The following is a 288,358-nucleotide window of genomic DNA, read 5'->3' on the forward strand; positions in this document are numbered from 1 at the left end:
TAGCCCCCCAAAATCCAAAGTGAAGGGGCCTTCAAGATCCCCCAATTTGGGGATCTTCATTGCCAAAGAAAAGTCTTGGTTCAGGAAGCCTCCGACCCTTCTCAGCCCCAGCGGAGGGGGAGCGGGAGGGGGAGAACGAAAGGAATAGCTACAACAACAATAATGATCTCTATCAATTCCAGCAAAGTCCGCTTTGGCTGACAGCTGGTTTCTATTGGGCCGAGGAGGAGCCAAGGCATTTGGGGGGCTGGGGTGGGGGGAAGAGGGGAGGTGAGAAGGAGGTAATGAGGAGGATGAAGACAAACGATGAAAGCCCCGAAATGCGGAGGGTGGAACTGAACCAGGAGGGCCCGCTGTGGGAGAGACCGAGGGAAGCTTTGAAGCTGCTCTCCACAGGTGCCCCTTTAAGCCTTACACCCTGCTGCTGCTGCGGGGTGGAGGAACGATGGGGAGGGGAAGAGGGGCCTGCTTTCCTTCTGAAGGGTTTATGAGCTCAAAGTCTGACCTGCCCTTCTGCCAATTATCCCTGCAATAGCCCCCCTGCTCCCCGTGGGCCTGCTTGCCCCAGGCAGCAAGGGCCAGCTCACTCTTACTCAGATGCCAGTTCAAGGCAGGGGAGGGGCCACAACATCCCTGAAGGAGCTGGCCTGGAAGACCTGCAAGGCTGCCTCTTCCAGGCCCTCCGAGCAAGGAGCTTTCGGAGTATCCAGGGGCATTGGGCTGAGCTGAACTGCACCCGACAAGGCTGGCCCCCAGACAGAGAGTGAGTCTAGAACCAGCATCTGTCCATCTTCTGGTTGTAACAAACTCCCTTTTTCTCAGCATCACACCCAGCCTCCTGCCTCTCCATTGCAAAATTGACAGGCTACCAACGGAGGTCTGTCTCGTAGGGCAGGATTCAGGGCTCCTTCCCCCTTCAGCAGAATGAACATCCCAAGCAGCTAATGAAGAAGGCAGAAGGCTTTGAGCCTCCCCAGGGTTCATCCTCCTCTCTTAGAGGCCTAGAGTAGCCTTTCATCCTTGAATGGTCACAATCTGGATGACCGCCTGCCCTCCTTTTCTTGCTGAAAGCTGACCGAGAGCCCAGCTACCGTTGACACCTCTTGGGGTTGTGAGAGTAATACAGATAATCCTTGTCTTAAGACCACAATTGAGCCCAGAATTTATGTTGCTAAGGGAGAAATTTGTTAAGTGAGTTTTGTCCCCTTTTATGACTTTCCTTGCCACTTTCGTTAAGTGAATCACGGCAGTTAAGTTAATCACATGGTTATTTAGTGAATCTGGCTTCTCCATTGACTTTGCTTGTCAGAAGGTTGCAGAAGGGGATCACGGAACCAGCTGTCAAGCATTTGAATATAAATCCTGTGACCAGGGGGCCGTAAGTGTGAAAAATGATAATAAGTCACTTTTTTCAGTGTTGTTGTAACTTCAAACAGTCACTAAACAAACTGTTGTAACTCAAGAACTACCTGTAATATGTTGTATGAACTCTTTCTCTCCCCACCACCCCCGAGACTCCTGTGAACTTCAAGCTGTCCCTGAAGCTACAGGAACCTTCCCCAAGACCAATGGTGGCTCCTTCTAGTCACTGTGTCAGGGTTCCAAGTAACACTGCCAATAAAAGAAGACTCTGAGTCTAGCAGTTCCTCAAAGTTTCATTTTATTAAGGTAAAGGTTCCCCTCGCACATATGTGCTAGTCGTTCCTGACTCTAGGGGGCAGTGCTCAACTCTGTTTCTAAGCCGAAAAGCCAGCGCTGTCCGAAGTTGTCTCCTTGGTCAGTTACCTTCCCACCAAAGGCGGACCCTATTTTTCTACTTGCATTTTTTACGTGCTTTCGAACTGCTAGGTTGGCAGAAGCTGGGACAAGTAACAGGAGCTCACCCTGTTACATGGCACTAGGGATTTGAACCGCTGAACTGCCAACCTTTCAACCGACAAGTTCAGCGTCCTAGCCACTGAGCCACCGCATCCCTTTTATTAGAGATGTCATATTGGCACATCTGGGAAAACTCGAATCTGAAAGCTTCCAGGTTTTCCCCACCCAAAAGAAAGTCCAAGTCCCTTCCCCTGTACCCCCATGTCCATCACATGGTCCAATCAATCCACCGTCCCAACTGGAGATACCTCCCAGTCATACCACTCCAGGTGCAGGGCAGGATGTCCTTGACTCTCAGAGAGAAGAATGTTATTATGGCTAGATATCTCTTCAACTCCATACAACCCCCCCTCCCAGTTTCCCACAGCACTAAATGTGGCAACCCAGAGGATCCAAAGTAAAAGATGGCTTCCAGAACTGACACATTGTCTTCCTCCCATCAATTTTCACATTCCGTGGGACTGGTTGTAGGATATTCTAATGAAATCATGTTGCTCTCATGATACTTCTTCCCCCCCCCCCCTTACTAGCACACTAAAACCTTCTAAGCAGAAGAAATGCAGAGAGTGGATAATATAGAGTGAATCAAGCCATGTGAGAAGAACATTTTTTAAATGAATGGAATTTATGGAATGCGCTGACATTTCTCAAATATGCTGGGGAGACATTTGAATATTCGGGGTCACTGAGTCCTCTGTCCCTGTGAGTAATAGAGATACCAACCTTTTTATTTTATTTTTCCTTCGGGCACAGTTTTTTTCTTTCCTGCTCGCTGCTTTCTTTTCTTTCAATGCTTTCTGATAGCTCATTATTAAACCATAATAATAGTTAAAAATGCATAATTTTAGCATCCCTGGGCTGACGCCAAGAGCGAAATGTCAGTTTGCAAGCCAGGATGCCAGCTGGCTCCTCTCTCGCCCATTTCTTTCCTTCGGAGGATGAAGAGAAATTCCAGAGATCTCCCGAGTGCAGTATCTGCCCAGCCCTGGCAAGGCTCACGGCTTCTGCCTTTGTGGCTGGCGAGAAATGGAGAATAGAGCTATCAATCACTTAAATAATCTCGAAACTTTATTCTGCGATTTAACCTTAAAAGAGCAAGACTTTTCCACCTTGACCACCTGCTCAGTACTAAAATATGGAGTGAGCCATCTCTCCTCCAAGGTCCCTTTGAGCTCCGTTATTCTATTCTATTCCAGGGGTCTCCAACCTTGGTCCCTTTAAGACTTGTGGACTTCAACTCCCAGAGTTCCTCAGCCAACATAGCCAGCAAAGCAAAGCTGGCTGAAGAACTCTGGGAGTTGAAGTCCACAAGTCTTAAAGGGACCAAGGTTGGAGACCCCTGTTCTATTCTAAGTCCACTGCAGGTAGTCCAGGATTATGTCTGACCCTCGCTGTTCTTCTGCACCCTCCTTATCTGCCCCGCTGAATTTCAGGTTTGTCAAAATCCATGGGCATAATTTCTTACTATTTCATGGTAGTTAAATCCCTAAAAGAGGCTTATCGCGGTTGTCTGGAGAAGAATAGTCTTGACTCTCAGAAAGAAGTTTGTCCTGTATGAGCAGCTTTTGGAAGTAGCATCTGCTTTGGCCAGTTTAGCAGCGGAGGGTCTCAACCTTCCAGAAGTTGCACTGATTTCCCGTTCAAGCTTTTGTAAGTGAACTGTGACTTCAATGAAGTTGTCAGTTTGAAAGGCCGCCTTTGTTTTAAGCAAAGAGATCTGAGCCATTTGGCGCTGTACTGAAAGTAAGACCAAAAGTACCTTCAATTCTCTTTTCTGAAGCTCTGGGAATTTTTTTTTCTAGTATGGATAGAAAACTACTTTAAAAAGAATAACTGATTGCCTCAGAAATGATAACACGCAGTTCAAAATTTGTGTTTCAGTCTCTTTTATGATATGGCTTCATCCAGGTAAAAAAGTGTCAGAGAGAAAAATTAAGCTGTTTTACTGTGATGGTGACTCAGACAGGTCTCGCGTTCCCTGGCTCTCAGCAGGGTGACACCCGAGGAGGAAAACAGCAGGACACAAAATACAGAATAATAGTTGGATGGGACCTTGGAGGTCTTCTAGTCGAACCCCCTGCTCAGGAAGTTTTGATTTCTGTTGAGATGATAGCACTGGAAAGCACAACCGTCTTGAGCCATTCCCTCAGTTTCAATTTTCAGCACCTTCTAAGGCCACTCAGCCATTCCGGTGGTGACAAATTCCTAATGAGGACAGACTTCACACAGCCACGGTGAGCGATGGCTGACCCTAATATACCCTATAAATTACTAGCCCATGTCCACTCGTGTGAACTCATGGGACAAAGGGCAGAGCTAACAAATGTAATAGGTCAGAATAACAAATGCAAAATAATAAATGTATTAGGTTAAAACGAGAAGAATTGCAAGTCAGAAAATCTTGCAACCATTGTATCTGCATTTGCCTGCCTGGATTTTTGATGGGCATCATAGACAGCAGAATGATTTTCTGCACACTTCGGTGATCAGTGAGGCTTTGGGCTCTCAGGGGAGACCCGGACTGGGCTGGCAAAACAGCTGGAAGCAGCACCACTGTTTCAACACAGGCTAACGTGACACCCGAGGATTGCTGCCAGCTGTGATTCCCTGCTTTTCTGAAGCTCAGAAAGAGCAAAGGCACCAATCCCCCTGGGTGGGTCTCTTACCCCCCCCCTCCTCCCCCACCCAGGGACAGTCAGCGCCCTGGAAAGGATGGAGGAAGTCTCTCGGGCCAAATGCATCCTTGGTCTGCTGTTGTGGGACAAAAGGTAGAGAACTTTAACAACCTTCTAAAACAGGGGTCTCCAAACTTGGCAACTTTAAGCCTGGTGGACTTCAACTCCCTGGAGTTGAAGTCCTCCAGGCTTAAAGTTACCAAGGTTGGGGACCCCTGTTCTAAAAGGATGCAGATGACCAGCTGTCTGCATGGAATATAAATCTTTCCATTCCCCACTGTCCTGTCAGAACTGAAGAAGCTTCTTGGATGAAAAGCGAAACATCCTCAAAAGAAAAAAACCAGAAAGTCTAGTTGCCGCCTGAAAAAGCACCTTTGGGACAACCATGACCTGCATGATGGAGAATCTCTACAGACTTTTAAAAGGTAGAGAAGCTTCGCCTTCTTAAAAAGGTGGGTAGGAAATAGCTGGATTTGGATAAGCTGGATAAGAAAACGCAGCAAATGAAGAAGGAATATTGAAAATTGTAGTGCCTTGTTGCAGCTTCTTTCCCGATCTGAGCCCTGAACTTCTCCTGTAGAGTCTGGGTTGTTTCAGCTTTGGTGGAGGCTAGGGAACTCTTTGGAGACACCACCTGTTGTGCCTCGTCCTCCCTCGTCTCCTCAGCCGGGCCCCTCCCGTCTACACCCGGGCCTGTTATCAGACTCGGAGTCTGATAATGAAGATGAACGGCCTGTCATGCCTCCAGCCCCTGGCCCTGGCCCCATGTCTGGACAGGATGTCAGGAATGAACAAACAAACCTCACTCCTACAGCGTGTGAGCAGGGAGCCAGCCACGTGCTAGAATTACCGACAGCAGATTCAGCTGAAGAGAATTCACAGTGGGAGGATCCTTGCTTCCAGAGATCTGAGAGGCAACGCCAGCAGAAGGAAGGGAGGGGCAGGTCTGGATAAACGTTGAGTCATGGAGCCAAACCCCACAGCCTATATAAAGGACCTGCTTGTGGCATTCCAACCTTGAGTCAAGCAAAGTCTCATCTAGTTTGCTGAAGTCACAACTTGGACTCCTGCCTGCCCTGAGAAACCTGGAAGGAATTTGGCAAAGCTGCAGAGGCTTTGTTGCCCCGCTTGATACGGACTTCCTAGATCCGGTTGTCGGAGGGGGAGGGGGACACGACACCACCCTGAGAGCTAACCATACGTGGTGTCAACCCTGAAGCTGGCCTGGCCGAAGCCATCTTGGAGCTTCAGTGCTGCCACACTGGAGCTGAGGGATAGGGAGGGGTGGGGGATAGAGATAGCTGGGATTTTGTAGTCAAAACAAAATACTTTCTCTTGGGAACCTAAGACGTTCTCACACCTGGCCAGATGAAGGAGGAGTAGTGCCACCTTGTTTGGGCCATGCGACTGATTCTTTGGGATTGGGAGGGGGCGATTTTCACTTTTAATTAGGTGAAAACTGAGGAACCCTTCAGGACTGGTTTTCACCAGATCTGTGCCATTATGATATTTCCAATAACGCTATTCCTTGAGGAACCTACCAGCCTCAGAGTTTTGCTTGCGATGGATCTATTACTTGGAACTCTGACACGTGGTTATGCCACTTCTTGATTGAGGGGGGTTGGTCAGTCAAGCTCACCAGTCCCATCACAGCCCCTGACCCTTTGCAGCCTGCTCTGGCCCCAGTTCTCACAGCCCCTTGCAAATTTCCCCTTCTGGCATAGGGCCCCACTTGGGGCTTCATGGGAAGCCTCCCCGCGTCTCTGCCCTTCCTGGGTTTCCTGGCTCTTCCTGCTGGTGAAGAAGGCTGCCAGGCCAAGAGGGTTAGTGCCCCCACTGCTCCAGAGCGCCCTCTCCCCCTCCCCCGTGCAGGCTCCAACTCCTGACCTGATTCACCCAGCAGCAAAAGGATGCAAGCAAGATGGGATATGTAGTGTGACAAGAGCAACCTTGCCTCAGGGTCATGCAGCACCCCCATCCTGTTACTAACCCAGCTGCAGCCTTGGGGAGACCTTGCCCAGAACCCCTTTCCTGTCCCCCAGAGACTGAGGAAGGGCCCCCTCTTCCTCTTCAACACAAGGACTGGAAGTGAGCAGGGGGTTGGACTAGATGACCTCCAAGGTCCCTTCCAACTCTGTTACTGTTACAGGGTCTCACTTCGACTCACATGGAGTGGCTGAGAGGACGGGGCAGAGGGAGGGATGCCTTGAGTGGGGTGGGACACCCCCCCAAGAAGTTTGAAGAGCCAGAGAGTCAAGGGGGAAGAAGTGCTAGTAGCCTCCCTCTCCCACTTTCTCCACACACACCCCCAACATGTTTTCTGCTCTGCCTTTTGCTTGCTGCTGGATTCGCATCTGCAGGGGCTGGGAATGCAACAGTGAATTGGCAAATTGAATGTGATATTAAGCTAATTAAAATTGCCCTCTCTGAGTGAATCTTCTTGTCAACTTTTAATTAAGTCTTGATCAAGGCTCCTCCAGCAAGAGGCAGAAAGGGCAGCCCGCAGGGCCCTCCTGGCACTGGGCTGGCAAGGCTCCTCCCCCAATGGCTCTTGGGGGTTGAGAGGTTGGCGGGGGGGGGGAAGGAGGGAGGCAAATCAGCCATGCAGCTGTGAGAGGGTCTCCTGTCCAAAGACCGGCAGTTTTTAACTGGGGTGCAAAGTTTCTGGGCTTTGAGTTGCTGCACAAGGATGGCTGAAAAGGTCCCAAGCGAAGGGTGTGTGGGGGGTACTTTTCTGGACCCTCTTCCTTTCTCTTTTCAAACCCTGTGCAAGCCAGAGGCTTCAGGCATCATCTTTGCCAGAATCCTAGAGCACTTTTGCTCATGTGTCCTTGCTAACTTTGGGGAACATAGAATAATATTTTTCGGTGGTTCTCCTCCTACCTCTCTGACCGTTCGCAGACGGTGTTGGCAGGGGGGCAGAGATCGGCCACGAGGCGCCTCTTATGTGGGGTGCCACAGGGGTCGGTTCTCTCACCTCTCCTGTTCAACATCTATATGAAGCTGCTAGGTGAGATCATCCGTGGTTTTGGGGTGCAATGTCATCTGTACACGGCTGACTGTTGGGGGCGAGTCATTGGCCCCGATGGAGAGGGTGCGCAACTTGGGCGTCCTCCTGGATGAACGGCTGTCTTTTGAAGATCATTTGACGGCCGTCTCCAGGAGAGCTTTTTACCAGGTTCGCCTGGTGCGCCAGTTGCGCCCCTTTCTAGATCGGGATGCCCTATGCACGGTCACTCACGCCCTCGTGACGTCTCGCCTAGATTACTGCAATGCTCTCTACATGGGGCTCCCCTTGAAGGGCATCCGGAGACTGCAGTTAGTTCAGAATGCGGCTGCGCGGGTTATAGAGGGAGCCCCTCGTGGCTCCCGTATGACACCTATCCTGCGCAGGCTGCACTGGCTACCTGTGGCCTTCCGGGTGCGCTTCAAGGTTTTGGTAACCACCTTTAAAGCGCTCCATGGCATAGGGCTGGGTTACTTACGGGACTGCCTACTGCTACCGAATACCTCTCACTGACCCATGCGCTCTCACAGAAAGGGACTCCTCAGGGTGCCGTCAGCTAGGCAGTGTCGTCTGGTGACGCCCAGGGGAAGGGCCTTCTCTGTGGGGGCTCCCACCCTCTGGAACGAACTCCCCCCAGGACTCCGTCAACTTCCGGACCTCCGAACCTTCCGTCGTGAGCTTAAAACATATTTATTCATCTGCGCAGGACTGGGCTAGATTTTAAATTTATAGTGGTTTTAATTGGTTTTAATATTTATACTATTTTTTAATAATTTGGCTTTTAGAATAAGTTTTTTAATGGTTATCTTAATTTGTACATATATGTTTTTTACTTGCCTGTGAACCGCCCTGAGTCCTCCGGGAGATAGGGCGGTATACGATTAATAAATAAATAAATAAATAAATAAATAAATACGCTGATGATACACAGCTGTACATTTCCACCCCTAACCACACCAACGAAGCCGTTGAAGTGATGTCCCGGTGTCTGGAGGCCGTGCGGGTTTGGATGGGGAAAAACAGGCTTCGACTCAACCCTTCCAAGACTGAGTGGCTGTGGATGCCAGCTTCCCGGTACAGTCAGCTGACTCCATTGCTGACTGTAGGCGGCAAGTCATTGGCCCCCATGGAAAGGGTCCGCAATCTAGGTGTCCTCCTGGATGTACAGCTGTCTTTATTTATTTATTTTATTTATTTATTTTATTAATTTTTTATACCGCCCTTCTCCCGAAGGACTCAGGGCGGTGTACAGCCAGAAATAAAATACAAGATATATACAATTAAAAGAAATTAAAATATAGCAATTACTAAACGGCTGATAGTTAAAAATGAATTTAAAATTTAAAATATTAATAAAACCCCAATATAAAATCAAACTATTATGCTAGTCCCGCTTGAGTAAATAAATATGTTTTTAGCTCACGACGGAAGGTCCGAAGATCAGGCACTTGACGTAGGCCAGGGGGGAGTTCATTCCAGAGCGTCAATGCTCCCACAGAGAAGGCCCTACTCCTGGGGGCCGCCAGCCGACATTGTTTGGCGGACGGCACCCTGAGGAGACCCTCTCTGTGAGAGCGTCTGGTCGGTGGGAGGCATACGGTAACAGCAGGCGGTCTCGTAAGTACCGGGTCCTAAGCCATGGAGCGCTTTAAAGGTGGTAACCAGAATCTTGAAGCGCACCGAAGACCACAGGAAGCCAGTGCAGACTACGGAGCAGTGGTGTTACGTGGGAGCCACGAGCGGCTCCCATTACTACTCGCGCAGCTGCATTCTGGACTAACTGCAGCCTCCGGGTGCACCTCAAGGGCAGCCCCAGGTAGAGAGCATTGCAGTAATCTAGCCAAGACGTAACCAGAGCATGAGTGACTGTGCATAGGGCATCCCGGTCAAGGAAGGGACGCAACTGGCGGACCAAGCAAACTTGGTAAAAGGCCCTCCTGGAGACGGCCGCCAGATGTTCATTAAAGGACAGCCGTCCATCCAGGAGGACGCCCAAGTTGCGAACCACCTCCTTTGGGGGCACTAACTGCTTCAACAGTCAGCTGCGGGTGCAGCTGACTGTACCGGGGTGCCGGCATCCACAGCCACTCCGTCTTGGAGGGATTGAGCTTGAGTCTGTTTCTCCCCATCCAGACCCGTACAGCTTCCAGGCACCGGGACAGCACTTCGACCGCTTCGTTGGGGTGGTCCGGGGTGGAAAAGTACAGCTGAGTATCATCAGCGTACAGATGATAACTCACCCCGAAACCACTGATGACCTCACCCAGCGGCTTCATATAGATGTTGAACAGGGTAGGCAAGAGAAGATCGTATGACGGCCGTCGCCAGGGGAGCTTTTTATCAAGTTTGCCTGATACACCAGTTGCGTCCTTTCCTAGACCGGGATTCCTTATGCACGGTCACTCATGCCCTCGTCACTTCCCTCCTGGACTACTGCAATGCTCTCTACATGGCTTAGGGCCCGGGTACTTACGGGACCGCCTGCTGTTACCTTATGCCTCCCACCGACCCGTACGCTCTCACAGAGAGGGTCTTCTCAGGGTGCTGTCCGCCAAGCAATGCCGGCTGGCGGCCCCCAGGGGAAGGGCCTTCTCTGTTGGAGCACCTACTCTCTGGAACAACCTTCCCCCCGGTTTGCGCCAAATATCTGACCTTCGGACCTTTCGTCGGGAATTAAAAACTCATTTATTCATTCTAGCGGGACTGGACTGATTTTTTAGATTTTTTAAATTTCTAAATTTTGAATTTTAAATTTTTAAATCTTCTGTAATTTTATATGGGGTATTTTAGGTTGGTCAATTTGACGGTCTTAATTCGGCCATTATGGAATAGGTATTTTAAATTGATTCTTAACTTTGTATATTTACTGTTTTTTATTTTGGCTGTACACCGCCCTGAGTCCTTCGGGAGAAGGGCGGTATAAAAGTTTAATAAATAAATAAATAAATAAATAAATAAATGGGGCTCCCCTTGAAGAGCACCCGGAGGCTCCAACTGCGTGGGTAGTAGAGGGAGCAACTCGAGGCTCCCATGTAACACCTCTCCTGTAGGACCGGGTTATTTATGGGACCGCCTGCTGCTACCAGTGGCCTCCCATCGACCAGTGTGCTCCCATAGGGAGGGTCTCCTCAGGGTGCCATCGGTCAGACAGTGTCGACTGGCGACCCCCAGGGGGAGGGCCTTCTCTGTGGGGGCTCCTGCCCTCTGGAACGAGCTACCTCCAGGGATACGTCGACTCCCTGACCTCCGGACCTTTCGTCGCGAGCTCAAGACATTTCTGTTTCATTGCGCAGGGCTGGCCTAATAGTTTTAATGGGGGCTTTTATTAGAGTTTTACTAGAGTTTTAATCATTTCTAGCCAAATTGAATCAGTTTTTTAATAATGTTTTAATTTTTGTATTTTTGTTTTTTATTCGGCTGTAAACCGCCCTGAGTCCTTCGGGAGAAGGGCGGTATATAAATCAAAATAATAAATAAAATAAATAAATAAATGAATGAGTTGGAAGGGACCTCAGGGGTCTTCTAGTCCAACCCCCTGCCATTTCAGACAAATGGCTGTCCAGTTGTCCAGGAAGAGGAAGGGGGGGGAGGGAGTCACTCTGTGTCTCAGCAGAGCAGGGGAAGAATACAGATAGTCCTTAACTTACAACAGTTCATTTAGTGACCGTTAGAACTTATGGAAGCACTGAAATAAGTGACAAATGACTGTTTTTCACACTTACGACCATTGCAGCATTCCCATGGTCACGTGATCAAAATTCTGATGTTTGGCAACTGACTCATATTTATGATGGTTGCAGGGGTCATGTGATCCATTTTGTGAAACTTCTGACAAGCAAAGTCAATAGGGAAGCCAGATTCACTTAAAAACTGTGTTACTAAGTTAACAACAACCGTTGTTAAGTGATTCACTCAGCAACTACAGCAAGAAAGGATGTTAAAAGGGACAAAACTCACTTAGCAACTGAAACTTTGGCCTCAGAGTCGAGGACTATCTGTATATAATGTCACCGCCTTATCCAATGTGCTGCACTGGATGCCAATGGGGAAACCGAGGCTCCTGCTGTAGCTTCCTGATCCTCTTTCAGCCCTGAAGAGCCAGAGGCCCATTAGGAAGGCAGAGCGAGCTGTGGGGATGAGCTGCACAATCGGAGCTTCAGCCACATCACAGACTGAAATGAAATACAGCTTTGAGGATCTGGGGAAAAAGAAAAGAAGCCTAATGAGTTTGAGGAAGTAAAAGGAGGTTCAGTTTTGCCTGAATTAGAGACACTTCTAAAGTGAGCATTTGTGTTGGGCCAGAACAATATTATTTTTCCTCTGTGGACAATTTTCTGATCGCTGGTAACTAAGATGTGCTGCAGAAAAATAAAAACAAAAAACATTTTCTCAGCAAAATTGAAACAATCCATCTTCTCCTTTGCAAACAAAATTATTGCTCCCTCTACTACAGCATAATAGCAGGATGATAGTGCTTCAAATTTAAGTTTAAGACCAAGTTTCATTCTAAGAGAATGAATCAGAATATAGCTGGGAGGGATCTCAGAGGTCTTCTAGTCCAGCCCCCTGCTCAAGCAGAAGGGACTCAAATACCATTTCAGACAAGTGGATGTCCAGTCTCTTCTTAAGCACCTCCAGTAATGAGACACCCACAACATCTGAAGGCAAGCCCTTCCACTGGTTAATTGTCCTCACTGTTAAGGAGTTTCTCCTTAATTCCAGGTTGCTTTCTCTTTGATTAGCTTCCAACCATTGTTTCCTGTCCTGTTTTCCAGTGCTTTGGGGAATAATTAGACCCCTTCTTCTCTGCGGCAGCCCTTCAAATACTGGAATACTGCTGTCATGTCCCCACTGGTCCTTCTTTTCTCTAGACTAGCCAAACCCAAATCCTGTAATGGTTCTTGATATGTTTTTGTCTCCAGGCCTTTAATCATCTTAGTTGCTCTTCTTTGTACTTTTTCCAAAGTCTCAACATCTTTTTTGTAATATGGTGACCAAAGATGGATGCAGTATTCCAGGTGTGGTCTTACTAAGGATTTGTAAAGTGGTACTAAAACTTCATGTGATTTAGATTCTATGCCTCTGTTTATACAACCAATGATTGTATTAGCGTTTTTGGCTACCGCCACATACTGCTGACTTCTGTTTAAGTAATTATCCACTAAAACTCCAAGGTCTCTCTCACAGTTACTGTTTTTGAGCAAGGTTTCACCTAATTTGTATTTGTCGTCCCTCCATGTAGATATAATACCATTAAGAACTACTTGTTGAATACAGTTGGTCAGCCAGCTACAAATCCATCTGGTGTTGATTCTGTCTATCCCACATTTTTCTAGCTTACAAAGAAGTAGGTTGTGGTCTCCTTTGTCAAATGCCTTGCTGAAATCTAAGTATGCTATCTCCACAGCATTTTGCTGGCCTGCTAATTTAGTCAGTTTATCAAAGAATGAAATAATATTGGTTTCATATGATCTGTTTTTAACATGCTGGCTACTAGGTATAACTTTGTTTCTAGATGTTCACAGTTCTGTTTTTTAATTATTTTTTCCAGCATCTTTCCAGATATTGATAATAGGATGATTGATCTGTAATTTCCTGGGTTTGTTTTTCCCCCTTTTTTTGAAGAGGGGAACTATATCAACTCTTTTCCAATCCTCTGGTAGTTCCCTGGTGCTCCAGGATTTTTGAAAGATATGGTACAATGGTTCTGAGATACCATCTGCCAGCTCCTTCAGAACTCTGGAATGTAATCCGTCAAGTCCTGGTGATTTATATTCATCAAGATCAGACAGGTGCCCTTGTAAGCATTTTCTTGCTTATTTTAATTTTTATTTCTAGTCTGTCTTTTACAGTTACGTTTTTGGTAGGTTGGGCTATGGTTTCTTTTTGTGTGAAGACCAATGCAAAGAATGAGTTAAGGAGCTCTGCTTTCTCTCTGCTGCCTGTTACTTCCTTGCTGTCTTCTCTCTTTAATGAACCAATTGTTTCCTTGACTTTTTTTCTTGTTATTTATATGTTGAAAGAAACTTTTTTATTATCTTTGACTGTTGTTGAAAGTCTTTGTTAATTCTGAGCCTTTGGTTTCCTGACTTCATTTTTGCAGATTTGGGCTATCTGCTGATATTTTCTTAGCTATGTGTCCCTTTTCCATTTTTTGTACTTACCCTTTTTGTCTCTCAGTTTATCAGAGAGATCTTTGTGCAACCATGCTGGTTTCTTCTTGGATTTCTTGTTTTTCTTTTTCAGTGGTATTGTATTGGACTGGGCTTTTATGATCATACATTTTAGTGTTTCCCATGCTTCTTGATTTGTTTTCCCCTTTAGGATTTTTCTCCATGAAATTTTGCTTAGCCTCTCTCTCTGAGTTTTTTAAGTGAAATTTCAAGGATCCTGTATTTCTTTGTGCTTTCTATACTGCTTTGTGATCCTTAAACTATTGAAGACAGCATGCAGTCAGAAGACACCACAGTTGGCATCCCTAGCCTGAGAGAAAATAAGCTCAGCTGAGAATCCCAGCAATAGTCTTTCAGAGATCTTTGCTAAAGGGAAGGAGATGAAGAAAATTCAGCAGTGAACTGGAAGGGGATGGAGCAAGTGCAGCTAGAAAAACCACTCATTCCTTCACTGCAAGGGGGAAAAGGAGACCACACCTCTGGAGGAGGCAGTACTTTACTTAATTTGTGCATCTCTCAACTCCCAACATTCCTGGGTCTCTGAGGCACCAGGAACATAGTACAATACAAGAAGAAATGAAGAAAGACATTTTGGGGAAATCAATCTGAAATGAGAAGATCAATTCTTTTCTATTTCCCAAACACAGAACAGGCTCTCCAGTGAAGGCTGGAGATCTATTCTTCTTGCATGCATTGCTTTTAAAAAATACACCTGAATTCCAGACTTTCAAATTACTGCTTTAAATTTTACTCCCTTCCAGCCACTCCCCCAAAACAACTGGCCAGTTTACATAAATCGCAGAGCTTTCAGCATTTGTTGTAAGTGTAGCACATTACTAAGGCTTTATAAAGTATTAGTACCACTTTATAAAACCTTAGTAAGGCTGCATCTGGAATACTGCATGCAGTTTTGGTCACCACATTTCAAAAAAGTTGTTGAGACTTTGGAAAAAGTGCAAAGACAAATTAGGATGATTGAAAGCTAGTGTCATGTAACGGGATGAGCTCCCGTTATTTGTCCCAGCTTCTGCCAACCTAGCAGTTCAAAAGCACATAAAAACGCAAGTAGAAAAATAGGGACCATTTTGATGGGAAGGTAACAGTGTTCTGCTCACCTTTGGTGTTTAGTCATGCCGGCCACATGACCATGGAGACGTCTTCGGACAGAGCTGGCTCTACGGCTTTGAAACGGAGATGAGCACTGCCCCTTAGAGTCGGGAACAACTAGCACATATGTGCGAGGGGAACCTTTACCTTTTTTAGTCTAGAGAAAAGAAGGAATAGGGGGAACATGACAGCAGTATTCCAGTATTTGAGGGGCTGCCTGAAAGAGGAAGGGATCAACCTATTCTCCAAAGCAGCTGAAGGCAGGACAATAAACAATGGATGGGAAGTAATCAACCTGGAATTAAGGAAAAAACTTCCTAACAGTGAGGACAATTAACCAGTGGAAAAGCTTGCCTTTAGAAGTTGTGGGTGCTCCATAACTGGGGTTTTTTAAGAAGAGACTGGACAGTCACTTGTCTGGAATGGTATAGGGCCATGATGGTGAACCTATGGCACGTGTGCCTCAAGTAGCACACAGAGCCATATCTGTGGGCACGCAAGTGTTGCCCTAGCTCAGCTCCAGCACATACGCGCACACCGGCCAGCTGACTTTCAGGCCTTCTGGGCCCATTGGAAGTCGGGAAGCAGGCTGTTTCCAGCCTCCAGGGGGATGGGGAAGGCCATTTTTGCCCTCCTCAGGCTCCAAGAAAGCCTCTGGAGCCTGGGGAGAACAAAAAATGGGCCTTCCATGCCTACCGGAAGTTGGGAAACGGGGGTGGGGGGGAAGGAGTCTCTTCACCGAAGCAGATTTGGGCTGAGGTCAGGAGGAAGAGCTGCTCCTCCTTGCTGGAAGAGCCTGGCAGCCCTCATGCCAAGAGAAGAGGACACCAGTGTGGGTCATGTGGAGAGATCTCAAGCCACATGAAGCATAGCTGAGAGGGAAAGGCACACCGGGCCAGGATGAAGCTGGGTTAGGGACAAAGTTAATTTAATTAAGACTGAATTAAATGAAAGTTAAATAATTCTAAGGACTCCAATTAATATGGTTCATATGCAGTTCTGTCCCATCAAACGTGACCATCTGGTGGTGATTTGGGGGGCCCCATGGCTTTGGGGAGGGGTCTCTATATATAGACTGGAAATCTCAAAGGACTTCCCAGTTTTGACACAGCTCTATGAAAAAAGGAGCTCTCCAAAAGGTATAATTAATTTTCCATCGATTCCTTTGTCTCTGTCTCTCTCCCCTTCCCTCCCTCCCTCCCTCCCTCTCCTACTAAACGCAGCGTGCAATTCTGCAGGAAAAAATCTCTGTTGTTAACTGTAGATAAAGTCTGTTGGAAAACATTTTGCCAAAGAGTGATCCATTCCCCATTCATCTCTTTAGAACAGCTTTATTGTGGGGAGACACAGACTAGATTTTATCTGCATCAGCAATTAAGGCATTATTATTCAGCTTATGCCCCTTATAAAGATGGCTTGTTAGTTTAATGTCTAACTTTTAAGGGCTTGGTATGTGCATAGTTTCTCTCTTTTATTCTTTGGAAAGACATTCTTGCTGGATTTATGAGGCCCCTGGCCAACCTCCCCTGAATTATCTCTTGTAACAAACCTGTGCCAAAGTCCAGAGGTCTCAAGGGGACCCAAATGGCAAACAGCAGCTTATCAGACCGGGTGGCTGAGGGCTGAACCCGCATCCTTTCACATGCCCCAGCGCTGGCCCAGCTCAAATGCTTCACTGATGCCCCTTTGGGAAGCAGAGGAAACTAATCTCTGATTAGACTCTGGATTGCAATATTTATCTTTTTTTTTTAAAAAAAAATGGCTCTCGCCTATACCTTCCCTGACAGCAGCTCAGTAACCCTTTCGCAAGGACCAGTCCTCCTGAATCAGTGTCTGCTTCATCACAGCCCTCCATTGAGACAGGAGAGTTGGAAGGGACCTTAGAGGTCTTCTAGTCCAACCCCCTGCTTACGCAGGAGATCTTATACTATTTTGACAAGTGGCTGTCCAGTCTCTTCTTAAAAACCTCCTGTGATGGAGCATCCAAGCCTTCTGGAAGCAACCATTCCATGACCATGAAAACTCAGTCAGGATTTTTTTTTCTTAGTTCTAGGCTGTTTTTCTCCTTGATTAGGTTTCCCTCCACTGTTTCTTGTCTTGCCTGCTGCTGCTTTGGAAAATAAGTTGACCCCCCCTTCTTTGTGGCAGCCCCTCAAATATTGGAAGACTGCTATCATGTCTCCCTTAGTCCTTTATTAGATTAGGTAAAGGTAAAGGTTCCCCTCACACATGCGTGCTAGTCGTTCTCGACTCTAGGGGGCGGTGCTCATCTCCGTTTCAAAGCCGAAGACCCAGCGCTCTCCGAAGACGTCTCCATGGTCATGTGGCTGGCATGACTCAACGCCAAAGGCGCACGGAACGCTGTTCCCTTCCCACCAAAGGTGGTCCCTATTTTTTCTACTTGCATTTTTATGTGCTTTCGAAACTGTTAGGTTGGCAGAAGCTGGGACAAGTCGCGGGAGCTCACCCCATTATGCAGTGCTAGGGATTCGAACTGCTGAACTGCCGACCTTTCGATTGACAAGCTCAGCATTTTAGCCACTGAGCCACCATGTCCCTTTCTTTATTAGATTAGCCATATCCAATTCCTGCAACCATTTTAAATATGTTTTAGCTTCCAGACCCCTAATCATCATGAGACTCTCATGAGCTTCTGATCTTCTGGCCTTCCCATGGAGGCCTGGTTGGAGCCAGGATTTGAGGTCCCTTCCGGCTGCTATGGGCTCTCGCCTTCTTTCCCAGTCCTTCATTCAGGAGCTATCAGGCGACCATCTGCCCCTTTCATGCCCTGTAAATGTAATGCTGATGGACAGACGGCTTGTGCGGCAGATGAGGTTGGTAAGCTCTCCATGAAAAATTTGTCACCAACACCAACACCAGCAACAGCGGTAGCTGCCAGTCCCTTGTGCACTTTTGTCCCATGTTGGCCAAAGAAGGAACATTCTCTCCCTTCCCACCGTCCCCTCCCTTATTACACCTGCCTGTTGTCAGAGCTCAAGGGGCCAGCAAGAGAAGGTCAGTGACTGTGTGCAGGGAGGTCAAACATGTGTCTAATGGGAGCTTGAGAGGCCAGCCTCTCCCCCATCCCATGCATAACCAGGTGGCAGGTATTGCCTTCCCCTGGAGCAGGTGAGAAGAGCTGCCCAGCCATCAGACTTGATTGGGTGTCAAACTCAGCTCCTCTCAGACCAGGTGGGTGTTTTTCCTGCCAGCCCCCTTGCCGAGAGGAGCAGAGATGCCCGGAGGCAACTGGGCAAGAGAGGTGTCTCACTTTGTGGGTCCATGAAGCCTGGCCAGAGAAGCCTATGGGTAGCTAAGCACTGATGTGGCCGATTGTGTTTTCCTGCAAGGCTTCCCAAGTGCAGATGCCTGGCCCAGCCATTCCAGCCTGCCTGGCCCAGGGACTCCCCCCAGGTGGGCAACGTTGGGCATAGGTGGGTCTTCCTCTCCCACCATGAGATGAGGTGCTGCTAGGAATTGGGCAAAGAGGGTGGGTTTTGATCTCTTGTGGAGGCAAATTGCTCTCTGCCACCCCCTCTCCCCCTTCCACCAAAGGCCATTTCCACCTTCAGGTGTCCCAATGAAGCTGGCACGACTGGCAGCATGAAAAGCACCTATCCTGCTGCTACAGCATACCTCCCCCCCAATCACCATCTCCTCCTGGGCATTTCTCAGAGTTGAGACGAATGCCATCTTTTCGAAAGGGCAGCTGAGGAATCTGCTTGCTGTGTGAAGTGTGGCGCTTCTAGTCGAAGGACAGGAGGGCATCATCTGCCCAACCCTCGGCTGAAGTGGGAACTGGCCCATTCAATGGCTGCTGGTGGGTGGGCAAGACAGGCAGGCGGGCATACTGGGTGGGAATCCGCTTTCTCCATCCTGCACCTTTTCTTCTGGAGAAGCAGCGGCTGAGTGTTTCTCATGGTGCTGCAGAGTGGGGGGCAGGGGTGAAATCCAGCAGGTTCTGACAGGTTCCGGAGAACTGGAAGAGGAAATTTTGAGCAGTTCGGAGAACTAGTAAATACCATCTCTGGCTGGCCCCAGAGTGGGGAGGGAATGGAGATTTTGCAATATCCTTCCCCTGCCATGCCCACCAAGCCCTGCCCACCAAGCCACGCCCACAGAACCGGTAGTAAAAACAATTTAGATTTCCCCACTGGTTCTGTGTCAATCCTGCTCTGATAGTTGTGGCAAGATGTTCTTCCAGTCGGTTGTCTGAACCTGTTCAAGAGTAGCCAAATGATGTGGGAAATGGGCACATTTATGTATCCCAGTGTAGCATTATTTCTGCTCAGCTGTTTTGAGCTCTGATTTCTCCATCTCCCAGCTGGCATTGCCCACAGCCTCCATTCCTAATGCCCATTGCCCTGGAAAGAGCCAGGCCTTTGTCAGAAAAGCACCACCTATTCAGAATAACAAGAGTTGGAAGGGACCTTGCAGGTCTTCTAGTCCAGCCCCCTGCTCAAGCAGGAGACCCTATGCCTGTGATGGTGATCCTATGGCACACATGCCAGAGGTGACACGCAGAGCCCTCTTTGTGGGCACCTGTGCCGTCGCCAGTTGCTCTTTGGGTTTCCGGTTTGGGCACTCGGTGTCGAAAAGGTTCGCCATCCCTGCCCTCTGCCATTCCAGACAAGCATCTGCCCAGCTTTTCCTCTGTCAGTTCCCCGAGCACAGCAGTCTTGTGGCAGAGAGAGGAGAAAGCGCTGCCTTCTTTATATTGCCATGGAAATAAAGGCAGTGCCAGCCCTTCCTGTGGAGGTTGCCATTTTCAGAGGTCTCTCTGATGCGGAGGAAGGAAATAATAACTGCATGGCTTATTGTCAATACATCTGACATCGGCTCAAAGGCGAAAGTCTCACAAAGAGACTCTCCACAGTGTGAAGGGGACAACAGGAGACAATGGGGAAGGGAGGGGAGAGGCGGCCCCACCATTTCCAGACCCGGAGGGGTATCAGTAGCTCACCAAGACTTTACCAGCTCAGCCTCACATCAGTCTTTCACCCTCCAAAACGGGGGTTCTACTGAGAGGCCCTTTGGCCCAGGCCAGGCTGTCCCCAGGGGCTTCAGGGAAGGAACTCCGGCAGCTGATGCAACCAGGAGTAGCTTTTGGCATCGAGAAAGTGTCCTTCTCCCCGCCATTGTCCAGAGATGTCTCACTGACTTTAAATGACATGCCCCTCCCTGCCACCCCCCCCAGACTGGCCCTGTTTCTGGGGCAGCCAGGCTTCCAGAGGGTCCCAGCTATGGAGGTCTCTGCTTTGGCCCTCACTGGGCATCTTTTTTTGCATTCCCCTTGCTTAGACTCTGTGACTGCTCCACTCAGGGATGCTGGTGACAAGGAGAGGCTACAGGACAGCCTCCGTGGCTCCCTCTCCTTGACCAAGAGTGACCACTTGGCCTTCTCTGGCATCCATGAGGGAGCCTCCGTGAAGCTCCCTTGGACAGGGAGGAGCCTGGGAAGGGAGAGCCAGTGCAGCAGCACTTTGCCAAATATTTGGAAGTGGCCCCTTAACAGGCTCCAGGTGCTCTTTCTAAGAAGCAGGTCCATCACTTGGCAACCCGTGAACCAGGCGTGAAATGCTCCCGGTTCGAATTGGATCGCCCGATCTGGTAGAGATGGTGGTGGGAGGTTCGGAGAACTGGTAGCAAACATCCCTGCCCACACCCCTGTGCCCAGCTGAGCCGTGCGATCATCAGAAGGTTTTTTTTTTACTTTTAAAAGCATTTTTTCTTCAGCTGGAAAACTGCTTTTAAAAGTTTTTTTAAAAAGCCTTTGATGATCATGTGGCTCAGCTAGGATCGTCAGAACCTTTTAAAAGCATTTTTTAACAACCTCTTCAGCCAAAGAGGCTGTTAAAAATGCTTTTAAAGGCCTCTGGTTATCAGACAACTCAGCTGGGATCGCCAGAGGAGCCTTTTAAAAGCATTTTTTCTACAACCTCTTCGGCCAAAGAGGTTGTTAAAAAATGCTTTTAAAAGTTAAAAAAAAAGTTGGCCACACCCACCCAGTCACGTTACCCCCCCAAGCCACGCCCACAGAACCGGTAATAACAAATTTTACATTTTACCCCTGCTGTGAGCCCTGTTCGGGTGTGCAGGGGGCAGGGGAGGCTGGGTGTGACTGAGCTGGGACATATGCTGGGCTCTAAACTGGGGGTGTGAAACGGGGGAGCAGAACCTTCATCAGCACCCAGGAAAAAGTTTCTGGGCTCTTTGTGCCGAAGCAGATGAGCAAGCGACCTGACACAATGGGATTCTCTCTATCCTGCCACTGCGCCTCCTCCCTTCCTCCCCCTGCAAATGTTGCTGATGAAAACTCTGGAGAAAACCAGAAGCGCATCACCAACGTCTTCGCAGCACCTCCATGGCTTTGTTTTTCCTGCCCTACAAGCTCAATTTGCACCTGGCTCCAATTGCAGAAAAGGAAACACCCCACAAGCTTGAGAGTCCCTGTTTGCCACGTATGCCCCATGAAGCTTCTGATCTGAGGCCAGAGTGACCTTGACGAGTGCCTGGTGGGGAGACAGTGGCGCTGGTGGGGCTTAATCCGGACAGTGGAGTGGCTGATGCTGCTCCTCAGGCTTCCTCTGGATGGACGGTTTGCATCCCAGTTTGCTCTCTTGGAGCAGCCCAGGAGTGCTTCTCAGTTTTCGGGGTGCCTGCAAGGGTCTCTCCATGTGCAAGGCTGCATGGGGGCTGTGCTGTCGGCCGCCTGTCAGCTCTGCCAGAAGGGAAGTTGTGTGTCAGATGAAGAAGGTCACCAGAAGGAGATTTCAATTATTCCACATCGTCAGTGAGAACTCGGTGCTTGCTGCAGTCCCAAAGGAGTGTATTGTGGCTGCAAGAGAAAGAAAAACAGAGGTGTGTGTGTGTGTGTGTGTGTGTGTGTGTAAGTTTTCTCACTGTTTCCTGAAATCTTCAGGCAAGGCCCACCCATGGTATGTGCTGCCCCCCCCATCTTTTTCTTTCTAGATGGGTCTCTACAAGGTCCTCAATGCAAAACTAACACTATCAAAGTTCATTTCCAGCCAGAAGACCTCTTCAACATGAGGGAGCTCCAGGGCGGGTGGGGGTGGAGCAGAGATGTGGGGTTTCTGGCACCTGTGGAGTCTCTCAAGAGAGAGAAAGGAGGGTGCAAGGGTCATACGTGAGAACAACATGTATGGATGTGAATACCCTCCCTCCCCACTCCTCGTTCTCCAAAGCAGCAATAAACAAGTTCAGGCAATCATCGACTTGCAAGACCTCCATTGTAGGTCCTCTCTAGGCCAGAGAGGGTCTGCCACCAGATCACGAAGGCAAACAGACCCACCTGGTCTGCCTGATGGGGCCAAGTCCTCTTTCCACCTCTTCCCTTCTGATCAGACTCCACACTTGGGTAGGTCTCCAGTTCTGGGCACTGGCCTCTAGGAAGGCGGAAAGGCAGGTTCACAGGTGGGCAAGGTGGATGAAGGGAAGGCCTTGGCAAGTGGGGCAGGGAGGCAGCCTGCGGAAGGGAAGACCTGTTCTCTGCCTCCCGTAGAGGAATTGTGTGTGGGGGGGGGCTCTCTCCCCCTAGAGGCTCTGGATTCCCCAGGTCAAGTGGCAGCGTGTGTGTATGGGGGTGGAGTGGGCGTCAGAAGAGAGAGAAGACATGGAGAAGCCTTGTGGCTTCATGTCCTCTGTAAGCTTCGATCCTCACACTGAAGAAGAAAGACACAAAGAAAGGAGCTGCCACCATTTTCACTCAGAAGAGGAGGGGGCTTCTTTTCTGTTGGGGAGTGGGGGGGACTACAGGATCCAGCTGGTTATCAGGAAGAACTTTCAGACTTCCCAGGCTACCCTGTAAAGTGATGCCATGTGGGGGAGGGGTGAGGGGGAAGGGAAGGTCATTAAACAGAACGTTTGAAACAGCCGTCTCCAACCTTTCTGGCTTGATGGACGGGTGGGGGCAGGGGCATCTGGGGAGGGAGAAGGAATGGTTATGCACATGTGTGTCATTCACAAATGTAGCTTCATGTGTACACACACAAGGACATTCACCCACCACTCACACAGCTGCTTATGGATGGGTTGCAGCCTGGCACAGGCCATGGACCGGGGGTTGGGGACCCCTGATTTAAAAGATTTAGTGAAATGACTGAGGAGACACCTGATAGCAGCCTTGAAATATCCGAAGGGCTGTTGTAATGTATTTTGAACTTTGAGAGGGAAATTTGGGCGGGAAATGTGCACGTTGCTGATTGGTTGAAGCCTCAACCAAAAGAGTATTTAAAGAAGGGTTTTTTGCTGGTTGTCTTTTGCTGGGTCACAATAAACTAAAGAGCTGTTGCCACTCATTGGTCTCCTGCCTCTTCATTGCCCGAACTTAAAATTGGCGACGAAGGTGGGATGTTGAGGCAGTGAGATCGAAAGAAAGAGCTGAAGGAACCAGGAATTCAAAAAACCCAGCCAGTTTGCGAAGGCGGAAAGTAGCGATGTCCAGCTACATGCCGCCAGCGCCATTCGACCCAGCCAAGGGGAAATGGGGGTCGTACATGGCTCGTTTCGAGTGTTTCCTCGAAGCGAACGAACTACAGGGAGTCTCGGACAATCGGAAGCGAGCATACTTCCTGAGCCACTGCGGTCCAGAGGTCTTCGATACGGCGGAGTCACTCTCAGAGCCAACGCCGGTACAATCGGTACCGTGGCAGACACTACAAACAACACTTCGAGCACACTACGCACCTGTACCCTCAAAGTTCGTCCAACGTTTCGAATTGAGGCAACGGGTACAGCGAGAAGGCGAATCAATAAGTGTGTACATGGCCGCATTGAGGAAAGCCGCGAACCACTGCGAGTACAGAGATTTGGAGGATTCCTTACTCGAACAGCTCATTTGTGGGGTCAGAGACATCAGACTACAAAGGCGGCTGCTGTCTAAAAGCAACCTGACCCTAGCGATAGCCCTGGACGAAGCCAGAGCTCATGAAATGTCCACCAAGGCGGCGGAGACCTTGCAAAAGCCAAACGCGCAGGGTGCCGGGACAAAGACTACACCGGTCCACAGTGAGGAAGTCCAGGCCGAATCGGAAGGTGAGGAAGAGGAAGAGGTGTTCCACACCGGGAGGCTGGAGAGAGGTGACCGGGACGAATGTGTGAGTTGTGGGGGGCAACACCAACGGCAAAACTGCAGATTCAAGGACGCGGTTTGTCGGCGGTGTGAAAAAAAAGGACACATAGCTCGGGCCTGCCGAGCCCCCCAACCTTCCCGCCAAAAATTCAAACCGACCAATCAGAGTGCGGGAGCAGCGAAGCGGCCCGGGATTGGTCCATTTAAAAAGGGCGCGAAGTTAAACCAGACCACTGTGAGAGTGGGCCACGCAGCGACACGACTAGAGAAGAAAATATTTACCCAAGTCTACATTGAAGGGGTGCAGTGCCCCATGGAAGTAGACACTGGGTCGTCAATCACAATTATGTCCTGGGACACCATCGTGAGAGACTTGCCAGAGATCGCTAAACGTCAGCTACAAACCCAGAAGCTGAGAGTGCAGGACTACCAGGGGAATCGGATCCCTGTTCGAGGAGCCACATCCATCCAAGTCAAATATGGACAATTCACAAAGACCCTGCCGATCACCATAGTAAACGGAACTCTACCGAGTTTGCTAGGGTTGGACTGGTTCCGAGCTTTGGGCATGGGAGTGACCGGGGTTCACAGGAGCGACGTCATCCTCAGAGACGAACTACTGAAGGAGTTCGAGGACGTATTCAAGGATTGCCTGGGCAAGTACGTGGGGACCCCTATTTCGTTCAACCTTGACCCCAAGTCGCCCCATCCGGTTAAAGGCTAGGAGGTTCCATTCGCCTAAAGCCTAAAATTGACCGAGAATTGGACAAGTTAGTAAGCCAGGGAATATTAGTCCCGTCGACCATGCAAAATGGGAGACACCCATAGTAACCCCAGTCAAACCGGACGGTTCGGTCCGAATTTGCGCTGACTACAAAGCAACGCTTTACAAAGCATTGCAGAAAAGTGCATACCCCGTACCAGTGGTGCAACATTTGCTACACTCATTAGGGCAAGGGCAGGTCTTCGCCAAACTCGATTTGGCCCAAGCCTACCAGCAGCTACCTGTAGATAGCAGCACAGCTGAGGCGCAGACAATTGTCACGCACCGTGGGGCTTTCAAATGTACGCGACTCCAGTTCGGAGTTAGCGTGGCCCCAGGGCTCTTCCAGAACCTAATGGAGCGATTATTACAGGGCCTGCCAGGAGTGGTACCATACTTCGACGATGTATTGGTATCAGCTGAAAACTTAGAGGAACTCGGGGTAAAACTAAGGAAGGTGTTGGGCATTTTTAGGTCTGCGGGGCTTAAAGTTAAACTCAACAAATGCCATATTGGGGTGAAATCGGTAGAATTCCTAGGATACAGAATACTTGTTCGGGCGAGATTTCGAGATAGTCACGGACCACAGACCCCTTCTAGGGCTTTTAGCGGGTGACCGCCCAACACCCGTGGCACTTTCTCCCAGGCTGACCCGATGGACTATTTTCCTAGCGGCATACTCCTACAAATTGCTCTACCGCCCAGGAAAAGACTTAGGGCATGCGGATGCTCTGAGCAGATGCCCTCTACCAGAGACAATTGAGGACCCCACCCCGGGGACACCCGTCTTACTAATTGACTCTTTGGACTCTGGCCCAGTCACATCCAAGCATGTGGCTAGGGCATCGTATAGAGACATTACAATTCAAACTGTGATCGGTTGGGTGCAAAGGGGTTGGCCCGCTGCGCCGGGCGAGCGTTTCAAAGACTTTGCGAAAAAAAAATCAGAACTGTTTGTTCAAGGGGGGTGTCTGTTATGGGGGGATAGGGTAGTTATCCCAGACAAATTACGTGAAAATGTGTTGGAACTGTTGCATGTGGGCCACCCAGGGATTGTGTGGATGAAGAGTTTAGCAAGGAGTTATGTATGGTGGCCCTTAATGGATAAGGACATCAGCGACAGGGTAGGGAAATGCCAATCCTGCCAAGAGTCGAGGCCGCTACCCCCTACAGCCCCAGTTAGAGAGTGGGAGAAACCCCAGGGGCCTTGGTCCAGGATTCACATAGATTTTGCGGGGCCGTTCCATGGGCAGACCTTTTTAATTGTGGTAGATGCCTACTCAAAATGGTTAGAAATTATCCTCATGAAAAGCACAACGGCCGAAGCAGTAATCACAGTCCTAAGGCATCTATTCGTAACACACGGCCTGCCCGACACCCTAGTCTCTGACAACGGCCCGCAATTCACGGCAAATCAGTTTGAGGGGTATTTAGCGGGAGAGGGCATCAGACATGTCCTCTCGGTGCCTTTCCACCCGGCGACGAACGGACTTGCAGAACGTTTCGTTCGGAGCACCAAGGAAGCGCTATCTAGGATAAGTCCAGGCGACTGGCAAACGAAAATAGACACTTTCCTGGCCGTCCAACATAGGACCCCTTGTGTAACAACTGGCCGCAGCCCAGCGGAACTTTTAATGGGCAGGAAACTCAGGTGCCCGCTAGACCGACTAAACCCAACTTATACCCCAGATGGGTACAAGGGTATTCAAGGAAAAACCAGGGAAATGACAGTGGGTGACCTAGTATGGGCACACAACTATAGCGAGGGCCCAACATGGTTAAAGGGGGAAATTCTGGGCATAACCGGACCCAAATCATACGTAGTAGACATGGAGGACGGCCGGGTATGGAAACGCCACATAGACCAGTTAAGAAAACGTATACCAAACAAACTAGAAACAAAACAACCAAGCTGTCAAGGTTCCAGAAATGCCTCTTCTGCGTAAAAGAAACTCGGAGGCCTTTCTTTTCCAGAGTTCTTTACTAGCATGAGGAGACTGGCACACGATGAGTGCAATTCCAAAACTGAAGTTCCGGATTCTTTTCCCAGTTATACAAACCCCATGAGTCCCACCCCCCTGACCCCTTTGATGGTCACATGGTCCCACGTTCTTCCAGTTCATTCGAATATCTTCTTGCCACTCTTCCTGCAGATGTGAACACCATCCGACCTTGACCGCTTGAAGAATGTTACCATACCCCTCAACCCCCCTCCTCCCCTCAGGGGAAAAATGTGGCAGCGTCTGGAACCCTAAAGTCTAATATGGTTTCCAGGCCTGACACAAGCCCTGACTACCAATTGTTTGAATCTGCAGCTGACTCAAACCCGAGGCGAGCAGAGGACTTATCTGATTCCGATGAAGTCCAGCGACGCCAACCGGTTCCTCCTGAAGGCAACAGGAATGATTCAGCCAATAATCCAGGGCCGGACGGCCTAGAGGAGGAGCTGGGAGGAACAAACAGTCCCTCTGACCAGCTCGACTCTCTCCCAGAGAATGAACTGCGCAGGTCAGAAAGAGTTAGGAGACGCCCTGTCTACCTGCGTGACTACGTAGAGAGATAGCATGTAAATATTATGTAAATAGAGGTACTAAGCGTTCTGGGAGGGAAGGAGTGTAATGTATTTTGAACTTTGAGAGGGAAATTTGGGCGGGAAATGTGCACATTGCTGATTGGTTGAAGCCTCAACCAAAACAGTATTTAAAGAGGGGTTTTTTGCCGGTTGTCTTTTGCTGGGTCACAATAAACTAAAGAGCTGTTGCCACTCATTGGTCTCCTGCCTCTTTATTGCCCGAACTTAACAGCTGTCATGGGGAAAAAGAACCAGATTCATTCTCTGATGACCCAGAAAGCAAGAACAAAATAGGTAGAGTCAAATTAAAAACGAAATGTGTTCAGACATCAGAAAAAAATCCTCAGCACACGAAGGGGGTGACTCCTTCAAACAAAGGCTGGATGGTGGATCCTGCCTTGACCTTTAAGCCCCTTCTTAACCTAGATCAGAGGTATGCCTTCTCAAGGCCCAGGGACCGGATCTGTGGGGTGCTTAGATCTGGCCAATGGTGGGATTCAGCCAGTTTGCACCAGTTCAGGAGACTTGGTTGTTCAATTATTTGAATCCCACCACTGGATCTGACCCATGGGGCCACCCTGGAAATAGCAAAGGACTGGCCCACAGTGCCTCTGCCAGCAAAAACACAGCTCGGGAGTGCTGCACACGGCCCTTGCAAGCTTCGTTTTCGGCTGCAACAGTCTCCTGCAACCCTCTGTCAGCAAAAATGGAGCTCAGGAAAGCTGCATGCCAAGCTCCATTTTTGCTGACAGAGGGTTGCAGGAGACTGTTGCAGCTGAAAATGGAGCTTGCAAGGGCGGCACTCTTGAGCTCCATTTTCACTGGCAGAGGGTTGCAGGAGACTGTTGCAGCCAAAAACGGAGCTCAGGAGCTCATTTTCACTGGCAGAGTACTTGGGCCACCACAGGCGCCACCGACCCGAGTGACACCAAGCTGGCACCGCCCATCCTGGCCACGGCCACCCTGGCCCCCAGAGGTCAAACACAACCCTGATGCAGCCCTCAATGAAATCGAGTTTGATGCCTCCTGTCCTAGATCAGGGGTCTCCTACCTTGGCCACTTTAAGACTTGTGGACTTCAACTCCCAGGAATTCTGGGAGTCTTAAAGTGGCCAAGGTTGGAGACCCCTGCCCTCGATCCTATAATTCTATGAAATCGAATAGTCCAAATAAGCACAAATGGTGTATTAACTTGCACTGTTACTTTTGGCATTGTGTTGACTGAAACCTAGTTGTATTTGTAGCTGTTTTCCGCATTCTGAAGCTCTGAAATCCACTCTAAAAATGACGGACTCAACACTCATCCTTGGGTTCAGGATTGCTGAGGTTATTATTCTGAGGTTTTTTGTTTTCCTGACAGGCTGTTTACTCTCTGGCTTCTTATGTCCTGCTCACTTCATGTTCAGAAAGTTATCTTGACCTGGATTAGGACATTCCCTCTCCCCATGCAGATGTCCAGGCAGAAATAGAGTTTCTCCACCAACTCCCTCCCCTCCCCCCAACGCAACCCAGGAGTGGATAGAAAGATTTGGGTGCTGCTTCTGGCACCTGAGCAAAGGTGTCTGGGCCAGGCAGGTCCTGGCATGCAGGGATCGTGTGATCATTTGTCTCAACTTTCTAACTGCTCGATCATGTTTCAGCTTTTGGAACACCCTGCTATTCCCTATTTGATAATGTCTTTGTTTTATGCATTTTTTAATTTGCTTTTAAATCTGAACATTCTAATAGTGATGAGAGGGGACTATAACATTTATTACTACCTGCTTTGAGGATGTGACAAACAGCAGGCTATATAAATTGCAAAAATAGAAATAAACAAATGAATGAATACAAATCCCAGATTACTCCTTACATTAATTATCATTTGCAAATGGCTTGATTTAATTGCCTTATAGGAGAGATAGAAGGCATAAAATTATTATTTTCATTGTCATTGTCATTGCTTTTGTTGTTTGTTGATGTTATTTCATTGTTTTGCTGTTGCTGTTGACATCACCATTATCATCATTATTTATTAATATTAATAGTGGTAGTGGTAATAGTAGTAGTAGTAAAAGTAGTGTTGGAAGCAGGGGTGGTTCTACTTACTTTTACTACTGGTTCGCAATGGGAGCACACGTGCGCATGTGCCTGCACAGAACCTTCTGCCCATGCAGAGATTCGTCCATTATGATGTGCGGGTGGGTGGAGCCTCCCGCCGCTTTTACTCCCAGTTCGCAAGAACCGGACAGAACTGGGAGCAACCCACCACCGTTTGGAAGGGAGTGGCAGTGTGATAGCAACAGAATCTCTTCCCCTTCCTCTCACCCACTCCTTATTTTCAAAACTTCACCCTGGCCTTTGCTGAAAGAGAATGAGGTGCCTCATTTCATTACAGATACTCCTTGCCTATTGGCCACTCATTCACCACTCATCTTAAAGTTATGACAATCTTGAAAAAAATAAATTTATGGATAATTTACAACCATTTATGATCTTTACACTGCCCTTCAGTCACGTTTGCTCTTGTATACATTAACAGCAATGTGATCATGGTGGGCAGACTTTAATTAGCTCTCTTGAAATCCCTTCCTCTCCAATCTCTCACCTGCAACAAGAGGGGGGAGAAAAAAGCAAGTGAATTTTGTAGCCAATATGTCCTTTGCCTGACCCTTTCCCCTGCTGGCACAATCTTATTGTTTTTCATGTGTAGAAGATAAATAACTAAAAATATCTTCTATCCAATCTCTCCACTCAAGGAGCGGGGAAGAATGGGGAAGGATCAGGCAAAGGACAAATTGCTTACAGAAAATGTTTGCAGAGCAGAGAGATTGAAGAGGAAGGGATTTCAAAAGATAAGCTGTTTCTGCAATCTGCCCATGGCTCCCAGCAGTAACATGATTTCCTATTAGTCATTCATTCATTCATTCATTCATTCGTTCATTCATTCATTCATTTTTATAAAAATTTACAGGCCACCCATCTTACCTCAAGATAACTCTGGGCAGCTTATTTATTTATTTTTGTCACACAGTATATATAAGCGTAAGCATGAAATAATTATACAGTATATAAGCATATATATAAGTATGAGTATGTAATAACTATATTAATTGGATATAACGAAGGAAAACAATAGGACAGGAATGGTAGGCACGCTTGTGCTCTTATGCATGCCCCTTACAGACCTCTTAGGAATGGGGGGAGGTCAATGGTAGATAGATTTTGGTTAAAGATTTTGGGATTTTGGGAAGAGACCACAGAGTCAGGTAGTGTATTCCAAGCATTAACAACTCTGTTATAGAAGTCATATTTTCTGCAATCAAGATTGGAGCGGTTAATCCATTTTTTCCATTCCTTTAAGTATCTTTCTTGCGTATTGTCTTTCAAAAAGGCTTGACTATATTCAACGTAGATATCAGACTTATTTATTTATTTATTTATTTATTTATTTATTTATTTATTTATTTTATTTAATTTTTATACCGCCCTTCTCCCGAAGGACTCAGGGCGGTGTACAGGCATAATAAAAACCAGCAATACAATATACAAATTTAAAATCCAATATAAAAAACTTATTTAAATAGCCCCATGATTAAAATTTACTCTACTAAAACCCCATTTAAAATTAATAAATTTAAGATTTAAAATCCCAATTTAAGCCAGCCCCGCGCGAATAAAAAGGTGAGTCTTGAGTTCGCGACGAAATGTCCGAAGGTCAGGAATTTGGCGTAAGCCCGGGGGAAGCTCGTTCCAGAGTGTGGGAGCCCTTCCCCTGGGGGCCGCCAGCCGACATTGTTTGGCGGACGGCACCCTGAGAAGTCCCTCTCTGTGGGAGCGTACGGGTCGGTGGGAGGCGTATGGTAACAGCAGGCGGTCCCGTAAGTACCCAGGTCCTAAGACTAAGAGTTATCAGACTGTTTTTGAATGATTATGATGTATTATTTTTGATTGCTTGTGGGGGAAGTTAGGAATTGATGATTGTAGGGGTATAATTAAGTTGGGACGAAAAATTTTTAGCATATGTTTGTTTTATTTTTAACTATACCTTGTGCTCGTTCCGGGAAGTCGGGGGGGGAGGGGGGTTGCGAAGGGAGGGGGGAGGAGGGGGGGAAAGGGGGAAAAAATTTTTTGTAAAACTTTTTGAATAAAAAAAAAAAAAAAAGATTGGAGCGGTTAACATTAAGGTTAAATCTATTGTGTGTTTGTGTATTGTTGCAATTGAAGTTGAAGTAGTCTTTGACAGGAAGGACATTGTAATAGATAATTCTATGAGTTAAATTCAGGTCATGTCGAAGGCGGCATAGTTCTAAATTTTCTAAACCCAGGATTTCAATACATATTAATATTATTAATATTAATATGTATTATAATATAATATGTATTATAATATAATATATAATATGTATTAATATAATATTAATACATATTAATATCAATACATATTAATGTAATATGTATTAGACCATTCAGACCAATATGTATCACCATATTTTTATATGGTGAGACATATAAACTTTGTTTGACTACTCTGAGACCTGTCCAGGATTGTTGAACCTCTAGAGTAGCTCTCATCTTCCTTACAATCACATCAGAGTAGGGCCTCAGTAGGAGATTTATTATTTTATAGGATTGACATGTGCTCACTAACTTTTTGCATAACCAAAAACTTTGATCCATGGTTTGAAGCCATGGTCATTCCAACAGGGAGCTGGGTTGACAGATCATAACTGAAGTCCGAGCTGGAAGAACTGAGGGATAGGGGATGAGAGAGATGGGGTTAATTTGGGACCCTTTTCAGAAGCTGAAAAAGAAATGTCAAATGAGCAATGTAGCCCACTTCTGAATTCAGATGGGAAAGGGTTTATTTTCCTCTTGCTAAGAAGATGGCACTTGGAGTCGTGTCTGAGAGATAACTTGGCTTGTACATGAGGATGTTTGTCTCATGAGGATCTAAGCTGAGGCATCATTCTTGCTTCTCTAACAGAATCTTTGAGATGTTCTTAAGTGTTTTCATACCAAGAGTCATACATTTTTAATACACAAAGACAGTTGGGAGTGGGGTTTGCCAGTAAGAGTTCTGATGTTAAATTTGACAAAACTTTTGGTCTTTCAGTATCTCTGTCAAGTTCTCCAGCAGAAGAATTAAAATTCCTAATGGATACACAGAAGTCAGAGGGAAGAATTCTTTCTTGGTTTGTTGAGAATTTGTCCTATCCTTTGCCTATAAATGTCTGAAAGTTAAGCTTAAGGGGGATACTAGTTGGTACCTAATCAGTGGTGAAATCCAATATTTTCCATACCGGTTCTGTGGGCGTGGCTTGGTGGGTGTGTCTTGGTGGGCATGGCAGGGGAAGGATACTGCAAAATCCCCATTCCCTTCCCACTCCTGGGGGAAAGATATTGCAAAATCTCCATTCCCACCCCACTCTGGGGCCAGCCAGAGGTGGTGTTTGCCGGTTCTCCGAACTACTCAAAATTTCTGCTACCGGTTCTCCAGAACCTGCTGGATTTCACCCCTGGACCTATCCCCATGAGGCAAACTGCAGTCCCCAAGAAAATCCAGATTTTGGTAGGGGGCTCAGAACTCCCACTGTGCAGCAGGGCTTGATCAAAGCAGAAGGACTTGATGCACTTCTGAAATCACTCTTAAGATGGGGTTTGGGACTTCTCTACTACCTCCCACCCACAGATCCAGCAGAAAAGTTTCCACAATGGAGTCTAAGAACACAGCTCCTCTGTCCCCACTCTGAAACCTGGATGGGATGGTCTTTTCTCAGAATTGTGGCACACAATCTTGGCTTTGGCATCAGCCGTGACCCAAAGAAAAGGGGGGAAGGAGGTAGCTGTTATAATACAGGATGTCTTGAAGCCTCCCAGAGGCTCTGCAGATAACCAGATGAGCAGTGCTGGGGTTCAAGATGGCCTATAGGGCACAGCGGGTTTCGCTGCCCAGGTTCCATTCCATTAACAAATTAGCAGTGGGTTTTAATCTGATGCCTGGTGGTATCAAGTCCAGGGTGGCTAGGGAGTTTGTGGCAGGGGTGTTATTCAGCAGGTTCTGACAGGTTCTGGAGAACCGGCAGCAGAAATTTTGAGTAGTTTGGAGAACTGGCAAATACCACCTCTGGCTGGCCCCAGAATAAGGTGGGAATGGAGATTTTGCAATATCCTCCCCCCAGCAGTGGGGAGGGAATGGAGATTTTGCAGTATCCTACCCCTGGAGTGGAGTGGGAATGGAGATTTTGCAGTATCCTTCCCCTGGAGTGGGGCGGGAATGGAGATTTTGCAGTATCCTTCTCCCAGGAGTAGGGTGGGAATGGAGATTTTGCACTATCCTTCCCCTGACATGCCCACAGAACCGGTAGTAAATTTTTGAATTCCACCACTGGTTTGTGGCCAATCCACATGGCAATTGTGGATCTGACTCAAGTAGTGATACATTGGATAAAGATTTCTCCTCCCTTGGGACAATTATGACATGATCTGGTAATGAAGGACACAAATATTGCCATAGACAGATCACTTTCCAATTGCCTTCCAGCTCTTTCGTGGCACCTTCACCTGATGATGAAGACCGATAGATCCTCTTGGATTCCAACTGAGCTGGGGGTTTTCCCTGAGCTGGGGGATTCAACTGAGGCTTTGGTTTCAGTTTGGAAAAAGTGGGTAGCCAGAGCCTTGGACTGCACCGCTCCCCCTGCAATTTCTTCCTGTGTGCTGCTTCTGGGTTTTCTTGGTATACTAAGTAGCTCCAGGATCTGAAGTACCAGAAGAGATTCTAGGAACTCTGTTGAAGAAAGAGCCAGAACAGTTCTGACTAAACATGAGTAAGAGGCCCATAAGGGGCCACCTTGTGGAAATTAGAGTGGTACTTTTCTCTCTCATCATCCAGCAGCCCATTCTGAGTAACGCAGTTCCACTTGGGAAGGAATGGGCCACCAGATCACCTGCAGGAATTCCACTATCAGGAATATTCTGGCTATCTGGCAGATGCTCAAACACGCTTTAAGTTGTACTCCATCTTGGCAGGTGTGCCAGCATGCTAGGGTAACAGTCTGACTCATTGACTCTTGTGGAAACGGACATGATTCTCTATATGGTTAATTCACCTGTCTGTTTGTTGGCCTCAGGATGTTCCTGGCTTAAGATAACCATGGAGGTCACCATGCCTTGGTGTCAGCCTCTTTGAGAGAAAAGGTGGTTACTGTGGTGTGCCTCCTCCTCAAGAGGCCATCCCTGGGTCCAACTATTTTATACAACTATTATCCTATCTCCAACTTTTTATGAAAATTTGTTGAAAATGTGGTTGGTCTGCAGTTACACAGGATTCTGAAGGAAGTAAATTATGTAGACCCATTTCAGTTGGGTTTCAGGCCAACATTTAGTACAAATACAGTCATGGCCATATTTATTGATGACCTATGAAGGAACTAAAATACTGGTGGTTCACCCTTCCTTGTGCTTCTTGATTTCTCAACAACTCCCAATAATGTTGACTACAACATCCTTCTGATCCCATTCTGGGCTTTGGGAATTGGGAGCACCATCTTACAGTGGTTCTTTTCCTTCCTTAATGACCAGTTCCAGTTGCTATTGCTTGAGAGCACTAATTCCAGACTTGCAAGATTGGGGTCAGCCTTGTGATGTAGTCCAAACAAGAAGCACAATCAGAAGCACTAGCTCTAGCTCGGTTGTAAGGTTACATTAACAGAATCTTGCAAATCTGATAACAACCGCCCCCCCCCCATCACCTTTATGGTCCAAGAAGCTAGAAATGGTCCCTTCTGAGATGTTTGCTGCATCCCCATTCTTTTTGCAAACTCAACCGATGGTCATCTAATCTGAGGCTCTTTTTTCTGTTTTGCAAGGTGATTCTACCATTACAATCTGGTACATAGTTGTGTTTTTTTCCTGGATCAGATGATCATCCAAGACAATCACTCATGCCTTTGTTACTCATTCTACATGGGGCTGCCCTTGAAGACCACTCAGAACTTTCAACTGGTCCAGAATGCAGTGGCACAAGTGATGGACCTGCCATGTAATGCCCACAGGACATCTCAACTTCTCATGTTGCACTGGTTGCCACTGTCTTCCTATAAAACCACATAAGGCATAGGGCCAACATTTGAGGGCTCATCTTTCTCCTGTGGTTTCTGCCCTTCTGGTACAATCCAGCAGAGTGGGGACGTCCCTTGATTAAACGGGGTCATCTTGCAGGATGCAGGAAGTCCACATTCTCTGCAATGGCACTTGCCTTCTGGAGTGAGTCCCCCGCCCCCCGAGATCCAGATGGCACCCCCCCCACCCAAATGGTGTTCCAGAAGTCACTGCAAAATCTGGCTGTTCTCCCAGGGTCTATGACAATTCACCACATCCAACTCCCCATGGCCAACTTGCTGCGGCCAACTCCCCATGGATCAAGAGTTACACTAATATCAAAGAAATGCTGGCATACAATCATTTACGGGACCGCCTACTGCTACCACATGCCTCTCACCGACCCGTGCGCTCTCATAGAGAGGGTCTCCTCAGGGTGCCGTCAGCGAGGCGATGTCGCCTGGCGACGCCCAGGGGAAGGGCCTTCTCTGTGGGGCTCCCACCTCTGGAACGAACTACCCCGGCCTTCGTCAGCTTTGGACCTTGGACCTTCCGCGGGCTCAAAACATACCTATTTAATTGTGCAGGACTGAGCTAGATTTTAAATTTATGGGTTTTAACTGGGTTTTATTTTTTATATTTTAAAATACGGGCTTATAGAATAAGTTTTTTAATTGTTTTATAGTGTATTTATGTGTCTATGTGTTTTTTAAGTGCCTGTAAACCGCCCTGAGTCCTTCGGGAGATAGGGCGGTATATAAATATGATTAATAAATAAATAAATAAATAAATAAATAAAGGAACGGGTGCAAAAGGAGGGACAGAATGAAATGTGAATGACAAAAATTAAAATAGTTTTTAATTTATTTTAAATAAATTAAAATAATAAATTATTATTTTAAATAGTTAATTGAATTGTTAAATTGTCCTGTAGTGTTATAATAATAACAGAGTTGGAAGGGACCTTGCAGGTCTTCTAGTCCAACCCCCTGCTTAGGCAGGAAACCCTACACCATTTCAGATAAATGGTTATCCAGTATCTTCTTAAAAATTTCCAGTGTTGGAGCATTTACAATTTCTGGAGGCAAGTTGTTCCACTGACTAATTGTTCTCACTGTCAGGAAATTTCTCCTTAGTTCTAGGTTGCTTCTCTCCTTGATTAGTTTCCACCCATTGCTTCTTGTCCTACCCTCAAGTGCTTTGGAGAATAGCTTGACTTCCTCTTCTTTGTGGCAGCCCCTGAGATATTGGAAGACTGCTATCATGTCTCCCCTAGTCCTTCTTTTCATTAAACTAGACACACCCAGTTCCAGGGCGAGTTGGCTGTGGTGAGTTGTCCCACTTCGATTCTCTCAGGCCTTGGGGAACAGTGAATGAGACTGTTTGCGATGTTGCGATCCAAGTTTTTGCTTGGATGGATTTCATGTAATTATTTCGCAGTTCTTTTTGTAACGTTTTCCTGTCTATTTTATTGCAATTTGTTGTTTCTGTGTTGCTTTTCACTATTGCAAGCCATTCAGAGCTGAGCAGCATTAAAACTGGATAAATAAAATTAAAAAATGTTGGCCCGAAAGGAATAGAAGCATTTCCACCCTCCCCTTTTGCAAATGCTGCTGAGCAGAGTGCACCATTCAGTGAGTGGTTTATTCCATCTGACACTCGTTCATACATTTTTAGAGAAATGTGTTTCCCACGTGTCCTGCTTGGCATAATATTTGCAGTATCTCCTGACCCTCCAACAGGCTGCATTTATTACATGTCTTTTTATTGGATCAGCTCCCAGACTAAATGTCAAAGGAGAAATTGCAATGCATAAAAAAGATTGGAAGAGAGAAAGCCCCTCCCCATGACAGTCTCACCTGACAATCGTAAGCAACCCCCACTCAGTTGGCCCAGATTGGATGACGGACCTGCCATCCTGCTGCACAGACCCTGTTTAGCTAGATGCTAGGCTGTCATAAGAAATGAGGGGAGGGAGCTGTGGGGTGGGATAGAAGGAGGAAGGATAGCGGAAAAGAAAGCTAAAGTCTTCGTGCCATCCCGTGAGAGCCACAAGCTGTTCCAAGGTCACCCAATGGGATGCAACACCTTCATGTCCAGTAGCTGGGGACTGTTTAGAATAGAATAGAATAGAATAGAATAGAATAGAATAGAATAGAATAGAATAGATCTGGAAGGGACCTTGGAGGTCTTCTAGTCCAGCCCCCTGCTCAAGCAGGAGAACCTATACCATTTTAGATAAGTGACTGTCTAGACCAGGGGTGTCAAATTTCATTACATTGAGGGCTGCATCAGGGTTATGTTTGACCTTTGAAGGCGGGGGTGTTAGTGGTCAGGGATGGGCGTGGACATGGTGGGCGTGGTCATAGAATAGAATAGAATTCTTTATTGACCAGGTGTGATTGGGGACACAAGGAATTTGTCTTGGTGCATAGGCTCTCGGAGTGCATACTGTAAAAGAAAAGATACATTCGTCAACAATCATAAAGTACAAAACTTAATGATAGCCATAGGGAAACAGTCAATATAAATCATAGAGATACCAGCAACAAGGTTACAGTCATACAGTCATAAGTGGGAGGAGGAACGATGAGAAGATTCATAGTAATGCAGATTTAGTGAATAGTTTGACAGTGTTGAGGGAATTATTTGTTTAGCAGAGTGATGGCATTCTGGAAAAAACTGTTCTGGTGCCTAGTTGTGCAGTGCTCTGTAGCATCGTTTTCAGGGTAGGAGTTGAAACAGTTTATGTCCAGGATATGAGGGATCTGTAAATATTTTCACAGCCCTCTTTTTGACTTGTGCAGTATACAGGTCTTCAATGGAAGGCAGGTTGGTAGCCATTGTTTTTTCTGCAGTTCTAATTATCCTCTGAAGTCTGTGTCTGTCTTGTTGGGTTGCAGAACCAAACCAGATAGTTATAGAGGTGCAGATGACAGACTCAATAATTCCTCCATAGAACTGGATCAGCAGCTCCTTGGGCAGTTTGAGCTTTCTGAGTTGGCACAGAAAGAACATTCTCTGTTGTGCTTTTTTGATGACATTTTTGATGTTGGGTGTCTATTTTAGGTTGTGAGATATGGTAGAACCTAGAAATTTGAAGGTCTCTACTGTTGATACTGTGTTGTCTAGTATTGTGAGAGGTGGTAGTATGGGAGGGTTTCTCCTAAAGTCTACCACCATTTCTATGGTTTTGAGTGTGTTCAGTTCCAGATTGTTCTGGTCGCACCATGAGGCTAGTTGTTCAACCTCCCATCTGTATGTGGATTCATCATTGTCTTGAATGAGACCGATTGCTGTTGTGTCATCTACGAACTTCAGTAGTTTAACAGATGGATCGTTTGAGATGCAGTCATTGGTATATAGAGAGAAGAGAAGTGGAGAGAGCACACAGCCTTGTGGGGCCCCTGTGCTAATTATACAGGTATCTGATGTGATTCTGCTTAGCTTCACCTGCTGCTTCCTGTCTGTTAGGAAGCTTATGATCCATTTATAAGTGTGTTCAGGTACCGCTAGCTGGTTTAGCTTAGTTTGTTTGTTTGTTTGTTTGTTTATTTATTTATTTATTTATTTATTTATTTATTTATTTATTTATTTATTTATTTATTTATTTATTTATTTATTTATTTATTAAATTTTTATACCGCCCTTCTCCCAAGGGACTCAGGGCAGTGTACAGCCAAAAAATAAAAAACATAAAAAATATACAATGAAAACAAGAATTTAAAACCGAGCATATTAGAAAAATGGCCAACATTAAAAGATTTAAAATTTAAAATTACAAACCCTAAAATAATAAAACCCCGGTTAAAAATTTAAAAATATTAAGCCAGTCCCACTTGAATAAATAAATGCATTTTCAGCTCACGGCGAAAGGTCCAAAGATCAGGCAATTGACATAATCCAGGGGGAAGTTCGTTCCAGAGCGTAGGAGCTCCCACAGAGAAGGCCCTGCCCCTGGGGGCCGCCAGCCGACATTGTTTGGCGGACGGCACCCTGAGAAGACCCTCTCTGTGTGAGCGTACGGGTCGGTGGGAGGCAAAAGGTAACAGCAGGCGGTCCCGTAAGTACCCGGGCCCTAAGCCATGGAGCGCTTTGAAGGTGGTAACCAAAATCTTAAAGCACACCCGAAAGACCACAGGAAGCCAGTGCAAGCCACGCAGGATCGGTATTACATGGGAGCAGTGAGTTGCTCCCACTATTACCCGCGCAGCTGCATTCTGGACTAGCTGCAGCCTCCGGGTGCACTTCAAGGGCAGCCCCATGTAGAGAGCATTGCAATAATCCAAACGGGAAGTGACAAGAGCTTGAGTGACCATGCATAAGGCATCCTGGTCAAGGAAGGGGCGCAACTGGCGAACCAAGCGTACTTGGTGAAAAGCCCTCCTGGAGTCGGCCGCCAAATGATTGTCAAATGACAGCCGCCCATCCAGGAGGACGCCTAAGTTGCTCACCCTTTCTATTGGGGCCAATAACTCGCCCCCGACAGCTAGCTGCGGTTGCAGCTGGCTGTACCGGGTGCCAGCATCCACAGCCACTCCGTCTTGGAGGGATTGAGCTTGAGTCTGTTTCTCCCCATCCAGACCCGTACGGCTTCCAGACACCGGGACAGCACTTCGACAGTTTCGTTGGGGTGGTCCGGGGTGGAAAGTACAGCTGCGTATCATCAGCGTACAGATGGTAACTCACCCCGAAACCACTGATGACCTCACCCAACGGCTTCATATAGATGTTGAACAGGAGAGGCGAGAGAATCGACCCCTGCGGCACCCCACAAGTGAGGCGCCTCAGGGCCAATCTCTGCCCCCCTGTCAACACTGTCTGCAACCGGTCGGAGAGATAGGAGGAGAACCACCGATAAATGGTGCCTCCCACTCCCAAACCCCCCAACCGGTGCAGCAAGATACATGGTCGATGGTATCAAAAGCCGCTGAGAGGTCTAATAGGACCAAGGCAGAGGAACAGTCCCTGGCCCTGGCCCTCCAGAGGTCATCCACCAACGCGACCAAAGCCGTCTCCGTGCTGTAACCGGGTCGGAAGCCAGACTGGAACGGGTCTAGATAGACAGCTTCCTCCAGGTGCCGGGGAAGTTGCCATGCAACCACACTCTCTACAACCTTCGCTAAAAAGCGAAGGTTGGAGACTGGACGATAATTACCCAAAATAGCTGGGTCCAGGGAAGGCTTCTTCAGGAGAGGTCTCACCACCGCCTCCTTCAAGGCGGTTGGGAAAGCCCCTTCAACCAAAGAAGCATTTATAATCCCCTGGAGCCAGCCTCGTTTCACTTCCTGAGCAGCCAGTACTAACCAGGAAGGGCACGGGTCCAGTAAACACGTAGTTGCATTCAACTAGGGGAGACATAAACAGCAATTAGTAGAAATGAGGAGAACTCACGTGGACAGTAAAATGGTTTACAGTTGATAAGTAAAGACTCTAAGTTTTCATCACAGAATTTATATATTATAGTTATATTCTGAGATCAGCTGCTGTTGATATATAAGCAGAAGCCTCCTCCCTTCTTTTTACCTGATGATTCTGCAAATCTGTCTGCTCTATGTATCTGAAACCCTGGAATTTGCATGCTGTTGTCACCAATATCATCATGTAACCAGGTTTCAATAAAGCATAGGGCAGCTGAGCTGTGAAAATCAGAGATGCATCTGTTTAAAAGGAGTATTTCATCCATGTTGATAGCAACTGAAAGGTAAATTTGTCAGGAAGATCGAAGGCAGAGCAGTTCCATTTCTCCTATTTCTTAGCTTGAATAAAAAATTCCTGCCCTTTTACCTCATCTCCGTTTCCGCCATTTGGTTTTCTTGGTAATCCATAGTTCTGGGGAAATTGCTTCTTCCTGTGTTAGAATCTCCTCCACGTTTGTAAAGACGGGGATGTGTGAGATCACAGAAAGGTGCTCCTTAAAGAAATGTTGCTTAATTCTTAGCAAATGTTCTTGTGAGTAAGAAATCCATAGTGAGTCGCAGAGAATAATTAAAAATAAAGAATCCATTAGAGAGCATTTCACCGAGGTAGCCTTCAGCGGCGCCACCATGGTGTCACGGTGGGCATTTGACACAGGCTCAAGGTGCGCTTTTTCCCTTCTCTCCATAGTACTCCCGAGCCTCCAGCAGCACTCTGCTGGCCAAATATGGGCCCTGCAGAGGCCACGCGAGGCCTCCACGCTGCCCGTTTTTTAGCCAGCAGAGAGCTGCCGGAGGGCGAAAATGGGCCGCATGGGGAGGGGCGCATGTAGCCCCTTGGCCCATTTTGTTTGGCAGAGGCACTGCAGTTTGGTCCTGTAATGTATTTGAATTTCAGGAGGGAAATTTAGGCGGGAAAATGCACGTTGCTGATTGGCTGGTGCCTCAGCCAAATTACTATTTAAAGAGGGGTTTTGCCTGTTGGTTTTTGCTGGGATCACAATAAACTAAAGAGCTGTTGTCACTTGCACCGTCTCCTGCCTCTTCATTGCCCAAACTTAACAGGTCCTTTGACATTTCCCGGCCGGCCTCATGGGCCAGATTTAAGCACCCCGTGGATCTTGAGTTTGACACCCCTGGTCTAGACTCTTCTTAAAAACATCCAGTGTTGGAATGCCCACGATTTCCAAAGGCCAGCTGTTTCATTGATTAATTGTCCTCGCTGTTAGGAAATTTCTCCTTAATTCCAGGTTGCTTTCTCTCTTTGATTAGTTTCCAACCATTGTCCTGCCCTCCGGTGCTTTGGAGAATAATTTGACCCGTCTTCTCTGTGGCAGCCCATCAAATAATTAGTTTAAATAACTAGTTTGAATGCTGGACACTTACAGATAACCATGTGGGGAGGGGAAGGGGACCCAAAGATGAATGTTAACTATAAGAAACGCCAGATTCAGTTTTGCTACACTGTAAGCACTTGGCTTTAGTAAATTACGCTTTCTCTAGCTATGAGTCCGGGAGTCTTTCTTTGTTAATTGACCAAATTGGGGCAGCTGACAACAGGGCTCAGGAGCTTGCCCTTGCCCAGGAAGGCCTGGCTGCTGCCCCCTTGCTCCGGCAAGGCCTTGACTGATTTAGAAATGAAGAGGTACAGCTAGCAGCAGGAGGAAAAGGTGGGGAGGCAGAAGGGGTAATGTGAGAGGAGGCTCAGAACTGAGGAACAAAGGAATGAGGCAAGACAGCACCAGGAAGGAGGATCTGGAATCAGGAATATCTCCGGAACTGAACTCCTGCTGGAAGCTCACCAGGGAGAAATGAAGGAGGGCAGGATGAAGTCCTTTGCTGGCCTCCCTGCCCTCTTCCTCTAGGACCAGCCCCAGTTTTCAGATGGAACAATAGTGCCCCCTAAAGCATCTGACCCATAGCCCTGCACTGGAGGCTGGAATAAATGGCATTCGGGTTTTGTTTTTCCCTAATGCCTTTCTCCATGTAATCCCATTTATTCAATAGCATAATTAGCAGGGATCAGGCTTCCACCAAAGTCGCTAGGAAGGTGGGTTTGGCTGCTTGGTGATTTGGATAGGCTGGCTGAACCACGGAGGTCTTGCACAGAGCATTGGGCCTGAAGGAGACAGAGAATTCCTAATATAGCCCTTCTCGCATGCAAACCTGCAGCGCTTGTTTCCGCTTGGCACAAAGTTTGTTCTGTTCTTTAATTCTGGGCTTTGTGCAGGAAGAACTAAAGCCCCTTCCTTTCTCTTTTTCCTGGATCTGGGCAGGGAAGCCCTGGCAGAAGAACCACAAGACCCACCAGCTGTATAGGCAGGACCTTTTGACCTGGGATCTCTGGAAGGAGAATGCCTCTCCCAAGGAGGCTTCCGGTAATTCCCTCCTCCCTGTTGATAATAGCTCAGAAATAAGGTATATTCAAAAGTACATTGGGAGCTTTTAAACTCATCCAGGAATACCTAGCAAATCAGTGCAACGTTCCTTTCCTTTGGAAAATACTAAGATAGATCATTGGATTCAAAGAGACTTTGAAGGTTACAGAAGTTACACAATAACAAAGAGGGAAGATACCTTGGATGTCTTCTAAGCAACTGCCAGGTCTCAAGGCAGGAGACGTCTGACACAACTGTGGCTGACCTAGCTGAGAATACCATCCTGGTCAAATGAGGATTAAGGATGGAGAATATTTTGTTGCAGGGTTTATGGAGCTTCCTGTAAACAAAGAACTCTGTCCTTTTTCCTTCCCTCCCCCTCCCTCCCTCCTTCCCTTCCAACTGGAATCCACAGCTAGCTTCTGAAGGGACAATTCAACCCCTCTGTTATTCTCTAATTCATTTTCCAGAATGTGAATTTATGGAAGACATAAGAAGTGCAATTTGCTCAATCAGTGAAGAGTTTAATAGTGCAGTTCAACAGAAGGAAGAGACAAGAGGGTGACCAAAGAGTTGAACATCCTGAAGTTTGCTGTGCTCAACTGATGGGGGTTGAAATGATAATTTCAAAATACTTCTGACTACAATGTCAATATCTGCTGCTTGCCCAGTAAGCAAGCATGATAGGAGGAATATGAGGCAGCCTTTTCTCAGCTTGTGAATTCTGACCAAGCAAAGAGTTGAGCAGCGGAAGGAAATGGGAGCTGTGGGGAAGAATACAGAATAACAGAGCTGGAAGGGTCTTGGAGATCTTCTAGTCTAACTTCCTGATCACCAGGAGACCCCATACAACTCTGGACAAATGGCTGTCCAACCTCCCCCTATGGAGCATCCACAACTTCTAAAGGCAAGCCGTTCCACTGGTTAATTGTTCTCACTGACAGGAATTTTTTCCTTAATTTTAGGTGGGATCTCTGTTTCCACCTGTTCCTTCTTGTCTTGCCCTCAGGTGCTTTGGAGAATAGGTTGATCCCTTCTTTATTTATTTATTAATAAATAAATAAATAAATCTTCTTCCCTTCTTTGAAGATTATTATCATGTCACTCCTAGTCCTTTCTTTGTTAGACTAGACAATCCCAGTTCCTGCAATCATTCTTCATATGTTTTAGCCTCCAGTCCCCGAATCATCTTTGTTGCTCTTCTCTGAACCCTTTTGAGACTCTCAACTCCTTTTTTTATCATGATGACCATAACTGGATGCCATATTCCAGTATTAAGTGGGAGCAAATCCATGGGGACAAAAGAATAAAATTGCCAGCAAAAGGCTGTGAAAGGCTCTTTCTTGCTTTCAGAATAATTTCAGGAGTCATCATCAGTTAGTGAGCTCCCTGCATGAGCAAGAAGAGAGAACTGATAAGAGTTGGAGCTTCCGGTGGCGCCACCTCTTCGCTGAGCTCCTAATTATGGGGCTCCGTACTGAACATCGTAAAAGCCAGGAAAAGCCGGCTTTAATCTCTTTCCCTGGATGAAAGGGAAAAGATAAGAGCTGCAGGGAAGTGTTGGTAGACCTCCCCAGGGGCTTTGTTTTTAATTAAGCAGAGCCCTGAAGGGTCGACGGTCCCATAAATATTCCTGCCATGCTCCGACTTCAGTGCGTGCCTGCAAAAGCAGGAAAAGAAGAAAGTGTCCATCTCTGCTAATTGTCTTATCTTTATGGATCTCTTTAAGCAGACGGAATGAGTGCGGCGAACAATTACTGGATTGCAAGTATTTTTGATTTCCTGACTTCTACCTTTTAAAAAGAAACTTTTTTCTTTGTTTTAATTGACTCTTAAAGATGGCGCCTGAAGGGAGTGAAAGTGACGAATGGAATTTCAAACAGTCTGTGTAACTAAGAAGATAAGAAATGTTATGTGTGGATTTTAATGAAGTGAACTGAGCTCTCCTATACTTAAAGGGAAAAGAAGTTTCTAGACTTATATTTTGTGAATTTTAAAAACTGAAATGGCTACTAAACCACCTAAGACTGGGGGTAGAAGGGGTTCTGAACCAGCTTTAGAAGATCTGATTAAAGAGCAAGGGAAAGTGTCTGAAGAAAGGTTTAAGGAGATTATGGATAATAATGAGAAAATAAGAGAAGAAATAAAAGACAATAATAAAAAAATAAGAGAAGATATCTTGATGGCTTTTCAAGGTTTGGCAAAAAGACTGGAGGTGGTGGAGGAGGAGGTGCAAGAAATTGTTCAGTCAAATCAACAATAGAAAATAGAATGGGGGGAATGCAAATCAAATTGGACAAAAATGAAGATCAAGTGGTGGTGATGCAGTATAGAATGATGGAAGGAGCTCTGAGAATTAGGGGCTTGAATGAGGAGAAAGGGGAAGATTTAAAAAATTTTTTATCAGAAGCTCTGGCTGAATTTATTGAACTTGATCCACAAGAGGTTGCTTATCAAATTGACAAAATTTATAGAGTTAATTCTTGGATTGCTAGGCAAAAGAAACTTCCTAGAGACATTGTGGTTTATTTTTTGAAAAGAACAGTGAGGAATCAAATTTTGCAAGTTGCTTTTCAGAAAAACTTGAAAATAGGAGAACAGGAGTTCAAGGTTTTGAAAGAGATTCCTCCCAAGATGTTAAGGGATAGAAAGGACTTTACATTTTTTACACAAGAACTTAAGAAATACCAGATTCAATTTAGATGGGAGGTTCCAGTTGGTTTGACAGTGTATTATCAAGGAAGGAGATATCGTATTGACACAGTGCTTAAGGCCAAAGATTTTCTTTCTACAGTGCTGAAACTTGAAATAGAAATAATAGAAAAAAGAATTCAAGAGACTCAAATGGGTGTGGAAGCTGAGGTGATTCCAGTGATGTTACCATCTGAGGAACAACCACAAGAACAAAGACTGACGAGGGGAGCCCTTAAGCGTAAAGAAAAGGAGCAACAAACTCAAAGTAAAGTTCAGGATTCTGCTACAGAAGCGGTGGGAGGAGCACGGCCAAAGATACGGGAGGACGATCTTCAGTTGATTGCTCAAAAGCTTCAGCAGCCCAGTAATGGCAAATAAAATCTTGACTTGGAATGTCAATGGTTTGAATTCAGCTCAGAAGAGAAGAAAAATATTTCATTATTTGAAACAATTTAAAAATGATGTTATTTGCTTACAAGAAACGCATATTAAATTATCAGATCAAAAGTACTTAATAAACTCAAAGTTAGGTAAACATTTTGTTGCTTCAGCTTTGGAGAAAAAACATGGCATAGTGGTTTATTTGAGAAAAGATATACCAGCCAAGTTAATAGAGGCAGATATTCACGGAAGATATATTGCTATTGAACTTACAATAGAAACAAAAAGGACTCTCTTGTTTGGTATATATGCACCCAATCAGCAACAAGAAAAATTTTATAGAATGTTATATGATAAGTTGATTCTATGGGATTATAAATCGTGCATTATATTGGGAGATTGGAATGGAGTAATAGATACACGAAAGGACAAGAGAATTTCTTCCAAGAAGATACCTGCACATGCAAAGCTGCCTAAATCCTTTTTTGATATGATAGAAGATTTTGAGTTAAGAGATGTATGGAGACTGCAGAATTTGGAGGAAAGAGACTATACTTTTTTCTCTGATAGGCATCAATCCTTCTCACGTATTGATTTTATTTTAATTTCTAATGATTTGCTTTTTAGGGTGAAGAAAACTAAGATATTTCCAAGATGTTTGTCTGATCATAGTCCTGTTTGGATGGAATTGCAATATGGAAAAGAGGGTAGAAGAACTTGGAGATTAAATGAAAATTTGTTTAGATATCAGGATAATGTAAATCAATGTAAAAAGCAGATGAAAGAATTTTTTGATTATAATTTGAATAATGAAACATCGATAGAAATGGTTTGGGACGCCAGTAAAGCTTTTATGAGAGGTGTATTAATATATCTTAATAATAGACAGAGAAATAAGCAACAAAGACAGCGTAGGTATTTAGAAGAGGAAATTTATAAGAAACAACAATTATTAATACATAATCCACATGATCAAAAACTTAAAGATGCAATAAAGTTACTACAGAATCAATTTAATATGATAATGGCTGATCAGGTGGCAACAAATATACAATATGCCAAACATAATACTTTTGTAATGCAAATAGACCTGGTAGGTGGTTAGCATACACTTTAAGGAAAAGACAAAAACAACGTACTATAGAAAAAATAGAATACAAAGGTAAAGAGAGATATCAACAGGATAAAATTAAAAAAGCTTTTTTAGAATATTATACAAATTTATATCTTAAAGATAATATATTGAATAGGGATATTGATAATTATTTGAAGGAATATAAGGTTAAAAATTTAACTTTAGAACAAACGGATGAACTGAATCGGCCTATAACCTCTGAAGAAATTATTTTGGTAAATAAACAATTAAAATGGGAAAACTCCTGGTACGGATGGGCTCACAGTTAGTTATTATAGGAATTTACAGGAGGAGATGTTAGATCCACTTAAGGAATTATTTAATCAGATACAACTAGGAGGGGGAATTCCCCCCTCATGGAGAACCTCTTTTATTTCATTGATACCAAAGAGGAACAGGATTGTTCTAAACCTGGGAATTATAGGCCAATCTCACTTTTAAATAATGATTATAAGATTTTGTTAAAATAATAGCTAATAGATTAATGTTGATTCTGCAGCGAAGAATTCATAATGATCAATCTGGATTTATAAAAGGGAGACAGATGAGGAATAATGTTAGGCAGATTGTTAATTTACTGGAGTACTTAGAAAAGAAAAATTTTATTCCAGCAGCATTTATTTTTCTCGATGCAGAGAAAGCTTTTGATCGATTGCATTGGGATTTTTTATTTAAATTAATAGAAAAGATGCAATTTGGAGATGGTTTTTTAAGAATAATTAGGGCAATTTATGGAGAGCAAACAGCACAGATTATAATCAATGGTAGCTTAACAGAACCTTTTAAGATTGCGAAAGGAACAAGACAGGGATGTCCTTTATCACCATTATTGTTTATTTTAACTCTAGAACCATTATTGGATAAAATACGAGAAGTAAAGGAGATAGAGGGAATTAGAGTTAGACAATATGAATATAAGTTAAGAGCTTTTGCAGATGATTTGGTGATTACTTTAACAAACCCTATAAATTCTAGTAAATCTTTGTTGGAAATAATTGATCAATATGGGAATGTTTCAGGGTTTAAGGTAAATCAGAAAAAGACAAAAGTGATAATAAAAAATATGGCCAGACAACAGAAAGAAAAACTAGAGGAAATAACAGGATTTGAAATTGTAAAGAAGGTTAAGTACTTAGGGTTTATATTACATCATCAAATGTGAAATTGTATAAGAATAACTATGAGGTTTTATGGCAAAAGTTCAGAAGGAGTTGATTGTTTGGAAAAATTGCAATTATCTTTGCTGGGAGAATTGCTGCTATTAAAATGAATGTTTTACCTAGATTTTTATTCCTCTTTCAGATGATACCAATAATTAAGAAAGATAAGAATCTTGAGGAATGGCAGAAGGAATTAACAAATTTATATGGGAAGGTAAAAAGCTAGGGTTAAAATGAAAATAATTCAAGATTCTCGGAAAGGGAGGTTTAAAAGGCCTAATTTTAAATTATATTATGAAGCAGCTGCTCTCTCTGCAATAAGTGATTGGTTTAATTTAACAGAGGACAGAATTTTGAATATAGAAGGTTATGATTTGCTATATGGATGGCATGCATATTTAATTTATGACAAAAAAGTGGATAAGGCCTTTAAAAATCATGTGCTAAGAAATGCCCTTCTGCGTGTTTGGGAAAAATACTCTTATAAACTAAATTATAAGGTTCCTATATGGGCAAGTCCTAGACATACAATAGAAAATATAAACATAGAACAGAATCAGGAAATGATTACATATAAAGATCTTTTGTATACTGAAAGAGGTAATTTGCAGTTAAAATCTCTGCAAGTATTAAGAGAGGAAGGGAAAAATTATACTTGGTTTCAATATGAGCAACTACGTGCTAGATGGAAGGAGATCAGAAAATTGGTATAGAGCAGAACGAGGGAAATTTGGTAAAGCAAATTAGAAATCAGTCTCAGGAGCATATAAAGAGATTGTATAATGTGTTACTTGAAATAGATTCTGAAAGGGACTTGGTAAAGGACTGTATGATAAAGTGGGCACAAAATTTTCAGGAGCCAATATTATTGGAAACTTGGGAAAAATTTGGGTTAGAAATGTTAAATTCACGAGGCACAGAATCTGAGGAAAATTTTTATAAAATGTTTTATAGATGGCATCTAGATCCTAAAAATTATCGTATGTATCCAGATATGCAAGCAAAATGTTGGAGATGTAATTGTGATGACACTACATATTTTCACATTTGGTGGACTTGTAAGGACATAAAGGCCTTTTGGATAAAAATTTGGTGGATTTTACAAAATGTTTTGAAAAGAAGATAAAGTTCCTGCAATTTTTCTTGTTGGGAATTATTACGGATTGTACAGTAATTGAGACTAAATTGATTTTAAATCTAATAACTGCAGCAAGATTACTAATAGGACAATATTGGAAGAAAAAGAAGTACCAACAATAGAAGAATGGATATTGAAAGTTGCCAATTTGGCTGAGATGGCGAAGATATCAGCCTTTTGAAAGACAATACAAGAAAGATACTTAAAGGAATGGAAAAATGGATTGACTATATTCAACGTAGATATCAGACTAAGAGTTATCAGACTGTTTTGAATGATTATGATGTATTATTTTGATTGCTTTTGGGGAAGTTAGGAATTGATGATTGTAGGGGTATAATTAAGTTGGGATGAAAATTTTTTAGCATATGTTTGTTTTATTTTTAACTATACCTTGTGCCCGTTCCGGGAAGTCGGGGGGGGGGGGAAGTGGGGTTGTGAAGGGAGGGGAGAGGAGGGGGGGAAAGGGGAAAAAAAATTTTGTAAAACTTTTTGAATAAAAAAAAAAAAAAAAGAGTTGGCAGTGGACAAACATTTTCTAGTCCAGCAGTGGAGACTGAGCTAAACTAAGACAAAAATAAATAGCTTTGTATGCTGGTACCTTAAAATCAGAAGTGAAATGCGTGTACATGGTTAAGCAGTCCTTCTGTTGTCTTCATCTTTCTACAGGGAGATAAAAAGACATTTCATGACAGATCCTACTACGGCGAGCCCAGAAATAAATAGGTGCTTAATTGTTCCTATTGACTTGCCTGCCTGGAGCATGGATTCAGCAGGTGACAGAACAAATGCCAACTCTGATAAACTCCACTGTCCAATATTCTTTTTTTTTATGCAGGTGGGAAAAACTGGATGCATTATTCCAAGTGTGGTCTCACCACATGCTCTTCAAACTATAGCATTGGCTTTTTTGGCAGCTGTAGAACATCATTGGATCATATTTAAGTGGTTGTCCACTACGGCTTCTAGTTTCTTAGGTCAGGGGTCTGCAAACTTGGCTCTTTTAAGACTTGTGGACTTCAACTCCCAGAGTTCCTCAGCCAGCAAATGGAACTCTGGGAATTGAAGTCCACAAGTCTTAAAAGAGCCAAGTTTGCAGACCCCTGTCCTAGGTCAACAGTTACTGCTTTTCAGGCAGGTGCCCCTATTTTACATTTGTACATTTGTTTTTTCTTGCCTAAGTATAGGACTGAATTACATTTTGTTGAATGGGGCCCAGTATTTTTTCCTCAAACTGTGTTTAAGAAATTAGAATGATTCCTTCAAGTGGTATCCCAGTGTTGTTTAAATGATCTATGGATGGAAAGTCAAAGCTCTTTTGGCCAAGAAAACAACTAGGGCTATTCTCTCATCTGGTTTGAAGGAGGGGGGGTGGTTCAAGGGAATGCCTGGGTGTGCACAAATCTCAGCACGTGAGCCTTGGCGGGTGGCCCAAAGGTTCACAGCAAGGATGAGCTTGCTTGCCGCGTGCCAAGGACGCAATCTTGCCTTTGTTTCACTGGACGATGAGGAAGGAACTTGAACAGGAGCTGAAGGAACAAGAGTGATGTCAGCTCAGCATCTCATGCCGGTCACATTGTTCCTGGCCTGGCATGAGTCACGCCTGCCATTGTTCGGCAGAAAGATAGCATCGTTCCCAGATGCTGGGCTGATTATCTGATGGGTAGGAAATCAAAGGAAGCCTCATCTGACATTGAATTTGAATGGCAACCAATGAAAAGCCAGAGAGCAATTCCTTTTGATTCTAGCCCACTTCATTTTCACAAGGAGGAGGGGAAGGGAGCTGCTGGCTTGTGGAGTCTATTTCAGAATGGGGGGGAAAGGGGAAGAGAAACAGTCAAAAATTATTGTAAGCACATTTGCATTTCCCCAAGCTGCAACACCTTTACTTTCATTAGAAACATAGAAAACTGCAAACACCTAGAAACAACAAAGCTATTACCAGAAGCCAACATGAGCTTGTCAAAAACAGATTATGCCAGACAAACCTTATTGCATTCTTTGACAATGCGACTAAATTAATGGACCAGCAAAATGCTGTGGACATTGTATACTGTCCATGGACTTCAGCATTGACCAATTTTCCAGCAATGCCAAATCTTTTTCCGTGTTACAAATACTCCCAGGAACGTCAACTCTATTACACACCTTTGTGTCATCAGCAAAAAGACAAACCTTACCTAGCACTCCTTCTCTTATATCACTCACAAACACATTGAACAGAACAGGATTAGGGATTGAGCCTTGTGGTACACTGGTCTCTGTTCAGACAGTGCCCCATTAACCGTCACACACTGGGACCCTTTCCTGAGCCAACGTCCTACCCACTGAGCCACCCAGTGGTTCAGTCCTAGCCTGTACAACTTCGTTATGAGTTCATTATGTGGAACTGTATCAAACGCTTTGCTAAAATCAAGATAGGCTACATCCACAGCACCATCTTCACCCAAAACATTTGTGATATAATCATAATGTTTGAATTGCTCAATTATTTCATGATTGTGGGGGAGGGGATAGCTTGCTGGATCAAGAACAAAGCCCTTTACTATTTATATTAACACTGGAAGTACTAAACAGGAATATTAGACAAGATCCAGAAATAAAAGGTATGGGGGAAAAAAGGAAAAATATAAACTACAAGCATTTGTGGACGATTTGATATTTATCCTAGAAGAACCATTGGAAACTGGCCCCAAATTAATGAAAAGAACAGAAGAGTACGGGAAAGTAGCAGGATTGAAAATAAATAAAGGAAAAACCAAAATAATAGTCAAAAACCTTACAGATAAACAAAACAAAAAAAAAAAGAACTGACAAAAAAGACAGATCTTCAGATAGTTAAGAAGGTTAAATATTTGGGAATATATTTAACAGCAAGATGCACAATAATAAAAGAAGATAACTATATCAGGCTACTACACCAAATAAAATTATCAATGGTAGGACGCTAGGCATTCCACTGGTTAATTGTTTCCACTGTTAGGAAATTTCTCCTTAGTTCCAGGTTGCTTTTCTCCCTGAGTAGTTTCCATTCGTTGCTTTTTGCCTTCTCTTTAGGTGTTTTGAAAAATAGATTGACCCGTTCTTCTCTGTGATGGCCCTTCAAATACTGGAAGACTGCCATCATGTCAGTTCTAATCCTTGTTTTCACTAAACTAGCCATAACCAACTCCTGCAACCGTTTTTCATATATTTCAGCCTCCAGACTCCTAATCGTCTTGGTTGCTCTTCTCTGCACTCTTTCCAAAATCTCAGCCAGGTTCTTCTACTAGTTCCTCTAATGAAGAGCTGGATAAAGAGCTGGTGAATACTTGTGCTAATACTTTATGCCTAAGCCAGGACTAGAATATTTCCTGACTCTTTAATCACCACTGTACCTTAATTCTATAATGGGAACCACACCTTGGGAAAGATTTGGGAAATTGCTCCAAGAGGAGGATTTGGGAATGAAGAAAAATTCTGTTAGGACAGTATAGAAGATTTGTTAACCTTGAGAAAAGACAAAGAAAGGTCAAGATCTTTTATCTTGTCCAAGAATGCAAAACACAGACTAATTTAAGTTACAAGGAAGGCAGATTCTGAACGAATGACAGAGTGGTTTTACCATTGCCACTCTTTGCTCCTGCATTGAAACCAGGCAGCTATTAGTCAGGGAGGGTTTAAGGCAGTACCACCCCCCCCACACAAAAAAAATCTAGACTTGTAGACCTTGTTGGTTCCTTTCAGCTCTCTGGATCTTTTTCTTGGAACAGAGGAACTGCTGAGGTCTAAAGGAGAGCAGATTTTGATCTGACAATATCTACCAAGAAGTTAAAAAATATCCACCAAACCATAAACCAGTATGACCTGACATCAACAGCTAGAAAGACAGTCCGTCATATTGAAAGCAATTTGCTAATTACTAGAAGTCAGAATATATTTGTCAAGAACAAATCATGCCAGACTAACCTCATCTATTTTTGATCCGTTAATTAGATTATGGGAATGCAGGAGACAGAGCAAAACATTTGACAAAGTATCCCATGCAGGGTTGATTAACAAGCTGCCAAAATGGGATAAATTAATTGGATACAGAGATGGCTGAAAATTGTACTTGGAGAAAACTTGTCCATAGCTCCACATCAAAGTGGAATGATCAGGTGGCTCCTCTAGTCTTTTCTCTATTCTATGAAAGTCACTTTGGTGCAGTGTCCATGGGCTGGTCCAGAAATCAGGAACCAGTGAATTCTAGTCCAGCCTTGGGCATAAAAGCCAGCTGGGTGACTTTGGGCCAATCACCAGGAAACTGGGAGTTCTAGTTGCACCTCAGGCATGAAAGCCATGGGAGAGATGTTGAGTCAATCCCTCTCTCTCAGCTCAACCCTCCACACAGCGTGGTTGTTGTGCATAAAACAGCAGACAGCAGAATTATGTAAAAATATCCACTTTTTATAAATATAACTCAAGGCAGCAGACATATTTTTAAAAAAGTAGGATAAAAATCTAATAATAATACAGTATGCTGATACATTACAACATCCTGAGTTCTCGGAAAAAACAATGCGTATGAAGGCCAGCACAACTAAAGAACTGGAAGCAGTGATTTCACACCGTTGTGTATGTCATCCTCCTCATCCTCACCACCATCATCATCGCCCACAAACATTGGTCAATGTTGATAGACAGGAGAGGATAATAGCAGAAGCTTATTGTGTGCCGCCATCTTGGTTTTCTTTGGTTAATTTCAAATGATAAAACTTTCAGAAAGATTCACTATCACCACAACCATTTGTTATTACACTGATTCCTCTGATTGCAATACCGAATAACTATAGTAAGGCATAGCTATCAAACATAATCAAAACATCTGCCAAACTATCACTTCATTTACAACACAGGTGTCTTACTCATGGCGTCAAGTTGCTGTCACATAACGTAGCCCTCATTCACAGAGCTGCGGTGGGCATGACCTGCGTGTGATGCATCTGGCCTTGCTGAAAGCCAGTTTGACACCCCTGCTTTACAAGGACATTCCGAAGCTGTATGAAAAAACACCATTTGAAATAGAATCACAGCTCAGCACTGCCCATGAGAGTAGAGCCAGGATTTTGTAATAGAAGAATAGAATAGAATAGAATAGAATAGAATAGAATAGAATAGAATAGAATAGAATAGAATAGAATTTTTTATTGGCCAAGTGTGATTGGACACACAAGGAATTTGTCTTGGTGCATATGCTCTCAGCGTACATAAAAGAAAAGATACATTCATCAAGGTACAACACTTACAATACAAATGATGGTCAATATATCAATATAAATCATAAGGACTGCCAGCAACAAAGTTACAGTCATGCCGTCATAAGTGGAAGGAGATTGGTGATGGGAACAATGAGAAGATTAATAGTAGTGTAGAGTTAGTAAATAGTTTGACATTGTTGAGGAAATTATTTGTTTAGCAGAGTGATGGCCTTTGGGAAAAAAGTGTTCTTGTGTCTAGTTGTTCTGGGGTGCAGTGCTCTATAGCATCGTTTTGAGGGTAGGAGTTGAAACAGTTTATGTCCTGGATGTGAGGGATCTGTAAATATTTTCACATCTCTCTTTTTGATTCGTGCAGTATACAGGTCCTATAATATATAATATATAATATATAATATATAATATATAATATAAAATATATAATATATAATATATAATATAAAATGGAGTTTGGACTGGACAAATGTGCCACCATCACCATCAAATGGGGAAAAATAGTGAAAACTGAAAGAATCAAGATGACTTATGGAAATAGCATCAAGAGTCTGGATGAAAATGATCACTACAAACCGCTGGACATCCTTCAAGCTGACAACATCAAACACACTGAACTCAAGATAAAGGTTAGAAGTGAATACGTCAAGAGAGTGAAGAATCTCTTAAAGCCAAACTCAGTGGAGGAAATAGCATCAAGACAATTGTCCCAAAGGTGCTTTTTCAGCTCTTGGATGAGAAGCGAAACGTCTTCAAAGAAAAACCAGGAAGTCCAGTTGCTTTTTGAAAAGCATCTTTGGGACATCCATGATCTAGATCAGGGGTCTCCAACCTTGGTCCCTTTAAGACTTGTGGACTTCAATTCCCAGAGTCCCTCAGCCAGCAAAGCTGGGAATTGAAGTCCACAAGCCTTAAAGGGACCAAGGTTGGAGACCCCTGATCTGGATGACTGAGAATAATCTCCATAGACATCAAGGCAATTATCACCTGGACAATTTCTGTCATTAGGCACAGCTGGAATAGTGGATTGGACTCAAGCAAAACTTCTGGATAGGAAGACCAGAAAAATAAGGACCATAAATCATGCCCTTCACCCCCACAGCAATATTGACAGTCTCTACTTATCAAGGAAAATGGATGGGTGTGGAATGTTGCAAAGACTCCAGACAGTTGAAGAAGAAAAAAGAGGAATGGAAGAATATCTGAAGGACAGTGAAGACGATGCACTGAAGCTGGTATACAAGAAAAGCTTACTGAATATCTGAGAGCCAAACTCAGTTACACGAATGCCAAATTCAGTCTAAACATCTGGCTGACTGTGCAACCAACCATAATAATTTATGTTCAAACCCTCAATGACAAGTAAAATCAATAAGTGAATGAAAACCATGTAAAAAAGTCTTGAATATCTCAGGATGAGAAACTGAACATGAGCCAAGAGTATGAGGCAGCTGCAAAAAAATTTCTATCCTAGATTCCATCAACAAAAATATAGTATAAAAATGATAGAAGCTATCATTCTTCTCCATTTTGTGTTGGACTAACAACAGCTGGAATATTATGTCCAGTCTGCATTTTAGGAAAGATAATGACAAAACATAGCAAGTGTAGAGGGCAAAAGGAATGGAAGGATTCTTGGAAGCATTTCTGTGTGTAATCAGGCAAAGACAAGGCAGCCTTGTTCAGAATCATTCAGAAGACAGACAAAAACCTGGGCTTTAAATACAAGGAAGAAGATTTTAGTTCCACGCAGAAAGGTGTTCCTCATGGTAATGGCGGCTCAGAATGGAGTCAACTGGGTGGCCATCAGTCAGGGATGCAGAATAGCAGATTCTGCCATGGGATGGGGGTTGAGCTAGATGATTTTCAGAGACCCTTCCAATCCTTGCCTTCTGTGATGTTCCAATCCTGTAATTCTATGAAGATATTTCAAAGGTATCTTGGGGGAAATTCCCTCTAAGAATGAAAATAAACTCTTGTTTTATTCTATCAGCTTTCGTAAGCATTTGAAGCTCTTAAGAAGAGATGCCTCTCTGGTTCTTCTCTTTTCTCTCTCACCCCAAAGAGAGCATTTGTGGTAAAAGGTCTTTTGGGGAAGGAGTGTGATCGATAGTCCTGGGAGGACTTCAGGCAAGATGGGTCTCTCCCCCATAAAGATTGCTGGATGATTTTTTCCTCCACCAAGGTTCCCTGAAGGGAAGAAGAAGAGCGGCTGACTAAAGTTTTAAAGAAACCTCCCTCAAGACTGTTTTAAACCTTTCTTCCGATGACATGGAGGCTGCCCATCACCTTGAATGACCTCCGGCTGCATTTTCAAGGGGTTTAGCACATGGCACATGGATTTGGGTGCTTGGGGGATAGCATGTGAAAGCCCAGTTCTGATCAAGACCCTTCCCAGCCAGCTTTGGACGAAGGATTTTTTTTTTTAATTAAGAATTTCCAGTTGAACCGATGATGTTTTCAGCTTTTATGTAAGGACAGTTGTATTTCTGAAAATTCTTCATCGGCAAGTTTTGGGGAAAAAAAACAATAGATAAATATTATAATGTTTGTGTACAGGTGTGGTGCAAGTGGGATGGAAGGCTCTCAGACCCATAGGGCTTTTCAGGGGGGAGCTCCCTTCCTCAAATCTTCTTTGAAAGCAATTTGGAGAGTGGGGTTCTTTTCTCTAAAGCCTCAGGAGGATGGGAACACCAGGGGCCTCCCAGGACATCTTCATGGAGCCATGTGCGGCTGAGGGTTGCATTGAAACATCGTTTGGTGCCAGTTACCAGGTCCGGCTCTAGTCTGGATGAGACCATCCTAGCCCTCCTTTTGCCAAGGGCCACATTCCATGTTTCTTCCAATGGTTCGTCATTAAAGGAAAACTATGGCAGGTGGAGACAGCAGGAATGACCTGCAAGCAAGTCAGACTGCACTGGTGGATCCACAAAGTTTAAAAGCCACAGTCTCCAACTTGGTGTGGCGCCAACCATTTACTCTTCTACCCAAAGACCCTGATAGAGTTGGAGAAGAGGGAAAAAAGCAACCCGTGATTTATAGAGCCCCACAAATTGCTTCCTCCTCCATAATGAAAGACATACAAAGCCATGTTCCTGTCAGGTTTATATGAAAATGCTGCATTAACAAGCCAATGGGAAACATAACTCTCTCCTGTCAACTACCCGATTGATTTAAAGCCTTGGTTTTTAGCCCTATCTTTGCAGGGCTCACTAATTGGGAAATCAGATACAAATCACCTGAAGAGTGTGTCCTTCCCCAGCTGGCAGCTGCCAGGCTGGAGGTTTCTTCCTCTCACCAGCCAAGAAGAAGGACTGTTGATCTGACTGCTTCTCCTACTGGAAAGCATCTGGCCCTCCGGAGCTGGGGTGGAGGCTTTGAAGACCCAGATGTTGTGCCAAGCCGCCATTTGCATTTCCTCTAAACCAGGAAAGCTGGAACATGTACCCATCCGGGACACTGGAGACAATTTTGCACAGTCCTGACCTGAGTTTTGAGGAAAGGGGGCTACTGGTTTTCTGGTGTCTGACCTGCTGGTGATTGGTTAACCCTAACCCTAATCACAACCCCAACCCCAACCCTAACCCTAACCCAACCCTAACCGTAACCCCAACCGTAACCCCAACCCCAACCCCAACCCCAACCCAACCCCAATTCCAATCCCAATACAATCCCTAACCCTAACCCTAGTCCCAGTCCCAGTTCAAACCCTAACTGTAAACCTAGTCCCAACCCTAACCCTTACCCTAACCCTAGACCCAGTTCCAGTCCCAACCGTAACCATAACCTTAACCCTAACCTAACCCAACCCAACCCAACCCTAATCCTAATCCTAACCCTAACCCTAACCCTAACCCTAACCCTAACCCTAACCCAAACCCTAACCCTAACCCTAACCCTAACCCCAACCCTAACCCTAACCCTAACCCAACCCTAACCATAACCCCAACCGTAACCCCAACCCCAACCCCAACCCCAACCCCAACCCAACCCCAATTCCAATCCCAATACAATCCCTAACCCTAACCCTAGTCCCAGTCCCAGTTCAAACCCTAACTGTAAACCTAGTCCCAACCCTAACCCTTACCCTAACCCTAGACCCAGTTCCAGTCCCAACCATAACCATAACCTTAATCCTAACCTAACCCAACCCAACCCCAACCCTAACCCAACCCTAATCCTAACCCTAACCCTAACCCTAACCCTAACCCTAACCCTAACCCTAACCCCAACCCCAACCCCAACCCCAACCCCAACCCCAACCCTAACCCTAACCCTAACCCTAACCCCAACCCCAATCCCAATCCCAATCCCAATCCCAATCCCAATCCAACCCTAACCCTAACCCTAGTCCCAGTCCCAGTTCAAACCCTAACTGTAAACCTGGTCCCAACCCTAACCCTTACCCTAACCCTGGTCCCAGTCCCAGTCCCAACCCTAACCTAACCCTAATCCCAGTCCCAACCGTAACCCCAACCCCAACCCCAACCCCAACCCAACCCCAATTCCAATCCCAATACAATCCCTAACCCTAACCCTAGTCCCAGTCCCAGTTCAAACCCTAACTGTAAACCTAGTCCCAACCCTAACCCTTACCCTAACCCTAGACCCAGTTCCAGTCCCAACCGTAACCATAACCTTAACCCTAACCCTAACCCTAACCCTAACCCTAACCCAACCCTAATCCTAACCCTAACCCTAACCCTAACCCCAACCCCAACCCTAACCCTAACCCTAACCCTAACCCTAACCCTAATCCCAATCCCAATCCCAATCCCAATCCAACCCTAACCCTAACCCTAGTCCCAGTCCCAACCCTAACCCTAACCCTAACCCTAACTCTAACCCTAACCCTAACTCTAAAGCTAACCCTAACCCTAATCCCAGTCCCAACCCTAACCCCAAAACCAATCCTATCCCTAGCGCCAACACCAACGTCAATGCCCACACCAATTCCGATCCTAACCCCAAGGCCAACCCACTGCTGCAGCTCTTTCTCAGCTCATCTTTTCAACATAAAGGCCCTGAAAAGCAGCTCCTGAGGTCAATGTGGATTTAAAAAATCATTGGTTTATAGATGTGCTATGTTGAGGACATGGAATCAATATAAACTCAGGTTGTGTCTGAAAATCTTTGTGGCTCTCAGCACAGGAAGTATTTGATAAATAAGAAATAAGAGGCAAACATGAATGGCTAACTAATAAGATACTAGAATTTTGTCAAGAGGAATACAAAATAAAATCAAGAGAAGAACTGATACCAGGGGATATAATTGTTAGTGGTTCTTTTATTTACAATTATTGTAAATATTTAAAATAGTCAAAGGAATGTATGGTTTTGAACATTGATTTGAAATAGAATTGTGTAGAAATGATGCATGTAATTGCTCAAATGTGGTGCATAAACTTTTATTCAAATACGAAAGAGAAGAAAAACAAATGATAGTGGGCTAAAAAGTTTGGTTATAACATACAGATCAAAAATTGGGAAAAATATGTGGGCGGAAGGATTGACATTTACATTACGTTATAATCTTAAAGAGATTTTTTATAAAATAGTGTTCTCCTCCTGGTATATGTCACCAGAGATATTGTTTATAAAGGCACTGTCAATTTATATTCGACATGAGAATAAGAAGGAACATTTTTTCTTGTTTGACGGGCATGTAAAATAGCTAAAAAATTCTGGATTCAAATAGATACACTGATTCAGAGAATTTTAAAGATTAATATACAATTGAGATCAGAGCGGCTTTTTTCTTTGCGGATTGATGGACACACAGCTGGGGAAAAAGTTATGAAACTGCAAGTACATGATATCTGCAGTGTGATTATGATTGGATGTGCAAAGATGGAAAGATTAGGTATTATCCACAATGGAGGAATGAATGGTGAAAGTGATGGAACTTGTTAAGATGGCTATATCAACTTCTTTGAACAGGAAAATGACAATCTCTGCTTTCATCGCTGACAGGAAACCCCTTGTAGACTTTTTTGCATGAAGCAAAACAAAATTGAGTTTACAATTTATGGTTTTTATGATTAGACGGGATAGTTTATAGAAAGAAGATATGCATGTTTGTAACCATAGAGGTAAATTTATAACTGCTGTAAAGAAGATTGGAAGCTATTTTTTTGTATCCCCCCCCCCCCGCTTTCTTTTGCTTTCTTGCACTCTTGGCTTTCTCTTAGCTTTCTTTCTTTCTTTTTCTTTCTTTCTTTTACTTGCACTAGCTCTTATCTTCCTTTAAAAACACCTTTAATGAGAAAAGGAGCTACCAAAAAAGTATATTTTCATGCTTGAACATTCTAGAATGAAAAACTGCTTTCTCCGTAAAGCAATAATTTCATTTTAATGTTAAGCATCCTTTGGTAGCAGCCCTTTGTTGGATGAAGCATCTTAAAGTCAAGCAGAAACAGAATAGAATAGAATAGAATTTATTGGCCAAATGTGATTGGACACACAAGGAATTTGTTTTGGTGCATATGCTCTCAGTGTACATAAAAGAAAAAGAAAAAAAACCTTCATCAAAGGTACAACATTTATAACACAAATGATGGCCATAGGTTGCAATTTAACCCTTAATGATAGCAACAAAAAGTTACAGTCATACAGTCATAAGTGGAAAGAGATTGGTGATGGAAACGATGAGAAGATTAATAGTAGTGTAGATTTAGTAAATAGTTTGACAGTGCTGAGGGAATTATTTGTTTAGCAGAGAAAAAACTGTTCTTGTGTCTAGTTGTTCTGGTGAAAGAAGGGTGTGTTACTCTGAATCGGCCAATCCTTTTCCCAACCTCGATCCAGGAATTTTTGCACTCAGAAGGGAAAAAAAACTGATCAGCAACTGAATTTGCTCACCTGCAGGAGGTTTAAGGGTTTACTCAAGCAAAGGTCAGCAGCTGAGGTCAGCTGAGTCTCTATGGTTTTTTTTTTTTTTTTTACATTTATATCCCGCCCTTCTCCGAAGACTCAGGGCGGCTTACAGTGTATAAGGCAATAGTTTGGGACTATAGAGATCAAATGTCTAGCCAGAGGTCACCTGAGGAGGCTTTTTGAAGGACATCTGCTCTCTCTGTGTGTGTGTTGCACACAAGACCATGAGGAGGCGAAGAAGCCAACCTAGCAGCACAGGCCTGGGCTGGACTAGCTGTGACTCTCCCCCACCTTGTGCCTCTGTGCAGATGGATAGAGAGGACTGTTGGTTTGAAAGAAAGTTAAAAAAAAAACCCCATCTATGTTAGAATTGAACACTTCTCCTTCAACAGAGGGGGAAGACTACAACATCCTACATAAACCCTAAACCTAACCCTAACTTTGCAAGAGAGGTCTTCAACCTTGGCAACTTTAAGCCTGGCGGACTTCAAATCCCAGAAAGCCCCAGCCAGCAAAGCTGGCTGGGGCATTCTGGGAGTTGAAGTCCTCCAGGCTTAAAGTTACCAAGGTTGGAGACCCCTGCTTTACAACACAGCTCTTGTAGCACCCTTTGAATGATGTGGGAATAGGAGTGGATTTCCAGAGGAAATATTGCAAACTACAGGAACTAGGAGCGCCACTCAGGAGACCCTGAGGACACAGATAAACCTCCAGGTGCTTCAACGACCCTCTAAAAGGATGCAAATGACCAGCTGCCTGCAAGGAATATATAATCCTTTCCTTCCCCACTATCCTGTCAGAGCTGAAGAAGCTTCTTGGATAAGAAGCGAAATGTCTTCAAAGAAAAAACTAGAAAGTCCATTTGCCTCTTGAAAAGGTACCTTTGGGACAACCATGACCTAGATGTCTGAGAATCTATTTATTTATTTATTTTATTTATTTATTTTGTCACAACATCATATAAAAAGGATTATATAGTATATAAACATATATATGAGTAAATATTAGGAGGTATAAGCATCAATATATATATATAGGAAGAAGAAAAGAAAAGAAAAACAATAGGACAGGAACGGTAGGCACGTTTGTGCACTTATGCATGCCCCTTATGGTCCTCTTAGGAATGGGGTGAGGTCAATAGTAGAAAGTTTTTGGTTCAAGTTTTTAGGATTATGGGAAGAGACCACAGAGTCAGGTAAAGTGTTCCAAGCACTGATGATTCTGTTACAGAAGTCATATTTTCTGCAATCTAGATTAAAGCGGTTAACATTAAGTTTAAATCTGTTGGTTGCTCTTGTATTGTTGCAATTAAAGCTGAAGTAGTCTTTAACAGAAAGGACATTACAATAGATGATTCTATGAGTTAAACTTAGGTCTTGTCAAAGGCGACGGAGTTCTAAGTTTCTAAGCCTAGGATTTCAAGTCTGGTGGGATAAGGTATTTTGTTGTTTTCAGAGGAATGGAGAACTCTTCTTGTAAAATATTTCTGGACTCGCTCAATTGTATTGATGTCAGAGATGTGGTGAGGGTTCCAAACAGATGAGCTGTATTCTAGAATTGGTCTAGCAAATGTTTTATATGCTCTGGTTAGTAGTGTGGTGTTTTTGGAAAAGAAGCTACGCAGGATTAGGTTTACAACTCTTAGAGCCTTTTTTGCTATGTAGTTGCAGTGGGCTTTGGCACTTAGATCATTTGACATGAAAACTCCAAGGTCTTTAACAGGGTGGGGGTCATCTGTAAGGTAATGTCCATCAAGTATGTACTTAGTGTTTGGGTTCTTTTTTCCAATATGTAAGACAGAGCATTTGCTGGTTGAGATCTGGAGTTGCCAAGTTTTAATCTCTACTGAGCATTTCCAAGAAAATTCCAGAACTAATTGCACCCTGGTTCAAGTGACCTTGAGGGCATAGATAACCCCCAAGGGGCCTCAAGAGCTCCCAGAGAGTGTGCTAATGACCAAATGACTGCAGAGAAATACAATCCTTCCATCTCACCCACCCCCATCCTATTAGAACCTATCCTTCCATCCCTCCACTATCCAGTCTCAGCTATGTGGAAGGATAGGTACTGACCTATCCCTCCACTCCCCACCCCCACTCTCAGAATTGATGAAGCTTCTTGGATGAGAAGAGAAATGTTTTTTTTTTCTTTTTCTTCCTCAAGGAAAAGAAAAACAACCTGCTTGCCTTTCGAAGACAAAAAGCACCTGTGAGAGAACTATGATTTGGAGAATCTACACAGAGAGCCCTTGCATGCCCCAAACAGCCCCTTGCTTCCTCTTGCTTTAGCCAATCCCCATTCAGATTGCTGCATGAGCTGCAGCTTGCTAACACTCCCTCACCCCCACCTCCATCCCTCTCTCACTTCAGGCTTCAGCAAAGGAAGAGGAAGAGCATGCTCTGAGCCTGCAGACTTGCAGGTGGCCAGGGGTTGCATTCTCTTGCCACCCTACAAATGGACCGAGTTCCTGGGGGGCTGAGTGGGCAGCGATGGTGGTCTTCTCAGCTCTTCCAACAATTCATGCCATATATAGTGCAACCCCCCTCCTTTTCCCCATGGCTGCTCACCGGAGGAAGTTCTGCTGCAGTACCTGGACATGAGGTTGACAATTGTACATTTCAAACCATGTCGGTCATACACTCTTTCTGGCTCACTTCCAATAATGTGCAAATTTGGCAGAGAACATATGCCAAAGAGTGGGCCAAGAATAATTTAATCAATAAAGTCAACAGGGGCCTTGGGATTATCTAGGATTTCTTCCATATCGAATGACATTTTCCAAATATTCTTCATCTCCAGCTGTTTGCTTTCTGAAATGTATAATTCGTGTTCTGCCTTGCTTGGAAGCAGCCAATTACGGAGGATGGATGATGGCAATGAAGTCTTGTGATAGGATAAACTCAGCTATGCTAAATTACTTGAACGAATGATCCTGGAAACAAGATTTTCCCCCAAAAAAACAGTAGTGCAGATTTAATTTGCTTTCTGTTAGTTATATAAGTGAAGGCATTTGGAAGGCCCTGGATGTTGCATATGTTATGGCTTTATAATACAGGTGAGCTAGTGGGGAACTGCACCACACAGCCAGCACCACAGCTGTCTCAGGTGCCGAGAGCAAAACCACCGCATGGATGAGCCGGTGGGACTGAATAGGGTGAGACAAACCTTCTGGCCAAAGAGCTCCAGAGAACAATAAAAGACATGCGGTCCTTTCATTTGTTATTAATCCAGCTTTATCACCTTCCTGGTTCATGTTCAGTTGCTGATTCAACCAAACACCCAGGTCTGTTTTGCATGAGCTCCAAAACTATGCTTCCACCTTTGATATTTTTCTTCCCAAATATAGGACTTTGCAAGTCATTGTGCTACTTGTTGTTCTAGTTTAGCAGTGATTTTCTTTGATAATACATATAATATAATGTGTTGCATTTATAGGTTTATAATCTCCCTTGATCTGAACAAAATAACAGAGTCGGAAGGAACGTTGATCTTCTAGTCCAGCCCCTGCTCAAGCAGGAGACCCTACACCATTCTGGACAAATGGCTGTCTTGAAAACCTACAGTGATGAACCACCAACAACTTCTGGAAATAGAAGTGCTTGGAAATAATTGTTCTTGCTGTCAGGAAATTTCTCTTTAGTTGGCTCTAACTCTCTGTTAATGCACCCTAGAACCGAGTTGGCTTTTTTGGTGGATGCAGCACATACTGGTGGCTCAAATTTAACTGGTTGTCTGCTAGGATTTTTAGATCCCTTTCACAGTCACTACTATTGAGCCAGGTATGACTTATTCTATACCTGTGTAGTTGTTTTTTTCTTTCTTAAGTATGAAACTTTGCTTTTCTCAGTGTTGATTTTTATTTTGTAGATTCAAATGTTCAAGTCTGTCGAGATCCTTCTGGATCTTGAACCTATCTTCTGGAGCGATGGCTATTCCCACCAGCTTGGTATTGTCTGAAAATTTGATGAGTTTCTATTCCTTCATCTAAATCATTTATGAAGATGTTGAAGAGTACTGGGCCTTGGAATACCCCACTGAATACCCACCTCCATGTAGATGCAGTTACTTTGAGGACTACACATTGAGTGCAGTTGGTCAGCCAGTTACTAATCCATATGGTGGTGATAGCAATAGAGCTTTATAGCCCTTTCTACATGGTTACAGAGTCAGCGAATTGCCCCCAACAATCTGGGTCCTCGTTTTAATGACCTCAGAAGGATGAAAGGCTGAATCAACCTTGAGCTGGTGAGGATTGAACTCCTGGCAGTGAGCTGAATTAGCCTACAATACTGCATTCTAACCACTGTGCCACCACGGTTTCTAAATTACCAAGAAGTAAATTTGTGTTCTATTTTATCTAATGCCTTACTGAAGCCCAAGTATACTATGTGTACAGTATTTCCCTATTCCACTATTTATCCACTTTGTCAAAGAATGCAATAAAATTTGTTTAGCATGAACTGATCTATAATCAGAAACCCATGTTGGCTTCTGATTATAATTTTGCTTGCCTCTAGGTGGTCACAGATTCGTTGCTTGATTATATTTTCCAGGTATTGATATCAGGCTGATAGTTCTGTAGTTTTCTGGATCCGCTCTTTCCCTTTTTTTGAAGATAATCATATCTTCTGGTGCAAGTAATTTCTAATTTTTAGGGGATGTGAATTATTTTTTATTTGTTTGTTTAGATTAAAAAACAAACCTTTAATCTTTATCTTTAGACTTTAAAGATAAGGAAAAAAGAATTTATATCAATATAATTACTAAAATAAAAAGATTGCTTGATCGTACAATTAAAGCTTAGGATGACATTGATGGACAATTGTAAAATATATTCAATTATTTATTTATTTATTTATTTTTTATTGAAAAAGTTTTAAAAAAACAAAAACATTTCCCCCCTTTTTTCCCCCCTCCCTCCCAGAAACCCCCCCCCCCGGGTCAATCACAAGGTATTGTTATACATAAACCAAACATAGAATAAAATTTTCCCTTCCAATCCAATGACCTCATCCAAAGCTTTTCATCTCCCAACCCCCTCCCCATTACATAAAATAACTTCCTAATTATTCAAAGGCAATCTGATATTTCTTAATCTGATATCTGTTTTGTAGATAATCAATCCATTTTTTCCATTCAATTAAATATCTTTCCTGCGTATTGTCTTTTAAAAAAGCTGAGATTTTAGCCATCTCAGCCAAATTAATGACTTTCAGTATCCATTCTTCTATTGTAGGTACCTCTTCTTTCTTCCAGTATTGTCCAATCAACAGTCTTGCTGCTGTTATTAAATTCAGAATCAGTTTAGTCTCAATCCCTGTACAATCCGTTATAATTCCCAAAAGGAAAAATTGTGGCAGGAACTTTATCTTCTTCTTCAGTACATTTTGAATAATCCACCAAATTCTTATCCAAAAGGCCTTAATTTTCTTGCAAGTCCACCAAATATGAAAATATGTAGCGTCATCACAATCACACCTCCAACATTTCGCTTGGATATTAGGATACATACATGATAATTTTTTGGGATCTAAGTGCCATCTATAAAACATCTTATAAAAATTTTCTCTTAAGTTCTGTGCTTGTGTAAACTTAACATTTCTAACCCAGATTTTCTCCCATGTTTCCAACATTATTGGTTCCTGAATATTCTGTGCCCATTTTATCATACAGTCCTTTACCAAATCCTTTTCCGAATCTATTTCAAGCAACACATTATACAATCTCTTTATATGCTCCTGGGTCTGATTTCTAATTTGCTTTATTAAATTTTCCTCCTTTGCATTATACCAATTTTTTGATCTTCTTTCCATCTAGCACTTATTTGCCCATATTGAAACCAAGTATAATTCCTCCCTTCTTCATTTAATACCTGTAATGATTTTAATTGCAATCTACCTCCTTCAGCATACAAAAGTTCTTTATAAGTAATCATTTCCTGTTTCTGTTCTATATTTATATTCTCTATTGCATGTCTGGGGCTCGCCCATATAGGAATCTTGTAATCTAATTTATAAGAATATTTTTTCCAGACCTGCAAAAGAGCACTTCTCAACACATGATTCTTAAAAGCCCTATCCACTTTTTTTTCATAAAATAAATACGCATGCCATCCATATAACAAGTCATAACCTTCTATATTCAAAATTCTTTCCTCCGTTAAATTAAACCAGTCACTTATTACTGAAAGGGCTACTGCTTCATAATATAGTTTAAAATTAGGCATTTTTAAGCCACCTCTTTCCCGTGAGTCCTGTATTATTTTCATTTTAACCCTCGCCTTTTTACCCTGCCATATAAATTTATTAATCCCAATCTGCCAATCCTCCAAATTTTTATCTTTTTTAATTATTGGTATCATTATATTCAATTATTTTATATTACAAAAAAAGCTTTTATTTTTCAGCATAATGCTTAGTACTAAAGTCTCCAACGTACTGTTGTTTCTAGGCATGCTGAAGAGCAGGAGGCTGAGAAATGCTTCTGGGCCTGCTTTTCAAACAAAAAGCTTCTTTAACAAGCCAGCAACGGGAAAGGATACTGAAGTTTTCTTCAGACCACCCTGGAATTCCTCTTCAACTGACCTCCTCCCTTGCAGCCTGGAAGATTCACAGCCGTGTGGTGGAGGCCGAGAAGCCAGAAGCAGAAAAGCTAAACTTGGCTAAGCTTGGACTTCATTCTTCAGCTGGACCGTTGGCATGCTGCCCAAGGGTCCGACTTCAAGCTTCAGTCTTTGCGCTTGTTTAATAAAAGTGGAAATCAAAGCAAAAGCCTCTGGGAGGCAAATTGCTAATCATGTCTACTCTTAAAATGGCCTAAAATTATGCTGATCAAATGTGACCATTTTGCCATCAAATTCTGATGGCATAATTTGGTGGCATTTGGAGGTTTTTAAGTGTATATGGACAAATGAGGATTTTGCTTTGCAGAAGCCTCCTGCTCCAAGGCTCACCTTAAAGCTTTCCATCAAACATTGAAAAAAACAGGAGACTTCCCCTCCCCTCTTCTTTTGAAACCACTATAATTGGCAGTTTCCTCAAGGCTTTTTCCCTTGTGGAGTTGGGGGTCTACCATCCTTGAGTGAACATAAAGGGATCTTAATGTGGCATTGTTTGTTCCTGTTGCAAAATCTTAATCTGCCCCTGGGTTCATCTACACCAGGGGTCTCCAACCTTGGCAAATTTAAGACTTGTGGACTTCAACTCCCAGAGTTCCTCAGCCAGCTTTGCTCTGGGAGTTGAAGTCCACAAGTCTTAGTTGCCAAGGTTGGAAACCCCTGATCTACACAGCCTGGTTTTGGAGGTGTGAGTAGACCTGCTTAGATTTGCAGAGATAATGGAGAGCCAATGGAGAGTCCTTCTAGAAGGAACCGAATGTCTGGCCCAGGTGCCTGGCTTCAAGATATAGTCAGTCTTGCCTGCTGTTTCAGCACAGACCTCCTACATGGATATGGATGAAAACTTGGGATGTTGCTATCTGCTGGGCTCCAACCGACTTATTACAGGGTCATCTCCTCTGGTGGCCAAGGCCAAGTTTCTTATTGCTCTCAAAGGGATTGGACATTTAGTTTATAGGTCACTAGGAGAGAAAATGGACATGGCGGCCATCTGGGTTTTTCAATAAACTTGTCTGTGGACTGAGCAGGATACAAACTGGAGAAAGTTCCTTTTGGGATCAGGAAGCCCACAACGCTAACTCACAGCTCTGTCACCTCATGTTTAGACTACTGGAAGGTTTGCCATGGGGAGGCCAATGAAAATGACTTGGAAACTGCAATTGCTTCTGGCCTGAGCAAGGCGGCAGGTCACTTGTACCACTCTTATCCTTCAGTCCCTGAGCTATCAACCAAATGGCTGATGAGTCCAAACAAGGTTCTCTTTTCATGACTGAGAACCAGAATGCCTCTGCCGTGTAGGTGCCTCTTGAAAAGGGTTGCATAACCTCAACCTGTTTGGGGACCCAGAGGAAGCCTCCTCTGCAGTGGCCTCCAAATTATGGAATACTTTTGACCTAGGTGCCACAGGACATTGTCACTCAGCTTGCCTTGCACAAGTTATGGAGACCGGGTAGTATTTGTTGTAGACTTGGGTTGTTTTTTATAATCACATAGTATCCCAAAGGTGCTTTTGCAAGAGGCAACTGGACTTTCTGGTTTTTCTTTGAAGATGTTTCACTTCTCATTTCAGATCTGAAGAAGCTTCTTGGATGAGAAGCGAAACATCTTCAAAGAAAAACCAGTCTTGAAAAAGCATCTTTGGGACAACCATGAGCTGGATGAATGAGAATCCCCATATACAATTGCATAGTATTTTTTATGATGGTTTATTGTCTTATTATTATGTTATAGATATAGGCCCGCTTAAGTCCATTGGAGCAGGATGTAAAAATATGGACATATAGAAAAATATTTGGTTCTGCAGGCTCTAATTTTATGCATTCAGCAACTGGCAAAGAGAATGGCTGCTGACATACAGTAGTTGAAGGAAAACTCTGAAAGTATTAAATGAATCCTCGCTACTGACTAATGTGGGAACACTGTCTGAACTTGGAAGAAAGGAGAAAGAACATGGGAATAAAACTGACCTTGATGCATTTATTTGGCTCCTGTCCATCACACTCTGTGCCAAAAGAGCTCAAAGTACCATCTGGTGGCAGTTCAGCTCCTTGTCTTTGGCAAATCAAATCACATCTACATTTCTGGAACATTACATGTTCACAGTTGCAAAGCTAACGGCAATTAGAAAAAAACACTGTAAGAAAGGAAGGAGGCGAGAATGCATCAAGAATCGCTTCAAAGATCCCCATCCCTGAAGAAATCAAATCTTGCCTATTTCTGAAGGTGAAGCCAGATATTACTGCAATTCTTCTTCAAGAGGTTGCATTGATCTATTCCCAAAAAGAAGGTCAGCCACTAAGAAATAAACCTACTGGTGGGTCTTGAAACGAAGAAAAAAGGCAGAACAGCCCAAGGCAAAGCAATTCAGGCAGAGGAAACACAGAAGGATGGCAAAATGGCAAGATAATAATAATAACAACAACAACAACAAAACCAACAACAACATGGATGGGGACGAACAGACTCTGATTCAACCCATCCAAGACGGAGTGGCTATGGATACCAGCATCCTAGCACAGTCAGCTAATTCCATCGCTGACTGTGGGGGGTGAATCGTTGGCCCACAGGGAATCGGTGCGCAATTTAGGCGTTCTCCTGGATGCACGGCTGTCTTTAGAAGATCATTTGATGGCCGTCGCCAGGGGAGCTTTTTATCAGGTTCGCCTGATTCGCCAATTGTGCCCTTTCCTGGATCGGGACTCATTATGCACAGTCACTCATGCCCTCGTTACTTCCCGTCTGGATTACTGCAATGCTCTCTACATGGGGCTCCCCTTGAAGAGCACCAGGAGGCTCCAACTGGTACAGAATGCGGCCGTGCAGGGGATTGAGGGAGCTCCTCGTAGCTCCCATGTAACACCTCTCCTGCGCAGGCTGCACTGGTTACTGGTGGTCTTCCGGGTGCGATTCAAGGTGTTGGTCATCACCTTTAAAGCGCTCCATGGCATGGGACCGGGATATCTACGGGACCGCCTGCTGCCGCCAGTTACCTCCCATCGACCAGTGCGCTCTCACAGGGAGAGCCTCCTTAGGGTGCCATCGGCCAACCAATGTCGGCTGGTGGCCCCCAGGGGAAGAGCGTTCTCTGTGGGGGCTCCGGCCCTGTGGAATGATCTACCTGTGGGACTACGTCTTCTCCCTGATCTTCGGACCTTTAAGCGTGAGCTCAAAACTTTTTTCTTTCATCAAGCAGAGCTGGCCTAATGATAAATTTTTAATTTGAGGATTTTTAGTGGGGTTTTTTAAGGGGTTTAATTTATTTAGTAACTTTTACTCAGTAATTTTAATTTCAGCTTATTGAATCAGATTTTTAATTGAATATTGTATTTTAAAATTTTTTGATATCTATGTTTTATTTATGCTGAGTCCTCGGAGAAGGGCGGTATAAAAATATGAAAAATAAATAAATAAATAAACAACAATAACAACAACAACAACAGAGTTGGAAGGGACCTTGGAGGTCTTCTAGTCCAACCCCCTACCCAGGCAGGCAACCCTACACCATTTTAGGCAAATGGTTATCCAACATTTTCTTAAAAATTTCCAGTGTTGGAGCATTTACAACTTCTGCAGGCAAGATTAATTGTTCTAACTGTCAGGAAATTTCTCCTTAGTTCTAAGTTGCTTCTTTCTTTGATCAGTTTCCACCCATTGCTTCTTGTTCTACCCTCAGGTGCTTTGGAGAACAGCCCGACTCCCTCTTCTTTGTGGCAGCCCCTGAGATATTGGAACACTGCTATCATGTCTCCCCTAGTCCTTCTTTTCATTAAACTAGACATACCCAATTCCTGCAACCGTTCTTCATATGTTTTAGCCTCCAGCCCCCTAATCATCTCTGTTGCTCTTCTCTGCACTCTTTCTAGAGTCTCAGCATCTTTTTTACATCGCAGATCTTGGCCATCCCAATGATAGGATCCTGAAAAGAATTTCATGGTAGCCATTCTCCACACTGTAAGCATCTTTAGAACAGTCATAAAATCAGAGCCCAAAGGGACCCAGGAGGTCTTCTTGTTTAACCTCCTACTCAAGGCAGAAGTCTTATACCAGTTATGGCTAACCTTTTTGCCATCACATGCCAGGAGGCGGGGTGAGAGTGGGGGGAGGTCGTGCACATGCTCACACCCATAATTCTATGTGCACGGGAGTAGCATGCATGCACGACCCCTCCCCCCTGCTCCTGGCACATGATGGCCCGGTAGGCCCGTTTTTCTCTCTCATCTGGCTCCAGAGCCTCTCTATGAGTCTGGGGAGGGCAAAAATGGCCTCCCACCCCCTGGAGACTCCTAGAGAGGCTCTGGAGGCTGGGGCCAGCAAAAAACATCATTTCCTGACAAACTGGAAGTTGGCAAACAGACAGTTTCTGACCTCCGGAGGGCCTCTGGAGGTGGGGGTGGGAAAGGCCGTTTTCACCCTCCCCAGGCTCATAGAGAGGCTCTGGAGCCAGGTGAGAAAGAAAAATGGGCCTTTCCCACACACCCCGGCCCTCCGGAGCCAGGGAACAAGCTGTTTCCCTACTTCTAGTGGGCCCAGAAGGCCTAAAAATTAGCTGGCCGGTGTGTACATGTCTGCCGGAGCTGAGCTCACATGCCCACTGATATGGCTACACATGCCATCATAGTCTAATACCATCCCAGTAAAATGGTTGTCCAGTCTATTCTTGAAAACCTCCAGTGATGGAGTACTTACAATTTCTGGAGGCAATTTCTGGAACAATCATTGCCACTGATTGTTCTCTCTGTCAGAAAATTTCTCCTTACTTCTAGGTTGGATCTCTCTTTGACAAGCTTCAACCCATTACTTATTGTCCTGCCCTCTGGTGCTCTAGAGAATACATCAATCCCCTTTTCTTTGTGACAGCTATCAAGTACCGGAAGACAGCTATTATACGTAAAAGTAGTTTGCACCAACCTTGTTTGTTTGACCTCTCCTTTCTTTCCCTGTTGGCCTCGACCACATCCAAGCCCCATTTCCCACATTGCCTTTGCTCTTTTGACTTGCTTTGGGATCTTATCAGGTCCACTCACTCCATGTGGCTCTCAGCCCTCCCTCCCTCCTGACCTGCTACTGCTCACACTTTCTTCATAGATTTGTTTCGCATTTCATCCTCCTTCATTGTCCTGCAGGACTAACCCTCTTCAAAGAGCTTCTTCTGTACTGATCTTTTACCCTTCAGTGTTCAACCCACAGGGTGCTACTATTTCAACCCATTCCCCCAGATCTACAGATGCCAAGAGAATCAATTTGTTACTCTCCCCCTGTATATTTTAAAGCAAGATGTGACCCAAGATGTGGCACTAGTATAACTCATCGGTCTTCGAATAAGGCGTGGTAGAGAAAGGGTGTCACTGAATACAGACACTAAACCAGGAGTCTCCAACCTTGGTCCCTCTGGGAGTTGAAGTCCACAAGTCTTAAGGGGACCAAGGTTGGAGACCCCTGCACTAAACTATCTATCCTTAGTTTCTTAGAGACATTTGGTCTGGCACTTTAGTGTTATTTGAGGGTGGGGGATTTAAGTCCCCCATGTTGTGCATTTTCAGTACATGTGGTATGTAATTGAAACCTTTGCATTATATTGTGAAGATTTTCTGTTCTTGAACTGTTGGATAGCAGACGGTGTGTTAGTATACTCAAATTCTTTTTACGTTTAATTCTCTGTCCTGCTTCTTTTTAACAGTCACAGATGTTCCACTTGCAGGAACAAACGGTCTCACTGGAGTGTCTTTGTTCAACCGATTTAAGTAATTTCTTTCACATTCAGGGATGAGACTTCTGATGTGTTGGTCCTCACGCCTGACCTTCTCAGGTGGGACATGTTGCTGCTGATGCCCTGGGAGAAATTAGCAGTTCTTGAGAGGCTTGCATAAGCAACAGGGCATTGAAAAAGTGCCCTGGAGGATTTTATTTATTTATTTATTTATTTATTTTTATTTATTTAATTTATTTATTTATTTATTTATTTATTTATTTATTTATTTATTTATTTATTTATTTATTTTATTTATTTATTCATACTTTTATACCGCCCTATCTCCCTAGGGACTCAGGGTGGTGTACAGCCATATAAAAACAACATAAATATACAAAGTAAAACATTAATCTAAAAAACTTATTAAATAGGCCAAATATTTAAAATAGACATATAAATAATAAAACCCAATTTAAAACCAAATCTAAAATTTAAACAATTAAAATTTAAAAATCTAGTCCAGTCCTGCGCAGATAAATAGATGTGTCTTAAGCTCGCGGCGGAAGGTCCGAAGGTCAGGAAGTTGACGAAGTCCTGGGGGAAGCTCGTTCCAGAGGGTGGGAGCCCCCACAGAAAAGGCCCTTCCCCTGGGCGTCGCCAGTCGGCACTGCCTAGCTGACGGCACCCTGAGGAGTCCCTCCCTGTGAGAGCGCACGGGCCGGTGGGAGGCATTCGGAGGCAGCAGACGGTCCCGTAAGTAACCCGGCCCTATGCCATGGAGCGCTTTAAAGATCATTACCAAAACCTTGAAGCGCACCCGGAAAACCACAGGCAGCCAGTGCAGTCTGCGCAGGAGAGGTGTTACATGGGAGCCACGAGGGGCTCCCTCTATCACCCGCGCAGCCGCATTCTGAACTACCTGGAGTCTCCGGGTGCTCCTCAAGGGGAGCCCCATGTAGAGAGCATTGCAGTAGTCCAGACGAGATGTCACGAGAGCATGAGTGACCGTGCATAAGGCATCCCGGTCTAGAAAGGGGCGAAACTGGCGAACCAGGCGAACCTGGTGAAAAGCTCTCCTGGAGACGGCTGTCAAATGATCTTCGAAAGACAGCCGTCCATCCAGGAGAACGTCCAAGTTGCGTACCCTCTCCATTGGGGCCAAAGGATTCTCAGGAGGTAACTTTGTGCCTTCTTTCTTTGCAGCTTCACCTTAAAATAACCCCAGAGTTTCTTGTGGGGTGGTGGTGGTGGTAAGTGGAAATGGAGGAATGAACCTGCATTTTAATGGGGCCTTGGAAATAACCATGAGTGAAGAAAGCAAGTTGAATTGGATACTGTTCACCTCGGGTTTCCTGGAGTTACAAGCCACAGGACGGGGATTTAAGGTATAACTCTTACTCAAACTGCAAACATTAAGAGCAGCCAGGGTGGACTAGGTGTGGGAAGAGGGAAGGAGCTTGTCCTGGTATGCTTGGAACAGACTGTAGAATACAATCATTGGGGAGTGAAAATCCTTTTGGCCAGTCCTTGAATCCAGGCCTTGACTAAGTTTCAGCTTCAGGCTTTTCAGGATGAAAATAGTTACCTAGATAAATTTCACTCTGTGGGATGGTATGTGGGAATGACCTTAAGAGATGGGGGTAGGTGTGGGAAGAGATGCTGCCTAGGGCAGGGGTCTCCAACCTTGGCAACTTTAAGCCTGGCGGACTTCAACTCCCAGAATTCCCCAGCCAGCAAAGAGTTGAAGTCCGCCAGGCTTAAAGTTGCCAAGGTTGGAGACCCCTGCCCTAGGGAACAATCAGATAAGAGGGGACATAGCCCTCAGTTGCATAATTGGTGAAGAAAGAGGCTCAGAAGAGACCCTCCCTAGCGTCTCAGGTTGTAAAACAGACGGCAGGAGATTTGTACTCTCAGACTTGCAAGATTCTCTTAATGTAGCCTTACAATAAAGTAGAATGGGATCATCTGGTGGTGTTTCCTTTCTGGCCTACCTAGAAAGGCTGACAGCTTGATTGTAAATCTGATTTTGTGGCCAAGAGAGCCACGGTTGAGTTTCAGTAAGATTAGCCCAAGAGTTGTGAATTTGTGTTGGTTCTGCTGCAGTTCTCAGCAGCACCAGCTGTGTGATTCCCACTGGACAAACACACAGAGCTGCGTTCAGCATTACAGTGGTTTCTTGCAACGGAGAGGCATCAGATCTCATTCTTGGCCCCTCTGAGTTTCATGTGGCTCATCATAGGTATGGACATTTTTCTACAAATGTTATTTATGAATTTACTTTTTAATTTACTTATGTACAATGTTTACGAAGCACCATAATCCCAGAGGCATACAGCAATATTATAAAATAAAAATATAATAAAATTACAAGATTGAATATAGAGGATAGAAGATAAACACTCCCTGTCTCCCCAAGACCCTGAGGGACCAAAGTCTCACTGAAACGATGCAACCTTGGTTTGCTGATAGAAGATTCAGGGTGAGGAACAGCAGGTATCTTTGTGGGAGACCATAATGGGGACCACAGAGAACTCATGCCCTGCACACCTCACCACCAGCCTTCTTTAGAGTATTGGACCAGATGTACAGACTCAATCCTGGCATGATCTGTCCTGGTCTTTCTCTATGTAGGACTTGAAAAGAATGATGAGCATTTGGAATTGGACCCAGAAGCCAAGGGAGAAGAGATGCAGTGGCTTCAGCATAGGTGTTATTCTATATCAGCTCCTGCATGTTGAACCTATGGTGACTGTTGGTCTTCTCTAAAGGCAACCCATGCAGAGGGCATTGCAGTAATTGGTGTGCATGTGTGTGTGACTGGGTGGGAGTTCCTGGGGTGAGGAAATCTGATCCAACTCAGGTTGTAAGTAGCAAACTAGTTGAAGCTGCAGAGAAGAAACACTGGGTCTATTCAAGGAGCAACAGGCAGCCATGGCTGGGATGACTTTTGCATTGCTCCAGGTTGTGTATCAGTTGTGCCTATTCCTGGTGTTGTGAGGCCTTGCTTGTGGTCACCCAAGTCCTCCCAACTGGATGCAATCTCCATGGAAATGAGATTTGGAGAACTTTTGAAAGCTCCCATTGGTTAATGTGGGGGTGTTAATGGCCTGGGTTGTTCAACCCATGTGATGGCACTGCTCGGCATGCTGCATTGGCTGTTAAGATGCTTCTGGGCAAAATTCTACCACCTAGATAGTGAAATGGGTGGTTTCTAAATTTGATAAAAGAAATAACATTTGAGGTGTTGGCATTCGTCTTGAACACTCTTCATTGCTGAGGATTAGGTTACTTATGGGACTGTCTCTCGAGCTGCTTCTACTGATCCTTCCTAAACCATTAGGAGGGCCCTGCTCTGGGTAGTGTCTGCTGTTGGCTGCTGGGGCCTAGAAGCCTTTCCTGTCGGGGGGGGGGATGCTCTGGAAAACAAACCCTGAGAAATTGGATTGGCCCCAACCCTGCTGGCTCTTGTAAGGTCTTAAAGACTTGGTTCTGGGCTAGAGCCTGGGGTCCTGGCTGTATGTCAAAGCCTATTTCTTGGTTCCGTTAATGGCTGTTTTGTGGTTTTTCCAAGCAGTTGTGTCTTTTAACTTTTTGTATTTGCTCTTTTATTTACTTTTTAATATTGTTAGCTATCCAATATTATACATTTGAGACGGACAGCCATACAATCAGTGAAGAAACAGATGCCTCCCCCGAAGTCTCCTAGCATATCCTGCTTTGTTCTCCCAGTGAAATATTTGTCAGTTACCTGGAAGGGGCTTCCATGTATGAAATTGCCTCAGTCAGGCCAGCAGGAGTAATGCAGCGTCTACCCACAATGGACACACAATGGAACCACCACCACCACCAGCAATTGATCAGCCCCCTCTGCCCTTCTTGGCTTTTCTTCTCTGGCTGCCTCCAACCTTTTCCCTTCCCTCCTCTGAGCTCCCCTGGCAAGCCCCTTCGTTCAGGCGCTGAGATCCAAGTGCAGCTGTCACTAGCAAGTATTGCAGGCAGCCGTTCACCTTTCTCCTTTCCTGGAAAGCCAAAAGTATGAGGGCTGTGCAGGCAGGGCTTCTGTCCCAGGTGGAGCTGAGGGAAGGCCCGTCGAAGAGGTGCAATGAAATGATGCAACAGCCCCTTCTAATGGGGATCCAAAAAACCCGTTCGCCTTGCTCAACCATGGGTGCGGAAGTCTCTGTCTGGGAGGCAGTTTGGAGGCGCTGGGCGTTGGCTGGTGTAACCATCACAAAGGGGCAGCCTCCATGAAGTGAGGCTGTGTGCATAGAAGGACCACCTGTGGTTGACATTCTCCTAAAGCAAAACTTGGGCAGGACCACCCTCCAGACTACCAAGAGCTGAGCATGGGGAAAACTATCCCCATAGTAGAAATGCTCTCACATGTATTAGCTGATCAACAAGTCTGCACATTTTCCCCAAAGGGGATGCTGCATTGCTTGAAGAAAGAAAGAAAATCTCCTGAGTTGATCCTCTGGCCAAGGCAAATCCTCCTCTGGCCACCCCTCAAAGGGTCCCATTTTTAAAATATTCATTTCAAAGTTGAGGAATTGTCACCATCCTGAAATAATGACTTTGCAGCTGGAATCAGCTAAAAGTCAAATAGGAAGTGATGTCCCTGCAATGGGCTGTGTCACCCTAACAATGCTGCACAGGGTGCAAAAGTGTCACCCACCCTTCCAGAGGTTCGGCCTCTGGCTTATCTTCTGAAGCCCTGGAAGAATATAGGAATACCTTCCATTAGAGAGAAGTTCCCTGAGGTTGGGCTCCAGCACAAGTCCGAAAGCTCAGAATACTAAAGCTCTGGTCCTGGTTGGACCGACCCAGACTGACTCCTGCAATATAGGAAAACTTCATCCCGCAGTCATGGCCGCTATTGCCATGCACATTGTCCACCCTTCCTCTGTGCCTGCCCTTCAAGGCCTTCTCTGGAGCAAAGGAGCTCCAGGAAGCAGCTTTAGGGTGTCTGGTCGAGGAGTTTGGCATTTGTCTTTTGAGCAGAGGCAGTTTTTCCTGTTATCCCCATGAAATGCCTGCCAGCTCAACTGATAGTAGAAATACGTTTGCTAATATCTCAGTATTCTCGTTTCCTGCCCCATTTCCCCTCCCCCCCAGTGTATGTTTGTATCTGGTGCCTTTGATGGGGAGGGGGATGCCAAGGTGACATTTTGTTTTCCTCTTAAATAGAACCATTCCCGGCGCAATTTACTTCTGTGGATGTGGTTCCCTTCTGATCTTCACAGGGCTACAACCATCCTGAAGCAGCGTTTCTCTGGAGGGAATGATCCCGCACTGGCCCAGATAGAAAGCATGCACACCTCCCCCTCCCCACTTCATTCTCCCCAGGCAGCACATCTGATTCTTCAAAGTTAAGGGGGGGGGAGTCATTTCCTTCTCCTTCCCTTCTCCTGACCGAGGGTTTCTGCTCCAATCTCAAGGGGAGACGGCAGACAACACAAGAAAGAGGTTGAAAGCTGGCCTGCCTATGTCTCATGAGCTCTGAGAACCCAGCTGGTAGCCAACACAGGCGGAAAACTGGTCTATGAGATAGCACAGCTGAAACAGAAGGAAACCAATTTGCCCTTGGCTTTGCATGCCCTCCCTACTCCCCCCATTCCTTCCATGCAGAGACTGTCCACCTTCAGGGTTGGGCTGCACAGCATTTGTGCGTAGCCAGCCTTCAGGCAGCCAAGGTCTTCCTGCTCTCTTGGAAACCACAGAAAGGCGCCTCAACTGTCTATCTCTGCGTAGAAACCACCTGCTCCTCTTCCATATGCAGGGGTGAAATGCTCCTGGTTTGGACTGGCTTGCCCGATCTGGTAGCGATGGCGGCGGGTGGTTCGGAGAACTGGTAGCAAAAATCCCTGGCAGCGTCCCCTGCCTCTGCTGAGCCATAATCAGAGGGTTTTTTTTAACTTTTAAAAGCAGTTTTTCTTCAGCCAAAACATGCCTTTAAAAGTAAAAAAAAAAGCCTTTGATGATCCCGCAGCTCAGCTGAGATCATCAGAACCCTTTAAAAGGTTTTTTTTGTAAAAAAAAAAAGGTTTTAAAAGGCTCCTCTGGCGATCCCAGCAGAGTTCCTCATCACCAGAACCTTAAAAAACATGTTTTCTACAAGCTCTTCAGCCGAAGAGCTTGTAGAAAACCTCCTTTTAAGAGGTTCTGGGCTGCAATGAAGCACTTACCTGATTACTGTACCATTCGGGCTGGGAAAGCCATGCTTTACATCAGTTGCATCAGCTAGCAACTGAATCTGCCTGCCTGCAATCCATCTCCTCAGTCAGCACCTTAATCTGCCTGCTTTGCTGGCTGAGGAACTCTGGGAATTGAAGTCCACAAACCTTAAAGTTACTAAGTTTGGAGACCCCTGATCTAAAAAAATATAAATAAAATAAAGTAATAAAATAACTGTGCAGCTTTCTGAGATTTGGTGTGTTTCTGTAGTGTTTCACTCTAACTACACAAACATACAACATCTCACAAAGCTGTATGTGGCATTTTGTGTGTGTGTGTGAGTCAGTTGTGTTGTGTTGTGTTTGTGTAAAGCAGAGGTTCCCAATCTTTTTTGCCCGCGGCTCCCCCGGAAATCCGACCTGCAACTGCGCATGCGCACCAGACGTGCCCGCGGCTCCCCCGGAAATCCGACCTGCAACTGCGCATGCGCACCAGGCGCCCCAGGAATGGCGCATCAGCGCTGAAAGTTGGTTTTTGAGCTTTTTGTGGCTGTGTGAGGTTCCTGCTTGTTGCAGGGGCCATTTTGGGTGAAGTGCAGCTGCTTTTACATTGTGCGTGAGTAGGTTTTGTTGTGTGTGTGTGTGTAAAGTGTCAAAGTTGGTTTTTTGTACCTCTTATTGTTTTGTATACTTTGTTTATTTTTTTATTATTTACTGTTATTGGCCACGGCCACCCAGTCATCTGACCATTAAGCCATGCCCACCAATTAAGCCATGCTCACAAAACCGGTAGGGAGAATTTTTAGATTTCACCCCTGAACTAAGATATCTCCCTCCTGGAAGGAAGAGGAGTGGGTGTATTCAGTGGACAGAAGAGAAAGCAGCTGACATCAGACACAAGTGGAGCATTGGTGAAGGGCTGAGCAGAGACCAACTCCTAGGAACCAGGAGCCCTGCTCAGCCCTTCCTGGGACCAGGAAGCTCAACTGGTGACTTGTCCAGCCTGAAGGATTTGGCCTCCTAGGCCCTCAGCCACAAGCCATGAAGCTCTGCCATGTGAAGAACAACTCACAGTGTCCTGACAAGCCTTTTGTCATGTGGTTTGTGTGAAGTACCATTCTATACCATATTACTGAGGTCGCACTTGGAATACTGTGCCCAGTTCTGAGCACCACAATACAAAAAGGATTTTGAGACCCCAGAAAGAGTGCAGAGAAGAGCACCTAACATGGTCAGGGGTTTGGAGGCTAAACTGTATGATAAATGGTTAAGAGCGCTTAGTATATCTAACATATCAAAGAGAAGGATTAGGGGTGATATGAAAGCTCTCTTCCTGTGCTTGAGGGCCTGTCACAAAGAAGAGGGGATTGAGACCCTATTCTCTAAAGTATCAGAGAGGAAGACAAGAAGTAATGGATTTTTTCAAAAAGAAATTTTTTCGAAAAGAAGGCCAGCCTAGAACTTAGGAGAAACGTCTTGATGGAGAGAATGATTCATCAGTGGAACAGTTTGTTTCCTGGAGTTGTGGGAGGTTTTGCTGGAGGTTTTCAAGAAAACGATTGGACAACCATTTTTCCAGCATAGTATAGGGAATCCTGCCTGGGCAGTGGGTGGGACCAGAAGACCTCCAAGGTCCCTTCCAGTTCTATGATTTTAACTCCCACCTCCTGGGTCTCAACTGGGGAAGAGGGCACGGAAAAGGTTTGCCCTGTGCTGAACCTCTTGGCTGTCTTTCATGCACCAAGAATCTGCTGAGATCTTCACTTGGCGCCTGTAGAGCACTTCTTCTGCCTCCTCCTCCTTTTCAACTTCTCTTCAGGGCAGGGAAGTCTGTATGTCCTCCTGTCCTTAGGCAGGAGTGCTTCTTGGTTAACACCCCCAGGATTTTTTTCCAGTGTCATGACATGGAAGGCCCAGCAGCCAAACTGTTCCGAAGGCATATCTAAGATGCCCATTTCCTAGTTAAGGTGCCTATTGATTGTTTCTTATAATTTATCAGCCACAATGGCTTTTAGGTTTCCATCATTTTAATGGCTGCTCAGAGACATAGAGTAATTTTGAGGTTTGAATCTATAAAATAAATACATTCCAAGCCTACTCTCAAAAACAAGGACTCTAAGAAGAAACCAGCATGGTTGCACAAAGATCTCTCTGATAACTTGAAAGACAAAAAAGATAAGTACAAAAAATGGAAAGAGGGACACAAAACAAGAAAAAAGTCAAGGAAACAGTCAGTCCACCAAAGAAAAAAGATGGCAAGGAAGTAACAGGCAGTAGAAAGAAAGCAGAGCTGCTTAATTCATTCTTTGCAATGGTCTTCACTCAAAAAGAAACCATAGCCCAACCTACCAAAAAGATAACTGCAAAAGACAGACTAGAAATAAAAATTAAAATAAGCAAGAAAATAGTAAGAGAATGCCTGTCTGACCTTGATGAATACAAATCACTGGGACCTGATGGATTACATCCCAGAGTTCTGAAGGAGCTGGCAGATGTTATCTCAGAAACATTGTACCATATCTTTCAAAAATTCTGGAGCACCGGGGAACTACCAGAGGATTGGAAAAGAGCTGATGTGGTTCCCATCTTCAAAAGAAAAGAAAAAAACCCAGACAGAGGAAACTATAGACCAATCAGCCTAACAGCTGGGAAGATACTGGAAAAGATAATAAAAAGACAGATCTGTGAATGAATAGAATAGAATAGAATAGAATAGAATAGAATAGAATAGAATAGAATAGAATAGAATAGAATAGAATAGAATAGAATAGAATAACAGAGTTGGAAGGGACCTTTGCGGTCTTCTAGTCCAACCCCTTGCTTAAGCAGGAAACCCTACATCACTTCAGACAAATGGTTATCCAATTTCTTCTTAAAAACTTCCAGTGTTGGAGCATTCACAACCTCTGGAGGGAAGTTGTTCCACTGATTAATTGTTCTAACTGTCAGGAAATCTCTCCTTAGTTCTAAATTGCTACTTTCCTTGATCAGTTTCCCATTGCTTCTTGTTCTATCCTCAGGTGCTTTGGAGAACAGCCTGACTTTCTCTTCTTTGTAGCAACCCCTGAGATATTGGAAGACTGCTATCATGTCTCTCCTAGTCCTTCTTTTCATCAGACTAGACATACCCAGTTCCAGCAACCGTTCTTTATAGATTTATCTAGAAACAAATAAAGTTATAACTAATAGCCAGCACAGGTTTGCTAAAAACATATTATGCCAAACCAATCTTATTTCATTCTTTGAAAAATAACTAAATTAGTAGACCAGGAAAATGCTGTGGACATAATATACTTAGACTTCAGCAAGGCATTTTACAAAATAAACCACAACCTTCTTCTTGGTAAACTAGAAAAATATGGGATAGATAGCATCACCATCAGATGGATTTGTAACTGGCTGACAAACTATACTCAGTGAGTAATCCTTAATGTTACTACATCTACATGGAGGGAAGTAAGTAGCAGGGTACCACAAGGTTCCATCTAAGGCCCAGTACTCTTCAATATCTTCATAAATGTCTTCATAAACCCTAAATAGGTTCAAGATCCAGATGGATCTCGACAGGCTTGAACCCTGGCCTGGGCACTATCTAACAAAACAAAATTCAATGTAGAGAAAAGTAAACTCTTACACTTAGGAAAAAAAAACCCAACAACCACCACCTCCTACATGTAGAGATTAGGTGAAACCTGGCTTAATAGCAGTAACTGTGAGAGGGATCTTGGCGTCTTAGCGGACAATTAATTAAATATGAGCCAGCAATGTGTGGCAGCAAACAAAAAAAACAATGCAATCCTAAATTGCATTAACAGAGGGATTGAATCTGGGCAGAGCAGTAGTACTTTTGCTATCATAGACTCTATCTGCCTACGTTTCCATCCTTTTCCATCTTTAGGCCAGCCACCATTTGAAGAGTTATCGGATGATGGGTATCCATACGAACCTGATATAACATTCTGCCACCCTGGACAGTATTGCCTCTCGTCGGCCTCTATCTCCTATTTAGGTGTTTACTTATTTATTTATGCGATACTCAGCCGTGGAACTCTTGCGCCTGCGGGGTGCCCCCGCCTCGCAGGAATGGCCCGCTTCATTACCAAGGGCCGGCCTCAATGACGGGTCTTGGGACCCACAGAGGTGGCATGCGAAGAGAAAGAGCCTTTGGGGTTTTTTAGATAGGGCGTTTTTAAGGGGTGGGAGGGTTAGGGCGGGTGTTGGGGGTAGCCCATCGGGAGGGGTGCCAGTCCTTGCATGTGCTCGCAGCGGTCATTTAATGGGTTCGGAGGTTATGGGGGGGATTGCGTCCCTTTCGGTGAGGGTGGTTCTATTTGCACGGTAAGTGGGAGGGGCAGATATGGCAGAAGGGGGGATCGTATCATTTTGGGGGGGGGTGCGCGCTCGATGTTTGCAGGCGATCGCGCGCCCCGATCCCCCTGACTTCTCCCGTTTCCCGGATTGTCAAGACCCTCAGAGCCTGGGCCTTCGGCTTATGCTGTGTAATGCACGATCCGTGGTCAATAAGGCCCCCCTAATACATGATCTTATTCAGGGGGGTGCTGCGGATCTTATAGGTGTTACGGAAACCTGGTTGGGCACTGAAGGGGGTGTGCCCCTTATGGAAATGTGCCCACCGGGTTTCCGCGCACTCCATCAGCCGAGGGCTCAGGGTAGGGGTGGGGGGGTGGCGGTTGTTATTAGAGAGAGTCTAGAGCCGAGGGAGACCACTGTACCTTAGATTGCCGGGTATGAATCCCTCTTTGTGAGGTGGGGTCATAGGTGTCAGATGGGCCTGTTTGTCGCGTACTTGGCTCCTTGCTGCGTGACAGCTGCCCTGCCCGAGCTCCTGGAGGTGCTTGCTGGGGTGGCAGTGGAGACCCCCAGACTTATAGTCATGGGGGACTTCAACTTGCCATCTTCCGGCACATCATCGACAGCAGCTCGGGAGTTCATGGCTTCCATGACGGCCTTGGACCTGACTCAAGTAGTCGATGGCCCTACTCACATTGGAGGAGGCACGCTGGACCTGATTTTTATCTCTGGTCAGTGGTTGAAGGATCTGGACTTGAGGGATGTAGTCACTGAACCTTTGTCATGGTCAGATCACTCCCTCCTTCGCCTGAACTTTCTGACCGCTACCGAACACCGCAGGGAGACGGAACCAATACGTTGGTTCCGTCCCAGGCGCCTGATGGACCCGGAGAGGTTCCAGACGGAGCTTGGGCCATTTCCTGAGAGTCTGGCTCACGGCACGGCTGAGGAACTAGCCGCGGCCTGGGAACGGGCCGCGGCTGGGGCCTTAGACCGTGTTGTGCCTTTGCGGCCTCTGACCCGGCGTAGATCCCAACCGGCTCCTTGGTTCTCCGAGGAGCTGAGGGGGATGAAACGCTGGAGAAGACACCTAGAGAGTTCTTGGAGGTCCAGTCGTTCGGAGGCTGATCGGACACTAGTTAGGTCCTATAATAGGACCTACCTAGTGGCACGGAGGGAAGCGAGACGTTGCTACGTCTCGTCCCTCATTGCATTGGCTGATAACCGCCCGGCCGCCCTGTTTCGGGTGACTCGCTCCCTCCTTCACCAGGGGGAGCGGGATGACCCGTTGCAGGGACGTGCTGAGGAGTTTAACGGTTATCTATACGATAAAATCGTTCAGCTTCAGGACGGTCTGGACCAAAATTGGGTGGATCCAGATGAGACGGCTGAGGGCGGTCTTGTGGAGATTGTCTGGGATGAGTTTGACCCTGTGGCTCCCGAGGACATGGACAGGTTGCTGGGTAGGTTGAATGCCACCACGTGTTTACTGGACCCGTGCCCCTCCTGGTTGGTACTGGCCACTCAGGAGGTGACACGAGGCTGGCTCCAGGGGATTACGAATGCTTCTTTGTTGGAGGGAGTCTTTCCGGCCGCCTTGAAAGAGGCGGTGGTGAGGCCCCTCCTCAAGAAGCCTTCCCTGGACCCAGCTGTTTTAGGTAATTATCGTCCGGTCTCCAACCTTCGCTTCGCGGCGAAGGTTGTAGAGAGTGTGGTGGCATGTCAATTCCCCCGGCACCTGGATGAAACTGTCTATCTAGACCCGTTCCAGTCCGGTTTCCGGCCCGGATACAGCACTGAGACGGCTTTGGTCGCATTGGTTGATGATCTCTGGAGGGCCAGGGATAGGGGTTGTTCCTCTGCCTTGGTCCTGTTAGACCTCTCAGCGGCTTTTGATACCATCGACCATGGTATCCTGCTGCACCGGTTGGAGGGATTGGGAGTGGGAGGCACTGTTTATCGGTGGTTCTCCTCCTATCTCTCCGATCGGTCGCAGACAGTGTTGACAGGGGGGCAGAAGTCGGCCCCGAGGCGCCTCACTTGTGGGATGCCGCAGGGGTCGATTCTCTCGCCCCTTCTGTTCAACATCTATATGAAGCCATTGGGTGAGATCATCAGTGGCTTCGGTGTGAGGTACCAACTGTACGCTGATGATACACAGCTGTACTTTTCCACACCAGGCCACCCCAACGAAGCTATCGAAGTGCTGTCCCGGTGTCTGGAGGCCGTACGGGTCTGGATGGGGAGAAACAGGCTCAAGCTCAATCCCTCCAAGACAGAGTGGCTGTGGATGCCGGCATCCCAGTACAGTCAGCTGCGTCCGCAGCTGACTGTTGGAGGCGAGTCATTGGCCCCAATGGAGAGGGTGCGCAACTTGGGCGTCCTCCTGGATGAACGGCTGTCTTTTGAAGATCATCTGACGACCGTCTCCAGGAAAGCTTTTTACCAGGTTCGCCTGGTTCTCCAGTTGCGCCCCTTTCTAGACCGGGATGCCCTATGCACGGTCACTCACGCTCTCGTGACGTCTCGTCTGGATTACTGCAATGCTCTCTGCATGGGGCTCCCCTTGAGGAGCACCCGGAGACTCCAGGTAGTTCAGAATGCAGCTGCGCGGGTGATAGAGGGAGCCCCTCGGGGCTCCCACGTAACACCTCTCCTGCGCAGACTGCACTGGCTGCCTGTGGCCTTCCGGGTGCGCTTCAAGGTTTTGGTAATGATCTTCAAAGCGCTCCATGGCATAGGGCCGGGCTATTTACGGGACCGTCTGCTGCTACCGAATACCTCTCACCGACCCGTGCGCTCTCACAGAGAGGGACTCCTCAGGATGCCGTCAGCTAGGCAGTGCCGTCTGGAGACACTCAGGGGAAGGGCCTTCTCTGTGGGGGCTCCCACCCTTTGGAACGAGCTTCCCTCAGGACTTCGTCAACTTCTGGACCTCCGAACCTTTCGCCGTGAGCTTAAAACTCATCTATTCATCTGCGCAGGACTGGACTAGATTTTAGATTTTAGATTTAAATTAGTTTTAATGGGTTTTATTATGCATACTGTTATTTTTAATTATTTGGCTATTTGGAATAAGTTTTTTTAATGGATGTTTTATTTTGTATTTATATGTATTTTTATCTGCCTGTAAACCGCCCTGAGTCCCTAGGGAGATAGGGCGGTATATAAATATGAAAAATAAATAAAATAAATAAAAATTGAATCAAGATCACGTGAGGTACTAATACCACTCTATAAAGCTTTAGTAAGACCACACCTAGAATATTGCATCCAGTTTTGGTCATCACACCATAAAAAAAATGTTGAAAGTACAGAGAATAGCAACAAAGATGGTAAGGGGACTGGAGGCTGAAACATATGAAGAATGATTGCAAGAACTAGACTAATCTAGTGAAGAGAAGGATCAGGGGTGAGATGATAGCAGTGTTCCAATATTTGAGGGACTGTCCCAGAGAGGAGGGGAACAATCTATTTTCCAAAGCACCCAAAGGCCAGACAAAGAAGAATGGATGGAAACTGATCGAGGAGATAAGCAACCTAGAAATTTTCAGAAAGTGAGAACAATCAACCAATGGAACAGCTTGGCTTCAGAAGCTATGGGTGCTTCATCACTGGAGGCTTTCAAGAAGAGAGTGGACAACTTCTTGTCAGAAATGATATAGGGTTTCCTGCTTCAGCAGTGGGTTGAACTAGATGACCTCCAAGATCCCTTCCAACTCTGTTATTCTGTATTCTGGTCAAAGGAGACCTCCTACATCCTGAAGGAGGGGAGCTGCAAGTGGCTGAGGCAGAAGTGAGGTTGGCAGGATCATCTGGGTGGAAGGAGATCCTCCACCTGCACCTTCACCTGTCCAATGGAACAAGGAAAGTGAACTGGGTGGCTGACCCCTTCAGATCTTGCCCATGCCTCTTCCTGCAGGGGTGGCCGGAAAAGCAGGAGAGCAATCTCCCCCTTGGCCATTCTGGGTCTTCCATCCCTGCCAGTGGGACAGTGTGCTGTGAACTCCAGAGCAGTTTCCATCTCAAGAAGGACCTGTTAGAAACTGCCTTGATTTGCTTTTCTGTCCTAACTTCTCCTTCTCTTTTCCTTTCAGGTACTCCCTTTTAGCAGCTCTGTAAGCAGGTTAGAAGATGCAGCAACTTGGCAGCTTCATCCTGTCCTCTGTTGCTTTTCTTTTTATAGGATGTCCACAGTCAGGCTGGATTTCTTTGGGGGTTGCAGTTGGGGAGGCGCCCTTGCTGGGCTCTGCTCCAAGAGCCCAGAGGAGGCTGAAGGAGGCACCGAGACCATCCAGACGTCATCGGTGAGTCACTTGTCTGGCCAGCAGCCCCTCCTGCGCCATCAGCCAGCTTTGTCCTCGGTGTGGAAAGATTCGTCTCAGTGCTCTGCCACAAAACCGTCGGCCTCTCCAGAGAGTTTCATCTTTCCGTAACTGGAGAACTGCGAGCGACGGGTGACGATGACGGGCTTCAATTATTTCCAGATGGGATCGAGCACTTCCTCCTCAGAGCAGCCTTTCCTCGTCTGTCAGCTGTATCGAGTTTCTTGGCAGGCACAGCAGCCCAGCCAGCCTTTTCTGCAATGGGAGACATGAGAAGGGGGGAGGGAAGGTGGGCTTGTCCTGGGGCCACTTTGCATATGCTCAGAAGCAACTGCACTGAAATGTAGAGTAGAGCATTTTCAGCTTCATTTGGCAGTATCACAATAAAAGCCTCTCACAAAAGTTATTTGGTGTTATTATTATTATTGCAAGGTGATTGAGAAGTATTTTTAAAATAATATACTAAAGAGAGGAGTTCTATGTGAGTTCAGGTCAGGGCACCTTCCTTCAAACACCTCTGGGAAGAAGAGCAGCTAAGATGGAGACCAAATGCTCCTGGACGTTGTGCAGAAAATGTTCAACAGATAAGTGAAATATTGAGTTCCGTCCCTTGGGTGGTTCTGCAACCCTCTTCTGATTGCTTTCAGTGGCTTTCAGTGTTGCTGTTCTCTCTCTTTCCAAACAGGCAAATTAGCTCTACTCTTTTCCTTTTGTTTTCAAAGAGGCTCTTTTCTTCCAGCTGCCTCTTGAAAAAGCATCTTTGAGACAACCATGAGCTGGATAATGGAGAATCTCCATAGACATTTAGCTATGCACTTTGGGATGAACTCCCTTTGAATGGTACAGGAGGATGAATGGATTTCCAGAAAATATTGCAGACTACAGAAACCATCTGCACTTCAGTTTGACAACACAGACGCATCCCCAACAGCCTGTGCCTGTGTTCAATAGTGAAGGAACATGGGGCAGAAATCATCCTGGAGGAAGCTCAGCTCCAACTTTTTAATGACTCAGGTAACACAGATTCACCTCCAGGTGGCCTCAACGACTCTCTAAAACAGCGGTTCTCAACCTGTGGGTCACGACCCCGTTGGGGGTCGAATGATGATTTGCCAGGGGTCGCCTAAGACCATCGGAAATATGGGAAATATACTTGCAAGTCGAAGAATCGCGCTCCAATGGTTGACTCTAGCTAGCCAAATTGGGCTTCAGGCGCGATGAATTAAAAAAGAGAGAAATCTTTGCTCTGATATCTCCCTCTCAAGCCAGCTGCAATCACTCCCAATCGCTAGCCTAATCTGGCTTCAGGCGCGATAAACTTAATAGAGGAATCTCCACTTTAATGCCTCCGTCCTCAAGGCAATCGCAAGCAGTTCAGATCGCTAGCCAATACGGCTTCAGGCCAATAAATTCAAAAAAACAGTTTGCCGCTTTTCCCCCCTCTTCTGTGGCTGCTGAGGCGCGCTGAGATCGCTGCCTATCACCGCAATGAATTTTACGGTTGGAGTCGCCACATCGTGTGGAATTGTATTAAAGGGGTTGCAGCACTATAAAGGTTGAGAACCACTGCTCTAAAAGGATGCAACTGACCATCTGTTTGCAAATAATATAAATCCTTCCATTCCCCACCATCCAGTAAGAGCTGAAGAAGCTTCTTGGATGAGAAGTGAAATGTCTTCAAAGAAAAAACAGAAAGTCCAGTTGCCTTTTGGGACTAAGCACCTTTGGGACAACCATGAGAACCTCCATAGATATTCCCCAAGTAGAATCATGAACTTTCATCCACCCACTTCTCTTCCATCCCATTTGTGTTTTAGTTGCAATTGTTTAAATATATTTTTCTCAATCAATTAAAGATTTCTTTGGCTACATTATTTATTCAAGACAAATATGCCTTGCAATATTTCAGATATTTCAAAACTTTGGCTGTATTGAACCTAGTTTTCTAATCACAAATTTTCCCATCTGTGAAAGGGCCTTATTTTGAAGGAAATGAAATCCACCAGCATGGCAGAGACCGAAAGCAGACTCCTCTTCTCTCACTGATGTCCTCAGGGGGTGTTGAAATGTGTTGTCACAGTTATGCACTCTATTCCAGGGCTCCAGATATGCATTTCCTGAATAAACTCTAACCATTTATCCAAATTCATATCAGAATCATGCGACATCAGTGGCCATATAAAATAAATAATTAAAAAACCCTAGTGTTTCAGGTACCCTTCAAGTCAGTGGCGGAATTCAATTGGTTTTACTATCAGTTCTGTAGACATGGCTTGGTGGGCGTGGCAGGGGAAGGATACTGCAAAATCCCCATTCCCACCCCACTCTGGGGCCAGCCAGAGGTGGTATTTGCCTATAGTGACCAGACGTCCCGCTTTTGGCGGGACAGTCCCGCTTTTGAATAATTTGTCCCGCGTCCCGCAGCAATTCCAAAAAGTCCCGATTTTTTTTTTGTTTCACTCCCATTCTGAAAATGGGAGGTGGCAACGCAAGAGGAGGAGGCGGAGAAGAGGGAGTGGTGGAGAAGGGGGCACGAGTGGGAGGAGAGACGCCGCTTGACTTCACCTGAGAGGAAGAGAAGAGCGGAGAGGAGAGCCGAGGAGAGCCGAGCCTGCCTGGAAGAGCCGAGAGGAGAGCCGAGCCTGCCTGGAAGAGCCGAGAGGAGAGCCGAGCCTGCCTGGAAGAGCGGAGAAGCAGCAGCCGCTCCTCCTCCTTCAGGCAGGTGGCAAGACTCAGTGCGCATGCGCAGCCCCCCTCTCTCCCCCCTCCCCCATCAATTATGTCCCGCTTTGCCATTGCTGAAATCTGGTCACTTTATATTTGCCGGTTCTTCAAACTACTCGAAATTTCCGCTACCAGTTCTCCAGAACCTGTTAGAACCTAAGGTGATCTACTAAGGTCAACAACTGGCCAATACTAGCTAATTCCCAAACCCTTATTCCAATGAAAAGGCTCTGGCCAGACAGGCCCCCTGTCAGTCAGCCTGGAAGACCTTGTCTATGGACAACTCTACACAGCTGAAAGATGGCTGGAAAGTATGAGGCAAGTTTGGGGGAGCAACCAGAGCTGTGACCGTAGTAGATACACAGAAAATGGTGTCCCAGCAGATTCTGGAACATGTTGAATATTGGTTGCCAGCATTGTGTGTGGTTGTAGATCACCTTCCCATTGCCTGCAGGCTCTGCTCCTTGGCTATTCCTGCCAGACTGCCCCACTGAGCTTTCAGGCATTAAAAGGGGCTGCCAGAGTCTGCCCCACTGCCGCCACCCATTGCCAGCCTGTTTGTCTCCTGCCTCCTCTTGGCACCTTTGGCTGAAGAATGCGGCTGCTGCTGCTGCTGCTGTCTCCCACATGGAGACAAATGGGAAGGAGGGAGATAAGTGGCCAGGCTGCCAGCATTATAGATAAGCAGAAGATAAACACCCTGCTTTGATCTCTGCTGTTGGAAAAGTGGAAAGGTAAATGGCCTACTAATAGTGTGCTAGCCGAGTGGATGGGTTATAAATATTTAGTACTGAGGAAGTCGGATAATCATTCATCTCCTGGGCCCCTTAATGGTCATTGCACCCGCTGACTGATCAATACATATGCTACTTATGGCCTAAAGACATGTTTGCACCTTTATTTCAACAGTCTGTCAGACGACTTGATTATTGATCTTAGGACACCCCACCCTAAGTCTGATATGTGAAAGATAACCATTAGGACTTCCTTCTCAATCCTGTTACACGATAACCGGGAATAAAACATGTCAGTCACTTGGAACCGTTCCAATATGTCACATAAATTATAGGCCTGGTGCAGCAGGGCATAGCTGGGTCTGTTTAAAAGATAATTACTGGTTAGTGTCATGGACCTGCTAAGCACCAGAGCAGCTTTGCTGGCTGGGGGATTCTGGGAGTTGAAGTCCACCAGGCTTAAAGTTGCCAAGGTTGGAGACCCCTGCACCGGAGAGCATTGGGCAGGTTGAGATCTCTGTACCCCTGGTCTCTGAGGCCATCCCGGGTCTCCTCAGGAATCCATAATCTCTCTGTCAGCAAAACAGTCTCAGGACTCATATGCTCACCTGCTCTGTTCCCATTTTCCAGCTCAGATTTTCACCTTACATGCAAAGCTGAAATGAGTCCTTGGTGCTCTCTGAATTTGGTTGTCTGAATCAGAATCGGACAAGAACTGGAAGGGACATTTGAGGTCTTCTAGTCTAACCCCTGTTCAAGCAGGAGACCCTATACAATGTCAGACAAGGGGCTATCCAGTCTCTTTTTAAAAACCTCCAGCAATGAAGCACCCATAACTTCTGAAGGCAACTTCTGTTCAACTGGTTGATTGTTCTCTCTGTTAAGAAACTTCTTCTTAATTCCAGGTTGCTTCTCTCCTTGATTAATTTCCATCCATTATTTCTTGTCCTGTCCTCTGGTGCTTTGGAAAATAAGTTGACCCTCTCTTCTATTTGGCAGCTCTTTAATGTTGGAAAACTCTTATCATGTTACCCCTAGTTCTTCTTTTCTCTAGACTAACCATACCCAGTTCCTGTAACAGTTCTTCATATGTTTTTGTCTCCAGGCCTTTAATCATCTTAGTTGCTCTTCTTTGCACTTTTCCCAAAGTTTCAACATCTTTTTTTGTAATGTGGTGAACAAAACTGGATGCAGTATTCCAAGGTTTTATAAAGTGGTACGAATACTTCATGTGATTTTGATTCTGTCTCTCTGTTTATGCAACTAAGGATTGTATTAGCATTTTTGGTGGTGGCTGCACACTGCTAGCTCATGTTTAAGTGATCATCCACTAGGACTTCAAGGTCCCTCTCACAGTTATTGTTATTGAGCCAGGTTTTCCCTAATCTGTATTTGTTCCTTTGGAGTTTTTTCCTGCTTAAATGTAAAACTTTGCTTTATTTATTTATTTCATTTATTTATTTATTTTGTCACAACAATATATGTAGGTATCATACAAAAAGATTATATAGCATATAAACACATATATGAGTAAATATTAGGAGGTATAAGCATATATATAGGAAGAAGAAAAGAAAAACAATAGGACAGGAACGGTAGGCACGTTTGTGCGCTTATGCACGCCCCTTATGGTCCTCTTAGGAATGGGGTGAGGTCAATAGTAGAAAGTTTTTGGTTAAAGCTTTTAGGATTATGAGATTTCCTCCACATGCAGACATTTAATTACCTTAATTCTCAATGCTTGCAGATATCTAATGCTTAATGCTTGCAGGCGTTTCATTACCAGACTGGATAACATCATCAGTGTTAGAATGGGGAAGGATTTGCTACCTGTTTATAAGCAGTAGTTTGCCCAACTAATTTTGATGAGGGTGTGGTTTTAGATTAAGGAATTGTTTTTTGCTTGCTTGTCTAGTGTTAATCCCTGCTTATCGGGATGTTAGCTGCTGGAGAGGATACAGTAGGTTCTGGTCTTTTCATTTCCTTCTTCGTTTTTATTGTCTCTTTTGAATGGTGATTTCACTTTGTGATGGCTTATTTGTCTGAGTGCCAAGCTTTCAGGATTTCTCCAGTGTTTTTGGACATGGTGTGGTCTAGGACAGGGGTCTTCAACCTTGGCAACTTTAAGACTTGTGGACTTCAACTCCCGGAATTCCTCAGCCAGCTTTGCTGAGTTCTGGGAGTTGAAGTCCACAAGTCTTAAAGTTGTCAAGGTTGGAGACCCTTGGTCTAGGATGCTGTGTTCCCCAGCTGAAATTATGGTTGTCTGTCTATGTGTTGTGAAATTTAGGATTGTTCATGATGTCTAGTCAGTGTTCAGGGATGCACTTTGCTAGCTGTTCACCTTTCTGTCCCATATAATGGCTTTGAAAATTCTCACACGCTGTAGATGACGCCTCTTTTTTCTTCTTGGGCTCCTCTGAGTTTTCTGGATGACTTAGGATGAGTTTTCCAAAAACTCAATTTCACTAACAAGAAGAAAACAACATCCCCCACCAAGACTGGCAGATCAACTACAGTATATAAGCAGGGAGCAAACTCCACAGTTCTTCACAGTGATAATCTGACTTAGACCACGGATAAAATGTCTGCAAGCAACTGTCTATCTAGACCCGTTCCAGTCCGGTTTCCGGCCCGGTTACAGCACGGAGACGGCTTTGGTCGCGTTGGTGGATGATCTCTGGAGGGCCAGGGATAGGGGTTGTTCCTCTGCCCTGGTCCTATTAGACCTCTCAGCGGCTTTCGATACCATCGACCATGGTATCTTGCTGCGCCGGTTGGGGGGATTGGGAGTGGGAGGCACCGTTTATCGGTGGTTCTCCTCCTATCTCCCCGACCGGCCGCAGACGGTGTTGACAGGGGGGCAGAGGTCGGCCCCGAGGCGCCTCACTTGTGGGGTGCCGCAGGGGTCGATTCTCTCGCCCCTTCTGTTCAACATCTATATGAAGCCGCTGGGTGAGATCATCAGTGGCTTCGTGTGAGGTACCAGCTGTACGCTGATGACACCCAGCTGTACTTTTCCACACCGGCCACCCCAATGAAGCTATCAAGTGCTGTCCCGGTGTTTGGAGGCCGACGGGTCTGGATGGGGAGAAACAGGCTCAAGCTCAATCCTCCAAGACTGAGTGGCTGTGGATGCCGGCATCCCGGTACAGTCAGCTGAGTCCTCGGCTGACTGTTGGGGCGAGTCATTGGCCCCGATGGAGAGGGTGCGCAATCAGGGCGTTCTCCTGGATGAACGGCTGTCTTTTGAAGACCATTTGACGGCCGTCTCCAGGAGAGCTTTTCACCAGGTTCGCCTGGTGCGCCAGTTGCGCCCCTTTCTAGACCGGGATGCCTTATGCACGGTCACCACGCCTCGTGACGCCTCGCCTGGATTACTGCAATGCTCTACATGGGGCTCCCTTGAGGGGCATCCGGAGGCTTCAGTTGGTCCAGAACGCGGCTGCGCTGGTGATAGAGGGAGCCCTCGGGCTCCCGTGTTACACCTATCCTGCGCAGACTGCACTGGCTACCTGTGGCCTTCCGGTGCGCTTCAAGGTGTTGGTGACAATCTTTAAAGCGCCCATGGCATAGGGCCGGGCTATTTACGGGACCGCCTACTGCTTCCAAATACCTCTCACCGACCGTGCGCTCCCACAGAGAGGGACTCTCAGGGTGCCGTCAGCTAGGCAGTGCCGTCTGGCGACACCCAGGGAAGGGCCTTCTGTGGGGGCTCCCACCCTCTGGAACGAACTCCCCCCAGGACTTCGTCAACTTCCGGGCCTCCGAACCTTTCGTCGCGAGCTTAAAACGCACTTATTCATCTGCGCGGGACTGGATTAGATTTTAAAGTTATTGGTTTTAAGGGGTTTTTTATTATTTATATTGTTTTTAAATTAGGCAATAGAATAAGTTTTTTAATTGTTGTTTTTTAATTTGTATTTATATGTATTTTAACTGCCTGTGAACCGCCCTGAGTCCTTAGGGAGATAGGGCGGTATATAAATTTGAAAAAATAAATAAATAAATAAATAAACTACCCAACTTAAAGTCCCAAAGGTGCTTTTTTTTCGAAAGGCAACTGGATTTTTTTTTTCCTTAAAGACATTTTGCTTCTCATCAAGACGTTTCTTCAGTTTTGACTGAATGGTGGAGGATGGAAGGATTTATATTTCTTGCAGTCCTCTGGTCGTTAGCATTCTTTCTGAAAGTCGTTGAGGCCACTTGGGAATCTGTGCCCTCAGTCTGTGCCTCGAATAGCACTCCATGGCACCACCTGCTGCCACCGATAGCCTCCCACCGACCTGTGCGCTCACACAGGGAGGGTCTCCTCAGGGTGCCGTCAGCCAAACAATGTCAGCTGGCGACCCCCAAGGGGAAAGCCTTCTCTGTGGGAGCACCTACCCTCTGGAATTTATTTATTTATTTATTTATTTATTTGATCATATTTATATACCGCCCTATCTCCCGAAGGACTCAGGGCGGTTTACAGGCACTTAAAAAACACATAAATACGGAGACGACTTCCGGTGTCCAGCGGCAACGGACGTCTGGAAGGCTTCTCCTGCCTCCAGCGCCCGAATCCGGCCGCCGCCGAGGCCCTCAGGGGCCAGGTGTTCCGAAAAGGACACCTGCCGCAGACTGACTCGCCAGGGGTCTCCCAGCCGACATACAGGACTGTGGGGACCCGATGCTGGCGTCCTAGGCTTGGCGGGGTTTGGAGGCCACAGGCCGCGCCATTATTTTTGTCGTCGCCGCTGCGTTGTGCCCGTGACACCGGGCATTGATTTTATAACTGCAGCAGCCTGGTGGTGAACAGGAACGGAGAAGAATTGAGGAGGAGAAGGGAAGGGAATATCGGTGGCGTGGTGGAGTGCTCCGGAGTGCGGGGGTTTTCTCCCCTGCGGTTGGAAGGAGCACGAGTTATTCTGGAGAGGAGAACTTAAAATAAGAAGATTACGGTTTTGTGGAGCTCTGGAGAGAAGAGGTGATGGAGAAATTTAGGAGGGAAGGTTTGAGGCCCCCTCCTTCTGGGGAACAGTGGTGGCGTCCAGCTTCCGCCTTCACTATGAGAATTTTGATGACATCACTTCCCTTGACTTCCTGGTTGACTAACTGTACTCTGGACTCGTTGCTCCTGTGAGTGCCCCTGGTGGATCCGGAGGAAATTACAAGGATACTGTGCCTGCCTGAGGATTTTGTATTTTTTTTTCCTTAATGGCAAAGGTCAGAGACCAACTGCTGGAGAGATGGAGAGAATTTTGGAAAAGTTATCTAATATGGACAAGAAATTGGATGAAATAAGAGCAGAAATTGTGACTATCCAAAAGGATTTAAAGGATACTCAACAAGTTTCAGCAGAAAACAAGCAGAAAGTGGAAGGTTTGGAGGGTGAGATGCGGGCAGTGCAGAAAGAGAGGAGCGACAGGCAATGCTGTGCTTGGACTACAGATGGATAAAATGTCTTATTTCCTTAGGTTTCAAAATTTGGAAGAAGTGGACCAAGAAGACTTGAGAGATGTTGTGACTAAATTGTTGGGAGAATTTCTTGGGAGAGGTGTTGATTTCATGAATTGGGATGTGGATCGAGTTTATAGAGTTAATTCAATATGCACGCATTTATGCAGTTCCCAGAGAGGTTCATGTCAAATTTGTGAGAAGAGAGAGAGATGAAATTCTTAGAAAACATAGGAGTGGGGCACTGATTTACAGGGGCAGGGAGATAGCCATTCTGAGGCAGATTCCCAGACAGGTGCGTGAAAAAGAAAGAAATATTATTTTTGTCAAGCAAATTGTACCAGAAGGAGTGGGCTTCAGATGGCTGATGCCAGAGGATTGATGATTTTCCGGGAGGGCATTACGAAAAAATCAGTACAATTGCGGAGGCTACGGCCTATGTGGAGGAACACAAAGCCTCCTGGAATCAGATGACCCAGGAATTGAAGAAGGGAGGTTATAGATCATGGGGCGGAGGGGCCTGCCGCTGTTGCGGCCCTGGAGTTGGGTCAGGCTGAACCCAGAGTTCTGAGATCTAAAACTAGGAAGTGATAAAGATATTTGGGATTGTGTTGGTTTTCCTTATTCTCTTTAGTACGATATTCTGTTTATTCTTGACCCTTCTTTATTACGTATTTAAAATTTGTAAACTTAGCTACTTCGTGTTACCTGCTTGCCATATGGCTGTTGTATGTGTTAAAAAATTTGAGTAAAATTCTTATTTTAGATAAGAAAAATGAAAATTTACCATACCTGATATGTATTTGTATAAACCTTTTTTTTGACTAATAAAAACTTTTTGAATATAAAAAACACATAAATACAATATAAAAAACAATTAAAAAATTTATTCTAAAAGCCCAATAATTAAAAATATAGGAATAAAACCCAATTTAAAACCATAAATTTAAAATCTAACTCAGTCCTGCGCAATTAAATAAGTATGTTTTAAGCTCGCGGCGGAAGGTCCGAAGGTCCGGAAGCTGACGAAGTCCGGGGGGTAGTTCGTTCCAGAGGGTGGGAGCCCCCACAGAGAAGGCCCTTCCCCTGGGCGTCGCCAGACGACATTGCCTCGCTGACGGCACCCTGAGGAGTCCCTCTCTATGAGAGCGCACGGGTCGGTGAGAGGTATTCGGTAGCAGTAGGCGGTCCCGTAAATAACCCGGCCCTATGCCATGGAGCGCTTTAAAGGTGGTCACCAAAACCTTGAAGCGCACCCGGAAGGCCACAGGTAGCCAGTGCAGTCTGCGCAGGATGGGTGTTATGCGGGAGCCACGGGGGGCTCCATCTATCACCCGCGCAGCCGCATTCTGGACTAACTGTAGCCTCCGGATGCCCTTCAAGGGGAGCCCCATGTAGAGAGCATTGCAGTAATCCAGGCGAGACGTCACGAGTGCGTGAGTGACCGTGCATAGGGCATCCTGGTCCAGAAAGGGGCGCAACTGGCGCACCAGGCGAACCTGGTAGAACGATCTCCTGGAGACGGCCGTCAAATGATCTTCTAGAGACAGCCGTTCATCCAGGAGAACGCCTAAGTTGCGCACCCTCTCCATCGGGGCCAATGACTCGCCACCGATGGTCAGCTGATTTACCTGACTGTACCGGGATGCCGGCATCCACAGCCACTCTGTCTTGGAGGGAATGAGCTTCCGCTGGGGTTACGATTACTCCCCGACCTCCAGACCTTCCACCGTGAACTCAAGACCTTCCTGTTTTACCGCGCAGGGCTGGCCTAATACACTGCTGTTTTTAATTGGGGTTTTTATTATTTTTCTATTACAGTTTTTAAAAGGGGTAGCCAAATTGAATAAGATTTTTAAAATGTTTTTTAGTTCTATTTATAAAATTGTTTTTTATGTTGGCTGTAAACCGCCCTGAGTCCTTCGGGAGAAGGGCAGTATAAAATAAATAAATAAATAAATAAACTACCCAACTTAAAGTCCCAAAGGTGCTTTTTTTTTTGAAAGGCAACTGGATTCCCTTAAAGACATTTTGCTTCTCATCAAGATGTTCAGTTTTGACTGAATGGTGGAGGATGGAAGGATTTATATTTCTTGCAGTCCTCTGGTCGTTAGCATTCTTTCTGAAAGTCGTTGAGGCCACTTGGGAATCTGTGCCCTCAGTCTGTGCCTCGAATAGCACTCCATGGCACCACCTGCTGCCACCGATAGGACCTGTCACAGGATCTCCTCAGTAAACAATGTCAGCTGGCGAAGGGGAAAGCCTTCTGTGGGAGCACCTACCTCTGAATTTATTTATTTATTTATTTATTTATTTGATCATATTTATATAAAATACAATATAAAAACAATTAAAAACTTATTCTAAAAGCCCAATAATTAAAAATATAGGAATAAAACCCAATTTAAAACCATAAATTTAAAATCTAACTCAGTCCTGCAATTAAATAAGTATGTTTTAAGCTCGGCGGAAGGTCCAAGGTCGGGAAGCTGACGAAGTCCGGGGGGTAGTTCGTTCCAGAGGGTGGGAGCCCCCACAGAGAAGGCCCTTCCCCTGGGCGTCGCCAGACGACATTGCCTCGCTGGCGGCACCCTGGGGAGTCCCTCTCTATGGGGGCGCACGGGTCGGGGGGAGGTAGTCGGTTGCAGTAGGCGGTCCCGTAAATAACCCGGCCCTATGCCATGGAGCGCTTTAAAGGTGGTCACCAAAACCTTGAAGCGCACCCGGAAGGCCACAGGTAGCCAGTGCAGTCTGCGCAGGATGGGTGTTATGCGGGAGCCACGGGGGGCTCCATCTATCACCCGCGCAGCCGCATTCTGGACTAACTGTAGCCTCCGGATGCCCTTCAAGGGGAGCCCCATGTAGAGAGCATTGCAGTAATCCAGGCGAGACGTCATGAGTGCGTGAGTGACCGTGCATAGGGCATCCCGGTCCAGAAAGGGGCGCAACTGGCGCACCAGGCGAACCTGGTAGAACGCTCTCCTGGAGACGGCCGTCAAATGCTCTTCTAGAGACAGCCGTTCATCCAGGAGAACGCCTAAGTTGCGCACCCTCTCCATCGGGGCCAATGACTCGCCACCGATGGTCAGCCGCGGATTTAGCTGACTGTACCGGGATGCCGGCATCCACAGCCACTCTGTCTTGGAGGGAATGAGCTTCCGCTGGGGTTACGATTACTCCCCGACCTCCAGACCTTCCACCGTGAACTCAAGACCTTCCTGTTTTACCGCGCAGGGCTGGCCTAATACACTGCTGTTTTTAATTGGGGTTTTTATTATTTTTCTATTACAGTTTTTAAAAGGGGTAGCCAAATTGAATAAGATTTTTAAAATGTTTTTTAGTTCTATTTATAAAATTGTTTTTTATGTTGGCTGTAAACCGCCCTGAGTCCTTCGGGAGAAGGGCAGTATAAAAATAAAATAAATAAATAAATAAATAAAATAAAATGGGTGTGGAACCTTCTTGGAACTTCTGAATGGAGATAGGTGGTGTCATATCCCTCCCCACTGTTAAGAGAGGACTGTTCAGTCTTAATGTAGATGGCCTCTTTGACCCCTCCTTCACATCAGCCAGTCCTCTCTGGCCAGAATGTGGACTTTGCGGTCTTCAAAAGAGCGGCCTTTGTCTTCCAAATGCAGATGGACTGCTGAATCTTGTCCTGATGGGTTTGTTCTTCATGATACCATCTATCTCCAGTTTCCAACATAGTCCTTTCAGCAGTTCTAAGAAGGTTGCACACCCATTTGCACTATTTAGGAGACTCTGGGGGCACAGATAAACCTCCAAGTAGCCTCAACCACTCTCAGAAAGAGGGCCAATGACCCGATGATTACAGGGAATATAAATCCTTCCATTCGTCACCATACAATCAGAGCAGAAGAAGCTTCTTGGATGAGAAGTGAAATGCCTTCAAGGAAAAACGAAGTCTAGTTGACTTTTGAAAAAGCACCTTTGGGACAACCGTGACCTGGATCACTGAGAATCTCCATAGGCACCCAGCTTAAAAAGCACCAAGGACTCCATAACTGAAGCCTGAGCTACATATGCTCTCCTCCACTGGAGTTTATATAGCTAGGAAGCCATGAGGTGAAGGAACCCGCCAAGCAAAGCACTAAAAATGCTCACTTCCTATTAAAGAATGGCTTGGATGGCATACTAATTAAACGGATAAATAGCTGCTGTAGACGTGATGCGCAGAGAGACACACTTGGGGCGCTGCAAAGGCCAGAGCAGTGCTTAATATTCTCCCAGGATTTCATTAATGAAGATATGGATCACATTTTTCCAGATTTGCAGATAGTACAAATTGGGTGGGTCAGTTCATGCCCTAAAAGACAGAAGTAAAATTTAGTATAATCACAATTGGTTAGAAATGTAAATGGAAGATAATATAACAATGTTTAACAAGGAAAAATATGAAGTTCTTAACTTACAGATCAGATGCACATGTGTAGGAAATGGGATATCTGGCTTGAGAAAAGATCAAAAGGACTTTCTGGAAAAGATCTTGGATTAGGGCTGTGTACAAGACAGAATATGAGTCAACAGTGCAAAAATAGACAAACACAATTGCATGGTGCGTCAATAAAAGTATAATTTCCCAATAATGGGACAGGATGGGCCCTGTAGGTTTTTTAGAAATCAGAAAAGTGAAACAGGTTGAGAGAGGAGAATTGGTGGAGCAGGCTTAGTTGTGCCAACAGAGTTGAGGAGGAGCAAGGAAGACCGTTCAAATGCCTCAAAGGAAACAGCAGTCAAGATCAGAAAGACTGGACCCCTTCATTTTCCGCCCAGGCGGATCTCAGTTGCAGGAGATGATTCTGATTAAGCCTCGGAGCGAAACTGAAATTGAAGAAACAAATATGTAAATGAACGAATAAGAGCCGTCCCAAGGTGGAGTAGAGAGGCTGTGGCTTCCTTCAATTTCCTTCTCTGAAGTGATGAAAATTAAAGTTAACACTGCAAAATTTCGTGCATGTTTCTCAGACTTTAAGTTGCAACTCTAAATTGCTTTGAGGCCACTGGAGGAATCGTGAGTGGAGACAGAGCAGATCAGGAAGGGGCCACGGAAACATCCGCCATCAGTGGCAGCAACACTTTTACAGCTCTTTTTTCTTACCCGGCAGAGAGATTGTCTGAGAATCAGCATCCACGACTTCCTGCCCCACGAAAATCGCTCCCCACCCCCAATGAGTGGCACTTCAGCTAGTGAGCAACATCTTGACCCAGTTTGGACCAAGATCAAGATCTAGGCCTGAGGGGCTGGGGGATGCTCAGGCCACAGGGGGGTCTTTTTGGGGTGGGGGGAATAACAGAAGCGACATCTTTCCCTTTCTCTGCTAAGGGGCCTCCTCATTCTGCCGGATGAAGGGGGAAGAGTCAGGGACCCCGTGATCCTGGCAGGGCTCTTTGAGAGGGAACTTCCCAGTGGGAATGGGGATTTTCCTACTTGGGCTAGGTGAACACCTCTTCATGATGATCCAGTGAGTTTCTACACTGATAAAGGGTTGGAGTAGATGACCTCTAAGGAGTCTCTCAGTTCAGTCATTCTTTGATTTTATAGCCATAGGTTATCTTTTGCGGTCTGCCAGTCTGTCTTTTCATGCTGCCTTTCACAGTTCCGGGCAGAACACATGAGTAATTCTGCCTTTTCTAGGTAATATTTTTCCCTTTTCATTCAGCTTGAACTGATTCTTTCATTTCCTTTTCCTTTGAACATAATAGAAGCCCAGTTTGTTCTTAGCATCTTTGGGCAACTCCAACATTGTTCAACCTTCAGGTTTCCTGAACCCAAACAAATTTGGTCTGTCTAGTTGCACACTTCTTTTTCTGATGAGGATTCCTGAATCCTCACCACCTGAAGACAACACCCAGGTGGCACAACAAGAATACTAGGCATAAAATCCTCACGAAACAGCAGCAGCAGCAGGATTCGAGACCACCCTTTTCAGTTGGGCCAGAGACAAATAAACAAACAAACAAACGGAATCAGGAACTCTATGACCTTTTCCAGGCACAGCTTGCTCACCTCAACATGTTGACAGGTTTGGAAAGAAAGACCCTCACCCCTTTTACTCAGAGAGAAATGTTGGAGGAATCAAGGAAAAAGGTGGAAGAAGGGAACTGGGACAAAGACAGCCAAAACCCAGAAGACGGCCCATTTGAAAGAGGCCATTGGTGCTTCTGGAGTGAACTTTTCAATTTGTGACTTAGACTCACAATTAAACTGTGGGTAGGAAGAACTTCCCAGTCAGTGGTGAATGACTAATTTGATCCCTAAGTTGTTCAGTAAACAGGCCTTTTGAATAAACCAGTAACTGGGCCTCTTAAACCGCTCAAAGAAAAATCAGAAAGAATATTAGCTGATAAGGTTTATGGCTTTGGGTCGCTCTGCAAAAGGAACTATTAGAAAAAGTATCCAGATATGCAAGCAAAATGTTGGAGATGTAATTGTGATGACGCTACATATTTTCATATTTGGTGGACTTGTAAGGACATAAAGGCCTTTTGGATAAAAATTTGGTGGATTTTACAAAATGTTTTGAAAAAGAAGATAAAGTTCCTGCAAAATTTTTCTTGTTGGGAATTATTACGGATTGTACAGTAATTGAGACTAAATTGATTTTAAACCTAATAACAGCAGCAAGATTACTAATAGGACAATACTGGAAGAAAAAAGAAGTACCTACAATAGAAGAATGGATATTGAAGGTTGCCAATTTGGCTGAGATGGCGAAGATATCAGTCTTTTTGAAAGACAATACGCAAGAAAGATGCTTAATGGAATGGAAAAAATGGATTGACTATATTCAACGAGATATCAGATTAGAGTTATCAGACTGTTTTGAATGATTATGATTTATTATTCTTGATTGTTTTTGGGGAAGTTAGGAATTGATGATTGTAGGGTATAATTAAGTTGGGATGAAAATTTTTAGCATATGTTTGTTTTATTTTAACTATACCTTGTGTTCCGGGAAGTTGGGGGGAGGGGGGTTGTGAAGGGAGGGGAGAGGAGGGGGGGAAAGGGGAAAAAAATTTTGTAAAACTTTTTGAATAAAAAAAAAAAGAAAAAGAAAAAGAGGGAAAGGAATTCTGTACTCTAATTGTGCCCGGAAATCCCAAGGAAGAAATTTGCCACGGCTGGAGAGGATTTAGGGTGAGCACAAGGAAAGGAACAAATAAAAGCAGTGCAGCTGCATCTCCCAAGCAAAGAGGTAGATGTGGCTAATGCCTTTTCCAAAAGAAATGGCAGATTTTTCCAAAGGCCTGCGGTTGTGGGAGTGGGGAACGTAAATTATCTTGACATCTGTCTGGGAGACAAACCTGGCCAAGCGTGGCCCTTCCAGGAAGTTCCTCTTCCCAGGGAGAGGAAGGCACAAAGGGATCCCTTAACGTACCTTGATGTTAATCAACAGGGAAGCTTTGAGGAAGTGGAGGTAGCAGGAAGCAGTTGCAGGGGAAGTTAACCCAGAGGACAACCAAGCACACTTTAGAAAAACAGCTGTGAATAATCTTCCAAGTAACTGTAAGTTGGATCACATGCGAGGAAAAGCTAATGGGAAAAGAAGCTCAAGGCGAGGGGGAATTCCTAAAGAAGGAAATGCTGAAAGCACAACTGCAAACAATTTCCACCAGGAGGACAAAAAAGAGTAGTAGCCAAGCCAATCTGATTGAATAAAAAGCATATAGAATAGAATTTTTTTTATTGGCCAAGTGTGATTGGACACACAAGGAATTTGTCTTGGTGCATATGCTCTCAGTGTACATAAAAAGAAAAGATACATTCATCAAGGTACAACATTTACAACACAATTGATGGTCAATATATCAATATAAATCATATTGAAAGCAAGAACAAGCAGGAAATGGAAAGAGCACAAAGGATGAAAGACAGGTAAGGTGCAACTATAGCGCGGGTGTCAGACAACACACAATGAGGTAAAAGTGGTAAAGGGTGCCACAAATGACAACTTGATCTGTTTTAGATAGATCCGGGGCGGGGGTGGGGGGGTGGGAAACGATCGGAAAAGGCAGCACCAAAGAGGCAGAGCTAGACAATGCCAATGTCAGTTCAGTCTTCTCATACCAAAAGCCGGAAAAGCAGGTTGAATTTTGAGATTGATGAAAACATGGTTACAATGAGAGGGGAAATTTACAACTAAAATCTTTGGATACATTAAAAGAAGAAGGGAGGAATTATACTTGGTTTCAATATGGACAGTTAAAGGCTAGATGGAAAGAAGATCAGAAAATTGGTATCATTCAAAATGAAGAAAATCTGGTTAAACAAATTAGAAATCAAACTCAGGGGCATATAAAGAGATTGTATACTGTGTTGATAGAAATAGATTCTGAAAGAGATTTAATAAAGGATTGTATGATAAAATGGGCACAGAATATTCAAGAACCAATAATGTTGGAAACATGGGGAAAAATTTGGGTTAGAAATGTTAAATTTACGCAAGCGCAGAATTTAAGGGAAAATTTTTATAAGATGTTTTATAGATGGCATTTAGATCCTAAGAAAATTATCATGTATGTATCCAGATATGCAAGCGAAATGTTGGAGATGTAATTGTGATGATGCTACATATTTTCATGTATGGTGGACTTGTAAGAAAATTAAGTCTTTCTGGATAAGAATCTGGTGGATTATGCAGAATGTTCTGAAGAAGAAGATAAAGTTCCTACCGCAATTTTTCCTTTTGGGAATAACAACGGACTGTACAGTGATTGAGACTAAGTTGATTTTGAACTTAATAACAGCAGCACGACTGTTGATTGGACAATATTGGAAGAAAAAAGAATTACCCACAATAGAAGAATGGATATTGAAAGTTTCCAATTTGGCTGAGATGGCTAAAATCTCAGCCTTCTTGAAAGACAGTACTCAAGAAAATATTTAAATGAATGGAAGAACTGGATTGATTATATTCAAAATAGATATCAGATTAAGAAATTTCGGATTGCTTTTGAATGAAGGATGTTATTTTTGATTTTAATGGAAGAAGTCAGGTTATGTGAGAGAGAAAGATTATAATTGTGTTAGATTTTAAAAAATTTAATGTATGACTGTTTTGTTTAAGGAACTATACCTTGTGTTTGCTCCAGGAAGTCCGGGGAGGGGTTTAGGAGGGAGGGGGGGAGGGGGAAAAATTTAATTGTTGTAAAACTTTTTTAATTAAAAAAAAAAAAAACATGGCAAGGAAATGCCACTTGAGTTTGAATAATTTTACAGCACCAGAACCAATAAGCTGGATCCAAGCTGAGGGGAAACCTTCTCTTCATGCAACCCTGGAGCTTGGCAAGTGCCCGGGGGGGATTTTTAGGAAAGCAAAGACCATATTCGGAAAAGGGGAAAAGCTGCCACTATAGACTTGTGTGATCCCTGGAAGTTTCTAGACCAGGGGTCTCCAACCTTGGCTACTTTAAGCCTGGCAGACTTCAACTTTTGCAAAAGCAAAAGCTGGCTGGGGAATTCTGGGAGTTGAAGTCGACCAGGCTTAAAGTTGCCAAGGTTGGAGACCCCTGCTCTAGAGCATAAACTAGATAATGGAGGAAAGAACCCAAGCCAGAATCCATTTCCTGCCAGTGCCCACTGCTGTGAATGCCTGCCCAGTCCTTTTCTCTGGTTACCCCCATCAGTCTTCCTAGATCCGGCTGGGGCTACATACCTAGGTTAGGAAACCCTCCGTGAATCATCCACCCACTGGCCACTTTCAGAGTGAAATTGATTTTTGCTGAGAGAGAGGGAGGGAGGGAAAATAATATAATAGATGATATAATGGATGGAAACAGAACAAGGAGAGATTCAACCTGGAAATAACTTGGAGATTGTTCCTGACAGAACAGTCAACCAATGGAACTGAAGTTGCCTTCAGAAGCTTCATCCCTGGAGGCTTTCAAGAAGAGACTTGATTGCCACCTGTCAGAAATGGTGTAGGGCCGTGATGGCAAAGCTATGGCACGCGTGCCACAGATGGCACAAGGAGCCATATCAGTGGGCACTCAAGCTCGGGTACAGTGCAAATGTGCATGCCAGCCAGCTGATTTTCAGGCCTTCTGGGCCCACTTTAAGTAGGCCTCATGTTTCCTGAGGGCCTGGGGTGGGGGTAGGCCCATTTTCTCTCTCCCTAGGTTCCAGAGCCTTTCTAGAAGCCTGGGGAGGGCGAAAACGGCCTTCCCCACCCCCCAGAGGCTGTAAACAGTCCGTTTGCCAACTTCTGGTGGGACCGGAAGGCCCGTTTTTCTCTCTCCCCAGGCTCCAGAGCCTTTCTAGGAGCCTGGGGAGGGCGAAAACGGACTTCCCCACCTCTCTGGAGGCCGGAAATGGCCCGTTTGCCAACTTCCGGTGGGTCCTATTGGGCCCACCGAGCCATCACATGCCAAAAGCAGGGGGAGCACAGGGGGCAAGGCACATATTATTTATTTATTTATTTATTTATTTCGATTTTTATACCGCCCTTCTCCCGAAGGACTCAGGGCGGTGTACAGCCAAGTAAAATTCAATATATAAACATTAAGAGAAATTAAAAAGCATATTATAATGTGGCCGAAATTTAAAAACAATTTAAAATCTTAAAATATAAATAACCCCAATAAAATTTCAGTCCAGTCCCGCTTGAATAAATAGGTGCGTTTTCAGCTCATGGCGAAAGAATTATGGAATTCTTTCATAGAATTATGGGTGTGAGCACGTGCATGCACAACCCCCCTGTGCTCCCCCGGTTTTGGCATGCAATGGCAAAAAGGTTAGCCGTCACTGGTGTAGGGTCTCCCTGCTTGGGCACGGGGCTTGGACTGCATGACCTCCAAGGCCCCTTCCAACTCTGTTTGCCTGAATCTGAGATCAGCAGCAAAAGCAGCGGTGGCGGCGTTCCTGCCTTCCCCTCCAGGAGTGAGACTTGCTGAAAGGTTTCCTAGTAAGCAATTAGCACGTCTGTTCAGCTCTGTTAGAGGCTGCTGAGCCCTTTTCCAAATAGGAGGAGACAGTGATTTATGTTAATGAGATGCTGATTTGATTATTGGAAACACATTGATAGAGACTGGGGGCAATAGTGGATGTGATATGGATCTGGTGCAAACAGTAGCTGTGAAACCACAATCAATGTGGTTCTCATAACTCTCCGTGTCAGAAGCAGAAGCCCAGAGACTGATAAGAGCTGCCCCCCCATTTCAGGCATTCCCAAGAGCTCCCCAGCACAGACGTCCCAGACAAGAGTTTTGAGCAAGTTAAGACTTTCGTGCCAGCGACCTAGTAGGGGCTCATTGCCATGCCATCCTGCCCCTCAGTACTTCATGGGTTACACTCTCAACTGTTTGGCTGAAAATTATAAGCTGTCTACAGTGTTCCACAATTGTTCAGAGCTTGAATCCCTGCAAAAAAAAAAATGAGGGAAGTTTAGTTTGGTAAGATCTGACAGCCAGTTTGGTTTAGTGGATGAAGTCATCAGGCTAGAAATCTGGAGACCATGAGTTCTAGTCCTGCCTTAGGCATGAAAGCTGGCTGGGTGACTTTGGTCCAATCCCCCTCTCTCAGCTAAACCCACCTCACAGGGTTGTTGTTGTGAGAGCATATGCACCAAGACAAATTCCTTGCATGTCCAATCACACTTGGCCAATAAAGAATTCTATTCTATTCTATTCTATTCTATTCTATTCTATTCTATTCTATTCTATTCTATTCTATTCTATTCTATTCTATTCTATTCTATTCTATTCTATTCTATCTAGTCTCCTAATCTACCCTTTCTGATTTTCAAGACTTTTGCAGGATGTTATTGCAGAGAATTCAAAACGAAGTAATTATTTGGAGCCCTTTCGGTCAGGGTCCAGACCTGGACATGGAAATTGTATTGGTCACTCTGATGGATAACCTGCATCAGGACCTGGAGGGAGGGTGGATTTCCTGTCCTCTTAGGGAGTTGGGTATCATCAACTATGGCATCCTTCCAAATTGCGTACACTTCAGGAGTAAAGCCTTCCCCTTGCACAGTTGTGTATTCCCATCAGGGTCACTCAAGGCCAGAAGCTCATCCCAGCTGCCCAGACAAAGCCAGCAGGCATTTTGTATTGCACAGCAGCCATTGAGGAAGATGCTGGAGGAAGATGATCACTTTAGTGACAATGCAAAGGCATGAAGTCATACTGTGAAGTAGAAGGCAAGGATAAAACACTCCTGCATTTTTTCCCAAGTAAGCCACATGGATAGAAAACATTCAATGGCTGGCAGTAGTGCTGGTTGATGGTTCCCTCAGCTTGGACTGCACTCAATAGGCTACTGAGAAAGAGCTGAGGATTTTTCAGAGCATGAATGGTATATATCAGGATCCCCAACCGGTGGCGGCAGTGGCAGCAGTGGGGAGGTTGACAGGGGGAGGGGTTGCGTGCAAGCAGCAGGCAAGCAGGTTCACGTGCACATCTCAGTTTGTGCAAATGGTGTGTGGCCCAGTTCCCAATAGGCCATGGCCCGATATACTGGGCTGTGGCCTGGCGGTTGGGGATCCCTGGTGTATATGATATGGTTAGATTAAAGCATTCTGGATAACTGCAGGTAGTTGACTTATGATTGGTCACTTAGTGACCATTTGAAGTTTTGATGGACCTCTCCAGGATTACTTACAACCCACATTCAAAATCTTGAGGGCTGCCCCTCCCCAGTCATAAGACCACATTTTGGCCACTTGATAATCAGCCACATTTTTTTTTATTTGAATTTATATCCCGCCCTTCTCCGAAGGCTCAGGGCGGCTTTACAGTTGTTGGTAGCATCCTGAAGTCATATAATTGCAATTACGCAATGAAGTTGATCAGATGTTGGATATCGGATTTGCTGAACAAGAAGAAGAAATCTTTGTGAATTCTTATAGGATTCTGAAGATAATCCAAAAACATTCTTATTTTCTGCAACTTGCCCTCAGTGGTCTGTAGAGATTCTCAGTCATCCAGGTCATGGTTGTCCCAAAGGTGCTTTTTCAGGAGGCAACTGGACTTTCTTATTTTTTCTTTTGAAGATTTGGATGACAAGTGAAAAATTTTCAAAAGAAAAAAGAAGAAAGTCCAGTTGCCTCCTGAAAAAGCACCTTTGGGTTGCCCTCAATGGCTTTACAATGTAGAAAATATATAAAATCCAAATATGAGCAAGCTGGTCTTATCGGAAAGAAGACTAAAAAAACCTGCTACAACTGTAGAGCATTTAGCCATCGAATGTCATTGGTCCCAAAGAGCTGCAGTGATTGGAGATGTCATTCAAGTCTACAGCAGGATTCATGGATGAACTAATTTATTTTATTTATTTATTTTTGCTGAAAACCAGTGTTTACCTTCATTTTCTGGCCAAAAATGGCCCTTGAGTACAATGGATTCCCTTAATGACTGCCATGTTCACTTAGCAGCAGCTGCATGACCTCTATAGATGCCAAACACTAAATACATAGCTAAACTTAACAGCAGCATCATTCATTTAATGACCATAGCATTCACTTAACAAGTGCTGCAAAATGGTCATAAAATTGTGTGCAGTCGCATGGTGAACCACTTAATGACTAGGATGACTTACAGTTGTGTAGGCTCAATTATGGTCATAAATTGAGGACTAACTGTAGTTGCTGATGTTGCCATACTGGAAAAGAAGATCTGAAGTTGCAAAGACAGAAATTGTTGTGTCTTGCCCGCCCTCAGAGCAGCCGGGGCCTTCTTACCTGCTCCCGAACACTGAGGAATGTATCGGCCGGTCCCAGTCCTGGCTCCATGCCCACACAAACTGCAGAAGAAGGAGAATCTCCCTGCCCCAGCCCTGACTCCATGCCCAGGCAAACGGAGCAGCTAGACCCCTCCCCCTCCTCCACAGCATGTGAGCCTGAGGAGGGTTTATTACCAACAGCTGATTGGTGTGACCCTCGCATCAGAAGATTGGATAGGCGGAGGCAACAGAGGGAAGGGAGGGGCAGGCCTTAATGAGTGCTGAGTCATGGAGCCACACCCCATGGCCTATATAAAGGATCTGCTTTCTGGCAGTCTCTGAGTCAGGCAAAAGTCGAACTTATCTTGCTGAAGTCACTTACTGGTCTCCTGCCTGCTCTGAGGACTTTGCTAGGACTTTGGGCAGAGCTGCAGAGGCAAGCCTGATTCGGATTTCCCTGACCCGGCCGTCAGCGGAGGAGTGGGACACGACAGAAATTCAGGTGGAATGGGGAACATAGAACATAGAATAATAGGATTGGAAGGGACCCTGAAGGTCTTCTAGTTCACCTCCTTGCCCATGGCAGGAGAACATATACCCATAATGGAGAACCTATGGCCCATGTGCCACAGGTGGCACATGGAGCCATATCAGTGGGCACGCGAGCGTTGCCCTAGTTCAGCTGCAGCACGCATGCACGTGAAAGCCAGCTAATTTTTGGGCCTTCTGGGCCCACCAGAAGTCGGAAAACAGCCTGTTTCTAGCCTCCTGGGAGATGGGAAAGGCCAGTTTTCCATTCTCCCCAAGCTCCAGAACCTTTCTAGGAGCCTGGGGAGGGTGAAAAATGGGCCTACTGGGCGCATTGTGCCATCATGTGCCAAAAGTGGGGGGAACATGTGGGGAGGGGTCGTGTGCGCATGCCTGGGGTGGGGCACATTGAATTATGGATGTGGGCACATGCCCCCCCTGCATTTGGCACATGATGGCAAAAAGTTTCGCCATCACTGCCCAATACCATCCCAAACAAATGACTGTCCACTCTCTTCTTAAAAGCCTTCAGTGATGGAGTAGCCACAACTTCTGGAAGCAAGCCCTTCCACCAGTTAATTGTTCTCTGCTTAGTTCTAGTTTAGATCTACAGAAGCATGAAATAGGAAAGTTCAACACAGTGAAAGATGAAGGAGAACAACTGCAAATTGACATTTTAGGCATCAGCAAATTGAGATTGGCCAGCACTGAACATTTTCAGTCAGAAAATCACACCATTTATTACTCAGGAAAAATATCACAAGAACAGCATTTGTGTACAACATATCTAGTGGCTGAGTAGACTTCATAGACAATTATTTAATAAGATGAATTATTTAATAAGATGACAATTATTTAATAAGATAATAAGATGATTTAATAAGACATTTATGCTCAACCACTAATGCAGAAGAAGATGAGACTGATTATTTCTATGATCAAATTAAACTTGAAATCAACAACATGCAAGCAAGATGTCTGAAAATTGAGTCATAGCAATTGGACTTATTTTTCTTGTTGGTTTGAAAAGTTTCACTGCTTTTCCAAGTGGCTTCATCTTGAGTCTGAGCAAGTTGGCTAGGGGGACCCCATATGTGTCCTCCAGAGCAGGGATCTCTAACCTTGGCAACTTTAAGATTTGTGGACTTCAACTCCCAGAATTCCTCAGCTGGCTGAGAAATTCTGAGAGTTGAAGTCCACACGTCTTAAAGTTGCCAAGGTTGGAGATCCCTGCTCCAGAGTGATTGTATTTCTCAATAGGTTCATTAGGTGGGTAGGCAGAGAGTCCTAGGAATATATGAGCTCCTAAAATGTTCAGGAATCATTAAGGGTAGCCTCCCTGATGAACTGTGAAGTGACTCAACTTCCAGGCAGCTCTCCTTGGATGACTGAGAATCTTCGTTGACTTGTGCAAACAAGGTGATGGGAAGGCTAAAGTTGCAAAGAGGAAAATGTGGTTAGATTGAATGGCTTAGGAAAACAAAACGTGAGACCAACTTATCAATTTTTGCTACTCCAACGTGTTCTTCATTGGCTAATACTGTCTTCAAACAACCAAGAAATGCCTCTACATAGGGACATCACCTGAAATCAAAATGACTATTGCTGATTATTACTAAAAGGAGATGGATGAGCTCAGTTATAGCATCAAAGCCACTAGTGCTGATTGTGCAAACTGCTCTTGTGCAAGTTACAAGTTAAGTTAAAGAAAAAGGAAATAAACCAGTCATTTCTATGATACAATCTTGGGCACTATGTGCTATTTCCAAGAAGAACATTAGGGATCACTTTGAAGTCTTGAACTTCATTGATAAAATACCAGAGGAAGTGTAGAATGAAATTAAAGATGTTGTTAAGGATGAACATGAAAAGGGATTGCCAAAGAAGAAAGCAAACCGGATGTCAGAAGAAATTGTGGTAATTTCCAAGAAAGGAAAAGAAACCAAAGCCAAGCAAGACAAAGATCTCAGGAAGGAGCTTAACAAAGAGTTTCAGAAAGCTGTTAGAAGAGACTAGAAGCAGCACTGAAGACTGAAGAGGGAAAGAGACATAGAAAAACAAGGAAAGCCTTTCAAAAGATCTCTTACAAACTTGAATTTGTATTCTAAAAGATAACAATAGATGGATTGTAAATGATTTGAAAGAGATAAAACTAAGATGGAAGGAGTATATGGAAACACTGTACAGTAGAGATGTCAACATCCAAGATACCTTAGAAGATATTTGCTACTTACAAGAACCTCTAGTTGTACAAGATGAAGTTAGATCAGCTCTCTGGTCACAACCAAGTCAGAAGGCTGCAGGAACTGATGGAATACTCATGAAATACAGCAACGGAAGAATCAGTCAAGGTTGACCAGCAGATCTGGAGAACAACACATTGGCTAACCAATTGGAAGAGGTCAATTTCATTTCCAATACCTCAGAAAAAAGGAGACTTAACCAGACTGTGATCCTATCGAGATTAGAACCTTACATGGAAAAGAGATGCCAGATATTTGGGATGCTGTTCTGTCCCCCCACCCCTCCACCAACCACAATCAATTAGAAACGCAAACTGACTAGATGTGCCAGCAATTTATTCTTTTTTTTTTTTATATATATAAAAAGTTTTTATTGGTCAAAAAAGATTTATGCAAATACATATCAGGTATGGTAAATTTTCATTTTTCTTATACATGATAAGAATTTTACTCAAAATTTTAAACACATACAACAGCCATATGGCAAGCAGGTGATCTAGCTAAGTTTCAATCTTACATACACAATAAGGAAGGGTCAAGAATAATCAGAATATCATACGAAGAGAATAAGAAAACCAACACAATACCAAATATCTTTGTCACTTCCTAGTTTTGGATCTCAGAACTCTGGGTTCAGCCTGACCCAATTCCAGGGCGCAACAGCGGCAGCCGCCCGCCCATGGTCTATAACCTCCCTTCTTCAATTCCTGGGTCATCTAAATCCAGGAGGGCTTTGTGTTCCTCCACGTAGGCCGCAGCCTCCAATTGTACTAATTTTTTCGTAATGCCCTCCCGGAAAATCATCAATCCCTCTGGCATCAGCCATCTGAAGCCCACTCCTTCTGGTACAATTTGCTTGATAAAAGTAATATTTCTTTCTCATTTCACGTACCTGTCTGGGAATCTGCCTCAGAATGGCTATCTCCCTGCCCCTATAAGTCAGTGCCCCACTCCTATGTTTTCTAAGAATTTCATCTCTCGTCTCTCTTTTCACAAATTTGACATGAACCTCTCTAGGAACTGCATGCGTGCGTGCATATTGTGAATTAACTCTATAAACTCGATCCACATCCCAATTCATAAAATCAACACCTCTCCCAAGAAATTCTCCCAACAGTTTAGTCACAACATCTCTCAAGTCTTCTTGGTCCACTTCTTCCAAATTTTGAAACCTAAGGAAATAAGACATTTTATCCATCTGTAGTCCAAGCACAACATTGCTTGTCGTCTCCCCTCTTTTCTGTACTGCCCGCATCTCACCCTCAGACCTTCCACTTTCTGCTTATTTTCTGCTGAGACTTGTTGAGTATCCTTTAAATCCTTTTGGATAGTCACAATTTCTGCTCTTATTTCATCCAGTTTCTTGTCCATATTAGATAACTTTTCCAGAATTCCTCAGCTGGCTGAGAAATTCTGAGAGTTGAAGTCCACAAGTCTTAAAGTTGCCAAGGTTGGAGATCCCTGCTCCAGAGTGATTGTATTTCTCAATAGGTTCATTAGGTGGGTAGGCAGAGAGTCCTAGGAATATATGAGCTCCTAAAATGTTCAGGAATCATTAAGGGTAGCCTCCCTGATGAACTGTGAAGTGACTCAACTTCCAGGCAGCTCTCCTTGGATGACTGAGAATCTTCGTTGACTTGTGCAAACAAGGTGATGGGAAGGCTAAAGTTGCAAAGAGGAAAATGTGGTTAGATTGAATGGCTTAGGAAAACAAAACGTGAGACCAACTTATCAATTTTTGCTACTCCAACGTGTTCTTCATTGGCTAATACTGTCTTCAAACAACCAAGAAATGCCTCTACATAGGGACATCACCTGAAATCAAAATGACTATTGCTGATTATTACTAAAAGGAGATGGATGAGCTCAGTTATAGCATCAAAGCCACTAGTGCTGATTGTGCAAACTGCTCTTGTGCAAGTTACAAGTTAAGTTAAAGAAAAAGGAAATAAAACCAGTCATTTCTATGATACAATCTTGGGCACTATGTGCTATTTCCAAGAAGAACATTAGGGATCACTTTGAAGTCTTGAACTTCATTGATAAAATACCAGAGGAAGTGTAGAATGAAATTAAAGATGTTGTTAAGGATGAACATGAAAAGGGATTGCCAAAGAAGAAAGCAAACCGGATGTCAGAAGAAATTGTGGTAATTTCCAAGAAAGGAAAAGAAACCAAAGCCAAGCAAGACAAAGATCTCAGGAAGGAGCTTAACAAAGAGTTTCAGAAAGCTGTTAGAAGAGACTAGAAGCAGCACTGAAGACTGAAGAGGGAAAGAGACATAGAAAAACAAGGAAAGCCTTTCAAAAGATCTCTTACAAACTTGAATTTGTATTCTAAAAGATAACAATAGATGGATTGTAAATGATTTGAAAGAGATAAAACTAAGATGGAAGGAGTATATGGAAACACTGTACAGTAGAGATGTCAACATCCAAGATACCTTAGAAGATATTTGCTACTTACAAGAACCTCTAGTTGTACAAGATGAAGTTAGATCAGCTCTCTGGTCACAACCAAGTCAGAAGGCTGCAGGAACTGATGGAATACTCATGAAATACAGCAACGGAAGAATCAGTCAAGGTTGACCAGCAGATCTGGAGAACAACACATTGGCTAACCAATTGGAAGAGGTCAATTTCATTTCCAATACCTCAGAAAAAAGGAGACTTAACCAGACTGTGATCCTATCGAGATTAGAACCCTACATGGAAAAGAGATGCCAGATATTTGGGATGCTGTTCTGTCCCCCCACCCCTCCACCAACCACAATCAATTAGAAACGCAAACTGACTAGATGTGCCAGCAATTTATTCTTGCTGCAGATAACAATTCTGGCAACAAACCTGCGAGTGCTTGCCAAGTCCTCTTATCTATCAGAGCGACTGCAGTCCGAGCTGGAACAATCCCAAAGTTCAGAAGGAAACGAAACAGAATCCAGGAGCCAAAGTACAGTCAACATTTTCAACAGTCAATTGTTTGCTCATCACAAGAACTATAGGGCAGCCCCTCCTGCTTTTATATCCTGTGGGGTGTGGCTCCGTGACTCAGCACTCTCTAGGCCTGCCCCACCCTTTCTTTTGATGTTGTCGTCTCTCCTGTCTGCGATACTGGGGGTCCAGCCACAACTGATTGTCAGCAGCTGGGTCTTGAGGCATGGCCTGAGAGGGAGGAGATGCAGGAGACAGAGGCCTCGTCATCTCCTCCACCTGGCCTGCCTTTGGGACTTGGAGCGGAGCCAGAGAAGGAGGCTCCGCAGAAGGAAGCCCTGTCGGATCTTCCCCCTCGTTCTCTTAGTCACTTTCTGCCAGGAGGCCAGGTTTGGGGGAGTGGGGGGCAAGACACAACAGATGCCTTCAGTATAATCTCAGGAACATGAGGCATTTTTGCTGATGCAGACTGGATAATTGAGAAAGCCCTAAAAAAGTCAGAATGTGCTTCTGTTGATTAAAAGAAAAACTTTTGATTGTGTCAATCATGTCAAACTATGGAATATGTTCAGAAAAATAGGAAACCCAGAACATCTCATGATCATCATGCAAAACTTATATACAGGCCACAAAGTTCCAGTACAGACAGAACATGGCGAGAGAGACTGGCTCAAGGTTGGCAAAGGAGGGCAACAAGGCTGTGTGCGCACACACACACACACACACACACACACACACACACACACACACACAGCTATTTATTGAACCTACATGCAGAATACATATTTTATGGGAAACTGGAATAACAGAATTGGAAAGGACCTTGGAGGTCTTCTAATCCAAGCCCCTGCTCCAGCAGAAGACCTTATACCGTTTCAGACAAATGGTTGTCCAGTCTCTTCTTAAAAGCCACCAGTGATGAAGCACCCACGACTTCTGAAGGCAAGCCGCTGCACTGATTTATTGTTTTCATTGTGAGGAATTTTCTCCTTATTCGAAGTTGCTTCTCTCCTAGGTTAGTTTAATCATCCATTAAATAATATTAAATAAAAAATAAGGTTAAATAATCATCCATTATTTCTTGTCTTGCCTTCAGTGGAACGGTAGGGAAGAAGGAGAGTGTGGTTTTAAAACTGGAGGAAGACGGATCAATCCCCTGCAGTATGTTGATGGCATTACCCTGAAGACCCACAAATGGAAAGGGTCTGCAAGCTTTAGGGTTAAATGTTGGTGAAAAAAATTGAGATTAAAAGTAAATATAAAGAATGCCCAATTAAAGACAACAGGAGTGCGAGGGGAGAGCTAAGATGGCAATGGAGCCTCCGTTTTCCTGCTGAGATCCTTATGGTTTTTTCTCTTTTATATAAACACCAAAAGCCTTAGCATTGACAAGCTATCAAATTGGTGATTTTGGACCACACATTAATTTTGACTGATTGATTGATTGACCATGAAAAATAAATGAACAAGCAGCCAAGAAATAAAATGCAAACTAACATTTGCTAGAGGTGAGGCAGTGGTTAGAATGCAGTATTACTGACCTATTAGGCTCACTACAAGGAGTTTGATCCTCACTGACTCACGGTTGACGCAGCCTTCCATTCTTCTGAGGTCAGTAAAATGAGGATCCAGATTGCTGGGGGCAAGATGCTGACTTGGTAAACCACTTAGAGAAGGCTGTAAAGCATTACATTCTGTGATCACAGAAAAGGAAGTGCAGGACCTATTTCACAGACAAAAGCCAGGAAAAGCGCCAGGCCCAGACAAGATAACTCCTTCTTGCTTAAAAGTCTGTGCTGACCAATTGGCCCCCATCTTCACCCATATTTTCAATAAATCACTAGAGATGTGCTATGTTCCTTCTTGCTTCAAACGCTCTACCATCATCCCAGTGCCGAAGAAGCCCACCATCAAGGAACTGAATGACTACAGACCAGTTGCTCTAACATCTGTAGTCATGAAAACCTTTGAAAGGCTAGTGCTTTCCTACCTGAAAACCATCACGAATCCGCTTTTAGACCCCTTGCAATTTGCATACCGAGCAAATAGATCAACAGATGATGCTGTTAATATGGCTCTGCACTACATCCTACAACATCTTGAGTCTCCAAAGACCTATGCAAGGGTCCTTTTTGTAGACTTTAGTTCAGCATTCAATACCATCATTCCAGACATTCTTCTAACTAAGCTAAACCAGCTACAGGTACCGGAACAGACTTGTAAGTGGATCACAAGCTTCCTAACAAACAGGAAGCAGCAGGTGAAGCTAAGCAAGATCACATCAAATACCTGTACAATTAGCACAGGGCCCCCAAGGCTGTGTGCTCTCCCACTTCTCTTCTCTCTGTATACCAATGACTGCATCTCCAATGATCCATTTGTTAAGCTACTGAAGTTCGCAGATGACACAACAGTGATTGGTCTCATTCGAGACAATGGCGAATCCGCATATAGGCGAGAGGTCGAGCGACTAGCCTTGTGGTGCAACCAAAACAATCTGGAACTGAACACACTCAAAACCGTAGAAATGGTGGTAGACTTTAGGAAAACCCTTCCATACTTCCACCTCTCACAATACTTGACAACACAGTATCAACAGTAGAAACCTTCAAATTTCTGGGTTCTATCATATCGCAAGATCTCAAATGGACAGCTAACATCAAAACATCATTAAAAAGGACAACAAAGAATGTTCTTTCTGCCAACTCAGTAGCTCAAACTGCCCAAGGAGCTGCTGATCCAATTCTACAGAGGAATTATTGAGTCTGTCATTTGCACCTCTATAACTGTCTGGTTCGGTTCTGCAACCCAACAAGAAAACACAGACTTCAGAGGATAATTAGAACTGCAGAAAAATAATTGCTACCAACTTGCCTTCCATTGAGGACCTGTATACTGCACGAATCAAGAAGAGGGCCGTGAAAATATTTGCAGATCCCTCGCATCCTGGACATAAACTGTTTCAACTCCTACCCTCAAAACGACGCTATAGAGCACTGCACACCAGAACAACTAGACACAAGAACAGTTTTTCCCGAAGGCCATCACTCTGCTAAACAAATAATTCCCTCAACACTGTCAGACTATTTACTGAATCTGCACTACTATTAATCGTTTCATAGTTCCCATCACCAATCTCTTTCCACTTATGACTGTATGACTATAACTTGTTGCTGGCAATCCTTATGATTTATATTGATATATTGATCATCAATTGTGTTGTAAATGTTGTACCTTGATGAGCTCTTTTCTTTTCTTTTTATTTTTTTATTGAAAGGTTTTAAAAAACAAAGCATTTCCAAAAAAAAAAACCAAAGACAATCTGATATCTGTTTTGTAGATAATCAATCCATTTTTCCATTCAATTAAATATCTTTCCTGCAGTATTGTCTTTTAAAAGCGCTGAGATTTTAAAATTAATAACTTTCAATATCATTCTTCTATTATGTCTCTTCTTTCTTCCAGTATTGTCCAATCAACAGTCTTGCTGCTGTTATTAAATTCAAAATCAATTTAGTCTCAATCCTTGTACAATCCATTATAATTCCCAAAAGGAAAAATTGTGGCAGGAACTTTATCTTCTTCTTCAGTACATTTTGAATAATCCACCAAATTTTTATCCAAAAGACCTTAATTTTCTTGCAAGTCCACCAAATATATACTCTTTATGTACACAGGAGTATACTTATGCAAATAAAATTATTTTCCAATAAAAATTCTATTCTATTCTATTATGAAGTCTACATGCTATTGTTAAGTCACTGGAAAAAATACTGAAATGCCACAATTTGGCTATACCTACAAACAGAATTGTGCGTGCCATGGTATTTATTACCTGTGAGACTCTTTGAAAGCCAGAGTTGGACTGTGGAGAAGCAGGATTAGAAGAGTAATGATGCTTTTGAATGTTGGTATTGCAAAAGAATACAAAAAATACCAGCGAGCAGCCAAGAAAACAAATCAACGCATCATTGAACAAATCAACCCAGGGTTTCTATTTGAAGTGCAAATGACCAGGCTTAAATTATCCTATTTTGGACACTTCATGTGAAGACCCAGCTCTCTGGAGAAGGCTCCATTGCTGGAAGAGGTGGAGCAAGGTAGATGGACTCAGTAACAGTGGGGAAATGTGTTAGGGACATGAGGGCACATTAGGGACAGATCATCATGGAGAAAATGTATCTCTGTCATCCCTAACAGTCAATGCCAACTTGATAGCACATAATGAAAAAAACAACAGGGAGAAGAGGCATCTGGCAGCTGCCTATCTTCCTTTTCTTTGAAGCTCTCTACCAACTGCCATAACTGGGGGGAGGAGAAGAGTGCTGGAGGTGTGAGAATGCTGTGGGAAATTGGGGAGTATGGACACTGACAGGAACCAGAGGTGCCAAACCAAGCCATCATCCTGCCTTCCAGGAGCAGCCCTGGGAAAGGAATTTAAATTTACCACAGCACTGGAGGCACCAGGTTCCCAACAGGACCGGATTGGACTGTTGTCCGGGGTGGGGGGTGGGGGAGGGTTTTGGACAATGGGGATTGCTTTTAATATATGATTTTCATGCCATTTTTCTTCAGAGCTTGCCTCCCTCATGCTGCACTCAGCAACTCTAGTAAAAGTACCTTTTCTCTAACACCTATGGAGTCAAGGGTCTTTCTCTCCTTGGGAATAAGCTGGGGCCAGTCTGGCAGTAGAGAAGCTCTGCCATAGCAGTCAACCAGGATACCCTTTGTGATTAGAGAGAGCCTAGAGCCGAGGTTGTGATTAGAGAGAGCCTAGAGCCGAGGGAGACCACTGTACCTCAAATTACCGGGTGCGAATCCCTCTTTGTGAGATGGGGTCATAGGTGTCAGATGGGCTTGCTGGTCGCGTACCTGGCTCCTTGCTACGTGACAGCTGCCCTGCCCGAGCTCCTGGAGGTGCTGGCTGGGGTGGCAGTTGAGATCCCCAGACTTTTAGTCATGGGGGACTTTAACTTGCCATCTTCCGGCTCGTCATCGACAGCAGCTCGGGAGTTCACGGCTTCCATGACGGCCTTGGACCTGACCCAAGTAGTTGATGGCCCTACTCACATTGGGGGTGGCACTTTGGACCTGATTTTTGTCTCTGGTCAGTGGTTGAGAGATCTGGACTTGAAGGAAATAGTCATTGAACCTTTGTCATGGTCAGATCACTCTCTCCTTCGCCTGGACTTTCGGACCGCCATTCAACACCGCAGGGAGACGGAGCCGATACGTTGGTTCCGTCCCAGGCGCCTGATGGACCCGGAGAGGTTCCGGACGGAGCTTGGGCCACTTCCTGAGGTCTGGCTCACGGCTCGGCTGAGGAACTTGTTGCGGCCTGGGAGCGGGCGCGGCGGGGCTGCGTGTCGTGCCTTTGCGGCCTCTGACCCGGCGCAGGTCCCAACCGGCTCCTTGGTTCTCCGAGGAGCTGAGAGGATGAAGCGCGGAGAAGGCGCCTAGAGAGTTCCTGGAGGTCTAGCCGTTCGAGGCTGATCGGACACTAGTGAAGTCCTATAATAGGGCTTACCTAGTGGCATTGAGAAGCGCGTATCGCCTCCTCCCTCATTGCATCGGCAGATAACCGCCCAGCCGCCCTGTTTGGGTGACTCGCTCCCTCCTTCACCAGGGGCGGGATGACCCGTTGCAGGGGCGTGCTGAGGAGTTTAACGGTTATCTATCGATAAAATCGTTCAGCTTCGGGATGGTCTGGACCAAAATTGCGGTGACTCAGGTGAGGGCTGAGGTGGTCTTGGTGACATTTATGGGATGAGTTTGACCCTGTGGCTCCGAGGACATGGACAGGTTGTTGGGTAGGTTGAATGCCACCACGTGTTTACTGGACCCGTGCCCTCCTGGTTGGTGCTGGCCACTCAGGAGGTGACACGAGGCTGGCTCAGGCAATTACAGCGCTTCCTTGGTGGAGGAGTCTTCCGGCCGCCTTGAAAGAGGCGGTGGTGAGACCCCTCCTCAAAGCCTTCCCTGGACCCGGCTGTTTTAGGTAATTATCGTCCGGTCTCAACCCGGCTTGGCGAAGGTTGTAGAGAAATATGGTGGCATATCAGTTTCCTTACACCTGGATGAAACTGTCTATCTAGACCCGTTCCAGTCCGGTTTCCGGCCGGTTACAGCACTGAGACGGCTTTGGTCGCGTTGGTGGATGATCTCTGGAGGGCGAGGGATAGGGGTTGTTCCTCTGCCCTGGTCCTACTAGACCTCTCAGCGGCTTTTGATACCATCGACCATGGTATCCTCGTCCCGCGGTTGGAGGGATTGGGAGTGGGAGGCACCGTTTATCGGTGGTTCTCCTCCTATCTCTCCGATCGGTCGCAGAGCAGTGTTGACAGGGGCAGAGGTCGGCCCGAGGCGCCTCACTTGTGGGGTGCCGCGGGGTCGATCCTCTCGCCTTCTGTTCAACATCTATATGAACCGCTGGGTGAGATCATCAGTGGCTTCGTGTGAGGTACCAGCTGCGCTGATGACACCCAGCTGTACTTTTCACACGGGCCACCCCAGCGAAGCTATCAGTGCTGTCCCGGTGTTTGGAGGCCGTCTGGTCTGGATGGGGAGAAACAGGCTCAAGCTCAATCCCTCCAAGACAGAGTGGCTGTGGATGCGGCATCCCGGTACAGTCAGCTGAGTCCACGGCTGACTGTTGGGGCGAGTCATTGGCCCGATGGAGAGGGTGCGCAACTTGGGCGTCCTCCTGGATGAGCGGCTGTCTTTTGAAGATCATTTGTGGCCGTCTCCAGGAGAGCTTTTACCAGGTTCGCCTGGTGCGCCAGTTGCGCCTTTCTAGACCGGGATGCCCTATGCACGGTCACTCACGCCCTCGTGACGTCTCGCCTGGATTACTGCAATGCTCTCTACATGGGGCTCCCTTGAAGGGCATCCGGAGGCTGCAGTTAGTTCAGAATGCGGCTGCGGGGTTATAGAGGAGCCTCGTGGCTCCCGTATGACACCTATCCTCGCAGACTGCACTGGCTACCTGAGGCCTTCCGGGTGCGCTTCAAGGTTTTAGTAACCACCTTTAAAGCGCTCCATGGCATACGGCCGGGTTAATTACGGGACCGCCTACTGCTGCCGAATACCTCTCACCATCCCGTGCACTCTCACAGAGGGACTCCTCAGGGTGCCGTCAGCTAGGCAATGTCGTCTGGCGACGCCCAGGGGAAGGGCCTTCTCTGTGGGGGCTCCCACCCTCTGGAACGAACTCCCCCCAGGACTCCGTCAACTTCCAGACCTCCGAACCTTCCGTCGCGAGCTTAAGACACATTTATTCATCTGTGCAGGACTGGACTAGATTTTAAATTTAAATTTATAGGGGTTTTAATTAGTTTTAATATTTATATCATTTTTTAAGAATCGGGCTTTAGAATAAGTTTTTTAAATGGTTATTTTAATTTGTATATAAATGTTTTTTATTTGCCTGTGAACCGCCCTGAGTCCTTCGGGAGATAGGGCGGTATACAAATACGAATAATAAATAAATAATAAATAAATACCCGTGTCTGCCAACGGGACTGAGCAAAAAATGACAAGTCACAAAAGTGGCTTGGAAGAAGCCAGAGCTCGCCTCAGGAAGGTCCCCCTGCCAACCACGTCACCCTAAAGAAGAGTTTGAATGGCTGGGGAATGTGAAGACACCCCAAAACCCCAGTGGTCCCTTATCCTGGGGATGAAAGATGAAGATGTGAAGGAGAAAACTTTTAGCATAACATAACACCCAGGGGAACCATGGAGCCAGGAGACATGAGCGATACAGTGGCCGGGGCAAAGAAGAGCTCCAGTGGGAGCTGGATGAGCAGGAAGACCTGGTGGAATAAGCCAGAAGAGTACTGAGGGATGCCTTTGGGAACCGATGAGCCAAAAAACTCCTTGCCCAGTTGGCAGAACCTTGACCCTTGCCAGGGCCAGTAGGAGATGGTGCCACATTGCAGATGGCTGTGGGAGGTGGCAACCTCTCCTGGACCTGCTCCAGCCCAAACAGCTCCAGCACCAGATGCTCAAAAGCATTGTAGCCTCTTCCACAAGGGGGGGGGGGCATCTTGCTGAGACAGGTGGTACCAAGGCCCCCCACCCTGGGGTTAAAGTACAGGGGAGACCTGACACAACTGGGTTTTTTCCTCACCAAGATATGGAACTATATGCAAGAGTACAGAGCAGACCTGGCTACTGAATCAGCCTCGGTCAGGTGTGTGACTATGGCCCTGAGAGATCCTGTGGCAGAGTGGATGGTCTCCCTACACAGGGACGATGTGCCAGAGCTTCAAAGCTTTGATCGGTTCATTATGGCCCTACAGAAGCAATTTGAAGACTCACTTGCCCCATGCATGGAACGGATGTGCATCAAAACCATCAACCAGGGTCATAAAGGGGTTGCAGCCTACAACCAAGAGTTCCATGAGCTGGCCTGCCAACTCACTGATTGGCCGGGATACAACTTGATAGAATGCTTCCAAGATGGTCTCAAACATGATATATACAACACTTGCATCTCATGGGGAGCCCCGCATATCCTCTGCCAGTGCTACGTGTTTGTTGTGGTCCGTCAGCAATCTGCGGAGCAGGCAGTGGAGTCAGAGAGCGATGAGGCTGAGGAAGAACATAGGCCAGTCCTGGAGGCTGGGGAAGGCCCAAATGAGGGCTCTGCATCGGAGGCAGAGATGGGGCCAGGGCCATTGGGGAGTGATGTGCAGATTCTGGGGCCTCCAGAGGCTGACAGTAGTGAGGCAGAGGAACAAGAGGAGCCTGTTCCTAATGCACGCATGAGAAGAGCTGCCAGAAGGCAAGAGCAGCTCAAGCAAAGAGGACGACTCGGGAGTAGGGCCAAGAGATGATTGGCCCCTCCCATAAGGCTTAAAAGAGACCAGCAACGGTGTTTGGGCTCTTTATCAGAAAACAACATTGATAGCCTTGCTCCTTATCTTGCTGCATTTATTTCTTGTCCGCGTCTTCTGCTTTTGAACTTTTGCCAAGAAAAGCCTTTGGCAGTTTGCCTAATTAGACCAAGGTTGGTGCTAAGACTGAAGAATTGTGTGATGAAGAATTTGTTTTGATTTAGTTTGGACAATGCTGAGAATGAGTTAATTCTCAGCTGTTCTAATAAAGTCTGTTGGTTTTTTTTTGAACTGATTACATTTAATACAACCTGCTTGGGCCTGGGTCACAACAGTGTTAGCTAAAGAGGTGGAAATCGACCTGGCCAGGCCCCGCAGCCACAATGGCCGTGGGTGCTGTTCACCCACACTAGTGAAGAAGAACACCCCAAGAATGCCCGGATGCAATTTCAACCCCAAGCAGAGACCCACAGGAAGCTTCAAGGGTCATTCTTTCCTAGGGACCAAGCTGTGGCCAGTCTGACAGGATCCCTTCATTGCCAAACCACAATTAAATAGTGACCTACAATATAGCTTTGGAAGTGTCACTGAAACTTTCAAAACCAGCTCTCTGCTCAGTGCAGGAATTCAGATTAAATCATCGCTAACAGATGACTGGGCAGCCTCTGTTTCAACACATCCATTGCAAGGAAATCCGTCTGCCTTTTATAATTGGTTGCTCCATTGAATTGCCCTTATTGTTAGGCTATTTTTCCGAATGTTCAATCAGAATCTGGCTTCCAGTAAATTAAATGCATTATTTCATGTCCTGCATTCTGGGATGACAGAGAGGGGTGCTGACTTTCTTCTGTGTGACCCTTTGTTATCATAATATTCAGGTTTTCTTCTCTTCAGTTCTAACATGTCCAGTTCTTCAATCTTTCCTTGTAGGATACTATTTGGTCATCATCCTTTGCTGATGTTCTTCCTCTGGTTTGAATCCTGTAGCATAAAGTTCAGTAATCAAATTGCAGTTTGACTGAAGTAGAATGTAGTAGAACTATGACTTCTTCTTGTAAATTGGTTAATATAATTCTCTTTTTTCCCCTACCTAAACTTACAGTTGTCTTTTAGCAGATGCATCATATGCATCACATCTCAAGAACCAATTTGGTCTAGGTGGTATGAAATGCAGTGTTTAGATCAGTGGCTGAATTCAATTTTTTTACTACCGATTCTGTGGGTGTGGCTTGGTGGGTGTGGCTTGGTGGGTATGGCAGGGGAAGGATATTGCAAAATCTCCATTCCCATCCCACCTCTGGGGCCAGCCAGAGATGGTATTTGCTGGTTCTCCAAACTGCTCAAAATTTCTGCTACTGGTTCTCCAGAACCTGTCAGAACCTGCTGAATTTCACCCCTGGTTTAGATAAACAAAGTAACTCAACAAAAAGGGATAAGAATTTCCTATAGAAAATCAGGCTTTAGAGCATGGGAACCCTGTGGAGATTATCTGGGCAAGAATAAAAGGAAAAAGAAATAAAAACAGTGGTGGGAATTTATTATAAGTGTCTGGAAAAACATGAGGATGAAATATTTCTGCACCGGATGACCCAACTCTCAAAGAAGCATCAGATAGCGATTAAGGGGGATCCAGATATTTGTTAGAAATCCAAAAAATTATTGTCCTCTCTCACAGAGAACTGTCTTATGCAGTGAGAGGACAGCGAAATGGTTAAGGAGGCAGAATGTTTCAGTTCCTGTTCTCCATCTGTTTTCTCTCAGAAGGTGAATGAACCCTCCACTGGTCCTCACTCTTCCACAGGATGATGAGGGTGAGAGGTGATCTGGAGCTCAAGATAAGCAAGGAGCAAGTAAGGGAATTCCTACTTAATCTAAATGAATTAAAGCCTCCAAGGCCAGATAAATTACCCCCTGGGATGTTGGAGGAATTTTTTTTTTCTCTTCAAGCTAATCTTGACTCCTGATGACTGCCCAGATAAGTCCCTCATAGCCTCCAGGCTTCTAATTTGATGCCTTACCTGCCGCACCTCACAGGCTCTCTGTTGAAGGAACTAGAATGGTTCCACCCTCCATGATCTGTCCTAGGCTGCATTAACAGAGGGATAGAACCAAGATCACGTGAAGTCTTAGTACAGGGGTCTGCAAACTTGGCTCTTTTAAGACTTGTGGACTTAAGCTGAAGTCGACAAGCCTTAAAAGAGCCAAGTTTGCAGAGCCATGTCTTAGTACCACTTGGTAAGACCACACTTGGAATACTGCATTCAGTTTTGGTTGCCATAATATAAAAAGATGTTGATGTTGACCGGGATAGCTCAGGCTGCAGAGAAGCCTGTTATTAGAACACAGAGCCTGCAATTTGTGTTCTTATGCACGCTCCTTAAAGTCCTCTTAGGAATGGGGTGAGGTCAACAGTGGGTAGATTTTGGTTAAAGCTTTTGGGGTTATGAGAAGAGACCACAGAGTCAGGTAATGCATTCCAAGCACAGATAATTCTGTTACAGAAGTCATATTTTCGGCAATCCAAATTGGAGCGGTTGACATTAAGTTTAAATCTATTGGTAGGTCTTGTATTATTGCAGTTGAAACTGAAGTAGTCTTTAACAGGAAGGACATTACAATAGATGATTCTATGAGCTAAACCCAGGTCCTGTTGGAGGCGATGGAGTTCCAAGTTTTCTAAATCCAGGATTTCAAGTCTGGTGGGATAAGGTATTTTGTTGGTTATGGAGGAGTGGAGAACTCTTCACGTAAAATACCTTTGGTCGCAAAAAACTCAGATCCAGCTTTGCTCTTTCTGTAACCACTTGGCTTTAATAAAGTGGACTTTTGGATAACCATGAGCCTAACAGTCTTTCTTTTCTAATGGACCAAGCTGGGATGATGACACCACGGCCAGTTGGGAACCGGGCCGTGCAAGCAGCAGGCTAGCGTGCAAAGCTCAATTTGAGCAAACGGCATGTGTGCACATGAAACCATCCCCTCCCTTCCCTGCCACCACCACTGCCAGTGTCAGTTCCAAAAAGGTTGGGGACTCCTGCTACACACTCAAAATATTTACAGGGAATTAAATAGATGGTCTGCTGAAACAATGAATAAGATAGAATAGAATAGGATAGAATTTAATTTATTGGCCAAGTGTGATTGGACACACAAGGAATTTGTCTTGGTGCATCTGCTCTCAGTGTACATAAAAGAAAAGATACCTTCATCAAGGTACAACATTTACAATACAAATGATGTCAATATATCAATATAAATCATAAGGATTACCAGCAACAAAATTACAGTCATACAGTCATAATTGGAAGGAGATTGGTGATGGGAACAATGAGAAGATTAATAGTAGTGCAGATTTAGTAAATAGTTTGACAGTGTTGAGGGAATTATTTGTTTAGCAGAGTGATGGCCTTCGGGAAAAAACTGTTCTTGTGTCTAGTTGTTCTGGTGTGCAATGCTCTATAGTGTCGCTTTGAGGGTAGGAGTTGAAACAGTTTATATCCAGGATGCGAGGGATCTGTAAATATTTTCACGGATATTAGAATTAATATATCAAACACCAAGTTAGTTGTATTTGACAGGGAAAATGGAGTCATAATTATACTTTATTTTTCAAATTTAAAATCAGCAAAAATAGTAGAGCAAGGAGATAAATCTGTGCATTGTAGAATGTTTACCAATTTAGATGGGAGATAATGGAGAAAATGGAAGATCTGCCAACCCTGGTAAAAAGATCATGTTTGACTGAGAGGAAAATCTGTTTCTTGGAGGGCGAGATCTTTTGTGGAGAAGCAAAATGAGAGCCCCGTGGGATGATTTACAAAAAGTCTTGAGGGGGGGGGGCAGAGACACACAGTTTGTCTCAGATGCCCCCGACTCAACTTCTTTTGGATCTGAAGGAAAGTAGCGTCTGGTGCAGAGCTGGGTTTCAGCAGGTTCTGACCAGAACTGGTAGCAGAAATTGTGAGTAGTTCAGAGAACTGGTAGTAAAAATTCTGACTGCCCCTGCCCCCATCTATTCTCTGCTTCCTGAATCCCAGCTGATTGGGAGGAAATGGGGATTTTGCAGTAACCTCCCCCTGCCATCCCCACCAAGCCACGTCCACAGAACCGGTAGTAAAAAAAATTAAAAACCACCACTGGTCTGGTGAGAAGACAGCAGGAAATGCCACGGCTGTAGCCAGAGTGGGAAGTAGAAACAACAGCATAAAGGCCAGAATAAAGCCAAGAAAGTTCCATGAAGCCATCAAGGGTCAAGCTTAAGGTGAAGGAGGCTCGCCTTTCATTTCCTCCCATGATTTGTTTGCAATATCAATGGCTATTCCTGATAATGGAAAGATAGGCAATTACTCCGTGCTCAAGTGCCTTCTGAGGAGAGGCCAGTGTGGTCCTCTGCATGGATCGTGCCATCAGGGCCACCGCCATCTGTCCTGTCTCAGCTTGAAGACAGTCTTCTCCCTGAGCTTTTATTCACTATCGGAAGTCCCTTGGCTGTTGAAGCCCTTCGGTGATAAACAGGATGTTGGAAGTAATAAGATCTGAAAATGCCTCTGCTTGGACTAATCTGTCTTCTCTGATCTCCGTGAAGCTCTTAACGCTCTCTTCATCCTGACCAGCCCCTCGGTAAATCCTGGTAATTTGAGAGAGTCAATCATCTGTCTTGGAAGTGGATTTGGCTGACTAGCATTTTCCTTTCTCCGTGTGTAAGTGGAAAAGTAGCAGCTAAACTCACTTGCTGCTTTGAATTGGATGTTAACAGCATCGGCCTTTTGATGCTGATTCCTGTGCCTGGGAAATTAACTCTGAGTTTCTCCAGATGACCATTTTTCAGGGAGATGCTGGTTCTTTTGTAGCTCAGACTAGAAATCCTGTCTGTCACTCTGCAGTAATCTCCTAAAATAGTCCAGCATTTCAGAGCTTGCTAGCTTAGAGGGGCCTGAAGGTCCCCAATTGGGGTGAGATTTGAACTGGAGCCTTTTCAGCTCAGACTTCCTTGCTGTGCTGTTGCTTTCTTTTTCTGGAGGGTCCCTATTTTGCAAGGGTCGGTGGTCTTTCCTGCTCAGCAGGGCTTTAACATAGCCTCTTTCTCCAGCTGACTTGTAGTGTGGTGCCAAACTCTTCCCAAAAATGCTTCAAAAGTTCTTTTCCACAGAAGTTCTCAGGGGCAGCAGGGTATATATCATTTTAATTAATGGACCTCATCAAGATGGCAGTTGGCTGGAAGAGGCTGGGTGTGGTGGCCACTGTGCTCTCAGCAAGAGAGGCATTTCTTTCTCCTCCTGGCATCTTCCTGAGTCAGGCTGAGAACAGAGAAGACACTCAAGCATAAGGCAGCCCCTGATTCCTGCTTTGGGGGTACCCAGCGCCTCCATCCTCACCTCTGACCTTCACTAGGATCCATCTGCTTCCACATTTCTCCAGCATTGGGCCATAGGGAAGGAATGCTTGTATTGCATTGGTGGCCGTGCCTCCTTCAGATATGTTTCTCTCCATGCAACTCCCTTCCCCATTCAACGCAAAACAAACTAGTTCCACTTTTCTTGATAAGTAAAGCCAAAAAACCCAGACATTAACAGACAAGACAAAGAAAGGGAACATGGCCTGTTGCTCCCTGAAGTGAAAAAGCAGCTGGTTCCCACAATCCAGGACTGGAGCTGGTGTGTTTTACTTATTTGTTTAACTTGATCTGGTCTCACCTTTCCACAGTCTGATGCTTGCTAGGACGCTGACTGTGTTTAAGTCTTGAAGGCCCCTACCTGGCAGCTTGGCAGACCTCTTGAGCTGGGAATTGCTGGAGGGAATTGCTGGAGGGAAGCAGATATGGGTCACAGCAGAAGACCCACAGCTTAGGAGAGCAGAGGGTTTATCCAGAGGGGTGAACTTTCCTCTTTTAAGTTCTCTTGTCCACCACTGCTTTTCTCCTAAATGGACTTCTAGACCAGAAAAGAACCACACTGGAAGAAAAGTGAGTTGTGCCAGGAATTAATGACTAACCTTGCCTCTCAGGGAGTGGGGGAGGAATAGTCAGGCTGGGCAGAATTACATGAATGTAAAGGCTGGAGCCTCCCTTCCTTTCCATTGCCCTCCTCTGAAAGCAGAGACTGAGCTGGGTTCCTCCTCCTCTGGACTCATTGACTATGTTGGGACTACATCTTGGAACTGAAAGGCTTCATTCAATACTATTTTTAAATTCATGAAACCTGTCCCTATTGAAAATGCCTGACACACCACAATCCTTGTCTTGTGATCTGGCAGCCTTTGGGCCTGCCTTGCCACATCCCCATTCAGTGGCTTTTCAACTGGTCTCAGGTCCAGTTCAACTCTCTCCATTTTGCTCAGCTGCCGTGCCTGAAACAGCTTCTGAAGCCCAGATGAGCTTCCAAAGTGACGGCATCTGAATCCACCCTTCTAAGAAGACTCTGCTTGCAATGAAGCTCCTAACCCAGGAGGATCCCCTGGTTCAACCAAGCCTTGTTACAGGAACTGATGGCCTGGATGGGGTTGGAAGTGGATCTGGGATGTGTGTCTTCCCCAGAATCACTCCCTGCCAATTGCCTGTCTCCATGGCCATGGTATGTTGCCGTCCTCAGATGCCAGGAGGCTTGGAGCTGGAGCTACCCTGTTTCTCCCAAAATAAGACATCCCCTAGTAATAAGCCCAATGGGGCTTTTGAACGCATGGCAATAAGGCCAAGTACTTATTTCAGGGTTCAAAAAAATATAAGACAGGGTCTTATTTTCGGGAAAACATGATATTAGCAAAGGGTTTCACTGAGCAAACAGATTTGGGCAGCCCACAGCTCTCGGCCACAAGGGCATGATAAAGAGAGGAACCTGCTTTTGATAAATGCAAAGTAGAAAATGTGAGGTGGAAGCCACACAGACTCTCAGCATTTTCCAAACCACAAACTATAACCATCAGTACCAGATCTTGGAAAGTCAAACCAGGTCTCTGAGATACAGGACCCTGGTGGTTCAGAAATGGGGACTGCTCGTAATGTTCCCAGCTTGTCTTTCTTAACACTGAGTCCTTCTGTGTGTCCAGACTTGCATGTATGCACTCCCATATAGGCTCTTCATCTATCTTTGTAGACACACCTAAGAATGAACAAAAACTAAATCTGGTTGTAGGGAGGGAGGGAGGGAGGAAGGAAGGAAGGAAGAAAGGAAGGAAGGACATCCAAGGGGGCTGGGCTAGGGGTTGGCCTCAGAGGCCACTGCCACCAAGGCAGCTGCAAGGATAGCAGAGCTCACCTGCCCCCCAACACCTTTCTTGAGCTTTGCCAGCTGACTGACTCTTGCCCTGAATCCTCAGCCCTCCCTGGAGGCCATGGCCTGGATCAGCCACCAGAACCTCTGCTGCAGCCATGGCTCTGGAGGCCCAAGACAGGGCCATGGACTTTGAGAGACCTCCTGGCAGGACCAGCTCCCTAGAGGACATTCTATTAATCATCTGCAACCAGCCATAGATTGCAGTGCTGTAGTTTACAGAGCAGTCCCTGCCAGGGGCCTTTGTCCTGATTAAAGCTCCCCAAAAAGGAAGGGGAGATAACTAGAGGAAGAGAAGAGGCCCAAGAGCAAATGGATGTAGAGGCTGAGTTTCTGTGGTCTCCATGCTGCCCTCCCTCCCTCCAGGTTTGCAAGTCAGGCAGACCCACAAGAACAGGGCTTCTCTCCAGGAACCCCATAATCAGGGCTCTATGGCTGAAGCCCGGAGGTAAGCATATGGCAGGGCGCACAACAGATCAGTACTTGCCCTAAGAACTATTAATGCAAAATCCTAAAATACACATGGGGATGGTGGCAGTCAATTGAACACGTTGCGTAGTGCTGTCTGCTTTTTGCTTCCAATGCTTCCAATATGCAAGAAAGGAAAGTGGGACGTGGGGCCTGGTCTGCTATGGATGCAGCAAGGAAACTGGATAGATTCCAGACCAGGGCTCTCCAACCATGGCAACTTGAAGATTTGTGGACTTCAATTCCCAGAATTCCTCAGCCAGCTTTGCTGGGAATTGAAGTCCACAAGTCTTCAAGTTGCCACGGTTGGAGAGCTGTTGTGCCTCACCCACCCCCCTCTCCGCAGCCAGGCCCCTCCCATCTCCTGTTATCTGAGCCAGAGACTGATAGTGAAGAAGAATGGCCTGGCATGCCTCCAACCCCCAGCCCTGGCACCATGCCCGGACAGACTGAGCAAGAAGCCAGCCACGAGCTAGAATTACCGGCAGCTGAGCAGGAGGACAAAACGTGGACAGATCCCCGCTTCCGGAGAATGGAGAGGCGATGTCAGCAAAAGGAAGGGAGGGGCAGGCCTGGATAAGTGCTGAGTCATGGAGCCACACCCCATGGCCTATATAAAGGATCTGCTTTTTGGCATTCCTTGAGTCAGGCAAAGTCTCATCTGGTTGCTGAAGTCACACCTTGGATTCCTGCCTGCCCTGAGAACTCTGACAGGAATTTGGCAAAGCTGCAGAGGCTTCGTGGCCACGCTTGATACAGACTTCCCAGACCCGGCCGTCAGAGGAGGAATGGGACACGACAAGAGCCCTGCTCCAGACAGCTTTCCTGGATTTCCATGTGAAGGAGGGAACTCAGTAAAACAGACAGGGACTAATAGATCTCAAATTTCCAGCCCATATTCAGTTCACCAACCCATTTTATTCCTGAGTTCAGCCGCCCAGGATCTATTTTGCATGCCTTCATCAAATGGTTGGTCCAAGCTAGAGGAGATTGCAGATTTTCTGCCAGGTGAGGACATGGACTGGGCAGCCGTTTTCCATGCAGATAAGGGCACTCTTGATCTGGAACTCTGTGCCTGATGAAGCGGCTGCAACCCTCTTCCACCTGACCCCACTGCTCGTAGCAGTGTATGGGCCTCTGTCTCCTGCAGCCAAATCCAGGCCATGCCTGGAAAGGAGAGAGGAAATCCAGGTTCCTGGCAGAAACAGCTGTCTTCACTGAGGGATTTGGGGAAGCAGCTCCCTTTCTGGACAGGCTCCCCTGCAGGGACGGGGAGGCCCATAGTCTCAGCTGAGGATGGCGTCACACAACTGCCTCTTCCATTCCCTAAGCCAGCAAAGGTAATCTGAAGATGGCACCTAATTCTTTGGATTCAGAGGTGCTGAGAGAAAATCAAGGCCATGGTCACACGGAAAGCTTTGCAACCAGCGCAGGATGACTTCCAAAGTGATTGTGCCAAGGGCTTCAAGCGAGCCACAGCTGACTCAAATCAGCTGTGGGACCTAATAGATACCTAATCCAGCATCCTCAGCTGCAGCACTGATCCTGGATTGTGGCAAAGGCTGCAGGAAGAGGTATCCCAAATTCTTACCTCCGGTAGCACTAATGATGTTACCTAGTTTGGGTAATGAAATGTCTGCAAGAAAACAACGAAGCTCAGAGAGCATCAAAGACCCTTCATTTCAACCCTGAGCTACAAATATTTTCCTTTATTGGTTCTTGCCTCCCTATCAGGTGAAACGTAAGAAGGAAGGAATTGAAAAAAGAAAGATGACCTCAGCAGAGCCTAGGTTGCAGCCGTATCTGTGCAGATTACACTGATCGATCGATTGATCGGTCATATTTACGTGGCCATTCATGATTCCACCTTACGGTATAGCCCCAACTTGCATAAACCGAGCCTGCTTTTCATTGGCAAAACTGACAGTCTCAACTCGTTTGATATTTGAACTCCTTATAGTACCGTCAAGAGAACTGTCAGGCACTGAAATATTTACCGGTATTTTTCAGGGGACATTCAGCGCTATGTAGATTTATGTTAAAATATTCATGGATCTTCCTTCCACATTTATTTTTATTGATTTGCCAGTGGAAACCTTTGTTCCGTGTTCAGTTTATCAACCTGACAGCACCATGTCAGTAACCCCTGATGGAGTGCTTTAATCTCTCTCTTCCTTTTCCAGCCCACCCCCATCCCCTCGCTCGGTCTCTCTCTCTCTCTCTCTCTCTCTCTCATGGGTAGAGGCTCCTTTGCTGAGCTTCCCTTTTTCTTTCAGACTGGCCTTTGGATTGATCAGCCTGGCCAGGATGAGCGACTGTGCACCAAAAGGGACAGTTTTTTCTGATTTTGCTAAGAACAAGTTGTCTACGGAGATTCTCCACCATCCAGGTCCTGGTTGTCCCAAAGATGATTTTTTCAAGAGGCAACTGGACTTTCTGGTTTTTCTTTGAAGGTTGGTTTTCGCTTCTCATCCAAGGAATTTCTTCAGCTCTGATTGGAAGGTGGGGGAATGGAAGAATTTACTGTATACTCCTTGTAGACAGGCCTATGGGGTTAAAGAGGCCATCTATGTCAAAATTGAACAGCCCCCTCAGAGGCACCAAGCGGGGCTGGCCTGATTGATTGATTTTAATAATTAGGGATTTTAGCGGGTTTTTAACAGGGGTTTTATCTTTGTATTTTTATCTAATAGTTTTAAGGATACAGCAGTTTAATAAGTTTTTTAATTTTGTTATGGTATTTTAAATGGTTTTTGTATTATTGTCGTTTTATTTGCTCCTGAGTCTTCGGAGAAGGGCGGTATAAAAATGTGAAAAATAAATAAATAAATAAATAAATAAATAAATAAATAAATAAATAAATAAATAAATATGACATCATTTATCTCCAATCTACAACACAGTCCTTTCAAAAGTTCCAAGAAGGCTCCCCACCCATTTGCCCTACTCAGATGACCCTGATATCACAGATCAAGCTCCAGGTGACTTAATGACCTGCTAAAAGAATGCCAATGAAAGGAGTATAAATTCTTCCATTCCCCTACCATCCAGTCAGAGCTGAAGAAGCTTCTTGGATGAGGAGTGAAATATCTTCAAAAAAACCCCAGAAAATCCAGTTGCCTTTTGGGACTAAGCACCTTTGGGACTAAGCCCAAGTTCTTTGCAGATTTTCAGGGAGTGACTCTCTTTACTGTCTCTCCTTCTCCAAGTCACTTCAGTCTGTCTCAGGATCTGATCTCTGGAGCTGGGGAGGAGGGAGGGAAGGAAGGAGGCAGAAAGGCAGAGAGGACAAGGGCAGAGGAAGTGAAGGACCCCACTAGACAGGGGTCACCCAGAAGGACTTTGGAGCTCTTGCTGCACATGGATGCTCTTCAAGGAAACTTTGTAAGAGAAGAGAAACCTCGGTTTCTTCTCTGTCATCATGCATGCATTGTTCTTCTCTGCAGATCCATGTCTGGGAGGCGCAAGGGCAGAACAGGAGAACAGGAAGCCCAAAAGGTCAGTAGCTCATTCAGAAAAATACCTGCGCACTCTGTGGAACCTGTGGGCGGAGCCCATTTCTGCAGATGGAAGAAGCTCTTGAAGGAGAAGAGGTGCTACCAGCTGTTTAAGAACAATGCATTTAAAGTATTTGAGTAGCGGGCGAGGGCTTGATGGCATCGTGGATGGATATTGTGTTCCCTGTTTAGACACTTTCCATTGAGAGAAGAGACCTTTACATTCAGAACATCTTCTGCAAGGATGAAGGAGCCATCCAAAGCATACTTGCAAATGTCAGGGGAAAGCGGGTCCTAGCTGTTTGGAAGGAGAGGAAGGGTGGGGCTGGACCCCAAAGGCTGGGGGTTTCCTGCATTTCTCAGGGATGCTCCAATGAGGTTGGAGTCCTATGGGAAGTTGGAACCATGGCAAATGGCCAGAGAGGGCTGGATGTGCAACCTATGACATGACCTCCACTTTCATGGTGTGGGAGACCTTTGCCTCCCTTTGTGGGCATCTGGTTGGCCAAGCTTGGTCTGTCTGCCAGTCAGGCACCAGCCGGGGGGGGGGCAGTGGGGGGGGGAGAAGAGCCAGCCACTGGACCCCACAGCATCCCAAAGAGAATCAAGCAAAAGAGAGGACAGGAGGAGACCCATCTGGTTCAGCTCCCAACTCTTGGGAGAAAAGCTGACCTGGATACTGACCAAGCAAAGCTTGACCAATGCTCTCCCTCTCACCACATCAAGGCTGTGGCTTCCTTGACTCATTTGTGGGGGAGTTTATTAAGGCTGCCAAGGTGTTTGAGGGCAAACTTCAAAAAGTGCTTATTTAGACCCTGACTAAAAGCCTTCATGGGATGTGTGGCACTTTCATTCCTGCGCCGATGGGTGCGTCCTTTGGCTTCACTCTGCTCCCCCAATGGGAGAATCAGCATCAACAACTCAGCAGAATAAACATGCCATTATCTTCTGTGTGATCCTCATTCAGTTCCCCTTCCAGCCCTGCTGCTTATTCCTCTCTTGGTGCTGCCAGGGCTGAGCGGTTGGTTCGTCTTCTCCTTCCTGAGCTGCCTTGCCCAACTGCCCAACCACCCTGGAGGTGGTTTCTATTTCAGCAGCCTGTTGCCAGGGCCTCCCTTTTCTGTGCCCTCTAGAGCAATCCCTCTCCTTGCAAATGCTGGAGAGATTCTGCTGCACCCAAACCGTCCCTTGTTTCAGGGCGAGCTCATTGACCCCAGGCATCTGGGCTTTATTTCCCCAGAGAGCTCTTTGCTGGCTGAGGCCCACAGAAAGGCCCTGATCAGAGACTCCTGCCACAAATGAAGTGGAGGTGGCTGAATAGCCAGCTAGGGCTCATCGTGTTAGAGGAAATTGCTTTTCATTTGGGGCGGGGGGGGGGCGGGGTTGATTCCAGCGGATGGAACTAGGCTTAGGCAGGACAGTAATTCCCTCCACTTATCAGGGGACTGATTCCTCTCCTATCTCCCCATGCCAGGTCAGTAGGAAGTCTTTCTTCTCTGCCAGGCTGAAGAGCCCTGCCGGACAGCAGAGGCTGGCGATTCCTCTTGGTTCTGTTGCATTGGAACAGCCCATCCCAGAATGCACAGAAATGCTACTCCCATCCCTGGCATCTCTCTCCTCTCCCTCTGACCCTCACTTGGCAAATGGCTGTGTGAAGGGACTCCAGCCAACAAAGTATCCCTAAGAACCAGGATGGGGAGTCCATTGTGGGCCTGTTTTGAGATGTTTCTCCTGCCAGAGGTTCCTCTGCATTGCTCTGCCTGGCAGCCAGGGTGAAATCCAGCAGGTTCTGACAGGTTCTGGAGAACCGGCAGCAGAAATTTTGAGTAGTCCGGGGAACTGGCAAATACCACCTCTGGCTGGCCCCAGAGTGGGGTGGGAATGGAGATTTTATTATTTGCATTTTGCATTTTTTTTTTTTTATTATTTGCATTTATATCCCACCCTTCTCCGAAGACTCAGGGCGGCTTACACTATGTCAAGCAATAGTCTTCATTCTATTTGTATATTTATATACAAAGTCAACTTATTGCCCCCAACAATCTGGGTCCTCATTTTACCTACCTTATAAAGGATGGAAGGCTGAGTCAACCTTGGGCCTGGTGGGACTTGAACCTGCAGTAATTGCAGGCAGCTGCTGTTAATAGACTGCATTAGCAGCCTGAGCCACAGAGGATATTTTGCAGTATCCTTCCCCACCACACTCACCAAGCCACACCATGCCCACCAAGCCACGCCCAATAAGCCACGCCCACAGAACCGGTAGGAAAAAAAATTGGATTTCACCACTGCTGGCAGCCCTTTCCCTCAGCACCCCCCAGGGACCCCGGCTGTGTTATCTGACATCTGGAGGGACACAGCTGCTTCAGTCAGCAGGGGCTAAAGTCTCTTTAAAGACACAATGCTCTTCAGCAACGGGCACCCACAGCACCTTGGTGTAAACAAAACACACACAGGCATAGCGCATTTGAGCAGGGACTGTCTCCTGCTGCTCCGAGGTCCAGGTTCCCGTCTCTTGATTTGGATTAAGTTAGTTGAGATGGTTTCTTATGAAAGCTACAAGAAACTGAGTTCTGGAGAATTTCTACTGGTTTAAATGGGGACTAAGTGAGATTAGCTGAGTCTATAACTCTGAATACATTTAGATTGGAATCGGGCCATTGGACTAAATAGAGCATCCAGCAGGGGAGACGTTAATGCCAGCAATCTCAATTGAGGGACAGGATGGACCACTTGACTATGGATGGAAATATTAGAGTATCTATTTATCTTCAGTGTGATACTTAAAATAAAAATTCAGCTACACCAATACATAATATGCAGAGTAGACTTATAATGTGCATAACATATTTGCCCGTTACTCCATGCCTATAATCTATGAATGAGCAAACCTAGATTGGAGGGCATCCTTTGGTCACTGGTACAGCAAGGGTACCCAGCCAAATTGAAAAGCTTGGAGACGCCTGTTCTTTAGAATTTTAATGGCTTCTCTGGGTTCAGAGCATCTCTTTTAGCCTGTAATGTCATTACATTTCCATTTGCAAGCTCCCAAGCCAGCTTTAAGCTAGAATCTGAGAAAAATGTTAACTTCCGCTGCTTGACTTTTTCTTTAAAAAAAAAAAGAAGCAGCAATCAAAATTGCAGTTTAGAGCAGGAATTAAAACTCTTGTGGATTCCAAACTCAGATTCTGAGCAGAACCCCAATTCTGCTGACAGACGCTTGGCAAGAGTGGGACGGAGTCTTCAGTCATTCACAACAAATAAACGAGAAGGAGATCCTTAGTGCGCGATGCCTGCCGTGGTGTGCAGCTGTTCTTCACCGAATCTTTGTTATGGGCAATGACATCCATTTCATCAGGGAGCTGCAGCTTTCAAGATGCTCTCCTGGCCAGAATGTCCGATCCACTCAATACCAAACCCCGCCACATCTTCCCAGGAGGAAACAGGTTCTTTCTCACTCATTGCATTTGACTTCCAAGCTGGGATTTGAAGAAGATCTGTGGAAGAATTTTGGGGGGAAGCCAAACTATTTCTAGAAAGCTGGAGACAATTTCTCAGAGAAGCTTTGTGCATCCACAACAGATCAACTGCACTGTCTGCAAAGCGTCCTTTCGAAACCTGCAGTCGTGCAGGGAGTTGGTTCTGAATGTGGCCAGGAGGTCTCAGGCAAGGCCGGTTTCCAGGAGAAGATGGCAAACCTGTGAGAGGCTGATGGGATTGGCAAACTGGGCAAGAAATGAGTGAAGATTTTAAGCACATTGTGTCATTTCAGTAGATCACATTTGTTGTAGAGAATGGGAAAGAATTTTCCATGCAACAAACAGGTCAGTTATGAGAAATGCAAATGTTTTAAGAATCTCCCATTATGAGAATTCCCCAGTTTTCAGAATTCACCTGATGGTGTGGAAACAGCATGTTAAGGAACACAACAGATCTTTCCCTTGGTGGCCCTCGTGGTGGGGGGGCAGCAAGGGAGCTGTGGGGAGACAGCGCTGTCTTTGGAGGAGCCTCAGTTTTCTTATATTTATTTATTTATTTTATTTATTTATTTGTCAAACACAACAGTATATATAAGTATAAGCATGAAATAACCATATGAATTGGATATAATGAAAGGGAACAATAGGCACATTGGTGCTCTTATGCACGCCCCTTACAGACCTCTTAGGAATGGGGTGAGGTCAATAGTAGATAGTTTTTGGTTGAAGCTTTGGGGATTTTGGGAAGAGACCACAGAGTCAGGTAGTGCATTCCAGGCATTAACAACTCTGTTACTGAAGTTATATTTTCTACAATCAAGATTGGAGCTGTTCACATTAAGCTTAAATCTATTGTGTGTTCGTGTATTGTTGCGATTGAAGCTGAAGTAGTCTTCGACAGGAAGGACATTGTAGCAGATGATTCTATGAGTGGAGTTCTATTTTTCGTTTCCTTTGTGGAATAATTTCGTGTTGCGACAGATGACATTTTCTTGGGTGTGATGGGAGTCTGAGAAAATATCACTCCATATTTTTCAGCTGTCAAGCTTAGAAATACTTCACAAAATCTTTTCACTTCAATTCCAAGTGTATCTAGTCATGTTGAGTCTTGGATAACAAGCCATAAGCAGTTTCCTGGAAGAAAGACATCAATGAAAGCTTCTAGAACATTTTATACTAGTCTAAATTTAATACTATAACCAACGTGTAGATAATACTTTCTAATACCAGCTAGTAAGGATCAGCCACAACTGGTGCACTGAATGCAACAAATGTCCACCCTTCCACCACCATGCATAAAAATCCAGAGTCAACAAAAATAATAATAATCACAAAGCCTTCAGAGATATAGATCTTGGCAGGAAGATACAACTCCTCCTGTAATAGACCAACTCTGGATTTTAAGCTCATTGGTTCACATGTAAGCCGCCCTGAGTCTTCGGAGAAGGGCGGGATATAAATGTAAAAAAAAAAAAAAACTTCAGGCAGCCCATTTTTGAACCTTGTAGCAGTCTAATGAGGTTGTGGGATGGTTGTGGATGTTATGAATGCTGCTTTGAGAAAGCAGGATATGAGAGACAGAGAGAGAGAGAGAGAGAGAGAGAGAGAGAGAGAGAGAGAGAGAGAGACAGAGAGAGAGAGAGAGAGAGAGAGAGACAGACAACATTGTGGGACATGTGAGGCCTTTAACTTCTAACAGCACCACCATCTAGATATAACCCAACACAAAGGATTGAACCTCCTGATATATAGTGTCTCTAAGGCCTGGAATGTTTCAAGAAGTTCCAAAGGTCGTATCTAAAGTGCATCAAAATACAGATTCACATGGAATTATTTCTATTTGTACACTGGATATTAGGGGGGAGGGGAAAGATTGCGGGTGCATTGGTTGGATTCATTCGTTGAGGTAGAACTGATCTTGTTCTCTTCAAGGTGATGGTTTCTCTCTCTAGAAAGCTGGGATTCCTTATACCCTGCTTTTCTGGATGGCATGGTTGAGTTTATTTTGGCTGGAAATTTTATTTATTATCACCCCTTGTTAACATTAAGGCCTCTTTCTTCTTCAGAGGTTCCTCCCCTCAATCTCAGAATGTGTTATTTTCTGCCTGCTTCTGTTAAACATCTCTCCAGCTATTAGAAAACAGTCTGCCCTTAATTGGACACTAGAGCTTTTCATTTGAACCAAGCTAAGCTAACAGGAGTTATAATAAGTGATATGATAAGAGCCCAAATTCTAATTTGCTGAAGCCATGAGGCCAAAAAGGAAACATGTTGGCTTGCTTGCTCTCTCTTTCTGTAGAGAGAAATTCTCTCTGAATTTGGAGGTAAGTCCAAATAACGTATGTATTTCAACTCACAGCTGTTGGTAGTAAGGCATGAGAGAAGCAAAAGAGGCCATATTTTTATTTGATTTGTTCTCCTGTCTAAGCACAGTAAAAGTAAGACCATAAAACCTACAGTCCGCTAGAAACTAATATAGATGATATTACAGAATAAGCATCATCTGGAGACTATCTAGTCCCACCAGTGTCATAGTTTAAGCCAGCTATCAGTGGTGTTGCTGGAAAGAACATTTCTTTCCATTTCTTAAAGGTCCTGAAAAGAGAAAGGTTCTCAGGCCAAAACTGGAGTCATGGTGGACTTGGCTGAGGAGAACCAGAACCAGCTGAAGCACGATAGACCAACCCAGCAAACACAGGGCAGAAAAGCGAGATGGCCAGTTACACTCGCCCGCACCATTTGACCCGGCTAGAGAGAAATGGGGAACGATATGACCCGTTTGAAAGCTTTCTAGAAGCCAACGAACTGCAAGGAGTTCCAGATAACCGCAAAAGGGCTTATTTCTTAAGCCACTGTGGTCCGAGGTCATCGATATCGGAAGCCCTGGCAGAGCCAACGCCGATACAATCGGTATCATGGCCAACTCTACAGACATTACTAAAAACCATTTCGCATAACGGGCCCAAATACGTCAGGCGGTTTGAATTGGAGAGCGAAGACAGATGGAGGCGAATCCATCGGTGACTACATGGCCGCCCTAAGGAAAGCGCCAAGGACTGCGGATACCGCGACTAGACGAGGTGCTCTCGAGCAACTCATCCGAGGGGTCAGAGACATCCGTTTGCGGCGACGGCTGCTAGCAAAGAGCAACTCGCTGGCCAACGCCTGGACGAAGCCAGAGCACATGAAATGTCCACCCAAGCGGCGGAGACACTGCAAAAGCCTCCCACCAAAGGCGAGCACAAAGTCAACCCCGTGCACCAGGAGGAGGTTCAGACCGAATCCGACGGTGAAGATGAGGAAGGGTCTGCCGAACCGAGAAACGCGACAAAGAGGACCGAGACGAATGCGGAAGCTGCGGAGGTCAACACCAGCGCCAACGCTGCAAGTTTAAGGACGCAACATGTCGGCGGTGCGGAAGAAAGGGCACCTAGCTCAAGTTTGTCGAGCGCCCAACCTTCCGCCGAAAATTCAAATCGCCAATCAGAGCGCTGGATCGGCAAGGCGACCCGCGATTGGCTCAAACAAAAAGGCGCGGATTCAAACCAAACGACGGTGGTCATAGGTCACTAACCCGAGTGGAGAAGAAGATCTTCACCAAACCCAAAATAGAGGAGTACGGTGCAGGCTCAAGTAGACACGGATCAGCGATCACCATCATGTCCTGGGACACTTTGGCGGTCACTGCCAGTCGCGTCAAGCGCCACCTGCAAGCACAACGGCCACGAGTCCACGACTACCAAGGGAATCGCATCCCTGTTCGAGGGACCACCGTCCGAGTCGAGTACGGACCACAAGAAGACCCTGCCCATCACGATCGCCGAGGGACCCTGCCCAGTCTGTTGGGACTAGACTGGTTTCGTGCCCTGGGCATGGGAGTGACTGGCATCTACAGAAGTGACTGTAACCTGAAAGACATTCTCTTTAACGAGTTCAAGATGTCTTCAAGGACTGCCTGGGCAAGTACAAGGGGACCCCTATTTCCTTCAACTTAGACCCCAGGTAGCCCCCATTAGGCTTAAGGCGAGGAGAGTCCTTTGCCCTAAAACCAAAATTGAAAGGAGCTAGATAAGCTCATAAATCAGGGATTTTGGTGCCAGTCGATCACGCAAAGTGGGAGACGCCAATCGTCACCCCAATAAAACCAGACGGGTCAATTAGAATTTGCGCTGACTACAAGGCGACGCTTAACAAAGCCTTACAGAAAAGCGCCACCCGGTTCCCGTGGTGCAACACTTGCTGCACTCTTGGGGCAAGGGCAAGTCTTTGCAAAGTCGGAGAACAGGGCTTTCAAGCAGTAAAAACCTGCTCTCGGCGATAGCCTACTCATCCAATATCATAACTCATTGCCCCTAGTGCTGGTTTGCGATGCCTCCCTTACGGGTGGGGCTGTACTCAGCCACAGACTTCCAAACGGCACAGAAGCCCCTATAGCCTTCTACTCTAGAACGATGTCCTCCCCAGAGAGGAACTACAGCCAATTAGATAAGAAGCACTAGCCATTGTGTCAGGGTAAAAAATTCCACGAATATGTTTTTGGGCGGATTTTGAAATCGTGACTGACCACAGACCGCTGTTGGGAATACTGGCTGGCGATCGCCCAACGCCTGTGGCACTTTCGCCACGATTGACCCGATGGACTATTTTCTTAGCCGCTTATTCCTACAAGCTGCAGCATCGACCAGGAAAGAAGTGGGGCATGCGGACGCAAGCAGATGCCCACTACCAGGGCGATCAAGACCCCACCCGGGACGCCCATCCTGCTTATTGACTCTTGACTCTGGCCCAGTCACATCTAAGGAAGTGGCTCGGGCATCATACCGACATTATGTTGAGGACTGTACTCGGTTGGGTACAAGAGGGTGTCCGCCGGGCGAACGTTTTAAGGAATTTGTTAAGAAACGTGATGAGCTCTCAGCTCAAGGGGGGTGCCTGTTATGGGGCGATCGTGTGGTAATTCCTGATAAATTAAGGGGAAAGGTACTGGACCTCCTCCACGAGGGTCACCCAGGGATCGTAAGGATGAAGGGGCTGGCAAGAAGCTATGTGTGGTGGCCACTCATGGACTCAGAGATTGCTGAGAGGGTAGGGAAGTGCCAGGCTTGCCAAGAGTCCAGACCGCTACCCCCAACGGCCCCAGTCAGGGAATGGGAAAAACCCCAAGAGCCCTGGTCAAGAATCCACATTGATTTTGCTGGCCCTTTCCATGGCCAAACTTTCCTAGTGGTTGTCGACGCATTCTCTAAATGGTTGGAGATCATACTCATGAAATCCACTACGGCCGAGGCAGTAATCGCAGCCCTCCGCCACCTATTCGCAACCCACGGGTTGCCTGACACTCTGGTGTCCGACAACGGCCCGCAATTCACGGCAGCCCAGTTCGAAGAATATTTGGCAGAGGAGGGCATCCGACATGCCCTCTCTGCGCCTTTCCACCCTGCGTCGAATGGCCTTGCAGAGCGTTCCGTCCGGAGCGCTAAGGAGGCATTGTCCAGGCTCAAGCCAGGTGACTGGCAAACAAAGATAGATTTCTTTCTGGCTGTTCAGCACAGAACCCCAAGCACTGCTACCGGCAGAAGCCCAGCCGAATTGTTGATGGGACGGAAACTCCGGTGCCCACTTGACCGTTTGAATCCCCATTACACACCAGAGGGTTACAAGGGGGAAATAGACAAAACAAGGGAATTGGGCATAGGCGACCGAGTGTGGGCCCGCAACTATGGGGACGGCCCAAGTTGGCTCGCAGGGCAAATCATAAAAGCAACCGGTCCAAAGTCATACTTGGTCGAATTACAGGACAACCGAGTATGGAGGCGCCACATAGATCAGATAAGGAGACGAATAACTGAACAAACCGAGCCACATGAAACAAATCATGACCACTCCTTATTTGAACCCACAGCTGACCATGACCCGGGGGAGGCGCAAGACTTAGCTGAGGTCCCGGAGGTCCAGCGACGCCATCAGGTTCCCGAGGGAAACGACAGGGAAAATTACAAAAGTAATCCAAGGCCGGATGGCCAAGAAAAAGAGTCTGCAAATAATCCGGGGCCCGATGGCCTAGAGAAAGAGCTGGGAGGAGAAAACAGACCCTCCGAACAGCTCAAAACACCACCCAGGACTGAACCGCGCAGGTCTGAAAGGATTAGGAGACGCCCAGGTTATTTGCGTGACTACGTCGAAAAATAACATGTAAATAAAATGTAAATAGAGGCAAAGTGTTTTCTGGGAGGGGAGGAGTGTTATGTATTCATGTATGTACCTTTAAATATTTGGGCGGGAAATCAGCACGTTGCTGATTGGACGAAGCCGCCAGTAGAACTGTATAAAAGGAGAGGTTTTCCCCCAGCCTGTTGCTGGGTTCACCCTATATTAAAGAGCTGTTGTCACTACCCTGGTCTCCAGCCTCGTTACTTCCCGAACTTAACACATCTAGTCATGTTGAGTCTTGGATAACAAGCCATAAGCAGTTTCCTGGAAGAAAGACATCAATGAAAGCTTCTAGAACATTTTATACTAGTCTAAATTTAATACTATAACCAACGTGTAGATAATACTTTCTAATACCAGCTAGTAAGGATCAGCCACAACTGGTGCACTGAATGCAACAAATGTCCACCCTTCCACCACCATGCATAAAAATCCAGAGTCAACAAAAATAATAATAATCACAAAGCCTTCAGAGATATAGATCTTGGCAGGAAGATACAACTCCTCCTGTAATAGACCAACTCTGGATTTTAAGCTCATTGGTTCACATGTAAGCCGCCCTGAGTCTTCGGAGAAGGGCGGGATATAAATGTAAAAAAAAACAAAACTTCAGGCAGCCCATTTTTGAACCTTGTAGCAGTCTAATGAGGTTGTGGGATGGTTGTGGATGTTATGAATGCTGCTTTGAGAAAGCAGGATATGAGAGACAGAGGAGGGAGAAGGAGAGAAGGAGGGAAGAAGGGAGGGTGGGAGAGAGAGAGAGACAGAGAGAGAGAGAGAGACAGACAGACAACATTGTGGGACATGTGAGGCCTTTAACTTCTAACAGCACCACCACCTAGATACAACCCAACACAAAGGATTGAACCTCCTGATATATAGTGTCTCTAAGGCCTGGAATGTTTCAAGAAGTTCCAAAGGTCGTATCTAAAGTGCATCAAAATACAGATTCACATGGAATTATTTCTATTTGTACACTGGATATTAGGGGGGAGGGGAAAGATTGCAGGTGCATTGGTTGGATTCATTCGTTGAGGTAGAACTGATCTTGTTCTCTTCAAGGTGATGGTTTCTCTCTCTAGAAAGCTGGGATTCCTTATACCCTGCTTTTCTGGATGGCATGGTTGAGTTTATTTTGGCTGGAAATTTTATTTATTATCACCCCTTGTTAACAGTAAGGCCTCTTTCTTCTTCAGAGGTTCCTCCCCTCAATCTCAGAATGTGTTATTTTCTGCCTGCTTCTGTTAAACATCTCTCCAGCTATTAGAAAACAGTCTGCCCTTAATTGGACACTAGAGCTTTTCATTTGAACCAAGCTAAGCTAACAGGAGTTATAATAAGTGATATGATAAGAGTCCAAATTCTAATTTGCTGAAGCCATGAGGCCAAAAAGGAAACATGTTGGCTTGCTTGCTCTCTCTTTCTGTAGAGAGAAATTCTCTCTGAATTTGGAGGTAAGTCCAAATAACGTATGTATTTCAACTCACAGCTGTTGGTAGTAAGGCATGAGAGAAGCAAAAGAGGCCATATTTTTATTTGATTTGTTCTCCTGTCTAAGCACAGTAAAAGTAAGACCATAAAACCTACAGTCCGCTAGAAACTAATATAGATGATATTACAGAATAAGCATCATCTGGAGACTATCTAGTCCCACCAGTGTCATAGTTTAAGCCAGCTATCAGTGGTGTTGCTGGAAAGAACATTTCTTTCCATTTCTTAAAGGTCCTGAAAAGAGAAAGGTTCTCAGGCCAAAACTGGAGTCATGGTGGACTTGGCTGAGGCTCAAGAAGACTGATCATAGGGGAGAGAACAGTGCTGGGACCCTGTTGCCCCTGAGTAGCACCTGGCCCAAAAAGGCTTGGGGGAGGGATGACTTCTCAGGTGCTGTGGTTGTGATTTTCTAATAATGGGATGCGTTTTAAGCCTCAAACATCAGCTCCATAAAAGAGCGTGGGGTTAATCTTGACTTTAATAACTGAGGCTAAGGAACCTGGGTAGCAATGATTTCCTAATTTTAACTGAATTCACACATGCCTTCACCATGAGTGAGCTCTTTGATTGCGAGGGAGGCAAAATCCAGTCTCAGAGAAGACGACTTCAAGGTAAGAAAAGATGCTAACTTGCTCTGTTGGCTCACCGTCTAAAAGCTATCTATGTTGTGATGTCATTTCCTGAATTCTTGAGAGGCAGGCAACATCCCACATCCCCTCCATTGTCTTTGCTCAGGGCCTCCAATTCTCTCACTCTCTACTTTTAAGATGCCCTTGTTAGTAAGTTCATTCCTTGCAGCACTGCCTCAGCCTCTGCTTCACTGCATTCCTGTGTATGCGTGTGTGTGTGTGTGTGTGTGTGTGTGTGTGTGTGTGTGTGTGTGTTGTGTGCAGGACAACGCTTTCTTAAAACTCTTCATGCACAAAACTCTTCAATGTGCCTGCGATCTTTGGAATGGATTGCCCTCACACAGGATAATTTCCATCCTCAAACAACAAAGCTAGTAGCCCTTTTTAGAAAACGTGGATTTGAAGGGAACGTAGCTGAACCTTTGAATGGATCAGCAGATCCTGTCTGCATATGCAGAGCTGGGAAGGAAGAGGTCGAGTCACATAAATCTCTCAACCATTTTGTAATTAGGGTTACTAAAAGGAAGCCATCTGTCCACTTTGAGTTGGTATTTGGGGTGCAGCCATTTTGCATGAGGTGACTAGCAGCCATTCCTGGTTAGCCGTTTCGCAGAGAAAGGGGGAACCATAGTTATCTAGGCTGCAGCCTGGAGGAGGCTTCCATTCGCTCATATCGGGACTTTGACAGAGATGCATTTTATGGCTTTCGCTAATATAATTCCACACCGTTTCCAGCTTGCTTTATTGATTGCCTAAACCCATTTGGGGAAGCAAATGGAGTCAGAAGGTAGCTATCATCATCAGAAAAATATGCAAACAATGCCTGTGTGGGACCAAAAAGAAGAAAAAAAGAAACCGGTGCATGATGGGAGTCCCTTACTAAATGATGAACATAAAATATTACAGCCGTGTTCCTCCCCAGAGCATTTGACTTTTTATCTGGCAGGGAGGTTTTAATGCAAATTTCAAAAGGTTGGCAATTTTGCCGGAGCGTTCGTCGGCACAGAAGAACCCAGCTGGCACCAAGCAGATCCTTCATAGAACATAGAAAGGCAGGACTGGAAGGGACTTCAGAAGTCTTTTAGTCCAGGGGTCTCCAACCTTGGTCCTTTTAAGACTTGCGGACTTCAACTCCCAACTCCCTCAGCCAGCAAAGCTCTGGGAGTTGAAGTCCACAAGTCTTAAAGGGACCAAGGTTGGAGACCCCTGTTTTAGTCCAACCCTCTGCTTAAGACAAGAGCCTTATGTGATATAAGCACCTCTGTCTTTGGCAGGGGTTTGGACTACAACAGGGGTGTCAAACTCAAATCCTGGGAGCCGGATCTGGCCACCCCTGGAAACGGCGAAGGACTGGCCCACAGTGCCTCTACCAGTGAAAACAGAGCTCTGGAGCTCTGTTTTCGCTGGTAGAGGGTTGCAGGAGGCTGTCACAGCTGAAAACGGAGTTCGGGAGGCCATTTTCGCTGGCAGAGTGCTCAGGCCTCCACAGGTGCCCCTGACATGAGTGACATCGAGCTGGCTATGCCCACCCTGGCCACACCCACCCCAGCTCCCCCAGGTCAAGCACAATCCCAAAGTGGCCCTCAATGAAATTGAGTTTGACACCCTTGGACTAGAACAGAGGTCTCCAACCTTGGTCCCTTTAAGGCTTGTGGACTTCAACTCCCAGAGTTCCTCAGCCAGCAAAGCTGGCTGAGGAACTCTGGGAGTTGAAGTCCACAAGCCTTAAAGGGACCAAGGTTGGAGACTCCTGGACTAGAAGACCTCCTGCATCTCTTCCCTCCCTATGATTCTAGGAGTTGCACTATGAAGAACTCACTCCTACCGGTACATGCCGACCTTTCTCATTTATCAGCCGGCAGACTCAAATCCAGGAAGCCCCCATTGGCACTCGCCCAACATCTGCCTGACAACTTTAACCTCGATTCCTTTGGAAAGCCAAATGGGTCACTAGACACCCAGAAATAAGTAGACATATAAATGACCCCACAAAAAAAGATGTCAGGCTTGGAACTACCACATCAGCAATGGACAATCCTGAATACAATTTGCTTCTCTCACGGCGTCTGTCAGGACTCTGCATGAATGGGGCACAGCATCCTCCCCTCAGTGTGACTGTAGGGTCCCATGTCATTACTGGCTGTAAACTGAGGCCATAACCAGTATCTGGGGTTTTTTTCCCATATAAACAATGCTATGCTTCAATGGTTTAGATGATCTAGACATTGATATTTGAACATAGATTAACATTTATATTTTATTGTTCTTTACTAATTTATATGAAATATCAATATATATTGCTAATCCATGTATGATATGCCATATGCTAAGTCAGGGGTGGGAAATTATGCTCTTTTATGACTTGTGAGTCACGGTGGCACAGTGGTTAGAGTGCAGTACTGCAGGCTACTTCTACTGACTGCCAGCTGCCTGCAATTTGCAGTTAAAATCTCACCAGGCTCAAGGTTGACTCAGCCTTCCATCCTTCCGAGGTGGGTAAAATGAGGACACAAATTGTTGGGGGCAAGAGGCTGGCTCTGTAAACCCCTTAGAGGTTTATAAGCGGTATATAAGTCTAAGGGCTAGTGCTAGTACAGTAATGGTGAACCTTTTAGACTAAGAGTTGTAAACCTAGTCTTGTGTAGCTTCTTTTCCAAAAACACCACACTACTAACCAGAGCATATAAAACATTTGCTAGACCAATTCTAGAATACAGCTCGCCTGTTTGGAACCCTCACCACATCTCTGACATCAATACAATTGAACGTGTCCAGAAATATTTTACAAGAAGAGTTCTCCATTCCTCTGAAAACAACAAAATACCTTATCCCACCAGACTTGAAATCCTAGGCTTAGAAAACTTGGAACTCCGTCGCCTTCGACAAGACCTAAGTTTAACTCACAGAATCATCTATTGTAATGTTCTTCCTGTTAAAGACTACTTCAGCTTTAATTGCAATAATACAAGAGCAACCAATAGATTTAAACTTAATGTCAACCGCTTTAATCTAGATTGCAGAAAATATGACTTCTGTAACAGAATCATCAGTGCTTGGAATACTTTACCTGACTCTGTGGTCTCTTCTCATAATCCTAAAAGCTTTAACCAAAAACTTTCTACTATTGACCTCACTCCATTCCTAAGAGGACCATAAGGGGCGTGCATAAGCGCACAAACGTGCCTACCGTTCCTGTCCTATTGTTTTTCTTTTTCTTCTTCTTATATATATATATGCTTATACCTCCTAATATTTACTTATATATGTGTTTATATACTATATAATCTTTTGTATGATACCTATATATATTGTTGTGACAAAATAAATAAAATTAAAATAAAATAAAGTGCTCAAACTGCGTGTGCATGCATGCCCAAACTGAAAGGTGGGGGGGGGGTGCGCGCACGTATGTAATGCATGCATGCATGGACATGCGTGTGCAATGCATGGACATGCATGGACATGCACAGACATGCACATACAGGGACGTGCATCCTGTTGTGTCTTGCCCGCTTCCACCGCAGCCGGGGCCTTCTTATCTGCTTCCGAACGCTGAGGAATGTCTTAGTATGCCTCCCGGCCCCAGCCCTGGCTCCATGCCCAGACAGGCTGAGGAGGAAGAAGTACCTCCAGCTCCCAGCTCTGGCTCCATGCCCAGGCAAACGGAGCAACTAGACCCCTCCCCCTCCCCCACAGCATGTGAGCCTGAGGAAGGTCAATTACCAACAGCTGCAGACTGGAGTGACCCTCGCTTCAGAAAAATTGATCCTTCTTCTACGCATGCGCGGGAATGGCGGCGTCCTGAGAATCATGCAGGTGGTGGGTTGGCGTTTTTTCTGGCCGCGATGCCTTGGAGGCGGCTTTTGAGCTATCTGGGCCCGCCGCCCCGTAGAACATCTTTCCGGCAGCCGAAAGGAGATCTTTGGGGTCTTGTTAGACCCTCGGCTGCCGGGAACGGGGCTGGAGAGGTGGGCGAGCGGCGGACGGTTGCCGGCGGCCATTTTGGCTGGGCGCGGAGCGGCGCCCGCTGGAAAGGGCCGGATTGCGGTTTCGCGGCGAGGCGGCCGCTCAGGACATCGGCGGCCGACCAGGTGTGTGACGCGCTGGCCAGCAGCGGTATCGTATAGCGGCATTGATACCATCAGCGGCTTAGATACCATTAGCGGCATTGATACCATCGGCGGCAATGGCAGATGGTGCCGGCCATTTTGGAGGGGCGCAGAGTGGCGCTCGTTAGAAATGGCCGGGCTGGATTGTGGTTTGCTGCTGCCAGCCACACTTGTCATCAGCAGCTGGATGTTTGCCGCTTTGTCCTCCAGCGGCATTGTTCAGCGGCATGGTTATCTACGTTTCCATCCATCTGATGGCAGAGAGCGGTGTCCATTCCGGTGGGGCGTGAAGTGGTATGAATGTCACCCGCTGGAAAGGGATGTGCCAGATCACGGTTTGCTGCCTGTAGGCCACATGTGATATCTGTGGCTGGCCGTTTTCTCCATCATCGGCACTACTCAGCAGCATTTTATAGTGATACCTTCAATGTACCATCGGTAACATCTGGGACCGTTTGACTGCGTTATGGCCGCATTTGTCATCAGCAGCTGGCGGCTGGACTGCTTGCCGTATCATTTTCAGTGGCATTGATACCAGCGGCGTTGGACACAGGTAGCTTAGGCATGCGGAATTTAGATTTTAGCTGACTTTTTATATATACCATCATTTGACATCTGCGGCTGGAAACTTTTTTCCTGCTCCCGGTATTTGTGGCACCAACTTTGGACGGCCTCAGACCGGATCATGGGCGGCACCAGTGGGCAAAAACTTTTGCTGCACCCATTATGGGCAGCATTAAAGGGCGGAATCCACCAGCCAAACTTCCATCTTGACTATTGCCCCTACCGGCCATTAGGCCTTGGTATTGTGACTGTCCTGACTTTGTCCGTAGGCCGCGATATCATCGAGCGGCTAGGGAATCACCTTTTTTTCCTACTGTTATTTAATCTCTTGCATGAAATATTCGTCGGCTGACCTTCTCCGACTGTGAGGTTCCCCCGCCTCACAGGAATAGCCCTCTGGGTTATCGAAGGCCTGCCTTAACGAGGGGTCTTGGGACCCGGAGAGGTGGCATGCGAGGAAGAAGAATCTTTGGGGTTTTGTACATAGGTTTTTTAATAAGGGTTTTTAAAGGGGGGGAGGGAAGCGACGGGGGGGGGGAAACCCGTCAGGGAGGGTAAGTCCAGTCCCGGGAGCTGTCCATGGCGTTTTATCTGGTCTGAGGGAGGGGGGTGAGGGGTTCGTTCCAGGTGTAGATGTTGGTTCCATCTGTACGGTAAGTGGGAGGGGCAGATATGGCGGAAGCAAGGGGCCGTATCATTTTTCGGGAGCACGGACTCGCTGCTTAAAAGCGATAACGTGCTCCGGTCCCTCAGTTCTTACCCGTTCCCCGGAAGGTCAGGATCCTCAGGGCCCGGGCCTCCGGCTGATGTTGTGCAATGCCCGGTCCGTGGTTAATAAGGCCCCCCTGATTTGTGATCATATTCGGGGGGAGTCCGCGGACTTTATGGGCATTACGGAGACCTGGCTGGGCGCAGAAGGGGGTGTGCCCCTGGTTGAACTGTGCCCGCCGGGTTTTCGAGCATTCCATCAGCTGAGGGCCCAGGGTAGGGGTGGCGGGGTGGCGGTTGTGATGAGAGAGAGTCTAGAGCCGAGAGAGTCCACTGTGCCTCAGATAGCCGGTTGTGAATCCCTTCTTGTGAAGTGGGGCCATAAGAATCAGATGGATCTGTTGATCACGTACCTGGCTCCTTGCTACGTGACTACAGCCCTGCCTGAGCTGCTTGAGGTGCTTGCCGGGGGGGCGATTGAGATCCCCAGACTTCTGGTCATGGGGGACTTCAATCTGCCATCGGCCAGCTTGTCGTCGATGGTGGTTCAGGAGTTCCAGGCTTCCATGATGGCCTTGGACCTGATCCAAGTAACTGATGGCCCTACACACACAGGGGGGTCCACACTGGACTTGATTTATATCTCTGGACAGTGGTTTAATGATCTGGTATTAGGGGATTTAGTGACGATACCGGTGTCATGGACAGATCATTTTCTCCTCCGCCTGGACTTTCAGACCACTGCTCACCACCGCAGGGAGACGGAACCAATGCGTTGGTTCCGTCCCAGGCACCTGATGGACCCCGAGAGGTTCCTGACGGAGCTTGGGCCGTTTTCTGATGATCTTGCCCACGGCACGACTGAAGAACTAGTTGCGGCCTGGGAACAGGCTGCAGCTGGGGCTTTGGACCGTGTCATGCCTTTGCGGCCTCTGACCCGGCGTAGATCTCAATTGGCTCCTTGGTTCTCTGAGGAGCTGAGAAAGATGAAATGCCAGAGAAGACGCCTAGAGAGTACCTGGAGGTCCAGCCGTTCCGAGGCTGATCGGACACTAGTTAGGTCTTTCTCGAAAGCCTACCTAGTGGCACTGAGGGTTGCGAAACATTCCTACATTTCCACCCTCATTGCGTCGGCAGATAACCGCCCGGCTGCCCTGTTTTGGGTGACCTGTTCCCTTCTACACCAGGGGGGACGGGATGACCCCTTGCAGGGACGTACTGAGGAGTTTAGTGGTTATCTATACGATAAAATCGCTCGGCTTCGGGATAGTTTGGACCAAGATTGTGATGATCCGGATGAGATGACTGAGACGCGTCTTGTTGATGTTGTTTGGGATGAGTTTGATTCTGTGGCTCCCGAGGACGTGGACAGGTTGCTGGGGAGGTTACATTCCACTACATATTTACTGGACCCATGCCCCTCCTGGCTGGTGCTGGCCACTCAGGAGGTGACACGAGGCTGGGTCCGGGGAATTATAAATGCTTCTTTGTTGGAGGGGGTCTTTCCCGCCACCTTGAAAGAGGCGGTGGTGAGACCCCTCCTTAAGAAGCCTTCCCTGGACCCAGCTATTTTGGGTAATTACCGTCCAGTCTCCAACCTTCGCTTTGTGGCGAAGGTTGTAGAGAGTGTGGTGGCATGGCAGCTTCCCCAGTACCTGGATGAAGCCGTCTATCTAGACCCGTTCCAGTCCGGCTTCCGGTCCGGGTATAGCATGGAGACAGCTTTGGTCGCGTTGGTGGATAACCTCTGGAGGGCCAGGGATAGGGGTTGTTCCTCTGCCCTGGTCCTGTTAGATCTTTCATCGGCTTTTGATACCATCGACCATGGTATCCTGCTGCGCTGGTTGGAGAGTTTGGGAGTGGGAGGTACCGTTTATCGGTGGTTCTCCTCCTATCTCTCTGACCGGTCGCAGACAGTGTTGACAGGGGGGCAGAGATCAACCGCAAGGCGCCTCACTTGTGGGGTGCCTCAGGGGTCGATTCTCTCACCTCTCCTGTTCAACATCTACATGAAGCCGTTGTGTGAGGTCATCAGTGGCTTCGGGGTGAGTTATCAGCTGTACGCTGATGACACTCAACTGTACTTTTCCACCCCGGGCCACCCCAACGAAGCTGTCGAACTGCTGTCCCGTTGCCTGGAGGCCGTACGGGTCTGGATGGGGAGAAACAGACTCAGACTCAATCCATCCAAGACGGAGTGGCTGTGGATGCCGGCAGCCTGGTACAGTCAGCTGCAACCGCAGCTGTCTGTTGGGGGCGAGTCACTGGCCCCAACAGAGAGGGTACGCAACTTGGGTGTTCTCCTGGATGGACGGCTGTCATTTGAAGATCATTTGGCGGCCGTCTCCAGGAGAGCCTTTTACCAGGTTCACCTGGTTCGCCAGTTGCGCCCCTTTCTGGACCGTGATGCCTTATGCACGGTCACTCATGCTCTCGTCACTTCTCGTCTGGATTATTGCAATGCTCTTTACATGGGGCTACCCCTGAAGTGCACTCGGAGACTCCAGTTAGTCCAGAATGCAGCTGCGCAGGTGATCGAGGGAGCTTCACGTTGCTCCCGGGTAACACCGCTCCTGCGCAGTCTGCACTGGCTACCTGTGGTCTTTCGGGTGCGCTTCAGGGTTCTGGTTACCACCTTCAAAGCGCTCCATGGCTTAGGACCCGGGTACTTACGGGACCGCCTGCTGTTACCTTATGCCTCCCATCGACCCGTACGCTCTCACAGAGAGGGTCTTCTCAGGGTGCCGTCCGCCAAGCAATGCCGGCTAGCGGCCCCCAGGGGAAGGGCCTTCTCTGTTGGAGCACCTACCCTCTGGAACGAACTTCCCCCCGGTTTGCGCCAAATATCTGACCTTCGGACCTTTCGCCAGGAATTAAAAACTTACCTATTTATCCAAGTGGGACTGGCCTGATTTTTAAATTTTTTAAATTTTAAATTTTAATTTTTTGTAATTTTATATGGGGTATTTTAGGTTAGGTCAATTGACGGTTTTAATTCGGGCATTATTGAATATGTATTTTAAATTGATATTTTAACTTTGTATACTTTATTGTTTTTATCTTTGGCTGTACACCGCCCTGAGTCCTTCGGGAGAAGGGCGGTATAAAAATTTAAATAAATAAAATAAATAAATAGATAGGCGGCGGCGACAGAAGGAAGGGAGGGGCAGGCCTGGATAAGTGCTGAGTCATGGAGCCACACCCCATGGCCTATATAAAGGATCTGCTTTCTGGCATTCTCTGAGTCAGGCAAAGTCTAACATATCTTGCTGAAGTCACTTCCTGGTCTCCTGCCTGCCTTGAGAACTTTGCTAGGACTTTGGCAGAGCTGCAGAGGCACGCCTGATTCGGATTTCCCTGACCCGGCCGTCAGCGGAGGAGTGGGACACGACACATCCATATGCAGCAGGGACCCAAAGACCAGCTGGCCGGTGGGAGGCGGGGCATCCCAACACCAGCAGTGCAGCAAGAGGTCAGATCTTTTTCTTTCGTGAGCTTCTGTTTCATCGTTTGCAGGGAAACAGAAGCTCACAGAAAAAATGCCACAGAGATTTGACCTGGGGGTGACGGTGCGTGTGCCACCTCTGGCATGCGTTGCATAGGTTCACCATCATGGTCCTAGTGCTATTGTGGACTTCATCTCCCAGAATCCTGAGCCAGCTGTCTCAGGAATTCTGGGAGTTGACGTCCACAAGTCATTAAGAGGCCATAGTTCCCCAACTCTGTGCTAAACAAATATGAGTTGAACTGGCTACTAGGTTGCTTCTAGATTCAGTTCAGGTTTCTGGTTACCCTGCATAAAGCCCCTAATGTAGGACCCGGATATCTGAGAGACCATCTGATACTTTCGGCTCTTTCTATTTGATTGGACATATTTGGCATTCACTGGATCCCTTTAATCGGACAATGTCATCCAATGGGATTTGGGAAGCAGCCTTCACTCTTCTCTCTTTCGGAGCTGAAGAAGCTTCTTGAATGAGAAGCGAAACGTTTTCAAAGAAAACCCGGAAAGTCCAGCTGCCTCTTGAAAAAGTACCTTTGGGAAACAACTTTTTCTCTTGCTGCAATTCCCCTCTGGGACAGCATCCCTTCAGGGATTTCTATGGCTCCTTACTTGCCTTCATTTAAAAAGTTATTAAAATATGTTTTGCGGCCAGATACTGGATTAGGGTGAGTAGTAAACATTTCATAGGATTTTCTCTGTTAAATTTAGATGGTTGCTTTTCTGGGTGTCTTTTTCTCCCCCCCCCCCAGTTCTGTGCATGTTTTCTTCTTTGTTTTTATTCTTATAAAACTGATTGCCCAGAGCAATCATGGAGGTTTTGGTCTCATAAATCTGTTAGACGATCAGCTCCATTAAGCAACTTATTTCCTGAGCTGTTGCATTCAAATGGACCATCATCATAAGTCAGGTGCTCAGGTAGCTTAGAGCTGGCACATGCATTTGCTTTCTCCCCTCGTCTCCCCTTGTCTTCCCATGTCTTTGTCAATCTTATGGATGCTGCTTTGGCTTAATTTTTTCAAGAGCAGAGTAAAAATACACAGCAACATTTGAATAAGATGATGGTCAACATCCTATCCTGGTTACTGCTAGCTGAGCGAACTTGATGGGTATAAGCAGATGGAAGATTCCCACCTGGCCAGGAGATGAAATTTAGGACAAGATTATTCCTGATTGGTCATTTTAAGGTTTGATTCAATTCTAATACTGATCTTACATGGGCTTAAAATGTATCTGTCAGGTTCAGAAGGCTCTGACTTGCTCCCAGGATAAATATTGGTGTTCCCTGTGATTCTGAACCCTGTTTAGATGTAGACTTAGTGACTGGTCTCGATTTTCTCAAATGGATCCATTATTTATAACAATCATCACGTGCTTTGAAGAAGTAGGAAGAAAGTCAAGGGCTCAGCTGATCTTTCCTCCATCCTTCCAGTCAATTAAAGAGGACCAGCAAAAGAAAGACTACCACACATTATTGCTGGCTCAGTAAATAATTCAGTGGAAGAGATTTGATTTTGAGACCACTTAGGGAACATGATGCTTGGCATGAAATGGACAAATCTACGTAGGAAAAGAGAAAATCCAGAAAAAGGACAAAGCTTATGTGGGAAACTATGGCTGAAATTGGCCTATTAAACCATCAAATGATTTACAGTTCATGGCTTCCCTTGTCATACTTGAATGTTGAGAGTAGAGGGGAAAAACCCAAAAGTGAACTTGAGCTCTTTATCCCAAAAATCAAATATGATTTCATTGGCATAAACGAGGGTGTGATTTTAATGTTTAGAATATACAACCAAAGGATCTAATTTAGTTGAAAAGGATAAGGACATTTTACAGTTTAACAGAGTTGGAAGGGACCTTGGAGATCTCCTAGTTCAAGCTCCTGCTCAAGTAGGAGACGCTATCCCATTCCAGATAAATGGCTGTCCAAACGCTTCTTAAAAACCTCCAACTCTTTTGATGGAGCACCGACAACTCCAGGAGACAAGCCATGGATTAATTGTTCTCGCTGTCAGGAAATTTTTCCTTAGTTCTAGGGTGGTGCACTTTTTGTTCAGCTACCATCTGTTATTTCTTGTCCTGACCCCAGGTGCTTTGGAGAATAGGCTAACACCCTCCTCTCTGTGACAGCCTCTTAGACATTGGAAGACTGCTATCATGCCATCCTTTCTCTTCATTAGACTAGGTATTCCCAATTCCTGCAATTGTTCATCATACGTTTTCTCCCCCAGTCTTCTAATCATATTTGTTGCTCTTCTTTGCACTCTTTCTAGAGTTTCAACATCTTTTTTGTATCATGATGACCAAAGCTGGATGCAGTATTCTGTGTGTTCTTACCAGCGCACTATAAAGTGGTACTAACACATCACATGATCTTGATACTATCCCTCTGTTGATGCAGCCTATGGTTACATTGGCTTTTTTGGCAGCTGCGGTACAGTGCTGGCTCATACTTAACTGGTTGTCCACTAGGACTCCAAGATGTTTGACTTACATCCCATCCTTCCTCTTAGCAGCCTGTCCCAACTTTTCCCAAAAACAATCCTGTGAGGAGGGGAGAAGATGTCTGGCAGACCACGGGAGTCCTATTGCTGAAGCCTCTCCATAGTACTTAGTTCCTAGTCTCCTAATTTTTGCTCTTCTGTGGATCAATTCCATTTTCGCTAATTCCTTCTTAAAACAAGTTCCCCAGACTTGGATGCAGTCCTGGAGTTGGGATTTATTGAAATCAAAATTGTCTGGTGGAACACAGAACCGATTGTTTGAACACACGGAGTTAAAATATGAGCGGAGGAGTCAAAAATGCTTTTTTAAAAACAATTTGCTGACTTTGCAGAGCATAAAGTATAAGCGGTTCTTTTCATTTTTATTTTGAACTATGCAGATGAGCCTTTTTCTGGTTGTTGGTCTTCGTATCCTTCATTGACCTCAACTCCTTCTGAGCTTTTGCTTTTCGCATGCGTGCTCTACAGTTCCGAGCTATTTCCTGTTTGCAATCTTGCATCTTTCTGCCTGTTTGTGGTGTCTTTTTGAGTTAAGCTACTTTTAGAGTTAATTTCACTTAACATCAAGAGCTCAAACTTTTTACAACCGATTTCTCTTCCTGCATCCTGATCTATCTTCTCCATTGGTTTTAATATCGAGTCACGGAGGGTTGGTTATTTTTCCCAACCTCTGAAAGGTTTCAAGAAAGAAAGTAAGCCATTCCCCAGAAGATCCATGCTTCACAAATGTTTGTCTTCCAATAGATATCTGATCATTGAAGTCCACCTCAGCATTTATTTAGGTCTCTGAAGAATCTACAGTTTGCTTTTGAAAAGCCTAATCCAATGTTTCTCCATAGTGAGATATACAATACTCATAAACAACAATAGTGCTTTTATGCATCATCCATTTATTTCAGCCCAGATGGTCTCGATGGTATCCTCATTTTTATTCATTTGGTTCTGGAGTAGTTATGGTTATTTGTAGCAAGTATTCTAGCCTTGAGGTAAGAAGACTGAATAAGATACCAGACCATTCCTCTGATACCTGAAAAACTGAAAAACCGGAGAAGTACAAGACCTCTTCTCTATTATTTCAGAGTGCAGGATGTGGAATAATGGATTTATGTTACAGAAAGACAGATTGCAGTCGACTGTTATTTTTGAAAAAGTCCTTGAGCAGTTCATCAGTGGAAGAAATAAGTCAGAAAAGCTTTCACTCTCTCACTGGACATGTTCGAGAAGACCAGACAGCCCTTTGTTGGAGACCATATAACTGTCTTGTTTTCAAGCTGCTCACTGATTGATTTCTTCATGTTTGTTCTAGAAATCCCCCAATAATTGATTTAAGACTGATGGGTTTGTAGTTTCCTGGATCCTCTTTTCAACAAGAGGGACAACATTTTTCCTCCAGACATTTGGTACTTCATCCATTTTCCAGAACTTGTCATGCATGAAGCTTCTGTCAGTCTATCAAGTAGTTCCTTCAGCCGGAGAATAATATTTACTCAAAGTAAACAAAAATCCCCTCTTTCCATCAATCTCAAGCTTCAGTTCTCCCGCTGGAAGCAGAGAATTGGAAAGTTGAAACAGGCCATTCAGGTTTTCAAAAGGGCCTGTTGAAAGCTTCAACAAAATGGTCTGGGCTGTGCAGGTCACACAATTCGCTTTGCCGAAGCAAAGAGGCCACCCAAGTCCCATCAGGGAATCAATTCTGGTGGCATCAAGTGCTACAGAAGACAGTTCCTCTCGTCCTACTTCCCCAGCATGGTCTGAAATGAAATCGGGCCGCTTCAGGAGTACCAAGCATGCACTAAAGCCATCCACACAGAGAAGAGCAACCAGGATGATTAGGGGACTGGAGATTCAAATATAAGAAGAACGGTTACAGGAACTGGGCCTGGCTAGTCTAGTGAAGAGAAGGACCAGGGGAGACATGATAGCAGCATTCCAATATTTGAGGGGCTGCAACAAAGAAAAGAGGATCAACCTATTCTCCAAAGCACCTGAAGGCAGGACAAGAAACAATGGACGGAAACTGATCAAGGTGAAAAGCAACCTAGAAATAAGGAGAAATTTTCTAACAGTGGGAACAATCAACTAACTTCAGAAGTTGTGGAAGCTTTCAGGAAGGGTGTAGATCAGGGGTGGGTTCCAAATTTTTTTACTACCAGTTCTGTGGATGTGGCTTATTTGGGGTGTGTGGCTTAGTGGTCATGTGACTGAGTGGGCGTGGCCAACTTGAAGTCACTCAGGACAAGGTGGGGCTGCACCTTGCTGTGAGTGACATCAAGTTGGCCACGCCCACTCAGTCACATGACCAATGCTGCAGAGACAGGGTGACTTCTCCTGGGGGACAGCCAGAGCTTTGCCGCCTCCTCTTTTCCTCAGAGGAGCTGCCTCCAAGTCCTTGCGAAGGGACACCCACCCACACAACACAACACAACACAACAGACTCATACACAATGTAAAAGCAGCTGCACTTCACTCCAAATGGCCCCTGCACCAAGAAGGAACCTCACACAGCCACAAAAAGCTCAAAAACCAACTTTCACACTTTACACACACAAAACACAACACAACTGACTCACACACACACACACAGACACACACAAAATGCCACATACAGCTTTGTGAGATTCTGTGTGTTTGTGTAGTTAGATTGAAACACTACAGAAACACACAAAATCTCAGAAAGCTGCACAAATATTTTATTTTGTTATTTTATTTTATTTATATTTTTTAGATCAGGGGTCTCCAACCTTAGTAACTTAAAGGTTTGTGGACTTCAACTCCCAGAGTTCCTCAGCCAGCAAACCAGGCAGATTGAGTTGCTTACTGAGGAAATGGATTGGAAGCAGGCAGATTCAGTTGCTAGTTGATGCAACTGATTGCAGAAGCCGAAGGAAAGCGAGCCCGAAAGGAGCAGTAATTAGGTAAGTGAGGAGGGGGGATTGGGTGGGCCAGAAGAAAAAAAGATTTTAAAAGGCTCCTCTGACGATCCCAGCTGAAGTTGCCTAATTGCAGCCCAGAACCTCTTAACTCTGGAACGAGCTCTCTCTGGGGCTTCGTCAACTCCCTGATCTCAAGTCCTTCCGCCGCGAGCTGAAGATGTTGCTGTTTCGAAGAGCAGGACTAGCTTGAATGTAGTTTTAAATTGGGATTTTTAAAAAAGGGGTTTAAATGAGGTTTTAAATTTGTATTTAAAAGTTAGAGCATCAATTGAATTTAACTATCTATTCTTTTAGCTGTTTTTTATGTATTATATGTTTTCTGTTGTTGTTTTTTACTGTGAACCGCCCTGAGTCCTTCGGGAGATGGGCGGTATACAAATATAATAAATAAATAAATAAATAAATAAATAAATAAATAAATAAATAAATAAATAAATAAATAAATAAATAAATAAACTCAGCTGGGATCTCCAGAGAAGCCCTTTTAAAACCTTTTGTTTTAACAATCTCTTCTGCAGAAGACGTTGTTAAAAAAAAAGCTTTTAAAGGGTTCTGATGATTCCTGCTCAGCAGCGTGATCATCAGAGGGATTTTTTTTTACTTTTAAAAGCCTTTTTTTGGCTGAAGAAAAGATGCTTTTAAAAGTAAAAAAGAACAAACCTCTGATGATCAGGGAACCAGTTCAGGGGTGTGGCCAGCCAGCTATTACTACCGGTTCTCCGAACGCCAGCAGAGTTTTACTACTGGCTCTCCAGAACCGGAGCAAACCGGGAGCAACCCGCCACTGGTGTAGATGTGTAGATGATCTACAAGGTCCCTTCCAGCTCTGTTATTCTGTTCTGTTAAAGTCCAGAACGCAACCTGGAGTATAACGACGCTCCTGCTAAAAGTTTGTATACCAATCATAACTCAAGAATTCCACTGGCAATTGCAGTTGTCTCTGCCTTTCATCTAGGCCAGTGGTTCTCAACCTTTATAGTGCTGCGACCCCTTTAATACAATTCCCCACGATGTGGGGACCCCCAACCGTAAAATTATTTTCGTTTTGAATTTATATCGCACCTGAAGCCGTCTTGGCTAGCGATCTGAACTGCTTGTGATTGCCTTGAGGACAGAGGCATTAAAGCGGAGACTCCTCCCCTATTAAGTTTATGGCGCCTGAAGCCAGATTAGGCTAGCGATTGGGAGCGATTGCAGCTGGCTTGAGAGGGAGACATCAGAGCAAAGATTTCTCTCTTTTTTAATTGATCATGCCTGAAGCCGAATTCGGCTAGCGATTTGAAGAGCCTGCAGCTGGCTTGTGGAGTCATCATTGGAGCGCGATTCTTCGACTCGCAAGTATACTTCCCATATTTCTCATGGTCTTAGGCGACCCCTGGCAAATCGTCATTCGACCCCCAACGGGGTCCCGACCCACAGGTTGAGAACCACTGATCTAGGCTGCAGAAGACCAGGCAACAACCACGGTAGAATCATTGTGAGAGTTAAAGCAGCAAGTACAGCTGGTTCTTGACTTATAGCCACAATTGTGCCCAACATTTCCGTAGTTAAATGAGACATTTTAAAGTGAATTTTACCCCATTTTACGACCTTTGTAGTTGTTAAGTGAATACTGCAATTGTTAAGTTAGTGGCACAGTTGTTAAGTGAATATGGCCCCCCCCCCATTGACTTTGCTGGTCAGAAGATTTCTTTTTTTTTTTTTTTTAAGTTTTATTTTCATTTTCCAACAACCTATTCAATATACAGTCTCTTATTCAACATTAGTCATTAAATTTTCATTTGTTACTTATTCGGACCTGCCCAGCTACCACTTCCTTCCTTAACAAACCTTTCCTCCTCCCTTCTCTACTTTCTTCTACTTTCTTCATCCTTCCTCTCCTTCACTTTTCTACGTCCTCTCCTCCTTCCCTACTCTTCTCTTCCACCCTTTCTAACCCTCTCTCTTTCCCCTTTCTTCTTCCTCTCCTTTCCCCCTTTTCTACCTCTCTCTTCCCTACCTACTTTCTTCCTTCACTCCTCCTCTCCTCTTCATTCCCTTCTGAAATGGCAGCTGAGCAGCCCGCTTTCATTTCAAATTATTTCTATTTCTTAATTACATATCTTCAATCATTCCTTTACATTGATCCTTCATCTCCCCTCTCCCCTTCCCCCTCCCACCCCCGAGACTTCCCAGAACAAAGTACAGGGTATAAAATTAACAATCATAAATTAAAATACAACATAAGTCAAATCCATAGTCACTCCTCTCTCTAAGACCTTAACTCCCCTTCCAAAAACAAAAAAGTAAATTCTTCTTCCAGTCCATTATATATCAGTCCATTCCACTCCTAAAATCTTCAGAATCTTCCAATTAAGTTAGTATTTCCAGTTCATCAATAAAATATCTTCATCAATTAAGACCAAATATATCTCCAATCTTCATCGATCAAGACCAAAACGATATTCCATCTTCCAGTATTCATCAGAAATTCTTCTATAATATACCTTTCTTCCTTAAACAGTATCCCAAATATAATTCATATTTCCAGCTTAAATTCTTAAATTTTTATCCAATCTCCAAAAGTAAACAATATTCTATCTTCTCATATCTTTAATATCACTTACATAAATCAAAGATTTCAAAAGGTGATTGCATGACCCCAGGATATGGCAACCGTCATAAATATAAACCAGTTATCAAATGTCCAAATTTTGATCACACGATCTCAGGGTTGCTACAATGGTAGTAAGTGTGAAAAATGGTCATACGTCAGTTTTTGCAATGTCCTTGTAACTTTGAATGGTGACTAAATGACCTGTTGTAAATCAAGGACTACCTGATTATTTGTTAGCAGTTCTTGGCATCGGCCATTCAGGGAAGCCACTATGGAATCAGATCAGTTCTATCAGGGAATTATCCCAGGTGTTGGGTAGCTGGCTCATTGATTTTCCCCTCCTCCCACCCGGCCAGTTGTGCAAATGCTAGGCTGCCTTGATTTATTCAGGCCACATTTTCAAAGCTTCAGTCCCTGTAGCTTTCTGTTCCTTCAGTCCCCAGAAGCCGCCTCTTATCCGTTGTCATTCCCCTCTTGACATAGAACATAGAATACAAAATAACAGAGTTGGAAGGGACCTTGGAGGTCTTTTAGTCCAACCCCCTGCTTGAGCAGGAGAGTCTATACAATTTCCAACAAATGGCTGTGCGGTCTCTTCTTAAAGACCGCCAACGATGGAGCACCCACAACTTCTGAAGACAAGGCATTCCACTGGTTAATTTAATTGTCCTCACTGTTAGGAAATTTCTCCTTAGTTCTAATTTGCTTCTTTCCTTGATCAGTTTCCACCCTTCGCTTCTTGTCCTGCCATCAGGTGCTTTGGAGAATAGCTTGACTCCCTCTTCTTTGGGGCAGCCTCTGAGATATTGGAAGACAGCTATCATGTCTCCCTAGTTTTTCTTTTCATTAAATTAGACATACCCAGTTCCTGCAACCGTTCTTCATATGTTTTAGCCTCCAGTCCCCTAATCATCTTTGTTGCTCTTCTCTGCACTCTTTCTAGAGTCTTAACATCTTTTTTATATCATGGTGACCAAAACTGAATGCAATATGTTCTTCATACGTTTTAACTTTCAGCCCCCTATTCATCCTTGTTGCTCTTCTCTGTATTCTCTGTCTCAACATCTTAACGATAACAGTAACAGAGTTGGAAGGGACCTTGGAGGCCTTCTAGTCCAACCCCCTGCCCAGGTAGGAAACCCTACACCATCTCAGACAGATGGTTATCCAACATTTTCTTAAAAATTTCTAGTGTTGGAGCATTCACAACTTCTGCAGGCAAGTCGTTCCACTTATTAATTGTTCTAACTGTCAGGAAATTTCTCCTTAGTTCTAAGTTGCTTCTTTCCTTGATCGGTTTCCACCCATTGCTTCTTGTTCTACCCTCAGGTGCTTTGGAGAACAGCCCGACTCCCTCTTCTTTGTGGCAACCCCTGAGATATTGGAACACTGCTATCATGTCTCCCCTAGTCCTTCTTTTTATTAAACTAGACATACCGAGCTCCTGCAACCGTTCTTCATATGTTTTAGCCTCCAGTCCCCTAATCATCTTTGTTGCTCTTCTCTGCACTCTTTCTAGAGTCTCAGCATCTTTTTTACATCACGGCGACCAAAACTGAATGCAGTATCTAGTCTTATCTTATCATGTTATATTATGTCATGTTATCTTCTCACCTTCATCCATTGCCACCAGTATTCCCAATGGCTCCAGTGAAGGAATAACATCAAGCCTTACAATTATAAGGGTTGGAGATGATTTAGTTTAACCTGTAGCTCAGGGCCAGGATCCACCACCAGACTATCCCTCAGAGCTGGGAATTGGCCTCCTGAGACAGCCATTCCATGGGTGACCAACTCTTACTATGAAGTAATATTTCCTTAAATACAACTAAAGTATAATTTCTCTTAGTATAAGGCCCTCCTTTCTTGTCTTCTGGAAAAACGGAATGATTCTGCACCACTTTTTACATAATAGCCCTTTAGTTCTCCCCAAAGTCTTCTTTGGGCTAAACTGAAAGCTTTGCTGAGGTCAAATTACACCACATCCACTATTTCCCACGGTCAACCAAGCTGGTCAAACAAGAGATCAGATTTATTTGGCATGATTTGCTCTTGATAAACTACTGCTGGTTCCTGCCAAGCAATGAATTTTTCGGAAACTGGCTGAATAATCTCATTTAGTCCTAGTTTTTCCCGGCATTGAAGTGAAGAAGCCTACAGTTGTGTGTCTCCCTCACTTTCTGAAGTCAAAACCAATTTTTGCCTCTTCCCAGTCCTCTGGCACCAGACCTGCCTGCTTTGATTTCTTGGAGAGGGGTCCAAGGAGATATCTACGAGCTCCTTCAAGATACATGGCTTATGATTGATAGCTTTGACAATTAGAAAGAGTAGAATATGGAGAGAAAGAATCACTGTAGAGTATAAAATATAGATATTTTTATCATTGCCATAAAGAAAATCAGAAACCATTTATTCAATCTATCTTTTTTCCTGCTCCTTTTCTTTCTTCTCTGTCTTTTTTCTTTTATTTCCTACTTACTCAGTTATCACTTTTTTAACTTTTCTTTTTCTCTTTGAAGCTATTGGTTTTACTCTGTAAAAAAAAAAAAATCTTCAGTAAAAGCAATTTTTTTAAAAAAAATGGTTCTGGGATGTTTAACAGAGATGTTAACCTTTTCATGGCAGCCAAACATTCGTTGTATATACCAGGATCTCCAACCTTGGCAACTTTAAGCCTGGCGGACTTCAACTCCCAGAAACATTCTGGGAGTTGAAGTCCTCCAGGCTTAAAGTTGCCAAGGTTGGAGACCCCTGGTATATATAACTAACATTCGTTGTATATATGATGTTCAATGACAATAAAGGCTACGCTATTCTTGTCCATTTGCTTTCCTTTTCTCAACTGTTTTGCTTCTAGGAGAGAAGATCAAAAGAGAGATGGAACTCCCCATCACCTGTAACCTCTGGCCTTTCCTCTGAACCCCAAGATTGCAAAGGTGGGCTTCTCCAAGCACTCCATCACAACCTCCTCCTTTCATCCTCCTGTTGGAGGAGGGGAGGGGTAAAAAAAGGGGTGGGGTGGGGAAAGCTGAGGTTCCCCAACACTGCTATGGTGGCTCCCACTCTCATCCTTCCTGTCCCCCAAATTTGAATAAAAAACAAAATTTCTCACTTCCCTTTGAAGTGACTGGGAGGACACAGGGAGAGGCTCATTGGATGGGATGACTGGCAGTTGTGCACCACTCATGGGGATTTGTGTCATCTGAGCACAGCCATTGTGCCTAACAGGAATCTGACTTCTGTCCTGGCTGGCCCTCTTTTAAGTTTTCCTGACTTTCAAATATGACTTATCTGTTTTTCTTGGCATCTAAATAAGGAAACCAGAAATCACTATTGACAGGCCATTTGGAATGTGCTTTCCTTTTGGAGCTGTGCTCCTGGGCTGCCCGGAGCGCTTTGTTCCTCCGGCCAAGGGAGAGATATTTATGGTCTTAAAACAATGTGTTCAACTGGCCTACGGCCGGCGAGGTCAGGCTCTATTACTCTAGCTGACAGGCCAGCCTTACCTCCCCCACCCCCATCATTCGGAGGTATGACCTTGGAGAAGGAAAGGCCCCTTGATTTTTGGAACAATAATAGCAGTTCTGGGTTATAGGACTTTTTAAAAACATATATACATATCTATATATAGAAGCGAGAGCTTCCAAACGAACAGAGCTAAAAGAAATAGAATCCCCTTAAAATTGGTTCATCTGATTTTGAACTTATAGTACCTGAGTACCCAATACCTATGTGTATCGGCCCTTTGTGTCCTGATCAGGGTACACTCGAGGTCCTCATGGCCGTGTGACAGAACACAATTAATGTTGATGGTTTCTGGGCAAGTTCTGTTTTAATTTGTACGTATTTTAATCTTATAGTTTACATTTTATGTCATATAGCAGGGTCTCCAACCATGGCAACTTTAAGCCTGGAGGACTTCAACTCCCAGAATTCCCAGAATTCTGGGAGTTGAAGTCCACCAGGCTTAAAGTTGCCAAGGTTGCCAAGGTTGGGGACCCCTGTCATATAGTATGCCTTACTTTAATTGTGATGCTCCTGATGCATGCAAACAAACAAACATCAGTAGTAGTGCACATGTATACATCCAGACTAGACTGTGTTTTTTCTCTGTGTCATATAATATATGTGGGTATATGCATAATGCTGTATTTATTTGTTTATTTTGGCATGTTTATGTAATATATATTGGAGGTGGTGACCTTTGAGAGCTGTATGCAATGAAATTTCATTTTAATGTATGCCGATTAGTGCACATTCAAAGTGACAATAAAACTAGCTATCCTATTGTAATGTATTTGAACTTTAGGAGGGAAATTTGGGCGGGAACAAGCACGTTGCTGATTGGCTGATGCCTCAGCCAAAGTAGTATTTAAAGAGGGGTTTTGCCTGTTGTTGCTCGCTGGGATCACAATAAACCAAAGAGCTGTTGTCACTTGTACCGTCTCCTGCCTCTTCATTGCCCGAATGTAACATTGGCGATGAAGGTGGGATGTTGAGGCAGTGAGACAAGGAAAAGAGCTAAAGAAGTAACGGATCCTCAAACCCAGCCAGTATCGAGAGCGGATACATAGCGATGTCTAGCTATACGCCGCCCATGCCATTTGACCCAGCCAAGGAGAAATTTCTCCCTCTCTCTTTCTCCCCTCCCCTCTCTTGCATTTCTGTTGGTTGATTGACATCATCCAAAAGCTTCCAGAGAAAAGGAAGATTTGTGAAGATGCAGAGACATATCATGGTGTGCTCTTTTCTAATCATCCAAGGTTTTTACCATTGCCCCAGATAGTCTGTTTGTTCTTTCAGCTATTTGAAAGTGAAACTGTACAAGAAAGAAAGAAAGAGAGAAAGAGAGAAAGAAAGAAAGAAAGAAAGAAAGAAAGAAAGAAAGAAAGAAAGAAAGAAAGAAAGAAAATGAAATGCTGAGAAGTAAAAGAATGTTAGAACACAACATGAGGCTTGGCTAGAATGGTTTTATGGTACAATGAAGTTAAAGTTAATGCAGATTACAAAAATCATTATGTGACAAGGGGCCGGATAGCTCAGGCTGGTAAGGCCTGTTATTAAGAACACAAAGCCTGCAATTACTGCAGGTTCAAGCCCGGCCCAAGGTTGACTCAGTCTTCCATCCTTTATAAGGTAGGTAAAATGAGGACCCAGATTGTTGGGGGGGCAATAAGTTGACTTTGTAAAAATATACAAATAGAATGAGACTATTGCCTTATACACTGTAAGCCGCCCTGAGTCTTCGGAGAAGGGCGGGGTATAAATGTAAACAAAAAACAAAACAAAAAAACACATAAACCCAGTTTGTGCCTTACTGGTTTCAAGATGGGGTCAAGAGTACAACTGACTGTGTGTAGTGCTTTTCATATCCACGATTAAGAGAAAGACTTAATTTAGATAAAAAGATAATGGATCGAACTGCAGAGGATGGAATTTGAAAATGAATTGTGTGCAAATGATGAAACTGTGATTGCAAAAAATTACATGATAAGTTTAGCTAAGAATTTTGGTTACAGTACACAAATAAATCAATAGGTGAGAATGTGAATAAAGGGAATGAAATTACATTGTTATAATTTGAGAATATTTTTTTTTAAAGAGGCACTGTTGGGTTATGACACCAGAGAAAACGTACTTCTGATCCGTGTTAGACATACAGGTAATCCTCAACTTATGACCACAGTTGAGCCCAAAGTTTCTGTTGCTAAGTGAGACATTTGTTAAGTGAGTTTTGCTCCATTTTACAACCTTTCTTGCCACTTTCGTTAAGTGAACCACTGCCGTTTTAAGTCCGTCACATGGTTGTTAAGTGAATCTGGTTTCCCCACTGACTCTGCTTGTCAGAAGGTCGCAAAGGGGATCACATGGCCCCAGGACACAGCAACCGTCATAAAGAGGAGTCAGTTGCCAAGCATCGGAATTTTGGTCACATGATCATTTTTTTCAGTGCTGTTGTAACTTTGAGCGGTCACTAAATGAATTGTTGTAAGTGGAGGGATTTGTTGTTGTTGCTGTGAAGTTGTGTCCTACCCATTGCGACCCCATGGACAACATTCCTCCAGGCCTTCCTGTCCTCTACCGTCCTCTGGAGTCCATTGAAGCTCCCGCCGACTGCTTCAGTGACTCCATCCAGCCACCTCATTCTCTGTCATCCCTTTCTTCTTTTGCCCTCCATTGTTCCCAGCATTAGGCTCTTCTCCAGTGAGACCTTCCTTCTCATTAGGTGGCCAAAGTATTTCAGTTTCATCTTCAGGATCTGACCTTCTAAGGAGCAGTCAGGGTTGATCTCCTCTAGGACTGACCGGTTTGATCGCTTGCAGTCCAAGCACCAGAGTTTTCTTTTCCAGCACCAGAGTTCAAAGGCCTCAATTCTTTGGTGCTCAGCCTTTCTTATGGTCCAGGTGGAGGGATACCTGTATGCAAAACATACTTTGCACCCTGTTGAGAGGGAAAGAATGAATTAGCAGAATAAGGTTGTTTGTGTTGAGGTGTAGCTCCTGCAGTGATTTTCCACCCCAGGGAGTTGGGCAAGAAGGACCCTGTGGCTTGTTGTTTCTTTTCAGCTGTGCTGGATTTGACCTGAGTTACCTCATAACTGATCAGAGACTCTCTTCTAATTCTGACCAAATTATGGTTTTTGCTATATTTTACCTCTATTCTGCCATGTTCTTCTAGTCTGGTCCATGAAGTATGTTGGCTCCACTGAGATCAGCCCTTCAGCCAAAGGCAGTCCCTGAGGGACACAAGGGGGGCCCAGAGGAGAGTTGTCACTCCTTCCCCTTGATGGGGCTTCTGAGGAAGCTGCCTTTCTGGAGTTTCAGCTGATGAACAAAAACAGCTTCAGAACCTACCCCCCCACAATCACGTGCAGCATTTACGAGATCCAGTGTTGAGATCAATTATCCAGACACTGAATTGTGCAACTCCATCTGTATACAACTGGTATTGGGCAAAGCCACAAAGGAGGAAACTTCTGCCCTGTGGGAGGTCTGAGATTTTCCCATCCTTCTCTTGACTATTGTGTAACCACAAAATGTGCATTATCTTTCTTCCTCAGCATTGGAAGCTTCTGCGGTCACTGATCCACACATGACCTTAGTAGGCCCAAATGTGGCTAGAGCCTCTCTTGCTCAGAGATAAATGCAGTATTTCTCCTGCCCTTCAAGCCTGGAAAACTTGCCAGAGGCCATCAACTGACATGTTATGAAAGCCATAGAAACAATCCTCTCCCCTCTCCTCTCTCGTCTCCCCTCTCCCCTCCTCTCTCCCCTCCCATCTCTCCCCTGCCTTCTCCCTTCTCCCCATCCCTCTCTTTCCTTTCTCAGCCCAAAGGTGCTTTTTCAAAAGGCAACTGGACTTTCTTTGTTTTTCCTTGAAGACATTTCACTTCTCATCCAAGAAGCTTCTTCTTCTTGGATAAGAAGCAAAATGTCTTCAAGTAAAAAGGAAGTCCAGTTGCCTTTTGAAAAAATACCTTTGGGGCAACCATGACCTGAAGGACTGAAAATCTCCATAGAGCTTCCTCCTTTCTCCTTTCCTATTTCAGCTCAGGAATCTGGTCTTTTTTATTTATTTATTTATTTATTTGCATTTATATCCCGCCCTTCTCCGAAGACTCAGGGCGGCTTACACTATGTTAGCAATAGTCTTCATTCTATTTGTATATTTATATACAAAGTCAACTTATTGCCCCCAACAATCTGGGTCCTCATTTTACCTACCTTATAAAGGATGGAAGGCTGAGTCAACCTTGGGCCTAGTGGGACTAGAACCTGCAGTAATTGCAGGCAGCTGCTGTTAATAACAGACTGCATTAGCAGCCTGAGCCACAGAGGCCCAGGTCTTGAACAGCTGCAGGATTTGGACCAGTTGCCTGGTCTGCAGTCATTCAACATCTCCCCAACACAAGATTTACTGACTTGTGTTTATTTCTTTGGGCATCAGCATCTTCCTTTTGAGGGCCAGTGTGATGTGCTAAGTGAGAAGACCTGGAGAGACCTTCTCTCCATGAGTCCCAGCCATGCGCCACTGAGATGCTTTGTTCCTTTTGGCAAATCTGAAACTGTTTGCTGCAAATATTCTGGACACAGCGGCCCTTGTTCTGGACAGCAGGGTGGCTGCTTTGTGGAGGAAATAGCAGGATGTGGTGAGGCCAGAAAATGTTCTTTCTTGACAATATGCAAACCAATGATGCACAGAACCAAGTCACTGAGGGCAGAGCAAGCCCGCGGTGCGGGGGAAGAGTTTCTGCTTGCTGTAGAGAAGAACAACAATACAGTTGTTAGTCTAAACATCCAGAACATAGCAAGAAATGAATAAGCAGTGAGTTATGGGCCTTTAGGGAAGAATGGGGGGGAGCTTTGTTGTGCCAAGGGCCCAGGAATGACTCGGGACCAAAAGAATGCTCTGCAAATGATGCCTAGCTAGTCGAAAAGGCCTCTCAGACTAGGAGCAAATTATTTGGGAGGGCCAATTGATCCATTCTGAACTGGCCTCTTTGTCCTATTTACTGGACGAGAAAGGCTGCATCTCATTCTCATCAGAACAGGCTGCGGTCACCAGAAAGCACTTTCTGGGGAGAAAAACCAGAGGGCAGCTGTGCGCCTCCCTTGACCTGAGAGATGGCAGGCCCCCAACGCCGGCAGGGGCAGCCCAGAGACGCAGCCTTCCTGCTCTGCATCCCAACTGCTGATGGCCTCCCAGTGAAGGTCATTTGCATGCTCAGTTAAGCCTCCTGTCTTTGGGACTGTGTTATCCATTACATTGTCCCCCTGTTTTGCGGTAGGGTTGGGTTAGAACTTTTACAGGTTCTTTTTCTGCTATTGAGCAGAGCCCAGAAGATGATTTGGGAGGAAGAAAGCAGAGGCTGTTAGGGAAGCAGCAGGTGTCAAGCCCAGAGAGGCTTACAACATATTACACAGACTAGAAAACCCCCCCACACACAAACAGCCCGTCCTGGGAATATAAGAAGAAGGAAAGGGAAGACTTGCAAGATTCTGTTTTTATAGCCCACTCAATATAGTACAGTTCTAGTCTTCCTGGAGTCTTTTTTCTTTATCTATTATATCTTGCAAGCAGAATTCCTGTAGTTTTCCAACATGGAAATGCTGATCTGTCTTCATCTTCTAAGACCAGCCAGGAGAAAGCAGGTCCAAGGCTTGCAGGGACCTGGAGGGGTGGGAAATGGTCCATGGGGTGCCTCGGGGTGGAGACACCTTGGGAGGGCGGGGAAGGCCACACGTTTGCTGGGGAGGCACTGCCATGCAGGCCTGGCCCTGCATTACCCGCCCCCACCCCCAGCCTCCCTTACCCCTGAGGCATCCACATAACCAGCTGTACAGTCACTTAATAATCCCATTGGGCATTAAATGAGGCAGTCATGCTGGCACCTCACTTAACAATTGTCATGACATGCAACCATAATGGATAGGCTCTATTAGGGTTGTAAGTCAAGGACTACGTCTATATAATAGACAACGTTGAATATTTCTACTAGATAAGAACAGTTGCAGGAACTGGGCCTGGCTAGTCTAGTGAAGAGAAGGACCAGGGGAGGCAGGATAGCAGTCTTCCAATATCTGAGGGGCTGCCACAGAGAGGAGGGGGGTTCAAGGTATTTTCCAAAACACCTGAAGGCCAGACAAGGAGTAATGGATGGAAAGCGACCAAGGAGAGAATCAACCTAGAAATAAGGAGAAATTTTCTGACAGTGAGAACAATCCACCCATGGAACAGAAGTTGCCTTCGGAAGTTGTGGGAGCTTCATCCCTGGAAGCTTTCAAGAAGAGACTGGGCTGCCACCTGTCAGAAATGGTATAGGGTCTCCTGCTTGGGTGTGGGGGGGGGGTTGGACTAGGTGACCTACAAGGTCCTCTTCCAACTCTATTAATCTAATCTCAGCCAGTTTTCTCAAAGAGCAGGAGTTTTCTTGGGCTATGCCAAGCAAGAGAAGAAGGAAGAGACCCGAGGTTTCAAAGCCCTTGGAAAAGAACAGCAGACAAAAAGGGACACAGAGTCTGAAGTCTTTCCCTTTTTATTTCCTTTTCTCCCTTTACGGTATATCTCTTTTCTTTTCTCTCCCCCTTTTCTTAGGTCAATACGTCATTGCAGGTTGAGAATCTGAGCATAGAAGCCATACCTGGGCAGAGATCCCTCTGGGCTGGATCCCTGCAGCTGGCCTTGATCAGCAGAGCTGCCCTGTTTAACCCAGAGCAGCCCTCTTGATCTTCAGAGAATCTGGGGTGGTTGTCACTGAAACAAAAATTGTTAGTGCAAAAACATCCCGGTTCACAGTGAGCTGATCAGAGCTGTGACAGGTTGCTTTGGGGAGAACGTCCTCCCCTCTTTCATCCCATTGTATACTCCTGGGGCAGGGAAGGAGATGGAGGACCTGGGGGACCCCCAATTTATGGGGCCTCTCTGGCTTTCATCTGAGAACAGGCACTGGAAGAGAGGGTTAACCCAGTGTTGATTGCTGTGTCATATTTTCACATGGGGAACCAAAGGATAGAATATAGAAGGGTAGGGTTGGAAGGAAACTCGGAGGTCTTCTAGACCAGGGGTCTCCAACCTTGGCCACTTTAAGACTTGTGGACTTCAACTCCCAGAATACCTCAGCCAGCAAAGCTGGCTGAGGAATTCTGGGAGTTGAAGTCCACAAGTCTTAAAGTGGCCAAGGTTGGAGACCCCTGCACTAACTTGTCCTTGGCCGAGTCAGACGTGCCCCCCTGCCTCCCTGCCCCAGAGTATCTGTGGGTTATTTTCCTTGACAGAGTCCTGAGTTTTGCTGAGGCTCTTCTTACGAGCTGGCAAGAACATATGTAGAGTACACACACCGTGTCTTCCTTTCTCTCCTTCTTTCTTTTGATTGTCAGTGAGCATCTGGCAAACAAAGGGAAATGTTGAATAACAAATTTGGCCTGGAAGACTTTGTTCTTTCTCTCTCCCTGGTGATCAGAACTTTTGTTGAGCCATATTTTTACAGCTTTTTCGAAAGGCATCTGCCCAGTGCAAGCGGCTGCCTGCGGAGCGCTGACTGTGGGCTGCTAGAGGAATAGGACGATTAGCGCAGGAATAGAGGCAACACAGGCCCCATTTTTTTTATTGTAATATGGGGAGCTTTGTTGCTGCAGAGTTGCTAGGCAGCAGAAGGAATTCAGGGCACAAGCCATGCCACCCTGGCAGTACATTCCTCAGACTCTCTTTGACACACCCCTCTCCAGGTGTGGGGCAGGCCAGAATGACAGGTGGAGGTCGGTTGGCACCCTGAAGCACATCTAGTTTCAAATATACTTTGTGTACATGTTTCACCAAGAAATAGCAACTTGGGAAGACAGTCTAGAAACTGTTTGGAGTGAAGGGAGAAAAAAAAAACCTGAGAATGGCTGCCTGAAGGCATTTTCAGCTACAAAATGCTGATGGTACCATGCAGGAGTTGGCGGGTGTTGGTAGCGGCCAGAACATCGTAGTTCTGGGACACCCTTTGTTCACAAATGTGAGAGGTTTTCAGACAGTGGGAAATTCAAATTTTTTTGCTACCGGTTCTGTGGGCGTGACTTGTGGGGGTGGTGTGGCTTGGTGGGCGTGGCAGGGGAAGGATACTACAAAATCTCCATTCCCACCCCACTCTGGGGCCAGCCAGAGATGGTATTTTCTGGTTCTCCAAACTATTCAAAATTTCCGCTACCGCTTCTTCAGAACCTGTCAGAACTTGTTGGGTTTCACCCCGGTTTTCAGACCTGTTTTCAACCTTACTATTACCGTTACTACTAATGGCAATCGGTGCCTTGATTTAAATTGTCCTAGAGGTAAGCAGGGAACATCTTCTAAGTATCTTGGATAGGGACATCTCTACAGCAGTGGCCCGAACGCTTTTGGGTTCCAGGGACCGGTTCCATGGAGAGAGGTTTTTCCGTGGACTGGAGAGGGCCTGGGTTCATGTGCTGCCTGAATCCCCTGGATGGGGCTTTGCTTGTTTGCGTGGCATGCTGCAGACCAGAGCCGGCCCACAGACCGGGGGTTGAGGACCCCTGCTCTACAGAAGGTATTTCAGTATACGCCTTTCATCTTCCTTGAAAAATCATCTTTCCTTGAAATCTTCCTAGGGTTATGTCCAGTCCATTAGCATCCTTCAGCATATTAGTTCAAGATTGGAGCCTCCTTCTGAGTTCAGAAAACTTTTGTTAGATTTTCCTTGTTTATTTCCATGTTTGTTCCCATCTTCAATGTCTTTATAGAAGTTATCATGGCACTTCTTTTATCTCTGAAATTCTTTCTTAAGTTCCTTCCTGAGATCTTATTCTTCTCTTCTCTTCTCTTTTTTCTTTTCTTTTCTTTTCTTTTCTTCTCTTCTGTCTTCTGTCTTCTCTCTTCCCATCCCTTTACCTCCACCTTCCTTCCCCCTTCCCCTCTTCCCCTTCCCCTTCCCTTCCCTTCCCTTCCCTTCCCTTCCCTTCCATGAATTTTATCCTGGCACCTAGTTTGTTTCCTTCTGTTTCTTGATCTTTGGCCATCTCTTTTCATTCCACAGTTCTTCTGGTTCCCAATCAATGAGGTTCAGCAGTTAAAAACACTTCCTGGTGTTTTCCTTCAAAATGCTAGGAATGTGCTTAAAATCACAATGTAGGAACTGGGTGGCTTTTTTTCCTCCACTTTAGCTTAATGTGGAAGTTGCACACAAGCAATTTGTTCTGTTTCTTAGGCAGCCTCTAACTCTTTCTTTGATATTGTAACTGAGCTTCTTCATCTCATTGTATCAATAACATACCCACTTTGACCTCTATGTCATCTGGTGATGTCTGTGTAGACAGGCGTTGTTTTTGTTGTTTCAATACTTTGCTAGCAATGAAATAATAAGAATATATATCATCCTGCTTTTTCTGTTGTTTCCTAGACCTTATAGCCTAATTACATTTTTCTTGTTATATTTCCAACTTTCAGTCTTCCATTCTTCAACTAAAAGCAATACTGTCAAGTACCAGGAAAATCAGGTGATACCAATAGTTCATATGGGTATAAAGATTTATTGTAAGCCTGAGCTCTCTACAAGAATCTGAACTACTAACAGTCAAGGGAAATTAGCAGGAGATAAGGATAGAAAAGAACTCAAGTGGGCTGGACTTAGATCTCTTGTAGATGGGAAGGGACTCATGACTGATGACTCATTTGACCCCTCCCTCAAGCCCACCCTGATTGTCTCCACAAATATATCTTGTCTGCATATTCTGCCAATTTCAATTTGAACTTGGATATAAAACTCACCAACTTCATCTTCTTCTGAATCAGTGTTGGAGCATAACCTTAGATAATCATCATATTAAAGAGTTGTTCATGAAGTCTTCCATCATATCATTCCTTTTCAAAATACCTTGCAAAATTTACAAAACTGAATGACACCCACAAGCAATTTTTCCTATGCAAACATTGCCTGTTTTATTACATTATGTTTTAACCATTTTATTATCTATTAGTATTACATATTTTAAAAAGAAACCTCATTTTCTTTTCCTTAAAAGACCCTGGTAGAAAAATACGTTGGGTAAATAAAGGATACAGGAAGGGGCAGAGGTGGAATTCAGCCGGTTCACACTGGTTTGCGCGAACCGTTCACAGAAATTGGCCAAGGTTGCCGAGCTGGTAGTGATGGCTGGCTGGCCATGGCCCCGAACTGGTCCCCTGGTTGCCACTTGCTCCCCTTGCCCACCATGTTCATTGCCACCATGTTCTTCGTGCACGCGCATCCCCTTGCCTTGCAAGTCCCATGGGATGTGCATGCGTGAAGAAAATGGCAGTGATGGCGGCAGCTTTTTCTGTGACCTCAGTACTTTTTCTTTGAAAGCCGCTTTGTGGCTGTGTTGGCTGGCTGGGGGCCACCGAAAACTCCAGTCAGCTTGCCTTCCAGACTCTGGACCAGCCACCGTGGAAGATAAGCAGCCCAAACAAAGAGGCAGTGATGGGGGAGGAATGGGGCTAGGGCTGGGGCCACTAAAGGAGGGGAAATGGGGGCGACTGGCGAAGGGAGGAGTAGATAGGTGGAAATTCCAAAAATTTTCCTACCTTTTCCTGTGGGTCTGGCTAGGTGGGGGGGGGGTTGTCATGTGATTGAGTGGCGTGAGTGTGAGTGATGTCAAGTTGGCCACACCCACTCAGTCACATGACTCCCCCCACCTAGCCATGCCTACCAAACCGGTAGCAAAAAATATTGAAACCCACCACTGGAAAGGGGAAAGGAAAAGGGGGGGGGGAAACCCTAAGGACTGGCTTGTATCTGTAACAAAACTGGCAAAAGGTAGAACTCAGAAGCCAAATTTTCCTTGCCCCTTAGCTGGAAAAATGGAAAACAACATGTGCATGAAGTGGTCACACAGCCAAGTGCTTGATATACTTATGTGAAATGGGGAAGGAGAAAGGAGAAACGCCTACGGAGATTCTCAGCCATCCAGGTCATGGTTGTCCCAAAGGTGCTTTTTCAAGAGGCAACTGGACTTCCTTGTTTTTCTTTTAAAAACATTTAGAGCTGAAGAAGCTTTTTGGGTGAGAAGCGAAATGTCTTTTTAAAAAAAAAACACCAGAAAGTCCAGTTGCCTCTTGAAAAAGCACCTTTGGGACTTATGTGAAATGGACAGATGCTGTATTGTGTTGTTGGTTTCTTCTAGCAGGAAGATGCATTTCTTGTTTTCATCCCCAGCTGAAGATGCTTCTCAAGTGAAGCCCTATTTAGAAACATGGAAAGAGATCAAAAATTTGCAGGACCAGCTGAGTGGAATCTGCCCATCTGCAAAGGCTGCTTTAGAATTTTAAGGGGAAAAAAAACTCAAATGCAACTTTTCATTGACAATTTTCCTTATTATTTTTTTTTAAAATAAAATTCTTATAATTTGTGGGTACTTTTCTCAAAATAGCTTTGAGAAGATATTAAAATAAATGTGTGCAAAGTTTGCTTTCTCTTTCCCTGAAATTTAGCTAGTTTGGTCTCATTTCTCCTTGAAATTAAAATATCCTCAGAAAACAAGCAAAGTGTCCTCAAGGCTTGTATGCTACGTGTGTTAACAAGTTCAGGCTAGTGGTGGGTTGCCCCATAGTTTGGACCGCTTCTATAGAACTGGTAGTAAAACCAGCAGGAGACTCCGCCCACTGACCCAAACATCATTAAAACTTATTGCTTAACATAGTGTAAGCCACCCTGAGTCTTCGGAGAAGGGCGGGATATAAATGCAAAAAAAAAAAAAATTAAAACTCTTCTGCGCATGCGGGCACGATGCAAACCGGTAGTAAAGGCAAGTAGAACCCAGCCCTGGTTCAGGGCTCCCAATCTTTTTAGAATGGTGAGCAATGTGTTTCCAATATGCTGCAGGTTCTCTCACAAAATGGCCGCAATTCTTGGGCTTCCCTATTTTCTATTTCTCTTTTCCCCAGAAAAGAATCTGGCAATCTTCAGGGAGGCCCATTCACAGAGGCCAAACAACCTCCCTACACACTAGCGGGGGAGGGGTGGGGAGCAAAACATTCAAGACACCAAGACAAACAAGCAGCCTGCCCCGTCTACACACCACTTTGGGGAAATGGCTTTTAGATGAAGCAGCTGAAATCCATATTTATCTTTTCTGTTTCCCCGCTGAAAAAGCCCTTTGTTGTCCTCTTTTAGAGCTCAGACGGTTCAAGGCAGCCTTGGCCCAGAAGTTCTCAAGGACTTTGCTCCTTGGTTGCTGTCTTCCTTGGATCTGGATGCCCTGCACTGCTCAAGCTGGTGCTTTGAAAGCAACACCGTGTTGCGTCCAGAGCACAATGTGGAAATTTAGCAATGTGATGATTTGCTTATCAGCTGAAGCAGAGCAAAGCCATGCTTTAAAATTATTGATGCATTTATTTGGCCAGTTAGAAGGGAAAGGGGAGTAAAGCCCTTTAAACTGTGCAATTTAAAAAGAAGTGTTTGTTTGAAAGTATCGCCCCTTTTGTTCCTCCTCTCCAAAAGATCAGATATTCTGAGGTGAAACGATTAGTCTAGAAAGAGTGCAGAGAAGAGCAATGAAGATGATTAGAAGACTGGAAGCTAAAACATATGAAGAACGGCTGCAGGAATTGGGTTTGTCTTGTCTAGTGAAAAGAAGGACCAGGGGAGACATGAGAGTTGTGTTCCAATATTTGAGGGGCTGCCACAAAGAAAAGAGGATCAACCTCTTTTCCAAAGCACCAGAGAGCAGGACAAAAAGCAACGGATGGAAACTAAACAAGGAGAGAAGCAACCTGGAAAAAGAGACAATTCCTAACAGTGAGAACAATTAATCTATGGACAGGCTTGCCTCTGGAAGTTGTGACTGCATCATCACTGGAAGAGAGTAGACAGCCATTTGTCCAGAATGGTACACGGCCTCTGCTTGAACAAGGGGTTGGACTAGAAGACCTCCAAGGTTCCTTTCATCTCTGCTATGTCATATTCTGTAATTAACACGTCAGAAGAGAAAGAAGAGATTCATGAAGATCCAGATAGAAGATCCCTGAACAGTGGTCAGGAATAAATAGGGGGAAAAAAGCTAAGAAGACCGTTTTTGTTCTGCATCTGGGCTGAAAAAGAGAAAGGCACAGATATAGAAAGGGGAAGTTTGGCCAGGCCAAATGGGATGGTCTGAGAGTTTTGGTCAATCATGAACTGAACATGAGCCAGCAGAGGGATGCAACTGCTAAAAAGACAAAGGCTATTTTGGGATGTATTAAATGCAGGAAATGGCTGGGGTGGTAGAGGAGGAGGTGCAGTATCACATTACACAACAGTGACGAACGAGATGATAGCTTTGTATTGGATTTTGGTCTGTTAGCCATTGTAAGCTATTTTGCCTGGTGCCAGAGGAAGAGCAGGCAGCCATAATGGTAGTCTCATAGAGAAAGACTCAATTACAAAATTAGGAACCAGCAAGCAGCGGGACGACCTGGCCTTGAATGGGGAGGGGAGCTCCCTCCTGGAGCTTTTCAAGCCAAGGTTGGGTATGATGGTCTGAGGCTTGGGTTAAAAAAAACACCCAAGGTCTTTTCCAGCCCAAGAATTCTATGAACTATGCAGCTCAAAAGATACATACAAGATCATTCTTTTAGCTGTAAGCAGCTGCAAACCACTGAGAAGATGAACATAATTCTGCCTCATCGTAGTTTTGAGTTTGCACATCCAGGTAGGCTTGTCTTCTTAATGAGGGAGAATGAGGGACCTGCCCCCTCCCCATCTTGTAGGTCTTGGCTGACCAATTGTTTCAGAATGTGGGTCTGCAGCCAATTGGCCGATGGTTTGGAGGAAAGGCAAGCAAACTGACCTCTTCTCAGTTGCATTTTCTGGGAACCGAAAAGGAGGAAGCAGCAGATCAGGGCAAAAGTTGATCTTTGGTCAACACCGATCTCCCCCTCCTCAAATCTGTGGATGCATCTCCCTGGTCCTTTCTTGGGGGGTCTGCCCCCAGTTCCCATCAGAACCAGGAAGAGCCGCAGCCAGATGCGGAAAGCTTGAGAAAGTGGCCATTTCTGGGGGCAGCCTGGAAAGTCTCCCTTGTTCACATCGGTATTTGCTTTCCAAGCGGTTGGTTCTTTCATAAGGTTAAGTACATATTTTCAAACCAAACCACAATTGCAGCTAGTCATTCCGTTTGGAAGAAATGAGGCCATTTTTTTTGGAAGTGATAACAATGCGGCTTTTGTTTCGCTCTTTCATTTCCTCCCACCCGCTGTCACCTCCTTCATTCCATCCATCGATCCCATCCCGGGAGCTGCTCCAGGACATTCTTGATCCCACAAATAGCCCGATGTGGGACTGAGCCTCCAAGCTGTGAGTACCCCAAGATTCCTGCCTCAATGGGGGGCAGAAATGAAATGAAGAAGTGTAGGGGACCCCAAGAGGGCTGGGTTGCTTCCTTTCATTGTCATGTGTCTGCAGGGGGTGGGGGGGAAGGGGGCAAGAATACCATGGGTTGGGGGAGAAGAAATTGTGCTTTGTACTCCTCTTGTAATCAAGTTTCCTGGTTTTGCCTGAATACACAAGAGACTCCATCTTGAAAAGTCAACACATTATACATCATACGCTACAAGCAATTATCAGAAATCCCCAGATAAGGACTGTGGGACTTCTGCTTATGTGAACAGAGATCTTGAAAGGCCACATGAAACTGGTGATCAGTCAACAACTACAGTCGAGTCCTGGCTGTGTGAGACAGGAGAGAAGAGAAACCCCCTCAATGAGGACCCAGATTGTTGGGGGGGCAATAAGTTGACTTTGTAAATATACAAATAGAATGAGACTATTGCCTTACACACTGTAAGCCGCCCTGAGTCTTTGGAGAAGGGCGGGATATAAATGTAAATAAATAAAAAAAAAGTCTTTCTACCTTCTTTTGTTTTTTTTTTTTTTTTATTCAAAAAGTTTTTATTAGTCAAAAAAGGTTTATACAAATACATATCAGGTATGGTAAATTTTCATTTTTCTTATCTAAAATAAGAATTTTACTCAAATTTTTTAACACATACAACAGCCATAAGGCAAGCAGGTGACACGAAGTAGCTAAGTTTGCAAATTTTAAATACGTAATAAAGAAGAGTCAAGAATAAACAGAATATCGTACAAAAGAGAATAAGGAAAACCAACTCAATCCCAAATATCTTTATCACTTCCTAGTTTTGGATCTCAGAACTCTGGGTTCAGCCTGACCCAACTCCAGGGCCGCAACAGCGGCAGCCGCTTCAGCCCCATGATCTATAACCTCCCCTTCTTCAATTCCTGGGTCATCTGATTCCAGGAAGGCTTTGTGTTCCTCCACATAGGCCGTAGCCTCCGCAATTGTACTGATTTTTTTCGTAATGCCCTCCCGGAAAATCATCAATCCCTCTGGCATCAGCCATCTGAAGCCCACTCCTTTCTGGTACAATTTGCTTGACAAAAATAATATTTCTTTCTTTTTCACGTACCTGTCTGGGAATCTGCCTCAGAATGGCTATCTCCTGCCCCTGTAAATCAGTGCCCCACTCCTATGTTTTCTAAGAATTTCATCTCTCGTCTCTCTTCTCACAAATTTGACATGAACCTCTCTGGGAACTGCATGCGTGCGTGCATATTGCAATTAACTCTATAAACTCGATCCACATCCCAATTCATGAAATCAACACCTCTCCCAAGAAATTCTCCCATCAATTTAGTCACAACATCTCTCAAATCTTCTTGGTCCACTTCTTCCAAATTTTGAAACCTAAGGAAATAAGACATTTTATCCATCTGTGGTCAAGCACAGCATTGCCTGTCGTCTCCTCTCTTTTCTGCACTGCCGCATCTCACCCTCAAACCTTCCACTTTCTGCTTGTTTTCTGCTGAAACTTGTTGAGTATCCTTTAAATCCTTTTGGATAGTCACAATTTCTGCTCTTATTTCATCAATTTCTTGTCCATATTAGATAACTTTTCCAAAATTCTCTCCATCTCTCCAGCAGTTGGTCTCTGACCTTTTGCCATTAAGGAAAAAAATACAAAATCCTCAGGCAGGCACAGTATCCTTGTAATTTCCTCCGGATCCACCAGGGGCACTCACAGGAGCAACGAGTCCAGAGTACAGTTAGTCAACCAGGAAGCCGAAGGAAGTGATGTCATCAAAATTCTCATAGTGAAGGCGGAAGCTGGGCGCCACCACTGTTCCCCAGAAGGAGGGGGCCTCAAACCTTCCCTCCTAAATTTCTCCATCACCTCTTCTCTCCAGAGCTCCACAAAACCGGTAATCTTCTTATTTTAAGTTCTCCTCTCTCCAGAATAACTCGTGCTCCTTCCAACCGCAGCGGAGAAAACCCCCGCACTCCGGAGCAGTCCACTCACGTTTACCGATATTCCCTTCCTTCTCCTCCTCAATTCTTCTCCGTGCCCTGTTCACCACCAGGCTGCTGCAGTTATAAATCAATGCCCGGTGTCACGGGCACAGCGCCCAGGCGACGACCAAAATAATGGCCGCGGCCTGTGGCCTCCGAACCCCGCCGAGCCTAGGACGCGCCAGCATCGGTCCCCACAGTCCTGTATGTCGGCTGGGAGACCCCTGGCGAGCCGTCCGTGCGGCAGGTGTCCTTTTCGGAACACCTGGCCCCTGAGGGCCTCGGCGGCGGCCGGATTCGGGCGCTGGAGGCAGGAGAAGCCTTCCAGACGTCCGTTGCCGCTGGATACCGGAAGTCGTCCCCTACCTTCTTTTGTTATTGCAAGTACCCCTTTTTTGTTTTTGAGTAATCAGCAAGGGGAAAGGGTTGCCAGTTGCTAATATGTACCTGAATTAGAAGACTAATTAAGACTAAATTAAATCACCCCATCCCGTTAAAGACCTTGGAGTTTTCATGTCAAATGATCTAAGTGCCAAAGCCCACTGCAACTACATAGCAAAAAAGGCTCTAAGAGTTGTAAACCTAATCTTGCGTAGCTTCTTTTCCAAAAACACCACACTACTAACCAGAGAATATAAAACATTTGCTAGACCAATTCTAGAATACAGCTCACCTGTTTGGAACCCTCACCATATCTCTGACATCAATACAATTGAACGTGTCCAGAAATATTTACAAGAAGAGTTCTCCATTCCTCTGTAAACAACAAAATACCTTATTCCACTAGACTTGAAATCCTGGGCTTGGAAAACTTGGAACTCCGTCGCCTTCGACAAGACCTAAGTTTAACTCACAGAATCATCTATTGTAATGTCCTTCCTGTTAAAGACTACTTCAGTTTTAATTGCAATAATACTAGAGCAACCAATAGATTTAAACTTAATGTCAACCGCTTTAATCTAGATTGCAGAAAATATGACTTCTGTAACAGAATCATCAGTGCTTGGAATACTTTACCTGACTCTGTGGTCTCTTCCCATAATCCCAAAAGCTTTAACCAAAAACTTTCTACTATTGACCTCACCCCATTCCTAAGAGGACCATAAGGGGCGTGCATAAGCGCACAAACGTGCCTACCGTAGGTCACGGTTGTCTGAAAGGTGGTTTTTCAAGAAGCAACTGGACGTTTCGCTTTTCATCTAAGAAGCTTCTTCTGCTCTGAAGAACTGAAGAAGCTTCTTAGATGAGAACAGAAACACCTTCAAGAAAAAGCAGAGAAAAAAGTTGCCTCTTGAAAAAAAAGACCTTTGGGTCTTAATTGGCTGAAAAGTTACAAAAATCAGCAGAGGAAGTGGAAAGTTCAAAAATGTGAGCCATGGTCTATCTAGGACTACTGCAAGTCGAAGTTAGTCTTCAGCCAGAGATGGCATCCCAAATGGCTTCTGAGTTCCGAGGAGATCTCGCTTCCAAGGGAAAGAATGATTTTGCCTTTGGCCCTCCCGTACTTGGCAGGCAAAAGGCTGGGTCCCTGCTGTTGGCATTGCTCAGAGAGGCGTAGTTCCTCAGAATGAAAGGAATATCTCCGCCTTTTTATCACTTGAAATAAAAGTAGGAGAGCAGATATGAGCATCACTTAAACCAAATTATGGGATATTACTAAATAGTTGAAATGAACACTCAAAATTATACAATTCCAGTGAGGCTGGGACTGTTGATGCCCTCACCAGAAATAACAGAGAAGCCCCGAAAACAGGAGACTTTTCTCTTCTTTTGGATCCGAGCACCACAAGCAGGCAATACCAAAGCAGGAGGCCATCATGGTGGAACAGCTGCTTCTTCCAAGGTTAGGCTGTGCCATGGATCCCTGGGCCAGAGATCCTTGGATGGGAGTCAGGGGAGCCAGGAAAGCCCCTCTTTCAAAGCAGAGCTCCTTTGCTCGACTTCAGCCATGGACTGCCCATAAAATGGAGGCCCACAAAATGGAGGCCCACAAGATGGCGGTATCTTCTTGGCCAACAGCCTGCATCTTCACACAATGCCAGTGATGGCAAACCTTTTCAGCACTGAGTGCTGAAAAGATTGTGCGGAAACATCACACATACGCTTGCACGCTTGTAGGGGCCACACTCTGGAAAAGCCAAATTTTCGGGTTCTAGCGTGAATCTAGCGTGGTCAGCTGTCCGGCAAGCATGCACAGGTCCATTTTTGGCATTGTCGTGCGTGCAAAGGGATCACACTCTGGAAAAGCCAAACTTCTGGGTACTAGCTCGCATGCCTGCCTGATGATCAGCTGGCTGGTGCACATGTGCACACTGGTTTTTGGTACTGCCCCATGCATGAAGGACAGCTGATTGTCATATCTGCCTGCATGTCAGAAACCCAAAAGACAAATAGGCAAGGCTGCACATGCTGGGCAACGTGGCTTTGGATGCCACTTTGGGCACGCACGCCACAGGTTTGCCATCACGGCACTATGGCAACCACAATACGCAAGCCTGCCCATTTTCTGTGAATATTAGGATCAATTATATTTAATTATCATTTCCACCTATTGTAATTTATTCATTTATTTTTATTTAGTGGCTTCTCCACCTCAGTGAACTCTGGCCAGTTTGAATCCTTGGAAAAAGATAGCATTCTAATAAAAATATATTTTTTTAAAAAAGGCATCTTTGGGGAAGCTGTCATTTTTTAAATCCATAAAATTGAAGACATTTTTTTTTTTTTGTAAAAATAAAATGGGCCTGAAAATGCGCATTTCCTCCTTACAATATATTAATTCTAAATTAAGCTAGAAATGGTGGGAGTGCGGTTCTCAGGAATTCCGATGACTTTGGGGGATAAGCTTTCTTTCTGTTATTTGAACTGGGGAGACCTGGGTGGATCAGCCCCCGCCCCCCGCCCCGTGAGGCTGGTTTCAGCAGTTCCGATCCCTTTGTCTCTGGTGGTGATTAGAATCACAGGGTAGAGAGAGAGAGCAAGCAGGCAAGCAGCAGTTGTGCAGATGTGCACAGAAGCCTCCGAAGCCAGATGCTAAAACAAATTTTTGGGTGCTGCAGTCTACCTGAGAGAATCGTTCCCTCTCCAAGGTACCTGTGGGCTCAGCTCAGCCAGTGGGAGAGGCACTGACAGGTTGGCCAAGGAATGACAGCCCCTCCCAGCAGATTTTACAGATTAATAGAGTTGGAAGGGACCTTGCAGGTCATCTAGTCCAGCCCACTGCCCAAGCACTCCTACACCATTTCTGACAGTCTCTTCTTGAAAGCCTCCAGTGATGAAGCTCCCACAACTTCTGGAGGCAACTTCTGTTCCATGGGTGGATTGTTCTCACTGTCAGCAAATTTCTCCTTATTTCTAGGTTGAATCTCTCCTTAATCAGTTTCCATCCATTATTCCTTGTCTGGCTTTGAGTACCTTGGAAAACAGGTTGACCCCCTCCTCTCTGCTACAGAGAGGAGGGGGTCAAATATTGGAACACTGCTATCATGTCTCCCCTGATCCTTCTCTTCACCAGCCATGCCCAGTTCCTGCAACCCTTCTTCATATGTTTTAGCCTCCAGTCGCCTAATCATCTTGGTTGCTCTTCTCTGCACTTTTTCTAGAGTCTGAACATCTTTTTTATAGTGTGGTGGCCAAACCTGGATGCAGTACTCTAGGTATGGTCTTACTAAGGCTTTATAGAGTGGTATTAGTACCTCACTTGATCTTGATTGTATCCCTCTGTTAATGCACCTTAGGAGTGTGTTGGCTTCTTTGGCTGCAAGAAGAGGAGAGTTGATAAAGAAAGGAGGGTGAGGAAGCTGAGCTGGGCGTCCCCCCCCCCTTCCACTGCTGCTCCTTGTCAGGACCATCACTCTTCTTCTCGGCCTCCCTGAGCTTTGGAAAGTGCCCTCAGTCTCAGGTTCCAGTCTGTTCAGTCTCCAAGAAGAGAGTTGCTTCTTATCTTATAAAAGTTTTGTGAAAGTTATCTCAAATTCTTCCTACTCAATTTGGGAAGAAATTTTCAATTTGGGGAAGACCCCTCCCCCTCCCACAAACAACACCCCCTCCCACAAATCAATATACTTCGACATCAGCCACATGAGAAGTCTTCCCATTAGGGATAGATCATGTTAGCCCTGCCTGCCAGACAGCTGTTAAAATCAAGGGGTGGGTGGGCTGGAAAAAAGAATGTTTATGCAACGTCAACCTCAAAAGGTTGGGGAACTAAGAGGAGCATGTTTAACAAATGAAATGAAAGAAAAATCAATATGTTGTGTGTCTTGCAAATTAGAAGACAAAAGATGTAACGATTGTGAAGATAGGTGGGTTCATCTTAGGGAGGCACCGACTAAATGCAGGAATAATGTGTCTAGGGGGGAAAAAAAGAGAGAGTTGTAAAGAATGAAATCAGAAGCGGTGCAGGGTAGAATGGAATAGAATTTATTGGCCAAGTGTGATTGGACACACAAGGAATTTGTTTTGGTGCATATGCTCTCAGTGTGCATAAAAGAAAAAAAAAACCTTCATCAAAGGTACAACATTTACAACACAAATGATGGTCATAGGTTGCAATTTAACCCTTAGTGATAGCAACAAAAAGTTACAGTCATACAGTCATAAGTGGAAAGAGATGGGTGATGAAAACGATGAGAAGATTAATAGTAGTGTAAACTATTTAGTAAATAGTTCGACAGTGTTGATGGAATTATTTGTTTAGCAGAGTGATGGCCTTCGGGAAAAAGCTGTTCTTGTTTCTAGTTGTTCTGGTGTGCAGTGCTCTATAGTGTCATTTTGAGGATAGGAGTTGAAACAGTTTATGTCCAGGATGTGAGGGATCTGTAAATATTTTCAAGGCCCTCTTCTTGATTTGTGCAGTATACAGGTCCTCAATGGAAGGCAGGTTGGTAGCAATTATTTTTTCTGCAGTTCTAATGATCCTCTGAAGTCTGTGTCTTTCTTGTTGGGTTGCAGAACTGAACCAGACAGTTATAGAGGTGCAAGTGACAGACTCAATAATTCCTCTGTAGAACTGGATCAGCAGCTCCTTGGGCAGTTTGAGCTTTCTGTGTTGGCGCAGAAAGAACAGTCTTTGTTGTCCTTTTAGTGTAGTTTAGTTTTTTAAGTTTAGGGTAGTGGTACATCAAGGGACAGAATTGAAACAAATACTATAAAAATGAGCGTCCAAGTAAATAGGACAGGAACGGTAGGCACTTTTGTGCTCTTATGCACGCCCCTTCTTGTCCTGCCTTCAGATGCTTTGGCGAATAGCTTGACTCCCTCTTCTTTGTGGCAACCCCTGAGATATCAGAACACTGCTATCATGTCACCCCCAGTCCTTTTCATTAAACTAACCATACCCAATTCCAGTAACTGTTCTTTGCATGTTTTAGCCTCCAGTCCCCTCATAATCTTTCTTGCTCTTCTCTGCACTCTTTCTAAACATCTTTTTTGCATTGTGGCAACAAAACTTACCAACTTGGCCTTACCAAAGCATTATAAAGTGGTATTAACACTTCACATGATCTTGATTCTATCCCTCTGTTTATGCAGCCCAGAACTGTGTTGGCTTTTTTTGACAGTTGTAGCACATGGTTGGCTCATATTTAAGTGATTGTCCACTCGCACTCCAAGATTCATCTGACAAATGCTACTATGTAGCCAGATATGTAGGTATTCCAGCCAGGTGGGGGCATCAGCAAATTTGATGAGTTCCATCTATCCCTGATCTAAATAATTGATGAAGATATTGAAGAGTACTCAGCCTTAGACAAAGTCTTGGGGTGCCCCACTGCATACTTCTCTCCATGTAGATGCAGTTCCATTGAGAGCTCCACGCTGAGTGCGGCTGGTCATCCAGTTAGAAATCCCTCGGGTGATGATGTTGTCTAACACACATTTTTCTATCTTATCAAGTAGTAGGTTGTAGTCTAATTTATCAGATGCCTTATTGAAGTCCAAGTAAATTATATCTACAACATTTCTCTGGTCCACTAATTTTGTCACTTTGTCAAAAAAAATGCAATAAGAGTTATCTGGCATGATGTTTTTTTGACAAACCCATTTTGGCTTTTGGTTATGACTTGGCTTCAAAGTGCTCACAAATTCATTGCCTGATTATCTTTTCCAGAATCTTCCCAGGTACTGATCTAATGTTGATAGGTCTGCAGTTTCCTGGATCCATTCCCCCCCCACCCCACTTTTTGGAAGTTGGGAACTACATCAGCCTTTTTCCAGTCCTTTGATAGCTCCTGGATACACCAAAACATTAGATTTGAAAGATATGTTTCAGTGGTTTTGAGATCACACCTGCCAGTTCCTTCAGAATCTTGGGATGTAATCAGTGGTGATATTCAGTTGGTTCTGGCCGGTTCAGGCGAACCGGTAGTTAAATTGCTGGGTGGCCCCTCCCCTCCCCTCCCCTTCCAGGAGTCCCCATGCACCCCTATTTTGGCTCCCAGGTAAGTGCAGTGAGGCTTCCTAGGCCCAAAAAGGGGAGTGGGAAGCGTAGGGGGTGTGGTGTGGCCCCCTGTGGCCCCTTTTTGCTCCCAGGAGGCTTCAGGGAGGCCTCCTAGGCCCAAAACGGGGTGCGGGGGTGCATTGCATGGCCTGTTTTTGCTCCTGGGGGGCAGGAGGCTGAGTGCTGCCTGTCACACCTCCTGACGACGCTCACCATGGCCATGCCCACCCAGCTGGTCATTAGGTCAGAGAACCGGTTGTTAAATTCTTTGAATCCCGCCACTGGGTGTAATCTATCTGGTCCTGGTGATTTGAACTTGTCTAAGGTGGACAGGTGCTCGCTTACCATTTACTTGCCTATATTAACTTGTATTCTTAATCTGTTTTTTATGCTACTATTTTTGATAGGTTGGACTGTTTCCTCCTTTTGTGTAAAAACAGATGCATGTAGATACAGTTTGCATATCTGGCGGCTCTGTGACCTTTTATTTTGTATTTATTTATTGTTAAATGTATATGCCACTCATCTGCTTTTCAAAGCTCATTTAATACATGGGTTAAGACTGCCTCTGTTCCTGGAAATTGGAAAAACGTTGTGCTTTTGCTCTGCAAAGGGGAAAGTAGCAGGATGATTAGATTAAAAGCTGTGGGTGACTTGGTCGGTCTAGAGGAGACGGAAGGTGTCACCACCCCCAGAATGGGAGATTTGAGAAGTCAAGGGGAAGAGGCAGCTCTTGCCAAGTCACCAGTCATGTGCATCAGCTGATCCTGCGATCAGAGGCCTAAAATTAAAAGATTGAAACATTAGCACAAAACCTGTATTCAAAAGGAGCCGGCTGGCAGCTGAGTGACACAGGCGAGTGGGCAGCTGCACATAGCAGGGAGATCTGTTACACCCCCAGCAAGCCCCCAAGAACTGGCCCTCTTTTGAATCTCTTCCCAGAAACATTTGCACCATGTTGGGAGCAAGTTTTGACAGATGTTTAAATGTGCTGCTTAAGCCATTTGTCAAGGAATTGGTGGGTATTTTTCCTGCCAGCTGGTATTTGCCGGGAGAGGAGGAAAACGAAGGGGGGGGAGGGGTTATCAACACTGTTTTATGCACAAAGTCTTTTTAAGATATCATAGATCATCTAGCAAAAGTTTTCCTCCCAGCCACTTCCCCTCTGGCAGATATATCAATGTTTCATTTAAGATGAGACATAAATAAAGAGGCTCAGGCAAGAACAAGGAAAAAAAAATATAATAAGAAAGATGCATTTGCAAATGCCAGCTGTGAATATTAAAGCCTTCCTTGAGGATTTAGTGACTGTCCTGCTTTTATATATTTTCTATGCGGGGGGGGGTGATATTTCAAAAATAATTCATTGTTTCTAAAAGTGCTTTCTCTGCTTACTTTTAATAACTTTTACACAAACCGTAGCTAATGCCACACTTGTTAACAGACTGACTTTATTCTGGACAGAAAATTGACTCAGCAAGCAAAGGGGGAAACTCACAGGGTCTCCAATCCTTCCCCATATCAGTTCTCCCCCTCTCTGACTCCCAAAGGGATGAGCGTATTGCTCTGCTCCCAGTCTGGAGCAGAGTTGCTGCAGTTGCTACAGAACCCAAGCTCTACACACACACACACACACACACACCCAGGCGGCATTTGCAGTCAGGCCCTCCATGCTACAATCAGAATCCCAAACCCAGAACCCGCTTTTGACTCAGAAGTTGTTGGCTTGGAAGTCCACAGTTGTTTCCATGAAGATGGCAGAAAACGAAAAGGGACAGACCATCTTGGAGAAGGAAGAAGCTCTGAGTTGCCACAGCCACTGTCTCCTTCTTAACGGTGTTGCAGAAAGTTAAGTCAATCCATAATTCCAACGCGGATGTCTGGGTAACTTACGCATCAAGGAGGTGAGCAGTTCAGAAAACCAGATACAATTTAGGGAAGTCAAGAAAACTTTTGAATCTTGTTCTGTCTCTGCTGAACAAAAATTTGTCCGGGAGTTATATGTTCCCCAGCCTCAGTAGAGGTTTGGGAGTTTCTTTTTAGAGGAAACTTTTTTTTTTTTACATTCAGGTTTTCATGACAAAATACTGGACTGATAGCAAACTTTATGGCATCCAATCCCTTCCCCAACCAGACTTTTGAAGCCCAGAGGTGGTCTCCTGACTGGGTAAGTGATCTTAGTTCCGCTGTCTTGAGGCAGACTTGTCCCAATGAATACAAGAGCAGACTTTCCTGTGGGAAAAGAGGAAAGGGCCCATCTGATGCTCCTCCACAGGGGGCCTTGACCTCCACACTCTTGGCCAGGAGAGCAGTCTAGCTTAGCTGTGGCTTCTGCAGGTTTCCCAGAGGAACATGAAGTCAGCCTCCCAATACCCGACAATTTCTGCAAGGCTGAATGCACCAGAAGAGGTTGCTCTTCGTGGATCCTTCCAACAAGAGGTGACTAACCAGGCTCACAGCCTCGATCCCTCCCCATCCTGCTTCTCTCTCCATTTCCCCAGGGAGGCAAGCCTCAAGCCTTTTGCCCTTGGCCCCGGCCCTTGCTCAGGGAGAGTCCTTGAACAGCAAGGAGGCATAGCACGAGTGCCCAGGGAGATAAGTGTGTACAAATGCAAGTTCATGCGCACAGCATGAGCACATGCCATGCCCCGTCCTTCCTCTGTTGTAAGCCAGATTCCAAAGCAAAGCAGTAAAACGAAAGCATTTCCGGAAATGTTTTGGCTGAAAAGATCCTGTTTGGTTTACATGGTAACTATGCTTTAGGTTGAGGAATGAAAGTCTGAGGAGACCTCCAGCTGTTCTTGAAGCGCTGATGTGACCCAAACTTCCTCTGGGTATTTCAGAGTAGATGGGAAGAGATGAGAAATTTGCTTTATTACAAGCATCAAGCAAACACTGATTGAGAAGGAAAATCATGGAAAAGGAAGAAGCTGAATCTGTTCACTTAACTTTAACCTAAATTTAAATATTACTAGTAATCCAACTGGGACCGTGATTTGGAGAAGAACAGACAGAACGGAGCAATTGTATTGCTACAAAGAAAGGCCTCCCTTTTTCCAGCATAAGAACCTCTGGAAGAAAGAGAACCGAGTGCCCAGGAAGAGATGAGATGAGATCATTGCTGCTGCTGCTGCTGTTCCTCCAATTGTGCTCATGGGCAAAACTTTGGACCCAGTTCCCCAAGATGAACATGTATGCGTGTTCTGAGAGCAATGATCAGTGAGGTGCTTCCAACCATCAGAATGAGGACATGACCTGACTTTAGCCCTCAGTTGGCTGGGATGAGTCTGACTCCAGGGTGGCTGAGGGCCAGAGGGAGCCCTCCTCTGGAAGACAAAGAGAGCAGAGCAAGGAGGCACTCAGGGTCAGAATAAGCCCAGCAGTTGGGGGTCCTGCCTTTGCCCCCAAGAATGCTTTGAGTTCTTTTAGGTTCCCTGTCAACAGAATGGGAGGCATTTGTCCGCAAAACCCTCCTGTCTCCTGGGACCTGTTTTCTCCTATTCAGATTCAGTTCCTGGAACCTGTTAGTTGGGCAACCAGTTGTTGTTGTTAGTTGCAAAGTTGTGTCTGACCCATCACGAGCCCATGGACAATGTTCCTCCAGGCCTTCCTGTCCTCTATCATCCTCTGGAGTCCATTAAAGCTCACGCCAACTGCTTCAATGACTCCATCCAGCCGCCTCGTTCTCTGTTGTCCCCTTCTTCTTTTGCCCTCAATCTTTCCCAGCATTAGGCTCTTCTCCAGTGAGTTCTTCCTTCTCATTAGATGGCCAAAGTATTTCAGTTTCATCTTCAGGATCTGGCCTTCTAAAGAGCACTCAGGGTTGATCTCCTCTAGGACTGACCGGTTTGCAACCAGAGTGGGGAGTAAACATGCCATTCCAAAGTCCATTGCCAACACTTGCCCAATTCTGACCTACCTGCATTAGAGGGAATGACCAGAGGCCGTTGTCCTCTAGGCAAGTGTTGCTTAGTGAGATAAAAATTAGAAGAATTTATTATCAACTTTTCTTAGCTTTTCCTGCATTAAAACTGTAATGTGTCTTAAAATCAGTGGGGGTTTTTTCCCACAGACATCCAAACAAACCAACTGTGGTATTTTGCACTAGCTTTATGTCTAAAGAGAATTGAGAAAGTTTCATTAAATTAATAAAATATCAGAGCAGAAACCACAATAGAACAATAGAGTATAATCTGATATACCGATAGAAAATGCAGGTCTTGTTCTTGCAGCACTCCGTGTGATCCGTCTTGATGAACCAATGAGGAACTAGGAATGAAGAGCTATGAGATTGAGTTTTGAGCCAGCTATTTGCTGCTAATTGGCATGCCATTGTAAGTAGCTTGTTAACCAGCATGCCATGCCATGGGGGCATCTGGCAAAAACTGTGCTGAAACCAACGTGTAATGTTTTATTTATTTTTTATTTATTTATTTTGTCACACAGTATATATAAGCATAAGCATGAAATAATTATATAATATATAAGCATATATATGACTATGAGTATATAATAACTATATTAATTGGATATAACGAAAGAAAACAATAGGACAGGAACGGTAGGTACACTTGTGCTCTTCTGCACGCCCCTTACGGACCTCTTAGGAATGGGGTGAGGTCAATAGTAGATAGTTTTTGGTTGAAGCTTTGGGGATTTTGGGAAGAGACCACAGAGTCAGGTAGTGTATTCCAAGCATTAACAACTCTGTTACTGAACTCATATTTTCTGCAATCAAGATTGGAGCGGTTCACATTAAGCTTAAATCTATTGTGTGCTCGTGTATTGTTGCAATTGAAGCTGAAGTAGTCTTCAACAGGAAGGATGTTGTAACAGATGATTCTATGAGTTAAACTCAGGTCATGTTGAAGGCGGCGTAGTTCTAAATTTTCTAAACCCAGGATTTTAAGTCTGGTGACATAAGGTATTTTGTTGTATTCAGAGGAGTGGAGAACTCTTCTTGTAAAATATTTCTGTACACGCTCAATTGTATTGATGTCAGAAATATGGTATGGGTTCCAAACAGTCGAGCTGTATTCAAGAATTGGTCTAGCAAATGTTTTATATGCTCTTTTGTTTTCCCATAATTTTTATATAATAATATAATATAATATAATATAATATAATATAATATAATATTATTTATATATATATATATATATATATATATATATATATATATATATATATATATATATATATATATATATATATATATATAGGTCTTTAGTTATTCGGGTTTTCTCCCGCGTATTGGAAGTGTCTTGGCGGCGTTTGACGAAGTCTCATTCGTCATCTTCAGGCTTCAGCCGTGCTTCTGGGAGCACGGCTGAAGCCTGAAGATGACGAATGAGACTTCGTCAAACGCCGCCAAGACACTTCCATTTATGAGACTAATAACTAAAGACTCATACAAACACCAGCGAAACCTCAGAAAACAAATATATATATATATATATATATATATATATATATATATATATATATATATATATATATATATGTGTGTGTGTGTGTGTGTGTGTGTGTGTGTGTGTGTGTGTGTGTGTGTGTGTGTGTGTGTAGGTCTTTGATTGTTCGGGTTTTCTCCCGTGTAAAATTGGTGTGTATATATATATATATATATATATATATATATATATATATATATATATATATATATATATATATGTTTTCTGAGGTTTTCACGTTTGTTTGTATGTAGGTCTTTGGTTATTGTTTCTCCGCATAAAATTGGACACTTCCAATTTTACGCGGGAGAAAACCCGAATAACCAAAGACATAGATAGATAGATAGATAGATAGATAGATAGATAGATAGATAGATAGATAGATAGATAGATAGATAGATAGGTATAGGTATAGGTATAGGTATAGGTATAGGTATAGATATAGATATAGATATAGATATAGATATAGATATAGATATAGATATAGATAGATATAGATATAGATATAGATATAGATATAATATAATTATTATTATAATTGTTTTCCCTTAATCTGTTAAGGAAGTTTCCTGATCAAAGAATGAAGTAAGATTAGTCTGGCAAGTCTTGTTCCACACTGATCTCTAGTAAGCACTTCCTTGTTCTCGGATGCTCAGAGAGCGAACTCGTCCTATGGAATCTTCCCAACTGAGCCATCATCCATCTGACATTTCCTCTCCCACAGTCATCTGCCACATCAGTAGATCTTTAAGATTTCTTAAAAATAGCCTTAAATCTATGGGCTACACTATCACCCACTTCCTTCGGTATTCTACAATGCCAGGATTTCCTGACTGTGTTTCTAGCAAACCCAAGATGTGATCCTGTGCTTCTTTCTAAAAAAAAAATTTTAAAAATGGTATTGAGGCCTTCATCAATGATGGTGGGCAAACAACAATCACAGTTGCAGGACCTATCTGCAGTGTTAATTTTAGGGTTATATACAAGGAGGAGGTCTGTGTTCCCTCCGCTCCAGCCTCAATTTGATTCCCACAAATCCCACAAGCTGAAAAAGAAGGACTGGAGCATCTCCACCCTTTGAGCCACATGGTCGAGGAAGGACCTGGATTTTCCCAATCCGCATTAGGGATCTTCTCCAGCCACAAGTATTCAGCCTCTCACAAACAGTCTATCAGAACTGCCCTTCTTCGCTTCAGCCTTGCTATGCTAGATGCCAGCCAGCCATAAACAATGGGGGGGAGGGAACTGTGGGGAGAAGGAAAACCGAAACGACCCTTCATACCAGGCTATGGCAGAGTTTCCTTGCTCCAAGGCTTTGTAGCAGCTCACCATCAAGCCCTCCACTGCAGGGACAGTTACCAAAACAATTTATTCAAATTTAACTAAGAGGTAAACCAGGGGAAGGATGGAAAAGAGGGAAAGTTAACTAGGGAACCTTTGTGCACGAAACTTCAGTTCTGGCTTTCCTACATTGTAACCACTTGCCTTTAGTAAAAGTATCCCTTTAACTAAAGTGACCAGATTTCAGCAATGGCAAAGCGGGACACCATTGACGGGGGGGGGGGGGCTGCGCATGCGTGCTGAGTCTTGCCATCTGCCTGAAGGAGGAGGAGCAGCTGCTGCTTCTCCGCTCTTCCAGGCAGGCTCGGCTCTCCTCTCGGCTCTTCCAGGCAGGCTCGGCTCTCCTCGGCTCTCCTCTCCGCTCTTCTCTTCCTCTCGGGTGAAGTCAAGCGGCGTCTCTCCTCCCACTCGTGCCCCCTTCTCCGCCACTCCCTCTTCTCCGCCTTCTCCTCTTGCGTTGCCGCCTCCCATTTTCAGAATGGGAGTGAAACAAAAAAAAAATCGGGACTTTTTGGAATTGCCGCGGGACACGGGATAAATTATTAAAAAGCGGGACTGTCCCGCCAAAAGCGGGACGTCTGGTTACTATACCTTTAACTGAAAATGGAGTCAAGGGTCTTTCTTTCCTAAATGACCAAGTCGGGACAGGATAACACAGTCATGTTCAACAGGAAGAGAGGGGCGGCTCGCAGCAAATTTTTTTTTTTATTTGCATTTATATCCCGCCCTTCTCCGAAGACTCAGGGCGGCTTACACTATGTCAAGCAATAGTCTTCATTCATTTGTATATTATATACAAAGTCAACTTATTGCCCACAACAATCTGGGTCCTCATTTTACCTACCTTATAAAGGATGGAAGGCTGAGTCAACCTTGGGTCTGGTGGGACTTGAACCGGCAGTAATTGCAAGCAGCTGCTGTTAATAACAGACTGTCTTAGCAGTCTGAGCCACCAGAGGCTCAAATTTTCCTTGGTGTTCTTATTTATGCATTTCATAGAGCCCACTGTTCAGCCTAAAAGGTTCCAGAAGAAGTTATACAGATGCAGGAAACACGATCCCTGCCCTCCAGTTGGCAGTTTAAAAGGCAGGTCAGCCCGAGGTGAAGGTTGGCACCAGTTCTCAAGGTACCAGTTCTTAGACTGGTAAACTGGTCAGCTCAGTGGGCAGAACTTAGTGGTCTCTTTAGTGATCTCTTTGGCCTCATAAGATAGCAAAGAAGACTTCTTTGCCTACAAAATTAAGTGTGGGAGGTCTTTTGTTTTTTTGTTTTTAAACCCCCTTCCCCCCATTCCTATGATGATTGAAATCTGATGAGAAAGTCAGGGTGGCAGCTGGCTGAGAGCAGGCCTTCTGCAGCCATGTGCAGAAAGGAAACCATCCCAAGGAACAGAACGGCGTTTTCTGCTCCAGCGGTTGGTGTTCACCCTCCCTGCCAAGTAATCAGAAGTTGTGGGTGAAAAGAAATTGCAGATCTTTCTAAAAGGCATGAAGTAGTAGTAATGGGTGGGTTTTATTACTCTGACATCTGTTGGGAGACAAACTCTGCCAAACAAGTCCTTCCACAAAGTTAATTATTTTCTTGCCGTTCTCTTCAAAGGCACAGAATGGCATAAGATGATCAGCTGTGCCTAGTCTGATGCCAATCAATATGGAGGACAGTCCAATCAGCAGGAATGCTGGGAAACTGACCCTGTAACAGCTGGATTGTGTACTCTTCGGAAGAGGCATTTCCAGTATGCAATACGGAGCCACCAGCTGCCCCTAGAAGGCACATTGGAACTCTGCATCCAGTTTTGGCCACCACAACACAGAAAAGGTGTTGAGACTCTAGAAAGGGTGCATAGAAGGGCAACAACTATGGTTATGGGCTGGAAGCTAAAACATATGAAGAACAGTTGCTGGAATTGAATATATCTAGTTTAATGAAAAGAAGGATAGGGGTGACATGATAGCAGTCTTCCAGTAGAGTCACTTTCCTGAACAGATCTTTCCAACTGTGTTATTCTGTAAATTCTGTAAAGAAAAGTATATAAAGAAGCTATCTTCTTTATAGCAGTTACAAGTAAACAAATCTTCACACAATCCTCTTTTAAATTAGATTATATTTCCCTTGTTCCCATATTCGATCCTGTCTGTCTGTCTGTCTGTCTGTCTGTCTGTCTGTCTGTCTGTCTATCATCATCCATCCATCCATCCATCCATCCATCCATCTATCATCTACCTACCTATTTATTTAATAAATGTATACGGCCATCCAACCTAGGCCATCCTAGGGCGGTATACAAATTTAAATAAAAAATAAAATAAAAAAAATAAAAATTTTTAGGACAGCTTACATTTAAAAATCTACCACATAAAACCACATAAAAAACCGTGGACGTTCACCTTGATTTGGAAATTGTCTTGGAATAATTCAGCTGATCTTTGGGTTCTATGTGAGAGTTTTTGTCGGATTCCGTTGGCACCTTTGGTTAAATATCTACACTTAGTACAGCAAAACATGCTTGGAATATACTATGTGATTTTCAGCCCTCCCAGGTAAGCCAGAGAGGAAAGACGTCTGGATGTGTTAATTCAATTTTATTGTAAGGCTACATTAACAGAATCTTGCAAATCTGGAGGCACAATTTTCCTTAGTCATCTTCTACATTTGGACGGATCCTTTTTAAGTTTCTTTTTTTGCCAGTTAAGCATTTGAGTGCTCCTCCTCTTTTTATCTGTTCGGTCCCTGGGCCGCATCTCTTTATCTCTTCGCTTTGTCCCTGATGGTCATTCGTTATACCATTATAATCACTTGTATCCATGCAAGGCTTACATTATGGGTCAACCACAGATTAAAAGTAGACTCGAAATCTGTTCGCTGGATAAATATGCCCACTTTTATAAACTATTATAATTAATATACAATAACTATTATAAGCTATTATAATAGCATACATTATATTATGAGCAGAGGGTTAGACTAGAAGAGCTCCAAGGTCCCTTTCAACTCTGTTACTCTAATCTATTACTTTGGATCAATTCAGTTTTGAGGAAACTGACTTTAAAACACCTTTTTTTAAAAAAAAAAAAAAAGCTTGAGTTACATCAGAGGGATATAAGGACTTGTTACATGGACTTTTAATCCAGATACTTTGCTGCTTCCAAAGCTCCGTAATGTAATGTTCTGGAGGAATTGTAGCTGAATTCAAAAATTTAGGCCAGCCAGCTGGCTGAGGAATTCTGGGAGTTGAAGTCCACAAGTCTTAAAGTTGCCAAATTTGGACACCCCTGGTTTAGGCATTCCTGGTGCCTTGCAACACATTTCTAAGTGGATAGAAGCTGATTGAACCTCTGTACCATGTAGAAGCATGTCACCTTTCTTCACATTTGAATGTGTTCTTGCTGTTTATAACCAGCTCTTTATAAATTGAATTTTTAAAAAAGCAGTGACTATGACAGGTGAAAACCTTGGTTACACTTTCTGTCTATAGTTTGTAACATCTTCTGTGACAGAAATAAAAGTTTTCAAACAATTCCTGTAAGAAATTCCTTTCTATTCTTGTTTTTAGTATTTACAGTATCTCTGAGGAATATTATTAGATCTATATATTGAAGTCTCCACTTTGATTTTCAATAACATTCAGGTCTGGAAACTGAAAGCCCTTCAGATCCTTTCTCTCTTTCCTGTAAGTATCTCATGGGTGACCCAGGGAGGTTCATATTCTTGGCTTCCTGAAATATTCAACCCGTTTTCAGTTTTTTCATTGATTCTGAGACTTTATTTATCTATTTATTAAATTTACTAATACAGTGGCTTTCAATATAATAAAAAGTAAAAATGTAATACAATTACAACTAGGAGAGTTAAATCCAAAAGCTAAAAGCCAAGACAATGTGCAGGTGAGGATCTTCTCCATCCTGGCAGTCAACCCAAACATAGAAGAGAAGAACCCTGCTTGGATTTCTTTCGTCAAAGGGATCCACAGCATGTCCCTTCTGCTGGAACAGGTGAGGCAGGCCAGTCCCTTTGGGGTGAAACCATTCCTCAGATAGTCGCAAAGGGGCTTTTTTTTTTCTTCCTGTAAGAGGCAAGTGGACTTTCTGTTTTTTTCTTTGAAAATATTTTGTTTCTTATCCAAGAAGCTTCCTCAGCTCTCATTCGTCAGATAATCTGGACCTGTGCCATGCAGGACTTTAAAAGTGATAACCAATAGCAATAACACTTTGACTTATATATAACTTTATAATGCTTTACAGCCCTCTCTAAAATGGTTTACAGTGTCAGCCTATGGCTCCCAACAATCTGGCTCCTCATTTTACAACCTTGGAAGGATGGAAGGCTGAGTAAATCTCAAGCCTGGTCAGATTCGAACTGCCAAATTGCAGGCACTCAGCAGTAGTAGCCAGCAGTATTGCATTCCAACCACTGTTCCACTGTAGCTCATCAACCAACATCTTGAATAAGACCCAGAAGCAAACTGACAACCAGTGCAGCTTACCTAATAGGAGTGTAACATGGACCACCTTCTAGAGGCCGGGTTGCATTCTGTGCCAGTTGTAACTTCCGAATATTCTTCAATGATAGCCCTATTGGAGAAATCTAGTGCATTGTGGTACTCCAACCAAGGGATGGGCTGGGCATGACTGTCTGAAGGGCATCCTGTTCACGGAAAAGGACGCATGACACATTAGCTTGAAAATCCTCAGAATTAGAACCAGTGTTTGCCCATTCTTTCGTGGTTGTCCAGGACACTTGCAAATAATGTGCAGGCTTCAACATCTACATTTGATTTCATAACCTGAGCTCATGAGGACAACCGGCCCTGGACTTTCCTTCCACACCAGAAAACAAAAATGGCAAATTCCATCTGTGGAAGATTTTGAGGGCATTGTCTGAGGAAGCTCCTGAGGTGAGTTTTAAATTCGGCACCCCTCCCCATCCTCTGGGTGTGAGATCCTGGAGGCCAGAATCGGGTTTTGGGCTCTGCAGGCAGACTCTGGCCTGAGGAACCCAGAGGTGTTCTGATGCTAGAATTCCCAGCAAGGCTCTTATCTGAAACTAGCATCGCTTCCTGATCATTCCTTGAAGGGCCATTTGCTGCCTTTGTTCAGAGTGGCAGCAATTGTGAATGAATAGGCAGCCAATCACCAGGCAACCAGCCTGACAATATGGCAACATCTGAACATTGGATTACATAGCAATTTCCATGCAATATTAAGGTTATTACATAGTAAGTGCTATGTCACATTTCGGGCTAAATGCATTATTATCACTTCTGCTTGACAAGCGGTCTGCTGAATTTACCCTAATCCCTCCTCTTTCTCCTCTCCCCACCACTAAGAAAGGGGGTTGCAAAAGTGCTCTGTTTCCTGGTTACGGCCATGCGCTGCAGACATTTCTGGCAAGCCCCATTGCTGGCAGGGCCTGAGCCGAGTTGCTTAGCAGCAATTCCCCCCAAACCCCAGGGCGGCTTTTTAAATACAGCCCTGCACTCACTGACTCCGGAAGCAGAAATGGGGGCTGGGGGGGAAATTTCTGCCTCCTGGGGAGCAGCCATCTCTGCATCAACTGAAGAGGCAGCTGCCTTTGGGGCAAACAATGGGAAACTGAAGATGAGGCACAAGCAGGCACACATGGCGATCTATACGACACTGGAGAAGGATTCAAGAAAATGCATTCACCTGAATTAGGGAAATTGGCACTTTGATGAGGCAGAAATTGTGTGCCATGTAATAAAACCTAGAGAAGTTGGAAATGCGTGGTAGTGCGAAGCCAGACATAAAATCCTCCTCTTTCATGCATTGCCACCTTGTAGAAAGGGGGAGGAGAGAATGCTGCCCCACCTCTTTTTCTGTAGATTGGTGGGTATGCTGGGGAGTGGGGGGCATGGCTACGAAAGCAGACTGACTGCTCAACATGTTGCCTGGGGCGCCATGTCTCAGCCTGAGCTGCATTTCCACTGCAAATCCTTTTTCCCTTGCAGGCAACGGTGTGTGTGCATGCTAAGGAACCATGTCCTGGTACTCTCCTTAGAACCATAGATTCATATGGGTAGAAGGGACCTTGGAGGTCTTCTAGTCCAACCCCCTGCCCAAGGCAGAAGTCCTTAAGTCATCCCCGACAAATGGTTGTCCAATATTGTCTTGAAGTGAGGAAGCACCCACCACTCCGGGAGGCAAGCTGTTCCATTAATTAATTCTCCTGATGCTTGTGAACATGAATCGTGCACATATTTGATGTAACAAAAATCTTGGCGCTGCAGAAACTTCCCCTCTTGAGGCTGGTGACAAGGAAGAGCCCTTGGCATCATTTTCATACTGCAGAACTGCAAATCATTTTGCAGACAATCTGCTAAGCAAATCGTCCTTTTTATCTTTTTGTCCCTTTTTAAATGCTGTAGCAATCTCAGGGTCTTTTAATTATATTCTATGTCTATAATTACCCAGTGTGAGCGTGCTGGAAGGGAGGTGGTTAAAAGAAAATAGCTTTTGCAGGAACAACGCTTGGAATCCCAAGATCATCGTCAGCCTCTTGACATGAAGATAATTATCCCCCTGCAGCTTGAGAGATAATTGTAATCTAGAAGGATGTGTAATTTTCATGCGCTCCTTTATGGAATCTGAAATGTAGTGGCTGGCTGGCCTCAGAGCGGGTGTTGCCAGCCGGCTGGCTCAGGCAGCTCATGGATAGACCAAAAACCTCACAGGGTCTGGAAGGGAGAGATTAAGACCGGGTGGGTGGGCGGGTGGTCCTGGCAGGTTCTCTTGGGCCAGCAAACAGGAAGCAAGATGCTTTCTCTGTGGCCAACACCGTCCTCTTTCTCATTCTGGGCCATTCCTGAGGTTTTGTGATCTGAGACCATGCGGCAACAAAGACAATACATGTTGTTCTTCTTCTCTGCATTCTATCTAGAGTCTCGACTTCTTTTTTTACATCATGGAGACCATGGATGCAATATTCCAAGTGTGGTCTTACCAAGGCATTACAAAGCAGTACTCCACACTTTGGCCAGGCCACACTTGGAATACTGGGTCCAGTTTTGTAACAATGATATAAAACAAGAAGTTGAGGCTCTAGAATGGAAGAGGGCATACCTGTTTTTGGTCAAGGTTGAAACTAAAATCAGATCTCATTCAAATGTTTGAATAACATTGGTGATCAGAATTGATAGCCCCAAATACTGGGGATTTTAATTTCCCTCATGCAAAGGAGTTCTCCGTAAAAAAACCTCATCCTTTTTTGTTGCTTCAAGTCAGCTTTGGACTCCTGGAGTGATTTCCTGCAGTTCCCTGGCCAAGGTTTTTGGGAAGAGGTTTGCCATTGTCTGCTTCCAAGGGCTGCGAGAGAAAGATTGGCCTGACGTCACCCAGCTGTCTTCCTGCCCAAATCAGGACTAGAACTCACCGGCTCCTTGTTTCTAGCCTGGCGCCTTAACCGCTACACTGAACTGCCTGTCCTCCTCCCCTCCTTCAATGCAAACCGAAAGCCTTGTGGGAGGAGACCTCTGGTAGACTTTGGTAGCAAAACCCCAGAAGGAGTTCCTTTTCCAGGTGATTTTATTAAGACATGGAAACTTTTTTTGCATCTGATGAAGCTTTTGCCTTTTAATGAAATTGGTTAATCAGAAAAGGCGCTTGCAAACTCCTGATTTGATGCAACCTGAAGGCAGTTACAGAGTGATTACTGTATTTCCCTGAAAGCTTCTTGCATCTCACATGTGGATACAACGTCAACAATGACTCTGTTTGGGGAAGGTGGGCCTGAAAGGGAGCCTATTATGGGAAATATATGCGTTTCACAGGGAACACATTTATAAGAAGAGGTGCATTCTGATAACAGCATGGAACACTGTTTATATGGCAGTAAATGAGAATAAAAATATGTATCACAGGAGAAATATCCACGAGCTTTTAGGCACCTTCTTTCGCCTAACTACAAACAGATATGAAAAAGTGAGTGAAACTAGATTTGACCAATTTTTCACATTTCACTAGTTTCACCCACTGATTGAACGGGGGTCCAATCAGGCCCCAAAGCCCCCCATTCTTGCTAGTCTTTGCAGGGGGGCTGGGACAACTGGAGAGGACCCTGCAGTGGATGTGAGACATCTGGAGACCCATCAGAACCTGCGGATTCTTCCTTGGTGGGAGAGAGACTTGGGCAGGAGAAGTGAAACCCAGGCTGGTTGAAAGGACGAAGGATGGCAGGACAGTCATTTTGCTTCCTCCATGCTGAGTGTCCAGGCTCTGGGAAGGGGAGGAAGGTGCTGGAGAGGGTCTGTCACGGCTGTGGCTGCCTCTCGCGTCTTTGCGCCCAACGTGCTATGACTGCCACAATGCAGAGGAGAACTTCTGGTACTGCCGATGCTCACAGCAACTTCTCTCTGCTGAAGTTCAATGATTATGGATGGACCTTTGGGAAAGAAAACTCCCTAACACACCCACACCCACCCACCCACACACACACACACACACACACACACACCATGCCCGACCTGTCAAGGCTGGTAAGGAGCGGCATGAAAAGGGCAGCGTGTGGCTCAAGTGCCAAAGGATGTCTCATCACAAGTGTTTGCTTCATGTATTTATTTATTCATGTTGGGTCCTTTGAGTCAGTTTTTCACTCCTGCCTGGACAAATCCCTGCAGTTTTCTTGGCAAGCTTTTTCGGAAGCAGTTTGCCATTCCCTGCTCCTGGGGTTGAGTGATGTGTGCTGGTTTGGTCTCAGACCATAAGGCAATAACATAGACATAAGACAATATTTTTTTTTTTAAATGTAAAAAATAGGATGTTTATAAATCCTTCATCTCATTGAAAGATAAGTTTGCAAAAAGCCTTGTGGTACTGATAAAGAAGAATATTTGTAACTCAGGGTTGAAACAAAGGGTCTTTGGCGCTCTTTGAGCTTGGTTGTTTTCTTGCAGACGTTTCATTACCCAAACTAGGTGACATCATCAGTGCAAGTAAGGAGTGGTGTTTACTCTTAATTTATATTCTTTAGACCAAGCCAAGTGCAAAAACGCTAGAGAATTCCTGGGAGCTTGGCACTCTGACAAATCGCCTATCAGCAGGCACATAGATATAAGCAAATCTACACGGTGCAAAAGAAATGATAAACAAGCCAAAAAGAGAACACAAAACCCCATCTCCTCACCAGCAATCAACATTCAGATGAGGATAGGTTCACACCAAATTAACATCAGACCATCAATCAAGAAATAAACAAAACCCCAATGCAGGAACTGGCAAACAAACAATAAACAGCCCAACCAAAGAATCTCTAAGACCATCCCACCAACACTGGCAGGGGAATGTTGTGTCTGCGCCCCCCGAGCCGGGCCCCCTGCCAGAAAGTGACTCAGAAAGTGAGGGGGAAGGGTCATTAGGACTTACCTCTGGAGCACCGGCTTCCCTGGCTCAGCTCCAGGAGCCAGAGGCAGGCCAGGTGGAGGAGATAATGAGGCCTCCGTCCCCTGACTCTTCCCCCCACAGGCCATGTGTCCAGAGCCGGCTGATGGCAATCAGGCCTGGCTGGACCCTAGGTTTCGTAGGCAGGAGAGGCGGGAACAACAGAAGCAGGGGTGGGGCAGGCCTAGGAAGTGCTGAGTCACGGAGCCACACCCCACAGAGTATAAAAGCAGTCCTGGCTGCTCTTCTGCTCCGTGACAAGCAAAAATTGAGCTGAACTCTTTGAGTCAGAGAAGTGAGCTGAACATTCGGCCTGGACTGCTGACTTCCTGGTTGCCTGGCAACCCCAAGATAAAAGGGAGACTTTGGCAGGCAGCTGCAGATTCCCTGCCAGGACTGATAGCAGCCATGAACTCAATTACTGGCTCATTTAGCCAGCTTGTGTGGCTGAGGCCGGGAGGGGACAGAACAGGGAAGACACTAGAATATAAATTGAGGGCAAACCCCACTCCCTTATTAGCACTGATGATGTTACCTAGTTTGGCTAATGAAACATCTACAAGAAAACAACCAAGCTCAGAGACCACCAAGGACCCCTCAAAGCTTTGTGTGGATGCATTAAAAACTGCCCATGTCAAAGGCTGTTGCACGAGAGCGCAATGAGTGTGTTGGAAGCTCCCATTGTTTATAGATGGGACTGAAGATATGATGCAGAAACAGATAACGGAATAACAGAATTGGAAGAGACCTTGGAGTCCAACCCTCTGTTCAAGCAGGGATTCTATACAATTTTGGACAAATGGCTGTCCAAACGCTACTTAAAAATGTCCAGTGATGGTCACGCACAATTTCTGAAGGAAAGCTGTTCCATGGTTAATTGTTCTCGCTGCCAGGAAATTTCTCCTTAATTCTAGATTGGATCTCTCCCTGATAAGTTTCCATCCGTTGCTTCTTGGCCTGCCCTCAGGTGCTTTGAAGGGTAGGTTGAGCCTGTCTTTTCTATGACAAATGTTGGTAGACTGCTGTGGTGTCACCTATGGTCCTTTCTTTTGTTAGACTAGGCGTACCCAGTTTCTGCATATTTCATATGTTTTAGTCTCCAGCTTTTCATTGCTTTTCTCTGCACTATTTCAGTTTTTCTAGAGTATCATTTTTCTAGAGTACCAAAATTTCTTGACAGTGAGAACAATCAACCCATGGAACAGAAGTTGCCTTCAAAAGTTATGGGTGCTCCATCCCTGGAGGCTTTTAAGAAGAGACTAAACAGCCACTTGTCTGGAATGGCATAGGCTCGTGATGGCGAACCTATGGTACGCATGCCAGAGGTAGCATGCAGAGCCCTCTCTGTGGGCACACATGCCATCGCCAGCTGCTCTTCTGGGTCTCGTCATGTGCATGCACACCAGACAGCTGGTCTCTTCAGGGTTCCGGTGCTCTAGCATGTGCTCCAGTTTTGGCACTTCATGCCGAAAAGGTTAACTATCCCTGATATAGGCCATTGTATTGTCCCCAATTCGGGTCTGAGTCTGGGGCCGAAGCCAATGACGGACTCCAGACACAAGGTGCAGGTTTCCTGATTGCTTTTTATTGGAGCACTCCAAGGAAAAGGGCTCCTGGCCAAAATGCCAAGAACCAAGAACAAAGGATTAAATAAGCTTTATACATTTTCACTAAAAGAGAAGGCTGGACAAGGCGAGATAATAAGAAAGATCATCTGCTAAACATTTTAGTAATAATTCTACAATTTGTTTTATTGGTCTCTAGCTGTCCCTATTCCTAAGCCTAGGCTAATGAATGCCCCAGGAGTTATGTAATACACATTTTATTGGCTGCAGGCCATCTGTATTCCTAATTTTTAGCTGAGGCCTGCAAGTTGTCTAACTCTTATTAACTACCCAGAATTGTTACAAGATTTACACATGAATATTTCCTGTAGATAAGCATTCTTTGTTCTTGCCGGACACACTCCACAGTTACAGTCTTCCTGATTTAATTTCAAGTGTGTGTCATGACCTGGCATTATTTTAGCATACATCCCAACAATAGGGCCACCTGCCTGAGCAACGGGTTGGACTAGAAGACCTCTGAGGCTCTTCCAATTGTGAGGTTTTTTGTTCTAATATCTTTTTTGTATTGGGGTGACTAATGCACACTTGAAGAAGAACTAAGAAAGCCAATGACCTAAGTGGGAAATGGTGGGCCAGGGTCAAGTTTAAGGCCCAGATCCAGGGCAGCCTGGAGGGACTCTCTTGAAAGCAACACACACCAGATGTACAGCAGTTGCAGCCCTTGGAAGTTTAACTCAGCACACGCACACACCACCTCAGTGATGGGCAGCAACCCACCCATGGCTCAATGATCTTCCTGCCTGAAAAATCCTTCACAAATGCTAAGGCCACCCTGGAGGGCTTTAGAAGAGCTGCTTTCATGGTGCAGGAAAGGCGTATCAGAAGTTATTAGAACAGTTCTCCAATTCATAACATAACATAACAACAGAGTTGGAAGGGACCTTGGAGGCCTTCTAGTCCAACCCCCTGCCTAGGCAGGAACCCTACACCATCTCAGTCAGATGGTTATCCAACATTTTATTAAAAATTTCCAGTGTTGGAGCATTCACAACTTCTGCAGGCAAGTCGTTCCACTTATTAATTGTTCTAACTGTCAGGAAATTTCTCCTTAGTTCTAAGTTGCTTCTTTCTTTGATCAGTTTCCACCATTGCTTCTTGTTCTACCCTCAGGTGCTTTGGAGAACAGCCCAACTCCCTCTTCTTTGTGGCAGCCCCTGAGATATTGGAACACAGCTATCATGTCTCCCCTAGTCCTTCTTTTCATTAAACTAGGCATACCGAGTTCCTGCAACTGTTCTTCATATGTTTTAGCCTCCAGTCCTCTAATCATCTTTGTTGCTCTTCTCTGCACTCTTTCTAGAGTCTCAACATCTTTTTTACATCGTGGAAACCAAAACTGGATGCAATATTCCAAGTGTGGCCTTACCAAGGCATTATAAAGTGGTACTAACACTTCACGTGATCTTGATTTTATTTTTTGAATTCAGAGGCAGGAAATGTCTTCAGGAGCAATATTGGTAAAGCAGCTGCCCTTGGACTCTGCTTGCAACTCAGTGACAGCTGACTGGCCCCTGGGGGAAACTGGGTGTGGGTGGAAATAATAGAAAAGTGGGTGCTGGCCTCCCTGGACGACTGGTCAAATTCAGCTCCAGAAGTCTCTCTGCCCCAACATAATTAGGGGACTGGAGGCTAAAACATACAATGAATGGTTGCAGGAACTGGGCACGGCTAGTCTAGTGAAGAGAAGGAACCAGGGGAGACATGATAGCAGTGTTTCAATCCTTGAGGGGCTACCACAGAGAGGAGGAGGTCAAGCTATTTTGTAAAACACCCAAAGGCCAGACAAAGAATAATAGTTGGAAACTGAACAAGGAGAGAAGCAACCTGGAAGTAAGGAGAAATTTTCTGACAGTGAGATCAATCAACTGATGGAACAGAAGTTGTCTTCAGAAGTTGTGGGAGTTTCATCACTGAAAGTTTTCAAGAAGCAATTGGACTGCCATTTGTCAGAAATGGTGTAGGGTCTCCTGCTTGATTGGTGGGTTGGACTAGATGACCTACAATCTCCCTTCCAACCCTGTTATTCTGTTCTGTTCTGACATATGGATGTGGATTCTTCCTTTGGGTGCAGCCATTCTTGGATTCCTGGTTTTCAGTCTGAAAAAGCAAGAAGAAAAGCAGGAGGGCAACAAGGCAAGGGAAAAGGATGAGGTGTATCAAGCAAAAAGAAGAAGAGGAAAAAAGAAAAGAAAAATGTAATCAGCTTGAATGACATTGAAAGGGTTTTTTTTCCTGCTTTTCAAAATTATATTTGTATTTCTTTCTGTATACAAATAAAAGCATTTAAAAATTGATTTATTTGTAGGCTGCCCAAGGAGGACCTTGCCTTAGGGGTAGAAGAGAGGATCATGAGAGAATGTCCTAAAATTCTGCCAAATTCAGCAACGGATCCAGATAAGAACCGCTCGGGCCACCCGAGCAGTTCTGAAAAGTAGACGGTGCTCATCGAAACTCTCCCTCTCTGAAGCAGCTCAACTTCTCAGCCATCACTTTTAGGCCCTTGGAGCCCCTGTGGAGCTTCTTTCAGTAATGGGCGGGATGCTGGAGGGGTTCAAAGGCTACAACTAGCACTTTTTTCAAGAGCTGCACAATGAGTTGTTGAGGGGGGGGGAGAGGGGAACTGCTGTGAAGGAAGCCTGCCAGGAGCTCTTTTGTCTGAACAAGATGCTCTGCACTTGTTTTCTTGCCAAGAACTCTGAGGCTTGCCAGGAGCTCTGCCCATCAGGACCCGGGTCAGCGGACAAGCAGGGCAAGGGTTCCCTCCAGAGGAGAAGCTTGGCTTAAAATCTGAGTGGCAGAGATTTTCTGTGAAGGAAAGGACAAAGGCGCGTATTGACTTACTAATGGTTCAGGTTCAGCTGGGCTTGTGTGGAACAGGATCACAATGCAATGTTTTTATAAGGCAAGACTCTTTGGGAGAGTCCGTAACAAGTATGCCGGATGAGTCTTTAGCAAGACGGAGTGCTGGGCAGAGCTTGAAAACAGACTCAGAGGATTGTCAACTCCACCGGCTCTCAAGAAATGTAAGTCTACCCTCTTCCATTAAAACTTTCTGCAATGCTATTTTATGAGTGTCTTTGGAGAATCACCTTTCCTTCGGTCAGCCCCCCTCCCCCCATAGACCAGATAGGAAACATGACCCGATAAGGGAATGCTATTGTAAAGCTACATTAACAGAATCTCACATGTCTGAAATTCTCCCACTGTCAGCTTGACAGCTGAATAACTTAGAGAGGGTCCCTCTTGCCCTGCCCATTATGCAGCTTCAGGCTCTACTGCCCATTATCCAACCATTCCCACCAGCATCTTTTGCTTCGTCTCTCAAGGTAATTCTCACACACCACTTCCTTACTCTTTACGGATGACACACCTTTGGGAGACTCAAAGAGTCTCAGATTGGGGACACATCTTCCTAAGCCTAACCCTCTGTCAGCCCCCTCCCCCCACCCGGTGTAACCAGCCTGGAAACAAGATTGGAGGAATCTCTGAGGTGAGGCAGCCACAGGTGGGAGTTGCCAAAATAAATTCCACCACGGAATCTCTTAGTTGGAATTGGATAAGGAATCCAGTGGGCTTCTGCCTTCTAAGGAAAGAGAGCTGGGCTTGAAGGTTTGGAGAGAATCAAGAGAAGAGCAGTTGCATCATATGAAGGTGAAAAGGATGCTGAGAGAGACCAAGGCCTCTTTTGTCCAATTAAACAAGATGAAGACTGCACGTTCATTGGGTGCAGACCAGGGTGAAATGTAATATTTGTTACTACCGGTTCTGTGGGTGTGGATTGGTGGTGGTGGGGTAATGTGACTGGGTGGGCATGGCCAACTTTTTTTTTTACTTTTAAAAGCATTTTTTTACAACCTCTTCGGCTGAAGTGGCTGTAGAAAAAATTCTTTGAAAGGGTTCTGACAATCCCAGCTGAGTTGTGCGATCATCAGAGGCCTTTTTTTTTTTTACTTTTAAAACCATTTTTTCAGCTGAAGAAAAACTGCTTTTAAAAGTTTTAAAAAAAACCCTCAGAAGATCGCATGGCTCAGCTGGGCATGGGTGGGGATTTTTGCTACCGGTTCTCTGGACTACCCACTGCCATTGCTACCGGATCGCCCGATCCGGTCCGAACTGGGAGCATTTCACCCCTGGTGCAGATGATGCCTCAGAATCAGGCATGGTATGAGTAAATGGTGGATTATTGAGTGGAGGTTCCCCCACAAATGCTTAGGGAAGAAGGAGGGTGAAGATTTGCTCTGTGCAAGCCTGACTGATGCATTTGACACAATTAGTTGTCATGGTGAGAGCTGGAGAGTCAGCGCAGCTCAATTCCTCCAGTGCTGAGGGTTGGTGGGGGCTCTGAGGGAGGCCCTGGATTGTCTCCAGCCTCTTTATGTTGTTGGAGGCAGAGGGGGAGGGGAAGATGTAAGCTGAGGAATACCTGAACTGCTACGTCCAGGAGAAATTTAGAAATGAGCTATGCAATAAATTGGGTACATCAGTAGAAGCCTGTTTGAGTTTCTGCCTGAAAATAACTTGGAAAATATTTGCAACGAGTGAATGCTTCAAGGATGGGAGCAGCCTGCAGACGTCCTTTAGCTGAAAACTGATCAGCACAAAGAAATGAAGCCCTAAAACAGAACCTGGACGTGGAAGCAACTCTTAGAAAGAAGAGAATGAAATCAAGGAAAAAGCCCGAATAATCAAGAGGGAAAACCAGAAGCAGGAGACTTAGAAACCATCAGGCATTTCTGGAATTCAGAACCACTGCCAGAGTAACAGGGGGAAGATCCCTGAAAGGCCAGGAGGGACACAGCTGTGCTTGCAGAAGGCGTCACCAGAGTGTAGTTGGTTCCTCACTACTATAGGGAGCTGAAACAAATATTGGCTGAGCAATTTCCAAACCTTATCGGGTTCCCCTGAGACTTAGGCCTTCTTGCTAATTCATGCAGAGACAATCGAAATTGTCAGGAGGAGTAACAGTCATATCAAGTGCAGCTACAACTCTACTGAAGATCAAGGAGGAAATCTAGTTCACCAGGAAGTGATCTCACTGAGAGCGAGGATAAGGAGAGCAAGCGGGGGAATTTGGAGAAGGATTTGGCAGTGGGACTGTTGGGGGGAAGGGGAAGAAAAAACAGGAGCAGCGAAGAAATCATTCTGGTTTTCTCTAAGGCAGGGGTGTCAAACTCAATCCCCGGAGGCTGGATCTGGCCCGTGGGGCTGCCCTGGAAACAGCAAGGGCCTCTGCCAGCAAGAATGGAGCTCAGGAGCCCATTTTCACTGGCAGGGCACTCAGGCCACACAAGCATCAGTGATGTTGAGATGGCCATGCCCACCCTGGCCTCTGAGGTCAAACACAACCCTGATGCGGCCCTCAATGAAACTCAGTTTGACATGCCTGCTCTAAGGTACAAGCATCAATTTTCCTCCTGCCCTGTAAGAACCCAAACTATTCTTACTGGAAATACAAACTAGTGTGGTTAGTGGAGGGTTTGAAGAGAGAGTTGCTACATTGCAGCATGGTAAGGAGGAAAGTTGATGAGCTGCTGGACAGCATAGCTGAAGCTCTTAAGGAAGGGCATGCCAGGAAACATGAACAACAAAATCAAATGGAAGGCCAGGAGATCAAAAAGCAAGAGGATCAGGAGGCAGGCGGTCCTGATGGAGCTCAGCGATTGGTATCAACTCCCAACTCTGGAAGACAATCCAGACCAACTTCAGTGAGCTCCGACAACCCCAACTTCACAGAACAGGCCAGAAACACTCGGGGGCCCTGGTTTCAAAACACAACCACCACCACAAAAGAACAACTTTGTAGAAGTAAATGCACATAGTGGTGGTGGTAGATTTCCTGTTTTGAGGAACTGAGTCTACAGTCTGCATAAGTCCTTGTTGTCCTGAGCTATGGGTTGTCTTCTAGGTGCTCATATCAATGATATGATGAATAAACTACCAAGACTTTTCAAATTCACTATAACTATCCCTTTCTACTGTTTTATGTGGGAGAAATGAAACTGCCAGAAGAAACTTGCCACCTTCTGGACAAAAAGGTGAAGGAACTGTAGCCCAAGTAGTGTTTTTGTCACTTTGTTCAGTCACAGAGCATGGTGTAAAGACAGCATAGCATTGTGGAAACAAATAAGTACAGGAACAATTAAAGGGTCCTTGGTGTTCTCTGAACTTGGTTGCTTTCTTGCAAACATTTCATTATCCAATTAGGTAAGATCATCAGTGCAAAGCCACCAAGCTCGGAGAGCATAACCCACCCACCCAGTTCAACCTTGAGCTATTCTCTTCTGTTGATATTGCTAAGAACAGGGTCTGGGATCCTTGACCATGGACCATGCTATATACTTCAAGGACTTTGTAGAGGGAATAAGAAATGGCCTTGAAGGGCAGGAGGAAGTCACTACAAGCACACCAGATATGTAGGTCTTGAGCCCAAACCAAGAAACTAATAGAGAAAAATTCTCAGAGCAGCCCTTCCTAGTTCCCACAAAGATAAAGGAGGGACGGGAGAGCACATTCAGACTTGCCCAGGTTCTGTTACTATAACTGTTACAATAAAAGTAGTCTGAAGGTATATGGCATTGGTAATGTAGCCTGTTCTACCTTGTAGGATTGGCAGATTTCTTGCCAAACAAACAAATAATTATAGCTCACAAAGACTGGAAAGAACATGTTGACCGGGTGCCTCACTAATTTCATCAGGAGAATATTAAACAAGCACAAAAGAGGAAGGAAAGGAGGGGGAAAAAACCCAGAACTGAATATGCCAGTAAAAATGAGCCCAAAATACAACAAACAACAAGAGAAGCATGAAATTAGTGGAGGATTTATAGACTGGTGGCAAACAACATCATGGAATTGAGAGGGCTTACAACTCACAAATTCTTCTACATCATTGCACTAAGTGTAGGAAATGAGAGGCGAAAGCTTAAAGAAATTGATAGGAGGGGCATTACTGAAACTTGGTAAGATTATGAGATTTCCATATAACTAGCCATGGAAAATTACAACTTAGTCAAAAACAGCCTGGCCTTGTTCAATTGCCTGTGAGCTATTGAGAAATATGCTCTGGAGCAGATCACTTGACCTCTGAAGATGCCAGTCATAGCTGCTGGCAAGATATTAGAGCACCACAAAACTAGATGCAGACATTCATCCCAGAAACTCACCACCATTTGATTGACTTAGATTTGCTTCAACTTGCAATTGAGTTCAATGGATGTGACCTAATTTGCTTCACCAAAGCAAAGAGGCCGTCTGATTCACGTAGACAAAGTGATTCAACAGAACCCCTTCAGTCTAGTATTGTGGGAGAAGTCTCCTCTCAGGTCAAAGATGGTTAGAGGGTTCTGGAAGTTCTCTCTGTGCCTGCTTATAACGCCCAGCCTGGAAAATCCTTGAGAGATGGGGATACATCTTTGAAACATCCCTGCTTCATAAACTCCCACAACACTCCTCAAAGCTACCTAACAGGTTCCCTTCATATGTGTTGAATGTGTCAACCAAAAAAAAAAGACTCTCGAATCCATTGTTAATGAAAGTGCACTTTACTAAAGCCAAGTGGTTACAGAAGAAGCAAAGCCAGATCTGGGATTTTCATGCCCAAAACATATGGTTAATTTCCCACTTGTTCCCATCTTCCCCCCAGTTATCTCTGAGTGTCCAATTAAATTCTAACAAATTGTTTGGATAACTGACTTCGCAGACTGGATGCTTCTGCTTTCCATAGTGTGACTTTGCAACAACCAGCCACTCTCATAGGATGGCATGATGCATAGTTTTGATTCCTCTCTTGCTAACTCCCTCTTATCCCACCTTAACATAACATAACATAACATCAGAGTTGGAAGGGACCTTGGAGGCCTTCTAGTCCAACCCCCTGCCCAGGCAGGAAACCCTACACCATCTCAGTCAGATGGTTATCCAACATTTTCTTAAAATTTCCCAGTGTTGGAGCATTCACAACTTCTGAAGGCAAGTCGTTCCACTTATTAATTGTTCTAACTGTCAGGAAATTTCTCCTTAGTTCTAAGTTGCTTCTTTCTTTGATCAGTTTCCACCCATTGCTTCTTGTTCTACCCTCAGGTGCTTTGGTGAACAGCCCGACTCCCTCTTCTTTGTGGCAGCCCCTGAGATATTGGAACACAGCTATCATGTCTCCCCTAGTCCTTCTTTTTGTTAAACTAGACATACCCAGTTCCTGCAACCGTTCTTCATATGTTTTATCCTCCAGTCCCCTAATCATCTTTGTTGCTCTTCTCTGCACTCTTTCTAGAGTCTCAACATCTTTTTTACATCGTGGCGACCAAAACTGGATGCAATATTCCAAGTGTGGCCTTACCAAGGCATTATAAAGTGGTACTAACACTTCACGTGATCTTGATTCTATCCCTCTGTTTATGCAGCCCAGAACTGTGTTGGCTTTTTTAACAGCTGCTGCACACTGCTGGCTCATATCTAAATGGTTATCCACTAGGACTCCAAGATCCCTCTCACAGGTACTACTATTGAGCAAGGTACCACATATACGGTACTGGTGCATTTTGTTTTTTTGGCCTAAATGTAGAACCTTACTTTTTTCACTGTTGAATTTCATTTTGTTAGATAGCGCCCAATGTTCAAGTCTGTCAAGATCTTTCTGTAACTTGAGCCTATCTTCTGGAGTGTTGGCTATTCCTGCCAGCTTGGTGTCATCTGCAAATTTGATGAGTTCCCCATCTATCCCCTCGTCCAAGTCATTGATGAAGATGTTGAAGAGTACTGGGCCTAAAACAGAGCCTTGGGGTACTCCACTGCATACTTCCCTCCATGTGGATGTAGTTCCGTTGAGGACTACACGTTGAGTGCGGTTGGTCAGCCAGTTACGAATCCATCTGGTGGTGGTGCTGTCTAACCCACATTTTCTACTTTATCTAGTAGTAGGTTATGGTCTACTTTATCAAATGCTTTACTGAAGTCCAAGTAAATTATATCAACAGCATTCCTCTGGTCTACTAATTTTGTCATTTTGTCAAAGAATGCGATAAGATTAGTCTGGCATGATCTGTTTTGACAAACCCATGTTGGCTTTTGGTTATTACTTTGTTTGCTTCTAGGTGTTCGGTGATTCGTTGCTTGATTATCTTTTCCAGAATCTTCCCCAGTATTGAGGTCAGACTGATAGGTCTGTAGTTTCCTGGATCTGTTTCTTTTCCTTTTTTGTAGATGGGAACTACATCAGCTCTTTTCCAGTCCTCTGGCAGCTCCCTGCTCCAGGATCTTTGAAAGATATAGTTCAGTGGTTCTGAGATCACGTCTGCCAGTTCCTTCAGAACCTTGGGGTGTAATCCATCCGGTCCTGGTGATTTGAACTCGTCTAGGGTAGACAGGTGTTCACTTACCATTTTCTTCCCTATTTTAACTTGTGTTTCTAATCTGTTTTTTGTAGTGCTGTTTTTGATAGGTTGGATTTTTTCCTTTTGTGTAAAGACAGATGCAAAATATGAGTTAAGTAGATCTGCTTTCTCCCTGTTGCTTGTCATCTTCTTGCCACTTTCTCCCAGCAATGGGCCAATTGTTTCCTTGACTTTTTTCTTGTTTTTAACATGTTGGAAGAAGCTTTTTTTATTATTTTTTACTTTTGTCGCTAGCCTTTGTTCATTGTGAGCCTTAGCTTTCCTCACTTCATCTTTACAGGCTCGGGCTGTTGCTGATATTCTGCCTTAGTTATTTGCCCCTCTTTCCACTTTTTATATTTGTCCTTTTTGTCTTTCAATTTGTCAGATAGTTCTTTATGCATCCATGCTGGTTTCTTTTGAGATCTACTATTTTTCTTCTTCATTGGTATTGTGTTAGACTGTGCTTTTATAATCTCACTTTTCAAAATTTCCCAAGCTTCTTGAGTTGTTTTCCCCCTGAGGATTCTCATCCATTGAATCCTTCTCAAGCTCTCTCTAAGTTTATTGAAATTAGCTCTCTTAAAGTCCAAGACTCTAGTTTGACTTTGTTCTACTACTTGTATTTGCTTAATGTCGAATTCCAATATTGTGTGGTCACTTGCCCCCAAGGTTCCTGTAGCTTCAACACCTTCTATCATTTCATCTCTGTTAGTGAGAATTAAGTCCAATATGGCTGATCCCCTTGTTGCCTTCTCTATTTTTTGGGAAACAAAGTTGTCTGCTAGGTTTGTTAGGAACCTGTTGGATCTTCCACTTGGTGCAGAGTTTGTTTCCCAGTTGATGTCAGGGTAGTTAAAATCCCCCATTACTACTGTGATGTGCTTCCTACATACCTTAGTTAACCTTATGGTTCCTCCCCCCACCATTGTGTATGGCAGGCTGGCAGCAAGTGAAGCATGGTGTAGCAGGATGGCAGTCCTGACAGAATGCCTCAAAGAAGGCTGCCTCTGGTGAGAAAACCCCACGGGTGGGTGAAGGCAACCTACCTGAGGATACTTTGGCACCTGTCTTAGTGAGTCCTGGCTGGCCAGCCTGGGTCCATGGATATTTTATACAAAATCAATGATGGCCTGCCTGGAAAGCATCTGGCACACAGATTCAGAGGAGGTGGGCGAGGTCCCACTGATCAACATGGGGATGAAAGTTCGGTGGGCGAGGCAAGATCCCTACAGTCTGTTGGGTCAAACTCTGGGGGTGCCAAGGAAGGTCTCTCCTGACAGTTTTCGGCCCTCCTAGTAATGGGGCAGAAAGCTAAGTTGGACAAAGGCAGTTCTGGGAAAACAAACTTATGTATGCATGACTATATATATATGCATAATTTATATCACATCTCAATGTAACCTTGAAAACACTGGCATATCTCAAATTTATTCCTGTAAATAGCATCGCTCTCTTAAAGATCTATAGCTTCTGATTTGGAGCCATAATTTTAATTTCCATGGACTTTCTAAAATGCAAGATTTTCTCTATGACTTGAAAGATTTGGTCTTTCTTCCAATTCCTAGAAGAACCTGAACCAATATGGAATGAGGTAAGAGGAGACATATATCTCCAATCTCTTCTGCCCCTATGCGGAATCCCTCCTCCAATTATGGCTTCCTGCTACATTCTGAGGGACGTGGTTACGTTCAGTGTCCTCAAAGAGGGGAGCAGATGAAAAGCCGTTTAATGTTTCCTTACCCAAAATATCTCTGTGTATGAAGGCCATGGAGAGGATCTGACATCAAGGCACCCTAAGCAGGATAAGGTTGAGCTAGGCAGGGACAGGTCTCTGTCAACTGATGCTTGAAACAGATTTTTGGCATTCGGAGAAACAAAAGTGCAGAAATGGTTTTAGTTACTGGCTGCCACAGTCAGATAAGAAAAATCTAGGATAGGGCACTGCTTATATTGGCTATGCCAGATTCGAATTAAGGGTTTGAAAGAGAGAGGACAATTGCTTGAAAGGGCAGCTGGGAGAAGAGCCAAGTGGGGTTTTGAGAGCAGAATTCTGCAAGCCATTTATATAACTGTATGAATTTTCACCAGGTGGGTCTTTCTATGAACTTTCATGCACACAACACTTTATGTCTTGGTTTTCCTTCTACATAAACTGATTTATAGGCAAACCTTTTCTGTTATATTTGGACTAATGTACTTATCTTGGTTTCTTCTGGTATGGCTCTCATGGTAAAATTCTGATAAATGTTTTGGAATGGCAGTGCCTTTCAACAAGCTCTTGATTAGCATATTATTCACCCCATTGCAACTTTTTATGGAATGATGCAATGTTAGGGTCAGAATGCATCATTTAGTTCAACCCCTGCCCAGTGAAGGAATCCACTTCTCTAAGTGCTCAACAGAGGACCATCCATCCTCTGACTGAAACATCTCCAATGAAGGAAAGCCCAACTTTTCCAAGCCAGCCTGGTCCATTGTTGGAAGGCCCTTCATGATATTCACCCAGAATGTACTTCCTTGTAATTTGTTTTTTTTTTTCCTTGTCAGTCCAGACTTCTACAGAGCAGTCCATCAGATACTTGAAAACAATTAACAGGATAACAACATTGGAAGGGACCTTGAAGGTCTTCTAGTCCAATTCCCTGCTCAAGCAGGAAATCTGACATCATTCTGGACAAATGGCTCCACACAGCCCTCTTTTCCAGGCTCAACTTATCCAGCTTCAACAATTCCAGCTATGTTTTTCTTTCCAAGCCCCTTATAATCTTGGTTGTCCTTGGCTGGACACACTGCAGTTTGTCAATGTTCTTCCTAAAAATACATTCCTTAGAACTGCATGTGGTGTTCTAGCTACAGTCTGGCAATACCGAATAGAATGTCATTGATGTGTCCTGATCTTGACACAATACTTTTGTTACTGCACCAAGGATTGATGATTTATTGATTGATTGATTGATTGATTGATTGATTGATTGCAGTTGCATCACACTGTTCGCTCATGTTAGTTTGTTCTTTCAAGATACAAGGTATATTGCAAGCTGCCTGGAATCCCTGTGGTAGGTAGGATATAAGATAGATAGATAGATAGATAGATAGATAGATAGATAGATAGATAGATAGATAGATAGATAGATAGATAGATAGATGAATGTATGGATGACAGACAGAGACAGAGACAGAGACACAGAGACAGACAGACAGACAGACAGACAGACAGATAGACAGACAGACAGACAGATAGATAGACAGACAGACAGATCCTTTTCTAATTCTGATCCTGTTGCCCAATATAGTTTCCCCCACCCCAATCCTACTGTCTTTAATTTTTCTTATCCAAATGGAGGATTTTGTCTTTGTTGGCATTCATCTCGCTGATTCCTGCCATTGTTTCAGCTTGTCAAAATCATCCTTAATCTTGATTCAGTTCTGTAAGGTGACTTGTATTCCCCCATCTTTGTATCATCTGCAAATCTGATAATTTTTCACCATTCTCCCAAATCATGTTGTGGGGTTGAAGAGGACAGGACCTAGAATAAGTTCTGTGATGCATCATTTGATTAGTTCCTTTGAGCTTGTGATGGAGCCATTGGTGATCCCCCTTTGGGTATTATTGCTTCCATCTGTATCATCTTCGAATGGCATAATCCATCTCCGAGAATCTCAAGAGAGAGTTTGTTGAGTGTTTTGCTAAGGTCAAATTCCACTATGTCCACTGCATGGTCAATGAAACTGGTCAGAAAGAAAGATCATGTTTATCCAGAGAAATGATAGGTTCTTGGCTAGACAGAACCTGCTCTAGATAAACTCCTTCCAATTCCTGCCAAGCAACGGGATATTTTTCTAGATGCTCAGAAACTTAACAATCCAGAGTTTCATCTGGCATTAATGGCAAGCTGACTAGACTGTAATATCTGGGCATCCTTTTCCCCATTAGTAGATGATGGATGATGAAGGGATGATAGTAGATGATACAATCCTCTGATACTAAGCCCATTTTCAAAATTTCTAAAAGACATAGAAGAGCACAAGCTCTCTGTCAGGTTCCAAGTAATACATCCATCACAAATTGAACTCTGAGCCATTCCTTTTTCTCAAAGAACAAATTTATTTAGATACACCATCTTGGCACTAACTGGTAAAAAGCCAGTACTGAAGTTCCCGGGTTTTTCACCCCAATATAAATTTCAGTATCTCAAGTTTCCAAAACAAATCGTCACATTGTCCAACCAAGATGGGAGCTGGCTACTTAGTGACCTCCCTCCTCCTCCTCCTCCGTCTCCTCCTCCTCCTCTTCCTCCTCCTCCGGTCAGCCAGCCATTGGAATGTGCCTGACTCATCAGCTAGCTATGACGTTTTGACTGAAGGATCCATCCTCCTTCAGCTTCAAACTGTGCCAAACTGAATCCATGTCAGGATACCTAAGGATAGAAACAATCCCACCTGCGAATCAAATTCAGGCTTAACACTATCTTAGCAATGAGCAGCCCTGCAAAGGTCTGCAAATGAATTATGTGGTAAAACTGCGTGAACCAGAGCATCCCTTTTTGAAAAGACGAGAACAGAACTCGAACAGTTCAGAACAGAACAGAACTCGAACTCAAACAGAACAGCCGCCTGGACTCTCTCCCTTCACTCCAAGGACAGCCAAGAGCCCTGAAGTTTTCTTCTGCAAGGGTTGGCAGCTGTGTGACATCTCCAGACTTTGGCCCAGAAGAGCTGGGCTTTTGGATGTGGGGACACTGCTGGGATGCAAAACAACAACAACAACAAAAAAAAAACAACCCAAAAAAACCCAACCAAAAACATTCTGCTGGGGCTATAAAAACATAAACACTTAAAGCAGGGGTCTCCAACCTTGGCAACTTTAAGCCTGGAGGACTTCAACTCCCAGAATTCCCCAGCCAGCTGGGAGTTGAAGTCTTCCAGGCTTAAAGTTGCCAAGGTTGGAGACCCCTGACTTAGAGCCCAGGCCTGCCTACTCAGGAGTGAAATCCCTGACTCCACTGGATCTTGTCATCTGATCCAGTTCTGTCTCCTGCATAGAAAGGTTGGGGAAATAAAATAAAATAAGGGAATCTGCGCATGTAAATCCTTCTCCCTGAGCAGTTATAGAAGAGGCGGGACTTAAGACAAAATGCTTAGCTGAAGAATAACTTCCCTGCAAATAAAACCAAAAAAAAAATTGTCCTTCTGGAACATTCTGCTTTCAGCACCACAGAGAAGCTCTAATTGCTCAAGTGGCCCAGGAGAAAAGCGGGGATTTTTCTCCAGGGAGACCCACAGCAGGTGGCCCAGCTGGGAGGTGTGCCAGGTGCTGCTCCTCAGAAAGTCAACACCCCGCATATCGCACCCGTCTCACTTCACCCAAAGCTGCAGAGCAGATGGCTCAGTTCAGATTCTTCCACCTCTAATCCTCAGCACTCTCCTAGCCTTGGTGATTTCTGGGGGAGATTTCTGGCTCTCAGCTCTTTTTCTTGCTTTTCTTCCTTCTTTCCAGCAGTGACCTGGAACGTCTCAGGAGTGAGATTCTTCTACGAGCATTTTAAGCCTCTCTTCTTTCCTTTAATGGGGCATCGTTCTTTATTCTTCATTTCACAAAACATAGGCAGCAGAGGTGTTATTTTAGGGCTACTCCAGTTCTTTCAAAGGTGCTTTTTCAAGAGGCAATTGGACTTTCTGGTTTTTCTTTTTTTCGAAAACGTTTCACTTCTCACCCAAGAAGCTTCTTCAGCTCTGACTGGATGGTGGGGAATGGAAGATTTTATGCTCCTTGCAGACAGCTGGTCATTTGTGTTCTTTTACAGAGTCATTGAGGCCACCTTGAGGTTTGTTGTGCCCTCAGGGTTACCTGAGTGGTGCAAATGGGTGTGGAGCAGTTTTGGAACCTTTGAAAGGACTGTGTTGTAGACGGGAGATAGATGATGTAGTATCTCTTCCCCTCTATTGAGAGAGGACTGCTCAATTTTGACATACAAGACCTCTTTGACCCCTCTTTCAACCGGTGGCCCTCTCTGTCCAAATTGTGGACTTTGCTGTCTTTAAAAGACTGCATTGTATCTTTTTAATGCAGATGGACTGCTGAATCTTGTCCTGATGGGTTTATTCTCCTACACATGATAGTGCCATGTGTTTATGAAGTGGTTGTTTTGTTTCCCCAGGGGTGAAATGCTACCAGATCGGACCGGATCGGGTGAGTAGGTAGCAGAGATTGGTCCTGGTTCACCGATCCGGTAGCAATCGCTGGCTGGCCATGCCCCTGAACCAGTCCACAGCCCGCAATCCAGCCTTCGCAAGCTGGACAGCCTTCGCAAGGCACCTCGCCACCTGCTCACTCTTAGATCAGGGGCCGGGGCCCATTCCCCAAGGCCCCGGAGCCACCGCCTGCCCCATCCGGGTCAGGGAATGCACCATTTCCCAACTCTGGCCTTTCCCTGGAGCAGCCGCCTGCTGTTCCTTCACCCAGTTGCTCCCCGCTTGCTGCCTGTTTGCCCTTTGCCTTTGGTCAGGGCCCAGGGATACCTCATTCCCCTGAGACCCCAGAGCCACCCCCTGCTCGCCGCCTGCCTCAACCGGGTTGGGGAATGCACCATTCCCCGACACCAGCCTTGTCCCGGAGCCACCGCCCGCTCTTCCTTCACCACGCAGCGTATACTTACTTTCTTCCAGCGGCTGGCTGCCAGGAAAAGCAAGCGTCCAAAAGTTACTGGAGTCCCTCTACTTGAATATGCCGCCACCATTGCTGCTTGTTCCATGCACCGGCTGTGCAAGCGCACACCGTTTATTTCATTTATTTATCAGCGGCAGGTTGGGTGTGAGCTTCTGCAGCCGGCGCATAGAACAGCAAAAAGGTAGCAAAAATTTTTAGATTTCACCCCTGTGTTTCCCCAATGTCCAGATCTGCACATGGCTCACTGCATTGTTCTGTCCAGTTGCCTCTTGAAAAAGCACCTTTGGGACAACCATGACTTGGATGACTGAGAATCTCCATAGACATTTACTGCAGTTCTTCTTTAATTTCCCCCCCGAAATCTCTTGCTTTCTGCACAATATTCAGTCTGAATTTCTGCTGTTTAAAAGTTGGATCCAGTTAGCACAAAGAGAGCCTCCACCATGACAATGTATTTGCTTCATGCTAAGCTGGTAACCCCTTGTTGAGTTAGGCCATTCCTGGTCCTGCAGGGAGCAGCCGGGGACAGTTGTGCAATTCTGACAGACCACTGGCAGCTCTGGCCAGAGGAGGTTTAGGCAAGGCTGGCCAAAGGAAGAGGGTCAGGCCTGCCTCAGTTGGAAATGACCATGAGACTCATCCTCTGCCACCCACTCCTTATCCCCTAGCATTACCCTTCCTGTGCCAGATTGCAAAACCTGTCTTAGTGGTGAAGACTCTCCTTTAGCTCCAGTGCAGCTGAGGACAAATTAATGTTGGTCTCATTCATCAGCTGGGGCAAAAGAAAGACCAAATCATGGGAACGCAAGAGGAAAAGGGCTTGGCCAGAGTTGGTTTGTGCTGCGGAGGGTCCTTGAGTTCTCCATGACCCCCGTGCTGACGCCGAGGAAGAACTGTTTCTCAATTCGCCTGCAATTGCTCAAGTGGTAGGGATAGTTTTATTCTCCTGGGCTTTGGGTCACACTCAGATCTGTGGGAAACATTTTACTTGTTGGGGAAAAGATTGCATTCCCTTCCTTAGGTCATCCAGGATTTTTGTGTATGGTGTCTTTCTGTGGTTTCAAAAAATGTCATCTAGTTCTCTTCAGTGAACCCTCAGCTGACTTGGGGTGTGTGCACATTGATGGGTGTTGTGGTTTGGACACAAGGTGACCTTTTGATGACATGGCTTGGAATAACTGGCCATCCTAGGAAGATGGGATAGCTTGAATATTCCTTGGGTGGGTGGGTGGGGGGAGGTCCAAAGGTTCTAAACCAGTCTCTCCTGGTCTGCTTTCTGCAGACACCTGGGCCATTCTGAGACCAGGAGGCTCCACTGAGCAGCTCCACTGAGATCCTGGCTGCTGCTGGATGAGGTTTGAAACAGCTTCAGTGCCGTCCTGCTCAGAGATCTTGAAGAGCTGGTGGGAATCATAAAAAAAGATGGATGCTGTCAGCTAGCCAGCCCAGTGAGGAAAATCAGAGGTGAAACCACAAGTGTCCCTGTGCTGGGTCACGGTGCCAGCCTGTCCTTTAAAGGGGGATGCTCCCTCCTTTAAAACACAGTGGCAGCTCCCTCCCAGCACAGTCTCCCCCTCCAGCTACCCCCAGGCCCCAGCGCTGCTCTTCTGTTCACATTAAGCATTGCCAACACTCTGAAGGGAGCTGAGGGGGGAGGGGAATTGGAGTGCATCCAAGAAATGAACATGGAGGAGGGGGGAGAGGGGGGAGGAAAGAATTTCACACTATTCATGGGGTGGGACAAGCCATTGTCTGCCTACACAAAGGAACAATATTTTATTTATTTATTTGTGTCCTACCTCTATTATTTTTACAAATAAGGCCACAAACGTATCCCACACACTTTCCTCCTCCTATTTGCTCCACAACAACGTTGTGGTGAGTTGTGCTGAGTGCAGGGGGAGGGAGGGAGAGAGAGAGAGACTGGCTCAAAGGCATCCAGCTGGCTTTCATGGTTAAGGCAGGATTTGAACTCACAGTCTCTTGCTTTCTAGGCTGGTACCTTAACCAATATCCCAGGAGTTCACCCAACATAATACCTTTCTGCTCCCACAGTTTTATGAAATTCTACATGGAAGTTGTGCTATCTCAAGATGAGTCACAAAGGGCCACGGCAGCTCTAGATGGCGTGAGGGGAAACAACATTTTCTAAAACAAAAGGCAAGAGAGATTTGCTGGTGCAAGAATATAGTCTGTTCTCCTTTGAGAGACATCCAGTCAGAACAGTTTTATTCCATCACAACTCTTGGCCAAGGCTGAGAAGCTGCATGAACAGTTGTCTACTTGTATTGTTTTGCCTGAATTTGTGTGCATTGTAGGCTTTGAAACGGAATAGTACTGTGCTATTTTTACAGCTTTGTATGTACACATACAGGTGTTCCAAGTGATTTTCAACTAAGGTAATACTTTATATTTATTCTTTTTCATGCTTTCTGCATGCTTTCCTGTGTGTTACATCTCAACATACCCATTTTCTGAAATCACAAGTATGTTATCAAGTTCTCAAAGTTGTGAATATTGGTGTTCAGGTACAGCCAATAAGAATGGCTGCCAAATGGATTCTTCCAAAGAGCAATTTGTCTGTTGCAGTTGGCCTAAAGAGGAGAAGGATGACGAAGAAAGCACATGCAGCTAGTCCATGTCTTTAAACTACATAGATGTTGGTGTCTCTGTAAGTGAAGGAACTGAATCCAGACTGTGCCAACTCTAAATGTCTTTGTTCAGAATGCACTGAGGGGACTCAAGGCCATGTGCCATGCATGTAACTTGCAAGTAACTTTATGACTTTTTCCGAAGCCACCTCCCTAGCCGCCCCTGGAAAGAAGATGTCTCTTAGCCTTCCTTTTAATCTAGGCTCAAGTACTTCCAACTGAGGGACTTTGGGACTGCCCATCATGTTTACAAAGCCATCCAGCTAAGGAGACCATTTGCACATGCCAAGGGGACTCCATTAGGGTGAGTTGCTTGGATTTTGGCTGGGGGAGGAAGGAAGGTGGGTGAGATTGATGAGAGGGGGATGCATTAGCCCCCTACCCGTCTCTTAGCCAGGAGAGAATCGTTGATGCTGACCATTGTCTCCCACCATTTACTAGATAACCAACATTCTTGAGCCTTGATAGTGCAGTGGTTAGAATGCGGTATTGCAGGCTAATTCTGCCAACTGCCAGGAGTTCAATTCTCACCAGGCTCAAGGTTGACTCAGCCTTCCATCCTTCCAAGGTGGGTAAAATGAGAACCCAGATTGTTGGGGGCAATAGGCTGACTCTGTAAACAGTTTAGAAAGGGCTGTAAAAGCACTATGAAGCGTATATCAGTCTAAGTATTATTGCTATTGATATTCTTGGCTACTGACTCACAAGTAGGCACACTAGCAGCACTGCCCTGGTCTCTCTTGGCACCTGCTAGTTCTGAACCCTTGAGTTGGTTCAGGCAACTTGTATGTTGTAATAGTGTTCAACCAGGTATTTGTCAGAGGGTCTTATCCAGTGGTGGTATTCAAATAATTTAACAACCGGTTCTCTGCCTAATGATTTCTTCCAACAACCAGTTTGCCAAATTGCTCAGAAAGTTAACAACCGGTTCTCCCGAAGTGGTGCGAACTGGCTGAATCCCACCACTGGTCTTATCCCATCCTCTCTGCTTACAATAATGAGATATTTATTTATTTTGTGGACATTTTTACTGTTTTACTGTTTTTTATTTTTATAATTGTAAGCCGCCCAGAATCACTTGGTTGAATTGGGCAGCTATAGAAAATAAACAAACAAGTAAAAATATTAGCATCTATAAAATACCATGAGCTCCTATTTTCTGAGCTCCCGGTTAACCTTATCAAAATAGGAGCAAGAGGGGGCCGAGTCTCAGAGATTTCCCCAAAAGCTAGAAAGGATCATTCTGCTCCACGAGGGAGGGGCTGGTGATTCCCCCCCCTCAATGCTTCTTTTCAGGAGTACTGTGGGGGGGAGGGCGATTATCCAGCTGCTTTGTTCCACATCCAGCCATTAATGATGCTGCTGAACAGCATACATTATGGATCTGGTAAAATCTTAAAGCTCTGAATTAATAATGCATTATTCATGCAGGACTTTTTTGTCTTAAGAGAACCCTGGCCTTTTAATGTCACTCAGAGATTGTAGAGCAGAAATGTTGGCTTACTTTTTTAAGTAACCGTGAAGGATTGCCCCAAAAAGTCACACAGGAAAAAAACAAGGCAGCATAAGCAAAGGAGGCTCATTCCTTTATCTTGTGTCCCCCCCACCCTTGCCAACCTCCAAGTGGGCTGATCTCCAGCATGGGCTCGTTGACCCCCTGGCCACATCATTTCAAAATTGCTCCCAGAGTCTCAGAAGGTGCTGTGACACATCGCTATGGAAAGGATGGGCAAGTCACCCTGTGTGGTGCTCAAAATGCGGGTATACAAAGAACAACAGTTGCGAAGTCTGTCAGAAGTCCCAGAAACTTGGCAATTAATTCTTGGTTGGCAGCAGGAACTGCACCAATGTAGTTGTTGGCTTTGCTTTTTGTTTTTGTTTTTTAAAAAAACAAGATGACGGACAGCAAATGAGAACATCTCGCAAGAGTTTTCCTGAGTTTTACCATCCCAACAATCCTGAATGTAACAAGGGTAAAGATGATCCCGTCTGGCTTTGCATAACAGTTGCTCTCCTCTGAAGCTCACAGCCAAGGAGGGAAAACGTTTTAAAAAGCAGAAGAAAATGCAAATATGGCATTTAAGCCTCCTTCCCCAAAGGACCATTCTGTTGCCTTTCCAGGTTCAGGAGCTCCTTCCTTGCTCAGGATGACATCCCAGTGCAATGCTGCAACCTGAACATATGACTGCTTAGCCCCAGTGATGGGGTGGTGTGGGGGCCCTCTGGACCAGGTGTCTCCAAACTTGGCAACTTTAAGACTTGTGGACTTCAACTCCCAGAGTTGAACTTGGAGACCTCTGCTCTGGACCATTCCTGAAGAGCCTTGCTTGTTCATGGTCTGGAATTGCTGGTGGACAATGCACATTCTTGAACAACATTCCTCACTTGACTGTTGGCTTTCTGTGCTCTGTCACAGTCTGGCTGTGAGGACGGAGAGTTCTGCTTTGTGCTACTTTGACTTTGAGAGAGGAAGGCAAGGCAATCGGCAGAGTCCCTGGCTGGGGATCACGGACTCTGTTCAGGCTCTCCCAGATTGTCCTCCCCCAGGGGGCAAATTACCCAAATGCACTGGGATCCAAGTGCACGATGGCATGCACTGCTGGGAACACAGCCCTGCAGGCAAGGGGCCCATCTGATCACCTCTGGTCCCTGGGACAAGTGCTGAGCTTGATGTGGGATGCATCCCAGCAGCCGCTCCTCAGGGCGAAAGAGGGAGACTCTTGCACGGCTCACCTTTGGCGAGATCATCAGATGGAACTTTTGTTTCCAAACTTTAGAGCAAGAATGGGTAATGTCTAAAATCCCTTTTCTTTACAGTTTGGGGGCTTGTTTGAAATACCATATTTTTAGGAGTATAAGATGCACTTCCCCTCCCCAAAAGTGGGTGGAAATATCTGTGCATCTTAAACACCAAATGTTGGCAAAGCCCTGCCCACCTGCCGGCTCCCACCCTTCGGCCATTTTTGGCCTCTGCGCGTCATGTTTTTGGCCTCCGAAAATTCCATTTTAGATCCATTCCAGGCTGTGGGGATTGCCACAGCACATCGCCATCTCCACACGTCATGTTTTCGGCCTCTACATGCCCCATTTTTGGCCTCTGCACATTGTGTTTTTGGTCAGTTCCAGGCAGCGGGGATTGCGACAGTACATCGGCACTGATCGCCGCCTTCATGCGGCATGTTTTTGGCCTCTGCGTATCACGTATTCAGCTTCCATGCATCGCGTTTTTGGCCTCCACATGTCCCATTTTTGGCCTCCATGCATTGCATTTTTGACTAGTTCCAGGCAGCGGGGATCACTCCTGCCACTGTCACTGATTCCCACTGTCTGGAACTGGCCAAAAATGTGACACGTGGAGGCCAAAAACGTAAAATGGAGCATGTGGAGGTCGAAAATGAGACGTGTAGAGACGGTGATGGGCTGCAGTGATCCCCACAGCCTGGAACAGCTGATTGGTGGTATTCTGGGAGGCTGATCCAACCGCCAATCAGCTGCTTGTGCTGAATCAGGCTGCAATGACATGCTGAAGCTGACCAGGCTGTTTGCTTCTTTGCTGCAAGGTTGCTAGCCAGATGAATTCTGATGGATGCTGGGAGGCAGAGGCAGAATTTTCTGTCTGATTTTCCTCCCCAAAAACTAATGTGCGTCTTATACTCCAGGGTGTCTTATACGCTGTAAAATACAGTACTTATTCACATATAACAAAAGTAGCAGAAGGTTGAAAGGAAGGTGATAAAGTTTAAAAGACTAAAATCAAAGTCATAATAATGACATTGATTTTTTTTTTGCTGCTACTTATGTTACAAGGGGAAATCATCATCATCTTCTTCTTCTTCTTCATAATCATCATCATTGTCCTATTGTCCATTCAATGCAGGATGAAGACAGTACCAAATCCCAAAGAAGGGTTGTCACATATCAGTAGCTGATGGACTATAATGTAATGATCTTCTATACAGCACAAATCTATCCATTGAACATCTCTCTCTCTGTCTCTCTCCCTCCCTCCCCACGTCTCTCTCAAGAGGGGGGAGGGAGAGAATTGGAAAGCATCAATCAGGCATTATGCAAGTAGAAGCAGGTCTCCAGTCTCCCCTGCAGCCTGGCTAAGATCTAGGCAAGGCAGCAATTAGAGAAGATCAAAGGGGCCCACCACCAGCAATGCACCTTAGACTGTTGGCAACTGTTGGGTCAGAAGAGGGAAAGCTCTATTTTAAAATCAGGTCAGTTAATATGACTTTAGTCTGTTTCTGCTGGGTGGTGGGGACAGAATGAAAGCCATGTCATGAGATCATGACTTATAAAAATTAGTTAACCACAGCTAGGGAAAATGACCCGTGTCAAAGTTTTAAAAGGGTTAAGAATTCATCTTTTGATCAAGGTGGAGAAAATTCAAAGTTATGACAAAATGTAAAATGTTTTTGTTATTAAAAAAATAGGTGAAGCTAGAATGGGAACATATAGAAGGCCAACAGTTATTATTGGATATGAAGAATGTATTTTCCTGGGATAGTTGATAATAAGATGATAGATATATAATAGGTAGAGATAGATAGATAGATAGATAGATGATAGATAGATAGATAGATAGATAGATAGATAGATAGATGGATGATAGATCATTGAGATATAGCAAGATGATAGAAAGGTATTTTATTAGTCATAGACTAAGACAAGAATGGTATATAACATTTGCAACCAAATCAATAAGGACAATCCTTCCTGTAACATAATAAAACTAGTAAATAGTAAAACAATAGCAGAATTTAAATTCAATTAACAGTGGATTCAAAGGAAATTGAACAATTATGGAAAGAAGATTGAAAATGTATAAAGCAGAGAAGGCAACATTCAAAATACTATCAGCCTTACAGAGTAGACCATACTAAGAAACCAAGACCTTGAAGGTCTAGAACAATGTTTAGCTGTTCTACAGTTCACCAGCTGTAGAATAAATGTAGCATCAAATCTTGAAAGTCTGTGGAGTCCTGGATGTTCTCTGAGCTTGATTGTTTGCAAACGTTTCATTACCTAACTAGGGAACACCATCAAGGCAAGTCCTAATGCACTTCCCTTTTTCTTTGTGAGAAGGAGGGAGGGCTCCATCTGAGTCATTTTCTCAAGATAGTTTCTTGGAGTGTTTCTTTGGTGCACTTGCCTGATTGGTAACAGCTCTGTCCTTCAAGGCCAATCTCTGTAATCTCGACAGACACTTTGGAATATATTCATTATTTCACAAAAGGGTCTGGAAAATGAAGTTAGATCAGCTCTTTGGTCATAGAGAGAATTTTGAGGCCACAGTCAGACTTGCAAGATTATGTTTTTAATCATTTAGTCATGTCTGACTCTTGGTGGCAAATGCTTTCCATGCTACCTTGTCAAGCACAGCTTCTTTCAGTTGTTGTATGTTCATGTTTGCATTAGATTTGATGCTATCAAGCCAGCATATTCCTTGCTTGCTCTTTCTTCTTCCATTCCTAGCATCATTGCTTTCTCCATTGAATTTGCACACATAATATGGCCAAAATAAATAAGCTGTAATCTTGTGATTTTAGCTTCCAATGATGTGTCTGGTTTTTTTACGATTTTGTGTTTTATGTTGTTATAGCCAGTGTAAATAAAAGCAGTCTTTAGCTTAGAATTTATTTCTTGGTCTGATCTGTCTTGTATTTGATTAGAAGACTAAGTAATTGATGGCATACCTACAGAAATATGACAAACTATTGCCAGTAAATCAGGAGAATGACATAGCAACTAACAAGTTGGGAGACAATGATCTACATGCCAACAGCAAAGAAAGGAAGCTTCACAGAATGTGCCAACCATTGTACAATATCCTTAATTTCACACACTAGCTTCAGATCATCTTAACACAGATTAGAACCCTAGGAACAAGAGCTAGCATATATTCAAACAGTTTTAGAAAACGTGAGGAATATGAAACATTACTGCTTAATTATTGGTTCATGTTGGATGAAGACAGTACCAAATCCCAAAGAAGGGTTGTCACATATCAGTAGCTGATGGACTATAATGTAATGATCTTCTATACAGCACAAATCTATCCATTGAACATCTCTCTCTCTGTCTCTCTCCCTCCCTCCCCACATCTCTCTCAAGAGGGGGGAGGGAGAGAATTGGAAAGCATCAATCAGGCATTATGCAAGTAGAAGCAGGTCTCCAGTCTCCCCTGCAGCCTGGCTAAGATCTAGGCAAGATCAAAGGGGCCCACCACCAGCAATGCACCTTAGACTGTTGTCAACTGTTGGGTCAGAAGAGGGAAAGCTCTATTTTAAAATCAGGTCAGTTAATATGACTTTAGTCTGTTTCTGCTGGGTGGTGGGGACAGAATGAAAGCCATGTCATGAGATCATGACTTATAAAAATTAGTTATCAGGGCATGTCCAAACCACAGCTAGGGAAAATGACCCGTGTCAAAGTTTTAAAAGGATTAAGAATTCATCTTTTGATCAAGGTGGAGAAAATTCAAAGTTATGACAAAATGTAAAATGTTTTTGTTATTAAAAAAATAGGTGAAGCTAGAATGGGAACACATAGAAGGCCAACAGTTATTATTGGATATGAAGAATGTATTTTCCTGGGATAGTTGATAATAAGATGATAGATATATCATCTAGTGATAGATAGATAGATAGATAGATAGATAGATAGATAGATAGATAGATAGATAGATAGATAGATAGATGATAGATCATTGAGATATAGCAAGATGATAGAAAGGTATTTTATTAGTCATAAACTAAGACAAGAATGGTATATAACATTTGCAACCAAATCAATAAGGACAATCCTTCCTGTAAAACATGACTAGACAAAACATAATAAAACTAGTAAATAGTAAAACAATAGCAGAATTTAAGTTCAATTAACAGTGGATTCAAAGGAAATTGAACAATTATGGAAAGAAGATTGAAAATGTATAAAGCAGAGAAGGCAACATTCAAAATACTATCAGCCTTACAGAGTAGACCATACTAAGAAACCAAGACCTTGAAGGTCTAGAACAATGTTTAGCTGTTCTACAGTTCACCAGCTGTAGAATAAATGTAGCATCAAATCTTGAAAGTCTGTGGAGTCCTGGATGTTCTCTGAGCTTGATTGTTTGCAAACGTTTCATTACCTAACTAGGGAACACCATCAAGGCAAGTCCTAATGCACTTCCCTTTTACTTTGTGAGAAGGAGGGAGGGCCCCATCTGAGTCATTTTCTCAAGATAGTTTCTTGGAGTGTTTCTTTGGTGCACTTGCCTGATTGGTAACAGCTCTGTCCTTCAAGGCCAATCTCTGTAATCTCGACAGACACTTTGGAATATATTCATTATTTCACAAAAGGGTCTGGAAAATGAAGTTAGATCAGCTCTTTGGTCATAGAGAGAATTTTGAGGCCACAGTCAGACTTGCAAGATTATGTTTTTAATCATTTAGTCATGTCTGACTCTTGGTGGCAAACGCTTTCCATGCTACCTTGTCAAGCACAGCTTCTTTCAGTTGTTGTATGTTCATGTTTGCATTAGATTTGATGCTATCAAGCCAGCATATTCCTTGCTTGCTCTTTCTTCTTCCATTCCTAGCATCATTGCTTTCTCCATTGAATTTGCACACATAATATGGCCAAAATAAATAAGCTGTAATCTTGTGATTTTAGCTTCCAATGATGTGTCTGGTTTTTTTACGATTTTGTGTTTTATGTTGTTATAGCCAGTGTAAATAAAAGCAGTCTTTAGCTTAGAATTTATTTCTTGGTCTGATCTGTCTTGTATTTGATTAGAAGACTAAGTAATTGATGGCATACCTACAGAAATATGACAAACTATTGCCAGTAAATCAGGAGAATGACATAGCAACTAACAAGTTGGGAGACAATGATCTACATGCCAACAGCAAAGAAAGGAAGCTTCACAGAATGTGCCAACCATTGTACAATATCCTTAATTTCACACACTAGCTTCAGATCATCTTAACACAGATTAGAACCCTAGGAACAAGAGCTAGCAGATATTCAAACAATTTTAGAAAAACGTGAGGAATATGAAACATTACTGCTTAATTATTGGTTCATGTTGGATAATGGAAATTGTCAAAGAATCAAAAAAGAAAAAGAAAACCATTGACTATAGAAAGGCCTTAGATTGTGTCAGCCATGTCAAGATGTGAAATATCCTTAGGAAAATGGGAAACCCAGAAGGTCTCATTGCCTTCATGAGCAACATATACAAAGGATGGAAGTAAATGAAAATGGAATCTTACAAGTTTGATTGTGCTGTGCCTCCTCCCACCACCCTTCCTATACTCAGGTGGACTAGGGAGGTGTTTGCTGGAATCACTTTTGCATACTTTTTGTCTGTCATGGACTTAAGAAATGTTTTTTCCTCATTGCCAGAGAGCCTTACCATCAGGACAACAGACTCCTGAGCAGTCCCATGAAGCTTTTATCTTTGGTTCATGATAAGAACACAGTGCCTTCTAGCAGCATAATAGCCCTTACCCTCCAGCACTGCATCCTAATTAGACTTCATCTTTCTACGTTTATGTAACATAAGGCTGAGTGTGTTTTAGTGCCCTGCATGGACACGTAAGTTAGTGGAAGGCAGGCAGCGGTAGGCTGGCTTGCAAGGCAATCTCTGGGTTGGAATTCCTAGCTTACATGACTTGCATGAAGACTATTATGTTCTCTTAATGGCCATTGATCATGGTGAACATTCCACCGTGTTTATCTGGATGCATTCTGAGTATAAATCATTCCATAACTACAAACTGATAACTACCTGACTACAAGGTGATGAAAACAAGCTTTATAAAGCCTTAGTAAGGCTACACCTGGAATATTGTATCCAGTTTTGGTCACCACATTACAAAATAGAGGTTGAGACTTTGGAAAAAGTGCAGAGAAGAGCGACTAAGATGATTAAAGGTTTGGAGAGAAAAACATATGAAGAACAGTTGCAGAATTTGGGTTTGGCAAGTCTAGAGAAAAGAAGGACCAGCGGGGACATGATAGCAGTATTCCTATATCTGAGAGGCTGCCACAAAGAAGAGGGGGTCCATTTATTTTCCAAAGCACCAGAGGGCAGGACAAGAAACAATGGGTGGAAACTAATCAAGGAGAGAAGCAACCTGGAATTGAGGAGAAATTTCCTAACAGTGAGGACAATTAACCAATGGAACAGCTTGCCTTCTGAAATCATGGGTGCTCCATCACTGGAAGATTTGAAGAAGAGACTGGACAGTCACTTGCTTGAAATGGTATAGGGTATCCTACTTGAGCAGGGGGCTGGACTGGAAGATCTCCAAGGTCCTTTCCAGATTGATTGATTGAGATTCGGTTTTCTTTCAGGCCATTCCCCAGACCAGACCTCACAACTATATGAAACTTTAAAAGTGTTTATTTATTTATCTAAAGAGAAGTAAGCAATATAACAAAATTATTTGCTTATAACTAGGGCAACAAAAATGCAAATTTTCAATACTTTTTAATGCATTTTTAATAAAATTATTAAATAAGTAGCTAGTGTAAGCTAGTTTGCCCCCTACAGTGCACCAAGGATGGGCGTGTGCCGAACGGAATGAACATAGTTTTGGCTGTCAGGACTGTCTTATGTCCAGCATGTGTAGATTTCCCTGATATTATATGCCACATGATAAATAATGATAATACTATTATAACTGAAAAAAATGAAAAAATGAAAATGTACTGAAAACTTACTTTAATCACCCTCCCAAAGATTATATGGCAAAATAAGATTTGACATTATATCTTCTGAAATTATAAGCTCTCTAGAGCAAGTTTCAAACCAAACTCTTAAACATTAGACACCATATCAAAGCAATTTTTTTTAAAAAAAATGCAGATTAAAATCAAACCCGATAAGGCAAATTTCAAAAAAAATTAAATTAAAACTGAATGTGGCAGTGAAGGAGGCATAATAGCTCGCGGATGCTCTCACACCTCCCCCCCACTCTCGGTGCCCTCAGGGTAAGAATATTTGGCAGGACTGGCTTCAGGTCCTCTGCCAGGTCCTTCAGAAAGGTGTGAATGGGAGAAAGAAGTGGTTAAGTAAAATCATTGTGCTTGTGCAAGCGTTTGCTGATTAGGCATGGATTATAGAACGTTTTGCATAAATATAAAGCTGGAGGTGCCTTGCTGAATGCAATACTGTAAGAAATGAGGGAAGCAAGACATGCCTGAGAATCAGTGAAATGCTTAACAAAAGATTCAATATTGAGCAGGGAAGCCAGCGAGGGTATGCCATGCCTTTGGGGCAGATTTAAGGATAATTCTATAAGGAAAGTTTGTTGGTGGCCTTAATGGGGTGATGATTAGATCTGCGACGGTGCGGCCCTTCCTGTATGCAGATAATACTGTATTACAGACTGAAATTGAATACATTTGCAGTGAATGTTGGACAGACTGCATGAATGATAAATAAAATAGAAGTACGGCTTCAAAATTTAAGGAAACGCAGACCTCTTCAGTGGTGTTTGACAAAGACAATGGAGTCAAAAGTTGCATGTGATACATAAATGGCTAAAATCAGTGGTGGGATTCAAATAATTTAACAACCGGTTCTCTGCCCTAATGACCAGCTGGGTAGGCGTGGCTCGGTGGTAATGTGACCATGTGGGTGTGGCCAACTCAATGTCATTCACGTCGATGGGCACTTCACCTCAGCTGTTACAATGTAATAAAGGTTAAGGAGAGACAGTTTCTGTAAGCATGGCAATAAAGATTAGGCTAGAAACAACACCACAATGTTTCCTTCCTGCCTTCCTTACAGGATTAGCCCTGGAAAGTAGAAAAAAACAAAATAAGATTTCTTCCAACAACCGGTTCTCCCGAATAGGTGCGAACTGGTTGAATCCCACCACTGGCTAAAATGTTGAGTAAACAGATGAACCTGTTTACCTTTGTTGGAAGAAATATCCATCTGGATTCAGTTCCAAGTAGGGACAAAGACACTGGAAACATGGAGACTGCTTGGAAAGATGGTTTATTGGTGGTCAGGATCACATGGCTTGAGTTCCTGAACAGAAAAGGGGCTGAGATCTTGTGGACTCCCTGGATTTATGCTTTCTCTGAGCTTTGAATTTCCTGGGGCACAGGAAGAGTACCCTGATTGGCTGTCAGACTCCCAGGGGGTGGGAGTCTTAGCTAGCCTTGCTGGCTGATGTAATCTTCCCAGGTGTCATGTGGTGAGTTTCTGTTGCTAGATGGATCCTATTGTGTTGCAGATGATGATGGCCCATTGACAAAGGGGGAGAATGAGTTTCTACCTCTGACCCATTGACAAAGGTGGGGGGAAATGAGTGAGCTTAGCTGAGGCTTTAATGGCCCATTGACAAAGGTGGGGGTGGCAAGAAGTTGCAGGGAGCTGCTTTGTCTTTAAAACATGTTTCTCCATTTCTCATCCAGGGAAATATATTCTGCCTTTTTAAATATTTTCTAAAATATTTCATTCTTCTAGGAGGGGGTGGGTGCTAAATTCCTACACCTTGGTGAAAGGTATATGGCAGAAGAAGAAATGGGTTCACTTCCACCCCATTCCTTGAGCCCAGAATCCTAGAATTATATCATGGAAGGTTTCATATCGGGTGAGAAGTTAAAACTGGGTATCCAAATTAGGATGTCCCTGGAAACTGAACTAAACCTGAATGGTGTATGTATCACTTGGATAACTGAGGCAGCATACCCACTGATAAATGTAAAAATTAAAGAAAAAAAATCTAAATACAGTTTAACCGAATTCTTCGTAGAACGAGAAAGAGGAACATACTTCCCTTGGTAGACAGAGAGTGAGAAGAAAAGTATTTTTACTTCTGATTATTTATTTATTTTTTTGCTTTCTAAGCCTGCTATGAGTTTATCAGTTGATTCTTACTTTGAATATCATTTTCAGCTGCCAATATCCCAAGAGGAGTTAACTGCTCTTTCCTCCTTGTAAATTTCATAGGGTAGGAGTTGGAGATCAAACCTCCTTCCCATTGCAGGAATCTGCCCCTACAATCTGCCTCTGAATAGCCATCCAGCCTCTACGGAAACATCTCCAGGGAAGGAGAGGGCAGGACTTCCCAAGAGAGCTGATGTAGACTTGAGCACCTCTTCTTCTTGATCTCCAACTGAACTCTGCTTAAATCATCATTTACATTCCTGATTTCTTCTGTCTTCTAAAGCAACACAGCAGAACCATGCCCTGTTTTCTACATGATAGGCCTCCATATACTTGAAGCCATCTTCTCACCTTGCATTCTTCTCTCCTCCATGCTTCAGCATTTCTTCCTAATTTTTCCCTCAAGGCTTCTTAGCTTCTTGGCTATCTTCTGGAAATCCTCCTATTTGCCAATGTCCTTCTAAGGTGCTGTGCCCAGAACTCGGTAAAATATTCTAACTATGGTTTGACTATATGCAGAACAGAGAGGGACCGTTTTTCTCAGATAGTTTCTCTTTCTGTCAGTTTTGGGGGAAAAATTGCTTAAGCTATTTTGAAACGAGCCTGCTGAGGGAAATCTAAGTGCAGTAGTTAAATTTTGAAAGCTCCAATATATTCTTTATTCAAACATGGTTCATCCCCAAGAGACAGCTGTTTACCTCTTCAGGCAGTTTGCCTGACAAAATTTCTTCTGCTAATTTGTTTCCATCCATATTTGGTGCATTTGCTTTTGGATCTGTAAATTCTTTTGCAGCCATCCTTCAACTGCTGTTTATCTAACATTCTACATTTATTTACAATATTTGTGATACTCAAAATACTAGCATATCATAATGTTGTTGAAAGATTTCTTGCACTGAAATCCACATTCCCTTTCCTGTGACAACTCTTTAGTATTGCAAGACTTGCCTCCACAATTTTGCAGAAAAATATATATGAACAAATTATATTTGGCACTACTTGTTCCTTTATCACAAAAATGTGTTTCGACAATGAACTACCTCTGTTCAACAGAATTAACTTCAGCGTTCAACTCGGCCAATAATTTCTAGGCTTTTTTCTTTGCCTCTAGAAAGCCAGGTATTTCGCTATAATAGCTGTGACCGTTTTCATAATCGGAACCATAACAGTGCATTGCACGCAGTCTTGTTATGTGCGTTTACAGACTCCAGTAGCTTCTTTCAGTAAGTTGTACCTTATTATAGCAGAAGAACATGGTTATTGTTATGTATCTTTAAATATTTTGGCGGGAAACAAGCACGTTGCTGATTGGTTGAAGCCGCCGGTGAAACAGTATATAAGGAGAGGTTTTTCCCCAGCCAGGTTGCTGGGTTCACCATATATTAAAGAGCTGTTGTCACTACTCTGGTCTCCAGCCTCGTTACTTCCCGAACTTAACAGTTATTGCAGTCAGGGACCAGTAATAATAAAACTTAGTAATACAAGTTTTATACAAGCTTGTTTTTGCCCCATTTTACGGCCTTTCTTGCCACAGTTGTTAAGTGAATCATTGCAGTTGTGAAATTAGTAACACCGTTGTTATGTGAATCTGGCTTCCCCACTGACTTTGCTTATCCAACGTCACTTGAGCCCAGGATACAGCAACCATCATAAATGAGTCAGTTGCCACGTGTCTGAATTTTGATGATGTGACCTTAGGGATGCCACAATAGTCATGGTGTGAAAAACGCTCGTAAGCAGAGGTGGGATTCAGCTGGTTCAGACTGGTTCGGAAGAACCGGTATCTCCGATAATCAGCTGAGAGCGAACCGGTTCACTCCGACAATCAGCTGGGCCCACCCGCCAGCCCCTATGCTATACTGACCTATATTTCCTTTGCTTGAAGCCCAGCTGATAGGTGCAGCACAGCGGATTGCCACGCCTCAGCCGTTTTACTCACTGGGGCTGCAGCAGAAGGTACGTTTTAGACCTTCTTTTCAAATGCACTGTGTGTGCGCAGAGCGCATGTTTGGCACGCGCATGCTCAGTGAACCGGTTGTTACACTGGTTGAATCCCATCACTGCTCATAAGCCAATTTTTTCAGTGCCATTGTAACTCTGAACGGTCACAAAATGAACTGTTAAAAGTCGAGGAGTACCTGAATGTGAAAATATGTAACCAAGTGTTAATATCAACTTTATTGATGCTGGCCTCTCAACAGTCTCATATTATTCTATTTATACACCGCTCAGAGTCATTGTATGAGGGAGATGGGCAATTTCTAAATATGATTGATCAATGAATAAAGTATGCAATTATTCGATAAAACTAATAGATCCTTTGAAAAACGCCACAGAATCCTCTGGGTTGAAGGGATTTCATAGGTCTTCCTTGTCCACATAGAATCCTTATGCCATTTCAGACAATCCACTGTGTAGCCATGGCTTGAAAACATCCACTGATGGAGCACTCACAACTCCAGCAGTGAAGCTGCTCCACTGCTTAGCAGCCCTTGTTGGTTCTCTTTCTGTAAAACCTTCGCCGGTTGGTTCTCATGCTACCTTTGAGCATTATGCAACATAAATCCGTACCCTCCTCCTTGCAACAGACCTCCAAGCATTCAAAAGCTGCTATCATATCTCCTCCCATTCTTTTCTTCTTGAAGCTACGTATTGCCAGTGCTTTAAACCATTCCTCCTAGGACTGAGCTTTCAAGCTTCTTACCAGTTTTCTTGCTCTTCTCTGCACTCTTTCCAGTTCCTTCATCTCCTTTTTGAACTGGAGACAATATTTCTGGTATGGTCTGACTAGTGCATTGTAAAATGGAATGATCACTTGTACTTTGACACGGTGCTCTCTTGATGCGGCCCAGATTGCAATGGCTGATTGGGCAGTTATAGGACCCTGCTGGATCATGAATGGTCTTCTAGGATGCCCAGATTTTTTTTTATTTGCATTTATATCCTGCCCTTCTCCGAAGACTCAGGGCGGCTTACACTATGTTAGCAATAGTTTTCATCCTATTTGTACATTTATATATAAAGTCAACTTATTGCCCCCAACAATCTGGGTCCTCATTTTACCTACCTTATAAAGGATGGAAGGCTGAGTCAACCTTGGGCCTGGTGGGACGAGAACCTGCAGTAATTGCAGGCAGCTGCTATTAATAACAGACTGCATTAGTCTGTTGAGCCACCAGAGGCCCAGATCCTTTTGTGGTTAATCTAGGGGCTGTCTCTGTTCTCTCTATGCATCTGAATTTTCTTACCTAAGTGGAGAACTTCACATTTCACACCATTGTACAGCATTTGGTTGGATAGGCCCCAATGTTCAAGTTCATCAAGAACCTTAAAAACCCTAACCTTGCCTTTTGTTGTGTTAGAACTCCTCCCCAAAACTTTAGGTTCTTGCCTTACTTAAATCATCCCAGGGGAGGCATTCTTTGACACCTGAACTCGTGCCGTGTTAACACACCCAGGTTTAGCTTCCCGCTGCTCTCACAAAGAAGTTTTAAAAAGAGTGGGACATATTTTATGATAACCTTCCAATATTTTACTGAAAAGCAGCAACAAACACCTAGACTTCAATACAGCCACTGGTGGCTTGGAAGGTCATTGATCACTAAAACTGTATGTACTGCAAAGTGTGTTGTTGTTGTGCATTTGGAATTCTTAAACCATTGGAGCTTATATCCCACTTTCTTTTCAGATTTATGCCGTTTTCATATTATTGTCCCTGACAATTTGGCAATTGCCTGCGTGAGTCATGATTGGAAATTCAAGTTCTCTAGAATCGTCTTTGCTTCTATTGGTTCTTCACTTTCCTTGAAGCAGGAAAGTATCAAGAAGAGAAGATAGGAAGGCAGCATTGCTCTTTCGACCTTTGACCTTTGACGGAGGCTCTAGCATCACAAACCTATTTTTAACTCTGGCTCCTGCTTTTATCTCCTAGAGCTTTTACTGGAAGTATCAGGTCAAAAAGGCAGCTGGCAAGAAGAAGCTAATCTCTGAACCGCTGCATCTTTGCAAAGTGAATGACTATGTTTTGATCAGATGCAACTTGATTGATTCAATGTTCTTTAAAATTTAAGTATAATAGAAAAATTCACATTCCACATGTATATTTGCCTAATGAACATACAATTTTCTATGAAAATATATTTATTCATTCTATTTGTATGTTGCCAAATCAATATTTCTTAACACTGTGTAAGCCGCCCTGAGTCTTCGGAGAAGGGCGGGATATAAATAAAAAAAATTAAAAAAAATTAAAATAAAAAATAGATTCTTGGTATGTTACAAAACAATCAGCAAAAACATCTGTAAGAATTTTTTTAAAAAATCAAGACTAAATATAAATAAATTAAAACAACCAATAACTTATCAACATTGCCACAACACAAAGACAAATTAGAAGAATGATAATGAGCAATGGATAAAACTAATCATAATGAACCGAGTGATATAGCCAGAATAAAATCTAATTCAACTGAAATAAGATGGCAAGGATAAAAAATTCAGCGAAACATTCTTCAGAAAAGTTCCATCTCCAGTAACTTCCAGAACACAAGAAGGGATGGAGCAAGGCTTAATCCCAGGGGCATCTCTCCCAGAAGGCAGTGGCACTTTTATTTATCATCTCTTCTTTATCTCCCTCACATTTCCTGGCCTCTTCACCAGTGGAGCTCTGATGGAAGGCCTCTCCTGGACTGAGCAGCCTGCTTGGGCCAATTCAGAAAGGTGAGCAGAGTCTGCGGATTTGTAGGTGCCATTCAATAGGAAGTCCAGAGCTAAGAAGTGCTCCCTCTATAATCTAAAACAGAATCCAGGCGGTAAGAAAACTCTGCTTTAGGAATGTTTATTTATCTGAGATCTAATTCACAGCTTGATTCAATGTTTGGAAATCAAGCGCATGCCAACCTCAACTAAATCAATCTTCCTGTTTCAAATCAGGACCCAATCCAAGGCAGCATTTGTACCTCCCATCAACTGACATTCGGAAAAGCACAAAGAGGATAGTTGCTGCTTTCTTCTTCTTCTTCTTCTTCTTCTTCTTCTTCTTCTTCTTCTTCTTCTTCTTCTTCTTCTTCTTCTTCTTCTTCTTCTTCTTCTTCTTCTTCTTCTCCTCCTCCTCCTCCTCCTCCTCCTCTTCTTCCTCTTCCTCTTCCTCCTTCTTTTTCCTCCTCCTTCTTAGCAATCTGAAGCTAACTCTCTTTTTGTCAATTTCTCACTCACAGGTCACAAAAAGAAGCTGATACAGAAATACATACATACATACTCTTGCTAAACAAAGGTTCATAGCACTGATTACAGGCTAAGGAGATACACTAGAGAAGAAGAAGCCAAGAAGATCAATGTCCTCCAAAGAACCATCCAAGGCTTACTCCCAACTGCAGTGCAATAACACAGTAACAGCACAACCACCAACACCAGAAACTGAACAGTACTGGAAGAACATCTGAGAGAAAGAGAAGAACATATAACACTGGTGCAAAATGACTACAGGACCCGAGAGCAGACCACAACAACCTCCCAAAACAGGAACCAGTTCTGCTCATGGCAGCAGTGGGTAAAGAACACAAAGAGCTGGACAGCATCTGGTTTGGACATGATTCACACCTAGTAGCTAAAGAAACTAACAGCAGTGGATCAGCTCAGCACCACAGATGAACCAGAGGCCAGCAGCAAGCTCCCACCCCATGGAATGGGACAACTCACCCTGCTAGTTTGCCACCACTGGGTCGTCCAAGCTGGGTCGCCTCTGCTGAGTTGATGGCAGCAACCTGGCAGTGGTGACCTGATGCTGGAACCCAGAGGTGACAACCCAGTCTGGGTGACCTGATAGTGGAGACCCGGCAGTGGTGAGCCAGGTCCTTCCACCAGGAGATGTTGATGAATGATTAAAGATGATGTTAGACTATCCGCATGATGGGAACTTGAGAATTCTTTATTAATTAAATAGCAATACCTTCTTTATAAAGAAGAGATGCTGAAATTCAAGCTCTCTGTGAGATTGAGCATATCCAAACTTGGAGATGTTTAATATTTCTTAAAATCTCCAACCCTTTTGAAAGGATCCCAATAGGGAGGTGTGAAAGAGCCCTAAAATTTGCAGGGAACACGGTTGGTAAACAAATTCCCATCCTGTGGAGAGTCTGCCATCATCTTCCCCTCCCCACGAGTTGTCCTTGCATCCCATCAGCCGGGGCGACTTGTCACACAGCCAGTCCCACATCCAGTCAGCCAGATCTGATCTTTCTTCTGGTGGGGGGAAGTGTGTATTCCCCTCCCCGTGAGTTGTCCCCATGCCGAGTCCTGCATCCAGTCGGCCAAGGCTGATGTTTCTTCTGGTGGGGGAGAAGTACCTCTTCCCTTCCCTGCTTTGTTCTTGAATTGTCACACGGCAGTGAGTTGTCTTCACCTCCAGTTGGGCAAGGTGACTTGTCCCATGTCCAGTCAGCTGGGGCAAGTCTGTGGCAGTAACCCAGCCGGGGTGAGTCAGCAGTGGTCAGTTGTCCTAGACCCCTTCACCCAGACTAACCCTAGGAAGGGCAATGCTGATCATGGAGGACCCCCACAAGGGAATGGCACCAGCCAACTACTGGCCAAGAATCTGCCTCCTCACAACATGGAAAGTCCTGTCAGATATCATAGCCACCAAGGTATAGGCTCATGATGGTGAACTTATGGCACGCGTGCCAGAGGTGGCTCACAGAGCCCTCTCTGTGGGCACATGCACTGTCGCCAGCTGCTCTTCTGCTTTCCAATGCACACATGCGTGCTAGTCAGCTGGTCTTCATGGGCACTGGAGCTCTGTAAAACAGCCGGAAACGGCCAGAAAATGGCTGGAAAGATGGCCGGAAAACAGCCTGGAAAATGGCCCAAAAAAGAGGCATGCACACACTGGCCAGCTGATCTTCAGGTTTCTGGGACTCCGGCACATGTACATGCATGCACATACATGTGTGTTCCGGTTTGGGCACTCAGTGCTGAAAAGGTTCGCCATCCCTGGTATAGGCCACAGGGCCAAGGGCACCCTCGGTCAAGCACTTACAACTAAAGATGGGGATGCTAAGAAAAGAAAAATTAAGTGGGCCACACTTAATTGAGGGGGAAAAAACTGAAGGCTATAAAAGTCATCACATCTCCCCCAAGCAAAACTGTACCATGTATCGCTTTCCATTTATGGTAATTAAATTTAGAATGAATAATCGTATGACGTAACAAAATATATAAAGCTTGTTTAAAATCTCTATCCACAATTATCTGATTGGCAACTAGATAAAAAAAAATGGTTATTCAAAATATCTATGAAAGACATGAATACGGTCTATTCGTATGAGCCACTGAAATTAAGAAATGCAACGCAGCTATTAAAAATCAATCCAACAGAGTTAAAAAATATCTTTAAAATTGCTCACAGAAGAAGCAGCCGTGGGACAATCAGAAGCTGCTAAGCCAAACATTCCATTTAAGGACCACAGTTCAAGGAAAGGAAGCCAGGTGTCCTCTGTAGGTTAGTTTATGGGTTTTTTTTAAACCTCCTCCCTTCCTCCCCATAGAAGATAGAAATGGAGATCCATTATAGCCTCGGTTCTCATGCTGGTCAAATACCTGGTGTGACTTATTCTTGAGAAACAGATGCTGGTTCTAAGCAGCTGCCCTGTTCAACTCTCAAAGTCTGCAACAGCCAATTGTTAAGGCATCAGGCTAGAAAGTGGGAGACTCGAGTTCTAGTCCCACCCTAGCCATGAAAGCCAGCAGGGTTACTTTAGCTCAGTCCCTCTCTCTCAACCCAACCCAACATTGTTGTTGTGGGGGAAAAGAGGAGGAGGAAGGTTGTTGGATATGTTCGTCACTTTATTATTTTTATTAAATAAATAAATATAAAGTGATTCCTAACTACCTCTGTATTGTATAACTACCTCTGCTAATTGTACAGGTATTTGATGTGATCTTGCTTAGCAGGTGAAGCTAAGCAAGATCACATCAAATACCTGTACAATTAGCACAGGGGCCCCCCAAGGCTGTGTGCTCTCCCCACTTCTCTTCTCTCTGTATACCAATGACTGCATCTCCAATGATCCATTTGTTAAGCTACTGAAGTTCGCAGATGACACAACAGTGATTGGTCTCATTCGAGACAATGACGAATCTGCATATAGACGAGAGGTCGAACGACTAGCCTTGTGGTGCAACCAAAACAATCTGGAACTGAACACACTCAAAACCGTAGAAATGGTGGTAGACTTTAGGAAAAACCCTTCCATACTTCCACCTCTCACAATACTTGACAACACAGTATCAACAGTAGAAACCTTCAAATTTCTGGGTTCTATCATATCGCAAGATCTCAAATGGACAGCTAACATCAAAAACATCATTAAAAAAGGACAACAAAGAATGTTCTTTCTGCGCCAACTCAGTAAGCTCAAACTGCCCAAGGAGCTGCTGATCCAATTCTACAGAGGAATTATTGAGTCTGTCATTTGCACCTCTATAACTGTCTGGTTCGGTTCTGCAACCCAACAAGAAAAACACAGACTTCAGAGGATAATTAGAACTGCAGAAAAAATAATTGCTACCAACCTGCCTTCCATTGAGGACCTGTATACTGCACGAATCAAGAAGAGGGCCGTGAAAATATTTGCAGATCCCTCGCATCCTGGACATAAACTGTTTCAACTCCTACCCTCAAAACGACGCTATAGAGCACTGCACACCAGAACAACTAGACACAAGAACAGTTTTTTCCCGAAGGCCATTACTCTGCTAAACAAATAATTCCCTCAACACTGTCAGACTATTTACTGAATCTGCACTACTATTAATCGTTTCATAGTTCCCATCACCAATCTCTTTCCACTTATGACTGTATGACTATAACTTGTTGCTGGCAATCCTTATGATTTATATTGATATATTGACCATCAATTGTGTTGTAAATGTTGTACCTTGATGAACGTATCTTTTCTTTTATGTACACTGAGAGCATATGCACCAAGACAAATTCCTGGTGTGTCCAATCACACTTGGCCAATAAAAAATTCTATTCTATTGTCTTGCTACTTATATATACACTGGTAGTCCTTCACTTATGACCACAATTGAATCCAAAATGTCTGTTGTTAAGTGAGATATTTGTTAAGTGAGGCTTGCCCCATTTTACCACCTTTCTTATCACTGTTGTTAAGTGAATCATTGCAGTTGATAAGTGAGTAACCTGGTTGTTAAGTGAATCTGGATTCCACGTTGATTTTTCTTGTCAGAAGGTCGAAAAAGGGGATCACGTGACCTTGGGACACAGCAATGGTCATAAATATGAGTCAGTTGCCAAGCATCTGAATTGTGATCACATAGCCATGGGCATGCTACAAAGGTTGTAAGTGTGAAAAATGGTCATAAGTCACTTTTTTTAGTGTCGTCATAACTTTGAACAGTCACTAAATGAACCGTTGTAACTTGAGGACTACCTGTACACAATTGTATATTGTATATAATTGCACACAAATGTCCTATTCAAAATTGAAATCTCAGTTACAAATATCGAGAAATATTTGTACTTACATACTGAAAACAGATAACATCTTGAATGGCAAAGTTAAAAAGCATACTTGTTGTGCCTCGCCCACCCTCCTCTCTGCAGCCGGGCCCCTCCCATCTCCTGCTATCTGAGTCAGAGTCTGATAATGAAGAGGAATGGCCTGGCATGCCTCCAGCCCCCAGCCCTGGCACCATGCCCGGACAGAATGAGCAAACAAACCTCCTTCCTACAGCATGTGAGCACGAAGCCAGCCATGAGCTAGAATTGCCGTCAGCAGATCAGGAGGACGGAAAGACACAGTGGACAGATCCCCGCTTCCGGAGAATGGAGAGACGACGTCAGCAAAAGGAAGGGAGGGGCAGGCCTGGATAAGTGCTGAGTCATGGAGCCACACCCCATGGCCTATATAAAGGATCTGCTTTTTGGCATTCCTTGAGTCAAGCAAAGTCTCATCTGGTTTGCTGAAGTCACACCTTGGATTCCTGCCTGCCCTGAGAACTCTGACAGGAATTTGGCAAAGCTGCAGTGGCTTCGTGGCCACGCTTGATACAGACTTCCCAGACCCAGCCGTCGGAGGAGGAGTAGGACACGACAAAACCAGTTTAGAATATTTAAAATAAGTACAGAAAATTCTAAATTCAGCATTATACACTGGAAATACAGAGACATAAACCCATAATCAGGCCTACGGCTGATGTATAAAACTTTGGACACACCTTGAATGGACAAACATATAGACTGTTGAGAACGTATATTGTGTGTTGCATTCATGAAATGATGATCGTCAACTATAGTTAGAGTGAAAGGTTGGAGACCATGATTTATTGTAAGAAGATAAATATGGATTAACTGATTACATCAAGGTAAGCCAAAAGAAAATGCTTATCACTGTTTGCAAAGAAAACATCCTGAAAGTAGCAGAACAAATATAACTAAAAAAAGGAAATGATGGGAAACTATTTCAAAAATTGGAGACTGGAAGTAAACATTGACATGCTGATACATAAAACTGACAATGAAATAAATAAGATCAGCAATTAGCAATGGATATAACTTGGCACCATCAAGTAGGAAACAGAAGGATTCGTTTTTGAATTCAAGAACAAGATCTGCCAAAATCAAGAACAAACGTTACAAACAACCATGATAAATTCAACATGTATCAACCAGGAACAAATACACGTTCTATAAAGAGAAAAGGTGAAACTGAATCACATAATTAGGGGATGCATCAAAATTGCTCAGACAGACTATAAACATTTTTTTAAATTGATTTTCTATTAAATATATTTCTTGGTGCTTAATAAACATCGGGTTGTCTGGGTATTTAATTTGCTTAACAATACATATTTACATTCTTAATCTCCACCCCTTTTTTCCAACCATTGGTAAAATAAATTCCATGTTTGATAATATTCTACATTTCTTTCTGTTTAATTTTCAATGTCAATCATCTCGTGGTATATCTTCATTTTTCCAGTATTGTGCAAATATAATCCTTGCTGCTGTTAAGACATATAATATTAAATACATACTTTTCGTATCATTTTTTTCTGATATTATACCTAATAAAAACAATTCAGGTTTAAAATTTACATGTTTGACCAATTTTATATATTTTTTGCTTTGACACAAATCCACCACATATGATAAAATGTGCCCGGTTTTTGGTTACATTTCCAACATTTGCTAGACATATTTTTAAACATTTTAGCTAACCTAGCAGGTGGTAAATATCATCTATAAAACATTTTATACAAATTTTCTTTATAAGAGATTGCCATTGTTAATTTATAGTTTCTTTCCCATAGATTTTGCCATTTCTCTAGTTCTACGTTATAGCCGCAAAAAAATATTTCCCATTGTATCATTGTATCTTTCATTGGTTTGTTTTCCATTTTCAAATTTGACTATAAAAGTTTTCAAAAAGTATTAGTTATTGCTACTTATTTATTTGTATCTCGCCTTTATTATTTTTACAATAAGTCAAGTTGGTAAACTTGTCCAACGCATCTTCCTTCTCCTCCTATTTTCCTGACAACAACAACCCTGTAAGGTAGGTGGGGCTGAGAGAGAATGACTGGCCAAGGTCAGCCAGCCAGCTTTCATGACTCAGATGGGACTTGAACTCAGGGTCTCCCGCTTTCTAGCCTGGAGACTTAACCGCTAAACCAAACTGACTCTTGCTGGAAGTTGGGCAGCACACAAATTTAAGAAATAATGACTAATAGCCTGTGCAAAAATTAAAAGTTTCAAGTTTCCCAAATATGATAGAACAACAGTACTACAATGAGAGTGATCCTGTAAAATGTTTACATTTGTAAATTAATTAAATATCATTAATATTATATTAAATATTATTAAATTATATATTATATATAATTATATATGGAACAGCTTGCCTCCAACAGCTGTGGCTACTCCATCAGGGAAAGCTTTTAAGAAGAGACTGGACAGCCTCGTGTTTGGAATGATGTAGGGTTTACTTCTTGAGCGGGTAGTTGAACTAGAAGACCTCCCAGATCTCTTCCCTACTCTGTTATTCTGTTATTCTGTATAAATAAAAATAAAATAGTAATTTTTGTATTTGTGGCAGTCAAGGAAAGGGACTGGAAATAAAATAAAATATGGAGATCTAATGATCAAAACGGGTAGACTGGAGAAATATACATTACGCAGAATAACAAACAGATTACGTCAAGTTTTACGTGAATGACGTATTTCAACTATGGCAGCTGAGGATTTACTAAACAACCCACCTTGCCAAGCACATGTTATATATACTTTTAGAATGATGCTACTTGGATAATTCTGGATGCAACTCAATTGAAGGTTCCAAGGTAGATGTCTACTAACTTTCTATTCAGTTATAGACTATGCTCAGCTGAGCTGAGCTGAGAGTCACAAAGATGGTGTGCAAGAGCCTCATTCCACCCTCTGCCTTGATTCAGTCTTCTTCTTTCATAAGCTCCCTCTTTGCAGGTTTATGCCAGGTGTGGGTCAGCTTGTTTTCCAAAGCACCAGAAGGCAGGACAAGAAGCAATGGGTGGAAACTAATCAAGGAGAGATCCAACTTAGAACTAAGGAGAAACTTCCTGACAGTGAAAACAATGAACCAGTGGAACCAATTGCCTTCGGAAGTTGTGGGTGCCCCAACCCAGGAGGCTTTAAAAAAGAGATTGGACAGCTATTTGCCTGAAATCATGTAGGGTCTCTTGTTAGGGTGGGGGCCGGACTGGAGAACTTTTGGTTGTATCAACCAACTCTATTATTCTATTCTGTTATTCTTTCTATCATCACGTGTATCCATCCCATGAAGCCCAAAGAAAGTCTGGAACAGTATAGAATCTTCTGCCATGGGTGGAGATTGGACTAGAAGACCTCCAAGGTCCCTCCCGACCCTATTGTTCTATGTCAGATGAAGGCAAATATACGTATCCCAGAATAATGTTGCAGGATTGAATCTGAGTCAGTCACCAGGACCAGAGGTTTAGTCCTCAAGCTTTTGGACTCATGCTGGAGCCCACCTTCTCTCTCTCAGTCGTGTGTTCTGTTGCTGTTCCATTGTTTTCTATTCTATTTTTTGTTCTTTTGGAAACACCAAATGCAAGCCAAACATCAATCACTGAGGGTTGCAGCTACAGATTTTGCGAAATTCCCACGAATGCTGGCATACAACAAAGTTTTCCATGGCCCTGCAGAGCAAGGGTTCTTTCTGCAGACAAACCAGAGTGATAGAAATTGGACTAAGTGGATAAAACCTTCCCTAATTTATTTATTTATTTATTAATCATATTTATATACCGCCCTATCTCCCGAAGGACTCAGGGTGGTTTACAGGCACTTAAAAAACACATAGACACATAAATACACTATAAAAACAATTAAAAAACTTATTCTATAAGCCCGTATTTTAAAATATAAAAAATAAAACCCAGTTAAAACCCATAAATTTAAAATCTAGCTCAGTCCTGCACAATTAAATAGGTATGTTTTGAGCCCGCGGCGGAAGGTCCGAAGGTCCGAAAGCTGACGAAGGCCGGGGGGTAGTTCGTTCCAGAGGGTGGGAGCCCCCACAGAGAAGGCCCTTCCCCTGGGCGTCGCCAGGCGACATTGCCTCGCTGACGGCACCCTGAGGAGTCCCTCTCTGTGAGGCGCGCAGGTCGGTGAGAGGCATTCGGTAGCAGTAGGCGGTCCCGTAAATAACCCGGCCCAATGCCATGGGCGCTTTAAAGGTGGTCACCAAGACCTTGAAGCGCACCGGAAGGCCACAGGTAGCCAGTGCAGTCTGTGCAGGATGGGTGTCATCACGGGAGCCACGAGGGGCTCCATCTATCACCCGCGCAGCCGCATTCTGGACTAACTGCAGCCTCCGGATGCCCTTCAAGGGGAGCCCCATGTAGAGAGCATTGCAGTAATCCAGGCGAGACGTCACGAGTGCGTGGGTGACCGTGCATAGGGCATCCCGGTCCAGAAAGGCGCAACTGGCGTACCAGGCGAACCTGGTAGAACGCTCTCCTGGAGCGGCCGTCAAATGGTCTTCTAGAGACAGCCGTTCATCCAGGAGGGCGCCTAAGTTGCGGACCCTCTCCATCGGGGCCAATGACTCGCCACCGATGGTCAGCCGCGGATTGCTGACTGTACCGGGATGCGGCATCCACAGCCACTCTGTCTTGGCGGGATTGAGCTTGAGCCTGTTTCTCCCCATCCAGACCCGTCGGCCTCCAGACACGGGACAGCACTTGATAGCTTCGTTGGGGTGGTCCGGTGTGGAAAAATACAGCTGGGTGTCATCCGCGTACAGCTGGTACTTCACACGAAACCACTGATGATCTCACCCAGCGGCTTCATGTAGATGTTAAACAGTAGGCGAGAGGATCGACCCCTGCGGCACCCACAAGTGAGGCGCCTCGGGGCCGACCTCTGCCCCTGTCAACACCGACTGCGCCCGGTCGGAGAGATAGGAGGAGAACCACCGATAAACGGTGCCTCCCACTCCCAATCCCTCCAACCGGCGCAGCAGGATACCATGGTCGATGGTATCGAAAGCCGCTGAGAGGTCTAATAGGACCAGGGCAGAGGAACAACCCCTATCCCTGGCCCTCCAGAGATCATCCACCAACGCGACCAAAGCCGTCTCCGTGCTGTAACCGGGCCGGAAACCGGACTGGAACGGGTCTAGATAGACAGTTTCATCCAGGTGTAAGGGAAACTGATATGCCACCATACTCTCTACAACCTAAGCCAGTTTATAATGCACCTTGGGATGGCAGAGCAAATGAAATAACCACGGGATTTCCCAGGGTTCACATGAATCAGAAAAGCTTCTCTGGGGGGGCCCAAGCAGATTCTGTCTTTCCACCAGGGAGACTTGGAGAGGCTCTCTGGCTGCAAGAAGGGCCATCTGGACTTTAGGGAAATGAGCCTGGGAGATTCCTCCACCAGGCGGGAGGCCCTCTGCACTCAACCACAGGCCTAGAAGAGTTGAGTTACCTATTCAGCCTGGATGAAATGTATTTATATGAAGAAGTTGATTTGTAAATGTGATAAAGTGGCATAAAATTAACTGCAGCTTTCTCGAACCAAAGAAAGTTGTTTCAGTTATTCAGCTAATCAGAGAATGAATGAAAAAGAGGAGTTGTTTACAGAACATGGTTACATGGACCGGCCAGGCAGGATATTTTATTTTATTTTTGTTGTTGTTAAAAAAGCAACACAACAATTTCTGAGTGCTGATCAAATGACAGGATTTTGCTGTAAAAAGATGTAAGCAAATGCTAATAAACATAAAACATTTGGTAAATTGATTGATTTGCTGAAATGGCACATCCCAGCTTTGGGGTGCCCTGAAACAACATGAATGCAATCACATGAAGCTGAAGGAGCTGAAACCTCTGTCGCTTTCAGAGATCATCATTCATGGTGGCCCCATTTGCTGTTGGCCTTTTGCATTTCCACTGTCTTCTCAGGAGCAGCTCTTCATAGGGTCCCTGAGAGGACCACAATGCTTCCTTAACAACAAACATGGTGCTCTCTGGTGAGCCTGAGATGGGATGTGCACTGAGTAGTTTATCAGCCGGTTCCTGCCTTTGCATATCTGCACTTGTCCTTGTCCTTTGCTTTCTAGGCTGGGTAAGTCCAGCAGTTTTCCCATCCTTTAATAAAGCTGATTGCTGAGCATGCAAGTAACTTTGATGTGGAAATGTTCTGAGAAGGTTAGTAGTAGGATAGTATAGTGTCTAGAAAATTAGGATAGTATCTAGAAAAAGCCCCAGTCACTGGAGGGAATTCATACCAAAAGCTTCTCAATGAAAATCATGGAAAAGGAAGCAACTGGTGCTGCCTTGTGCACACAAGTGGGGAAGGAAAGAAGCAGGAGTCATGGTGACATGGCTTTGCCTGACTGTGAAGGCTGAAGAATGGGCTGAAATCCACAGGCTTCTCTGAGGGAAGGGCTCTGATCTGGAGAACACCTTGTGGGTGACATAGTCTGGCACACAATCCCTCTCTTTGGAGGTAGATGCCCAAGTTCAAGATGGACCCAGAAAAACACACATTTGGTGTGAAATGTTCCCATGTGAATGTTGATGCAGAATATCAGTCTCTTTTGTTTCTGCATGATCAACTTACGTAATTGCTGGAGCAAATATTCAACCTGGAAATGGAACACAAATATCCATTTCTTTCCTTGACGCTGGAAAAATGGGTGTGTCCCTTCACCAAATTAAATAACTCCAAAATGTTTGCTTCCTGTTTATTTGAACTGGATCAAGAAATGCTATTTTCCCGTTCTGGGACAAACAGAGCCATCTGCATTCATAGTATTTTTTTTTCAGATTGTTTTCTCTCCTTTAGAGGTAAAACAATCCTGCAGGTAATTAGTGTGCATTGTTACAGAAACATGTCAAGGGTTTGTGTGTGTGTGTGTGTGTGTGTGTGTGTGTGTGTGTGTGTGTGTGTGTTTGTGGCTTCCCCTGGCACTTTCCTCTCTTCTTCCTGCTTATGAAATGACCACGAATCACTCAGTGGTCTCAGCATCTTTTTATAGCAATATGAAGACTGTGGAGAACTTTCCCGTTGCCCAGCTTCTCCAGTGAAGAAGAGCAATAGTGATCTTGGCCATATGACCTCCATATGAGTTTAAAACAGTTCCTGGGAGATACAACGCTACTCAATGCAGTCCCTCTCAACAGAGATCTCAGCAGGGAACAGAGCTCAATTTTTTATCACTCTCCCTCAGGCCCTCTTCTGTCTCTCATGGTCAGGCCCTGTGGCAATCCTTGCAAAATGCCATGGCCACAGCTAAATAAGATTGGAAACAAACCCTCTGCAGGAAATCAGGAATTCCTGGGTCCTTCGCTTTTGAACTGAAAGGTTGACAAAGAGACAGCCTCATTATCACAGACATTATCACAGACAAGAGGTCTGTTTCTTTTGCTTCCTCAGAGTTTTCCATGTAATTCTGCTCTTTCTTTTCAATGCATATACTTTATCCTGGAACAATGTATGAATGTAACCAAATGAGTTGAGTCTTGGGTTTCATGAAAAGCAGTTGTGATCCATGGCATATCAGTTTCCAAAGCAACATGTTCAAAGGTCTACTCCTAAAGAAATGTGAGTTTTTTCCAAGATCTTAGATGGATAAATCTTGGGTGGCAACTGGAATGCATACTCAGGATGTATGTGACTTACAGTATGACAGCGAAACATGGACACTAACCTCACAATCGATACAAAAGCTACGAGTGGCACAAAGAGCCATGGAAAGAGAAATGCTTGGCATCACAAGACAAATTAGGAAGACCTGCACAGAGATTAGAGAACAGACAAACATATACAATGTCATCAAGAGAGTCAAAGAATTAAAATGGTCACATAGCAAGAAGAACTGATAGTAGGTGGACCAAGTCAATTATAGAATGGATCCCACTTGATCAAAAGCATCCACAAAAGAGACCTAAAACAAGATGGATGGATGACATCAGCAAGTATGGTAGGCGCAACTGGCAAAAGAAAACTCAGGACTGTCTGGGTTGGAAACATGCAAAAGAGGCCTTCATCCTGCACTGGATAGACTGCAGGATGAAGAACAGGGGTGAAATGCTACAGGTTCGCTACGGATCGAGTGAACCAGTAGTGATAAAAACTACCAGTTTGGGCAAGCTACTGGTCTGGGTGAACCAGTAGTTAGCTACCAGTTCGATTGAACCAGCAGTTTAAAAAGCTACCGGTTTGGGCAAACCAGTAATTAGCTACTGGTTCGGCCAAATCGGTAGTTAAAAAAAGCTACTGATTCCTCCGAACCGGAATTTCTGACGATCAGCTGTGCAGCGGGGTTTAGCTTTGCTAGAAAGTAGCTTTGCTTTCTAGTGAAGCTAAATCGCGCACTACAGCTGACCCCCCCTCGCTTCTACTTACCTTCCCAAGCCTCCTTTTGGTGCATACTGTGCATGCGCATGCAGCACATATTTGGCTCACAGTGTGCATGTGCGGCCAGTGAACTGGTAGCAAACCAGTTCAGATTTCACCACTGGGCTAGAATGATGATGATACATACAGTACAATAAGTATGTATAGTGATGGCAGAATATTTTTGAAAAAATCTGGCAATTTCCTTCCTGCAGGGCCTGCATTATTCACTTTGGCCTTTTGCAAGAGGGCTAACCATGGACCCTGATTCCCTTCTGCAGGCCTTTCTTAAATACATTCAATGTTGCACTTCATTTTATCTGTCATTTAGGTCTAGACTGAATCTCAGACCTTTTGTCACTCATGCTGAAAGAGGCTCATGACAGTATCCCCAGCTCCTCCCTCCCTGCCTGCATTTATACCTTCTGCCAGCTGCTAGCCTGAGTGAAGGTTAACCTTCTCAAGTTTCTCAAACATTTCCGCTTCTCCATTCATCACACACCTCCATTTTAGGCACAACTACTTCCTTATTTTTATTTATTTATTTATTTATTTATTTATTTATTTATTAAATTTTTATACCGCCCTTCTCCCGAAGGACTCAAGGCGGTGTACAGCCAAAGATAAAACACAATACATATACAATTAAAACCAACAATTAAAACCTAGCAAATTACAAAAGGCTGATAATTAAAAGTTTAAATTTAAAATTATAAAAGAATTTAAAAAACCCAATAAAAACCCCAGTTTAAGATTAAAACTATTAAAACCAATTATGCCAGTCCCGCTTGAATAAATAAATATGTTTTTAGCTCACGATGGAAGGTCCGAAGATCAGGCACTTGACGTAGGCCAGGGGGAAGTTCATTCCAGAGCGTCGATGCTCCAACAGAGAAGGCCCTACTCCTAGGGGCCGCCAGCTGACACTGTTTGGCGGAGGGCACCCTGAGGAGACCTTCTCTGTGAGAGCGTACAGGTCGGTGGGAGGCATAGGGTAACAGCAGGCGGTCTCGTAAGTACCTGGGTCCTAAGCCATGGAGCGCTTTGAAGGTGGTAACCAGAATCTTGAAGCGCACCCGAAAGACCACAGGAAGTCAGTGCAGACTACGCAGCAGTGATGTTACATGGGAGCCGCGAGCGGCTCCCGTTACTACTCGTGCAGCCGCATTCTGGACTAACTGTAGGCTCCGGGTGCACCTCAAGGGCAGCCCCATGTAGAGAGCATTGCAGTAATCCAACCGAGACGTGACCAGAGCGTGAGTGACTGTGCATAAGGCATCCCGGTCAAGGAACTTGGTAGAAAGCCCTCCTGGAGATGGCTGCCAGATGTTCATCAAAGGACAGCCGTCCATCCAGGAGGACACCCAAGTTGCGAACCACCTCCTTTGGGGCCACTAACTCGCCCCCAACAGTCAGCTGCGGCTGCAGCTGACTGTACCGGGGTGCCGGCATCCACAGCCACTCCGTCTTGGAGGGATTGAGCCTGAGTCTGTTTCTCCCCATCCAGACCCATACGGCTTCCAGGCACCGGGACAGCACTTCGACTGCTTCGTTGGGGTGGTCCGGGGTGGAAAAGTACAGCTGAGTATCATCAGCGTACAGATGATAACTCACCCCGAAACCACTGATGACCTCGCCCAGTGGCTTCATATAGATGTTGAACAGGGTAGGCGAGAGAATCGACCCCAGAGGCACCCCACAAGTGAGGCGCCTCGCGGACGACCTCTGCCCCCCTGTCAACACCGTCTGTGACCGGTCAGAGAGATAGGAGGAGAACCACCGATAAACGGTGCCTCCCACTCCTAATCCCTCCAACCGGCGCAGCAGGATACCATGGTCGATGGTATCAAAAGCTGCTGAGAGATCTAATAGGACCAGGGCAGAGGAGCAACCCCTATCCCTGGCCCTACAGAGGTCATCCACCAACGCGACCAAAGCCGTCTCCGTGCTATAACCGGGTCGGAAGCCGGACTGGAATGGGTCTAGATAGACAGCTTCATCCAGGTGCCGGGGAAGCTGCCATGCAACCACACTCTCTACAACCTTCGCCACAAAGCGAAGGTTGGAGACTGGACGGTAATTTCCCAAAATAGCTGGGTCCAGGGAAGGCTTCTTAAGGAGAGGTCTCACCACCGCCTCTTTCAAGGCGGCAGGGAAAACCCCTTCCACCAAAGAAGCATTTATAATCCCCTGGAGCCAGCCTCGTGTCACTTCCTGAGCAGCCAGCACTAGCCAGGAAGGACACGGGTCCAGTAAACATGTAGTTGCATGTAACCTCCCCAGCAACCTGTCCACGTCCTCGGGAGCCACAGAATCAAACTCATCCCAAATAACCTCAACAAGACGTGTCTCAGTCATCTCGGTCGGATCATCACAATCTTGGTCCAAACTATCCCGAAGCTGAACGATTTTATCGTATAGATAACCGTTAAACTCCTCAGCTCGTCCCTGTAAAGGGTCATCCCGTCCCTCCTGATGAAGGAGGGAACGGGTCACCCGAAACAGGGCGGCCGGGCGGTTATCTGCCGATGCAATGAGGGTGGAAACATAAGAACGTTTCGCCTCCCTCAATGCCACTAGGTAGGTCTTAGTAAAAGACCTCACTAGTGTCCGATCAGCTTCGGAACGGCTGGACCACCAAGAGCTCTCTAGGCCTCTTCTCCGGCGTTTCATCTCTCTCAGCTCCTCAGAAAACCAGGGAGCCAATTGAGATCTATGCCAGGTTAGAGGCCGCAAAGGCACAACACGGTCCAAAGCCCCAGCCGCGGCCCGTTCCCAGGCTGCAACCAGTTCTTCAGTCGTGCCGTGGGCAAGGTCCAAAGGAAACGGCCCAAGCTCCGTCAGGAACCTCTCCGGGTTCATCAGGCACCTGGGACGAAACCAACATATTGGCTCCGACTCCCTGCGGTGGTGAGCGGCGGTCCGAAAGTCTAGGCGAAGGAGAAAATGATCTGACCATGACATCGATTCCGTCACTATATCTCCTAAATCCAGATCATTAACCCATTGACCAGAGATAAAAATCAAGTCTAGTGCGCCTCCTCCAATGTGTGTAGGGCCATCAGTTACTTGAACCAGGTCCAAGGCCATCATGGAGGCCTGGAACTCCTGAACCACCGTCGACGACAAGCCAGCCGATGGCAAGTTGAAATCTCCCAAGACCAAAAGTCTGGGAATCTCAACCGCCACACCAGCAAGCACCTCTAGTAGCTCGGGTAGGGCTGTAGTCACGCAGCAAGGAGCCAGGTACGTGATCAACAGCCCCATCTGATTCCGATGGCCCCACTTCACAAGGAGGGATTCACAACCAGCTATCTGAGGAACAGTGGACTCCCTCGGCTCCAGACTCTCTTTAATCACAACCGCCCCCCCCACCCCTACCTTGGGCCCTCGGCTGATGGAATGCACGGAAACCCGGAGGGCACAGTTCAACCAGGGGTACACCCCCCTCTGTGCCCAACCAGGTCTCCATAATGCCCATAATGTCCGCGGACTCCCTCTGAATAAGATCACAAATCAGGGGAGCCTTATTAACCACGGACCGGGCATTGCAAAGCATCAGCCGAAGACCCAAGCTCTGAGGGTCTTGACCATCCGGGGAACGAGTGAGGACTGAGGGGCCGGAGCACGTGATCGCTTTTAAACATCGAACACGTGCTCCCGAAGAACGATGCGGGCCCCTGCCTCCGCCATATCTGCCTCTCCCACTTACCGTACAGATGGAATAACACTCTCTGCTCTGCACATTCCCCTCCCCCCCATCTTATAAATGTGCTGAGAGCGCCACTGAGGGAAGAATGAGATGAATGGACAACTTAAGGCTGTGCACAGATAGTCCTCGACCTATGACCACAATGGAGCCCAAAATTTCTATTGTTAAGTGAGACATTTGTTAAGTGAGTTTTGCCTCATGTTATGCCCTTTCTTGCGTTGTTAAGGGAATCAGTGCAGTTGATAAATTATTAACCCCGTTGTTTGGTGAATCTAAGCTTTCCTCATTGACTTTGCTTGTAGGAAGGTCACAAAATGTTCTTGGGACACAGCAACCATCATAAATATGAACCAGTGGCCAGGCATCTGAATTTTGATCACATGATCATGGAGATGTTGCAAAAGTCATAACTGTGAACAACGATCATAAGTCACTTTTTTCGGTGCCATTGTAACGGTCACTAAATGAAGTGTTGTAATTTAGGACTACCTATGTAGATTTCATCTCTTTCCCGTTCTGAATTATTCAAATAGAAATAAAACCTTCACTGGAAGGGAAACCCAGAATTCCTCTCCATCCAAGGACAATTCCACTTATATTTGCACCAGGAGAAAAATTGCACCAGTTTTGCCAACCCGTGAATGACGGAGTCAGCCTGGGTCACCCTCTGCTACACCTGGCAAAACCATTCCCAGGTTAGTCGCCATCCTTTGTGCCGTGGGGGTCACTTTGGAAGCAGTGAGGTGTTCATGAAGGAAGGTAAGGATTTGGGGGGGAAAGAAACCAAGGTGGAGTGGATGAATGACATCAAGGGGCATCCCCAGACCGTCACAGCATCTGCCTCTCATTCCAGATGTTCTCTGCTCTTCTTCCTCCATCCTCTCTGCCAGCTGCATTCTTCCAGTGCGGTGCTGCCTCTCACTTCCCCAGGACTGCTTCTTATTTTTTAGAAGTCCTCCTTTGTTTACGCTTGGCAGCTCATTTCTTGTGTGCATGTTTGTTTTCTGTGGTGCATTAAGTATGTCATGTTTGAAAACAAAAAGGTCTAGTTACTAATGAAAGACATGCTGAAGGGGACTCGAGCGGCTGGGCTGGGCTTTCCATGAGGGCTGCCTGCCACCCTGATGAAGAACCAGCACTGATGAAATTTGTCAAGATAATCCAATTGCATTCCACTCGTGATGTAAATCTAGAGAGAGGGGTCTCCAAACTTGGCAGCTTTAAGACTTGTGGACTTCAGCTCCCAGAATTCTTCAGCCAGCATAACTGGCTGGAGAATTCTGGGATTTGAAGTCCACAAGTCTTAAAGCTGCCAAGTTTGGAGACCTCTGGTCTAGAGAGAGGAGTTAAAATATAATTGTATTTATAACTACTAGGAAGAATGTGGCGAGCTACTTCTTTATGCCTTTCTGACTTCCTTTATAACTTCCTTTTTAAAATTCCTCTGTTCTTCTTTTCTTATTGCACTTTTAGCCTTTTCTGTTATTGCATTCTTTTTTGTTTACTCTGGTCTAATTTAATTCGTACCCTTATTACTGCTATTAAAACTTTCAGTAACAATTATGTTTGCACATTTCTTTCTGTCTTTATTTACATCTATTTATATACGTTATTCTTTTCTTCTGGGATGAAAACCCCTGTTTGTCAGATGTTCTGGGTCAGTAGTCATTAGCCTGGTCAGTTTCAAGGGGAAAAAACAACAACAACAGGGATGAAGCTTGCTGAAAGTTTCTCAAGCATGGAAAAAGAAGAGCCCACTCCCAAGAATTGAAGGTGACATCAACCACAGAAGAAATAATGAACCTTTACAGGTGAAAGGCTCTGTCATAACCATCTAGGTCAGGGGGCTCCAACCTTGGCACCTTGAAGCCCGGCAGACTTCAACTCCCGAATTCTAGGAATTCTGGGAGTTGAAGTCCACTGGGCTTCAACGTGCCAAGGTTGGAGACCCCTGATCTAGGTTAACCTAGAACATAATCCTATATGTTTAGCATGAACATCTGAGGTATCAATGTCCTACCTGTCAATGACTACTTCAGTTTGAACCACAACAACACACGAGCACACAATAGATACAAACTTAAAGGGAACCACTCCAAACTCGATTGCAGAAAGTATGACTTCAGCAACAGAGTGGTCAATGTCTGGAATGCACTACCTGACTCTATGGTTTCATCCCCAAAACCCCAAAACTTTAACCTAAGACTGTCTACTGTTGACCTCACCCCATTCCTAAGAGGTCTGTAAGGGGCCTGCATAAAAGCACCAGCTGCCTACCGTCCCTGTCCTAATTTTTTCTCTATTTTTCTCTATTTTATGTATTCAATTCATGCTTATATATATTACCTAATATGTTCTTGACAAATAAATAAAATAAAAATAAATCTTGTAGAAATGAATGAACCTGGATTGTGACTGGGAAAGACTTCCAACTTTGCTCAGGTCACTGGTGGGATTCAAAATTCTTTACTACTGGTGGGCATGGCTTGGTGGGCGTGGCATGGCTTCGTGAGTGTGGCTTGGTGGGCATAGCAGGGGAAGAATATTGCAAAATTCCCATTTCCTCCCGATCAACTGGGACTCGAGAGGCAGAGAACAGATGGGGGCAGGGCCAGTCATAGGTGGTATTTACCGGTCCTCCGAACTACTCAAACTTTCTGCAACCGGTTCTCTAGAACTGGTCAGAACCTGCTGAAACCCACCTCTGGTGGTAGGGTAGCAGATGCCCAGTTGGAAGATTTCCTGGGTCAATTTTGATTGGCTGTCAAAATAATGAAAACATGGCCCCAGACAGGCAATCTGGTTACCACATGATCATGTTATTACAGTCACCCAAAGTCACCTTGTAGAGGAGATGGGTGGTATAAAAAGTTAATTTAAAATTTTAATAAATGAAGTGAAATGAAAATTTAATAAATGAAATGAAATAAAATAACAAAAATTTCCTATTGCGATTTTCTCAGGTACCATACTTGGAAGGGTTTTTTCTGCCTCTGATACATTCTGTATTCTTTAGCCCTTAGAAATAATTCATTTCTCTACTTTTATTATCCAAAGTTTGGGTTCACATGTGGCACGGATGCATAATATGGGTTGCTTGCGTCTGCCTTAGCATGCTGTGTGAACCCAGCCTGTCAATCAGGGTTTATGACTGAATACAAAGCCCGACACTGGGGCTTAGCCAGCAAAGCATGTTAATGAGATGGAGGCTCAGTGTGTGCCCTGCATCACATCAATTTGGCCACGTGGTCCAGGGTCCACTGTCATGGCCAAGTGCTGCCCACAGCTGGTGTGAGGGCCCAGATGTCAGAGGCAGGGATGCTGAGGTACAAGGACTTCTGTCCACCTCTTTTGTATAATTGGCTTTCCACCATGGCTCAGACATTTTTCTCTCAAACCAAAGAGGCAAAATGATGTGGGGGATTCAGGAACACAGAAAACCATCAAGGATAAGACTGGTGGCCCTGGGTAACACACTTTGTTGCAGTCAGAAGATGGAAAATGTCCGTAAACAACGTAATATTCTGCCCCTTGCACAGCTGCAGCTGGTTCCTATGGAATAGAATAGAATAGAATAGAATAGAATAGAATAGAATAGAATAGAATAGAATAGAATAGAATAGAATAGAATAGAATAGAATAGAGCTTTGGAGGTCTCTAGTCCAGCCCCCTGCTCAAGCAGGAGAACCTATAAACCTATATTATTTCAGATAAGTGGCTGTTTAGTTTCTTCTTAAAAGCCTCCTGTGATGGAGCGCCCACGATTTCTGAAGTCCAGCCGTTCCACTGGCTAATTGTCTTCACTGTTAGAAAGTTTCTCTTTAATTCCAGGTTGCTTCTCTCTTTGGTTAGTTTCCATCCATTGTTTCTTGTCCTGCCCTCTGGTGCTTTGGAGAATAATTGGACTCTCTCTTTTTTGTGGCAGCCCCTCAAATACTGGAAAACTGCTATCATGCCTTCCCTGATTTTTTTTCTGAGTTTTGTAGATTTTAAGCGTTCCTTATAAATGAAGCTTGCAAGGTTTCCAGAGTATGTTTAACGTTAATTGTAATGTCAGCAGTTAATATATTGCGTTATTTCATTGTGAGACACTATTTAAAAAGTCATTGAAACTATATTTCTGGGCATGTTGGTATGTCTAATGCAGATTATGCTTGTGTGCATATATTCTTCAGCTTGAATTCCATTGTGTAAGTGGATCTTTATTTGGGGTGAAGGAGGATTGAGTCATTCTGCGTTGTGTGTACCCACATTGCAGCTGCGGTGAAATCCATGCATATCCCCAAGACATGAGACACTCAGTGGATAATCTTAAATAGCACAGGAGAGATGAATTCACAAGCTTTTTCAAACAGCCGCTACAAGGAGACAGTGTAGAATTTGCCATGTGAAGAAACATAATCTTCCTCTGAAGAGGCAGAAAGCTTTCCTCAGAGAACGAAGTAAGGCTCGTGGGCTTCTTTAAAACAATAATGTGGTCAAGATGATGATGGTTCCCAAATTGTGGAGAGCCATGAAAGAGGGTCAGGAAGTGCCTGGAGGGGTACCTGAGAGCAGAGGAAGGAGAATGACTCACTCCCCAGGAGGGTAGCAACAGCAGTCTAGACCACCACCAAGCCAGCCACGAAGCCCCTTTTTCCTGCCAGGAGCATCTTCCCACCCTTCCCCCTCATCCTGCCCTCAATGGCAGGTTTTGATTACACCATCTCCTATCACGGGGTCCTCAAACCAAGTATCCTGGGCTAGTCAGAAGGATGCAGAGCCTTCCAAGTCCCTGGGAGGTGAGCTAGAGCAATCAAGCATGCTGGGTGGAGCCTGACACTGGATGAGTGGAGATCACTGAACAGGGCAGGCAGATTCTTGGGGAAATTTGGGCCTCCAGGTTCACTGTGGTTAAAAAATGCTATCCGAAGATTGTGATAGACTACAAGATAGTTTATGGAAGACTGCAAGTTCTTCTCCTTCATTCATATTTTTTCTATTCCAAAGAAAGCCACAAATGCTATGAGAAAGTTGAGAAAATCATAAGGCTGCAGGTGTAGGTGGTATAACTCAGGGGTGAAATGCTCCTGGTTCGAACTGGATCGGCCGATCTGGTAGCGAGGGCGGTGGTTTGGAGAGCCGGTAGCAAAAATCCCTGCCCCCCCCCGCCCATGCCCACCCAATGCCTGGTCACCCGCTTCCCTGCTTGCCGCTTCTTTTAAAAAATGCTTTTAAAAGGTAAAAAAAGAAGCTCTGAGATCACAGCTGAATGGGTTGTTAAAAAATGCTTTTAAAAGGTAAAAAAAGGCTCTGATGATCCCAGCTGAGTTGCCTGATCATCAGAGCCTTTTTTTTACTTTTACCTTGCATTTGGTGCGTGGCGCACACTGTGCATGCATGGGCAGTGCACATGCGCAGCCAGCGAACCAGTAGTAAACCGGTTCAGATTTCACCACTGGTATAACTGGAGAAATATTGCTCTGTAGATGTGGTTTCATTGTGGGTAGTTGTGTGAAGGCTTCCTGTGTGTCTCATCCAGCAAGGCTGACCCAGTTCAGGGGCCGCTGCCATGGCCGGGGGCTTCAGCTGATTGGTGAGTCACTGTCCTAAGCCACGGGTGCCACTTCTGCCAGGGAAGGGCCAGTGAGCAGAGGGGACCCTCGTGGATTCCTGCCAGTGATGGCCTCCCTGCAAGCAACCTGCAAAAGGTAGCAATGAAATCAGCCACACACCCCCAAAAGCAATACCAAGAGCAGGAACAATAAAATGGTATCCACTTCCAAGTTGAGATTATTGAAAAGAATCCTTTTTAGGGTTTAGGAAGTAATTAAACATGAAAGGCTATTCATATCAGCAGTGCCTGCAAACATCTCCTATCAGCAGAGAAATATCTAGAACTCCTTCAGGAGAATCATCTCAGCTTTATCTTATCAACTCATTCTGTGAAAGCAAGGAAGAGGAGAGGAAGCTTCAGCTTTCATTCAGCTATCTGGTCCCTAAAGGTTCATGACCCAGACTCTGTTTGGGATGGGTTGAGAGATTAATAATGGCATCTAAATAAATAAATCCACACAATATCTCAAAAATAAACCCGGTTTTGAACAGCGGATTAAAACCTGATGATAAACAAAATAGCATTTTTAATCTTTTTAATAGGACAAAGAAAAAAGCCAACTCATCGGTATAAAGTCAATGCATATTTTTCAAACCAAGATTTTATTTATTTTATTTATTTATTTATTTTGTCACAGCATGAAATTATTATACAATATATAAGCATATATATAAGTATGAGTATGTAATAACTATATTAATTGGATATAACGAAAGGAAACAATAGGACAGGAACAGTAGGCATGTTGGTGCTCTTATGCACGCCCCTTAAGATTTTAAGATTTTAAGATTTAAAATCAGGTGCAGCAAATTCTTTCCATTGAACTAAAACAAACCTTTTGGCCCTGTGCCAGATACTATAAATCCAATTTCTTTGCCGTTTATAAATTCCAGACTTTCAATACATACTTCAACACAACATGTAAAGCTTATTTTTGTTCCCAAGGCACTAATGTTCAACCAAAACAGGACAATCTCAAAACATTTCTGTGGGGGATCCTTCATCATCCAACAAATGCTTTCTTGAGTTTCACGTGGGATATTACAGGACCACAGAAAAGATTCGGATGTGATTAAGATCATAAGGTGCCTATTTCAAGTTCTTCAAACCCTAACCTGCCAAGTTATTAAAAGACAGCAGGCCAACTCTTTACTCCAATGTCCCTACAATTCACCACTTAACTGCTTCAGGGGGTCTTCTTCTACAACCTGTGAAAAATGAAAGACTAATTTGGAGTCATCCGAATACAGAATAATAGAGTTGGCAAGACCTTGGAGGTCTTCTAATCCAACCCTCTGCTTGAGCAGGAGACCCTATACCATTTCAGACAAATGGCTCCCCAGCACTCATAACTTCTGGAGGCAAACTATTGCTAGACCAATTCTTGAATACAGCTCGCCTGTCTGGAATCCATACCACATTTCAGACATCAATACAATTGTATTTTGAATACAACAAAATACCTTATGCCACCAGACTTGAAATCTTAAATTTAGAAAACTTAGAACTCTGCCGCCTTCGACAGGACCTCTGTTTAACTCATAGAATCATTTATTGCAATGTCCTTCCTGTTGAAGACTACTTCAGCTTCAATCATAACAATACAAGAGCAAACAACAGATTTAAACTTAATGTTAATCGCTTCAATCTTGATTGCAGAAAATATGACTTCTGTAACAGAGTTATTAGTGCTTGGAACACAGTACCTGACTTTGTGGTCTCTTCTTAAAATCCCCAAAGCTTTAACCAAAAACTCTCTACTATTGACCTCACCCCATTCCTAAGAGGTCTATAAGGGGTTTGTATAAGAGCACCAGCGTGCCTACCATTCCTGTCCTATTGTTTCCTTTCATTATATCCAATTAATATAGTTATCACATACTTATGCTCATATATATGCTTATATATTATATAGTTACTTTCATGCTTATGCTTATATATACTGTTGTGACAAATAAAATAAATAAATAAACCATTCCATTGGTATATTTTTTTCACCATAAGTAAATTTCTCCTTAATCATAGGTTGATTCTCTCCCTGGTGAGTTTCCATCCATTGTTTCTTCTCCTGTCTTCTGATGCTTTGGAAAATAATTTGACCTCCTCATTTTTGTAGGAGCCCCTCAAATGTTGGAACATTGCTATCATGTCTCCCCTACTCCTTCTTTTCACTAGACTACCCAACACATAGACAACACATGGCTAATGCGTTCTGCCCAAATTGCATGGTGGTGATCAATGGTCAAATGTTTTACTAAGTCCATTCTAATGATGAGTAACTGAACAGTTGCCATGGACAGGTCTCGACTGATTTTTTTTTTATATGAAGCCACAGACTTCTGGGGATAAACATCATCCCTCCCTCTCACCCACCCTCTCACATACACCAATCTTCTTCTGTGTGGCACATTCTGCTCTTCAGCAGCTTCCAATTTCCAGGGCACTGAGCCTTGAAAGACCATTCACTCTACCATCATCCATACTTTCATACATATTATCTGTCAGGTATATTGCTCAGATTCTTGGAATCTGAGTACCATTAAGCATCTACAGCTCAAGTGATCAAGGATGAGAACCAATGCATAACAGAATTCAGGATTGGGAGGGACCTTGGAAATGAGAATAGAATAGAATAGAATAGAATAGAATAGAATAGAATAGAATAGAATAGAATAGAATAGGACCTTGGAGGTCTTCTAGTCCAGCCCCCTGCTCAAGCAGGAGAACCTATAAACCTATACTATTTCAGATAAGTGGCTGTCTAGTTTCTTTTTAAAAACCTCCAGTGATGGAACGCCCACGATTTCTGAAGGCAAGCTGTTCCACTGGCTAATTGTCTTCACTGTTAGAAAGTTTCTCTTTAATTCCAGGTTGCTTCTCTTCTTGATTACAGTAGTTTCCATCCATTGCTTCTTCTCCTGCCTTCAGGCACTTTGGAGAATAGCTTTCACCCCCTTTTCTTTGTTGCAGCCCCTGATATCATCTAGTTGAAGCTATGTTCTGCAAGAGGACTATCCAGACGATTAAGTCTGAGTGATTAGTCTGTACTTTCCTGGATCAACATTTTTATCTTTTTTTGAAGATGGGAACTTTTAGTAGTTCCCCTGTGCTCTGGGAACTTTGAAAGGTTTCATTCAGTGGCTCCGAAATCACATCTGCCAGCAACTTCAGTATCCTGGGATGGAAACCATCAAACATGAAGTGGTTCAGAGCAGGTAAGTGTTCTTTAAACAATTCCTTACATATTTTTACCTGCATTTCTCTTCTCATAGTGCTGTTTTTGACAGGTTGGGCTATTTTTATCTTTTGCATTAAAAAAAAGTTGCGGAAAAGGAATTAAGCAATTCTGCTATCTCCCTGCTGCTTGTCATACCTCCTTGCCATCATCTCCCACTAGTGGATCAAGCATTTCATTGATTTTCCTCTTGCTTCTTGCATATCAAAGGGAAGGGTTTTTTTTGTTTTTTTGTTTTTGTTATTTTTGGCATGGACAAGTCTTAGCTCATTCTTAACCTTCCTAAACCCATCCTTGCAGATTCATGCTATTTTCTGGGATTTTGTTCTAGTTACAAGCTCCTCTTCCCATTTTTTTTATAGTTGCCCTGGTCAAAGTGTTCTTTGGCAACCATGCTGGTCTTATCAGATGTTTCTTGATTTTCTTTCTCTGCGGTAGTGTTTTTGTATCTTTATTATTTTGTTTGTCAGAGTTTCCCAAATACCTTTCCTGTTGACATTTCCATCCATGGAATCCTTCCTATTCTTTCTCTTAGTTTATTGACATTCTCTTAAAATCCAGAACACCAGAATTTAGTCTGATTTCTAATTAATTTAAAGTTATAATTCCATGACCATCTGGCCCCGTAATTTATTTTTACTTTATTCATTTATTACATCTGTTTGCCACCCATCTTACCATTAAGCAACTATTGGCAGCTTACAACATTAAAATGAAAACATAAATATATGAATAAATACATAAAATCACATTAAAATTACAAGTTATAAATTAATCCATTGTTAACTTTCCAAAATCCACATTCAGAGCACTCTTTTCAATTTCATCCCAAAAGTAATAATTTCCCAAAGCTTTAAGATCATTCTTAAAAGCTATTTCTCAAGGAGAAGGCAATTCACTCAGTGATTGCAGTAACACTTGCTGATCTGAAGTGTCCTAATATTTCTGAAGCAATAAAAAAATCAAAATCCAGGGTGTGTAAGAAATGAGGCTTGGTTAAACTGTATGTCCTTAAATAGCACTTAGACTTATATAGCACTTCAGAGTGCTTTACACCCCTCTCTAAGTGGTTTACAGAGTCAGCATCTTGCCCTCAACAACCCGGCTCCTTATTTTCCTGACCGCACAAGGATGGGTCAAACTAGAGCGAGTGAGAATCAAACTGCTAAATTAGCAGAATTAGCCTGCAATACTACATTCTAACCACTGCGCCACCAGGGCTCTAAAAGGCTGTGTTGATGACAGTGAGAAAACATCGTTCATCCCTTGAAATGGTGAAACTTAGATCCCCACAGTCTACTCATAGGGAGCAGCTGTATGGAGAATACATGTTATCTCAAAGATCTTTGGAGAGAATTTTGGCAGATCCAGATCCTGCGTTCAGCTGCCAACTCAGTCACAATGTCATTCTGCTGTGCAAGCAACATGTAGCTCACCATGGCTCTCAGTCAGAAGTCCAGGACACTAGATTTCTTATGAAGATACAGATAGTTCTTAATTTTTTAAAAAAAAATTCTCACCTCATTTTCTTAATCTTAATCAATGTAACATAGGTACATTCCTACTTTGGTATCCCTGATGAATTGTTATTTTTCTTTTTTGTTAGAATGTACTAATTACTAGAATTTACTAATTCAGTTTAATCTATGATCTGCCTTTCTCATGTACGACTCCCGTGCTCTCTGCTTTTGCTTTTCATGCGTTTTTTTCTTATTGCAGAATTGTTCATTGCATCCTAATCATTTCAGCTTTTTAAAACCTTCTTTCTCTCTTCTAAAGTATTAGCCACTCCTCCCAGCTTTGTATTATCCGTACACTTGACAAGTATCCTCTCAGCCCTCACACAAGTCATAGATAAGATGTTAAACAGCATGAGAACTGCCAAAGACAGGTTCTGGGATACTCCACTCAATACTTTCTTCAAGTTAAAGAGGAACTGCTAACCAGCATTCTTTGGGTTGGTCACTCAGCCAACCACGAGTCCATCTATCTAATAATAGCATCATGTAAACCACGTTCAACCATTGTATCAAAGTAAACATCATGTGATGCTCAGGTGTAATATGTCTACGATCTTCTTCTGAATCAAATAAGCAACAACCACTTTACCTCCAAAGAAGGAGATAAGGTCTGTTTAGCAGAAATGGTGACAAACTTCTGCCGGCTCCTGTTAATTATAGCATACTTATCTAAACACTCTCAAGCATGTTGTTTGATCATCTGTTCATGCAGCTTGCCCAATATAGGCATCAAGCAGATGGGTCTGTAGTTTTACAAGTCTTCTGTCTTTTCCTTTTCAAAGAAGTGGGTGACATTTGCCGTCTTCCAGCTTCCTGGGTCCTGCCCAGGCCTCTAAGAGTTCACAAAGTTTACTGAGGACTCTTTCATAATCTGCTCTGCTTGTAGGCACCCTGGGATGAAGGTGAATTCTTGTGGTCCCGAATTTGTTTGAATTTGTTTAAATTAGCTACTGAGCATCTCCTTCTCTGTCCTAAACTGCAGTTTCTTCCTTCCTAGAGCAGCATATTGATTAGCCAGGATGAGTTGCAAAGGAAGAGTTGGACAGTTCAGACTTCCCATCATCACCTGTTCTCATGTTATTTCTTCCTCTTTGTAATCCTCTTTGCCTTGCTTTTAACTTTGACCAGTGGTGGGTTGCTACCGGTTCACCCCAGATCAGGCAAACTAGTAGCGGAGGCGGGAGGCTCCGCCCACCCGCCCGGACGCATGCGCGTTCGCACCCATGACCGGACTGGTAGCAACGGGATTTGAAATCCACTACTGACTTTGACCTACACCCAAAATCCTTTTTTATATATATCTCTTATGGCTTATTTGGAGCCATTTGGACACAGTTCTGAGACAGTTCCCATACTTTCTGGAGACTACTGTATGTTATTATTTTATTATATACTCCACTTTCCATATGTCTCTGTTCCTCTGTTGCATTTTAGAGACTTCTGGATGTTTAGATTTCTCCTGTTTTTCCTCTTTGTAGAAATAGTTTGCAATTGAATCTTTCATATTTTCATTTGATAGGGATTCCAATCCTTCCCAGATATTTTCTCTTGCGGGATACGAAGCCATTGCATCAAACTGCCCTTCTCTTCCCTTGGTGTGAATTAAAAAACCCCACTCTTCTCATCATACATGTTGTGACCCAGGTTCCCAGACTCGGACTCCTGGAGGAGGATGATTCAGAAAGTGAGGAGGAACTGGCAAGACCTGCTTCCCCTGGGCCCTCTCCCTCCCTGGCACCCACCCAGGAGGAGGAGGAGGGGCTGGCAAGGCCTGATTCCCCCGGGCCTTCTTCTGATTTGGCAACGCCCCAAGAACAATCTTGGCTTGATGCAAGACTGCGCAGACGTGACCGGCGCGCGCAGCAGAGGAGGCGTTGGGACAAAGTCAAAGAATGATGAGTCACGGAGTGACACCCACAGGGGCTATAAAGCAGGAGGCGGAACTTCCTGGCTTTTTGTCTTGGACAAAGCAATGAATTTGCGTGGGCAAACTGTGTCATGGATAGAAGAATCTGTTTGTGAGTGAATCGTGCTTTATCTATAATTTTCTGGTTATCTCCAGGGATTTTGGCAGGCATGTGGGGAGACATCTCTGTGCCAGAAGGAATCCAGCCAAATGTAAATAAATTGGGAAAAGGCCTTTGACTGACTTTTTGTGGGGAGTGGTGGGAGGGGGAAACAGAACAATACAGTTTTGACTCTTCTCGATCCCTCCTGTCTTGGATATCATGAATTCAAGGATAACACAATCACGTTCCTCCAGAATGCCGGTCCCCTTCACTTCTTCAATCAGTTCCTACCTGTTGGTGAGGAATAGTTCCTTCTTTCGCCTTCTGATAAATAAAGTTATCAGTGAGAGAAGAAACAATTTGATTGGATTCTGATACTTTTCAAATAATTGTTAACATAATTGAAACCCCCCATTATAAGTACCACATGGCTATCAGAAAGGTTCTGACACAGAAAAGTTTCCAAAAGATGAGAATATTTGTAGATCAAGGTTGAACAGTACCATCCTTGCTGCTCTCTAAACTTGGTTATCTTCTTGCAGACATTTCATGACCCAATTAGGCAACATCATCAGTGCAATAGCAAGCTCAGAGACCATCAAGGCTTCATCTCTCTCCCTTTGTTCTTACCCAAGTATTTTCAACCAGACTTCCATGTGTAGAGGAAGAAATTATTGACTATTAGGCAAACATCAGCTTAACCCTGGATGGCAGGTGGGAGTGAGGAAGAAGCTCAAGATTGCCATGCCTTGGTTTGCTTTGGTATAAGAAGTGGAATGAGAATCTCTGTCAATTTTTCAAGGTTCTGTTCTTAAATCTTGTAATAATAGTGTCCTGGTAGTCCTCATGGGGTCTGTTTTCCTGACTATAGATTAAACTCAAAGAGCTAACATAACACTCTGATTTCTGAATTTCAGTAAGTGTATTATTTTTCCTTTACATGCAATGTTTCATGCTCACCATTGTTGTTAGAGCTATTCATTTTGATTAAATTGTAGCCATCACGAATCATTCCCTCAAGTTTCAGTGATGATGATGATGATGATGATGCTTTATTGGATTTTTATACCGCCCTTCTCCCAAAGGACTCAGGGCGGTTTACAGCCAAGATAAAACCACAATAGTATACAAATAAAACAATAAATTAAAAAACTTATTAATCATATGGCTGAATTAAAACATTTAAAATCATAAAAACCCCATAAAATATAAAATTTATATCAAATATTAAAACTATTAAAAAATCCTATGCCAGTCCTGCGCGAATAAACAAATAGGTCTTCAGCTCGCGGCGGAAGGTCCGAAGGTCCGGCAATTGACAAAGTCCAGGGGGAAGTTTATTCCAGAGGGTGGGAGCCCCCACAGAGAAGGCCCTTCCCCTGGGGGCCGCCAGCCGATATTGCTTGGCGGACGGCACCCTGAGAAGTCCCTCTCTGTGCGAGCGTACGGGTCGGTGGGAGGCATTCGGTAGCAGTAGGCAGTCCCGTAAGTACTCTGGCCCTAAGCCATGGAGCGCTTTAAAGGTAGTAACCAAAACCTTGAAGTGCACCTGAAAGAACAAAGGTAGCCAGTGCAGCCTGTGCAGGAGTGGTGTTACATGGGAGCCACGTGTGGTTCCCTCTATCACCCGCGCAGCTGCATTCTGAACCAACTGGAGCCTCCGGGTGCTCCTCAAGGGGAGCCCCATGTAGAGAGAATTGCAGTAATCCAAGCGAGAGGTAACAAGAGCATGAGTGACCGTGCATAGGGCATCCCAGTCAAGGAAGGGGCGCAACTGGCGAATCAGGCGGACCTGATAAAAAGCTCTCCTGGAGACGGTCATCAAGTGATCTTCAAAAGACAACCGCCCATCCAGGAGAAAGCCCAAGTTGCGCACCCTTTCCATCGGGGCCAATGATTCGCCCCCAACAGTCAGTCGTGGCTGCAGCTGACTGTATCGGTGTGCCGGCATCCACAGCCACTCCATCTTGGAGGGATTGAGCTTGAGCCTGTTTCTCCCCATCCAGACCCGTACGGCTTCCAGACACCGGGATAGCACTTCGATAGCTTCATTGGGGTGGCCTGGGGTGGAGAAGTACAGCTGCGTGTCGTCAGCGTACAGTTGGTATCTCACGCCAAAGCCATTGATGATCTCACCCAGCAGCTTCATATAGATGTTGAACAGGAGAGGCAAGAGAATTGATCCCTGCAGCACCCCACATGTGAGGGGCCTCACGGTCGATCTCTGCCCCCCTGCCAACACCGTCTGCGACCGGTCAGAGAGATAGAAGGAGAACCACCGATAAACGGTGCCTCCCACTCCCAAACTCCCCAACCGGTGCAGCAAGATACCATGGTCGATGGTATCAAAAGCCGCTGAGAGATCTAATAGGACCAGGGCAGAGGAATGACCCCTGGCCCTGGCCCTCCAGAGTTCATCAACCAACGTGACCAAAGCCATCTCCGTACTGTATCCAGGTCGAAAGCCGGACTGGAACAGGTCTAGATAGACAGATTCATCCAGGTATTGGGGTAATTGATGTGCCACCACACTCTCTACAACCTTCACCACAAAGCGAAGGTTGTAGATCGGACGATAATTTCCCAAAACAGCTGGGTCCAGGGAAGGCTTCTTGAGGAGGGGTCTCACCATTGCCTCTTTCAAGGTGGCAGGGAAAAGCCCTTCCATCAAAGAAGCGTTGATAATCCCACGGAGCCAGCCTCGTGTCACCTCCTGTGTGGCCAGCACCAGCCAGGAGGGGCACGGGTCCAGTAAACATGTGGTGGCATTCAACCACCCCAACAACCTGTCCATGTCCTCGGGAGTCACAAATCCATCCCAAACAGTCTCAACAAGACGAGTCTCCGACCTCTCACCTGGATCTACCCAATTTTGATCCAATCCATCCCGAAGCTGAATGATTTTATCGTATAGATAACCACTAAACTCCTCAGCACGGCCCTGTAAGGGGTCCTCCTGCACTTCCTGTTGAAGGAGAGAGTGGGTCACCCGAAACAGGGCGGCCGGGCGGTTATCTGCCGATGCAATGAGGGAGGAAACGTAAAAACGCTTCGCTTCCCTCAATGCCACTAGGTAGGTCCTACTATAAGACCTAACTAGTGTCCGGTCAGCTTCGGAACGGCTCGATCTCCAGGCACTCTCTAGGTGTCTTCTCTGGCGTTTCATCTCCCTCAGCCCCTAGGAGAAGGAGCAGGTTGAAATCTACGCCGGGTTAGAGGCCGCAAAGGCACGACCTGGTCTAAAGCACCAGTCGCAGCCAGTTCCCAGGCCGCAACTAGTTCTTCAGCCGTGCCATGGGCCAGATCCTCAGGGAACGGCCCAAGCTCCGTCAGGAACCTCTCCGGGTCCATCAGGCACCTGGGATGGAACCAACATATTGGTCCCGTCTCCCTGCGGTGTTGAGTGGCAGTCCAAAAGTCTAGGTGAAGGAGAAAATGATCTGACCATGACAACGATTCAGTAACTAAATCTCCTAAATCCAGATCATTTAACCACTGTCCAGAGATAAAAATCAGATCCAGTGTGCCTCCCCCAATGTGAGTAGGGCCATCAACTATTTGTGTCAGGTCCAAGGCCGTCATGGAGGCCATGAACTCCCAAGCCGCCGTCGATGACAAGCCGGTCGATGGCAAGTTGAAATCCCCCATGACCATAAGTCTGGGGGTCTCAACCACCACCCCGGCAAGCACCTCCAACAGCTCGGGCAGGGCTGTAGTCACGCAGCAAGGAGCCAGGTACATGATCAACAAGCCTATCTGAACCCCATGACCCCACTTCACAAAGAGGGATTCACAACCGGCTATCTGAGGTACAGTGGTCTCCCTCGGTTCCAGACTTTCCTTAATAACAACCGCCACCCCCCCCACCCCTACCTTGGGCCCTCGGCTGATGGAATGCTCGGAAACCCAGTGGGCACATTTCGACAAGGGGAACTCCCCCTTCTGTGCCCAGCCAGGTCTCCGTAATGCCCATAAGGTCCGCGGACCCCCCCTATATAAGATCACAAATTAGGCGGGCTTTGTTAACCACGGACCGTGCATTGCACAGCATCAACCGAAGGCCCAAGCTCTGAGGATCCTGGCTGACCGGGGAATGGGAGAAGTCTGAAGGGCCGAGGTGTGTGATCGCTTTTAAACAGCGAGCACGTGCCCCCAAAGATCGATATGGCCCCTCACTTCCACCATATCTGCCCCTCCCACTTACCAGACAGATGGAACCACCCTCACCACCAGGAACATCATCCTTTCCTGTTGCCTTCGAACCTGTTGAAAAAACGCCACGAGCACGCGCAGTGACTGCCCCCCCCGGCGGGCTACCCCCAACACCCGCCCTTTCCCTCCCTCCCCTTAAAAATTCCCTATCTAAAAATCCCCACAGGTTCTTTCTAGACGCATGCCACCTCTGTGGGTCCCAAGACCCGTCATTGAGGCCGGCCCTCGGTAATGTAGGGGGCCATTCCTGCAAGGCGGGGGCACCTCGCAGGCGCAAGAGTTCATATGAGGAATACCGCATGAAAATAAAAAATCAGCGAAAAATGGCTCCATCTCAGGATTGGCAAGAATGTTAATACTAGAATAGTTTTCCAGTGAAGGACGGGCATATGATGACAAAAAACAATGGACAGTCTCGATGGTATCATCCTGGTCAATTACTGGACCAAGGTCTTAATCCAGGATAAAGTATAAAATACTATAAGTCTGTCCAAAGCCAAGTCCAAAAACATGGAGTAAAGGGGTGAGTTGCTGCTTCCATTGCCGCCATCGATGTCATTCTGCTGTCCCCAGACGAGTCTCCCATCTGTTCCCAAGTAGTCCAAAAAGGACCAAAAAGGGCCATAAGAGTCACAAAAGACCAGGGGAAACTGCCGATGACATCGCAGCATCAGGGAAAAGACAGGCTGAGAACAGACCGGGGTACCTCCGTCGTCTTCCTCTCCGCAGCCCTCCGCAGCCCTCCAGCAATCCTCCAGCAACCGTCTCCAAACTCGACCAGAACACGCCAGCCAGGGGTCACCTCCTAGTGATGCCTATCATATCATGCTTATCTTCCTGAGTTGGTTCTCTCTGTTTACTTCATGCACTCTGTGCAGTGGTGTAGAAACAGCAGAATCTTTGAGTGACATCATCTCCTGGCATCTCTGGTGTAGTGGTCTGCAAAATTCTTAATTCCTACAATGGCCTCCTGCTTCTTTTTTTGTGTCCTGCTTTCTTGGACCCAGTCCTTGTCTGCATATTTAGTTCTGGGTTTTTATCACTCTCCCATCTATTCTAGATAAATGCCCTCCTGATGAGACTGGGAGATACCTGCCAAAACTCTGCACAATATTTATAAAGTGCAGGAAGACCTCTTCCTAGGGGTCCTTTGTGAATGTAGCAGAGGCCATTATTGTTGGATCCAAATCTCACTCAACAACTTCAACTTTGTAGCCAGTTGTCAACTTCATCAGAGAAATCAGGAGATCCAGGCAGTTCAAATGAGTATAAAGGTTTGTTACAAGCTTAAGCTCTCCACAAGAATCTGAACTACTAACTGTCAAAGCAATTTCATTTTCCTTCACATGCCCCAAAAAGAACAGCTAATTGGGGGAGTTGGATGGTTTTGGTAACAAGGTTTGTAAGCTGCACAGAATCACCTCTAGGCAAGATGGGGTGCAAACAAGTCCAATCCACAAAATAAATAAATGAATATTTTTGCCACTGCCTGGATATCAACACCTGGAAAACAGCATATCTCCTGGGATGACATGTAGGGTTGGTACACACAATATGCATAGTAGGCAGTGGTGGATCACCCCGGATCGGGAGAACCAGTAGCGGTGGTGGCAGGAGGCTCTGCATCACCCACCTGGAGGCTTCTGCGCATGCGCAGAAGCGTCTCCTGCGCGCACCCACAAGAACGGGTTTTGAAACCTGCCTCTGATAGTAGGGGATTATCTGCAACCACCATAGGGCCCCTTTTCCTAGAGAGGCTTTTGCATTTCTTCAATCCATGGAGGTCCAAGTGTCCTTACAAAGTGTACAAGATCCTCGCTTGCTCAATTAATTTCTAGATCAGTGTTTCTCAACCTTGACAATTTGAAGATGGGTGGACTTTGATTTCCAGAATCCCCCAGCCAATGACGCTGGGAGCTGAAGTCCACCGATCTTCAAGTTGCCAAGGTTGAGAAACACTGATCTAGAAGGTTCTACTTCCTGACCTCCACAAGCACAGATTGCTGTCTCGTTATCTTGCTTCTTGGGGGTCACTTTCTTCCACTTTACCATTTTGTCTTGTTCTCTGATACTCTCTTCCTCTGCTGAGAGCTTCAGCTGACTTGTCCTGGAAGTTCCTGCCTTCTTTGATGCGTTTCAGTGGAGCAACACTCTCCTCACATCTCTTCATGTCCTTTTTCAAGAGAAACACAAGGAGCGCCACAGCAGGTGTGATTGGATCCTCTTCAGGCAGGAGGACAAAGAATACACACAACTTGCCAATCACAATGACTTCTATTGCTGTCATAGGATTATAGAATCATAGGGTTGGAATGAACCTTGGAGTTCTTCTAGTTCAAGTCCACTTCCCAAAGCAGAAGTCCTTACACCATCCTGGACAAATGGATGTCCAATCTTTTCTTGAAATCTCCAGTGATGGAACACCCACAATCCTAGGAGGTAAGCTGTTCCACTGATTAATTGTTCTTATTTTCAGGTTGAATCTCCCTCTGATGAGCTTTGACCGGTTGCTTGTCCTCAGTTGCTATGGAGAATAAATTGATGCATCTTCCCTGTGACAACCCTTCAAGTATTGCAAGAGAGGTATCATATCTTCTCTGAGCTGTCTTTTCATTAGGTTAAACATACCTAGTATCAGCATTCCAAGTAATGCACCCATAGAAAGCAAAATTCCAAGGCAGATAGAGTCCTTAAAAAACAATTTATTGGATACATCATATTGGCACAATTGGTGAAAACCAACTCTGAAATTTCTCATAGTTTTCACCTAATTAAAGAATGAAAGTTCCCCCTTCCCCCAAGTCATCAGTCACATTGTCCAAAAGAGGTGCTGGCTGGTTGCTTGGTTACTCCATTCCTCCTCTCTCTAGCACCTGTTGGAATGTCCTTGGTTCCCACAGGAATTTTTTTTATTTTGGCTACAAACCCCAGCTTTCTATTTCTCCTCCCCCACCCTTGTAGCAACCTTGAAGCCTCAAAGATGGCCTCAGCCAGATTCACTTCAGGGTTGATACCTAGTCTCTTTAGCCATTCATCATATGGTTTAGCCTCCAGACCTCATATCATCTTTGTTGCTCTTCTCTGCACTCTTTCTAGGAGCCCAACATCTGTTTTTCTTTACGATTGCCTGAACTGGATGCACTATTCCAAATATAAACTCACCAGTGCAGTATAGAGCAGGACTACTACTTCCTGTGATCTTGAGCACAGAGCTATGCATCTGTAGATACAGCCTAAAACTGTGTTGATTTTTTTGGGCTGCTGCTGCATACTGCTGGTTCATATTTAAGAGGTTCTCCACTAGGACTTCTAGATCCCTCTTGCAGTTACTGCTATTGAGCTAGTAACTGTGGTTATTTATACCTGTGCTTTTGGTTTTTCTAACCTAAATGTAGAAACTTACTTTCCTCATCACTGAATTGCATTTTGTTGGATAGGGCCAAGTATTCAAGTCCTTCAAGAGCCTTCTGAATATACCAGCATGTGGTGATTGACCATCAGCATGTGAGCTGTTGCATTCTGGACTAGCTTCCAAGAAACTTTTAAAGGCAAACCCAAGTAGAGGGTCTCGCTGTAATCTAACCAAGTGGTGATGAAGATGGGAATGCAGGAGTCAGGTTTCCTGGGCCATCAGCCTTCTAGATCAGGGGTCTCCATCCTTGGCAACTTTAAGCCTGGCGGACTTCAATTCCAAGAATTCCCCAGCCAGCAAAGCTGCTAGGAGTTGAAGTCCGCCAGGCTTAAAGTTGCCAAGGTTGGAGATCTCTGTTCTAGATACCTCTTCCAACCTCTGGTCAAGGATGAGCCATGACTCCAGAGGGAAGCTCTAATCTCAGGCTTGTCCTTCATGGGTACGGCTTGCCCATCCAGAAATATACCTAATAATGCTCTGGGGGGTGCGAGTGGGGGCTGGAAGTCCCCGTTCCTTTCCCCAAGCTCTGGGCTTGATTGAACCCTTTCGGTGTCTTTGGCATGTTTCTTTTGTTGGCTGGATTCACCATCTTGTTACCATTAATGCTTTTTGAGATTGTATATTATTTTAGTTTTATACTGTGAATGGCCTAGAGCTAAGGAGTTGGGTGCATCTAAATCAAAGAAGAAGAAAAGGAAGGAAGGAAGGAAGGAAGGAAGGAAGGAAGGAAGGAAGGAAGGAAGGAGAGGGGAGGGGGAAAAGGAGAAAGTAGCTCAGAATGCTTCTGTGGTATAAAAGAGAAGGGAGATAGACCAGCATAGAACTAATAGCATTACAGCTGCACTAAAATAGAAATAAAAAGTCATACTGAGAGAATGAAATGAAATGAAAACGAAATTATTAAAGTAAAATTACAGAGTACAGGAGTTAATATGCAAGAGAATTCTATAAAATTACAGTTAATTTAACAATGAATAAACTAAATGCTATAAATAACTAGGAAAGGGCACAAATAGTCCCGTAATGTATAAAACACTTTGAGAATGTAACACTATGCTAACTTACATGAAGTCTAATGCTTGCTGAAGTCATGCTAGGGTTTCTTGAAATCAAGACAATTATGGTCCAACCAATTATAGCAAAGAAATAACAAAATAAAAATAAAATGATACGTGTGTAGCTAAAAGGAGGAGAGAAACAAAAGGTAGGAAGAGAGGAAGAAGGAATGAGGGGAAAAGGAAGAGAAAATGTATTGAGTTATAGAAGCTGAGTTAAGGCTCAGCAGTGGGCTTACTTAGGAGTATTTACATTGAATCATAGTCTGACCCACTGCCGGTCAGAAAGATGTTTGGGCGGATCAAATCCCACCAGAATCAAAGTATCAGGGAAGAATCCACAATGGCGCCATAAGGTGGCACCAAGTAATTTTCATGAACAAGTCTGTAATTTGTCTTGAAGAGTCAAAGACACAAGACAAACTTGTTAAAAATGAGATTGAGCCAGTAACTAACATACCCTGTTTGGGCACAAGTTTTAATGGAGACATTCCAGCTTCAGCCTGAAGGTTTGAGTAAGAACACGACATGGACCCAAACCAGGTTCCTTCAAAAGCTGGATTGTAAACCCTCTAATGATCCTGGATTCCTGAATGCACATCACCAGAAACTATAGGACAGTTGTGATATTATTTTGGCCTCAGATGTCAAGCACCAGGGAAATCAGGCAATATAGGCAATTCAAAATTGTATAAAAATTTTAAGCTTGAGCTCTCTACCAAGGGAAATTAACAAGTCAAGCATAGAAAGGACTTCAAGGTGGGCTGGACTTAGGTCTCTTGTGGGGACACAGGCACTCATGAGTGATGATGCATAGGAGGCCTCCCTTGGGCCCAGGCTGGTCGTCTCCGGCATCAAATACTTGTACCTACTATCATGTGGAAAAATCTTAATATGGCAGCTACATTTCACCTGGCCTTCTCTTTCAAGACTGAATTTGGGGCCTTTGTTCAGTGTCCTTCCCATTTATTTGCCACACGTGAGGGCAAATAAAGAAGGCTTCTTTGAAAAAGAGCGTGATTTTTTCCCCATAATTAATAATCAAATCATTGCCTATGCAATTGGAGAAGGATATTGTTAAAATAGCAATAGCACTTAAGAGTTATATACTGCTCCACAGTGTTTTACAGACCTCTCTAAGCAGTTTACAGAGTCAGCATATTTTATTTTATTAATTTTTTATTTTGTCAAGTACATATGAGATAACGTATATAAGTATAAGCATGAATTGAATACATAAAGTGAATACAATTAAATATTAGGACAAATATTAGAACAGGGACGTTAGAATATTAGAACAGGGACGTTAGGCATGCTGGTGCTCTTTTGCACGCCCCTTACAGACCACTTAGGAATGGGGTGAGGTCAACAGTAGACAGTCTTAGGTTAAAGTTTTGGGGGTTTGGGGATTGGTATTGGCCCCAACAATCTAGGTCCTCATTTTACCGACCTTGGAAGGATGGAAGGCTGAGTCAACCTTGAGCCAGTCAGGATCGAACTTCTGGCAGTGGGCAGAATTAGCCTGCAATGCTGCATTTTAACTACTGCACTACCATGGCTCCTAAAATTTGTTTGGACAATTGAAGCGCTTGAAAAGGAGTCCCAGGTCCCAGAATCAGACCTCCTGGGTTTGAAAAGGTGACTTAGAGAAGTGCCTCTATGACAATATGAAAAGGACCATTTGTTTTTCTTGCTACAACATGCCCATTTTAGAGACATTTTTTAAAAAATAAAGTCAGGTTTTGTGTCCTCCCTAGGGTTATCCCTGCAGAAACAGAAGCTGCATCTAGAACACAATCAAGATTTCTTGCATTTGGAACAATGAATAGAAGAAACACTGTAGGTCATTCTCAACTTACGACCACAATTGAGCCCAAAATGTATGTTGCTAAGTGAAACACTGTTAAGTGAATTTTGCCCCATTTTACAACCTTTCTTGCCAGAGTTGTTAAGTGAATCGTGGCAGTTGTTAAATTACTGACATGGTTGTTAAATGAATCTGGCTTCCCCATTGACTTTGCTTATCAGAAGGTTGCAAAAAGTAATCACATGACCCAAGGAAACTGCAATCGTCATAAAAATGAGTCAGTTGCCAAGCACCTGAATTTTGATCACATGACATGAGGAGGCTGCAATGGTCATAAGTATGAAAAGCCACCATAAGTCACTTTTTTCAGTGCCGTTGTAACTTTGAATGGTCACTAAATGAACTGTTGTATTGTGGAGTGGAGCAACATCTGTGGATGAATATCAAAGAAAGCCCAAATCTCACCTACTAGTGTGGACTAAGTTCTCCTTGCAAGAATCAAAGGATTTGATGTGGTCTAAGATCTAGTATGTATAGAATAGAATAGAATAGAATTTTTATTGGCCAAGTGTGATTGGACACACAAGGAATTTGTCTTGGTGCATATGCTCTCTGTGTACATAAAAGAAAAGATACGTTCATCAAGGTACAACATTTACAACACAATTGATGGTCAATATATCAATATAAATCATAAGGATTGCCAGCAACAAGTTATAGTCATACAGTCATAAGTGGAAAGAGATTGGTGATGGGAACTATGAGAAGATTAATAGTAGTGCAGATTCAGTAAATAGTCTGACAGTGTTGAGGGAATTATTTGTTTAGCAGAGTGATGGCCTTCGGGAAAAAACTGTTCTTGTGTCTAGTTGTTCTGGTGTGCAGTGCTCTATAGCGTCGTTTTGAGGGTAGGAGTTGAAACAGTTTATGTCCAGGATGCGAGGGATCTGCAAATATTTTCACGGCCCTCTTCTTGATTCGTGCAGTATACAGGTCCTCAATGGAAGGCAGGTTAGTAGCAATTATTTTTTCTGCAGTTCTAATTATCCTCTGAAGTCTGTGTTTTTCTTGTTGGGTTGCAGAACCGAACCAGACAGTTATAGAGGTGCAAATGACAGACTCAATAATTCCTCTGTAGAATTGGATCAGCAGCTCCTTGGGCAGTTTGAGCTTGTATGTATGTATATACGTACGTATGTATGTATTAGAATTTGTCAAACAAAAACGAGAACAAGAATAAAAGCAAAATACAATGACAGGGACAATAGGCACGTGAGTGGACTTATGCACGCCCCTTTTACTGACCACTTAAGTATGAAGTAAGGTCCACGGAAGTCAATATTAGTCTAAGTCTACTCAATCTACCAAGCTGCTTGAAATCGCTGGCCATTTCCAAGGAAGCCCACATTGCTTTGGGCCCCTAAGCAAAATAACTTCTACTTCCCTCATTCAGGCATCTTAGTAACCTTATTAGTTTTTAAAATTATCAAGACAATATTGCATTGTGGAGCCTCAGGAGCCACGGAGAAGCCCAGATAATGGAGTTTGCGCTCTCTTTGCTGAGAAGGAGGGATAGGACCAGTTAAGACTCTCTCAGGGAAGCTCTGACTGGTATCAGATCAGATGTCTCAGTAGTTTTTAAAACCTCATCAGAAAGAAATCCGAGAAGGAAATCTGTGAAAAAGGGAGATGCCTAAACACTAGCAATCAAAATGGCTGGAAAAGGAATCACACAGTAATAGCTGCTTAAGTTGGGTTGTATATTTATATATTTATTTTATATTATTTCTTTGATTGATTGATTGATTGATTGATTGATTTTAAACCTGAATCGAGCAAGAGGAAAGATTGAAAAAAAAAAGGTGGACGCAAAAAAAAATCAAAGATTTACTAGCCTGAGTAAACCTATAAAACAAGGAGTAGCTGATTGGTGGAGGAATACTGACCAATATAACTCTGAGCCCTCCTTGCCTCTAGATAGAAATAGGGCATCTACATACATACATTCACACATATATTAAGCTCACATCATGCCTCGATATCCTTATTTAGCATTTAAAGTTCCATGGCTAAAAGTCAGAATGCAGAATAAAAATGCTCATTGTGTACTTTTGCATTAAATTGTGCCAAGCTATAAATTGGGCAGGAAACTGCTGGAAAAGAATGCAAAACAATTAAGAAAGTAGAATTGCCGCAATGTTCTGATTAAGCTTGGTGGAAATGGTTTCTTTCTGGTTTTTAAGTACAAAAAAGGAGGAAAAACTGAAATGTTGTAGAGTCAATCAATGCTGTAGCGCCTCTCTCAGTCTATTACAGTCATTGCAGAGATGATCCATTCCTGGATCATCTCAAAGGATAAGCCATCCAAGCAGCCATCCAAGCAGCCATCCAAGCAGCCACCCAACAATCCACCCAACCAGCCATCCAAACAACCATCCACCCAAACAACCAAACTACCATCCAACCATCTATGCAACCATCCGTTGTACACAACCCCCAACCTACTAACATCCAAAACTAGGTATGCACGCCCCTTACCTCTTCAACACCAATCACTACAGATCTCAAATGCAAATTGATAAATGCAAGAAGCATTGTCAACAAATTACCTGAATTTATCCTCTTGTTAAACAGTGGCACATTTGATATCATTTTTGTGTGTGAAACAAGGCTGAACTCATCCCTTCCTGACTCCATTATCTCAAACAAAGAATATCAAGTCTATCGATCAGATCGTAAAAACCGAAGAGGTGGTGGAGTGGCTATCTTTTACAAAAAGTCACTGAATCTAAAAAATATCCAAGTAGCACATAAACTTTCTCTTCCTGAAACTATTGTATGCGACCTATCCCTTGACACTACTCTTCGATTCTTACTATGCTACAGAGCCCCTGATTATGACATTACCCATGCAAATATGCTAACCTCAATGCTAACATGGGCTACCTCTTGCCCATATCCTCTCATCTTCCTGGGTGACCTAAATCTACCTCTCATTAACTGGATAACTAATGAATGTTCAACTGACCCAATCCATACTACACTATACAACGCTGTTACAAACCTAGGTCTTGAACAACTTGTAACTAACAATACAAGACTCAACAACTGCCTTGATCTCATCTTCTGCAACAATTCAAACTCAATTTACAGACTAGAAATTAAAGAACCTTTTTCCAACAGTGACCACTGCATGATTGATTTTCGTCTCAATATACGACCATACTTAAATCGTCATAACAATAGTATTCCCAAC

The sequence above is a fragment of the Ahaetulla prasina genome, chromosome 11 (assembly GCF_028640845.1).
Source record: "Ahaetulla prasina isolate Xishuangbanna chromosome 11, ASM2864084v1, whole genome shotgun sequence".
NCBI lineage: Eukaryota > Metazoa > Chordata > Lepidosauria > Squamata > Colubridae > Ahaetulla > Ahaetulla prasina.